Source organism: Thermobia domestica, chromosome 12, assembly GCF_964235325.1.
Source record: "Thermobia domestica chromosome 12, izTheDome1.hap1.1, whole genome shotgun sequence".
In the NCBI taxonomy this organism is placed as follows: Eukaryota; Metazoa; Arthropoda; class Insecta; order Zygentoma; family Lepismatidae; genus Thermobia; species Thermobia domestica.
In genome coordinates this window covers 59221258-59509615 of record NC_137465.1, presented here as the reverse complement: position 1 = coordinate 59509615, position 288358 = coordinate 59221258, and the positions used below count along the sequence as shown (strand labels likewise).

Genomic DNA, 288358 nt, shown 5'->3' with positions numbered 1-288358 from the left:
ACTGTTCGGAATCAAATCAAGTGCACTCGTCATGTAATTTTATAACAAAATGGAAAGCGTCTATTTACTTTTTTCATAGTTCTCCCATATTCACTTGCTAGTGATCGGCGACAGTTGCCAACTAAATTCATACAATTATACGCACCCACCTCAAGATTTTTCACTTCATGATGTAAAGGCAGGAGTTACTCTTGACCCCCGGAGCTCAAGTATTGTCCTTATAATAATAATTCGTCAGGGAAAAATAATATATAATAATAACCGCATGCACATGACTGGCGATAGTTCATGTTGGTCTCTTTACGATTCTCCGTGACAAATCAAACGGGCGCGGACCAAAATGAAGTCCTCGTTCTTACGTGGTGGTAACTTCAATACCCCCGATTCTAGATATCTGCTTCGACTCGACGAATCCCTGCCACTAGTGGCAATCCTTCGACGCGTCGCTATATCGACGATCGCCATTTACCGGCAAGTGGGCCACTAAGAGTTGGCGACGTTTACGGCATGGGGAAGCTAATAAACAAACAAAAAAATAATAAATCTAAAGCCTTATAAAAAAGTTTTCCGAAAAGTTACATCTAGCAAAATCATTTGTTGGTATTCCAGAACTGTGAATTCACCTTTATTCATAATTTACTTCTATCGTAGTTTTGACATGAGAATGATATGTCTGAAACTGTAATACAGGTCATTAATACTCTTTTTTGCTTTACTCAGATTTAGCAGTTTTACTTAACAGTCAGTCAATTTCGATCTGTGATATCAGAGTTTTAGAGATTTCCTTAATTTTTTCATTTCTAAAAAAGTTTGCAACTAACACCATTAACGTATCTCTTTCGATATTTCCATAGGTAATGGCTTGGTCACTCCCAGTATATTTCAAACAATAAACTATTTACGGTATCTTACTCCATTAATCCGAACTACATTTTATATCCAACAACTCTGTGTATTTTCCCTTAAATCTTCAAACTTTCTACTAGGTTAAAACTCAGTATTTTCTATTTTCTTCCTTTCTTGCTAAAACGAAAGTGTTCTTTAGACAACCTGAAATGATGACTCTATACTACATTATATTGCATAGGGAATTTTATGTAGCATGTCATTTGACAGTTGGACACTTTCTTTTTATATTGAAAGCAACAGGGATTAAGTCCTTCTACACTTATATGAGAAGTAGACATATTCTTTTTAATTCGTGTAATTGTGCCAATGCACTAGGTTCAGAGAGTTTTTAATTTAAGATAATAATAATAATAATAATAATAATAATAATAATAATAATAATAATAATAATAATAGTTATTATTATTATTATTATTATTTTATTATTATTATTATTATTATTATTATTATTATTATTATTATTATTATTATTATTATTATTATTATTATTATTATTATTTTATTAACTTAGGTTTTCCTGAATATTAAGCAATATTTCACAAAAAGCTGGTATTTTTAAACAAATGTGTTCGATATCAAGTTTTCATAAAAGTAGTCACTCTCTCCTATAAATAATTTCAGAGGGGCCGCGGTGGCTCAGTGATAAAGCGTTCACCTTTGGTGAATGGGATCCTTGGTTCGACCCAAGCTCGCACCAAGTGAATTTTGTGGTAGAGAAACATCATGTGCATGGGTTTTCTCGGGGTTCTCCCGTTTTCTCCCACTTTTTTCATTCCACCATTGCATTCATTTCTCATCATCACCTTGTCCTTTAGCCTAGCCGGTATAACTGTGGGTCGTAAAACTTAAAGATTTGATTTCAAATAATTCCAACCCAAACAGTTGCAGGAAGTATGTCATTTCGAATAAAACAAACTACTCTATAAAATTCTGAGTATTATTATTTTTATATATACAATTCTAGCGGACCTTATTTCTAAATCAAAGGGTAAGAAGACTAAATTCACTCTCTTATTATTATAAATTCATTTCAATTCAAGCAGTTAAAATAGTTGGGAAAAATTAGAAAGCCATACCCTATATTCCAGTGTGCCACAACCGGATAACGTGGCACACTGGCGTGCCCAGCAAAATGAACAGAAATTTGGGAAATGCAAATAAAATAATGTTTTTTTGGAAAACTTTGTTCGAAGCAACTTATGTCCAAAAGTAAAGTACCCATTGGTCATATTTCTGTTAGAAATAACTTATGCCATATATTAGAATTATTAAGGAAATAATTGTATGTGAACTATGAGCAAAAGCGTCTGAGTACTTTCTGCGAAATCGTCAAAAACGTCATCCCCAAGAATAAAATATCCCTTGTGTATGTTTTCAGGACAAACGAGTTATGCTATTTATGAAATACGAACAAAATTGCCAGAGTCATTCTCGACAAAATCGTAGGGTAAAAATTGCCCCGAAAAGTAAAATACCACTTCTAGCTTTTTAGGATGATGGAATTATACCATATCGTTAGGTTATTTATGTGACATTCATTTATGAAATATGAACAAAATTGCGTCAGGCGTTAATGGGAAAATCGTTGGAGAAGAGTAAACGACCTCTTCTGAATGCTTACAGGACGAACGAGTTGTGTCATATTGTTAGGTTATTAATGATACAATTATTTATGAAGTGTGATTGAGAAAATTGCTCGAAAAAACGCATCCCATACAGTAAATTACACCTTATGTATTTTTTTCAGAGCAATGATTCAAACTATATTTGTAAAAAAAAAAAAAAAAAAAAAAAGCAAAATCTTTACAGCTATTTTTGAAACAATTTAATTATTTTAAATTTTCATCCTTCAGTAAACTACCCTTATTTTTAGGTGTCGGAGAATATAGAATTCGAAACGATAAAGTGTTATACAAACTTCATGTCTAGACTTAGGTCCAGATACGTCGAACAGTATGGCCTCTATTTGAATGCATGTAAAAGCGTGACGAACCAACAAACGAACAGATGGACAGACATCAAAATCACTTTTTCGATATGTGGGGGCGTGAAACTTGAATTCATTGAAATCTCGAATTCGATTTTTATCACTATTACTACAATTTCTCCTTTCGTCTCTTGAACGTGAAAAAGAATAGGAATACAACGACACGTAAGGTGATAATTTGTAATTCCCAAAATTTAATGAGTTACGTTTAATGTGTTGCCATGCTAGAAAAAAAGCTTATGTCTGTTTGTTATATTTTAATATCAGTTTTTCACGCTACTATATAATGTAGAAATATGGTATGATTATCGTTCATATTCATTCTATATTTGGAAATATTCGTGTTCCGTATACATAGATCTGTATAATTTAGTTACGTTCAACGAAAGCATTCTTGCATTTGTGGATACGAAAAAAAGAGAGAGAAAGTTAATACTCTAAAAAGCAAAAAACAAGCACACACACACACACACACACACACACACACACACATAAACGATCATTTAACATCAGGTCGATGTAACAAGGGGTAAGACTGGACAGATTGTCAAGGTCGCGTATGTTCTTCCTGACACACAAAACCGAGATTAGTTGTCTGCTGTTCAAGAACGGGAAGTAACATACAAGACTATAAACTGAAAACAATAACTGTTTCCAATAGTACACATATTCTAATACTGAATTAATACATCGATTAAAGGATATTACCAATAAATTATTTCCTTATTATATTGTATCGGTTCTTATTAACATCAAAATTATACACTTCCTATAATGTTTTGTAAAAAAAAATGGGATGGGATGGGATGGGATTCGATGTGGTGTCAAAATAATAAAATAACTACGACTCCGCCACTCTATCCACCTAACCACGGAGGCTACGTTGTGTTGGCTCTTTTTTATAAAAAGAAATAATCTTCATAACCATGGTCCGTATCGCTTCGAACCTTAAGATAAGAGTTTTTCTGTTTAATTCTATATTTTCGTACGACATCTTAGTTACAGAAGCTAATTTATATTTGGCAGGCAATCTACACACTAGGTTTTAACCAATAAATGCAACATTTTACTCCACTATCCAGTTCCTTGATCCAACTCCTCGACTCCCCTTCTGAATTACCTCCGCAATTGTGATCTGCTACTGAAAAAATCCCTAGAAATCATCGTTGCCAGTATACACAAAACCGAGCGTAATTTTGTTTTTTGCTTATATTTTTTATTATTTTATTATATTTTTTGTAAATATCTCCTTAGATGAATTGCTTTCTATTATCTCCACATACTAATAACTGAATTTTACCCATAAACGTAAGGAAAATGGAATAAATGCGAAAAATCTTGAGTTACAGTATACGGGCAATTTTTTTTGCGCATGGGAGTACATATGTGCATTTGCGTAGATGAAGCACATTTAAATTACCGGTGCTTAAGCCGTTGTGTGCACATGTGCATTTACACGGCTACTGCACGTGTGTATGAGACGTCCATAATACTGTGCAAGTGTATAGTTTTAGTTTCATTCTTTTACTCTCATTCTAATCAACAATATAAAGTAACCTCCATTTTTGGTAGGTGTCGTTTTTCCTTCAAGCGGTGTTATAGAGACTTTTCGACGAGTGACAGCTGAATGATAGTAAAAACTTCATAACGTCCTCTGAGCTAGGACACAAGATGAACAGATGGCAGCACTGTACCGTTGTAACTACTGTCAGACAGTTCATAGGTTTATAAAATTTTTTTCGTGACCAATTACAGCAGAATAAGTTGCGTTATTTGTTACTTGGCAAACATGTCAAAGATAGTACTTAAAGCTTTGCTCGTTGCAAATAATAAACTCCAAAATAAAATCTCACTGACAATTATTAGTTACTTGTGAAATACTTTGAAGGTGATGTGTTTGGTGTTATAGATGGTGTTACTATGTAAGGCACCATATATATAAACTCTTTTCTCCGTTGCATCCCGAATATGCTTTTACATCACCTCTGCACTACGAGGAAATCACATGTGTCCTACATGTAAATCCCCTGTTTACTGCGTGTAAATCATCTCTGTTCTGCATGTAAATCACCTGTGTGCTACGTGTAAATCACCTCTGTCGTACATGTAAATCATCTGGGTACTGCGTATAAATCACCTTGTGCTACGTGTAAATCACCTCTGTCCTACATGTAAATCATCTGGGTACTGCGTGTAAATCACCTGTGTGTTACGTGTAAATCATCTCTGTTCTACATGTAAATCACCTGGTTAGAGCGTGTAAATTACCTATGTGCTACATATAAATCACCGCTGTACTACATCTAACTCACCTGTGTGCTACGTGTAAATCGAATATGTGCTACTTGTAAATCACCTGCGCAGTAGGTGTAAATTACTTGTGCAGGACGTGTACGTGTGCATTGCACATGTCCTGTACACGTGAAGATGGTGAATAGGACTTGTGATGTATATGTGCATCACATGTATAGGCGTGCATTTATACAGATGATGCACATGTTGCATCCGTGCAATTATGCATGTACTATACAGGTACTGTACGTGCATTGTGATGTCTGGGATTATTATTATTATTGGTCTCCTACTTCTTGGCCGAGATGTGAAATATTCACCACCTTCTTCATACCGCTAAATCAATTTCTTCACAGTTTTCTCGTCATAGCCCATGCTTCTAGCTATCTGAATGGCAGTTTGTCCCATTGTTGCTCGACCTATGATTTCCTCTCGCATAGTAACAGAGAGCCAGGCATTTTGGCAGCCTGTAGAAATTTGCATTGTGATTCGTATTAGCAATGACAGTAAAGTGGATCTTTCTGTTTCTACCGTGTATCATCAGCATCATTATATCAGAAGTATTCCGCCATGACTAGCGGTCACTTACCGCAACTGAGTAGCTACCACGCTCCACGATCGTCTATTAATCTCTCCATCTTCACATACGATTTTTCTGTTTCGACATCTCCAATAGCCTAATTCTGTTTCTATATAGTCTAATCCTCCCCTCCCTCTCTTTCCTGCCACCATACCCTCCTCATCCCTCATGATACAGTTCCTTCTTAACCAATATCTCAACCAGTTTCTCTTCCTCTTCTTAATAATATTTTTCTCCTTCCATTTCTAACACCCTCTCATTTGTTTTCCTCTCGACCCAGCTATTTCTCCCCATTCTTCTCCACGCGCATATTTCGAAAGCCTTTAATTGTTTCTCATCATTTTTGCGTAATGTCCATGTTTCTGTCCTATAAGTACAGTAAAATACAGTACACGAAGCATTTTATGAGTCTTTTTTCAACTCTATTCAAGATCCCACAAAATAGTATTTTTTCCATCCTAAAGGCTTCTTTCACCATTTCTATCCTTATTTTTATTTCACGTTCGCATGTCATATCATCACTAACAATACTACTCAGATATCGAAAACTAGACACCTGTTCTTTTATTTCCGTTCCTATTTCTATATTTGGCACCGATCGCTTCGTTTCAATCACCATGGACTTTGTCTTTCTAACATTTATTTTCATCCCATATTCTTCACAAGCCTATAAGACTGTCGTAACTCAAAATAGATTTTTAATTGTTATAAATTTTTAACGTGTAATAATTGCAATGTGTATGTATTTAAGAAAGACTTTGTCTGCAATAATTATTACTATACAAATTGAAATAACGTTACAATTTTCAAAAAGACACGAGATAATGAAGTTCCTTTAGATATAACAAATTTCTTTGGCTTACTTTTAAAATTGACATTTCAGAGTTACGACAATTTTATTCTGGGGGTGCGCTATCTCCTACTGAAATTCCATCTTCATTATGTAGATTCCTTTTCACTATCTCTTCTACATAGCTATTAAATAATGTCGGCGAAATATATCATCTCTGTTGAACTTAAATTCCAATTACACTGTCTGTCTACTGTGCATGCATCAGTGAATTTCCATGGAAGACCATGAATAATTCTGATAATTTATATAATATTTATCGATGAATACTTAATAGACCCCATATGAATAACATATATCTCATTCCTCAAAGTAACGAATACGGTAAAAATAAAAACTTTATTAGACATATTATATTAGGGCGAAATAGGCGTAAACTCCAGACACTACATAATACATTTAGCTCTTCCCCCTGGTCTAGTAGCTAGCACGTGTGCTTTGGGTGTACGGGGTCCCAGGTTCAACTTCCGGTGGTGAAGGTTGAAATTTTAATTGTCCTAGATGTTTTCGTATTCGTGTTCCTGTCGTTCAAGATTAATGGAAATGATTGTGAAACGTGTATAACCGAGCAGAAATTAGAGACAAGTTACTCAGATACGTTCGATGAATCAGTTAACTTAAAGGAAAGAAAATGTGTCTAAAGTATTTGTCTGTAAATTGTGAAGAACTCTTAAAAGTTATTTCCAGTTCCACCAAAACAACTTTTTTCTTTTACCTGTTCTCGAAGTTCCTCTTCGTATTTCTGTCGGATTCGATTAAATAGAACCTCGAATAAAGAACCCGTTGAATTCATTTATTGACTAACCCTGAAATTCTGATAAAGATATGGCTATGATTTTTATTATTATTATTATTATTATTATTATTATTATTATTATTATTATTATTATTATTATTATTATTATTATTATTATTATTAAAGTACGAAGTTTCAAATCGGGCGATGCAGTATTTACGTAAACTAAATGCTAATTTATTTGATAATAGTTACTAGTTCACTATAAATTTGCGAGGCTTTGCTTTGGAAAATGAAGTGCATATGACATTGAATAGTAAAAGTATTACAATAAAATATATTATTAAAAATATTGATTAAGTAATTGGAGTTAAACATGCTTTCCAGTAAGAATTATATAGAGAGATGATTTACTTCAAAGTGCGATGCAAACGAATATTGGAGTTTTAATCCGATTAGAGGGGGGCGCGGTGGCTCAGTGGTAGAGCGTTCACCTCTGGTGCTTGGGGTCCCGGGTTCGATCCCAGCCACCGCCAAGTGAACTTTGTGGTGGACAAACACCGTGCTCGTGGGTTTTCTCGGGGTACTCCCGTTTCCTCCCACTTTCTTCATTCCACCATTTCACTCATCTCTCATTATCACCGTCTCCTTTAGCCTAACCGGCATAAGCGTGGGACGTAAAACTCAAAGATTTCATTTTTTTAAATCCGATTAGAAATCGATAACTTACACAAGAATATTTACTTTATTAGTTCTATAAATCTTTATGCTTATCGTATTATAATTCTTTTTAAAATTATGATTTTTCCATTTCAAAACGTAGAACGAGAAATAAATGTAATATTCTATTTGTTAAGAAAACTTTCAAACGGTGATGATTTCAGAGCATGACTGTCGTAGAATTTGAGACCTTGTCGACATGCGTTATCTTCGATCATGCTCAAAGTGGACTAATAATGTTTAATTAGTTTTCTGTCATTCATATATTGACTATCCCCCGGGGAGAATCTTCTGAAATCGTCAATGCTTATAATTAGTTTTTCATTACAAATCAAAGGATAATAATGAAATATTGAACATACTTAATGTTTTGTTCTCAGCTATGGATTTTAGATTTGCCATTCATATAATGTTCGCTTCTAATCGAATTTGAGAAAAAAGTAGTTGCCAAAGATTTATTCAAAGAAATGTTCTCAATCTTCTGATGAAAGTGGGAACTCACTTTTAAGAAAAAAACAAACAAAACGAATACTTCCTACAGGGTTTGAACACATGAACTTCCGAGTGATAGGCTAGTGACCCAAACCGATCGACCAGTTTGTTTGTCTTCACTGGGCCTCTTTTGACTCTTATATAAAGTGGTTTCCTGCTCCACACCTTTTTTTTTTTTTTTATGTCGATACGACTATAAGTTTGTGGTGAATATTTGGACGTTACAACTCTTGCAATGCATAAAAGTCTTTTTCGTATAAATTATATTCAATTTTATGTCCTAATAACTTATATACAACAGGTTTAATATGTGAAATGATTGGGGTTGGAGTGATCGTAAATGTTTTCATAGTTAGGAGCTTGGATATGCAACCCGCTTAACGTGGGGATTTAATTGTGTGAAATTTGGTACAGGAGACCCAAGTTCGGTTCCCAGAGGGAGAGCTCATGTGGTTTAGATACCTCCGTTAAGCTGTAGGTCAGCATGTTATATCTTCGTTGCTGAAAGGGACGCTAAATTCCGATTCACCCACTAATATTCGTCGTCCCGGGTATTTATTTTCTCCTTTTATGCATACATTTTCACCTTCTTAAATCCGACATTCTTGAGCCGAAAATCGGTAAACTGGCTTTGTAGATGATTAAGTCTCGCGATGATCCTTGCGTCTGCGTACAAAATTTAGGACTCGAGGCTACTCTTTTTGATGCATAAATGTGATGATAGACACACACACACACACACACACACACACACACACACACACACACACACACACACACGCCCACACACACACACACATATTGACAAATATTTTATTATCATTAATGATTAAATACAGGTGATGATTGTTAGAAGTGGGCCATGAAATGAACGCTGGTTAGTAGTAAGAACAAAATAGAAATATTTATTATTACTATTACTATTTCCTGAAATTATCATGAACAAATTTCCAAGTACAGCAGTTGAACTTATCTAGGATATATGTAAATAAAGCTAAATATTTATATTGCATATATTTATTTAATATTTTTCGTTTCTTTATAGGCCTACAAACATTGTTGATGAACAATACAGATCTATATATAGCAGCAGAACAGGGTACTGAAGTCGTCTTTCCTTGCATATCAACATCATCGAACATTAATTTAGACTTGTTTCGAGAGAATAAAAGGGTAAAATCTTTACGATGTTTCATAAAATAACTAGTAATGATGTGATGATACGGAATTATTGAACGAACAAAACATTAAGTTTACAAGATCAAATCATTGGCAGAATATACTTACAACAGGTAATGTCACCTCCCATCTAGAGTCAGTGGCGTAGGCAATGGACTGACCCAACTCAAAAAAATTAATCCCTTAACAGGTTGACTGCCAAGGTGATTTGAAGGTACTGCTCCCAGGAGGCCATAAATTTCTTCTTACCTTTGGGTCAATTATGGATAGTCATGTCACATTTTTGTCGCGATATTTTGCTTCTCCCGAAAATGAACCAATGGGAGCCGAGCACCATATGTCATGCTCATGGTCTCACAGTAATTTGTGACAATGAGTATCATATATGATGTTCAAGAACCTGAATAGGTTAGTAATTTGTGATATCGAGCATAAGCATCATATATGGTGCTCATGGCCCCACAAAAAAATAAGGTGAGCACCACATATGATGCTCATGGCAGTCAACCTGTTAATAGAGTAATACCAAAAATGGATTCTACCTGCATCCCCTACGTTCCATTTGTGATCCCCAATGTTACGATCTTTTCTTATAATTTATTATAAAAACAAGTATTGCACAGTCATTTGAAAAACATATATACGACATATATCTATGTACAGAGTTATATAGAAAGAGCAGATTTAATATATTTTTTCTAATGGACGATAATATATAGAGACATATGCGATACATCATAGGATAGAGGGAAGTTCGATGTTTTATTTTATGTATTCAACATGAGTACTGTAGTTTCAGGTTTTATCTTGTTATTCAACATGGACATCATTTGTTATGCGACAAACTTCGAATCGGTAGTAACACAGGACGACCAGTGCTTTTCCCTTTGCGTATGCCACCATCTTCTAAGAATTTCTTGTATAAATTGTAAATCTGTTTATGACGAGGCTGCTTTTTGCTAAACTTGCAACAAAATGCACGCTGCATTGCAGCCAAAGATGTCTGGATCAATCAAAACTTGTAATGTCCGGAGTGTATGGCGGATGCAATAGTGTTTCCCATCTAAGGCGTAAAATGGTGTCCCGGGTTATCCTATCTACGTGGGGCTTAGCGTTTTTCTGTAACAGGAGGACCGTTTTGCGATTCACAAGAGCTGGCTCCAGAGTTTTGAGATTTCTTGAACACGGTTCAACTGCTGACAGTACACAGTTGCATTGATGTTTTGACCAGCTGGTAGCAGTTCCCAATGCACGATGCCGCGAGCAGTTCACCGAACATACAGGAGAACCTTCTTCTGATGCAGTGCTGGTTTCGACTGTTTTGGAACTGGTTCATGGGATGCTAACCAATGATGATGACACCGTTGAGCTTCGTACAGGACCCACTTCTCATCATATGTCAACATTCTGTCTAGAAACGGCTCCTTCTTCATACAAGACAGCAAAGAAACACGGGTGTCTGCTCGCGTTGCCTTCTGGCCCAGAGTCAAATCATGTAGGATCCGTCGACACAACTTGAAGTGCTTCTCAAGTTGATGGAAATGCTGCCGAATGATTTATCCACTCACACTAAATTGTAGTCATAGTTCCTTACATGTCTGGCCACTGTTCGCGTGAAGATTTTCATTTTGTACATATGTTGGTCTTCTGGCACGTGGTGCGTCTTCGAGTGTTTCGTCACCGTACTTAAACTTGTTAAACCACTGCTTCCTTGTCCACGTAGTCACAACACCCTCACCAAAGGCCTTGCGTATCTTTCGCCCCGCTGCAGCGGCGTTTGACCTCAGTTTGAACTCGTACAGCATTCACGCCCTTATGACGCTCTGTGGAGGTCCTATGTTCCCTCTGTCCTCACGCAAGTTCATGGTGTAACTGAACTGCACAACTGGGTAGTATGTTGGATATACCAATATCAACAACTGACCTTCGCCTTATACCATTCCCATCCAATTTACAGTGTGAGGTCCAATTGAACACAGACCTCCATAAAAAGCGACAGAACTTTTTTGGTTACCTTTATAGCAGAAATTTACTACCCCTTCCGACCTCAATATAAATTGAGGAAATATGACGCTATACCAACAGAACTCCTTCACATTGTATAAGTTTGACACTGCTACTTGTTTTTTTAACATATAGGACCATCATTGCCCGAAATGATTTCTGGACTTTGCAACTTTGTACGTATATATATAGACAGGGGCGGATCCAGGATATGATCAAGGGAGGGGCTAAACCATATTTTGCCGTTTTGTCCAGTGTAAAGCAGGATTGAAGCCCTGGATCCGCCACTGTACACAAATATTCATTTTAATTAATATTTCAGGTGGATTTACCGTTCTATTCTGACAGAGGATTTATTTTGAATAATGCAAGTAGCATAAATGAAGGATTCTACAAGTGTAGAGCTTCTCATGAGGCAGCGGAGCCATTATATAGAACGATATATTTGTCAGTGAAAGGTATGTTACTTTATAATCTATAAGAAAGGTTTATGCATATTAAATTTTTGCTCTAGTTAACCGTTTTTTGAAATCGTTTTAGTAAATCATAATAGTCTATAAATCGTAAGAAAAGTTTATGAAATATTACGAATAACTGCTAAAACTGGAATATAGAACAATTTCATCAGTGTATTATTCTGGATAATGGGGAAATATTTTTCAAAAATTTATGTAAGTTTGTAAGAAAGCTTTTGATCCTATATTTGGCGTTGTTGCTCTCAAGCAACATCGCATTCTATTGCGTTATCCGCATGAATTATAACTTCAGTGATCATTTAATTGGCATTATTGCTTTCATACAATATTCATATACATGATTTGCGGGTCGCTTCTTTAGATACTTCTAATCTTCGTCAACAGGGGAAGGTCAAATTTAGTATTGTAGAAGCTTTATCTCCTACGTTCCGCGAAAGTTCTTTTTTTTTTAAATATTTTTTTTATTTTTGGTTTCTTGCTCTGTAGGAAAATATTTCAATGAAACTGCTGCTAATTACTTAAAGTATTCTTATGATATTTTCCCATAATAGGGCAATTCTGCTCAGTAGCTACACATAAGACCTATTTTATGGCAATGTTGCTTTGAAATAAACACCCTGTATTTTGTAACCAAAGTACAAAAATACTTCAGAAATTACCAGATTATGATCAGAAAGACATGGTTCAACCATAAAAGCAAACTAAATATTTTAATGGTAATACTATCAATGCTTGCCAATTAAAGGGTTAAAATGATTATGGTTTTAATCAATATATCTGGTGTTCTAAAAATGGCGCCCACGGACCACATTCTACAAGTCAAGATAAAGCGAAAATATTTATAATTGTGTATGTATCTTTCGGGTCCTTGTCTGGGGACGCGAATTGCACTATGTGGCAACGTCGCAGATAAAGAACTACAAAGTAGATCTACCTATTCGTCAAATAGTTACATTAATTCTTCCTAATTGACAGTTAAAGTTGATAGACACTGACACTAGCAATACTTATTAGCGTAACAATCGACGAAACTGCTTCATGGATTGACAGAGCAATGCTAATGGTTCCAAGTTAATATGCGACGTTGCCACATAGTGAAATTTTGATCCCCCATACCGGCTGAAAGAGGTCCTAGAGGGTATACCATTATATATCATTTTCGCTTTATTTTCACCTGAAGATACTCTGTTATTCATGGGCGACATTTTTAGAACACCCGATATAAACATAGGACTTGTCCGATGAGAGCGGCTTTGGTTAACATACCTAGCAAGATCTTTCATTTGATCAAAATATACTCCTGCAAAATGTTAGTATTGATATGTAACCGTTATTTGAATAATTTACTCTAGAAAGTTTAGTAAATCTACCAATAAAGATAAAAAAAATTCTCAATTGTGATAAACATAGAACAATTCAATCTCCATTCAAAAGTAAGAAATACTAAATTCTCAGATCATGAAACATAATTATGATATTCTCAGAGTGTAAGAAATACTCTCTCAGAACATGAAACACAGTGTGTAACATTCTTAGATAAACAATTACATAGTGGTTCCGTGCAAAGAAATTATGAAAAATTCTTTTTTTTTTTTAATTTTATTTACTGAATTTTAACTCCCCACTTTTGATCGATTGGAACTGTAACCAACAGTGGTAATTTTTCAAGCTCTAAACAAAAGCCAACCCATGTTTTTTTTCGAAAATCAAAATTTGAACTGACCTTCAAATATTTTTTTTTTCTAAGTTGAGATGGATTTACAGTGACTCACATTAATATTCGGACACTTGCATTTTATTGAAAGTAGGAAGGATTATGAAATAAGTGAGAGAAGTGAGAGTAAAATAATGAGGTATTTAGATATTCCTATACTTACAGAAAGAAAAGAAGTACAAGTACGGTGTTTTGAACGAAAGAAGCAAAAAGAACATACAGATACTGATGACACTGTGTATTTGCAATGTCACTTTAATATTCGGACACCTACTACATAGATGTTTTGTATCTGTTGTTTCTTGCTTACAAACGCTTCACTAGTACTTACAAGGCAGTGTACCCAGGTGTAACACACCGATTGTGATAAGATTGCACTGATATAAAGAACATTGAAAAAGAAGCGACACGTATTTTTTTATATCGGCCAACAAGCGCATTGAAAGGGTCAAATAGGGGCATAAAAATGGGGTCAAAATCAGATTATGAGGAATATAGCGAGAACGAGAAGAAATATCGGAAAAGGTTAAATGTACGAAATACTACCCACTACCCATAATCGACGCAATTCAATGAGGTAGAACGCACCCATGAGAAGAGAGCAGAACATCCGGAAATGGATCAATCACGTGTACAACATTGTCACAATGTGTTACAGAAATAAGGGAAAAGGGTGATAAGGAGCAGGAAGAAAGAAGAAACGAAAACAGAAAATACATGTTTTTGCTTTTGGTGCATACATCACCCATATGTGAAAAAATCGCAGATTTATCTCAATACACGAAGATGGGATAACACGCATGAAGGATGCAAACGCCGTTCGTATAGGCAGCCAGCGAGTCAGTACTGCGCAGTGGGTTGCATATATCGGGTAATGGGAACAAAAATTCATAGCACAGTAGAATGTAATAATAGCAGGTGGTTCACGTACGTAAGATAAACAACAACATTAATATCAAAACCACACATGAGTATCAACATTATACCACTACGAAAATACGCGTACAACATAGCAGTAATAGTAACAATTTTGTTTTTGTGTTACTACTGCTTACACATATTTTCGTTTCCAACATGCATCTCATAGTTCTTCTCATTACGCGATATATGCAACCCACCGCGCAGTGCTGTCTCGCTGGCTGTCTATATGAACGGCCTTAGCATCCTTCCTGCGTGTTATCCCATCTTCGGGCATTGAGAAAAATCTGCGTCTCTTTCGAATACGGGTAACATATGCACCCAAAGCAAAAACACGTATTTTCTGTTTTCGTTTCTTCTTTCTTCCTGCTCCTTATCACCCTTTTCCCTCATTTCCGTAACACATTGTGACAATGTTGTACACGTGATTGGTCCATTTTCGGATGTTCTGCTCTCTTCTCATGGGTGCGTTCTACCTCACTGAATTGCGTTGACTATGGGTAGTATTTCGTACATTTAAACTTTTCCGATATCTCTTCTCGTTCTCGCTATATTCCACATAATCTGATTTTGACCCCATTTTCATGCCCCTATTTTACCCTTTCAATGTACTTGTTGGCCGATATAAAAAAATACGTGTCGCTTCTTTCTCGATGTTCTTTATGTCTGTGCAATCTTATCACAATCGGCATGTTACACCTGGGTACCCTGTCTTGTTAGAGGGAAACACACGACGTTTCATGACTTCCTGTAAATGGTTGGACATGCTTCCAACAAGTTTGTTGGTAGAATGGGGCGATATGTCGTCCCATGCTGCGCGGAGAGCCATTTTCAAATCGTCTCGTGATGTTACTTGTACCCATTTGACCTTACGCTGTAGCTCATCTCAGATATGCTCTATAGGATTAAGGACGGGACTCTGTGATGGCGTTTCAAGCACTTTCGGACAGTTATACAACAACCATTCGCGCACCACATGCGCTTTATGCTTCGGGTCATTATCATGGTAAAATTTAAACATCCCCTAATTCCTAATTTTTCAGCACTTTGATGGAGATTTTGCCAGAGAATATTCAAGTAAACCTCCTTTGTTATAATCCCTTCAAAAAAACACGTGTTCTCACACTCCCGATGCAAAAATACACCCCCATACCATCATACGTCCTCCTCCATGCTATACAGTAGGTTGAAGATTTGCAGGATTTAACTCTGTATTTGGCTTCTGCCACACAATTACCTTGTCATCGGACCCATGCAGATTGATATTTGATTCGTCCGTGAATAACACGCCATTACACCAAGTTGCAGGTTTCTCAATATGAACTTTAGCGAACTTAACTCTTTTATCTTTGTTAATTTTACTAATAAAAGGCTTTTTCCTAGCTATTTTCCCATTAAACCCTTCACTTCACAACACTCGCCACGCAGTTTGTGGATGTACCGTTTTTCCTGTGTCTTCATACAGCTCTACCGCTCATTTCGGCGCACTTATTCTGGAATTTGTCTTCACTTTCCGAATCAATTTGCGTTTCTCTCCATCATTCAGTTTCACAGGTCGACCCTTTTGATTCACTGACTCGATTCAATCCTCTCTATTTAATTTTTGTACAATGTCATGAACGGTGCTTTTGCAAGTATTGGGTAGATCTGCAATTTCCCTGTACGATAGACCTTTCGCATGGTGAAAAATTACTAACTGCCGTTGCTTAAACGTGTATTTTGTCCCTTCTGTCCCATTTTCCTTTTATGCTTTCTCTCGGCCATACTAACCACTCGTAAACTAAGCAAATACTCACGTCCTGTCTCGGGACAACTTAAACTGCAACTGGAACTCTTCCACTCTCTCGCTCGCTATCGATAAACAAACGTTAAAACAACTGTCCGAATATTAAAGTGACGTCCAAAATACAGTTTATTACAATTGCGTGCTCATGAAATGGTCTTAGTTTGCATAATTTAATTAACTGATAGCATATTTGCTCGACTAAACCATTGCCTTTTTGCTTCTTTTCCGTTGGTTTCCCATTTATTACTTTTTTCATGTACAGCAAGCAAATTATGTGTAATATCTATGGTGTCCGAATATTAATGTGAGTCACTGTATGACTATACTCCTGATTAATTTCAATCCCAAGCAGAATTCATGATTTGCAAAGTGCCAGAATGACATTGCTCTAAATTCTTATTTTACAACAGCCCTATTAATCGTATTCAAGTTTTAAGAAAGAAAGGAAAGAATCTGGTTAACGTATTTCATGGACGCTTATTTGAGAAGATTGTCATAAGCTTTTGGCAGCTAGTTCGAGCCAAAGTCAGCTATTTTCCAGTCGCAGGACAGATTTTATTTATTCTGAAATCGTGGAATCTCAACATGACTTTTAGAATTTCTAAAATAAGACACAGGAATTCAGATGTTCTTAAGTTATATATATATACCGCAGTGTAATCTCGTGACATCATTTTTTGATAGTTCACAACCGTTATAAAATTGTAATCCTAGAATTGTTTCAGTATTCTAAATAAGCAAAACGATAAAATTAATGAAGAGTACCCATTCATAACAAATGATCCATTTCATTTGTATATGAAATCAATTCTAATGTTTTTCGAGACAGCCAATTTGTCAATAACTCTTTTGAAGTCTTTTTATCACTTTTTCTCTATTGATACTATAGCTAATGCACTGAGATGATTCTGAATTTAACAGCGTGCGCAGAAATTCCATTGGATACTTTGGAGCGAAGTACGTAAGCAGTCGTGACTCTTACACAGAAGCATATCAATGTTTATGCCACCATTTTGAACATTTTTAAACCACCCTTTGGAATATTCAGTTTGACCAGAAAGTACTTTGTTTGTCAAATTGAACTTTAGTCATATTTCTCCCAGAAATTTAACCTTTTAGGCTGGAAATACAATTTCTATGACAATTCAAAGTGTATATACATTGTTTGGACGCATCAGGTATTTTAATTAGTTATGTTAAGTATGGTGAACTACTTGCTTACATTTCAATAACTTACCCAAGTGAGCCTTACATTGGTATTTAAGCAGTAGTTTTAATTGAAAAACGAAAATCCTTTCTCACAGTCGCAACTACGACGTCGAACATTTTGCGATTTCAATATCTGAAAAAAAAAAGTATCTCAGAATTTAGTTAGTTTTTTTTTTTTCGGAAAAGCTGGTGTCTCAATATAGTTACAAGGCTATGATTTGGTATCTGTTCCTAATTTCATTGTATTAAATAGGCATAATGTATCCTATTATAGTCGAATTAAGACCATCGATATTTTCTTCTGCGTTGCGGATATTTCTGTGCAGAAGGCAATAAAGGATTCCTTTTCATCATCAGTGTTATATATGAATGGCTAAAAAACATGATATAAGTAACATTTTAGTAAAAATTGAGATACGTTGATATATAACAACCATATAGAAGGAAGTTCATGTAGTAAAAAGAACTCAGTAGAATGATGCTATTTGTCAGAGTTATAGTTCTTTACAATTGCACTTTTTTAAAGAAACTTATGGGTTCATTCAACTTTAAGCTCGTTTTTCTATAGAATAAGTTTTATGCACTTGTTTCATAATAGTTTTCACTAATTCATATGAGATGCGGAATTCTCAATGCCAATCTCATACATTTCCATAACGAATAGGATTTTGGTTTTTCGTATTAAAGATGAATTCATTTCTATAAGATATATATTGTTTGGGAGATAGAAAATAACACAAAACTTCTTACATAGTCATCCCTATTATTATCGAAACAAACGTTCCAATGTTTTGGCAGCGCAAGAAGATAATGTTTTTAAGTACACGGTTGATTATCCGTATTTCCACAAAATCGCGCCCTCCTCTCACTGCATGACTGAACACTGCCAAGTAATCGCATCTGAGAATCACACAAATGGATCCAGAACGTACAGAGGTGCTATACTTACCACTTATAATATATTTATAGTGTTTCTCGCCGGATGCGAACCAAACTGACAAAGTTGTTATGGAATTCTACGGTGTTGGTCTGCATGTTCTAAAACACACGAGTGCGTTACTTCTTTTCTCATGAAAATTTTAAAATCACACTAAAGTGCGTTGCTTTCCTGTAATGAAACAGATAGGTATTTGCGACTAATCTTATTCTTTTTTAACTTCTATTACAGAACCGTTAAAATTATTAGTTGGTGATAAATATTTACTCATATCAGCTCAGCAAGATGACGACGTCAACATTCCTTGTGTATCAATGTCATCGGATATTTCTTTAACGCTTAAGCGAGAAAAGGATAACAAAGAGGTAATGTGGAAATTAAGTAGACATTCAAACTTTCAATAGAATCTAAATACAAAGAAGACAATGTGTTCTTAAGCAGGCTTCACCTTAATCGTTCAAACAAGGGGAGGAGACTAGGAGGAAAGAAAACAGAAAACCATAAAATCGATTTGAAAATTTTTGCATCTTCTTAAAACATTAGTATAGTTCAAAGACCATTTTATATTAATTATAGGGATATATACATTACGACCCGCTCGGGAGAGTAATGCTCCCGGAAGTATTTTTTTCGCGCGCAACTCTAGCCAGCTGTTTTACACGCTATCCTAGCCAGTTGGTCACAAAATTTATATCATGGAGTACAAGGGGAACAAGACGAGCCCTGCGGGGCTTCTAACCCGTTCCTACTACTACTACTACTTATCTGCACAAAAGTAAGTAAATGACTTTTTTGAGTATTATTTTCATAATATTTTAATTTAAAAAGTGTTATAAAAATGTAAAAAAAAAAAAAAAAAAAAAAACTCCTCGGGCCGGGTTTGAACTCACGCCAAAAGATAATTTTGTTATAGCGCTAGCCCACGCGGCCACGAAAACCGACAGCATTAATTCTTTGATTTCTGCTATTTGAATCCAATGAGGCAAGAAATGGATAACACCAACCAATCAGAACTGTGTTTTTCGTTCTTACTTCTGGGAGCATTACTCTCCTGAGCTAGTCCTATATACATTTGGATATTTTATATTAACAATGTTATAACGCTGTATATATTTCATGCTTGTCCCTACTCATAACAACTAAATACACGTTTTTGATTGGTCGAAGTTTGTGATTGTCCAAACCTTCTGGTGCATTTATTGTATATTATAGTAATAGAAGGAAATTGTCATTTTCTGTGTTGATAGAAATAAAAATATAATTATGTTTGGGTTACATTGCATAAGAACATGATGCATATTTCTGTTTTCACGCGCTACTCTGAAAAAATATGCATTTTGGTCACAAGGAAGCGCGTGAGGTTCGAAGTTGGATCACCAGAGTATGACGTAATGTCAAATGGTAAGGACATAAAAGGGGTAAAGGTGAACAAAATGAGCCTTGCGCTCGCTAACGCTCGCTCAGCTATGTTTCGTAACAAGTAAATAACTTTTTATGCATTATATATTATGTACAAGGGCAATGAGTATTATTTTTATCTTATTTTAATGATAAAAGTATTATGAAAATAAAAAAAATAAAAAAAAACTTTCCTTGGGCCGGGCTTGTACCCACGTTAAAAGTGATTTCATTACTAGCCTTTTCGCTAGCACGTTCGGTCACGAGAACCGAGAGCAACAGGCGTTTGATTTGCCCTATTTGTATGCTACCTGGCAAGAAACAGATAACTTCAATAAATCAGAACCGTGTATTTAGCTCCTATGGCCAAGGTCAAGCGTGATTGAAATATATGCTGTTATAACAATGTTAACTACAATGCCAATAGCTAACATGTATAAGCTTGTTTGAGTTTAACGTTCCACAATTATGCAACGAGACTAACAAAGACGCTACTATTGAGATTGATGGTAGTAGCGGAATGAAGAAAGTGAAAGGAAAGAGGAGAACTCCAAAATCCACCACAAACTTTACTCGGCGGAAGCTGGGATCGAACCAGGAAACCTACACACCAGAGGTGAGCACTCTACGAGTCCAATAAGAACTTAAAAGATAAACTAGACAGTCATCACCCAGACCGGTAGCCAGCCCAAAAATGTAGGGGGGGCCGGTAGAAGTTAGGGGGGCCGATCCAACCATATTATATCTAGATATTTCATCACAATTTATAGTTCATTTACAAGCCTACCTTGAAAATTTTATGAGGCCAGTAAAAATTTACTGGGGCCCGGCCCCGTAGACCTCCCGTGAATACGAGCCTGTCATCACCATATGAGATTGAAATCTAATTTATTCTTTTTATTTCATAATTTTATTTATGTTTTTAAAGTCAAATAAAAAATTTATCGCCTAAATAGTTTAAAAACTAAGTAAAGCTGTTACTTATTATGCCATTGCAGTAAAATGTTTGTACCTAGCAAAATTACTTAACGTTGCTAAACACTTGCGGCATCTCTCTTTGTTTTAGTCAATTGATTTATGTGGGGAAATTATTTTTTGTTTTATTTATTTATTTGTGAAATGAACTGGAATTATAACATGTGATTTTATTAATTTTTTTTTTTTTTTAAATCTAAGAGAGTTAAAATGAAATTACTTTGTGAATTACTCGACTAGACGACCGTTTTTGAAATTGCACCTAATAAGAGAACTTACTCTATTGTTTAAATGTTAAATAATAAAATAATTTCTTAGCTTTAATTTAGTCGTTTTTCACCTAAAACTTCTTAAATAATAAAATAATTATGCATTACTCTGATAGCTGGGCAAAAAGAAAATCAAACCGAATGCCTCCTCATTCAAAGGACAATCAAAAATGCATATATAAATTCGCCCTCATTCAAGAGACAACCAAAAGATTAAAAAAAAAAAAAAAATTGCGCTGTTGACATCATTCAGGTGACTGGGTATTAAAAGCAGTAAAGAGCAGCGCCTCCTCATTCCGAAAGCGGCTTAAAGAGATACTTTATTTGGTTTGTTGTGTTACGACCGCCATGACCTATTTTAAAAAAAAAAGCTAAAAATTTTCTCTATTAAACTTCCTTCCAGGCTTACTTATCCCGAAAGAAGAGTTATCATAATTTCATTAAAAGAAACAGTTTTTATCACTTAAGAGTGTTGCCTAATATACTTTAGCATAGCACAAATATTTAATAATATTGTAAAACTTTGTGTAATTTCCTCTCATATAAGGAAGAGGTAGAGCAGTTAATAAAAAGAGTGTCCGGAATCGACTCCCACTACCAGTTTTTATTATAAAAATCCACTATAAGAGTATTTGTACAAAAATACTATACAATTTGTTCTCTATTTTAAAAGGGTAAGTAAAAGGTAGTCTTTGACCGTAAGGTCGCAGACAGGATCTCCAACAGAGCCCCGAAGCAGGCAAAGTGGAGTGGAATTAGGTTCCCAAAGCTCCGAAGCAAGCAGTGGGTAGGTTAGATGGCCAACAGAGCCCCGAAGCAGGCAAAGTGGCTGAGGTTTGGATTCCCAGACAGAGTCCCGAAGCAGGCAAAGCCAGGAGAAAGGATAGGCGTAGTCCTGTAGCAGACTAGAGGCCCTGGGATAGGTTACTCCTAAAGTCCCGAAGCAGACAGTAGGAGGGTCACCAGAAAACTGGTCCTGAGCTGGATTCTTCTGCCCAATTTATAGCGTCCCTTGGGTGGCGGTGGCGCTTCTGCTTCGATTTCGTCTTCTGCTCCGTGGGAGGGACTAAACGTCGTCTGCAGGTGATTGCAGGTCCTCCTGGTGGAAGTTCCTCTTAATGAAACACGTGGTGGTGTTTATAAACACTTGATGCGTGTATTTGTTTACAAACAACTTCACATGGGATATTACAATATTATTTTAAATAAAAACGGTAGATTCCCTTATAGTACGAATTTAACAAAAAAAAAAAATCTCTAGAAATGTCTTAAGTTTTTTATTTAAAAAGAACGATGGGCTATGTCTTAGAGCCGGCTACTTATTTTGTAAGTTTGGATGAGTGTAAAAAAAAAAAACTTTATTTGTGCGTCCCCTTATTATATTAAGCTCAGAGGGGAAAGAATTTTTGGGAGATGTGTATAATTTAGTGGTCTGAAAGTTTTTTTTTTTTTTTTTTTTTTTTTTAAACAAACATGTACTGTATTTATACGCTTTGCCTTTCAACTTACCAAGCAACTATATGTTTCACACACACACACACAATCTTATACCATTTTAGTTTAAAAAAATAATTTTTGGCTACTTCTTTTAACTAATGATAAAAAGCAACTAAAGCGCAAAATATTATATGTAAAAAATGCTTAAATAACACTAAGAAATTAAAATTTCATGTTATTTAATAAAACCTATATACAATCATTAATTATGTAAAAGAACACACAAAATATGTATGTGTGATTTTAAAATCAACACATGTTATAAACAACAGATACGGTATTTTATACTACAATATAAAATTGTTCCTAAACTTTGCAGTACAATCCCTGTTGTGGTATGCAACCACATTCACGTTAAACAATCTATGGTTGCGTATGAGCATGTTACTTTACCGTAATTAACCTTGCATCCGTTAAGGGTCTTCACTACATCGAAATTAAACTACCGCTAATTTTAGAGTTTTTCTGTACTATCTTCAAAACAAATAAAAATATTCAAAAAGCAGAAACGTAGTGAACTAGACAATACTATTTTGCATGTGATACCGTTATCACAACTCATCTATCTGCTTTTGATTTGCAACTGTAGATAGATTTAGCATTTTTTGCGGGTTCTGTAAATAGTGGCACACCAAAAGCAGATGGGTGAATTGTGGTAAAGGTATCACATGCAAAATAGTATTGTCTAGTTCACGACGTTTCTGATTTTTGAATATTTTTATTTGTTTTGAAGATATTACAGAAAAACTCTAAAATTAGCGGTAGTTTAATTTCGCTGTGATGAAGATACTTAAGGATTTCATGTTAAGCTGCAGGTCCAAGTCTCATATAGCTTCACTGCTGAAAGGGACTCCAAATCAAATCAAATCAAACTACGAGGTATGTCCAGAATGTAAGTTTTACTACGGTGGTGAACACAGATAAGACACAGTGACCTTGAAGCATTTATTGCTACAGATGCAGCACAGATGACACTACTTTTTAACAATTCAGCACTGTAATTCAGATACTTGTTATACCGTGCAGGGGCGTAATTTAGGGGGGGGCAGGGAGGGGCAATTGCCCCCCTGAGTTTGAGATTTATATAGATTTTATCAATATAGTAGTAGTAAATGAGTGAAAAACGCGAAATTTTACTTATATCGAGGGGTTTTGCCCCCTCCAAGCAAAATCTGAAATGACGCTCCTGATACCGTGGGATTAACTTTTATATCTTCTGGAGTCGTTCTACTGGGATGTGTTTGACTACCGACAATATAGCCCGAATCATGATCCGAGTAAGCTTCATGTCTTTTTACACCTCAAACAATTCCTATCCGATAACCATTTGGGTAGACAGTGGCATGCACTGGTTCTAATTCCAGGAAACTAAATGTTACGACATCGAAACATAAATTTGATTACACGGTATATGGCAAGTATCTGAATTCCGGTGTTGTTGAAAAGTATATGATATGTTGAAAAATAACTTCACCTGTGCTGTATCTATGGCAATAAATGTTTCTAGATCATTGTGTCCTCTTTGTGTTTACCGCCTTAGCGAAACTTACTTTGTGGACGTAGCTTAATAGGCCGTCCAGACAACGCATATTTAAATGAGTGATGCGTATACCCCGTACCCACTCTTCAACGCCTATTAATTCTGGCTTTCTACTTGTAGTTCATTTCACCTTAATTAAAGCAGATTTCCAATTGTTTGACAAAAATGCGTCAACACAAATATTCTGTGCCTTACCAGGAATCTACACGGATTACATGCTCTTAAGGCACGCGTTCCAATTCACGGAAGCTTGCATAGAGTAAACAAGAAAATAATCAGATAAGTAACGAGGAAGTCAAATTTAATATAGAAATTACTAATGACCGGAAATTATATAACTAGATAAGAAACTACAAGTAGTAAATATAAAAAAAAAAACATACTGTCTAGCTTTAAACCGGAAATCTTGTGATATTGCTGAGAAAGTAAAAGTATTAAATTATGTTTGGATCAAGAGACAAAAAAGGGGGGGATGGTGTCAAAGTTTCGTTGAATTTGTAAGCCAGAAATTCAGGATTGCCTAAAATATTTTTCTAATTGAATTTAGCATTGTAATAATACAATCTTTAGGAGAGAGATGGGATCATTATATATATGAAAGACAACTCAGAAATTCACCACTTCACTGGCTGCGAAGATAGAAATAATTTTTAGAGGAAGAACATAGGTTTTTACGGCTAGGCATAATTTCTAAGTTACTCTAACACTTAGAAAATCTCGTCCTGATTGTAAATGTAGCATGCTCAGCGCACTCCCTTTAGCTTCTTTCCAGGGTGGCACTATGGCTCAGTGGTAAAGCGATTACCTCTGGTGCGTCGGGTCCCTGTTTCGATGCTCGGCCAAGTAAGTTTGTGGTGGACAACATCGTGTCCGTGGGTTTTCTCCGTGAACTCCCGTTTCCTCCTACTTTATCATTCCACCAATTCTTCCATTATCATTCACTTGACTTAATCATCCGTCTTCCTTAGCCTAAAGGAAATAAACGTGGGACGTTAAACTGAGAGATTTCAACTTCTTTCCAGGCTTAATTTTGTCATCCATTATCATAGTAATTATGTTCGTAATCAATTATTCCTTAGTCTTTTAATGAGTCTTGATCTTGCCTTAAGTAGTGCATAGGTGTAATTTCGGGAGAATATGAAAGAAATTCTGACGTCAGTGATGATTAACTCTGAAGTCAACATTTTACCAATTTGGAAATAAAGTAATAATTGTTTTTTTTTTTTTTCCCTAAGACACTGTGAATGTTGGTGTGTTATTGTATTATTTTCACTAGGAAAATTTTTTTCCCTTCGCACAAGAAAATATAAAGTTACTGTCGAATGTTTAACAGATGCCCAAACTTTTGGTTTCAGGATACTCGTTGTCGTAGTTCGTACAAGGGGAGTATTTCGAATTTCTACACCCAACAGTTTAGGAGGTTTTGTGTAAGGCAAAGAAAAGTTCTACCTACCTTCTTCCTTCTTAGAGCAGTGTTTCGCAAATAAGCCATCTTATCCCCAACCTAAGGTTCAAGAAATTCGTTTATACGAAACGTCAAATTGCTACACCCAATTGTTTTAAAGATATGATGTACGACTAAATAACGTGGTAACCCTCTCTGTCCCTTTAGAAGTCGAATTTCGTTAACCCTATTATCCATAATCTAGGATTCAATGTAAATATTTGTACAGAATTTTCAATTTTCTACTCCCAACTGCTTCGGGAATTTGGTGATGAATGAATCAGTGAGTGAGTAGCTAATTCCTTTATGTTTGTTACAGCTGCATGAACCATATACGCCAGGAATAGGATATACTCTGAAAAGCATAAAGAAGAAAAGCGCTGGTTATTACAACTGTCTCGCAAGTTACAACGGAATAACTCAGATCCAGTACATATATTTGGATGTTTTAGGTATGCACTGATAAACATAACATTCTACAAATAAATTTATGACATAAATGTTCAATATCTTTGTTAGGCTTTGTTGATTAAGTGGATGTTGGAGAACAACTAGCAATGATTCCAAGGTCAGGTTCCTGGCTGTACCCTATTGACGTTTTAATTATTTTCAATCCCACTATGCAGAAACTAGGACAATATCCTTAAATATACATTTTATCCTTAAGATGATCGTACGAGTACATTAACATGTGTGATTACACCAATTATGATGAATTTATTTTCTCAAGTATTTCTTCAATTACGGGTGATTTTTTATAGAAGGTGATAGACGTTATAGTTTTATATTTTCTGATTTTTTCAGTCATATTAACAGAGAGTACAAGTATAATTTTGACCTTTACTTCAGGTAAGGTCAAGGTTACAAGTAATTATTTTGACTGAAGCGTACACCCAGAAATTTTTGTTGGAAGAAATTAAACTTGAAAGATTGTAGGGGGTCTGGACCGGGTGGATTTCATCGAGCGCATCCATGGCGAGACACAAGTATATCATTTAAAAAGAAATACGAATTTTTATTTTTGGGGGGGGGGGGTCTGGATCCTGTGGATACCACGCCCCTGCTCTGAACGTTTTTAAAACGCCATTCCCTTATATTCTGCACAATATACCAATTCTTATCTTTTTTTTTTTTTTTTAATTGAAACATACCTCTAACTAACCAACTAACTAATTGTATGGCCTATGAAAACAGGAGGTTCAATGCCGCATTCACAAAAGCTCCCAATTGTCTTTTGTGGTTGGTCAACTGGATTTAGCTTTTAATTAGTATTCTTATTTCTGCAAGATTCATCTTAATATTGTTCTCCTCCGTCTGATCCTATGTCTTCCCAATGGTCTTTTCCTGATTGGGATTCCAGTTAAAAATCTTGAAAGTGTTCCTACTTCCCACCATTCTGGCTACATGACCTGCCCACCTGATCGTCCTAGACTTGACCCTAATCAACATAAATTATGCAGTTATTCGTTATGAAGTTTCCGTTATTTCCCATTTCCGTTTCTTTTGGATTCGAATTCGCCTCAAGATTTTATTATGAAATACTTTCAATCTGCGTTCTTTCATCAAAATAAGCGACCATGTCTCTATTTACAATAATTGTTCTATGTTATTATAGCTAGAAAAGAGACGGAAAGAAAGTTGCATTTTCTAAATACTTTAACGCCAGTTAATCTTCAAGGTTTTTTTCTTTTTGTTTTTTTTTTTTTTTTATAAGAAGAGTACAAATTACTAATTCAAAATGATTTCTTCCTTTAGGGTGTTTATTTATGTTCATTAATGTCGGCTAGTATGCTTTCATGGTTGGGGTTGGAGTGAAAAGGTTCCAGTTGGCTGGGAATTTGGTGGCAACCAAGTACTGCCCACTTGGTCTCTGCACCTTCTAAGCATTGCCCTGCCCTCCTTTGTTGCTTTTTATAACATCTCCCCGTCTTATGTTACGTTCTATTACATTTTTCCTCTGCCCTCTTACTTTCTATCATATCTTCAAGTCATTTACTACTTTTTGTAACATATTCCCCTCCTGTTGTACTTTTTATAACAGTTTTTCCTCTTCTTTTACTTTCTATCACATCATTCCCTTCTTTCTTACTTTCTATAACATTTTTCTCTCCTCCCTTACTTTCCATATTACATCCCTAATAAGACAATTTTTTCAGTAATACCTGAACAATTTTCCCTCTTTTAAACTGTTTCTAATATTCCTCTCTTCTATCTCCAACTTTTGCTAAAACTTCCCCATTGGATTTTCATCCCTTTTGCTACTTTTCCTTTCCTATTCTTCATCATACTAATATTGCGAACGTTTTAGGTCGTTTCTCATCGATCTTCCCCACTGTTCACGTTTCTGCCTCTACAGGACAGTACATTGTGCAAAGATATGATGCGTATTTTCCGTGATTTTATTTAACGAGCCCTTCCCGTTAGTCTAGTGGCTAATATCCTTTGATCCACGGGGTCCTGCATTCAATTTCCGGTGGGAGTGCATTGTGAAATTTGAACGCATTATAATGGTTCGGATTTCATCTTAAATTGTAGGTCCAAGTCTCAAATAGCCTCGGTGCTGAAAAGAGACGACCAATGAACTAATTTTATTTAACGACTCATATAATATTTTTACTCCGAAAGTCTTCTTTCGCCATTCTTATTACTAATCGATTTTGATTTCCATTGTTGTAGTTGATAACATTCATTACGTAACCATAGATGTATGTTCATTGTTAAATTTGCCCTATGGGCGAAGGAGTAGTAAAAGAAGGCAGCGTTTCATGAGACTAAGCAAAATAAGCGAATTTTTCAAGTGATAAAAGATATTTTCATATCAATTTCATAGACTATAATCCTTTGCTATTCAAAAGGAAAAAAAAAAAAAAAACACTACAATAAACGACTGGGAACGGCCTTGTTGCTGCGTTTGTGGTTAATTTATTGGACTCAATTTCAACTGATACGTTGTTTCAATATGGTGGAAGAAGAAAATGTGGAACACCTTCTAATGGAAGGTAATCAAGAAGTAGAATGACAGAGGGAGAAACTCAACTAAATGCTGTGCCTTCAGTTATAGAACAAGCTGCTAGTGAGGAGTTAGTCGCTGCGAATGATTATAGTGGAATTTCCCCTCTTAATGTAGCTGGCCATAACACAGAAGAGATATCTATCACTTTCTAGAACAGTTATGGTCAATGTATTTGATACTATTGCATCGATAACTGGAAAGGTAGCCGAAGAAGCGGTTGAAACGTTGCAGAACACAGCCAGTGGTGTCAATAGTTATGTGACTTCAATAGCCATTGTCTTCTCTAGTGTCACTCATGAATGTGGGCACTGACCGTCAGAGAGAACAGCCTGTCCTTCGAGATGATCACACGGATCCCTCTGTTCCAGTATATTTTAGACAGAGCGTGGAGGTACATCTAACTTCGTTGAAGGAACTGGAAGGATTCTGGGATCCGATCGTAGAAGCAGCTCTGATAAAGAAGGAAGAAATAGACATTTTACCAGCAGCAGCTCCAAGAAAGAAAGTACTCTAGGTTATATATACCGGTGACCGTTTCCATTGGTCATCGATTGCTTTAACAGCATCAAGAAAATGAACATTTTACATTTATCTTAATAGAAGCTTTGTAAATAGTGTAGAAGTGAACGGAGTCTATCAGAAGATAGATCACAGGAAGACCATTATGATGTTCTACTACAATACCTTTATTAAATCTTTGATACTTAATTTTGTCCAAATTTATAAAATAAAATATTGTTAATTCACAAGAGTAGAAATTAAATAAAATCCAGTTTCACTAACATTTGTTAAATACGCTTTAAAATATTTACTTAACAATCTTCGCGATGCTCGTTAGGCTAAATCAGTTATTCCTATTCTCTATGCGCAGAGCTTTCCAACTTGGATGTCACGATTAGTGCTGTCGAAATCGGTTTTTGAAAAAACCGAAAATTGCTTTTTGAAAAATTTCATAAAACCGAAATGTCGGTTTTAAAAACCGAAAATAGCGTTTGCGGTTTCGGTTTTGAAAACCTCTTTTTCGGTTTTTAGAAAACCGGTTTTCTCAAAACCGAAAACCGCAACTGTCACAAAAATTCGACAGCACTACTGGTATTACCGTCAATTTAGGCATTTGGTATCATTTCTTCGTTGAGATGCCAACAACAAGTTTATAAGACACTGATTCATACAGCTAGCGATACAAATATAAAAGATCTCAGTCTAAGTGGATGAGATTTCAAACTGAATTTAATGAGTTGCATATGTAGTTGCCTTAAGTAGGGATATACGTTATTTTCTATTTAGCTGTGACTTGTACAACCGACGAACTATCCTTTCGCACAGTGCTGGACATATTGCCATAATAGTCTTGCAGCAAATAAAAAAAAAGTTAAAACACACACATATAAATCAATACGATTGATAAATGCTTTCACAGTTGTTAAAAGGTGTAATTAGAAACAACAAACATTGTTTCTGCTTTGATAAGGATAAACATGGTTTCGCTTATAAAACCGCAAACACGATTTCGGGCGGCTTTCGCTTTCGAAAAGAGCTTTTGCGGTTTCCGTGTGAAATCCGCTTTTGCGGTTTAGGGTTTTCAAAACTGCATTTGCGGTTTTCGGTTTTCAGAAAACTGGTTTTCTCAAAAACCGAAAACCGCAAATGTCACAAAAATTCGACAGCAGTAGTCACGATACCATGGAGTATCGCAAGATAGAAACAAATTATGAACTTGAGGTAAATGAATACTTAATTTCCTTCTTTTCGCTTAGTGTCGTAAATGCGTGACCAAGATATTGATTTCTACTATTTTATGCTAGTAATGGTGATATGGTATGTTACTATATGTCTCTTAATGTTGTGTGTTGAAGCTATCTATCGGTTCATGTCTTAATTTTTTGAGTCCTGACATTTCAGGAAGCCGGGAAAGTGCGAGTTTGAAACCCCTGCCAAGCCAATGTGAGTCATTGAACACAACTATTCAATGTTATTGTGAATATGTAAAGGGACAGTTTTGTTTGTGCAAAAAATGTTTATCTTACAAAACTTGGAAAATCTATAAAAATTAACACTTCTTTAAAATGAACCATCCTTGTTCCATTGGTACCTGTGTTCTTTAATTAATATCAGTGAATGAATGTTGTGCAAAATTGCATTTTCTTCTAAACAGGTGTCACCACAATGAAAGAGTTCGAAAGCACTGCTCTACTATATCATATCGAAAAAAAAAAAACTTACCAGGAAAAGCTTACATTTCTAATTTGGTGCGTATATATTAAACAATAGGGCCCGTTGGCAAATGTACACTCATGTTCAAAATTATTGTCGCATGTCTATAAATAAGTTGTTGTAGGAATATAATTTGATAACGAATTCGCCCGGTATTTCTTATAATGTTAGTACGTGTATAATCGGGAAAGACATGAATGTGGCAAATTTCATGTCAAAATAGCAGTAAACAAGAACAATAAAACGAAAATAGAACTTTATTGACCATTTAGCAACATTTTGTTTCACTCATTCTAATTTTCGTATTTATAATTCTTTTCCTATGAAATTGACCACAAGTATACATTTCCAGATTATACACATAGTATCAGTGTTAAAACTAACCTGTGAAATCATTATAAAGATATATTCTTACAAGAAGACAGTTATGCGACAAACATTTTGGACATGAGTGTACATACATCGAGATGAACAAATGGACGGATGGGCATTCTAAAAAGTAATTTTTCCGTATCTGGGATTCATCATGTGTAAATCCGATAAAATCTCGATCGCCATACACTTCTCTTTCCCATCGTCTCTCGAAAGTAAAAAATGAAAACCTAACTAATGCATAATTTGTTTCTTGCAAGAAAACTAATTTAATCCAGAAAAGCTTCAAGTTTACAGTGGAAACAAAAGGAAAGAAAAATGTTAAACATTTTGTCCTATTACTTATCTTGTGTTATTACATGAAGAAATTCAGAAAATAATAGATACTTTACAATACTGATTTTTTTATATTAAAAATATGATAAATTCCACCAATTAAACAAATATCACTTGAAATAGATGCACTTTTAGTCGCCTCGAGCTTATTTCTAGCGCTAACCTCCCAAACCTAAATCATTTGCTCTATTTTCTCAAGGATCGGACATCAAAAGTACAAATGGACGATTATATTATTTTGTGAAAATAACACTATCCGGTGATGAGCGTGAAATTGAGAGTGCTTTACCTATTTCGAGTTAACTCACGCTCACATTTTTCAAAACGAGTTAGCTCATGATAAAACTCATGAAAAGGAACGCGCTCATTTACAACTGTGTTTTTGTCTTTCAAATGTAAAACAAATAACGTCCAAGGATCAAAAGCAGTTCAATACCCAAATATACAATCAGCTACAAGACTCATCTCACATGATGAATGGTTTCCTGTGCTGTTGCCGCCAGAAATATGTACAGTAGACAGCAGTAACGGTGACAATGAATGTGGCATGAGTAGTGAGTGTGATCACTCTACGTACAACAATGAACGTGCCAGAAAACCACATTTAATCACTCAGGAGGATTTGAACGGTCTTGTTAGCAACTTGAGCTTACTCAAACAACAACCTGAGCTCTTAGCTTCAGGACCTCAAGATTGGAACGTTCTTCAGAAAGAAACCAAAGTGATATTCTACCGTGATAGACAACATGACTCTTAAATTTTACAACAGTAGTGATGATTGTGGGGCCGTGGTTGCTTATTGGTAGAGCGTTCAACTCTGGTGCTTGGGGTCCCTGGCTCGATCCGAGCTCGTGCCAAGTGAACTTTGTGGTGGACAAACACCGTGTGAGTGGGTATCCTCGGGGTTGTCCCATTTCCTCCCACTTTCTTTCTTCCACCATTTCATTCATTTCTCATCATCACTGTCTCCTTTAGCCTAGCCGGCATAACCGTGGGACATAAAAACTGAAAGTACTGACGATTGCATATATTGCATATATATTGAAGAACTGATACAGCCGTTACAAATATAGTGTAAAGGCCATGACTAGCGGTTATTCTTGGACTCATCAAAAACAAGCATAAAATCTAATACTTATACTCACACACAACGGTAATACTTACCTTTCAATTCCAGTTGGATATTCAGTAAACTTGAAGAAAACTTACGAAAATTTAAAACTTCTCCTGTAGAGCATGAGGTATGGTGAGCATTAGTGGAAAATATGTCGAGACTTGAAGATGACTGGTTTGGTGTTAGAGTTACAGTTAGGCTGCGTAAACTAGTGCTGTTTTCTTCGTTAGTGGGATAGTAGAGCTAGGAAAATGCACTACCGACAAACGGAATGCCTTATTCCTGCATCCCTCACTCCAGGAATTAAGAACATGAAAGATGATAGTCTTGACGATCCAAGGATTTTTTTTTCTGCCTATCCCCATATTAAATTGGGCCCTATGAAGGTATTTTCCGGGATGGAAAAGGATTTCAGTATCTCTAAAAAAAAAAAAAAAAAAAAAAAAAAAAAGTTCCGAAATATCCCAGATGTTATACTAAAAGATGGTATGTTCATTGGCTCCCAGATGGAAGATGACGTACTCCATAAAATACTGATAGAAGTAGAGATGAAGACGTGCATTTCTCTCAACGGTGTCTCAGAAAATTTCTGGGGAATAACAGAAATGCGAGTTAACTAATTGATTATCTGTTGACGAACCCCGACACTATGCTTTGCAATACGTCGTTCTAAAAGCATTTCCTATGTAGCTACCTAGCTTTCTTTCCCGAAAACCTTGGAGCTGTATCTGATGAGCATCATGAGAGGCTTCACTAATCAATTCAGATTTTGAAGCAACGATACAAAGGAAAATCTGATGTGCCAATGCCTGCACGTGACACGGTTTACACAAAATGGAAGGGGGAAGCTTCGTAGGTGTTTCTTTATTTTGTACTTCTTAATATGTATCAATATATGTTGCTTGTCTTTGTCAGTTGACTATTATTTTATTTGGTTGGCAATGTATAAGTGCATTGACTTCGGCTGCATCTTTATACATCAACATATGTGGATTTTCACTCGTTTTCATATTTCTGCCAGTCTATTATTCATGGAAAATTGCATGTGATTCTATGCTATACGTATTAGTTTACCCATTTAATAACCAAATTTCTATGTACATAATTCTTTTCTTTAATTTGCATTGTACATGAAAATAACTTTATTAAAAGACATAAATTTGAAAGAAGAATATGAGGTTTCCTTAAAAATTTCACAACATTTCTGAAGAAACAGATTTGATACACATACTTGACTTCAGATTCGTAATGAAGAGATCAGAAACTGTAAGAAACACCTACTTCAGTTCAGAAAAGAGATAAAGAGTCTGAAATTTGTACAACAGTGTAATCACTACGGGTAAGTTTTCAACGTAACTATCGGTAAATTTGTTTTATATTATTTTGCTTATATCAATTTTATTTTAAAATATATACGTAGTTGTAAATTAATGTTATAGGTTTCTATCAATTATATTTTTACGTACTCCGTACGGGCTAAAGAAGTAATCCAATCTGAACCAAGACTGGCATTGATGTAGACCTTGACTTCCTTATTACACAAGTCAAGTATTTTCCTGTGCAGATCTTTAGTACCAGCGTTCGAGTAATCAAATTTGGGATACGGATTATAAAGTATATATCGTACTCATCTATAGGACTCACGTGATCTTGACCAAACTTTGATTTGCTTCGTTGCATATGAAATATTTTCTTGTGCAAATCTCTTTATCTAAAACTGTAGAGGAATCATCAAGTGCCATAAAGTACACAAACAACAGTCTCAAAATATTCTTTGACATCAACGGAATATTAGAAAATCTTTATATGACTGCTTCGGTTTGTTCCCCCCTTTTTTTTTATCGGTGTTTAAGTCTATCATTAGAATATTATTAAGAGCGCTTGAGAATTTATTGGTAACACGTACTTTGTACTTTAGTTTCGCTGATTTGATCATGTTTGGCATATGCTCAGTAATTTTGGCGATTCTTAAAAGTTGATCTGAAAATGATAGAACTTTTTAGTACTGGTATTTGATCTCTAAATATCTCATTGTAAAATATGCTACCAAGTGATAGATTGTTTTCTTTCTCGTAATCTTGCAAATATTCATTTACGAAATTCTTTATTTATAAAATGACTGTAGTTATTATTATTTCCTTTCAGATCCAATAAATTTGTTAAATAGCAGTTCATTCTTGCACTTAGAAGTTAAACAGAACACAGACCTCTTCCTTCCTTGCATATCACCAAAAGGGATGACTTTTACTTTATTTCACAAGAATAAGGAGGTAAGCACATAAGAATAAAAATAAGAATGTTTTTATGTTAAAGCAATCTATATATATAAAAGAGAACGTACAATTTTTTGTCCGCTCATCACTCTAATACGGCTGAACCAATTTCCTTCATTTTTGGGGGGTTATTAGGATTTGGACCCTAGATGGTTTTTATCATATCACTTTAATTTTTAATTACCAGTGTCTTGAGATAATTGACCATTCAGGTGTCCATAACGTACAAATCCTTTGTTATTAGTTCATCATAGGTAAAAATAAACGTATTTATATGCAACCCGCATGACCGTGTCACTCGGCGGGTTAACATAAATGACAGGCGATATACAGCGGAAAATAGCTTGAATCTTCTGTTTAAAATTTTTTAATTGATTTGCTTATTTTTACAGACACTTTTACAATATGCCAGCACCGGGATGACCGCAGCGAAGCGGGGCGGGTTAACATAAATGACAGGCGATATAATGTTAAGATTTACTGCAATCTTCTATGGTTTTTATCATATCACTTGAAAGCGAAAAAGTAAAAATTATCTAAGTAACAAAGTTTATTGCGTTCCGGGGTGACCGCAGCGAAGCGGGGTGAACGCTGCTAGTATCTGTATGTAGGAAAGAAAGAAGTCTTGATTGACTGACTGACCAATGCCTAGTCCAAATAACTTCAGCTAAAATTTAAATTGGGATTACATAGGATTTGTGAAGTAATGTGCCACTAAGGAAAAAATTTTTCGAAATTAGATATAGGAGAGAATTCATGGGGATTGCAATTACTTAATAATATGGCCATATCTCGGAATCTCTTAAGGTTTGGAGACGTGGAATATCGAATTCATGCTTTTCACTTAACAATACGTGGGTTGTAAATACGGTAAAGCAATGACAACATTGTAGAGACCTGCACAGGCCGGGCTCGCCCCGAGGCCCGAAACTCGGTCCGGCCCGCGGGCCGACTCTGTTATTTCTTTGGGCCGGGCCGACACTGATTTCTCTTCAGGTCGGGCCGGGCTAGGGCCGATTAATTGCAATAATTATTGACTTTCGTTAAACGATAATTAAAATAAAGGCAAACGTTGAAGAAGTGTGCCCGTGAAAAATGTTACAAAATGAAACTTTTAAAATTTATCGGGCTCGGGCCAAGAATTTAAAAAAAAAACTTATCGGGCCGGGCCGGGCTCGGGCCGAAAATCTTCAAAACTTTTCGGGCCCGGGCTGGGCCGGGCCTAGGCACATTCAGGCTGGATTGGGCTCGGGCCGAAAAATTCGGCCCGTGCAGGTCTCTACAACATTGTTGGGAGGCGAGTAATACGCACGATCGTGTGAAAGAAGGGCCTGAAAATTGTTGTTTTAAACTAGTAGTTCTCAACCTAATTCCTATCACGACCCCCATTTTATCACATCCTCTTGTCAGCGACCCCCTTATAATTTCTGGTTTGTAAGAAGCTTGTGTGGGATTTTTAATATACCTATTGCAGAGATCTCACGATATCCATCTATTTCCATAATAGTAAAATCCGTTTCTTGTATACAGTGGATACAGTAACTTCCCTAAAAGCGAATGTATTAAAACCAAATTTTGTCAGTTCATTCATATTAAAAATAACGAATCCGATCCGGTCATAGTGTTTCAAAATGGAGACCATTTGAAAGTTTACAACACCATAACTACCTTAATTTTGGGTCATATGATAAATAATAAAATGATTTCTAACTTTAGTTAAGAAACGTAGACAGTTGTTAAAAAAAGTTATTGAGTATTTTAAGTGACTTGATAATGTGCGTCACGAAGATTGCCGCACTAGTGAATTACACCATGCTCAGGTATCTCATTAGAATTTAATTTTAATTGTATTTCAATATGCAGGGTTTGTTGCATTTATATTTTTCTGATATTTCAATATGCAGTTCTCATTAGTTTCATATCGTACCTGTTTCATTTACATTGATTTTTAAACAATTTCCATCTATTGAAAATGTTTAGTAGACCTATTTTTGTTGTTCTTAACAGTATGTATAAAAATAAAAATACGCCTATCAGAACAAAATTCAAAATAATATTTAAAAATATATTTTTTGATATTAGATTCTAATATCTCTTCCGCTTACCTTAGCGACTCCCATGGACTCCTCTCGCAACCCCCTGAAGGGTCCCGACCACCAGGTTGAGAAACCCTGTTTTAAACAATTGTCGAGGTATGCAATATTAAAAACAGTAGGAAAGGCGAGTAGTTGTAATGCTGTGCATGGTTAAACCGGCTGGTGTCATGTAAGGTTCCCTAAAGTATACTTTTAGGAAACTTAAAAAGCAATTTTACTTGTTGCATTAAAAATCCAAGTGGTCGGTCGCAAAATGTGCTACCATATCAGACGGTTGCAAGATGGGCCAAGGCATTTTGTTGAAGCCTGAAGAAAACATAAGACTGGACTTGTTATGAAAGAGAATTTGGAGTTATTGTGAGGACTTTTTCGAATTGATCATCACTAAACTGTCATGGCGGTGTCCGTAAGACTTGGGGTTAGTTAAGAAACTGTGTATCTCATCCTGAAGAAGAAACTATAACCTTGTCATGTGGCAGGACTAGTGATCCAGTGTTGACTAGGTCATCTTCAGAGGTATTCGATCATTCGTTACGTTCGTCAGACTTAAACCCTTGCGATTTTGACTTGTTCCTACGATTAAAAGAATTCCTGAGAGGCACCAGGTTTCTAGATATTTTCCTTGTTACACACTGTAGGGCGCTCTGTCACCAACATCAACAAAAACACATTTGCCAACAGTATAGAACGACTAACAAGGATTTCGGAAACATGCAAAAGCAACACAGGAGATTAAATCGAAAGCCTGTGACGCGATTGTCAGTATCCATTTATAAACGTGTGCCTATTAATTATATGTTGCCAGTAATTTATTATAACCCACGTATTAGAGGTCTGCATGGCCGGAATCTTTAGCCCGGGCCCGGAGCGTGGGTTATAATAAATTACTGGCAACATATAGTGAGGCCCGACCCGAGACCGAATTATGTTTCAGCATTTAGGCCTGAGCTATTACGATAATTAAATGAGCCCGAAATAAGCATGAATTACAGAAACTTAATAATTAACGCAAAATTGTATTTTTATTTACATCAATTAGAGGTTTAATTTTGCAGTTGTGCTTTAAAAGTTCTCAAGAAAGAACGGTGAAATAGATATCGTTTTACAGTATATTTACAAAGCTAGACCCGAAAATGCCTGAGAAATATGGTTGTATATTTAAAAATTTACGGCTCGAGCTCGGGCCGGACCCGAAGTAATATTTGCATTGTAGACCCGAGTCCGTGCAGACCTCTACCATGAATATAACCATGGTGCGCAGCGCGTGTAAACAACACAGAACTTAGAAACTCCACTCTGTTTCTCTTACTCCTGCCTGCGCAGATACACAACGGATGGTTTTATAGCTCAGGCAGAGAATGCGATTACACTGTTCCTAGTTAGGTGTTTAAAGGACTATTGTGTGACGACAGGCGGGCGATAAAAAGAGCCAAGCGAAAACACATGAAAAGAGTAAGATCGAGCAGTGTGACTTACGCAGTTACCAAATCCCTCACGGATTTGGTTACAAATTGCATATCAAAATCGCTAAAATTTGTATTTGGTTGTTCTTCATTAGTACAGAAATAAATGTCCCTAATTATTTAAAATATTTCCTTCCTATTAAATCGGAACCCACGCGACTTTGTGATTATACATTATAGAGCTGTCCCTGCAAGTAATACTTACGTTCTTGTTTTACTCTAGTATTATTAAAGAGAATGTTCTAAATCTCTGATCCAATACTTAAGTTTGGTATAATTTAAGACATAACTTTGTTTGATTAATTTGAAAATCAAATTCGTAGTTTTACCTGTATAGATCTATATATTTTTTTCTTTTTCTTAATTTTGCAGGTGGATTCATGGTATTACCCTAACAAAGGATTTAAGTTGAGTAAAATAAGTAGTAAGAATGAAGGTTTCTATAACTGTACGGCTTTCTACAATGGAAATTCAGAATCGAAGATGATATATTTGTCAGTGCAAGGTATTTTATTTTTAAACTGTATATATATAATCGTCACTGACTTTATAACGCACAATCAGTTTGTAATATCAAATATCGCAAAGTAAAACGCAAAATTTGCGTTACATTCAAGCAAACCGAGATACATTTTCGCGGATCCCAAGAGTTTCAGATATCCTCTGATCTTATTGGCCAATTCAGATAAGACATCAAGTCATGACCTACATATAGCGGAAATTAAAAGGAAATTGCTGTCGGCCCCGTAGCCGAGCGTGCTAGAGAAATGTGTCACTAAAAAAAATCGTTTTTGGCGTGGGTTCAAACCCTGCCCAATATTTTTTTTATTTTTTAAATTTTCATAACACTTTTTTTCATTAAAATTAGCTTACAGTTTTTCTATACGGATCCATAGTATAGGTAGTAGTAGTAGTAGTAGTAGTAGTAAAAGTAGTATAAGTAATAATAATAATAATAATAATAATAAATAGGAGGAGGAGGAGGAAGACGAGGAGGAACAGGTTAGAAACCCCGCAGGGATTAGTTAGGTTTTGTTCTCCTGCACAAATTTTTCTGTACATTTTACATGACCAACAAATTATTCTGAATAGTTCGAAATAGCTGTGTATTTGCTTGTAGTGAGGATGTCTGTTCTCTGTTTGCAATCATGTGAATTCCACAATCAGTTATCTGGGAGAATTATTTTGTGAGATTTTCGCCATTGGTTATGTTATGTATAGTTACTGCTAAACATAACAGTAACGAGTAAACAGTGTTTAACAAAACTTCCTGTGGATTAAAGAAAAAGGATAAACTCTATCTTGAATCGCAACAAATCGGGTACTACTACTGTTGCCGAACCATTGGGCGTCGTGGATATCAGAGGTCTGAGAGTACCCTAGATGTAGTATAAGCACTAGATTGCTTAGTGTGATGTGCAGGGCTGGCCCTAGGCAATTTGATGCTCCGTGCAATGTAAAAATTTGTCGCCTCAATTTCTCCAGAAAGAACAAATCTCAAAAGCCAAGGTTTTAAGTACGATACTACATTATGAACAACGTAAGATCACTCGCACTTAGAAAGGCCCAAACACTACAAATAAATTTCGTTGTGCTGTTTTTAAATAATAATATATTATGTTAGTGAAAGACAAAGCAAACACACTTCAGAGGGATCTTATAGAATTCAAGATCAAGCTTCAATCTCAATATAGAATTCAGTTTGCAACTCCAGTGCATTTAGCTCGTTTATCTTTATTTCTTGATTTTCCTTGTACATTCGTTTAATTTTTTTTTTAAATCTTGTTTCAACCATCAATATAAGGAACTTGTTTGTGACAAAAACAAGAGTAATTTCATATCAAAACTGCGATAACTAACTAAACGAAACAGGTGTCTGCTACTGTTCGAAAATTGAGTTCTTGTATTTGACAACAATCAAGCAATTCGTGCTGGGATTTGTTTGACAATTTGCCTTAGCACGGTCCATGTGACTAAACTAATGCGACTTAAACATTATTTATGAATGTAGTATTCAAATAGAAGGTCAGCTTAGTAAATTTACCTGCCATCATCATGAAGTCTGTTTCCAACAAGAAATATTTATTTTAGTTACGACAAATTTTGCCGCTCCGTGCAAATGCATGTGTTGCATATATGGTAGAGCCTGCCGTAGTGACGTAAAAACCCAGCGCCCCAAAACACAACAGCAATGGCAGTGTAATGTTTCGTCATCATCGTAAATTTCATAATTATGCAGTATTTACATCTGGTAAAGAAGTATAAGGGTAAATACGTGTTGGGGAATTTCACCTTGCTGTTCACCTCACAGTTTACCTTGCAGATTTCGCGTCATTCAGGCTCAATTCTTTTCACTGAGGAAGCCAGGGGTGGATCCAGGGATGGACCCAGGACGGACTTCTGGGGGGGGAGGGTTGTAATATTGCTACTTGGAGCTACTTTTAAGAGCTCCAAACTCTGGGATGGGTTTTATTTATATATACATTAAGAAAGTTTCCTCTTCTGGGAGGGGGGATCACCCCGATCGCTTCCCTTTGGATCCACCCCTGTAAGTAGCTTTTCAAATAATCTCGCCGTAGAGTTGAACTTACGATGTTTACGATATTTTACTGGAGAGAAATTTAATGGAAAGATGCTGATGAGCTTTGGTATGTGGTGATCATCCTAAGTGGAACCAATTCCTAGTTTCACTATATTTATATTGACGTTAGGGAAAACCAAATACAAACACAAATACAAATTACTGGTGAAATCCAAATAGAAACCGCTGTTTACAGTATATCACGAATGGCCAACTATGGACCCGCAAGGCCTTCTCGTACGGCCCTCGAGAAGATAAGTGTTAACATTTTTTAAAAATATATTTTATTGGGTACATAAAAATTTGAAAAGTAGTTGAAATGTGGTGACTTGGACTAATATACAAAGTGGATGTGTTTTAGGGCGCGGAAACCAAAAATAAATTTAAGGTTAAGATTTGTTAGGTTAATGCTTTATCTCGTTTATTTGGTTTCCTTAGGTACCTAAAAATTTTAAAAATTTAATAATTTCTGTTCATGCTACAGCGTGAAAAATGAGTGGTTGTGAGTATTTTTAAAAGTAAGAACCGTTCAAGGCAGGCTGGGTGAACTTGCTATGTGAACAAGACATAGGAGAGATTGCAAAAGGCATTTCATCATACGTATTCAACTTCTAAATAATTACAATCACTCAGTAGGAGTAAGGAAGATGAAGTTTTTAAGGGTGAGAGTCAGTGGTCGAAGTGAAACGGTATGCGGAGGTATGAGGACATACCGTCTCTGGTTTCTCAGTGATCAAGATAATATTTAAATAACCGGTATGTTGAGTCAAAATCATAATAAAACATACCCCTCTGTTTTTTTTTTGTTTTTTTTTTTCATTTCGAACACTGGTGAAAGTCAAATGAATTGCAAAATATGGCTGGGAACAGATAATGAAGGTGAGAAGTACTTACACCGGCTGAGAGAAATAAGTAGAAATGCCCTGTAAGATTTAACGATGATTTAGCTACAGATGTCTCGTATGTAGTGAAACATATTTATAATACTCTTGTATATCTATAGATCGAAATCTCAGATCAGAAATGCTAAGGAAGTGAAATTTTAGTTTGTTCTACCATTATACCCTTTAGGCTAAAGGAAACAGATAATAAATCAAAGCAAATGATTGTGAAATTAAGTTTTTGTGCTCTCTTATCGGGAATTGAACCCTGGATCACATGCAATAAAGGCACATGCACTAAACCAAGGAATAGAGCTAAATCTCAAATTAGAAAATGCACAATTGTTATAAGCAATTCTCAAATAAGTAACCATTTTTCTATTCTGTTATTATAGAACCACTAAAAATGTTAATTGGAGATAAGTATATTCGTGTACAAGCTCAGCAATATGAAGATGTTATCATTCCCTGTGTTTCAAAGTCATCAAATGTTACTTTAACACTAACACGAGAAAAGGATAATAAGTTGGTAAGTGTAACACTTAAGTACTAAGATTGAAATTTTAAATATAATTCAAGCCGACGGTTATTTAATGCTTAAATTGTGACCTTTATTTGTTAGACCATTGCTTAAAGTATGGCAGAGAACAGGTTTCGACAAGGTCCAAAATCAGAAAATCGAAACACTAATTTCTAGAAATATATTAGAAAAGTTAATATTATAATGCAGAGTTTATTATATAACTATCAGAATGTTAAGGTAGGAAAAGTTTCACCATAAGTGTTAAAAGGCAGAAATTACCTATTCCCTATTTATAAATAATTGTATGAGTACCGGTATAGCAATTTTGAAATAGTATTTGATCCTCTTTATTCATATTTAGCTAATATTTTAATGATCCACAGGTACCAATTTTCGAAAGCAGTGGCTACGCAGAATTTCGTCAAAGCATTCAATTTCATTTTCTGTTTGAACAAGCGTGATTCCTTTTAGAACTACATACCCTCCCCCATTTCTTTTTAGATGGTAGTGTTATAGTATTGTTGAGTAATTTTTTAGCATCATGAATGTATTTAATTGTACCGAAACTGAATTTTACAATTTCTCGTTTATAATCCAAAATATTCTGCTTTTCCAATATCATTTTAAAAATAAAATATAACGTTCATTATCTTAACAATTAGGGTAAATTATTACTACAATATAGGCCTACTTTTCCTTTAGCTGATAAAACTCCAATTGTTAACTCTTATAGTTAACTTTCAATTAATACGATACTAACACATTACAAAATATAGAAATAAAAAGCTTGAAATGACATCGTAGAGAAATGGTTGTCTAGTGAAAATTAAATATTCATTGTTTCAAAAAAAAAAAAAGTTTAAGAATAAAAATGATTCTGATCGAATTATTCATATCCCAATGTCTATCACTTGAAGTTAATCATGTTCATAATTTTCAAACAAGTTTCTCCAAATATGTAAGATATTCGAATAGGCCTATCATATCCATGCCAGTTACCGCTTTCGGTATGTGACTATCATGTCCTGTTCACACTATAGCTTTTAATATAGATACATTAAATACCACATTGTATAAGTGCTCCAACCTAATATATTTTAACACATTTCTTATCATGTTAACGGTCAGTTGTTTACGTTGTACTAGAGAAGAAACATCTCCTCCAGCTCCCTTACGGGTGGCAAGGTGCCAAGAACCGACAAAACGTTGCCATGCTGGACTGCAATAGATATTTGTTGGATTAAGAAAGATGCTGAACGATCTCCAAAAGATGCTGAACGATGGATATGTGTCTGCCTACCTCTCTGATAAAATCCAGGCTTTTAGGACCTCATGCCCTACTGGTCTCGATGGCTATTGGAGCAAAAATAAATTTATCGAGGAAATTATTGTATTTCCTTTTCATTTTCTACCTCTCTACGTCTAGCAACTTCTCCAGCATTCATAGCAGTCAATGGGAGGCTTGAATGGGCAAATGTGTTCGAACATGTAAAGTCCCATACTAGTGATATGCCTCTCATCTAAGGCACTAATGTAATGCCGTCGGGTTGTTTACCATCGGAACGACAACCGGACGGTTTACGTATAGAAGGAATTTCGGCCGTGGTGAGGGCTCGCAAAATGATGTCATTAACAGAGAAGTGTCTGGAATTTCTGTCAATGCTCTTAATGCATGATAGGCCATGAGGGCGAGTACATTCAACCACACCCCAGCATGAGGGGATGAAGCAGCAAGAAGTCTGGCTTTATCCTCTATGAGAGCAAGGGATTGTAAAAGAAGTTCATGGGAATGTGCTACTATTGGTGTATACCAAGATGCCTGAGAACCTCTTTTGTAATTTCTGGAAGGTCCGTATCTGTTACATATATATATATATATATATATATATATATATATATATATATATATATATATATATATATATATATATATATATATATATATATATATATATATATATATAGGTCCAGGTGGTAACCTTCTGGAAGGAGAGCCACGACTAAACGAAGAGATGCGTGATAGGACGCTAAAAATGTAGGAATCGCCATATCAGCGGTTCGTCGAATACCAAAACCTCCTAATCCAACAGGTAATGATGCTTGCATCCGAGAGTCGTCACTTAAGAACAATTCAAAAAATATTGATTTCAGACCCATTTTGAGGATATGATCAGATTTCTCCAGTAGTTGAGTCTCAATCCAAGATGGAAAACACCATAAACATTGAGTAATTGCTGCGATTTATGTATTGTATATTACGTATAAAAATGCACCAAAAACAAACCGTTAAAAAGATATTCCCGCATCGACTTCAAAAGGAGGGCGAATAAGTCCAACAATGTTGCTATTAAATGTCTGATGGGCAAATAAATTTGGCTTCTCGTTGTTTCCGGATTAGACCAAATCAAGCATTATAATCAAATACATTTTTTCTCAATCTTGAAAGTTTTCCGCTGCAGCGATGTGTTTCGCGTGAATGCAAAAAACAATCCAAATCCCACAACTGTATTTATTAACATTGCAAGTCCTTTGACTGGGAATTATATTGTGTTTAGCTGAAATTATTTTGTATTTAAAATAAAAAATCTTGAGTCAGGCCCGTATCCACGGGAGCTAGGGTGCCGGGACCCCTCTAAATTTTAACTGGCTCCCTAAACATTTCATGGTACGCTTGCAAATGAACTATAATGTGGTTGGATAACCCTCCCCTAACTTCTACCAGTCCCCCTACATTTTTGGGCTACAGGCCTGTCTTGAGTTAGATTTAGGATGTAATATTATGCAAGTGAATAGTCCTTGGAACACAGATGTCGACAAATAAAAATAGAAAATACGAAAAAAATAGATTTGATATGTTTCTCAATTCAGATCTTTATTTATTGGGGTAAAACTCAGTTCAAGGGTACATATCTGTTATCGTTATTTTCATAAGAAGATTTGCTTCTTTCCTGGAGATCGTTCCACCTGACCAATTAGTCATACTTGATTTTCCCACGCGAGATGCTACGTGACTCTCCCCCCCTCAGTTGTCTTAGTTGTTCTCAGCTCCAACCCCTAGGCGGTAAGACTTACATGATCTCATCTCAAGGGTACTCATTTTAAACAGTTGTCAACTAGTTTACAGGCCAGTCAACATGGACACCTTTAAAAGCATTATAGGGCTTCGTAGAACTATCGCCACTTACGGACTGAAACAATTTCTTTTGCAATGGCATCTCATTCAAGCTTTGAAATTCTGTGGTACATTCGGAGGCAATAGTAATATTTGTAAAAATGGGAATGGTAAGCTATTTTAGGTCTCTTAACATATATGAGCATTTATGGAAAAAATTAAATGAAATGAAATCTCTGAGTTTTACGTTCCACGTTTATGCCTACTGGGCTAAAGGACGGTTGTATACAGAAACAGCCTACGAAATTGTCAATATGAAAAAGATCAAATAATTTGGGAATAAGTATAAAAGGAAAATACCTAATTCTTAAATGGTATATCTTTATTTGATTGTACTTCAAATTCCTTAGAGGTTGGAATGTATCGTATTGAATGCTGATTTGAAGTTGAGATTAGTTTAAGTCTATTCTGGAAGAATATAAGGCGCTCGTATTGACTAATTATTCCAGTCAATGAACGCTCAAAAAGAGGGTATAGAGGACATGGTCTGGAACAGAATTTCTGAATTCAGAGCTGTGTTTGGAGTAATTAGGAGAACTGCCAGGTCAACGTCTTCGCCAGTAACAGCGACAGTGGTTATTTTTGATTTTTCAATAATTGTTGTAATAATCAACACGTCAGCATCGTCTGATGCTTGAAGAGTCTCAATCTTATTGTCGTGGAGTTTCGATCTGAGCAGGTCAATCAGTTTCCTTTTGTTGTGCTCATTAGAGAAAAATTGGTCTTGCTTCACTGTTATTTCAGTATTCGAGTTGAAATTGATGTCGACGGACGTCTTCATTCGATAGTGTCGTCTCTGTTCGTCTGTCTTTGTACTGTTTGCTGAATTTGCGTACCCAACGAACACTACAGTGCAGCTTGTAAAGGGGAAGGGCCGTCGAGTGTAGAATGAATTAATTATTATGTAAATTAAATAAAAATTTGAATAAATTTAAATATGTAAATCTTGAAATGCTAATTGTTCTGGATAATATGCAAATAACTAGTAGCTTTGGTAGAGCTGGTAGAGCCTTTAATTTAAAATGTCGGTAGAGCAAAATATGTAATTTATAAAATAAAGTGATCTCACTGAACAAAATGAATATAATTTAAAATAGCATTTCAAATCAAAAGAGAGACTCTACTTTACAGGTCTACGTGTCTCTCCAGGTGGTTAGAGACAATACTAATTCTCACTCACACAACAACACTTGGTGGTTGGAGCACCGTATTGTACGGGACATTAACGACTCCAGGACAGCTGGAAGGAAAGACATGATAATATCACACTGATCACATACATTGTAAGACTTCCTGTGGAGAATGATGTGCACAGGAAATTCATTGGATAAACTTTTAATGAGGTGTAATAACACACGCAACAGCACTATACACTGTGACTTTACAATGAAGAGAAAAAATATTTAATTTTGAAATTTTCAGATTGTTTCGCCGAAATGTTTATTTTCACTTTAAGGCCTCATTTATTTTATATTAAATGTTCTTGCACGATTCGACGCATCTTCGGTGGTCTTCCTCTTCTCCTGGGTGCCTCCTGGTCTTCCTCTTGATCCTTGGAGTTGGCTCTGCTATCTTCCCATTTACCAGAACGTAGGTCCCATGGAGGTCATGTTTGTCTTCCCCTTAAAACATGACGATACTCTGCTACTCTCCTGGTTCGCCTTCGGTCGAATATTCAGGGAACAATTTGCAATTCCCTGGATCTTGTGCCTGCCGTGGAACGAGTTCTAGGCACAGGTTGTTTCACCTAACCTAAAGCGATGAAGCCTGTTAGGTGGCTATTGAACGACTATCTAACTTCATCACCCTAATAGTAAAGGGAAGATGACACTGCTGCTACTATAGAGTTCAGATTAACAAATTATTATATCCTGCTCATATTTCACAATGTTCGCACACCACTGTCCTGTACTTTACGCACAAAGTTGCGATGTTCGCTGCGCAGGATTAATAACGAAAGATGATATATATATATACATATTTCTGCGCTGAATATAATAACTAAGATAAATATTGGATATATATGGTTATGGTTTAAATATTTACAAAATGTTCGCGCACATCGCTAATATAAGTGCTTACTAGGATAAACTTCAATGTTCGTAGCTAGCACTGTACGCTACTATGACATAAACCACGAATTCTTCTATACGAGAGCACGAAGAGTGATACCTCTTTTCCGACGAGAAGAACCGAATTCCTCTATACGAGAGCGAGAAGAGTGTTCTTTCTGCTCTGATGACAAGAACCGAATTCTCTATACGAGAGCGCGAAGAGTCATCTTCTGCTCTGATGACAAGAACCTAATTGCCCTCTGTACGTCAAGAGTGTACCTTCAGCTTTCACGTCAAGGATCGAATCTTATGACGGGGGCGAAGCGGGGATGAAAAGGGTTGCCTACAGAGGTCATTGTCCCCTCTGACCTGAATTTGCACTTTCACAGTTTCTCATCTTAATTATTCAAAATTGTTGCTTGATAATCACCAACTGATGTTTCCACTGGATAACTGAAATGTCCAGCTTTCAAAAGACACGTAGCATTACACTAATGACGTTCTTATTAAACATGTATTCTCACAAAAATTCTCTATTTTTGGCTGAGAGAACCCTTCGCTCTCATGCAGTCCCGACTGTGCTGCCGCCTAGTGAGATTTCTCTGCGACCGCTCACCTGTGTGAGGGGTTGCTATAGTAAAGTTGTCATCTTTTCATTGTTTTTGGCAAACAAAAATGTTTGTCAACATACCACACACTAAAATATACACCTATATACACTAAGACAGCTTACTTGAAAGTATGACATGCTGTCATATCCTGAAAACATAGAAATTTAACATTTTCTCAATCGTCGGTGCAGTTTTTCTCCTCAGGACGTCGCCTGCTATGATAGCGAGGTTTACGCTCTTACATCTATCATGCATTCCCTTCATGGATTACTGCCGGACTTGTCGTCCTGTACTGAAATAAGCCTTTTTTTATATGATACAAAAATAACACCATACAGCGAGTAACCTAGCATATATTCTACAATAACCAAATACCAAGAAAATCTTTACAATATTGAAAGAATTACTTGTGGAAATAAAATTATCTACAGGGGTGAAGGATTCTACATGGAATGCTCAGTTCCTCGTTTTTGCTCCGGTGAGGTGAAGGGAGCTGCGAAATTCGAGGTTGGACTCGAGCTGGCGGAATTTCCATTGGAAGCGACGCTATGCTCAAAATGTGTTACTTCTGGTCAACTTCCAAAATTATCACACTTCTTTGTAAACGAAATCTCGCATGTATTTACGAACTCCAGCAAGCAAACTTAAGCAATGGCTGTTCTCGACTTGGTGTCTCCAGATCACACCGTCTTCAACCATAGTATTCTTTTCATATAGATAACTTCCGCAGGTTTATGAATACTGAAGATTCAGCCATATTGTCTTCTTTCTGAAAAATTGAGTTAGCAACTATGCACCAGCTGCATCTAACTCTTGCGTGTTCTTTGCCTTGAGACAAAGAATCTCCCAACTTTTCTGTTTTTTTTTCTCCCTGTGCTGGGTTCATGCGATATACCGTCCAGCTTCCTAGGATTTCCCAAAGCATTACCTTCTGCTCACATTATATTCTAAATCGATGTGTTTAATTAATCTCCTGCCTTGATTTAATCCTTCCCATGACATACTTACATAACACACATAATAATAATAATAATAATAATAATAATAATAATAATAATAATAATAATAATAATAATAATAATAATAATAATAATAACCACAACAATGAAATAAACTATACACAATTACTCCCACCTAATCCTTTACTTCTCCTATTTTAGATGCAAATTATTATACGGAAAATATATGTAAAATATGTAAATATGAAGCAAAATAATTATATGCATAGCATGATTTTAATATATTTGCATACGCTAATGTATGTACATTACAAGCTCTTCCCAGGATAGTGGTTCTTCACAAATTTCACATATCCTTCACAAATGGTGGAAACTGAAGATCCTTTGTGGCAAATCACTTTGTGTATGATTAGTTCTTCATCAGCAATTACGTCAAAGTTTGGCAGATGTATGTTCTTGGTTCTTGGATCAAACAGTGTGTATAGCACTGATTTTTTTGGTTTTTCTCATTCCACCTTCATGGGACCAATTCATATTCCAAAAAAAAAAAAAAAAAAAAATTGAAGTTTTCATCCGTTTTTTCATTACTGAAATCCTTTGAAAAAGCATTAAAGGGTCTATTGCTAGCTTTTCATCGTTGATCTTTATAAGTGAACTCACAGAGGAAAGAGGGAGTGTTCTATCTTTGCGTGAGAGCCTGATATCCGAAAATGGTAATTCTGCCATTTTAATCATCGCTTGCTTACCAACTCTAACAGCATCGTAGCAGATGTCTGTAGCATCTCCCGCCAATCCTGTAACTATTGACATGACATCACTTATTTCAGGGAAAGGAGGATGATTTTCAAACTATTCTTTGAGTTTAGAAATATCAGCCGCATATTTAGTTTTGCAGGCTTATTCAAAATCCTGGTACTGTTCACTTGAAATCAAGAAAATACCACAGAACTCTTCTAGCAATGTGCAAATGTCATTAATTGCACACATTTCCATGGCCCATTTACCTATTACACTATCTGTAATGCCTTGCCCACGTGTTGGCCCACCACGGCTTTTGAAGCTTCGCATAAGAGTAGTCTCGATAGTCATATCTGACCAAAACCTGACCAAAAGCGATCAGATAGCCGCATCGTGAAGTACCCATTGTTGACAAATTTGTGATATTCTTTTGGCGTCATTTTTGATGGAAGATTTATCATATCCTGAACATACAGGTGGCAGGATTTCGTATAGAGAAAGTGGCCAGATGTGTGAAAGTAGGGCATCGTTCTCTTTACACAGGTTAAATGGGCATCCCAATCGCCTGACCTCTCAGCATGAATGTACTCTTTCATCAAATATACCATTTTGAAGTATTGGATCCATAGCTTTGCAGTTCGTCCATTCCCACTGAGCTTTCTTAGTGCTTCTCCAAATTTATTGGCCAGTGATTTCAGATGTGGGTTTTCGTTCAGTGAGCTTAATGAGGGAGACTCATTTAGGAAATTAGACATCAATTCTTTGACACATGTCTGCTCTTCCTCTGTGATTTGAATATGGTCAAATATGATGTTCGACAAGGCAGTTTGTGTGATAAAATCACCTCTGACTGACCTGGCAAAAGCATGGCCTAGTAGCATCTCAACCGATATTGGAAGGTATACAGCGCTCAGAAGTTTTTTATACTACTTCCGGACATTTGTTAGAAAGTACACCCCAAAAACGATATGATGAAATCTACCGAGACGCACAAAGCACTTAGATAGCTCTCCTGAGGTAGAGGTCTGCACGGGCTCGGGCTGAGCCCGCGAGCTTAAGTTCGACCTGGCCTGCGGGCCGGACTCGAGCCTACAAAGCATATATCACTTCGGGCCCAGGCCGGGCTCGGGCCATAAATTATTAAATATACAGCCATATTTCTCGGGCCTTTTCGGGCTTCACTTTGTAAATATACTGCACAGCAATTTTTATTGGACCGTTCTTTCTGGAGAACTTAAGCTCAACTATAAAATTAAACCTCTAATTGCTGTAAATAAAAATACAATTTTGCGTTATTAAGTTTCTGTATTTCGGCTTTACTTCGGGCTCATTTGATTATCACATGAGCTCGGGCCGAGCTTGGGCCTAAATGCTAAAACATATTTTGGACTCGGGGCGGGCCTCACATTATAAATTAACGGGCCGTACCGGGCCCGGGCTAAAAATTCTGGCCCGTGCAGACCTCTATATTGAGGACTTGCTGAAGTTAAGGGATGAGGTGCTAAAAGGCAAAGTTTGTCTATGAAAGTGAGGGAAAAATGCGATTTTTGAAAATTTGCCATTTTCGCATGTGGATACTTCGAAAATTACTAGGGATAGGAAAAAAGGAATAGAAACAATCTTGTAGGAAATTTTCTCAGCTTTCTTTTTGAACGTAAAAACTTTTTCGCTACGACGCACCGCAATTGAGATATAAGCGAAAACCCGAAAAAAAAGTGGCCTTCCCCACCCCTACTGCTCCCCGCTCACCTCATAAGTCCGGGAACTTAGTCCGCCTTATGCAGAGTCATTACGACGTGTGATTAGCGTCATACTAAACCACTGACTACTGCAGGAGACCTATGTTAGTCGAACTCTTTAGTATGGCACTAATCGCGCTTCAAAACGACTCTGCATAAGGCCCAGTATGGTTACCTCATAACTACTCCAAACACAGCCCTGAAGTTAAAAATTCTGTTGCCGACTATGTCCTCTGCACCATCTTCATTGACTGGACTAATTGCTCAATTATTTGTTGTGTATTTTTTTTACTCTTAGAGAATTGTTATATTTTGTAAATTGTTATTCTTTTATTTGTTATATAGTGAATTTGTTACAGCACATTTTATATCAAAGCAGTCTTAGTTTTATATCTAATATTTTGTTTCTAAAACACGTCTTCGACTATCTTTTCTTTTTCCTTTATTTCATAATTAATAAAAGTATTATTTCTGTAAATATTGTTTTTAGAATGTAAATTCCTTAAAAAATGATTTATCTATTAATTTTTCGTTATGTATTTATGTAACACCAAGTATAGGAACGACAGGACCTGCTATTTACGTTTACCTCGAATCTACACCCAGTCATGAATCGGGTTCGGTTCACGAGTGTAAAGATTATTATGTAATATACCTCATACTGACAGTCCGTACCAGAGTATCTCAGGTCTAATTAAATGAGATTACAGGACAATGCCACGATTCTCTGGTGAAACTCTTTACAAATATTTATTTTTATCACATCCACAAGAAAGTAATTGAATCTCGGGTCACCATGGTGCTACTCTTCCATAGATAGTAAGATCTTTCTATTTTCGTGCACCTCACTCTCGTTTTTACTATTAAAACAGTTTTTATCATAGAAGGTATCTTCGAGGATGACATATTATGACTTTCATTTTGATAACTTAGTATTTTGTTTACCTTTCAGCTGAACATACCTTTTATATCTGGAATAGGATATAGTATGGAGAATATGAACAAAACAAGTGCTGGTTATTACCACTGTCTTGCTAGTTACAATGGAATAACACAGATTCAATACATATATTTGGATGTTTTAGGTATGTACAGTGCTATATTTTTTATAATGTTCTAGAGTTTTTAAAAACAAAGATTTGAGAAAATTTTTGGTGCAGAAAGAAACAAAAAGATAGATAAATTTAGAAAGTTTTACGGTGCCCATCTTCACAGTAGCTGTTGTATTTGTATGTTATTCCTGGCCCAAATGCACTGTTAATGCTTCTTGCAGCTTGCTCTGTAAAATCTGCCAGTTTGAAGTCATAAAGTTCTTTGCAATTGTGTTCTCAATGGTCCACTTTCGCACAACCCTGTTCAACAATGCAGTGCCTCCTGATTCTATACTCCATTCTGTTTGCTGCATGTGTACTGAGTTTTAACGTTAGATAGGTGACCTTAGTCCAATCCTGTGTTAAGTTGCTGAAGTTAGTTTTTCACCAGGAACTAGAGACATTTCTTTCGCACCAACCTAATACTTACCACTATCTACAGTACTTGGTTGTAAATATATAAGTACTGCCAACAAAGTTGGAAGATGAGAATACGCAAGGTTGTGTGTGAAAAGCATTTATCGCAAACCATTGTTGATACATGCAGTGTCAAAAGTAGAGATGCGCATGAGTCGAGTCGAGATTCGAGATCTCTCTCGACTCGTGCTTATCTCTTGTCCAAAGTAGTCTCTAAAGCAAGTAGCTGTTGAGGTGTGCTTGGTTGAAGTGAACAGTGTTGTGTGAGGTGACTTAAAGCATGTTTAGGGAACCTTAAACAGGGTTCTTGGATAAAAATCTTAAGTGATACGTGGCAAAATATACATAAGCGTCATTTGCAGAAAGCACGTATCAACTAGGGATGGTCAATTCCGGAATTCTGAAAAATTCCGGAAATCGAAAAAGTTCCGATCTCGAAAAAAACGGAATTCGAAAAATTCCGGATTTCGGATGTAGCATGTTGTAAGATTATTATAAAAAAAAAAAGATCATTTAAAACTAGCGCCATTTCTGATGAGTGGCTAAAATTGGAACTAATAGTTCTAGAGGTAGTTAACTGACCACCTTGTGGTCATTGGAAATTGAATGCAACGACGAGAGCACATGTTCTCAAATAGTAGTCGTAAATGGTGCAAATCATGGAAAGTTCCGAGACTTTGTTATATTACGTGTTGAATTTTAGTGAATTTTTGATTTTCCGATATAGCCTGGATAAGTATATGTTATATTTTTCTAGAAAGTGACTAACATATTCAAATGGAGTTGAATAGGTGTTAAAGTTGAATACTTGTATGATCAATTTTGGTGTTAACAATTATCTACGAATTAACTTTGCAATTTATATGGCGATGTTTGATGGACTAAGTATTTATATCAGTGCCTGTGCAGCTTTATTTAATTATTCCATAAGTGTCTACATAAATAACTTTTATTCTGTAGTAATAAATATCACTACTAGAGACTCGAAGGAACATTTAACAGCATTTGACGTCATTCATCGGTGGATTATATAACGAGAATTTACTGTATATGTGTTACTACATTTATTTAATAATCAAGTGTGAATTCGAATATAATAATTCTACGTATTTATGTTCTAATGGATTTAGTGATATTTTGTGTGGAAAAAACATTAAAAGTTAAAAATCGCTATCTTCACCACGCTTTTTGTATTTTCAAATACACTTTCCCAAATTCCATTGTAATGAAAAGTTTTTATTAATAATTTGTGTGGGTTTTATACCCTGCACCAACGGCGTCTCAATTATAACAAGACGTAGGCACAAAAGTTCAATTTCCAATCTTCCATTGCAAAAGTTCAATTTCCAATGGAAATATAAATGGGATTTAATTGGGAGTGTCAAAACTGTGCTTGATGGGAATAATAGTGAACAAGATTTTTCGTCAGAAAAAAAAAGGCAAGGAAATACTAGGCATAAAACTTTCAGTTGGAGTTTGCTACACCTGGGAAGTTACGTATAAGTTGGTCATTGGTTCGTGCTGTCTGGCTGAATGGAGTGGGGAGAAGAGGAGAGCTACTACGACTGTGAACTGTATGTAAATGGCAGTGATTACCTGGTTGGATTGTGTGGAAGAAAAGAAAAGTGATTATATAAAGTGTGTGGTTAATAATAATAATTAGTGAAATTATAATGGCTAATAGTAAAAGGCATGTGGAACGTGTTCCACAGTTAGTATTAAATCATTTTTCAAATGGAGACGCAGGAATCTTCAGAAGGTCAGTGGATAGTTGTTCGGAAAGGCAAGGACATGAGCCGGGAAACGAGGTAGGTGAATCATTTATTATGCCTAGAGGCACTCTTTGCTTCAACGAACCTAAGTTGTTATCAGGGAGACAACGTGAACCACAAGTTGACAGGTGCGCCAGGTCAGTTACTCCTGATATTGATATAAACAGACTCGACTTAAATGAACGTGAAAATCAGATGTTTAGTACTTTGCATTGCGATAGAGAACCAGACAAATTCTTTGACGAATACAAGGAATTACCACAAAGACATGAACTACATTGTTTTCAGGATTTAAGACTTCCAAAATTGAATGAACAATATGTTACGTATAATCAAAACGTAGGAAATGTATTTAGACCTTTTTGTACTAATTTAGAGAAAATTACGATAGGTGTTGCTAATAATTCCTTTTGTAATTTAAGTCAAGAAATCAGTTATTGTGACGGAAGCGATGACTTGCTTTTGTTTGAATTTCTATTGGAAGTACAGGGTTTAAATAAGGGTAATGTTTATCCTTATGAATCAATAGTAATAGCTGCCTTAAATAAAAGTAAAGGCATTTTGCGTACTAAGATCTTAGAATATATGAGACAATGTGATAATTGGTTGATGCTTGCTCATAAAGTTTTTAAAAATTTAAGTTCTTCCTTAGGAAGAAGAATTGTATCGCGTAATTATGTTGAAACGATACAATCTGTAGGTCAAGATCCCATTCACTTTGTAGAAAAAGTAAAAGATAGTTACATAATACTGTATGGTATCTTAAATGAGGTTCATGTGAAAGAAATTATATTGAGCGGTGCAGATCCACGTCTCGTAAGAGATATTTACGGGGTTCGAGTTCCAGATACTTTACAGGAACTTGAAAGGGATTTGTTTTCATACGTAACTCATTTAAAGAATATAAGTATTTATAAGGTAATTAATAAATTTTCTGAAACTGAGGAAAATGTTAAAAAGAAAGGAATGAAAAAATCTGTCTCATGTTTTGAGTGTGGGGGACCACACTATGCTAGCAAGTGTAATTTGAAAAGAGCATTGAACTTATCTAGAAGGTTGCATAGTTTACAATTAGTAGATAAGAGGAATGCGGATGTTGGAGGAGGAAGTAAGAATATAGGAAGGTATAGTCTAGAAAAGGGGGAAAATAGTAGAGATAATGATGGAATAAGTAAAACTATGCATGACAGCATGAGTGTAGGACTACATAACAATAGACAGGCTACTAAGAAAGACAGTGTTGCTACCTTCGTAGAAGCTTTTGTATTGGGGAAAAGATTAAGAGGGTGTGTAGACACCTGCTCAACTATTAGTCTGGTAAATGCTAATGCTTTTAGAGAATGGAATGACACATTAAATAATAAATTCAAAGTGAATGATGATTTGTTTATTGGTAAGGGCATAGATAATAAAGATGTCACTTTGAAAGAATCTGTTACTCTGCCTCTGAAATTGCTGAATAGGGTATACAGAATAAAATTTTATTTAGCAGAAAATCTAAACCCAATGTTTATAATAGGGGTTAATGAGTTAAAACAGATGAAGGTTGCCATTGATTTAGTAAGTAATAGATTAGTATTAGGAATGGAAGAAAACAGGACCATTCGTTTATTTGATCAATTGACTCAAGCATACACAGAAACGTTAATGTCTTATCGGCTCATGAATTGTTTTCATAATAAGTTGTTTATTCCATCTGACGAAAAGGGGAATGAGAATGTAAGAGGAAAACCACATGAAGGGTCATTTAATGAAAACAAAACTGATTATTTGTCCCCTAATTTAATCTTAAATGCCAATCCCAAAGCTAAACTTGAGGGTAGTGATTCATTAGGAACTAAGCGGAAGTTAGTTGACCCTGAAATTCTAGAATTAGATAGTGGGTTACAAAATTATGTAGATGAGTTAGTAAATCAATTTAAGGATATATTTGAAGAACATGTAGGGGAGGTGCCTAATTTTTGTCATCAAATCATATTAAGTGATGACCAGCCTGTAAGAGAAAAAGCTTATCCACTAAGCAGGGTTGCTCAACAGGAAATGGATAAAATTTTAGATAACCTATTGAAACAGAATATTATTCAAGGATGTGACTTTAAGCAAACCGAACAGGGAAATCAGAAATAATCCTTAGATTGTCATTCATAAAAATTACAGGCCTGTAATTTTAATGAAATAACAAATTAAGGGTTTTTTTTTCTCTATAAGGTTTCGTTAAACTCACATGAGTTTTCCTAATGTCTTTAGGATCCTACCTCGGAAAAATCTGGAATTCGGATATTTTTGAATTGTGGAATTTTCTGCAGTCCGGATTTTTTCCGAATTCCGAAATTTATCTGAATTCTGGAATTTTCTAAATTCCGAAATATTTCCGAATTCCGGAATTTTTCCGAAATCTGGAAAGTGAATTTTCTGATTCCGGGAAATAAATTTTCCCGGAAGATTTTGGTCATCCCTAGTATCAATGATGCGCTACCCTATTTTGCAATTATATGTTCGGTGAAAACGCTTTGTTGAAACAGAGAGGAGCCAGCAATCCGAAGCGTAAGCCCGTATGATTTGACGTGGATCCCTCAGCAGCACAAGTTTCCCACGTATTACATCCTTGCAACACATCATAGGGCGGTTCATCGCTTAGTTCAACAAAAACAACCCTACTAATGGCTACCACAGTCGAGGACAAAGCAGGAACTTATATTTAAAAAAAAAACTATAATGCATTTGTTAATACGATGTTCGTACGAACTAGCTATGTTGCCAGCGCTTTGCTTACAGACCATGTACTTTTCTGAAAAATATCTTTATATATTTCAAATTAATCTAATTGTTAATTTTTTATTGCAGGACCAGTAAACTTGTTACATAACACTACATTTGTACACTTAGAAGCGGAAGTGAATACAAACGTTGTTCTGCCTTGTATACTAACGTCACCGAAAATTTCTTTAGAATTATTTTACAAAAACACAAAGGTAAGTATGCTCATAAAAGCTAAATAAAAGTATATGAAATGGTAATATATAATTTGTCATCGATTTATGACTGGTTGTAAAGATTTGGTTAAGTAGTTATTATATACGTCTTATAATAATAAGATCATAAGAAAATAGTAGATGTAACACTAATATAGAAAAGTTATTACTAAGATTATAGAAATGTAAACAATCATACAAATAGAATGTGTCTAGGAATAATGAACCGCGTCTACGAGCATCAATTAATTTATTTTATTCCTGAGAGTTTGTGCGAATTCTGATCCTGTCTTACAGCATAGATCTTTAGCTGACGATTGATTAAATTGGTGTTTTATACTGTACTGTACAGTAAGTTACCACCTGGCTGACTTACGGCCGAATGGTCATAATCGAAGTTAGTCGTAAATCGACGACTGCTTGTACTGCATATTGCCATAAAGAAAACTTGAATATTAATATTTTGCAAGGGGGTTCAAACAAGTGAAATAACATTACGAACCATAGCTGTCAATGTTACAAAACGGCATCCAGGTTTCCAGGCCCGTAGCCATCCCAAAACTGTAAAGGAAGACTGTAGAAGTTAGGGGGGCCTGATCCACCAAATTATAGTTCATTTGCAAGCCTACCGTGAAAATTTATGGGGGGAAGTCAAAATTTATTGGGGCACCCCTTTTGGATACGGGCCTGCAGTTCGCCTGAAATAATTTTAAAGATATGCATCATTTGGACTATTTTGTCTTTTTTCTCAGCCAAATCAACACCTTCGGGCTTCCGATGCGAAAGAGGTAAGTAATATTCCTATGATGTTTTATAACATTCAATAATTAGTTATATATTTTTTAATGTGGTAAAATCATGTGTTAAATCATTAAAGTTAATATTTTGTATTATCTCGTATTCAATGCGCACGAAGCTTAGGTGTTCACTCACTCACTCAGTATTTCTTCTTTTATATATTTTATGGAGAGATTGTATGAAGTACAAAGCTTAGAAGTATATATATCGTAAAATTTCCTGTCTTTTAGGGTGGAGCTAAAAGATGGTACACTGGAGTTTGGGTTTACCCATAGCCCATTATTAAAACAGTTTTCCTCTTGAATACAAAATATTACAAATAAGTTCCTTTAATTATTTGGAGGTTTGTTCGTGAAGTTTAAAGGAGCCAATGAACATGCGTCTTAGGGCGTATTGGATAGATGCCTCTTAATGACCGGGCGTCCTAGAGTGTACCTGTAGAAAGGATAGCTCTCAATATCCAGGCGCCTTAGAGCGTATAGGAAGGGTAACTCTTAATGACCGTGCATCTTAGAGAGTAGAGTATGAATTCTCAATTACCTTGCGTCTTAGAGAATTTGGTAATTAGGTGCTTCTTAACGACCGAGCACCTTAGAAAGGAAGTAAAGGAGCTCAATGACTATGGATCTTAGAGCTTGTAGGAAAGGTATCTCTCAATGACCAGGTGTTTTAGAGAGGGGGTTAAGTTGTCTCAATGACCAGGCGTCTTAGAGAGTTGATGGTTTGATCAACGGGGCAAAATTGATGTCTTCTGTGGTGTGCTCTCCTCTTTTATCCTAAAATGTTGGCTACATTCCTTAATCTCCGTTATTTGCCGACCGTTAGCGATGGTAAACGATGTCGTCTTCATGGATGTCGTGTGGAGTGTTTATCACGTGGTGTAGAAACACATGGTTGCTTCTAGCATGGTGTGAAAACACGTGGAACCTTAGAATATACGCGTATATGTATATCCCTAGGAATTCCAAGTTATTTTAGGTTACAGATCATCTCAACGAGGGGTGCTTTCGAATCCATTCACAAGGTACATGTTTCGGTTCGAACGCGAGGATCAACATAAAACTTGGTAGACATATACAGGACTAAGTACTGACCACTGTAGGGGGAGTCATTCCCGTGTAAAATTCGTTTTCCGCCGACAGCGCCACTTATCCCTTGAAACACTAGCAGTTAGATTCTGCGTTCTAGGTGCTGAGTAAAGATCAGTCATGTGCGTTAGTGTGTGGCAGTAAGCTCCAATTAATGTTAGGTGTGGTAAACTGTGTGCAAAAATGGGACGGGCTGTTGGCATTAACCTCCTTCATGTAGTGGAACTGTTAAAAGGCAAGCTAACGCGTAAATTTAAGGTTCAGACGTCAGTTGGAGTGAAAGATGAGTCATTTGCGACATTCTTGCGCAATGTAATTATCAGTGAGTACGAAAATGAATTAGAAATGATACACACATCGACACTCTACAGATATTATGAATTGTTCGTGATATAATTCTTGCTTGTTTCTAAAGATTTTCATTGAAAGTCGGCGACATTCTGAACTTCGATAAGCCAACTTCTTTTGCCACTTGGAAAGCCCAGCACTGTAAAAGCCAGTAATGTACTGATACACTATGCTCTCTGATGACTTCACATTTCACTGTTTGGAGTTTCATTTCCCGTCTCCCTTTGAATGAAGCAAAGTTCGTAGACAGCGCGTATCCATAATCCTTTTTTTTTTTTTTTTTTTTTTGCAGTTATTTAACGAAATAAGTTTCTTATGTCGTTCCAGAAGCTTCCTATACGAGTTGTATCTTCCTTCATGATAATCTTTGTAGATACTCCGGATTTTCTCTTCCAAAAAATGCAAAAAAACATCTGTACTTTTCAGTTTTCGTGCTGGAGATACGTCGTATTCGCTTTGACTACTGTCTTGTTCCCGCTATGGAATACTGTCTTATTCCCGTTCTGAACTACTACCATAGATGTCTTCCTGTGCCCTGCCATTTTCTTCATAATATCTGTATAGTGTCGATTTGTGTATCATTTCTAATTTATTTTCGTACTTACTGACACTTAAAGTGCACAAAATGTCTCAAATGACTCATCATCCGCTCCAACTGACGTTTGATCCATAATTTTACACCTTAGTTTGCTTTTTTAACAGTTCAACTACAGGAAAGGAGTTAATGTCAACAGCCCGCTCCATTTTTCCACTCTGACTACCACACCTAATACTAATTGGAGCTTACTACCACACACTGATGCACCTAACTGATCTTCACTCAGCGTCTATAACGCAGAATCTAACTGCTAGTGTTTCGAAGGATAGGGGGCGCTGTCGACAGAAAACGAATTTTACACGGGAATGACTCCCCCTAATGTCTACCAAGTTTTATGTTGATCCTCGCATTCGAACCGAAACATGTCCCTTGTCAGTAATATTTTTGTGTAATTAGAAGAAAACGTTTTATTTGTAATATTCTTTTATATAAATTGTATTTCTATTATAAATTAACATTGTAATTAATTATTGTAAAAACACCTATCATTGGGGATATAATACCTGTTGGAATTATGTATTGTATCATAAATAAGTAAATAAGATAAGTAAAGAAATAAATATGTTTTAAATTTTCTTAGCTCATAAGCATACATGTATATTCGTGCATACGAAGTTCGTTCGGTATTAAAAAAGAAATCGAGTACTGATAAAAAGAAGCAATGCATTGCACAAAAATCAATAACACTTACACTACTTTTTCACATAGCTCCCGTAATTTTCCAGACATTTTTCATAGTGTGGTATAAGTTTATGTATTCCTATGTCATAGAATGTTGCAGTCTGTGTTGTCAACCATGTGGCAACATGTTCTTTTAACTCTTCATCGCTGTTGAAGCGCTTACCACCAAGGAAAGACTACAAATGCAGAAAGAGATAGAAGTCGCTAGGAGCGAAATCGGGACTAAACGGAGGATGGCGAAAAACGTCCCAGCCATAGCTTTTAAGGAATTGTTTGGTCACATTCGCAGCGTGTAGTCGGGCATTATTGTGAATGAACATCACACCTTTTAAGAGCATTCCTCTGCGCTTGTTCTGTATTGCACGGCGCAGTTTCTTAAGCGTCTCGCAATAAACATCTTTGTTGATTGTTACCTTATGGTAAAAATTCAAGCAGTAAAATGCATTCTCTATACCAAAACACTGTGCACACGACTTTTCGGGTATCAAGAATTGCTTTGGTTTAACCTTTGTTGGGAACGAAGTGTGCCTCCATTCCATGAATTGCCGTTTCGTTTCAGAGGTGTCATAAGTAACCCAAGTTTCATCCCCCGTGACTTCTCGCCATTATCATGATAATGTGTCAGAAAATCAAGTGCACTGCCCATCCGTTGTTTTTGTGTTCTTCAGTAAGAAGTTACGGCACCTAACGTGTGCAAAGTTTACAAAACCCAGTTTTTCATTAACAGTCTCGTCAAGTACTGTTTATGAAATTTGTGGAAATTCAAGACTAAGAGCATTAATCGTAAACCTACGGTTGTTTGACTCCACTCACCTGTTCATCAGAAACCAGATGGACGCCCACATCGTTCTTCATCATGCACTTGATCACGCCCTTCCTTAAATTGTCGGACCCATCTTCTCACCATTGAATCAGTCATTGCATTTTCTCAGTAGCCTCGCAAATTTGTCGATGAATGCCACTTGGTTTTACGTTCTTCGCATTCAGAAAACGAATCATAGATCTAATTTCACATGCGGCGGGATTCTTTTTTATCAACACTACCATTATAAATCACACTGCCAATCATTACGAATGACACACAACACAGAGCGATCTCAAAATGGCGTTATTTCGTTCTGCTTGGATCAAAGTAACTAGTGCACATGAGCGGAACTGCGGTCATAGCGCTACTGCGGAGAAAAAAAAATAAGAAACGGAATTTATTTTATGAACTTCCTATCGTATGACACACAAGATTTATTTCGTTTTCTCTACAGGAATCTACAGTATTCTTTGTTAACTACTATGACTCATAAAAACAGGCTCAACTGTCGCCAGGGGCCGCGGTGGCTCATTGTAGAGCGCTCGCCTTTAGTGCATAGGGTCCCTGGTTCGATTCCAGCTCGCGCCAACTGAGGTTTTTGGTGGACTAAGGCCATGTGCGTGGGCTTTCTCATGGTTCTCCCGTTTCTTCCCACTTTCTTCATTCCACCATTTCTTTCATTTATCATGACCGTCTCCTTTAGCCTAACCGGCATAATTGTTGGACGTAAAACTTAATAATTTCATTGCATTTCAGCTGTCGCCAATAGTACAAAACTGTTGCTTGGTTGGCCAGTATGGCCAGGTACATACTTTATTTCGTTCGTAAAAATGGAAAATAAAATTACTTTTGGTATTCTAGTCAGATAATAGTTTAGTAATTAAATTATATTTGTTTTGATATTCAAATGAAATAGTTGGAGGTAATCCTAAGTGGGGTGTTTCCTCGGATCCATTACCCTATTCTCTAAGTTTCTTACAAACTAATTTTATATATCACTATGGCAAATTGTCTAAGTAACCGGAACTAAGAATTAACTAAAAAAAGAAAAACTAGCTGATAACATATGGTTGGATTTGTTAAAACAACAACTACCTTCTGGGTTCGAATTCTTAGGGATATATAATATGATTTGTGTTATTATCTTTTGAGAATATACGACTTTATCACATGTTTCTGATGAGTTTGAGAATTCTAACCGAATAATCTAAAGCAAGAAATCTTGCTCAAATGAATGTTATAAATTTTATCTTAAAGTCAATTTACAACAATTTCCATGAAATGTTACATTTAAAAAGAAAATCTATTCGAGATTGATTTAGCCTGTGAGATTAGATAGCCCATCTATCGCAGTGCGTTAAAATCTATTTTTGGTATTAATTAAATTTTTGTCTTGACAACCACTACAAAAATTTTCATGAAATTTGGTGAAAACTCATTTCTTTCTGTACTAAAAGCGACGTAGCAAGGTGTAAAATTTGGAACAACTTATCTTGTGTGCAAATCATTTTGTGCATGCCCAAATTCAGTTTAAAACATTAATAATTTATTTTGAAAACTCCTGACGACATGTTTAGTTGGGTCTTAATTTTAACGAAAAGTATTCAGTATAGACTTTGTGAAATTCATTTAAATTTTAACGAGTTTATAAGATTATGTAAATCTACGATTTTGGGTGGTAGGAGGCGGTTTAACTTTGTCCCGAATTAAATAGAAGAAACGTAAAGTGACTTTGGTAAACATATTTAGGGTGAGATGGTAAAGTTATTTAGGGTAACTAACGTAATAAATATATTTTTGTAAGTCTATTACCACGTACGTTGGCGAAGGCAAATTAGAGGCTAATGCAGTCAACATTCATTAATTATGCGTGCAAGAAAGAAGTTATATTCTTATTTTTATTTTACTTGAGTAAAACGTCTTTAAGATTAAACATTAAACTATAGTCTCGAATTAAAGACAAATAATCTCGACACACCAAGGGATTATAGATATATTAAATTAATTTATCGCTCACATGAACGTGTGATAATAACAACGTCTCCTAATTTGACAATTTTATCTTTTATGATAATTTCTGTTACTTTTCAGGTGGATTTACCTTATGAATCTGATAGTGGATACATTCTAAACAATATAAATAGAATGAGTGAAGGATTTTATAAGTGCAATGCTACTTACAACGGACATTCTGAATTTAGGATGATATATTTGTCAGTTGAAGGTATTTTATATGTAATATATACATATAATTATTTTAAACTACAGTTTAATATTCCTGTATATTCGAGTATATCTTTAAATTTTAAAAAGCGTTAATATAGTAATGTTAAATGATTGCCAACATCAGAGTGATATGGTTTATTGTCCTGGAATGAGCAAGTTAATTTTAAGTCAAAGCATGTCACCAACGAATAATATGTACGTATAAAATATACGAGGATTATACTAAAACTAATGCAGAATCGAGATAATTTTTGCATGAAATGGTTGCGGTTGTTCAAATTAAGCATATTGGTAGAATAACTTTATTTTTTAGTAGCGATAAATTTTCCCATAGTTGAACCAACCCCGTTGTCACTACATGGTTATTGTAAGCACCTTCGGCACAGGAGACTAGATTTGGTACCCAGATGGGACTTACATGGCATGGATTTCATGTTAAACTGAGAATCTTCACTTATATATCCTCGGTGCTGAAAGCGACGTTAAACTCTTAAGCCATAGTTGGATTGTAGTGATGAGGAAGAACTTAATCTTTGACAAGTTACTTTGTACAATAGTCTCTGTTCCAGCTAAAGGAATCGAATTCAAACCTGGTGTAGTTTGAAGACAAATAGGTTCTGTCCTTCATGATTTTTATTGTTGCGCGAAGACGTGAAACAACTCTCTAATCCACTTTCAAACAATCCATTGTATTTTGTTGTATCTAATTCTTTACACACATTTTCATCTCTCTCTATGATCATATTGTTGTTCCCAAAGACTATTATTCATTGAACCGAACGGATGGAAACTTAAGGCAACAGATTAGGCTGACTGGTGGATGGCTAAAGGTGCGAAAAAAACCTGGCTTTTGGGGGCGGAGGTTTTTTTTCAAGAAGAAAGTTTAAGTTTTTCTTGATTTTTTAATGCTTTTCTTACTCAAGTACCACCTTTGTTTTTCTATAGTGGATTCTACAATTATAGGCTACAAGTGCTTTTACAATATTCATTACTTATAAGTTCTACAGGCTGTCCCATTTAAAACGCAAGTTGGAATCAGGTATAGGCTAACTTTTGAACGGAATTAGGTATAATTATAAATTATACACCAATTTTTAGCTTGATCCATGTAGATATTTTTAAACAGAAAAGCAGCTAACGAAGTCCACGTGTGTACATACAGTGTTGCCAAATGTAAGTGAAAATGTAAAAAAAAAAGTTACTAAAATATGGTAAATCGAATGTCACACATGTGCATGGACATGCAGCCCACAAATTTCAGAACGGTTCCTTTTCACCATTAGCTTGTCCAGAATTCTTTCATTAATTGCATGCCCGCGAAAAGGTGGATTTTGAAGTTTTACGCTGTTCGCTAGCAACACTGCCTGTGTTTATGTGCAACAACATGTGAGTTTAGGTACTGTTTATCACATGGAATCATTGAAAACACTAAATAAAAACATTGAAAAAAGTAGCAAAAATAGCGTAACTTACATACACCCTGCAACCCTGTGTGGAAGGAAGGGAAACGTAGCTTCACACTAGACGTTCCGTTTAGAATCTATCAAATCTAAATTATAACATTTAAATACATTGATGTTATTTAAAAGTTAAAAAATTCGAGTTACCTAAGAGTACAAAATTAAAATGAGATTTATGCAGTTCTTTCTCATTATGTGCTGTGGAAGTTAGACTCAAAATCGTTTTTAGGTAAGATCAAATATATCTTACCTAAATTATAAGAACTAAAATAGATTGTAGTTATCTAAGAATCAAAAAATAATAATAATAATCATCATAGATATTCTTCCTTTATTGGCAGGTCACTTGCCGCAGCTGAGAAGCTTCCATGCTCCACGGTCCTCCGCTAGTATGATCTTTCTGTTTTTATATCATCCATTAATTGTAGTCTCCTTCGCCCCCTCTCTCTCTTTCCCGCCACCATACCCTCTAGGACGTCCCTCATGATACGTTTGCGTGTTACTTGCCACGGTGTTACTTGCCACTATTGGAATTTCGTGTTACTTGCCACGGTTACCTTATCGCATATTTATCTATCTATGACAGCGTGTCAGTTGCCACGCACCTGCATCTAGATTTGACCTTGAGGGGGTGGGAGTAATTTCCCAAGCAATTTTCAAAGCAAGGCAATCACCTGAAACACAAGAAACAAACCAAATTTCTGATTTAAGAAATAGGAACCTTGCTACATTTATGCGTGTCACAAAACTCACACGAAATACAAGGAACAAAACAAGATTCTGAAGAATGGAGTATTCTTGCAAATCTACACAAACAATTGATGTTCTTCAGTGATTCGAGCGCTCATTTTGCCGCCTGAAAGCATGGAAGAAACGCAATGATTTATATATTACATCACAATCGATCCATACTCCTAGGCGGTTCCAATAGGAACCTTGTCACTTGTATTCCGTGCACGTCGCACGTCATAATAATTATGATTGTGTCACAAAACTCACACGAAATACAAGAAACAAAACAAGACTCTAAGATTCTGATGAAAGTAGTATTCTTGCAAATCTATGCAAACAATTGAAGTTCTGTAATTCGAGCGCTCATTTTGCCGCCTGAAAGCATGGAAGAAACGCAATGATTTATATATTACATCGCAATCGATCCATACTCCTAGGCGGTTCCAATAGGAACCTTGTCACTTGTATTCCGTGCACGTCGCACGTCATAATAATTATGATTGTGTCACAAAACTCACACGAAATACAAGAAACAAAACAAGACTCTAAGACTCTGATGAAAGTAGTATTCTTGCAAATCTATGCAAACAATTGAAGTTCTGTAATTCGAGCGCTCATTTTGCTGCCTGAAAGCATGGAAGAAACGCAATGATTTATATATTACATCACAATCGATCCATACTCCTAGGCGGTTCCAATAGGAACCTTGTCACTTGTATTCCGTGCACGTCGCACGTCATAATAATTATGATTGTGTCACAAAACTCACACGAAATACAAGAAACAAAACAAGACTCTAAGACTCTGATGAAAGTAGTATTCTTGCAAATCTATGCAAACAATTGAAGTTCTGTAATTCGAACGCTCATTTTGCCGCCTGAAAGCATGGAAGAAACGCAATGATTTATATATTACATCACAATCGATCTATACTCCTAGGCGGTTCCAATAGGAACCTTGTCACTTGTATTCCGTGCACGTCGCACGTCATAATAATTATGATTGTGTCACAAAACTCACACGAAATACAAGAAACAAAACAAGACTCTAAGACTCTGATGAAAGTAGTATTCTTGCAAATCTATGCAAACAATTGAAGTTCTGTAATTCGAGCGCTCATTTTGCCGCCTGAAAGCATGGAAGAAACGCAATGATTTATATATTACATCGCAATCGATCCATACTTCTAGGCGGTTCCAATAGGAACCTTGTCACTTGTATTCCGTGCGCGTCGCACGTCATAATAATTATAAGCATTAATTATTTACAAAATCCAACAGCACGTCGCCTTTCTTCTTAATCAACTATTCCAATTTTTGTATGTAACTCAAACTTCTGATACATTTTTTTAAATCACAGCCTCTTCTCAGATTCTCGAGAATTCGTTGTATTCTCTCGTCAATCTTTATAGAAGATACTTTCCTTCTCTTTTGCGGTATACCTTGCACTTGGTGTCTCGTAAAGGCATGAAAACTAAATTTAGCGTCTTCCTTCAGCACCTTTACCAAAGTAAGTATGTGCGGCGAACGTTTAGATATTGTAGCGTTCAATTTGTGGTTCCATCCTTCCACTACGTTGTTGGTTCTGTGTCTCTCAGCACTGCAATTCCAAGTACTTCTTTTAATGGCAGGATTTTCTAGCCACTGTCCGACAAAATAATCATTAAAGGCTTCAACCTTGGTTCCAGGTGGGCAGTCCTCCATAATAAGTAGCCAGCTATCATCAATATACTCTAGGGGTATTAGGGCCAATGCAGCACACATCCGGATATGTCGACGCACCTCCTCGTTATTAGTATAGTCTTCTACAAGGCCAAGACTTTGCACTTTTCTCCATATGCTCTGGGCGAAGTGAAAGTTACAACCTGATATTTCAGCGTGTGGAAATGTAGCGTGAAGTGCATTCATTGCTGCAGTTTCAAAATCTAATTTGCACACTTTTGGGTACTTCTCTCCAACCCAAACTTTAAGAAAAGAGAACAGGTGATTGTAGGTGACCTCCATTTTATCTGGTAGCAAAGCATACATAACAGGTACAACTGACGTAGTCTCATGTACGCTCCCGATGTCTGCATGTACCGTGTACAGCTGTGCAAAGTGTTTGGGGCAACTCTTAAAAGTTCCATCGAAAAACCACTGTTCACTGTTCCCCAGTGCGTCCCTGAGACCCTCGTATGCAAAACAAAGAATTCGTTGCCCGTCTTCCAACTTGTCATATTGCAAAAACGAAGTGCCATCTTCAAACAGGAGAAAATCATCTGGAAAACATATATTGCTTGGTGTAGGTGTGCCCTGATTGATACCCAAAGATTCCCTTCTCGTTTTGTTGAGATTACCTTTCCTATTGCTGTACAAAGGAATTGCAGTGACCAGATCCAATCCCTGATTTATCGGTACAGCCATTTCCTCTTGGAAGATCATACACACAGGCGTTAGGATTTCTTCCCGTGCCCTCTTCTTGCAATTTGCGAGGCGCTTTCGTATCTCGCAAGCCGCCACGTCCGGAATGCATGTGTGGTCATGCTGCACTGTAGCAATTTCACCTACTGTCGTAACTGAACCCGGACACGTAGATTTCTTTCTGTTCACACACAGCTGAAAAATGAGACCACAATAAGAAACACCGACCTTTAAAAACATTTAAATTTACATTTAAACATAACATTTAAAAGCAATAACAGTAGAAAGAGTCTACGGAGGTTGCATACGAATAATAAAGGCACAACTCGCAACTGGAATTACATTGTTCATTTGCAGATTTTTGTGTGCGTTGTGTACTAATTTTTATTAATAATTAGACTTCGGATCGATGTGCACTAAAAAACGGCAAAATATGCATGCTAATATGCGTTAAAAATAACGAAAATATGCACTGAAAATATGCAAATATGCACTAAAAAGGATAATTATGCATCAATCAAAATCTAATGTTAGCGAGAAATTTTATTATATTTAGAGAAAAAGATTTTCTTTTATTTGATTTCAGTTTAGCGTTCCGTTCAGCAGCGAGGCTATATTAGACGTGGAATCCGAACCACATGAGCTCCCGCCGGGAATCGAACCTAGGTCTCTAGAGAAAAAGAGTTGTATTACTTGAACTACATATACTTGGTGTACAACTATGATGCATTCATGCTACAAAAGACAACTATATAGTTTTCGGTATATTCTGGCAAAGCTTGCATTTGTCAGTCAAAGTATTATTGTACATTGAAAATGTTCCTTCCGTGTCACGGGTCGTTAAGAGACAGTATTTCAAAGAAGCAATGTTACTTGCCGATAAATCTGTAATTCGTGTATCATTGTTCCCAGGAACACTTTATTTGCATTAGACAAGAATTTTATGTCAGGTTTTTTCGCGTCTATTGACTGTGCTTTTCGAAAATATGTTTGTCCGATTGGTCTTGGCGGAGTCTGTTTCGTTATTGAATCAAACAGCTCAAGTGCACTACATAGTCCTAATCATCGCTCTTCTCATCTCGTTATGATCTTTGAAATTAAACTGAAATGAGTATTGATAAACGCAAGTTCGTTTTTAATGTTTTTAATATCTATGGCTTCTTGAATACATTTGGTTTCTTCGGGTTCAAACAGCTCAGTATGTGAAATTGAAATACATCTCCCCCCCCCCATACACATAAAACTTCCAGTGAACAAAAAAGTCTACATACATTTTCCAAGGCCAAGACAAAAAGTAGATGCTATGTCATTCTTCAACGCTCCTCCATGTACTTTTGGCTCCCTTTGATCTATTGTGTATATTATGTTCATTGTTCTATGTTTCTAGACCAGCTAGAAAATAGTTATTGGTTTGGAAATTACTATATAAATTGCACTTCGTTCAAAAAGTTGCACGGCATCTAGGGCCTTATATGGCGCTAGACTATAGGTTAAATGCGTAGAGCAGCGTTTCCCAACCTTTTTCAACTTGCGGCACACTACGGGTGTAACTTGAATTTTCGCGGCACACTTATAGATATTATTATTATTATTATTATTTGCGAATATAAAATACCATGGTAATTTTTTTCTGTGATTACTGATTTTCTTCTCACAGAGATGAAAGCTCGATCACTGGTTTTCCCCTATGCTAATTCATTATGCTTATTTTTTATTCTAATTTTAAAATAGAAAACAATTGCAATGAAATATAGGACTCAGATTTTTAAAAATACGCTTTCTTTTTCGAAAACTGTATCCAACCTTTCACTAAGAACGAAAATCACTAAATAACGAACGAACAAACAAATGCCTTGTACTTTTAACTTTGCTGTTTTAACCAAAACCGGTGCATATTATTGCAATCACACAGCTTGCGATGCGTCGAAGTCAAAACACAACTGTTGAACAAAGTGTTGTTCTGTCATGCATGTGCGAATGAGTGTTCTACGAACGTTCACTTGACGCGTACCGTACAAATGCTTCCATTTCGCGGTGTTAGTATGACTCTCAATTGAAGCGTAACATTGCAGCTAACCGTGGAAATGTGTACGAGCCGAAATAGTCTGCTACACAGTAATAGATGTAGAATAATGTATTATAATTACAGTATTTTTTTTCATGCTAGAAATTCATAGTAATGTGAAATACAAAAATATACATTTTTTCCCTATGTCTTGCGATTTGGTTGCTATATAATTAATAATTTTATTTCGATTTCCTCGCGGCACACCAGCGGTCCATTCGCGGCACAGCAGTGTGCCGCGGCACACCGGTTGGGAAACGCTGGCGTAGAGTAACCAGTAAACGAAGACTTTTACAGACAACGTAGTTCATATACCTAACCTCTCACAGAATGTCTAAAATTTTTCTAAACGTTGCATTCCGGAACTTGAAAATTTCCGTTAAAAAGTATATTTTAACATCCGTTGTTCTCAACACAGGTTCCGACTAATCAAAAAAAAAATTGTTTTTTTACCTTTAAATTCATGGGACCGTGAAATATTTCCGTTTAGTAAGGGGCCTTTTTACTGTACTAAAAGCCTGCATTCAAAACTTTATATTCTTGTTTAAAAGAAAATAAATCCACTTCAAATTACTTTTTGTATCCAATTATGTGTTAATCCTAGAATATTTTCTTCTAGCGTAACATTGTCCGTTAAAAACAGTAAGAATTTACAATGTATGATATTGATACTTTAAATGGAATAAACTGATTTGAGCGAGACGTGGAGCACGAATGGGAAGAAGGTAAAGTTATCGAAAACATAACAGAAGACTTAGTAGGAAAGTTACGTTTCGAGAGACTGAGGTGCATATCAAAGCAACAGAAACTTATATTTAAATAATGTCATAAACTCCTTAAAGGAAAACTCGGTAACTTATCTCAAAAAGTAACTACTGCGACAAGTTTTAGATTTTGTAAAGCAAATATTAATTAATTGTAGAGCATATTTTCAAAAGGGTTGTTCGTTTCTTCCCGAAAAAAAAAAATTAAATGATTTCTTTGGAATGATCTCTGCCGAGTATACAAAAAAAAAAAAAAAAGCCACAACTGGGTTGTTTCATACTTGTAGAACTCCTTACCAGACTTGAAGCTGTTATGGAAATATAAGAAGCCCAAAAAATAGGGCTCTGCTGAAGTATAAACTTTTGCTGTCGAACAATATGGAAATGTCCTCTTCTGAAAACAAGCATACTTAGTTTGAAAATATTACTTGTTTAACACACACTTTGCAAAATATGTTTTCTCCTTGAATTGTTAACGTCTCTCGACCTCAATCCATTGTTTCGGAGGGTCCATTAATTGTACACCTCACGAGGGAGGTATAATATATTACACCTTCAAATTTCAATTTTAACTAGCTCTCAGAATTTTGTCCATCCAAGAAAAAAATTTGTACCATTTAAATAAACGACGGAAGGCCATTTCAAAATTTGGGCCACTTCGATCACCTGTCGTACGACATCTCCAAATTCGCATTTTAAATTGTTCAGAATTTTGACCGGTTTTTGTACATTGGTGAACCACGAAGGATTATTTTTACAATTGATTTAATACGAGAGAGGGTCATTTGAAATTTTGGCCACATCGATCACCTGTAGTGCGACATCTTCAAATTCAAATTTTACAAGCTTAGAATTTTGTCCAATTTTTTACATTCTTGAATCACCAACAAAAAGATATATACCATCCAAATGAACGAGGGAGATTCATTTCAAAATTTGGCCACTTCGATCACCTGTAGTGAGACATATTCAAACTCGAATTTTAATTAGGGGACGTGGTGGCTCAGTGGTAGAGCGTTCACCTCTGGTGCTTGGGGTTCCGGGTTCAATCCCAGCCCCCGCCAAGTGAACTTTGTGGTGGACAAACACCGTGTGCGTGGGTTTCCTCGGGGTTAGGGATGCGCACGAGACGAGTCAAGACAGAATTTTTTCTGACAAAATTCAAGTCGAGACACAGCTTTTCCAATAGAGAAATATACATTTTTCGAGTCGAGACATCGCTTTTACAGCACATTTTCGAGACGAGGCAGCCTCAAATCTTGTCTCGTGCTCATCCCTACTCGGGGTTCTCCCGTTTCCTCCCACTTTCTTCATTCCACCATTTTCATTCATTACTCATCATCACCGCCTCCTTTAGCCTACCCGGCATAACCGTGAGACTTAAAACTCAAAGATTTCATTTCACTTTTTCGAGTCTTAATTAGCTTAGAATTTTATTGAATATTTGAAAATATTTTTACCACCAGGAAAAAAATTCGGATAATTCAAATAAACCAGGGACGGACATTTAAAAATTTGGCCACTTCGTTCACCTGTAGTAAAACATTTCAAATTTGAATTTTAACTAGCTTGATGGTAAAAACTCTACAAGAAACAGTGAAAATTCTAAGCTAGTTAGAATTAGAATTTAAAGATGTTACACTACTGGTGAACGAAGTGGCCAAAATTTTGAAATGACTCTCCTTTGTTAATTTGAGCGTACAAAATTTTTTCTTGATAGTACAAAAATGTACAAAAAATGATAAAATCTTGAGCTAATCAAAATTCGAAATGAAAATGAAATGAAATCTTTAAGTTTTACGTCCCACGGTTATGCCGGTTAGATTAAAGGAGACGGTGAAGATGAGAAATGAATGAAATGGTGGAATGAAGAAAGTGGGAGGAAACGGGAGAACCCCTAGAAAACCCACGAGTACGTTTTTTGTCCACCACAAAGTCCACACTAATTAAAATTGGAATTTGGAAATGTCACACTACAGGTGATCGAAGTAGCCAAACTTTGAAATGACCTTCCTCGTTTATTTGGATGGTACAAAATGTTTTGTTTGTGGTACAAGGATTGGAAAAAAAATCTAAGCTTGTTAAAACGTGAATTTGAGTATGTCACACTGATCGATGTGGCCATAATTTCAAATGGCCCTCCCTCGTTTATTTCAATTTTACATAATTTTTCTTGGTGGTACAAAAATGTACTAAAATCGGACAAAATTATGAGCTATTTAATATTCAGACTTTGAACATGTCGCACTACAGGTGATTGAAGTGGCCAAATCTTGAAGTAGGCCTCCCTCGTTTATTTGAATGGTACAACAAATTTTCTTGGGTGAACAAAAATGGACGAAAACTGGACAAAATTGTGAACTAGTTACATTTCAAATTTAAAGATCTCTCAACACAGGTGAACGAAGTGGCCTAATTTTGAAATGGCCCCCCCTCTATTAATAATATATTTCACTTCTGTTTACAGTGGCGTAGTGGGCCTCTTCCCCCCGCAAAGTAAAGAGAAGGGACTCTGGTTGTAAAGTCTATGGTTATGGCGACAATGATAAAAATACCTTTTGGCCAGGGACGTACCGGGGGTTGGGTCCTGAGGGTCCGGACACCCACCCACCCCGGACTTTTGTGTAAATTTAGCCAAATTTTAGGGGCAATTTTAGGAATTTTAATATAAAATACCATCATATTGAGTTTGGACCCCTCCCGAAATAAATTCCTGCGTACGCTACTGCTTTCTTCCAAGCCTACAGGCGGATTTAATCAAGTGTATCAAAGTATCAAATACATTTAGTGACGATCAATAAGAAGTTCAAACAATCAAAAAAGCAACTCAATAGGCACTGCCATAATTAAAAAAAAAAAAAAAAAACGAACAATTAATATCAAGCTCTTCTGCTACTAAATTTGAACTTGTTTAAAATAGCCGAGAAAATACGAACAATACTAAAACAGCCAAATTAATTGTCTAAAATAATCGAAGTATTCGGCAACAATAAGTGCGATTCACAGAGCATGTATATAAAATACAACATGACAAACTGACGTCCAGGAGTCGAAAAAGGCCGGCATGCAAGAACTGAAAGACGGTGAACTGTACAAAGAGAAAACACACTAAAGTATTATATATACATACCCATGTTGTCGATTTAATGTTCTTTCTCTGCAAGTGGTACTGAAATCCTTCGTGCAGTAAAAGAGGTTTGCCCTTTGACTAGTTGAAAACTCCATTACGCTCACAAGAAATTAATCCACACAAGATAATCACAAAACTAATGTTACATTTCAGCACAAACCAACCTTAGCTTTTATAGTCTTTCTGAAGATCAAGTTCAGATGTTCAAGTTGTTTGTGTCCTCGTTTCCTCACCCCCTCCCCTCTCAAAAGCAGGTGCAGGTGCTCAGGTAATTAGGGAATTACTCACACCCCTTCAACGTCAAATCACATGCAGGTGCGTGGCAACTGACACGCTGTCATAGATAGATAAATATGCGATAAGGTAACCGTGGCAAGTAACACGAAATTCCAATAGTGGCAAGTAACACCGTGGCAAGTAACACCGTGGCAAGTAACACGCAACGCATGATACAATCTCTTCTTAGGCAATGTCCCAACCAGTTTCTTTTCCTCTTCCTAATAATATCTAAAAGTATTTGTTCTTTTCTCACCCACCATTTCTAACACTCTCTCATTCGTTTTCCGCTCGACCCAACTAATTCTTTCCATTCTTCTCCACACCCACATTTCGAAGGCTTCCAGTCGATTTTCATCACTTTTACGTAATGTCCACGTTTCTGCCACATACAGTACAACACTCCACACGAAGCATTTTATAGACTTTTCTTCCTCCTAAAGGCTTCTTTCGCCATTCCTATCCTTGTTTTTATTTCACGTTCGCACTTCATGTTATTACTAAGAATACTACCCAGACATCGAAAACTATTGACTTGTTCTATTTTCTCCTCTCCTACTTTTGTATTTGACATCGACCCCTTCGTTCCAATCACCATGGCTTTTGTCTTTCTAACATTTATTTTCATACCATATTCTTCAAAGCCCTTTCTCATTTTTTCTAACATTTTATTGATTTTCTTTTCAGATTCTGCAACAAACGCCATATCATCTGCAAATCTTATGCATCTAATCATTCTACCTCCTACCGAAATACCATCATCATGTAAACTCTTTTTCACTATCTCTTCTAGATAGATATTAAATAGTGTTGGCGAGAGGCAGCATCCTTGTCGAGCTCCCCTTCCAATTGCACTCTCTTCCGTCAGTTCTTTCCCTATCCTAACACTTACTTGTTGGTTCATGTATATAAGTTTCTTATGAGTCTTCTATCTTTCCATTCCAACCCTATCTTCGTTAGAACTCCCAACAATAGAACTCAGGAAATAAGCTGAGATTAAATTTATCATTCTGTGCTGTGGAGGTTTGCCTTAAAATTGTTTTCAAGCTGAAGTTTGAAATCTTGTACGTAATCTAAATTATTTAAATACATTGTAGTTATCTAAGAATAAAAGAAAATGACCTGAGATGGAAGTCATTTATCATTATGTGCTGTGTAGGTTTACCTCAACATGACAACGACTAACATGCCTCATAAAATAAAGATCGGTTTTTAAGAGCCAGTTAAGAATAACTCCCATGCCATATCAGAATTCGGGAGTTCGAGGCGTAAGAGCGTGCACACGACTGCCTAAATACACTAGTGTGTGTTGTCTAAGTACTTCAATGTTGGGGTAGTTTCTTTAACTGCTGCAGCCAAAATAATTATTATTGGATGAGAATTTAAACACGTTATAATTATTATTGGACAATATAATAATAACTATTTAGATAATGATTTAGATAACAAATTTAAAGAAATTATACTCCCCCACGGAAAAAATGAGCGAAGATGGCAGTCATTTATCATTCTGTGTTTTGGAGGTTTGACTCAAAAATAGGTGTTGACGGAGAAGTTTGACATTTTTCTAATCTAAATTAAAACAATTTAAATACATTGTACTTATCTAAGAATTAAAAAAAAAATCTCAAAATCGCTGATGTCAATATTTGTACTCTGGATGGTTTGAATACATTTTATAGTAGGGGAGGAATTCAATGTGTTACTCCAACACCAGATGATTCTACTTCAAATCAATCCATCACAAGACTGAAGGAGATCTAATCAGCATCCTTTGTAGGACATTATAATCGTGTTCCTATACAAATCCTTAGAATATATTAATGTATAACTAGGGTGCGGCTAACATTAGACATTACAGTTTTTATACAATTTTACACTAATTCTCAGATAGAAATGAGTTAAGCACCAGTGGTTAGTGTATTGTTATTGCTGCATAAAACAGTAAGCACTAACGTTACTGCTATCATAATTTAGGAGTTATTATTGAAATACTCGGAAGGTACATAATTTAAATTTATCAAATTTTACACTAATTTTCTCACAAAGGTAGGACAATCGGTAAAGATTACTGCATCGTTAGTGCTCCATTAAAACACAAAGCACTAACGTCAGTGCTAACATAGTTTTGGAGTTATTAATGAATAACTCAGATAGGACTGAATTTAAAATTATCGAATTTTACACTAATTGTCCCAGAAAGGTAGTACAAACGCTAGAGGTTGGTGCATCCTTAGTGCTCCAAAAAATACTAAGTACTAACGTTAGTGCTATCATACTTTAGGAGTTATTACTGAATAAGTCAAACCTGGTTAACTATAGTCTTTTCAGCTTACGCCATATTACACTAATTGTCCCACAAAGTGCGACGAACACCAACTCTTAGTGTATTGCTAGAGCTCTATAAAACACACAGAACTATCATTAGTGCTATCATGAATGACTCAGACTGAACTTAAATTTATCAAATTTTACACTAATTGTCCCACAAAGGTGGGATAACCGACGAAGCTTAGTGCCTTGCTAGTGCTCCATAAAAACACTAATCACTAACGTCAGTGCCATCACAGTTTAGGAGTTAATAAATAACTCGGGCAGACCTATCTTCAGGTGTTTCAACTTTTACACAATTAGTGTAAAATGCTATAAATTTAAATTGAGTTCAAGGCGTGTTATTTACTAATAAATTCTAAATTATGATAGCACGAACGTTAGTACTTAGTATTTTTGAGCAATAACGAAGAACTAACCTTTAGCAATTATTCTACTTTCAATGGACGATTATTATAAAATTCAATAAATTTTAATTTAGCCTCGTGTAAGTTACTCATTAATAACTCATAAATTATGAAAGCATTAACGTTAGTGCTTACGAGGGAAGAGCGCGATGTCACTCAGAGATAATTACACCAAATTTGATGTAGGAGTCGATAGTGGAATAGAAAAGAACGTATGGAAGCATTCGTTTTGCAGGCGTTCGGAATCAGGAATAATGGGCCCTACAGTTCAAGAGCAGTATGACCTGTGAATATCACATTGATGGGACGAAGCCTTTGCTCGCTGTTGCAACCAATGTAGAAGAAGTTAAAGTAGAATGATAAAAGGTGAGCTGAACAGATAATGCGCCAATGTCCGTTATCAGTCCCACCCGACGAATGCCGGGATACTAAATCTATCAAATGCTCTGCTCTTGCCGTTACCAAGTGGGTATGCATCACTAGTTAGCTTAATGAATTTATATTAAAAATATAAAGAAAATATATACAGAAATTAATGGACATCGCCAGAAGTTTCCTAGAGAAGGCGTCGAAATGAAGTTGCTGTATTTCTTCACACTATAAGATGCTGTCACTATCCAAGTATTAAATGTTTGAACCCACCAATATTAACTGATTTCATTTGTACGGTTGTTTGATATCTAGGACGTGGCGCCCACCAAATATATAACTCATGCATGTTTCACAAACACTGAACTTTAATAGTGTAACACAAAATGAACATGAGCATTTCACTTTCGTTGCCTAGCATACATGAGACACAACGTTTTCACTGTCTACATACATGCTATGTTCGTAAAGGTAGCTTCCACATTGGTCTCAACAAGGTTAGAAAATACCGTAGTTAATCTTAATATACCGTACAGGGAGTTATACACTTTTCCTTGACATAATGAAACAGTTGTTAACAGAAGTATTAAAATATACAACAGGCACACATAGTACCAGGAACTGTATTCAAAAAATGAATATGCTGAAAAACCACACGCTCAGTCTGAAACAGATGAGACTGCTTTTTAAAAAATTATTTCAATTCAGCATCCCCCTAAAATTTTCGGACATCCCCGGAAATGAATTCCTTACACTCCCCCAATTAGGGGGTGCAATATTAAAAAGATTCATTTTCGTTTTGTCTAAAGCCCTTTAGGACTTTGTGGAAAATATTTTAAATGATCTTATCTTTAGGTATAACGGGAATTGGAGTGGGAACGGGACAGAATTCCTAGTCTCGAAAGATTAGGCAGAACGGTAATTCCCGTTCTGCCTAAATATAAGATATAAAATATTTTTACAAAGTGCTGGAAGGGCATTTAGGCAGAACGAGAAGACACCATTAAAAATCTTGCTATTTTGGTTTAAAAAAATTGAATTCTTGTTTTTAAGTACAATAGAATAAAACAATTTACTTTCAACAAGATACATTTTTAAGCAAAGCACGCAACGCAAGATTGAATGGAAATCAATCTTTACATGGCTGTGATCGTCACAACAACGTTTGATCTAGGGATGCATTCGAGTCGAGTCGAGTCGAGATTTAAGCCTGTCTCGACTCGTCTCGAGAAAATGTTGTCTCGACTCGTGTCTCGACTCGAAAATATGTTTCTGTCTCGGCTCGTGTCTCGACTCGACAGTCTCTGTCTCGACTCGACTCGAATTCGAGTCGAGACGTCTCGAAATTCGAGTCGAGACAAAATGTACGAGTTAAAATATACGCACACATCAGCCAGACCATCATGACTACCTACCTAATTGTCAGTATGTCGACTTTTGCCATGGATAAAAACGGCGACACGTCTTGGCATACACGCAATGATCCTTGATAGGTCGCTGGAGAGAGCTGGCACCACATGTGCTCACTCAGGTCACCTAATTCCAGTAAATTCCGGGAAGGGGGGCGATGTGCTCTGACGTCACGTTCAATCACATCCCACAAGGGACATCACTCAAATGTCCGGCTCCAATTTCAATGAAACTTTTTTGCTGATAGAAGGCATAATGATGACAAATTTTTGCCATGGTGCATGTTTTCTATTTTTTTTTAATAACTTTTAAGAGTTGTGATGTGGTTATTAGAGATTACTACAGAAGTCCCTTACTACCCTTTGTAAACGGAGCGTTAATGAAGAAAAGTGAAGAAAAACCATGTGGATACATATATCCTGGGGGGAAGTCGTATGGTAGATATGACCTTGATGGCAGCCATCTTGAAATCCGCCATTTTGAATTAAGGTCAAGTTTTCAAAATGGGAATAGAGTAATATGATACATAATTTCGGGCTAGAATTTAATTAGAAAAATAATGGTGAGGTTATTTTTTTAGATACACCCATTTGGGGGAAAGTAACAGGCATATTAATTGTTTTTAATTACTGTGCGCGTAAGTCCCTTCTTACTTTCGTCTCAAGACCTGTAAATCGATCGCAACGGCAGAGCCCGGTTTCGCACTAGTGTTTAGAAATCTTTAAACTCACTTGAGGCAATATTTGTGGATTATTGTATTGCATTTTGCCTTTAATTAAATTTGAACCGACTTCATGATCTTGTGTAAAGTATCACTAAAAGAGAATTTCTGTTTTTATGGAGAACGTAAGCATAGCAATTATAAAAGGTGAGTAAGATGCGTATGTATTTATGAAAGTTTATTTTACGAGTCTTTTGTGGTTCCGCCAACCTATTCTTTAGTGTTTTTTTCAAAATACTCATATCTCATAAATAAAAGAGCTATTATAAAATCTCTTACCACTATTCTTTAATACTTATAAAATTTTATTTATTGTAAAAGCACTGGCGAGATATTTCTTATCGCCCACTAAAATTATGGTGGAGCTCCTTCGTGGCTAACGGTTAGCATACTTGCCTTTGGCGTGGGAAACCTGGGCTTGATTCCCGGTGGGAGTTCATGTGGTTCGGATTCCACGTTAATCAGTAGGTCCACGTCTCACATAGCCTCGCTGCTGAACGGGACGTTAAACTCAGAATCAATTCAACTCAAAATTATGGTTTTGACTTTATTATGATGTCATTAGTTTAAACGCCCAACTGCCTAGTAATTATAAACATTGACTACATTATAAAATTGTAATTTGTGACGACTAAAATATCAGAAATTAAAGATTATTCTTTGGGTTTTGGAACATTTTGAAAAACGTGAAAAAATGGTACTGCACCGATACAGCACACCTTTTGGATTTGTCATTGTGTAAAGTGATATAAACTAAAGAAGAATTACAACTTTATGAAATTGTATTAGGACTTATTATTTAGAAATAAACACCAAATAAGTGTAATTAAATTGTTTACAAAACTAATCATGATGAGAAAACTCTTGAATACTATTATATAAACAATTATTCTCTTTTGTTTAACACTTTAATGTAAAGATCCAATAGTCAGAGAAATAAATATACTCGTAATAATAATTGTGTTTGAACATAATTCACGGTCATTTTCTACAATCCTAAAACACGATTGTCTAGTTTGTTCAGCATTGTTTATTAAAAGAATACTTAAGAGCCTGACCCTAAACTATGTCTGTCCGACCAAATCTTCAAGCCTGATTACGGCCATGGGTGTCAATATGTTTCCCATCCTAAAAGAATAAACCTTCAATTTAATTATGATTTAATTGGTTTTTAAAAAAATGAAATGAAATCTTTGAGTTTAACCTCCCAGGATTATACCTGTTAGGCTAAGGGAGATAATGATTAAAGTAAGTGAATGATGATGGAAGAATTGTTGGAATGAAATTGTGGGAGGAAACGGGAGAACCCCGAGAAAACCCACGCACACCTTTGGGAACAAGTAGGTAAGCATGAGATTAGTAATGTTGCCACGAGACGAGATGAAGCACAACGAGTAATGTTTTCCTCTCTTGTTTTATGAAAATGCCTGTAGAATTGTTGTCTCGTCTCAATTTTCGATGAATTTTTTCGCGCCTTCTCTATATTCTCGAAAAGTTTTTCCTCCTCTAATCTCGTCGTAAATTTATGTACAAACTTTATGCTGCTTTTTATTTCTGAATTTTGTCCGGAAGTTTTTTTAAGTCCTTCTGCATCACTTGAGGTTCACGTTCATGAAAGGTATGATATACCATTATACGTATTATATTTATTATCACGTTATCAATGTATAGTAGTTATACTATAAATCATGTAACACTAACTAACACTAAAACACTGTTTGATATCCAGGACTTGTGTGTATTAGAGTTGGCCACGAGACTCGTGGAATTTCTCATTTCTTCTCGAATTTAAAAAGATATTAATCGTCTATAGACGAGAATTGAGATGAAAAATCTTATGTGCCTCAAGGTGCGTTCTAACCCATTTATCTTAAAGTAGCTAAGTAGAGCTACTATCTCGTTTCCGTAGATCACAGGTTGTTGTTGCTTGAAGTTTTGCGTTTCTTTTCAGTAGCGAGATTATGTGAGACTTGCACCTAAAATTTAAGATGGAATCTTAAAACCTTGAAATTCAATATTCTTTCATTGGAAATCTAACCTGGAATCAAATGCACAAAAAGCGCACGCGTTAGCGATTAGATCAACGGGAAGGCATACAGAACATTAATAGAGTGACCAGTTCCATTTTCATGTGTATCTAAACCAGAGATGGGCACCCTCACTCATTTTTGCCCTCAAGAGGGCCGCCCTCACCCTCACTCACCCTCATTTCGGTAGGTGAGGGTGAGGGTGTCTGAGGGTGAGGGTGGGAGAGTCGGTTGAGGGTGAGGGTGTCTGAGGGTGAGGGTGAGGGAATCAACTGAGGGTGAGGGTGGCTGAGGGTGAGGGTGAGGGAGTCGATTGAGGGTGAGGGTGGTTGAGGGTGAGGGTGAAGGCGTCGATTGAGGGTGAGGGTGGCTGAGGGTGACGGTGAGGAAGTCGATTGAGGGTGAGGGTGGTTGAGGGTGAGGGTGTAGGAGTCGACTGAGGGTGAGGGTGGCTGAGGGTGAGGGTGAAGGATTCAACTGAGGGTGAGGGTGGCTGAGGGCGAGTATGAGGAAATCAACTGAGGGTGAGGGTGGCTGAGGGTGAGGAAGTCAATTGATGGTGGCTGAGGGTGAGTGTGAGGAAGTCGATTGAGGGTGAAGGTGAATGAGGGTAATGTTGAGGGAATTGATTGAGGGTGAGGGTGAGTGAGGCTAAGCGAAAATGCCCATCACCAGAATGAATTCCTGAAGGATGTTTGCTTGAAAGTTATTTATTTGGGAAATGATTGAAGAAATAGCAGTTTCCTGCGAACTTCAAATAGAGTAGGGCCGCGCTGGCTCAGTGGTAGAGCGTTCACTTCTGGTGCTTGGGGTCCCGGGTTCGATCCCAGCCCCCGCCATGTTAACTTTGTGGTGGACAATCACCGTGTGCGTGGGTTTCCTCGGGGTTCTCTCGTTTCCTTCCACTTTCTTCATTCCACTATTTCATTCATTTCTCATCATCAACGTCTCCTTTAGGCTAACCGGCATAATCGTGGGACATAAAACTCAAAGATTTCATTTCATTTTTCAAATAGAGTAGCAACCTGTTTGGCACAGAGTCCCGTAATTAGGCCACAAAACATCAGTTGGTGCAGTGTACGAATTAATGGGGATGGTGAAAGGGATATTCCGTGTGACAAAAATTTAATTCCCTCCCAGAAAAACATTTTAATTTTTTCTCCTCTTTAGTATTTTTTTCGAGTGGTCATATAGCTAGAAAAGAAAACATATTTTATGTAACCAAACAAAAACATAGCATTTATGTCTGACTTAAAAGAGGTTATTAACATTTTCGCAGTCGTTAGAATCACATACTTTGTTTCTTGGAATAGTTACTTACTCATGCGGAAAACACATTCTTTTTGTCAGAAGCAAACTATAAAGGCTCGAGAGGGGTGGAAAGGTCACGAAAATTCTGTAATTCTTGGAAAAGCATTCCTTGTAAGACGTGTCATAGTCACAGGTTCTCATAACATTCGTTGTAACGGATGATCTATAATTTAATAGAATGACGTATTAGCTTCTACATGCCTGCTTAGCAGTATATATATCGTTTTCACCACTGAACTTAAAGCATTTTAAAATTAATTGATAAGTTTGAGATTTGGTTGCCTGCTTAAATGTATAGTACACATCATGTTTTGCCCCTCCCATACAGAAACATAATTAGTGGTTAGTTCAACTTTAAATAATACAAATTTAAACTACTGTTACTTATTTTCTAACTTTCCTCATCACAAGTCTAGTGGTTAGCGTGTGCGCCAGTGATGCACAGGGTCACGGGTTCAATTCTCGGTGAGCGAACACAAGGACTTAATTTTACCTTTATTCATTTGCATTAGTCACCCGTCTCCTTTAGAATAAAGGGCATAGCCGTGGAACCTTAAACTACTCATTCTAATTTCGTATTTAAGGAGCTTGGCTTACCAACACTTCTTGAGGGTAAAGGATGGTGCATGAGCGTGGCTGAGGGTGAGGGAGTCGATTGAGTCGGGAGTCGGCCGAGAGAGTAGATGTACTATTTGTAATGTGTTATAATTATCCACTTGAAGAGTGTGAGACATTTGAGGCTGGTTTTGGAAATGGGAATGTTTTTTCCATAGATTTTCATGAGTGATGTTTGAGGCTGGCATTTGTATTTGTTGTCTAACTAACAAATTCCATTGCATCTTTTTTTTTTTTTAACATAAACATCATAGAGTAAGGAAACCTCTTGAATTTACAAGGTAGGAAATTTATATAGTCTTTTTTCGAAAGCTACTCTGAAACAACGGTATGTCGTTTCCCACAACTCGATTTTGGTGTAGTTTGTCACAATATTTTTATTCAGGATATAACAGTTCCTATTCCAGTACAGATTAGCACATATCTGACGAAACAGCTAAATGTTGCCGGGAACTTATATTCGTATTGATCCCTTGCAAAAAAGTGGTGAGTGCTCTTGCCTTCGGGACGAGATAAGTCTCATACAATCTCGCTGCTGAAAAAATATTTAGCTCCAAACATCCTAAATTTCACGATAACTTCTCTTTTAACGGAGTCATTTATATTAACCTCTACAGACCTGAATTTTTTTTACTGCACCAAAAAATTATTTCTGAATATTTTCTGGTTAAATATATGTATTAGGGTGTATTAAAAGAAATTTCTTATTAAAAAGTGCCACAGGGGCACAGGGAGGGCATGTGCTCATTTGAGTACTTTTGGGGCGTACTACATGTATTTATTCTAAATATAAAAATAAATAAAGGATGTTTTTGTTAGGAATGAGGCAAATATTAGCAGTTAGTTATCAATAAAAATTTATTTGCTTTCGTTTTCAAACAGAATTCTTTCTTTTAACATCATTCAAGATCCATTCAGTATGAGTATAATTACTCCTGAGAATTTGATTGAATTCACTCCATACCATAAACGACCTTTTGCAAATATTAAATGAAAAATCGAATGTTAATGACAAAAATATTGTTAAAGTTAGAACAAAGTAGGCTATATTGTTGTGATGTATCGTAACAAAATAAGAAACAAAGAAAATGTATTAATTGTATATTTACCTTCATCACCTTATAAGATAAGATACTATTATAATCATATTCCGTCAATGTTTCATTAGAACAATCGTACATTTTACATCACGAAAATAACTTTAACGAGAACACTCTTAATGTCCTTAACTATCACATTGATTTAATTCATACATGCTGTGTTCTCATATCATGTCTCTTTTTGGTGCTTCATCTGGAAAATAAGAAATAGAATCTAATTCCACCTTAGTCTGCTGAGCATCATACTCTCATACAGTACTGATGCTGGGTTCATTCATTGTGAAGTCACTATTGCTGGCCTCATTGTCGTCTGATATTGAAATGTCACTAAGACATTACCTAAATTTGTAGAATGTGATCAGGATTATACAGTACTTTTCTTCTATAAGATCCTGAAATAAATTAAGAACAATTCCTTAGAATTTAAGTAGCTACTGCTGAACATTACTCCATAAAAGAAAGTTACTTGAATTTAGTCGCAAGCAAAGAAAAACTGGTAAAATTAAAACAAAGAAAGAGCGCAATTTAATATAAAAATGTTTAGAAATTATAGTAGCGATCACCTCTCATGATATTCCAGCAGTTAAAACTTTCATTAACACTACTTAATCGGAAAACAAGTTAAAAGCATAAACAGAGAAAGGATAAAATCGATGTTATGGTCGGTAACGGCAATTACGGCTTACGCCCGTAGCATAAATAGACGTAAAACTGTTATAAAGAGAATATTACAATACACCCCTATTTTGTTACATTATTTATATCTCAACTGCTTTTAACACATCTTCTTAATCCAGCATCTAATTTATATTTATTTCTAAATGTAACTAAAACAGAACAAACCTTAAAATAGCTTTTGAGAGATAAAAAATATCTAGCAATATGAAAAGTACTCAAATGAGTACAGGGGAATAATATGTATACGTAAGTACCAAAGTACTCATTTGAGTACATGATAGTTTTTACTTAGTTCTGAAATGTAGAGAACATCCCTGCTACTAATAATACCTTTATATCAAGAAGTTGATATTAAATTACAAGAAAATAATTTTTTGAACCATGCCGAAGGTAAATAAACGAATATACTCACGTTTATTTGGCAGGACCTTCAATCCTGTCCTCTCCTGCTACAGCCATTCTTCTGAATCTCACACTGTGTGCTCAATGCTGCCATCCAATAGACCCATAGTGCACTAAATATGTCCTCGAATAAGTACTTGAGTAGCAAAACGTGTATGGATGCGATTGAAATGAAACAACACATATTTACGTAGTATTAAAATGAATGTACTCAAATGAGCACTAGGGGACCGTAGAGGTTAACTCATTTTATATAGTGTACTTTTATATACTTAAAGTAATATATAGATGAATCGAAAAGTAGAACCACATTATGCTTATCATTCTCAAATGTATTACACATAACTTCTAGACTCAATGTGGTGTTATGACGTAAATTTCATAGTCACAAACATCTTACTTGAGCTTTCATTAACTTTAATATTTGTTCCTTTAGCAAAACACAGGCTATAAAATTGTAAATCCACTGTTGTAAAAGATCCTATAATTGGGGATGATCGTCCCTGTTGGAGTTAGATTGTTAAATAAATAAAATAAAATAAAATAAAAATATAATCAACTCGCCCTTTCAAATTTTCTATTCTTATATTCGGATTTAATAAAGAATTGTTTATATTTAACGTATTCTAGCAGGACAATGTGCTCTCAAGCACATAATTAAAAATAGAGGCTGCTCTTGAGGGAAGTCACACAGGTAAAAAAAATAGTTTTCTTGCCTCAAAGTACGAGAAAGAAGATAATCTGATCCAGTTAGAAAGTGCAGGGCACAATTCGGAACAATATTGCGGTGTCTCAGGTTCCCAAATATATATAAGGAAGGCTTGGTGCAATATAGTGCGAAAACCTTTATTGTTCTCAGAAGAAAATAAAAATTCCAACTGTACTACCATACTAATTAATGAAGGCAATAACAGCACTTATGGTATTTATTGGCATCTCATCATCATCATCACAGGTATTCTGCCTTTATTGGCAGGTCACTTGCCGCAGCTGAGAAGCTTCCATGCTCCACGGTCCTCCGCTAACCTTTTCGTCTTCGCGTATGATCTTTCTGTTTTAATATCATCCATTAATTGTAGTCTCCTTCGCCCCTCCCTCTCTTTCCCGCCACCATACCCTCTAGGACGTCCTTCATGATACAATCTCTTCTTAGGCAATGTCCCAACCAGTTTCTCTTCCTCTTCCTAATAATATCTAAAAGTGTTCTTTTCTCACCCACCATTTCTAACACTCTCTCATTCGTTTTCCGCTGGACCCAGCTAATTCTTTCCATTCTTCTCCACACCCACATTATTGGCATCTAGTCTCCTTTTTTAAAAACTTTTCAACAGCAACGGGTCATATGATATCCAAGAATACTTCTTTTTTTTTTTTTTTTTTTTTTTTACAAATTTGGCTTAGCACATAGGTGACCAAACTTTCGAGCAAGCCACTCGCGCTCAACTGAGCTCGGGTTCAATAATTAAGAGCGAGCCCGAATCCTAATAAAATAAGTCAGAGCAAGCCGAAATGAGTGCGAGCACAACTGACCGAAGTGAGTCCGAGCGAGCGCAATATAAAATGACTATCTATTTAATATATATATATATATATATATATATATATATATATATATATATATATATATATATATATATATATATATGTAATATAAATAATAATATACCGAAGATATAATGTATTCCTATCTATATTATAATATATAAATTTCAATCACTTGAATGAGAATCATATTTAACCTTACTTATTGTTTATTAAATACATGAAGGTAACTGTATGAGGGAGACGTTTGACGGTGAGAGTGGCTGAGGGTGAAGGTGTTCGATTGAAGGTCAGGGTGAGGGTGGGTGACGGAGTCGATTGAGTCGGGAGTCGGGCGAGAGAGTCGATGTACTATTTGTAATGTGTGATATTTATTCACTTGAAGAGTGTGTGACATTTGAGGCTGGTTTTGGAAATAGAAATGTCTTTTCCATAGATTTTCATGAGTAGTGTTTGAGGCTGGCATTTGTCTTGTTGTTTTAGTAACAAATTCCATTGCTTTTTTTTTTTTTTTTTACATAAACATCATACAGTACGGAAACCGGTTGAGTTTCCAAGGTAGGAAATTTATATACTAACAACTAATGAACCCGTGCGTTCATAGAAATATCTAGCGAAATAGGTATTATTTTAATTGTAGGTTTTATAAATCCCAACAAACAAGAGTAGCACTTAAGTGTGTTGAATGTCGACAGCATCATGGTTTCTCAGCCCATTAACTTGTATGATTAAACATTCTATTTATTCTTTGAAATAAACGAAAATTTTAGCAAGTTAATTTTACTGATTTCTTCTTGACATCTTTAAATGTATACTACGCAAAATGTTACTACTGTATGATGTAATTTTAATATTTATGAACAGGAACGTACGCAGGAATTTATTTCGGGATGGTTCCAGAGCTTCTCGGGGAGGGTCCAAACATAATTTCAGGCTAAATTATATTAAAAATTGTAAAATTGCCCCTAAAATAAGACTAAATTTACAAAAAAGTCAGATTTCGGGGGCTCCGGACCCCCAGGACCCCCTGCGTAAGTCCCTGTTTATAAATAAAAATTAAAGCAACATAACATTATATATAAGAATACTTTTAAAGCAAGGGACACCAAAATAGGCCAGAAGGAGAAATTAAAAATCAAAAAATTTAAATCACGAACATTAAAAAAGAATACTTTCTCTAATAAAACAATGGGCTAGAATAAAAAAGAAAGTGGCAAGTTGACATCCTAGAAAACACACACACACACCCTTTCTCTTATTAAAGTCTTTTTTCGAAAGCTACTCTGAACCAACGCTGTGTCGTTTGCCACAACTCGAGTTTGGTGTTGTTTACCACAATACTTTTATTGAGGATATATCAGTTCCTTTTCCAGTAAAGACTACCACATACCTGAAGAAACAGCTAAGTGTTCCCAGGCACATATATTCGTATTGATTCCTTGCGAATGAGTGGTGAGTGTTCTCGCGTTCAGGACGAGAGAAGTCCCATACAATCTCGCTGCTGAAAAAAATGTTTAGCTCAAAATGAACACAAAACATCCTAAGTTACACGATAGCTTCGTAAATTGAAAATTGCATTTCTCTTTTAACGGAGTCCTTTATATTAACTCATTTTATATAGTGTACTATTTTTTCGTTATATTATGCTACTTAAGAACCGGTTTTTATATACTTAAAGAAATGTATAGATGAATCGAAAACTAGAACCACACTATGCTTATCATTCTCAAATGTATTACACATAACTTCTAGACTCAATGTGGTGTTATGACGTAAATTTCATAGTCACAAACATCTTACTTGAGCTTTCATTCACTTTAATTGGTGTTGTTTTAGCAAAATACAGGCTATAATCAACTCGCCCTTTTAAATTTTCTATTATTAAATTTGGATTTAATAAAGAAATGTTTATATTGAATGTGTTCTAGCAGGACAATATGTTCCCAAGCACAAAATTAAAAGTAGAGGCTGCTCTTGAGGGAAGTCACACTGTTAAAAATATTAGTTTTCTTGCTTCAAAGTAAGGAAAAGAAGGTAATCTGATCCAGTTAGAAAGTGTGGGGCACGATTGGTAACACTATTGCGGAGTCTCAGATTCCCGGTGCAATATAGTGCGAAGCCACTTATTGTTCCCAGAAAAAAAAATTCAACTCCACTACCATAACATTTTTTAAAGGAGAGAAAAGCAGTTATGATATTTATTGGCATCAAAAAAAAAAAAAAAAAAAAAAAAAAGAGAGAGAGAGAGAAATATTCAAAGGTGCACACACACTTGATGCAAAATTTTAATCTTGCTATCTTGAAAACTAAGGGTTTTTTTTATTTACCTCACCCCTCCGCCCCCACTTGGCACCGGCAAGTTTACCATCCGGTTCCGAAACGCATCTGGGGTGCTTTGGTCCATGCTTGACTTGACTAATTAAAAAAACGGGTTCAATACGTGTTATATGAGCTTAATAAGCGTTTAACACAGCACTATTCCATGGTACCGATTCGTACCATAAATTCCCAAAGGGTTAAACACTACTAAGCAAATACCTGTATTTTCGAAGTGACGGCTGTATCGAAATGATTAAAGATTGGTGTGACATGCTCATACGCTACAAGTCTTTCCTGGCTTTTGTTTTCTACCTCTTCCTGTTAACAAATTTTCTTCAATTTTCTTTTTTATCTGAAAGAAAATGAAATAACGAAGAAATATGTTTACTTTTACCCCGTCCCTTTTTTTTCTTCAGTAGGTTGAGGAAAAACTACTACTAGTACTAGCTGCTGAGTATTTATCGAAATCAATCGCTCCTTTCTTTCATGTCAACTGCGGCTACAAATGAACAGTACTAATCCGAGGTTCGCTGTTGTATTCGGTGGTATTCGGAACGACGGTGAATGCTTCAAACTAGACCAACGATAGGTCAGATGTTTTGTTATTTTTGTGGAGGCCAACGATTTCTTGGCGCAAATACATTCATTTAATTTCCTCTTAACTCTCAAAGGAAAGGCCACATTTTTTTCGGAACCTCCTTCAGCGTTAAGAAAGGAACTTTTTCTATTCCATATTGCCTTGCTTAAATTGTATCCAATCGACAGACTGTGAATTGAATTTGGAATTTGGAAGGTAGGAACAACGCATGTGAGATCTTGAGGAAAACTCACTGCATGTTCAGAGCGCTGCTTTCCATTATAGAAGAGATTCTGAGAAAATTTGATTCCCACACCCCGAAAACGCAAATATTTTAAAAGAATTTAGACATCATTCGCGGTAACAGCCTGTCGACCAGCTGTTTAGTGAGATATTTTTGTTTTGAAAATTTCGTGAAAAGCAGTTGTTGTTTGTTCCAATGAAGTGAGTATACTATTGATCGAATGTAGCGTATACCGGCGTACTTCCTAAATTTTAGGTGGCTATGCGATAGTTTCCAAAAATTAGAGGTGGGTATACGCCGTATACCGCGTATACCCTCCATTACATCCTTGAAACTAATACGCTCATTTATCCTCAAAGTTGAGTTTTTAATAAATCCTACGGTCTACTACAACGAATCTTTCTTGACACCTAACATTCCCCACACCGAGTTTTCCGTACACCGAAGTTTCCTGCTCCCGAAGGCTTGGTGCAATATAATGCTAAGCCACGTATTGTTCCCAGAAAAAAAGGAAAAATTTCAACTGCACTACCATACTAATTAATGAAGGCAAGAACAGCACTTATGGTATTTATTGGCATCTTGTCTCCTATTTTTAAAACTTGTCAACAGCAACGGGTCATATGATATCCAAAAATCCTAAAAATAGTAAAATCTGTTTTTCTTTTTTTTACTTTACTTGAATGAGAATGATATTTACCCTTACTTATTGTTTAGTAAGTACATGTAGATAACTGTGAGTGTAAGGGAGTCGATTGATGGTGAAGGTGGCTGAGGGTGACCAGAGTGACTGACGGTGGTTGAGGGTGAGTGTGAGGGAGTTGATTGAGGGTAAGGGTGAGTGAGGGTTAGCAAAAATGCCCATCTCTGGTATGGACCATGATCCTGCGATAAAGTCTCGACGAGATAACTGCTTGACTGAAAGTCTAAAATTTACCTAAAAAAGCGTAAGTCTCAAACGGTTTAATAGAAAATATGTATTATGCAGTACTTCGACAAAGCTGCTGCAATTGAGTATTTTAATATATTTAATGGCAATAATGTATTTTGAACTGTGTACAATACAAAATAATGTATACCCATATTGTGGAGTGTGTACTCTCTATCATTTTATTGTAAATTAATAATATTTAAAAAACACTAGTGCCTTTGTTTGGCATGCTGTTTTCTATGACATGCTGAGATTTCCCACCACGATAGATTTTTCAGAGGGTTTAGAGGTTCAGACCCTCTGTAGCAACGGCGCTGATTATTATTAGGTTATTACAAACATAATTTTTATCACTGTTATAACATAGTTTGTTGTAACATAATTGTGTTATTTACTGTGAGTTTATGTCCGGTTAGCTTTTGTCCGCTTCTGCATCAATATAGGTGAGCTTATGTCCACGATCCGCCACTACACGCAAGAACCACGTCAGGATGGAAAACTTGCTAACTTAATTTCAAAAATGTATATGTTAATGGTAAAAGATTCACTTTGGAAAAACTGGAAAAGAACGGATCCCTATCAACTCTCCCTTCCAAATGTTGGTATGCAAGGAACAAGTTTAAATAATTCGCCTGGGGTTAATTCCAAGAAGCCGGAGTCTCTTTAGGAAAAAGCGAACTTTTCTGAATGCACAGCTGGTGACAAAAACACAGCCTCATAGCTGCCCTCCCGAAGTCTCCTAATCTTCCTCGTGGTGTTGATAGAACAACAGCGAAAGGCTAGAATTGATCCCTCCCCCTGAACTCAACCATGTGTCAGTCTGCAAGAAATCTTTGGTAACAAATTTCCAAGAAAAAGTGATGTACCGTACTTGCCAAAAGGAAACATCCCAGCGGAAACAAATAAATACGGTGGTCTCGGTATTGAGGACAATACAAAGATTGGAAGCAAAAAAACTGGTAGGTTGTCTTCAGCTGATCCAAGTGATTTATTCAAAACAACTGGGCATGCACAAAAGTGCATTTGCACACGATACCAGGGAGTAATCTACACCCCGCCAACACCCCTCCAAATTTCTTTACACACACCCCTGGATGGAAAAGGAATACTCCTCCAAATCCAATTGTATCAATCAGTATCATATAGGTTCTTTATTGCAGCAAGTTAAAAAAGGTTTAGCGTTTAGGAAAGAAGGCAACATTCTTATTTATTTATTTCACTTCAAAATACGAATCGACCTCGTTCTCATGTACGGCTTCGAGAACCACATGCCCTCATTATTTCGGGCGGTGTTTCGATCAAAAGAATTGACAAAACAGACCTACTCATACCTACCCTCCTCGACTCCGCAGTCATTTCCTAGAAAAGAGATTGATGGACAGATGCAGATGACTGAAATTGGCAACGTCTTGAGCGGTCATTCACCTACCTCCTCCTCAATAAGGAAAAATGTGACAATATAGCAGGGGCGGATCCAGGGGGTGGGGCGATCGGGGCGATCGCCCCTCCAGAAGAGGAAACTTTTTAAATTTATATATAAATAAAATATATAGTTTATTTTTTGACGCTCTTAAAAGTAGCTCTAAGTAGCAGTATTACAACCCACCGTCCCCCCAGAAGTCCGTCCTGGATCCGCCCCTGCAATATAGTAATAAGTCTATTTCAGAATAAGTTCGTAAGTGCTACTCTGCAACAGGCTCGCACTCAGAGGGGAGCTAGAGAGGGCCTGGCCTTCCCTAAATTTTTCATGTCTTCTCCAGACCTCAATACAAAATGAACAATTTAAATATTTGTAAGAGAATTTTTAATGACTTGGTCCCTTCTAACATATTCATGGCAGCCCAAAGCTCTGTGGCTGGTTTCGAGCCTCTTCTGCAAGTGGTGTATCAACGGACGGACGTTAGAAGGGTGTAGTCAAAACGTTTTTAGAAACGAAGAGATCGATCGAAGAAAGAATTATATATATTTAAACTGAGTCTAATGTTATGCAGGAACGCATTTGACGCTAGCTTAATTTTTTGTAAAAGTATATTTTTATTCACGTAAATTCATTGAGCAGAACAGGGTTCATATCGAGTCACTTTTTTAAACTAAAATTTACTTTTCTTCAAGTTGATCACTAAAGGTTACTTTTTTTTTTTCAAATTTGTCACTAAAAGTTACTTTTTTGAGAGGTAAAGTGACTTTTTCGTGTGATTTGTTTTTTGCATTGTCAGTTTTCTAAGAAAAATATATAAACAAATGGAAAAAGGCAGAAACTTGTTACTCATTACTCTTCTGAAAGCTTCAGTACTTGCTGCCACATGTAAAACAGCCAGCTTTATTCTCACTTCAGCTTTTATTCTTTCTAAAGCACAGTGAACGGTTGGTGGATGCATAAGCTCTTAAGGTGGGGTAGAGAACTCTTCAGTGTCTATTCTTTCTTCTATCGTAATAATCTTTTAGTTTTCTCTCGTAATAGTTAACGCTCCGTTCAACGTTGTGTTGTGTGTTTGTGTGGTTCATCATGTTCGTCTTGTGTTATGCTTCTTGTATGTTCTTCTTAAGAGTAGGTGATGAATTTGATTATTTCACGTTTTTGAGAACTCTTAATGCAAAGTTAAATATAATATGTGGGATGAAGAAATTCGGAAATAGGCCAGAACTGGTTTCACTTACTCAGAAGCTAAATCTGCTTACCCTAACTACAAAGCATACTTTGAAAACCTAAGAAAGGAGGAAGCTTAAAAAGAAAAAGTAAAGAAGAAACAGAACAACAAACAAAGAGAGAGGTGATGGAGAAATTGACAAAGGAAAAAAGGGGCATGATGGCATTTTGTTAACTTTTTCGTGTGCTTTTGGACATTTTTTTGTCACTTTTCAACTATTTACAAGAGACCAGACCACTATGAGCCCTGGGATTATTAAAATTAGGATATATTAAAGAAGACAAAACAGAAAGATACAAAATATTTGTAAATTGAAAAACTGGATTTCTGGAAAACAACTAAATCAATGAATAATTTTCTTATGAAAGATGTTCAGAGCGAATAACGTAGCCAGGAAGGGGCAGGAACGGAGATTAAGAGATCAAATAATATTACAACAATTAACGTTAACAACAGGGTTAGAATATTAAAATAATGAAATTGGAACTATGCACAGTATTAATTACTAAACGAATGTGATTTCAGCATCGGACGAGGATTTTTTCCCAATTAATATTTTGAAAAAAAAAAAATCACCCACTAAAACTTGCTGGGGGTGAATAAATTGAAATAATAGCAGAATTTTGCAAAATAATTACAATAATACGTATGTAATTAATTCACATGTAATTACTGGGTATAATAGTGGAGGTTAATTCCCAATACAGTGAAACCTCTCTTAACGGGCATCTCTCAATAGTGGACATCTTCATAAGAGGACAAACTTTCTTATTCTTCCATGCCATAAATATGTGTGGTGTGGTGTTATGAAATAGAACCCTTCGTTTTAGGAACACCTCTCATTTACGGACAAATAATCGGTTCCACCGATGTCCGTTTTGAAGCATTTCACTGTATTACTTACTTTAATAATAATAATAAATGCTCAAATGTGTGAACTTATTTTATTGAACCTACCTCTGCAAAGAGCTGATATTATTATTATTATTATTATTATTATTATTATTATTATTATTATTATTATTAAATAGTTACGTATTTAGATATCATATTTGAGATAAGAGATAATATTTTGGTGACAAAATCACCGGTGACGAAATTACCGTGACGAACTTTCCGGTGACGAAGTTTCCAGTAACAAAATTACCGCCGCCCGTCGGACATAAGCTCACCGGTAGTCTTATATTACAGGGGCGGAAAAAACCTCACCGATAGCAAACATTAGCTCCCTTCAGGGACATTTAATAAAATTCACCGAATATTGAAATTTAGGCGTTAGCTACTTCCTAAGCGGAAAATGGAGCTACTATCTTATATCATTTATCAGGTGTTAAAAAAAAAAAAAAAAAAAAACGTTTGGGAGTTGCGTTGTATTAACAAAATACCCTGGATATTAAAATCTAGACATTGACTACAATTACAAATAGGCCTAATAATTCAGTAGAAAGCAGAGCTACTAATGTTGTATAGCAGTTATCAGATATCCGAATAAAATAGGAATATTGCAAGTTTAATGTGTTAAGCATCGGCGACAGAAGGCGTACTTTTTGCCCTGGAAATTTTGGGACCAATTTTTCTTATAGGCAGGCCCGTAGCCAAGGAGGGGGGCGGTCCGGGGGATCCAGAACCCCCTTCGAGACCAGAAATGGAAAAAAATAGGAAAGGATGAAAGAAAATGAAATGAGGCAAAGAATGATCAGCGTTAAAAATAAACTACAGGAAGCTTTTGGTTACTCTTTCTTATGAGGAAATTTGTATTACTTGCAATACATGGTTGCGAGGTGAGCGATATATCCTGTATGAGTCAAGGAATTCGAAATTTCTAGAAAAGTTGCGGAATTCTCAGAACTTCTGCTACTAGTCAGGGAGATTTCAAGCTTCCGAAAGCATAGTGCTGTTGTGTAACAGCGTGGACATTTTTTATCATAATTTTTCGTCATCGCACCCTTGCAATATCGAATATGTTATTTCAAAAACAATTTTCTACTGCTCCTTTAACCTGTCATTTGAAACAGACAGTAGTTGAATAATAAAAACATAAATATATGTGGAAAAAAGTTCGGTTAACATTTGATTCAACAGAAAAAGGAACGCAGATATTGCAAAATATTTTACAAGACATTATTGAGTATGTACTTTTTATAATAGTGAATATGTACTTTTTATAATAGTTGAGGTCATATTGAAAGGAAAATTGTTATATTTGAATAAACAGACGAAGGATGTATATATTGTATAATCTTTATCAATACTTTTTTTTTACTCGAGATTTCTTCATAGTTTATTAAAATACTTACCAATATATCCTCACAAATCAATATACGTTGATAGTAAAGTAGTTTAGATTGATCGAGCTCCTGGGTCTTCAGAATTTCATGTCCCCTCCCCCCCCCCCGTTATGAAATCCTGGCTAAACAAACCAATATATGTTCCAGTAAAATTGTTTAGAATGATCGAGCCCCTGGTGTGATGACCACAGCATTTCATGTCACGGACCCCCCCTTCACGAAATCCTGGCTACGTGCCTGTTATAGGTTGGACAATTCATCACTGCATTAAAATATTTTGATGATTAGGCATGCATACTTACATAATAGAATTTGGTTACCTAACGGTATTCGTGATTCTTTTTTTTTTATTTTTTTAACGAATTCATCATACTCAGATGTAGTGTTGCCACGAGACGAGACGAGACGAGACTTCAGGCTGTCTCGTCTCGTCTCGTACAAAAGCATGTCTCGTCTCGTGTCTCGTCTCGAAAAAATGCGCTCGTCCCGTCTCGTGTCTCGTCTCGGGAGGTTCTGTCCCGTCTCGTCTCGTCTCGTCTCGTTTGTCTCGTTTTGTCTCGTCTTGTCTCGTAAAAAATATAGCAGCATACCATGGGAACGAAAGTTAAATGTAGCAGGCTGCACCATGCTAATCAAGATACAACTAAGTTACAAGTATTAACCAGAACACAAAGACAAGAAATGTCACGGTAACTACACCGTGAAGCCTTCACCTCTGGTGTATGTGGTAGTCGGTTCAATCTCGGTTAGTGCCATGTGAGCTTTGTGGTGGACAAACATCGAATGTGTGTGGGGGCCGCGGTAGCTCAGTGGTAGAGCGTTCACCTCTGGCGCTTGGGGTCTCGGGTTCGATCCCAGCCCCTGCCAAGTGAACTTCGTTGTGGACAAACACCGTGTGCGTGGGTTTTCTCGGGGTTCTCCCGTTTCATCCCACTTTCTTCATTCCACTATTTCATTCATCACTCATCATCACCGTCTCCTTTAGCCTAACCGGCATTACCGTGGGACGTAAAACTCAAAGATTTCATTTCATTTCATTTCATTTTTCGAATGTGTGTGTTTTCTCGAAGTTGTCTAGTATCCTACCACTTTCTTCATTCCACTAATTTTCCCATCATCATCCATTCGGGGTGGGCCAAAGTTGCGTAAAGGTCTTAAAAATAAATTCAAATAAGCTCACAAGGCAAGGACAAATAATTTACAAGATAATATATCTCTGCTGTTAGTTGTCTGAGGCTTCTCGACCCTGGCTTTTTTTTTTTTTTTTTTTTTTTTTTTTTTACATTCTGAAACATTGAAATTTGTTTCACCAGTTTCAATACACGAATATACAGTAAAATGCTCATAGGTACGTTGAAGATGAAGACAGTAATGTCAAATAATGTTTACACGACAAGCAAAGTTCGATGTAAAGGTGGTTCAAACATCCACGACACACACACACACACACACACACATATATATATATATATATATATATATATATATATATATATATATATATATATATATATATATATATATATATATATATATATATATATATATATATATATATAGAGAGAGAGAGAGAGAGAGAGAGAGAGAGAAACAGACAGACAGACAGACAGACAGACAGAGAGATGGAAAGATATATAGATAAATAGAGAGATAGATATGTGTGTACACTTTGATTTCATATATTCCAGCCTTTAGGTTTCCATACCAATCCAAAATCTACTTTTCATTTTAGCATGTTTAGATTTGTTGCAATTATTTTTTTTTTTTAAAAAAAGCTCGGAACCAAATAATTTTATTGAGTAATGGAAAGTATTTGATTGAAATTTTATATGTTACTGCACAGTAAGCTCTACTTAAAGTGCCATAGTAATGGGAGCTGAACGACACATCGGACCAAAGAATGCTTGGGGCCAGTCTTCACCTCCATTGTACAAATCTGTTCCCATAACCGCGGGGTGTGTGCCACTATATGATGGTTACCCCGTTTGTGTAACAAACTCATGACAGTACACCCAGATTAGCTAGTGGTCTAAAAAAAGTTGATTTTTGGGTGGCCATTTTGGATTAAAGTTTCTTATATTGTCGTGATCTATTCGCAATCATACAACGTCGAAATGTTGACACATTGGGTACGGGGATTCGAACTTGTAACCGCAGATGATTGTATAATTTATCAATGAGGCATGTTGTGTTAATGCACGAATGATATCTTAATCAATCCATCTTAGTTTTTTCTTGCCATTCATTAGCATATTTACTTGGCCCTGTATAAAACTTTTTCGTAATATATCCACCACCGGTTATTAACCACTTTATTGAAACGATCACAATATTATATTTTAGAACTGGCCTTTGAAATTAATTCTTTATTATATTTGCTTTCCAATTCTTTTAACTTCGTTTGTAAACATATTATTTTGGCTTTGTACAATCCGCGGCAAAAAACCTGCAACATGAAGATGTAAGTTTTTTGTTAAACTACGCCTAAAAGCACAGGGATTGAACATAATGTCTAAGTGGAACGAATCACGCCAGGATAAACCTCGGCCTCCTCCCGTGCACACTTATTTTGGAGCAAAAGACTTCGTCATTTCAAAATAAACTTATATGCTCATGTTGCAGGTTTTTTGCCGCGAATTGTACATACTGTTAGACTTCAGTTTTTCGTTCTCTTTACGCAAAAAGGAGAGCTCTTCCTTTGGTTTATGCCCCTCACTCTCCACAAAACAAACGAAAAATAACATAAACAAAGAGTTATTTTTTATTTCAGTCACAATAGTTATTTCATCTGGCTGCACCCCAATGTCTGATTTGTTTTTTCTTTAAACACCTAACTTCCGTACATTTAATTCTTTCATTATTTACATCAACACGTTTCCGTATAGTAAAGGTAAGTTTAGTGAAGGCACGTCTTGTTTAAACTTTTTATTGGGTAGAATATTTAGAAGCTCACATTTTAAATTATGTCCATAAGCTTCGGGAATAAAATGATCGGAATAGACGCTGGCGTTTTCAACTTTAAATATATCTTTCCGACAGCATTTCTTTCGCCAAACTTTCCGCAAAGGAACCGAGGGAAATATATGATAAATAACTTTGGAACCCGTAGTATTTCTACTATAATTGCGACAAATACTTAGTGTAGAATTCGACATGCTTATAGGCCAACACGAGCACTACAGTAATTAATGTTTTCTTAATACAGAAAAGCAAGAATCACTCACTTTCCTGCAAAAATCAAAGAAACAAACAAGGGTGAATGACAAAGACCTTGGGCGAAAGCTGTTTCTGCTCCCGCCGTGACGTCACAATTTTACTGCATCTTCGGTTTTCAAAGAAGGGTAGTTATGACGCGACCTTAAAAGAGGAAAGGAACAGTAGGGTCGGCGAACCTTGGAAGCAGAGGGCAATTTCGCACACTGGTCAGATCAAACATTTCCGCGTAACAAAACGAAGGTTTCCCTGTAAAACCTCTTCATTTAAAGTGTTATTGTTAGTATCATAAATTTGCTGAAAGCAAACAATTTGAAGGGTTCGTCGATAATATCTGCTTTTTTTGTCCTGCGCCCGCCTTCCAAACGAAGAGGTGAATTTTACAACATGACTGCTGTATAATAAGCGAGCGATTGGTAAAATGGTAAAAGTGTATTTTTATGTGTATGTGTGTGTGAGAGAGAGAGAGAGAAGACAAAATTAGTTGCAAGATGACATACTTCAATTGCCGTTTTCGGTTAATTTCGGTTCATATAGCAAAAAGAATACCTCCACCAGAGAATCCGCCATCTCAACCAGAACTTTCAACTACAGCCTGTAATGAGTGTAGACCTTATCCAGTTTTCAAATTGAATAGATGGGGTGGTAGTTCGGTTTCTTGACCTTGTAAAAATCTTCCCTGTCTTTGATTTTGTTTGTCATCATTCCAACCAGAAATGAAAAAAAAAAAAAAAAAAGAAATGAGAATTCCTCAGTTTACAGCAAGGGGAATTGGGGACAAGACATTAAGGATGATATTCCTGGAAGCTCATGTATCACGATTGATTCATTCAATAGACAGAGGACACTTTTCTATGAAGGCTTTTCAACATGTTTTCTCACAAAGGGGATTTTCCTTTTGCAATCTATATGACCACTGGCAATTTCAATCTTGGCCATTCCCGCCAGCGTTTGCATTTTCGAGACACGAGACGGGACGAGACATTTCACGAGACGTCCCGTCTCGTCTCGTGTCTCGTCTCGTTTTCGAGACGGGACAAGTAGTCTGTCCCGTCTCGTGTCTCGTCTAAAAGGGTTCCGTCTCGTCTCGTGTCTCGTCTCGTTTACGAGACGAGACGAGACGGGACACGAGAAATGTCTCGTCTCGTGGCAACACTACTCAGATGTAATTAGGGCTTGCTTCTTAGTGCTGTCGTCGTGTTTGCAGCCTAACACTCAAAGAAATCTCTTTCTAATTTACTAACACAAAGGTTTTTCTTTTGGTTAATAAGTTCTTGTTTTTTTCTTAATAAATAAAATAAGAAAGAGATTCATTTGATGAGCCTTGGTCTGCAAGTATAATAATAGACTTAAGACTTGAACTCTGCAACATTCTTAATATTTTATTCTGATGTCTAATAACTCCTATATGACGTTAGTAATATAGCCTACTTTCTATTGAGAAGGTAGGCCTACTAGTAGTCAAAGCCCAGATTTAAATATCTGGAGCATTTTATTACAAGTTCCTCAAAGTCAACCCACGTTTAACACATTAAACCCTGCAACATCCTTATTATTTTATTCTGATGTCTGACAATTGATATATAGCATTAATAGCTCTATTTTCTACTGAATTAGGTCTACTACTAGTCAAAGTCTAGATTTTAATACATCTTCATATCCATCATACGTTTTTCTAAAGGGGGAGAGCGGTAGATCAGTGGTAGAGCTTTCACCTCTGGTGCTTGGATCCCGGGTTACATGTCAGTCCCCGCCAAGTAAACCTTGTGGTGGACAACTACCTTGTGCGTGGGTATCCTCGGGTTTCTCCCACTTTCGTCATTCCACCATTTCATTCGTTATTCATCCGTCTTCTTTAGCCTAACCAGCATAATCGTGGGAAGTAAAACTTAAAATATTTTATTTCATTTCTTTCTAAAGGAAAATGAAATATTTCTGAGTTGATTTCAGCCATAGTATAAAAAAAAAACCAAGGAGACAGCCTTTCACCAAAATTTCGTTTACCAATATTTCTCTGCTACAAAATTTCCTGCACCGAAAGTTTCAGCATAGGGGAGGGGGGATTGGATTACTTTCTTCAGTAAAAGGTAATAGTACTCTTTTGTTTGTCCAAATCCGTTTTCAATTTATATTTTAATATTCAAAATCTACTTCATGTTAACATTCAAAATCTGGTTTTCATTTTTGTCATATTTTCTGTTTGCCATTTTTCAGGTGCTTTTTAAAATTTTATTCAGGTTTATTTTCCTTTGCAATTAAATTAGTTAACCCATAAATGTATTTAATTATCATTATTGTATTCTTTATTGCATTAATTATCTTATTATAATATAATTATATTATTAGTGGTGAGCTTATGTCCGGAGAGCTTTTGTCCGCTTTTGCTTTAACAAAGGTGAGCTTATGCCCGGTGAGCTTATGTCTGCGACCCTTTGATATTCTTTCTTGTGTTGGTGAACTCGAGCGCGAGCGATCCCAGAGCAAAATGGCCATTTATTATATATATACAAGTATATGAAATATAAATAATATTATACCGTAGATATAACGTATGTCTACGTAATAGCCTATAAATTTCAATCACTTGAATGAGAGTCATATTAACCTTTACTTATTGTTTATTTAGTACATGAAAGAAACTGTGAGTGTGAGGGAGTTGATAGAGGGTGGCTGAGGGTGAGGAAGTCGTTTGAGGGTGAGGGTGGATGAGGGTGAGGAAACCGATTGAGGGTGAGGGTGGCTGAGGGTGAGGGAGTCGATTGAGGGTGAGGGTAGCTGAGGGTGAGGAACTCGATTGAGGGTGAGGGGGGCTGAGGGCGTGTCTGAGGGAGTCGATTGAGGGTGAGGGGGCTGAGGGTGAGGGTAAGGGAGTCGATTGAGGGCGAGGGTGTCTGAGGGTGAGGGTAAAGGAGTCGATTGAGGGCGAGGGTGTCTGAGGGTGAGGGTAATGGAGTCGATTGAGGGTGAGGGTGTCTGAGGGTGAGGGTGAGGGAATCGATTGAGGGTGAGGGTGGCTGAGGGTGAGGGTAAGGGAGTCGACTGAGGGTGAGGGTGGCTGAGGGTGACTGTGAGGGAGCCAACTGAGGGTGAGGGTGGCTGAGGGTGAGGGTGGCTGAGGGTGAGGGTGAAGGAGTCGAGTGAGGGTGAGGGTGGCTGAGGGTGAGGGTGACGGTGTCGATTGAGGGTGAGGGTAGCTGAGGGTGACTGTGAGGGAGCCAACTAAGGGTGAGGGTGGCTGAGGGTGAGGGTGAGGGAGTCAATTGAGGGTGAGGGTGAGTGAGGGTTAGCAAAAATGCCCACCTCTGAACAGTGTTTTGAAAAATGTAGATTAGAAATATTATTTTGAAGCTTAACGTCCCATAATCATACTCCGAAGCAACAGGAGACGTTGACGATGATAATGAACGAAACAATGGAAAGCAGGTTCTGGGATAAAACGGGATAACCCCAAGAAAATGTAAACACACAATGCTTGTCCACCATAAGTCATTTGGTGGGAACTGGGGTCAAACCAGAAACATAGGTGAGCTCTACCACTCAGCCACCACAGACCCCAATTAGAGAGATGGACTGGTGAATAGATTGGGAGTTAGGATTAGGAATACCGGTAGGCTATATTATAATCTATCATTTTATTACAAGTTAATGTGCAATTCGAATTACGAAAGTCCCTGCCAGGAATTACGAGAGTCCCTGCCAAACGAAGCGTGTTCGTTACTATACATGCACAAAGGACTCACAAGATTGTGATACTGTATATATATTGCTTGCTGTTAACATGTATAGGCCCTATTGTTACATCTGAAAAAGAAATGGAAACCTGTTTGATGAATCATCTCCAGATTTCTAGGCGGTCATACAAGTGCAGCTTAGTCTGTGACAGAACAGTAGTTTGACGTGACCGGTATCATTTTATTGCCAAACAGAATCTTCGGAAGTGGAAAGAAACACAGTGGGTAATGTTTAATTAAAAACCTTTGTATTCAATTGGAACATTTTTTATGTCATTAGGAGTGAGAAGCCGAAGATTTTATCTGCAACAAATTCCTTCTGTAAACTTCCTTTCACAACCAAAACTTATGACACAGTATGGAAGATTTTTGTGGTAGGAAATGCGGCCGCAGTGGCTCAGTGGCGTCTCCCCGCTGTTCTAGTGGGGAGCGTGTGTGCCTTTGATGCACATGGTCCCGGGGTTCGACTCTAGATGGAGAGCATTAAGATTTTTAACACTCTATTGTGAATCGAATTTCACCTAAAATTGTAGGTCTCTGTCTCACATAGCCTCTGTGTTGAAAACAGACACTACATTCCAACAAACAACAACAAATCTCGAAGCAACTATAAAGCCAAGTAATCAAAATCTTAGATTCCATTTCAAGTATCAGTATATTTTAAGACTACGTTTTCCTATAAAATGAAATTACCCGATTAGATGCAAAATTTCACGTCCACTAAAATAGATACCGTAAATTTACAATATCTAACAATAAATAATTTTGAAAGATATCGCTTTCGAGGGAAAAAATGAAGTGAAATATTTGAGTTTTACGTCCCACGGTTATGCCGGTTAGGCTAATGGAGAGGAGTGATGATGAGAAATTAGTGAAATCGTGGAATGAAGAAAGTGGGAGGAACGGAAGAACCCCGAGGAAACCCACGCACACGGTGTTTGTCCACCACAAAGTTCACTTGGTGCGAGCTGGGATCGAACCAGGGTCCCCAAGCACCAGAGGTGAACGATCTACCACTGAGCCACCGCGGCCCCGCTTTAGAGGGGCCATGACGTATAGTTGAACTCATTCTCGTAGTATGAAAGGCATTATTTATAATTATGCATGATAGGATCACAAACAAAATTTAAAAATATTATGTGCACTTTCTTTTAACAAACATTATATTGTCTTTTATGGTGTGGGAGGGAATGTTATGTTCGAAGAAAAGTCCTTAACACGATTCTTGTTGCTACACACTGCATGTTCCTATCCACAGAAAAGATGCAGCGATAGGTAGGCTATTTTTCAATTGCTTTACATTAGCTTGATGTTTCAAGTCTTTTGTGTGTTTCTGAAGTTCACTTTTACCACAAAAGAGCTCAATATTAACATGTCTTACATAGCTTTGGTTCGATTCTCAACACGGACTGCAACTACCCGTTAAATTGTGCATCCGAAAGGCACTCTTTGTTAAACCTCACTTATCACCGCTCATCTTAATAATATATATAACTTCACCGCGAAGCAAATGTTGCATTTCTCTCTTTCATCCTAACACAAAATAAAACTAACCACAGCTGTGACACGAAGGAGCTATTTCGAAAAGAAACACGCTGTGCTTCATAGAGATGTGTACCAAATGATAGAAGTATAAAGTATTGTTTTCTTTCCTGTTTATTGATATCAGTTGGTGTTCTTAATGAGTTTACTCATTAGTTTAGAAAGAGTATATATGGAATTTGGACATATGTTGTACGTATTCTCCTGAGAAATTGATGAGACCAGAAAAATTATAAGGACAGATGGAATAGGTTTAAGCGCATCTACGTGACTTTATCAAATATTTATTCTCCATAATGGTACCACGCGGAAAACTTGGTATAGGCCTACTTTTATCTTTGCCTCCCTCTGTTAGCTGTTTCGTATCATATATATCGGATGGTTTTGATATTTCTTCTGATCATTAAAACAACAATGGTACCTGTGTGCGTGCAGAAATGCAAAAGCACAAGGTAACTTCCTATTTGTTTTGGAAACAACAAACCCATTTCACGTGTGCGAGAGAAATTGAGCACAGCGAGATCGGGTGTTTACTCACGGTCAGTTCGCAGCAGGAGTCCATGGTAAAAGATTTGGCTATCTCGAAAACACTCGCAAAACCTTACAAATACAAAAGACTGCGCTTCAAAGAAAGTTTAGACACAGATGTTTCAATTTTCTTTTAGCATCTTTCTTCAGCAAAAGAGTCGGTTTATTGTATTCGAAAAAGGAAAGGGAGGAAGGGTGAATTTATATATTATGTGGGGAGTAAAGTTGTAAGTAGTATAAACAATACATACCGCTTCCGACTCTGTACTGAAGACTTCCTTTAGCGGTATATCACCTATCCTGACCCTCATCCCACCTCAAGTTGTAAAGTAGAAAGGGACAGAAGTATTCAACATGACTGAGCACTTGAATTCCAGTTCACAATACTAAAACCACTGAGTAAGTAAACAGTCTTTTGTAGGATCGTGTTTTACTTCTTGAATTTATTTTTGAACATTTCTGTGAATTCAACAACAGAACGCAGTAGAAATACGGACTAGTTTTTACTTCAACCATTACTTTCGCTCCAACCCAGGGATGCCACATTTATGATTTCGTACTAGATTTAGTGATTTTACTATTGAACTAGTGATCTAGTACGTACTTCGGGTAAATAGGCACATTCTAGTGATTATTTTGCATTTTTTTTTCTGATGCAGACAAATGAGAAGGAAATGGTTCTTAAAATAAAAGGAAGAAGTATATTGCAGTTCAAAACAAATGTAGAAACCTTATATTATTTTTTCTTTTCCCTCTGACTGAATGAAACCCCTGCTGTGTAACGACCTTAGGTAAACAACGGCTATCTTTGGTCCGCTACCTCCTTTTGTTAGCCGACATGAGATTTTTTTTTTGGAAGAAAGTGAAGAAATAATTATCCAGTACATTTACGTTTTGTCAGGCACACAGGCGCAGTCTGTACTTGTTTCCTAACGAATTTTAGCAACATAACATAAATGAAACATATGTACCAGAAAATAGAGGCAGTACAAACGGAAATTTTCATCTGTGACACATTTGATGAGAAATATAGTTAGATGTCACGTGCAAGCACTCTAAACATGTCCTATCCTGTAATTCTACTTGTATGTTTATGTAGGTGAGACTGAGAAATCAAGAAACAATAATAACTGGTTTTCTTCCAGGGGAAAAATCTAAATGTGAAGGGGTGTTACACTGGGACTTTAATTGCGTCCTTTGTACAAGATTAACAAGTAATAGCAATTTTTTAATTTATCTTAGTTCTTGGGGAGAGGAAGATGGAAGCGAACCCTCCTAAGGACCTCTGCAAGGAAACATGAATACTATCCGCCACTGTTTGTTACATTACATAAAAAGTTATATATATATATATATATATATATTGAGTTTTAGTCAGGATTTTCATTCTGCAGGAGAGGGGGGGATAGTAATACCTGACGAACATTTTCTATTCTCAGAGTGTTGCAATGATAGCATTTCCTCCATTATAACTTGGCCAAGCTAGTTGCATTATATGGAAGGATTAAGTTAGCCTAAAAAGCTTAAATTTCTATGGCTGTTTTACTCTGTACCCATGTTTCTCATTTTCGGTCTACGGGACTCTGCGTCCGGAAATTTTCGATGGCTTCCAAGTCGGAAAATACACCGTAAGTGTATCAAAGGCATATATATTATATCTATGGTTATATGAGGCATGGATCTACAGTTTAAAGTGGGATACCGGTAACAACTTCATGAGCTTCCACCGTAAATCGAACCAGAGTCTCCCGCGATCAAGGCGTATGTGTTAACCATACAGCCACGAAGAAATTCACATAAGCACACACACATATATATTGTTGAGTTGATTTTGACTTTACCGTCTCTTTCAGCAGCGAGGATATATGAAATGTAGACCTACTGATTAACGTGGAATCCGAACTACATGAGCTCGCGCCGGGAATTGAACCCGAGTCTTCCACGGCAAAGATGCGTACACTAGCCGCGGAGTTCACACACACACACAGAATCAGAGTCCTCACACACCAAGGGTGAGAGCTGTTCCACTGAGTCACAGCGGCCACGGGGCTAGGTCGAGTCTACTTTACTTTCATAGTTTCTTAGTACATAAATGTTACGATTATGAAATAGATTTTCCTTAATGAGCTGCATAAAAACAAAAGCTTTCGAAATGCATTAAACAATTAGCTCGATTTGAGTGTGAACTTAAAGTTATATCAGAGTGTAAATACGGATACGCACCAAAGCTCGAAAACTTAATACACTATTTCTCCTATATAGTCAGCATGTATCAAGCAATCGTTCAGCTTTCATTTGAGAGGATGGAAATCGAAGGCCCCTGAACAACTAAGTTACTAATGTGCGGAATGTATTTATCTTACAGTGAACTGCTTTGATGCCAAGTGGCCTAACTCCAAAATTGAAATTTTCCAGGAGTGAAAGTTGAAGTTCAATATCTCATGAACAATCCATATTTCTTTTATGTTAGGAACCAAAACCATAACTACTGTATGTACTTCATTGTTTTATAACTTAGTGTTTACAAAAATCCTTTTAAAAAATACCTATTCATAGAAGTGAATGGTACTTATCTGTACTAGTTCTTGGCATCCAAGCTGTCCATTTATTGTAATATTAGCTTAATATACCCATTCTTCGCATGGGGGCTGCATTTGGAAGTCAACACCTGTGGAAGTATCACCATTCATTTCAGTGACCGCGAAAACTATGGATTTGACACTAGTATCAATCAATATGGGCTATTTATACATGTCTCGGTATTCCTCACCCGCTGACACCCGACCCGCATACAGTAGTAGCTGAATTTGCAAGTCATCGCTGATGGAAGTGGCACCATTGATCTCAGCGACCGTGAAAACTATGGATTTGACACTAATGTCGATCAATTTGGATTACTTTTACTACATGTCTCGCTAAACGCCCCCCTGAGACCCCCTGGTTCCAATTTTGACAAAAATGCTTCGCCTTAGACTGGGACCTGGACCAAGGTATCCGTGACCAAAATTTGGTAACTCTCGGTCAACTTGTCTGGTCCCCAGGTCGGTCCCAGTAAACGTCCCCCAAGAGACCCCCTGGTTCGAAATTTTAAAAAAAGCGCTTCGTCTTGATCTGGGGCCTGGACTAAGGTACCCGTGACCAAATTTTGGGAACTCTCGGTCCACTCGTCTGGTCCCCAGGTCGCACACAGACAGACAGACAAACACACAAACAAACTCTTTATTTTATTTATATTAGATAAGATATACTATGTAAAATAGTCTCGTATCATAATATGTGATGTACAACAAATGTTACATTATATATTATCCGTAGCTCGTGATATGCTGCAACATATTAAAGCCTCAGAATAGTTGGGCAAGCGAATAATCCAGAAGTTACGTAACCCTATTGCGTTCATGGGAACGAAAACACAATAATTATAACTATGCTAAATTACTATAGACTACCAACTGCTCATTCAGAGAATTTATGAAGTTCACTTTATCGCAATAGTTTTATACAAACTAGATTTAGACTACGGATAATAGTTTTATACAAACTAGATAATCAATTATTATTATTATTATTATTATTATCATTATATTTGCAGTACAACCAAATACAACGACATTAACTATTAGTTCTAATTAACTGAATTGAGCTGAAAATTAAAACTTGATCTTTAAAGATCAACTATTAATTTTATGCGTTCTGTACCTTTCTGAAGGAATAAAAGCCGGAATTGGTTTCAAGGCTGTTTCTGAGTGAATACTTTCTTCAAAATAATATTAAAAATTATAGAAAGATTTTCGAGACATTCGAGTCGAGTCGAGATTTTTAAGAGCCGTCTCGACTCGACTCGTGTCTCGACTCGAAAATTCGAGTCGAGAAATACGTTTGTCTCGACTTTTCTCGAATTTTACAAAGTGTGTCTCGACTCGAATCTCGACTCGAATTCGAGTCGAGTCGAGTCGAGATTCGAGACATGTCTCGACTCGAGCGCATCCCTAGTTTGATCAATCGATTGCCATCAAACGATTGATCAAACGATTTCATCTCGACGACACACCAAGCATGAAAAAGTCGGCGCTAATTGGCTCTGGGTGACGAAGGAAATCCAATGCAATCGTTCGTTGTATCAACGAATTTTAAAGTTTGTAAAAAAAAAAAAAAAAAAAAAAAAAAAAAGACTAATTAAAAAGACGATGATAGTATACCACCTTAATGCAAGGTTGCACCCGCCAGATTTTTTTGAACACCCTCCTATGTTCAAAATTCTGGATAAATCACTGGTGACAAGGAACTTAGTTTCTGGATTTTAGAGGAATTTAGGAAGCATGACCTTGTAATTTCTCAATTACAAGAAGAAACTCAGCAGCTGAAAGCAAAGCAAGAGGGGACGCAAGCAAAAAATTATTATAAGCGTTATGATGCGGAGTGTCTCAACAGTTAATTGAGATCTCAATTAAGTAATGGCAAATGTAACAATTGTTTCGAAACGCACATGAAAAATCGATGTCCAGCTAAAAATCGTAAATGTTTTGCCTGTTCAGCCATTGGTCATTATGCTTATGCTTGCACTGCCAGCTCTCGAACTATTGCAGTGAAGGATGAATCAAGCACCATGTCCATAAATTTAATAAGTAAGGATGAAGCAGCTGCAAATGAGAAAATCGCATTACGGAGTAACACTACATCAACAAGTTCGAAACCAGAAAGGTATACAGCTGACCTAGGAAGAGAAATAGATTTACACAAGGTATTTGAGAAAGAGAAATTATTAATGGAAGAGATGTTACAACGAAGTTATGTGAAGAGTAGAAGAAAACTGAAGAAGTGCAAGAAGAGTGCAAGGCAATATAAACAGCTGATTGACTCAAAAGAAGTTGGAGGGACAGACAAAACTACGGAACCGGAAAAAATCCAGTAGATTCCAGATTCCCCAGACTTATTCGAAGTAAAAGCGTGAAGAGTGAGTCATCAGTTACTAGTCTATATAACGGGGATAGCGAGCTGCGAAATCAAATGTCCTTCTTGAAACAGGAGTTGACATAGTTTATTTTCAGGGAATTAAATGGCCTAGTTCAAGAGTTAAAAGTGTTGTGGATCAGAATTCCAGGGATGGAACACAGGTTGAAAAGGTTGGAAGAGAGGGATAAGATTAAGGAAAGGAAATCAGAATCTAAAAAATGAAAATAAGAGTTATTGTTTTCTGCTATGTTTTTGTCAATTTGGTTTTCGGCAATACCCGGGAGAATGTTGGGTTGTCAGTTAGTTGGGGCAAGATGTTTACTTTTAAATAATCGGACAAGATGTTAGGAAATTGTAAGAACAAATGAAGGGCATAACTATGTGATAAAAAGAGTGTTTTTTTTTTTTTTTGTATTAGTGGTTGCAATGGAGCCAGAAGTGGCTGAAGTTGTATGAAGATAAGATATGAGCCATTAGTAGCTGAAGATATTTGTAAGTTAGAAAGGAGCCATAAGTGGCAGAAGCTATTTGTAATTTGGATATGAGCCAAAAGTGGCTGACGGTACAGTAAAGTTACTGACATGTATTAACTTTGAACTTAGATGGTTGTAACAGTTTGTAAAGGTAATAGAGATATAATGATACATTAAAGGTTGATGTCATCTGGAAGTTTAGGCATTTATTGGGAATTACTACTAATTTAGAAAGTTAATTAAAATAAATACCTTTCCACTAATTTTTGACTAACCTAACAATGTAATAAGAAGCACTAACGATGCACTAACGACTGATACCAATTTTTTCGTTAGGGTTTGAAGTGAGGGCCAGCGTGAACTTGGCCCCCCAAAGGTTTGTTTTACTTGTAACTCCTACACTAGTGAAGCACTAACGTTAGGGATTGGTGCACTAAGAAACACTAACCATGCACTGACGATTGAGACTAATTTTATTGTTAGTGCATCATGTGTGGGTGTGGGGGGGTGGGGTCAAAGTTCACGACGTATAAACTGCAATGTTTTAGCATATTTATTTATCATTGTGTTTTTGGGACACTACTTTGTAACTTATATTACCACTTATCCCTCACTATAATTCTCATAATTAATAGTAATTAATGTATTACCTGTGTTATTAATATTATAATCTCAACATGGAAACATTTTATGAAATCACCGTAATGGTTTCATCTGTTGAGTTACATACGTACATAATAGCATATTTTGTAAGGGAACACTTTTGAAAAATAAAATAATATTTACTAAACATGTAGTACGAGTGAAAATGACACTGGACTGCAAAATAAAACTTTTTTCCTCCGGCAAAAAGTTGAAAAAGTGATTTAACGTAATTGAGGTATGCTGATTTCATATATCCAAACTGTTTGTGCCTATCTCGCAAAGTTTAGTTGTTATATGAAATCGAAATTTTATATATTGTTGTAATTTCAATGCAAAGTACCATAATATATATATATATATATATATATATATATATATATATATATATATATATATATATATATATATATATATATATATATATATATATATAATATATATATATATATATATATAATATGTATAATGTGAATGGAACATGATCAAATTGCAATAAATATACAAAAACACTACTTTTGTGTTACAAGTTAATTCGTAAAAGGTATGAATGTAACAAAAAAATTATTTGATTCGCTTTGATATGAATGAGCGCTGAGTTGATTTGCGTTTGTGTTCCTGAGTAGGATTATCTCGCACTAGACACCAACAATAATCTGACGTCATGGAGACGTTCCATCGTCACTGATAAGTATGTTCGTTGGTGGAACTGCTCGGTGTATTTCTTTGCTAAATGCCCCTAAATTTTTAGGAAAATAGTCCAGATGACTCTACAAGAAATGTAATTTTAAGCTTACAAAGTAGTTTCTTGAAGTTGTAAAACATAGTTTTGAGAATCTGTTGTACGTTATCATCTTTAACATTACCCAGAGATTTGCTGGAATCATCCTTAAATAATTCGCATGCCTAAAGCTGTTTCGTTCATCGTCGTAGTGAATGTAAAATGTTTCATAAGTTTCCAAATCTGGGGGTCATCAAAAACTCCTTCCTTAATTTTGGTATCAGACAGTCGTAGAAATTTCTGACAGAGATACCGAAAGCAAGGACTACTTCTATCCAAACTCTTAACGTACTGCTTCGTAATTCCCAGTTTTATATTGTAATGGACCACGTGCTTCTGAATACAAACAATGCCATAAACTGCTGTTTTAAACATCACCACATGAATTTAGAACGGAGTACTACACCACGTGAGATTACTACGAATAGCAGACGACGGACCACTGGCATCTCCTTCAAATTACATGACCACAAAACAGCAGAAGCGCCACTGCAGCTCTGGGACATCTCTATATTGGACAGCATCCAGCAGACCGCTACCAGTCTTCGATTGGTCTCCCCTCTATAGACCTCCAGTGGAGTCTAAGAGATACCTACCCTTCCCCAAAGCCTTAGCTTGCAACGGAGCTAACGGTTCCTAGATTATACCTCTCTTTGCTACTTGCAGTGGAGCAGCGGAAGAATCCTAACCACAACCCGGCCTGGCTTGCAGCGGAGCCTTGAAGGGAATCTTAACCCCTTCCACTTACAGCGGAGTAGTGTCCTACAACCCCTCACGTAGCACACTACTGAGAATTCCTTCCCGAGACCGTCAGGTCGAGGAGAACCTGCATTTACCTTGTACCATACACAGGGTGGTCCAAAAGTAGGTTTACAGTACCGTACTGATCAGCTCATTGTATTTTATATCATATTTTATTGTTATCCATCAGGTAGACTAGTTTCTTTATTATTTGTTCATAATGTGTTTTTACTTACATCTTAAGCTCGGAAGAGCCGAAGCAAATAAACCCATAAACTAGAATGCAGGAGTGTATACCTACTTTTGGGCCACCCTGTATTAGAGCATTTTATGAGTATCTCTAAAGACTGTTGTTTATAGAAGATTTTATAAATAACTGGTAGTGGGAGACGATTAAGGTCTCTACTTTATTTACCCAGCTCTACCTACCAAAGAAGTTTTGCAATACGTAATGAGGGCAATACCATATTTTGAGGATCAATGAATAGACGATTTACTCGTACGAAGTTTTTCTTTTTTCTCTTGGCACGAACTGTTTCCTCTTGGGCCACTCAGAAACTAACCAGTATCTTTGTCCCTAGAGCCCCATACACAAAGAAAACAAGGTAACTTTGCATATACTGTTTGTTGTTCAATATGATTCTGTATACTTTCAAGTCACAGCACAGTAACCACCTGTGTTCTTTGTACTTCACTTTATGCAAAATTGTGGCTAAATTATGGTAGTTTTCACGAAGAGAAGCTGGCATTGAAGCAAGTTCCTATTGGTATTCTATACAATACCTTAGAGACTTCTTTTACGCGAATCAATGAATAAACACCAGTCCTTAGCTTAATAAACAATTCCAAGACGGCGAATCAAGCCAGGAATACCACAACAAAACACAAGTTCTTATTGAACCAAAGCAGTCTGGATTGTTCTTTCGGATTATTGTGACAATATGAACTTGTCCCAGAAATAAGAGATTTTTCTCTTTTAATCGTGATTCTAAAAGTTCATTCTTTTCTTTAGTAAGACCCAAGTCGCTCACCAAATAATTTAAGTCACACTGATTGAAAAGATGTGGAGTTTTATCTTTAACATTAGATATAAAGGCATCATCATCACTTTCCTGTGCACTTGAAGATACTGAAGAAACACTCTCTGGTAACTTTATTGATGCTTTTGGAATAGGAATTTGGGCCAATGTGGCACAGGTATTGTAGCTAACGAAAGGCTCGTATACACAATGTTTCTATTTGTTTGCCTTATTGAAACCGGACACTTTAAATGCACAAAAATAACATCATCATACCTTTGTTCCCTCCAAACATTGGAATTCCGAATGGCATTGATGGCAGTAACCCATGGTACCATTGCCTCAGGTTTTCTACGCAAGGTTTACTCAGAATATAAGGGATAAAATCATTGTCCTTATGACATAACTTCATGTTAAAATATGCCAAGTACAAGCTTTTTATAAATGGCATAATATTTCGCTTCTGATTTTTTATTGTATAATGTTCACACATATAAGAGAATCGTTTACTCATTTTCGCCTCCGTACATCACTGCCACTTGTGATTTTTTAAAAGACAAAACTCATCTATCTATCGACTTTAAATTTCCGTTGTAACCTCACCCGTAGATCCACGTTCCCAGAATCCCCACTGAAAGTTATCTAAGTTAGCTTAATATGTAGTTTTACTTGTGTTGCATGCTTACTTAGTCGATTTGTTAGAAACTAGGATTATCATATTCTGAAATGCTATAAGGCGGACATATTTCCGCCTGGCTAACTAGCTATGTAAACATTAACTTCCAAAAAGTTTTATTCTTTACTTTCATGCTTGCGTTTAAGACACTATGAAAACCTGTATGTTGAAATGTATGAAAAGGATGGTTAAACAAGATTACTCGCATAGCGTCACTTTGACTTTGCCCATTCATGTTTTTCAGTGAGTGAAATAATTCGAATACTAATAACACTAAAATACTGCGCATAGAAGAAGCAAGCTTGAGCTTTTCTTAAGAATCATTCAAAATTAAGAACTTGCAATATGAAGTAAATGTAGCCCCATTTTTAGCCTATGTTGTTGATGGAGTTCAATCCCAAGCCACATGATTATTTTTAAAGTGTGGAAGAAGATATATGTATCGAGATTCATTTTAATACTGTAAATTTTACGAATGTTATTTTGGAACAGACATACAGACGCCTATTGCTTCTAATAGTATAAGCTCCCTACGCTCACTTCAATTAGGCAACTTAGTATGATACACTACAGAGCAAACCTTTCGTACTCTATGCAAAACTACTAGCATAAGCTTTTAATGACTTGAGAAAGGAATTTTCCAATCCTTGTTCTCATCCGTACGTAATCGCTATTAACAATCAAGGCAAAGTTACGTGTTGTAAATATTCTTTGTGTTGTATTTATTGCATTTACTTATCACAAGCACCTAATTCAAGATAAAGCTTTGAAACCCTTTTAACATAGAAAAATCAACAAAGAAACATGGAAAAGACTTTTTGGAAGTTTGCAAGTCTCCAGGGCTTATATTTTGAGCTCCCATACTATCATTTTGCAATGGTAGAACTGGGAAAAACTCAAAAAAAGATTCATAATGTTGTATTCGAACCCGGAGCAGAGAGAGAACACTATCTATTGATCTACCCCTGCTTGGCTAATAAATGACATCTTTTGTAAAAATGCCGAGCCAATGAATAAGTTGCTTTCCAAAGGACGCTCTTTTCTGCTCCAAAGACAATGTGTGAACAAGGGAATGACTATTGCTTTTGTTAAACAGCTATTTTGGATTCGCTCCCTCTGATTTAGAAAAAAATATTAAAACTTTATTTCAGAAAATGTCTTTAATGATGAGTTGGAAATACAAGATATTTCAATAGGATATGAAGAAAAAGGTCTATATTGCAATACCAGAACTTTCGTTTTCTAACACCTAATCTAAACCTTTTTTAATTATAATACCAGCACAACGTTGTATATATATATTTTTCTATTTCTAGGGAAACCAGAAGTTTCTTTTCTTGATCCTCTCGATTATTACACACATGGTGAAACTTACATGGTAGGTTGTGAAGTAATTGGAAACCCTCTTCCATCCATAACATGGGAATTCGCCAACTGTACCACTTTAACTGATTGCAATGGGACACAAGTTTTAAAGGTAAGTTTAACAATGAAATTTAATAAATAAAATTAGGAAGCAGCGGAAATGAAAGAAATCACATTAACCTCTGAATCTAGAACACAGCAAACTCCTTCAGGCAGCATTTGCAAGCGTTTCATGTACACTGACTTTGGTACTGAGTCTATCTCATCAGCTCTGGACAGGTATTATCGTACACTATGGATGACGCTTTATTTTCTGTTTACATGAACAAAGCACTAAGGATACTCATAAAGCGCAACAGCACATATACAAAATACAGTTTTTCTAATAAGAGATTTTCTTATCGTGGCACATAGGAAGGATGGATCAGGACATCTTGACAGTGTACAATTGTTGGCAGCAAATATGAAAGTGATAATGAAAGATGTATTTGGAAATGAAATATTTCAGTTTAACACGGTCGCACGATTATACCCTTTAGGCTAAAGGATATGGATGATTAAGGGAAATGAATGATGGTTGAAGAATTCGTGGAACGAAAATGTGGGGGGAAACGGAAGTACTTCGGGAAGACCAACGGACACAATATTGTCCACCACAAACTTACTTAGTCGAGGATTGAACCAGGAACCCCACGTACCAAAGGTAAGCGTACCACCACTGAGAGACCGTGCTGCTTGAAAAATACGTTTGCACAAATGTTGCAGCATGCTGTTCAGCACAGGAGTTCAATCTAGCTCGTTGGCCCCCGTACACTTGTTTTATAAGGTATACATGCAAAGGTTGTCGGACAAGTTAGTTCCAGCACATTAGCTCTCGTGGAGGCACTTTGTCAGGGAGTCAGAAGGACAAGATGAAGAAACGATAACAATAGCATAAAAGTTAGAACGGTGTAAATTGATAAAACTCGGCGAACTGAGGAAACTATCACCCTTTAGATTTTAGCATTTGGTATACACAACTCAAAAGTGCATTACCAACTGCATTTCTCCTTTTTCTGCAATAGTAGGCAACCCAAAAAACTCGGTCATTGGGTTAGTTGAGAATTCGAAAGGCGTTGGACCAAACCTCAATTTTGTTACAAATATATCAGTGTGGCAAACTGTAAATAAGAGAATAAAATAAATTGTTAAGAATAGCGGTTATATTATTGTGAGGGAAATGGATGACACAAAAAGTTACAAAATGATCTTACTTAAGCAGTTGAAACAAGATGAATGGTAAGAAATATAAAATCAGTTTCTTTCCTCTTAGAAACAAAAACTCGTAAAAAACAAAATAGCTTAAATAGTGTAAAGGTTTATTATAAACGCCTAACAGCACAACAACAAACATCCACAGAAAACGGAAAGAGAGACAAACACAGACTAAATTAAACCACTAGCGTAGTAGACTTGCGAGCCTCCTATGCAAGATAAATAGACGGGACCCGAATTGTAAACCCAATTGTTATAATAATAATAATAATAATAATAATAATAATAATAATAATAATAATAATAATAATAATAATAATAATTATTATTATTATTATTATTATTATCATTATTATTATTATTATTATTATTATTGAAAACTCATTTCCTTTTCAAATCTCTGATTCTGCCTAAGAACATGTCTCCATTTAGCGCTCATGTGTGCAGATTTTGTAAATGAGCGGTCACAAAGGCCAAATCAGATGGAAATGTCCGAGACAGAGGAACAAAAAAACTTTCTTATGATAAGTTCTAGGTCAAAGTTCGAAGCACTTGTTTTCGACAGGTGCTTTTTTCTTTCTTTCTTTTTTCGGGAACCGAAAAGTTTTGGCCCCTAACAAATTACAGTATATAATGTTGCAAATTTGCACGTGAATTTATTTACATTGCTATTTATGGTAATAAAGAAATTGTCACTGGAAAACATTATTGTAAAAATTAAGTTTTGTTTCGTCATCCATCGCAACTCTTAGGGGTCCTCTTTGCCTTCCCCTTTCCCCAAAGATCGATACCGACAATGTAGGACATAAATATATCGATGTTGATATATTGATATGTGTCAATATCGATATGAAAGATATCGATATATCGACTTACCGCACAAGCCTAGATCCGAGAAATGATGCTTGAAATATACTGGAATCAAAAATCAAAATCTAAATATCTACTTGCATTACGTATCCAACGCTGAGAGGAAGGAGGTGAACCCGAGCAAACATTTTAATCCAAAAAATGCTAAAATAAAAATAGTTATACTTCCCTCTTAAGAGAAAACTATTACTATTTATATTTTAATTCTGTTTGTGATTGTCATCAGAAATCAGTGACAGTACACATACTTTACATAGTATAACAATAAACTATAATTTTTCACAACTAAGCAAATCAGAAGATTAAATTCTTGTAATAATAAAGTGGAATGTTCTACAAAATAATCATAATTCATTGTCCTTATTTCTGTCAGTAATTTTGACACAGACTCAGAACTACAAGATTAACAGAACTAGAAATGAGGGATTTAATTCCTTTTCTCTCTCAAACTAAAAAATGTCTGCATTTTGCTGAGATTGTCATTTTTTAATATATAAGTCCTCTATCCCAGGTTAATTTTGGCTACCGGGGTTTCGAGGTATTCGGTACCGGAAAGTGTAAAGTTTGTCGACTCTCAAATCTCGACAGTCTCTTAAAAGAGATTTCACATTTTATGTTCTTATTTATTCGGTACAAAAAACTTCTGATTGACTATATTCATGTTGAATTACTGAACTCATACACTCCGCATAAAAAAGCGACAGCTAACACCTTGCAGCTAGGCCATCAAATATATACCTTCTTATCCCACAATCATGTCTGGTAGAGAGATTATCTCTCTCTCCTCCTTTCATCTTTCCCATATTAAAATCAGCAACAACATGAGCATAATTCTAATTTCAAAATATACATATATTAGTGTCAATAAAGTGGAAGAATAAAAACGAGACGAAATGAGGTTCATAAATTGATGTAGAGAGAAACTTAAACATACCTCACTGAAAAATTGAAGCGAATAGATATCTATTAGAGGTATGGGAATGAGAGAGAGAAAAGGAGATAGAAGAATAGAAAGAAAAGGGAGCGCAGGAAAATATTGGGTTTAAAGATTGTAAGAAAAGAACCTGATATAAAGTTCCGTTTCGAGAAATCTTATAGTAATATAGAAATGTTTCTTTTTCTCAAATTTTTGACAGAACTATTCGAATAAATACGTAGAGGATGCTTAAAAACTTCACTAAGTCACTTTCAAAATGAATACCAAACATGGTGATGAAATTAAGTACTCAACTTCTACTGAAACTGAAAAGTTCCGAAAAATACCATGCCAAAAATTTAACACACATCCTATCATTCCGCGTGGTTCAGTTGCATATTCGATAGTGTTCATTAAACATACAGATCTGAAATACATTATAATAAACTTACTGTAGTAGGTAGCGTAGGTCATGCCTTTCATTCCAGACTACTAATGCAAACAGAACAAAGAAAGAAAAATAATAAGAATATATAGAAAAAAGAAAAGAAAATTGAATGAGTCCTATTTTACTGCTAAATTTCTATCAGAAAGAGCTTACATTAAATGTTCGAGTTGTATTATAATGAAACGTTACAAATGTTTATAAGGAAAAGTGAATGTTGATTCCTTATATACGTAGCAAATCTTGCATATTTCACATTTCATGCGTGGATAAAACAAACTGAAGAACTATAGGGTGGAAAAGTATTTTGTATTAAATTAATATAAATGAAATCTCTCTTGAAATAACCCAAAAGGGGCCATTTTCTAGTCATTCCTGTACATTTGTGTTCCGAATATCCATTCTTGATTTCACCTATTGAGGATATAACATTGTATTCGCAATGATAGAATGAACACGCTAGAGCTGAAACGGGGCATCGCAGAGACACGGTGATTCGATTGAGACTTGGTAACCCAAGGAAAAAAGAGACTTTACTTATTTCCATAACATACTGTGTATTTGTGTGAGAGAAAGAGAGAAGAGAGATGGAAGAGATGATAAGGAAACGTTAAGACAGATGGATAGAGAGAAAGAAAGAGAGACGAATATAAATATGAAACTACTTATTATTACTCTGTATGACGAAGACTGCACACGCTGTTATTCGAATTCTAGCCTTATAACTTCTCCAACCAATGTTGGTAGCGAATGTTTTATGAAAAACACATAGTCCCAATTAGGGATGGCCATTTCCGGAGAAATGATTTTCCGGTTTCAAGAAATCACATTTTCCGTTTTCAGCTTTTCCGGAAAATTTTCCGTGTTCCACTTTTCCGGAAAATTTTTCGTCTTCCGTTTTCCGCTTTTCCGGAAAATTTTCCGTCTTCCGCTTTTCCGGAAAACTTTCTGTTTTCCGCTTTCCCAGAAAATTTTCCGTCTTCCGTTTTCGACAAATTTTCCGTCTTCCGTTTTTCCGGAAAATTTTCCGTCTGCCGTTTTTCCAGAAAATTTTCCGTTTTCCGTTTTCCTAAAAATTTTCCGTCTTCCGTTTTCAATTTTTCGGTTTCCGGAAAATATATTTCCCGTTTTCCGTTTATCCGGAAAATGTGGCCATCCCTAATCTAAAGGTCTTCGCACTTCAACAACTTCTGTGACATCATCAACGTTTTTATCTTGAGAAAGTGTGGCCATCCCTGTATTTTCTTCTATTATGTTTGAACGTCTTGCTCTCATGTGGTACCATAGACCACCAGTACTGTTTCCAGACTTAATTACAGAAAAACAGTATACACATTTTGAAGTTAAAGCATTCTTCTCACGTTTGAAATGGTTCCAAATGTTCGACTTCCGATATTTTACGTATGACTATTACCTTACGAGATCTCAACAAGCGATCACTGAACTGTGTGAAATCTGAAGTTCTTTTACTCCCACCAGGGGTCTGCCTTCAGGAACACGCATCATAATCAGGGAGTCCCCGAAAAATTCATAATCGGGAATGTCCCGGTTCATACGAATGATCCGAATGCCCGCACGCAAACAGAAAAAATACGTGATTAAGCAAGTGTTCAAGCAGATGTGGCAGGAAGGAATGTTTCTACGCTGCGTTGCTCGACCTGTGCTCTCCTATCCATTGTTACGTTTAAGTTACATTTCCATAGCAGTAGATGTTGAAGAGCATTACTTCATTTGCTTGGTTTCGCGTATCATTTTCTATTTTTCTTAACCCGTTGTTGGTTACAGTCCTTTTTGTCACGCGGTTGGTCGCGGGTGAGCCAAGCGTTGACCGAGGTTGCCAGACGACCTGCTTTCTTATTATATGTCTTCACTTTTTACCCTTCTCGTTCCATATCCTTCCCTCTTTTCTAAATATCTTATTCTCTTCAAATTATCCTATTTTTTTAATATATATATATATATATATATATATATATATATATATATATATATAACAACGGTATTTTCCTGGACTTAACGCAAACATTTATTTTTTTCCTTAATTTGTTGTCAGTGAGCTGAAGAAAGAAATAGACTGTTGTAGCTACATTATCTTCCTCTGGAAGAACAATGTGTTAACAGTGGTATGGTAAAAGTAAAGAGAAACTTGAAACTGCTTTGAGGCAACTTTGGGTCAGACTGCTGTTTTCATTTATGTCTCTGTCTATGTTCACTTTATATTATTCACTTATATTGAATATAGTTTTCAATTCGAACTTAAAGTTCTTTCGGCAACTTTTACTCATTGACTCAGCCTGACAAATGATGATGGAATGATTGGTGGAATGAAGAAAATGGGAGATAACAGGAGAACCCCGAGAAATCCCATAAACACGTTGTTTGTACCCCACAATACCCACATGATATGAGCAGGAATCGAACAGGGAATCCCATGAACCGAAGGTGAGCGCTTTACAAATGAGCCACCGCAGCCTGAAATATAGGCCTACTTTTGAAGTCCATGGGTTTACAAAGTTATGTGTACTTGCAACATAATAAATAAATATAGACAACAAATTAAAATTGTAAATAAATCATAAGAAAATCCTTATAAAAGTTTAATATGTTGAAAAAAACAACACTCGAAATTTCTCTCTCGCGCGCCTATATCATTGTGCTGTTAAAAAACATTGAAATTTTACGTTTTTAAAACACATTTTAAAAAACTCTATACTCTCACCTACAGTTTGGATGACGAATTGACTAGCTTGTTTTAGTGTATAAGTTCAAATTTATTAAACTCAAAAAGGATCTCCACACTTTTTCTTCTACTTCTTAAACAGTACCGAGAGTGCTAAAATTCATCTTAGCGTCACTGAAAACTGTGGATTAAACATTAATATTGATCATTTTCGATTACTTTTAAAAGCACACCCCTCCCATTTCCACCCCAGGTATAAATTTGAACTTTATAAAAACTATCACTATTCATCTCAGCGATCTAAAAATTATGAATTCAACACTAATGTCGATCTTTCCGACAATTTTAAAATGTCGCTTCTCTCATCCCCACTCCTAGGGATGCTTACTTTCCCAGTATTTTTTGCTCCGGTATATACAGAAATCCAAAATCTGTCTTAGGCAGAATCAGAGATTTGGAAAGGAAACGAGTTTTCATTATTATTATTATTATTATTATTATTATTATTATTATTATTATTATTATTATTATTATTATTAGTAGTAGTAGTAGTAGTAGTAGTAGTAGTAGTAGTAGTAGTAGTAGTATTAGTATTATTATTATCATTATTATTATTATAAGAATTGAGTTTACAAGTGCTTTCCCTTCTCTTTATCTTGGATGGGAGGTCCGCAAGTTTACTACGCTAGTGATGTTCTTTATTCTGTGTTTGTCTCTTTTTCAGTTTTCTGTGTATGGTTGTTGTGCTGTTAGGCGTTTATATTAAACCTTTACATTATGTGACCTATTTTCTTTTTTACGAGCTTTTTCGAAAAAGAAAAGAAACTCCTTTCCTCTGATATCTATTTCTTACCATTCATCTTGTTTCAACTACTTAAGTAAGATCATTTTTTAACTTGTTGTGTCATCTATTTTCCTCACAATAATAAAAACAGCATTCTTAACAATTTATTTTATTCTCTTATTTGCAGTTTCACACACTGATATGTTTGTAACAACATTGAGGTTTGGTCTAACGCCTTTCGAATTCACGAGCAACCCAACGACTGAGCTTTTGGGTTGCCTTCTACTGCAGGAAAAGGAGAATTGCAATTTTTAATGTACTTTTGGTTTCGTGTATACATTAACCCCTTGCGTTCCAGGTGTCATTTTCCTATGTACTTGCTGTAGTAACGGTTTCATTTATTGTTAATAGACTGTATAAACCGTTACATAGGGCATAGTTATTGTGCAAGCGTGAGGATAGCATTCACGTTACTGATAAAAATATATATTGGCATTGTTGAATATTTGTACTGGAAAAGGGAAAGTTTGATGTTCTGAAGGGAAGTTATGCTGCTTTAGGTTGACAACACTGACCGGAGATCAAAGACAAAGTTATTTTCCCGATCTTGAAATACAGTATTGAAGTTGCCAATTATTTGTCGTCAAAACAAACACGTGTGTGTCGTAATGCAACACATGTGTTGTCCATTTTTTATCGTCAAATTAAGCACATCGCTCCCTTAGGTCTGCCATTTACTGATGAGACAAAACATTTTTTCTTTTCTGTCAATAAGGTGCTGTCACCTAAGGAGAAATAGTAGAACTAACTCGTGCCGTGCATCCACTAAAAAGATTCATCATTTTCAAGATTAATACCACGCTTAATAAAGGATAAGTTTTGATGACATATCCATGGATGTCACTGATACTTTGCAACGGAATATTTTATGACATCCACATGAATGTCACAGGAACGCAATAGATTAAATATTATTTATCATTTGGAAATGCACATGTCATAAATTAATAATGGACTACAGAACAGTGGCGAAGCGTGCTGTAAAAAACTTAATAGACAGACATATAAACACACACACATATTTGTAGGGTAGGGTATTTGTTTTTTACTTCTATTTTTAGTTCTGATATTTCGTACTGTATAAAGGATGCTGATATACACTAATCACTAATCCAAGTAAGATGATCCCTGATAATTCATAAATATAGTGTTAATGTTTGAGTTTTCAATATATGTTTACTTTGTTCCTTTAAGTATAAAATTTTATAATTAATGAAATTTGGTGTATAGTATTTTTTTTCGAATTATAGATTTCAGAATGGTGCCACATTTGCTAGAAATGGGGGGCATTACTTCCCCATACTCTCTTTAGGAATAGTCATTTCTAAGTTCCTTAGAAATGAGCTGTAAAGTAAAAGAAAAAGGATAGAAGTGAAACACCTTACAACACCTAAGCTAATACTTAATACCTTACAGTCTTGTAAATGAGCTCCATGCCCTCTTCTTGATTTCGGCGAAAATATTAATAGCTCTTTCTTTGGATTCAGATATCCTACGAAGGCTCCACACCAAGTTCTTTATTGTAAGTGTCCGTTATTCAAAAAGAGTGTCCGTAATTCAGGAAGTGTCCGTAATTTGTCAAACTGTTCGTTAAGTAAGTTTTCACTCTTTTCAGGGCACTCATTGAATGTTTTCAAAAAACTGAAGTTAATGGAATGCTCAATACTATATTTAGCAGCTTTGTTGTTTCCAGATATACGCTTTGAAGTTGATTACTGAGAATATATTTGAAGTATTCGGGAAGAGAAATGTGTTCGTTACTATCAGAATATAAGTTGATAAGTTCATTCTTAAGCTGATCTGAGAAAAAAAAGTCATATATCAGAGGAAAGGTGGATATCAAGTCATTCAGTTTGTCGTATGGAAGAGTTTGTTGGTCCATACTAAATTTTCTATAATTTATTAGTTCTACAATGACCAAATTTTTGTATTTTTCAAATATTTCATCTGCACAATTATTGAGCGAAGAATCTAATATAAAAAAAATAGAGTATGTTTGTGTGTTTGTCTGTCTTTGTGCCTGTGTGCGGCCTGGGGATCAGATGATTGAACCGAGTTACCAAAATTTGGTCACAGGTACCTTGCTCTAGGCCCCAGACCAAGATGAAGCGTTTTTTTAAAAAAGAAATCGAATCAGGGTGTCTCAGGGAGGGGGCGTTTATGGGGACATGTAAAAGTACATGTTACTCTCGCGGAAAACATAAATGTGATAGAATTGCAAATACATCTAAATTGTTCGTTAGGGAGATCTTTTTATTATTTTTCTGATGTTGGAGACACTAGGGACAAAATATGTATACTATGTTCTTCAAGGGTACGTTATAACAATTTAACAATAACAATTTAACTTAACAGAAAGGCCAATGACTTTGATATTTTATTCCTGAACTTTGTGAAAGACAACGCTTCACCTTCTGCTATTTCAGCTAAGAACAAAATATTGCCAATTCAAAATTGATTGATTGAATTTAAGATGAATTAGAAATAAAGCTTATAAACATTCGATAGATCATTTTTGACTTTTGAGATATGTACTATAAGATATAGGAAATAAAACATCGTTATCGGAGCGAGTAACAGCTCTCCATACAAAAAGTACACACGTAGACAAATAGTAAAAATTAAATGCTTTTTCAAATATCATATAAGCAGTGCAAGTAAAAAACAATATAATTTTCAAACATCAAAATATTGGAGAGATTTTAAATGTGTGTTTAATTTGTACTGTTTCGTTTTGTTTCCAGGAGGATGTTAGCTCCAAGAAGAAGTTTATATCAACCCTCGAAGTACACACAATTACTTCTGGAGTCATCAAATGTACAGCCTGTAATAATCATGGATGTGGATATGATTCAAACCTATTTCTTGTGACTGGTAACGTTATATACATACATTTATACATACACAACATAAATAAGTAGTACGTTAAGTGCGGCACTGAGGCCCAACCTAACACACATATACAATCTTTGAAATTAGTAACCAATAACAGTAAACTAGTCATGTCCACAGTCCACATATCGCAGAAATCTATGATAGGGACTTTTGAAAAATACATTTTTGGAGCACTTAAATTCTATGAAACGCGATTATTCTAAGGTATAAAATGTGATGAACCTCAATTACCAAGTGCGATAAAGCAATTAGCTAGTTCTTTAAAAAGTTACCTGAGGCAATTTTTGAAATTCCATCTGAAAGGTAAATTTAAAAATCTTACAATTACTCGTATCATGTTTAGAACCGTTAATCCCATTATACAAGGTCATAATTTTCCATCAAATGTTGAATCAAACTTATCTTTGATAGGCATTTGATCAAAAATGGTCAAATAAAAAACAGTTTTTTTCCATTTGTTTATATTTGTTCCTTCAATTCTTACAATTGTTAGTAGGCATAGAGTGCAAGTGTTACTTGTTTTGGGTAGTTATTTAAAAAGGAAGCTGTTTAAATCGTAAATCTTAAAATAAACGAGCAATTGGAAATATGAACCGTGCGTGTGAAATGTGAACACTCACCAACCTGTACAGTCTGGCCTTGGAAACCTAGCTTCAGTCACAATTTTTTCCCCAAGGTTCCTTTGCGTTTTTATTTATTGTAATATTCTTTAAGTTTACAGTTATACAATACAGAATGCTGCTTGTACGCATTAATAAACTTCCCGTGTCCACGTTTAGCGCCACCGAACAATGAATTTAGTTTCTTTTTTTGATGTAATGTTTGAATAAAAATAGAACATGTTGTATTTTAGAATATTTGTATCAAATGTTGTAGCCAACTCTAAAGTTGAATACAACCTGGTATTGTACACGTTCAAATTCCACTTTGCTGAAACATTTGATACAATATTTGATTATGTTTAACCGCTTTAGAGATGAAAAGGAAGAAATTTAGTATTTGGAAATTATATTTCTTCAAAGAATATGAATATAGTAGGTCTATACTTACATCTTCAATATGGATAACACAGGGTGCAACGGTAAAAAGGGGCTTTGAGATTTGTCCGCAGTAACAACTTGGGTTTGATAGCTTCATAAAGTTTTATTTTGTTTAGTATTGACCAAAATAAATCGTGATTTTTAAGCTCGCTCGATTATGTCTTATTATCGCGCGTTCATTGTAAAAACCAATTTATATCTAATTTACTCACAAATGTTAATTGGTTGCTGGATAAAATTATAACAAGCTTCAGTTTTAGCACAGATTTATGAAGAATGTGATGTAACAACTAACTTACGCACACTAATGACGGAATGTCCCATGAACTTCATGACCCTTGGCCTGGAAGCAGTGAGACCCATTACTCGACATACCAGTGAGCCGTGACCCGGACAAACCAGGTGTGAATCAGCTACTGAATACTGGACAAATCAGATGTGAATCAGGATCTTGCTCTACGGATATAAGTTCTTCTATACGATGAGTTTTATGCGCTCATCTTTGAGTGATTAGAAGCATTTTCACCTAAGCTGGATCGTCTATCAGCAAAATTTCAGGTACTGGACACCGAAAAATACACGGCAACTGGATCAATATTCTTCTCGTGTGACAGTTTGTGTGCGATAGCCAAGCGTAACGTCATATTTCATACTTTTTCGAAGGGGAGGGTGTCGCGGTAAGTAAATCCCAACCGTTACACACACGTAGTAAACACTTTTTCTTTCTGCTGGAACCACAAAAGATGTACTTAGAACAAAATGTGGTTCCAAGATGAGGCTGCAGTTAACACCACCAGACAGTTAACAAAGAACCTACGGGGATTGTTTCCTGATTTGATTTCCAATTTCAGAGATGTGCCTTGACCTGCTCAATATCTCGACCTCAGAACGTGCGGCTTCTTTCTGTAGGGTAGTTAAAGAACCCAGTTTATGTCGACAAACCACCTTGATTAGACCAACTGAAGACTGCTATTCATGGAGAAGTGATGCAGATCCCTCAGAACGCGAGCGAGGCAGCTTCATCTCTTAGCTTGAAAACTTCATTACCGAAGATGTATATCACCTTCCAAAACTGATGTTTTTTCCGTAACACAGATGGCATTCCTTTCCATACCTATTCAAACCAAAATATTGTATGTGTACTGTATAATTGTATGTGTACTGTCAGTGCCGGTCTGGCTAGGTCGGCTGCTCGGCAATCGCCGAGGGCCCGAAGGACCCGATAGCCTTTGGGAGGGCCCGGACGCATAGGAAAATAAATATTTAAAACTTAAAAAATAACTTAATTATCAGATGTTTAGAATACAAAAACAGAATTAACTACTAATAATTTTAAAACACAACAACATAGTTTAATGTAATGCTTGAAAACCATTTAAGTATCAGCCGGTATCAGACTTACACATAACAAGCTATAGCTTAAGGCGCCACTCGTAGGGGCCCACAAAATATTAAAAAAGTAAGTTGGATATAATGACATTTTTTCCTATCTAACTTTAATTTTCAGTTCACAGTTCATACGGTATCTTCTCTAATAACATTACCTAGATACAGTACCGAAAACTATTTATCTGTTATACTATTTCCCTTCGGACTTTATAGTTGCCGCACTTTCCTTTTTGATAGTTTTCATAGATTTATTGTTCCTTTCTCTTCGTATTTTCCACAGGTTTTCCAAAAATTCTCTAACATTAACATTGTATTAATTCCCGACAAAAACGAGTGAAATGGTTTACTAAACATTTTTTTAATACAACGTCTTATAGATATTACACTTTTTATTGATAGACAAGGGCTTGCTTACAGGGGCAATGAAGAAGCGTCATTCTCTGTCGGAAACGAGGGAAATCATGACAATTTTCTCGAATTAGTCTTACTTATTGCGGTATACGATGTCATATTGCGAACCCATGTAAATCAGTGTATTGAGAATATTAAGAAAAAAAGAGCTGCTGATTTGAAAAGAAAAAAAAGAAGGGAAAAAGAGATTGACACAAGTTGGAAGAGGATCTCTAATTTCTTTCCTGTCTAAAGCTTTCATAAATAAGATGATAAAAGTAACAGGATCCTTGGGGCAAAATATGATTATTAAGGATTTAAAAGACAGCATAATTTATAGTGTCATTACTCAAGATATAACAGTGATGGACCAAGTAGCCGTTTGTGTTCGTTATGTTCTACATGGTAAAATCTATGAAAGAATTCTTGATTTAACTATAGTAGAAGATACCTCTGGCGAAGCACTATTTGAACAATTACAATCATCACTTGAAAAATTAAATATACCTCTTTCAAATATGGTTGCATGCTCTTTTGATGGAGCCAGTAATATGAAAGGGTGCTACAATGGTCTTCAAGCACATTTGAAGAAGGTAAACCCAGAAATCATATACACTCATTGAATGGGACAAGTTCTCAATTTAGTTATACAGAACATTTATTCGGGCTTTGTGAAAGAATCCGCTTGTTTTTTAAGCAATTCATACAAGAGAATGATCGTGTGGGAGAAATTTACAAAAGAAACATCATTCTGGGTGGGCAAAGCTACATTGATTAAAAAAAATAGGTGCTACTAGGTGGTCGAGCAAACACAAAGCTCTATCATCCATAATAGATTTACATTATGATAATGTTGAATCTTCTAAATTCGTTACATTTTTGTCAGTATTGTTAGATAAGTATGTCAACAGGCAATTTCGATTGCAAAACAAAATTTACAGTGCGCTCCCTTCTAGGACAGTGGTGCAAATTCGAAAATTTGTTTCTAGCTGTAGTCATGCTAGACATATTTTCAGTTACTTCTCCTATGTCCGTCTTTCTCCAAAGCAAGTCTTTAGACTATGCAAAGGCCTGGCAGTCGGTAGATGCATTATTAGACGAAATTAGAAGAAAAAGAAGTGAAAATTTTTTTAAAAGATTGCATGACAGATGTAAATCCCTAGTTAAAGACATCAAAGCTTATTTTAGGAATGGGGGAAATTGATATAGAAGGTGATTTTCCAGAAAAAAGAATTCCCAAGGTGAAGAAAATGCCTTGTGAACAAGTTTCTGATGAGGCTGGAAATTTGTCACATGACCAGAAATACAAAGCACTATACTTTAACATTCTCGATTGTGCGAGTAAAATTATAGAAGAACGATTTATACCCAACAAGACTCTACTGCTTCATTGTTCCTGGTCAAACCCAAAAAGGTACGAGGATATAGTTGCAATGGATGTAGAAGATTTTCCAGATGATTGCTTGCAAACTGTTTCGCAATTAGCAAGCGTGAATATGAGTTGTTGTTAGAACTGAAACTTTGCAAGCCAGTATCGTAATTTGAGTGCAGATTTTAGTGACAAGTCTGAAGAACCAGGAGAGAAAGAAGTATGTAAATTTGTGAGAATTATAAGTAATGATGGTGATGGTGATTCAGATGAAAGTGTGACATCTGAAGAAGAATCTGCAGATAAAAAGAAAATGTCTGAAACTCAATGTGGTACTAAAAGGAAATGTTTCAGATGTCTCTCATGCGCATTTCCCATTCTCTATGAACTATCGTCACAGTCTGGATTATTTAATAATTTATATACTGTGTTTAAATATATAATGACCATTCCATCCACTCAGGTGACTTGTGAACGAGTTTTTTTTTTTCGAAATTGAAAATTGTAAAAAAAAAAAAAAAGACTCAGATATTCTTTAAGCGAGAACTTACTATCTCCTTTAATGTTGATGAATGTTGAGAGAGACTTGTTTATAAATTTGGACAAAAATAAAGTCATTGATGAAATTGCGGTGACAAGCGAAGTTTTGAAAAGAAAATTAATGTATTGATATGTTCCTGATACTTTGTAATTCCTGTATGTGTCTGAGTTCATTTTCAATTTTACAATTATGTGTTTTATGATATTGTAATCATTTATTAGTAGTAATCAACAATTTTCCTGTTTGTATTAATATAAATCTAGAATAAGCTTACTTTGTTAGTGCATACCAATATTTTCGTCTTTTTACAATTATGTGGTCATATAAATGTTGTAATACACGTTAAATATTTGTCATTAGTTCTCATAGAATAAAAAAAATGTTTATTACTATATGGGTTTCGCATAATTTTGCCATATTAAAACATTTCTCTTTATTTCACTCATAGCCTCATTATATCATATAGTACGATGCTGAACTGACGCCGAACGTATATCATGATTTATATCTACGTTATATTGCTTATATGTTTTACCTTGTCATTTATTGTAACATAGATAGATTTAAAATACTTCAGAAACTTTTTTTCATAAACAAACCTTTAATCATTGTTGTAAGTACCGAAGATACGCTGTGAAAAGTTACTCGATCAGGGGGCCCACAACCAACTTTAGCCGAGGGCCGATAATTGCTCCAGACCGGCACTGTGTACTGTTCATTTAAAAATAAACCTGCGCTGTCTATTCAGCGCCTCGTTCTGACCATGAATCTCCTTCACACTATGCATGTCTCCTTACTCACACAAGTAAAGGATAGGAGACTCACAAAGGAAGTGAATAGCTATGTATAGATGTTAGAGTGAGTTTGTTGCGAATTTGTACAAGTAACACGATATCAAGTGGAATTTTTTTCTGATAAGTCCATATCAGTCCGAGTACGCCCCATTGCGTCTCTTGAGGCCTTTGAAGTTGCCAGCATACAATACGTTTGCCATTCATATTTAAGCAAAGCGCCTGCAATGTCCGTCAACCCGCCATACGTAACTTCTTTACTAGTTGTCTAACACCGTAGTTTCGGCGTGCAACAATGTTAATCTTATGGCTCAAAACGGACCCTAAAAAGTTGAATAGAACAATAATGAATAGAACAATACGGTTTTTGAAAATTTGAATGAGAACTGGACAATCTATACAAAATTTGGAATCGACTATCGAAAACGGCACTTTCTAGCAGTTGTGGTCTTCGAGATCTCATTGTCGAAAGGATTGCGGACATACATATAAACTTAGCATTTTAATATATAGACTTGCTGAACTTGCGCTCTCTATACAGCGCATCACTCACATATGAGCATGAATCTCCTTGTCATTCCTCACATCTGTACATGTCCCTTTACAGACACAAGTGAAAGACGTCTTCATAAAAATCGGCAAGAGATACCGTAAAGGGGAGATTTTTTCGATTACTTTTTCAATATCTCGCACCGTTTGCAAGATTTGAACATACTTCCGGTTGGAGTTTTTAATCCATGTATGGGTCAATATATATGATTCGTGTTTTGTCCCAAAACCAGCAGGCTATCGATCATCTTCTGGCACACGGTGCACCTATTTATAAGAAGGGATTTAGGATTTTAGGATTTAGATTTCTGGGCTTTCGGCATATAAAGGCCATTTAGCCCGTCACGATTTGAGGGATGACGTCCCTCGGCGAGCACACATTCCGGGAAAAGGGAAGGAAGACAGGATTGGTGAAGCAAGGAAGCGGCCTGGGACCTGTAAGTTAGGTACCACCCGGCATTTGCCTGGTGTGAATGAGGAAAACCCAGGAAAACCTCATTCAGGGTGGATGGCCTAAAAAAGCGTTTTACACTTTTTCGACCGAGTGCCCCCACCGGGAATCGAATCCGGGACCGCTTGCACCGAAGCCTATTTATAAGAAAATTCATAGGGTAGAGCCTTCTAAAACTCCTGGGCCAGTGTCTTTTCGGTGCGAGAGATGTCAGACCTACAACTCTCATTTCACAAACAGCTGTCCAAATAACCGCGATGCGGATATTGTGGGAACCAACATGAAACCAGGTTGTGCCAAAATCAGCAACAACCTCCAAAATGTTCCACATGTGGTGAAATGCACCCCAAATACAGCTATCGCTGCAAGGCAAAGCCGCCGGCAGAACCCACTCGTCCGGACTTTATTGCACCCATTCGAAGTTCTGATAAAACTATACCTCCAGCTCAATCTATTCTGCATCCACTCAGTATCGAAGATTTTCTTCGTTACTTCTTTATAGTGCTTCAGAACGTGCTGCCATGATGTTAGTTCTTACAGGCCCATTCAGTTAACTTCTGTCTTCAGTAAGCTATTTAAAAAGATTCTCGTTAACAGACTACATATTCATCATAAAGAACACGATCTGTTACCAACACATCAAGCAGGGTTTAGGCCTGCCGTTTCTATTAGCTACCAACTGCTACGTCTCACGACTGTTTTCACCAATCAATACAATAAAGCCTTTCCATCACGTCTAGTCCTTATGGACTTAGAAAAAGCTTTTGATAAAGTATGGCACTATGCCTTGCTGCGGAAACTACAGTCACTCCGATTACCCACTTGCTACATTCGTCTCATTTACTATTTTTTAAGTAATCGAATAGCGTGTGTTTTAATAGGAAATGTCCTATCTAGACCTATTTTTCCGCACACAGGCGTACCTCAGGGATCTGCACTTAGTCCATTATTATGTATCTTATATGCCTCAGATATGCCTCGACCACCGCCTAATGTCTACATTTTCCAATATGCTGACGACACAGCATTTTTACTGCTTGGGAAAACTATAATTCAGATCAGCAGAAGCCTACAACTGACACTCGACAATTTTCTCATCTGGTGCAGGAAGTGGAAATTAACTGTCAATTCAGAGAAAACGCAAGCTCTTGTATTTCTTCCACCTAAAAGTGGAACTAAAGTACGCCGAAATCCTGCTAATCTTACTATATCAGTTGACGGAAATTTTCTTCGACCAAGCGCCTCTGCTACGTATCTAGGTGTGGTATTCGATTCCAAACTCATCTGGAAGAATCCCTTTCAAAAACTGGCGCAAAATGCATCCACTAGATTAAATTTTCTACGCCGCCTTACGGGCACAACTTGGGGACTAAGTGCGGATGTCTTACTAAAGACATGCAAAGTTTTTCTCCTACCTCTTCTCACTTTTGGTCATATTGCGTGGTGTCACGCTTCACCTAAACTCTGCAAGAAGTTAGCAGTTATGGAACGCCATGTTATTCGCCTGCCATATCGGATTCGCTTGCCATATCCAAATTACATGTCCTACGAACATATCGACTTTCCTTTCCAGCATTTCTATTTATAAACTACATCAATATGTTACCTATTTCCTATATACGCTTCATCAATTCATTCTTAGCAGGACGTCTGGCATACTTATCCATTAACAGCGCTCTTTCTCATTCGATCTTCTTACACTCTGGAGTTTCTCAAGGTTCGTCTTTGTCGCCACTGCTCTATGTCTTATACGTTGCCGATCTGAGATTACCAGACGACATCCAACTGTATCAGTTTACTGACGACACAGCTTTTCTTTCAACAGCCCATACTATTCAGCAAATTAATCGACTTATGCAACCTGCTATTGATAGATTTGTCAACTGGTGTAATGTATGGAGATTGAGTATTAACTCTGCGAAGATAGATTCAATTGTAATTTTACCACCAGGACGGCGCTTCAGAGTGTACCGAAACCCGATTTACTTCGTTTCCATGTAGAACATACACCAGTTCCGGTTCATTCGACTCTGACTTACCTTGGCATCGTCTTTGACAGTAAACTATCTTGGATCCTACATCTTAAGAAGGTTGTCGCTCAAGCCCAGAATAGACTCAACTTGCTTAAACGGCTAGTTGGTACAAGTTGGGACTTAAAACCATCTACGGTCCTCCATATCTACAAAGCCTTCATGAGAAGTACCTTAATTTTTGGTCATACGGCTTGGGTGTCTGCTTGTGACAAATATTATCAAAAGTTGTGTATCATGGAGAGACATGCCTTACGGCTAGCATATTGAATCAGGTTACCAAGTCCAACTAGGATCCTGTACGACCTTATTGATTTTCCGTCTTTACTCCCACATTTGGAACGACTGCGAATCCGCTACATTACTACACGTTTTGAGTTACACCATGAAATGCTACAGGACATCCTACTCTACGATTGAGACAACGATGCACCACCACGATACTTGGACTCTCCGCTGCAACATTATATGACACTGTATCACTTCCAGTTGAATCCTGCCAACAGAGACCCTGATGTATTTGTCATTTATCATCCACGTCATCTATCACCTCATGTTTATCCATCATACGCACAGTGATAACCAATTAATGATAACCAATCAATATGGGCCTCCCCTGTCTTCATCAGTCCCTGAGTGGCCCCAGGAACAGAAGATAACTTCATCTGTTTGCTAACAAAACCTAGTGATGTCGCGTTACATATTATGTTTTCTATTCGTTACTTGCATTCTTTCTGGTTTATTAGCCTTCATGCACATATATTATGATTGTTCTTTTCACTTATATACTCGTTTACGGCACATATCACTTTTTCTTATTTTCATTTATAATTCCTTAGATTTATATAACTGTTGATTGTATGTTTGAATTATTTAATAATTAATGAATAAAGACAAATCACTTAGACCCATTACAATATTATGACATCCAAAATATTATGCATCACTCCCCCGAAGAAAGGGCAAAACCCTTTAACCGGGAAAACGGCAAAAAAAGGCATTTTTATTGCTTTTGTAGCATTTTAATAGATAGATAGATAAACTCCTTTATATCTAGTTATATCTAATCCTGTATCTATCTATCTCTTTCTCTCTCTCTCTCTCTCTCTCTCTCTCTCTCTCTCTATATATATATATATATATATATATATATATATATATATATATATATATATATATATATATATATGGGGGATGTGTGTGTGTATGTATGTATAACTTGCGACTCGTTTGTAGCTTTTACACCATCTGCCAATATTTTATAGAGTACGAATACATGTTTTCAAATTTATACATATTTTGAAGGTATATTCTTATTACAGGAATTATATAGCTGTGATTAATTATTTATTAAAATAACTGCCATATTAAGTATCCACTTTACATATTTGAGCAAAAAGAATATATATTTCGTTTATATTAGATTAAAGATTATTGGGATAGATAAGTAACCCCATTTAAAAGGATAATCATTCTTTTTCCATAATGTTTCCAAAATAACGATTATTTAGGATCATTTCAAAAGCACAATAACGAATTAAGATTATTATTATGCTTCTAATTAGATAATAAAATTAAGTTAAACTTTTTTTTTGAAGTGCCAGCATTATATGGGAGAAAGTATGTTCTCTTTTTCAAAATGGTATGCCTGTTTTCTTGTTTCCAATATGTGAAAATTGAATACAACAGCAATTTTAACGGAGCTCTAAATGCTGTGTAATAGGTTTTCAGTCATGAACATTCTTAGACAAAACACAAAGGCAACTATATTATCTCATAGTATAGTCTCGGTGCTCAAAATAGACTTTAAAGTTAGGATTAACAAACCAAGTTTCGTTAATTATCCGAATTCGTATAGAGGACACAAAAGAGGACGAAGCGAGGAACATTGTCTACTGTAATAGTTGTGAAATTTGCTAGTATTGAGCATTGTAACTGATTCATATCTTTATTATTTTTTCTCTTTGCAGATGTAAAGGGAGGATTTGCTGTGTTAGCCAATGAAACTGAACCAACAGAAGGGGACAACATTATGATAACTTGTTTTGTATCAAAGTACAACTACTCTCGCCATTTGAATTGGACATGGAAACCAATTGGATATAAGTCAGAGATACTTTTAGTAAAAGCAGCAAGTACGTTCCACTATTTAATAAATAACCACAAGCGCTGTTCAGATTGTAATTTATTAAAGAAATGAGTTTCGTTTCAAATTTGAAACTGTTAGTGACGAAATAATTGTTAACACAAATAAATGTATGCCATTTTCCAATAAGCAGAACTTCCTAGTATAAAACCAAATTAGGTTATGTATAATAATTTCCAAGTTTGTTCTTTAGAGACAAATGATTATTGTTTGTGCGACTGCTCCATAATGATTCATCATGCTTTATACTTTGAGTCGTGTGAAACTTCATTGCTATAGGTATAAATGGATTAAAATTTGTTGCAATGTCACTTTTCCCATAATTGAACCTTCATACTAGATTTATTTACCTTGAAATTGTATTAGATACGTAATATGTACTGCGTTATTTATTCAGTTAAAACATTTGCAACCTTCAGTTACAGCTGAGGTAGTATATTTTTTGGTCCGAATACTTTTCAACCATACTGTATGACAATACTGTATATTATCATGTTTTACTGTATAACTCTTTACTTTAGGTACCAAATCCGTTTTTATTTTGTCCAAATAAAATTAATTTAGAAGTTTCAGAATAATTAAAAATATAGGTTCTCGGGAAACAATTTCTTTTATGTATATATTATTTTCTCCATAACTTTTTGTGTATGGGCATCTCATTTGGATAATTATAAAATATGCATTATTATTTCAAGGTAATTCATAGGTCAGTACTTGAACAGAATTTTCTGAATTTTTCCACCAATCCGATATTTGGTAGGACACTTTGGACCCCCTTCGTCCCGATGATATACCCATATCCTGCTAAAAATCTGATATGATCCGGTTTTTTAATTTTTATTCGTTTTGTAATGCCGCCGCGCGAAATTCCTGCGAGAAAATTGGCGCGTCACTACCTCGTCTTTGTTGTGCAACCATCGTGAAGTAAACAGCATATATCGACGCAGTAACAATTTTGATCAATTTCACAGTAAAACAGCTGAATATACAGGTAACAATAGCTTAAAACTCAAAATGAAGAATTTCGAAGCTTATGGAGTCCTGAATAACTGATTTTCATCCTTGAAACTAATAGGAAAATATAAACTACGGAATCTCCTGCTGTGATCGCCATGTTGGAAATTGAAATCATACCATGACAGGTTCATAGTGTCAGTGAAATCTGAATTTCAGTCTTGTGAGCATTATTAAGTAACATTTAGAGATTCAACACAGAATTTTCCCCGTTTCCATTCGTCATATAATTAGGTCCGATATCCTGCCCTTGATATAGTTGTGTAGTAGTAATTTAGGGAAAACATGGCGGTGTACTTAGTTTTCGTATTCCTGAAATTAAACATTAAAATGTCCGAGTAAACTTTAGTAGGGACTCCTATTTACTCTCATTTGGTCTAGCTTTCAAAACTCGGTATGGGTTGAATAAGAACCTGAAGATTCCCTTTCCTTCAGGTGATCTTTAATCTATCCCACTGTGATTATTTTCAGCAATATAATTTAGAAAATGGGTTTAGGGTGGTACAAGGACCACCTGGTCCTAATTATCACCCCTTTTTTCACATTAGAGCCGATTAAAACATGTGTCGATTTTCAGAAAAGTAAGGCACTGCCCTTAGATGTTACATCATGCCGTTGCAGGATGTCTGACATCCAGCAGTTTTCCGTATATCACATGCATATACTTATGTTACCTTCGTCAGCTATATGATAGGTCTATACGTCCATTTGTATGTGAGATTCTGACCGCCTACATTACTTCATACGGAAAGTACGTATAGATGGAACACTTATACAGAAGGTATTATAAAACGCGTTTTCAGTTATACGTCTGCTGTACGTTAAGTCCAAAACTACAGGAATTACGCATGTAACCTATCTTTTTAAGTAAGCCACGTATATTTTTTCAGAGTGCGTAGATTTTTAGTTTGTGTAGTAATATGTATTTATATGTGTGTAGAGATGAAGATGTAAGGTATGTGTGAGAACCAGTAACGTAGCTAAAAAAATTTTCACACACACAATATATATATATAATGTGTGTGTGTGTGTTCAAGATGAGTGTTTTCATCTTTGTTCATGATTTTACTCTTTTACAGTGAAAATGTAAGTCTTTAGTACCTCAAACAACTAGAATACATTAATACAATTGATTTCTAATATAAGTAGGTAGTTATTTAATCACTGCGTTTAAAGTATGTGTGGCTGGCTGATTTAAGTAGAAGCAGAAAGATACACTTTTACAGGTAAAGAAAATAACTTGTAAGTTCATGCCTCTACTTAAAAGAGGATCTTTCTATTCTTGTGGGCAGCAGCAAACTTATCAACAACTTCTTCAAGATTTAACGATTTAGCAGTTTTCTTCAATATAAAGTAACCCTAAGTTTTTCAACATATCATCAGTCATTGAATTGCATATGTCTTTAATCTTTTCAAACATGAGAATGACATTTCACATGTAGCACTAGAAACTGATATAGTCACAGAGATGATATCTAGCTTATAGGTTTCTAGAAATGCGTTTTTGTAGACGCAAAGATCAACGAAATTCATCAAGGAATCAATTTTGGCTTTCTCTCGTCTTCATACAACTTAATTGTGTTTTGGAAATTTTTGAGTTCACATTCGAATATTTCCACATCACTTTCACAATACTGGGTCATAGGCTCCACAATGTTGTAATTTAGAAAGTTTTCACTTTTTGAATGCAGAGTGGTGATTGATCTAATTGTTTTGCTACATGATCAAAAGCGTTTTTTCGTCTCGGTCATTGACTTTTCAATAGTAAGCGAAAAAAAATCTCTTAGAACATTATATATAGAAAATTCGTTTTCTACCTCCAATGAAGGAAGAGATTCATCCAAAATAAATTTGTGATATTTCGATGGCGAATGTCGAATTCGTTTCCACGAGGAACCCTTATAGTCTACCTGTTTCCGGCTCTGGAATTTCAAGACCATTTTCTTTGCATATCTCTAACATTCTTGACAAATTTGTTCGAATGTTGTTCGTTGAAAGTCATATTCTCCATACCTCATCTTCGACAACGTTGAACTAGTGAATCTACTAGAATGAAACCTTCCGACATGTCTGCATCTACTTAAGATAAGGTAAAGCTCAAAATTATAGCATCTCAGCAGTCCTCTCAAATTTTACCAGCCCGAAAACATTCCCTCTTGTACAGATCACACTAATTTGCCGATAAATATCACAAGTTCCAGATTTGTTTCAATACCGCATAATAATATACATAGTTGTTTATTAGATAAACTTTGTTAATAATAATAATAATAATAATAATAATAATAATAATAATAATAATAATAATAATAATAATAATAATAGTAATAATAAAGTAATGGACAAGAACAAATTTTCTTAAGAGACAAACGTCGCACAGAAACAGGAACTGAACTCTAAGAGGACACTGATTTGCCGTCCCAGCCCATTTTAAGTGTTAAGCCTTGATCTTGAAACTTAAGTTTCACTTTAAAGTAAACTGCCAATAATTAACATATATTCTTAATATTTCAGAAAAATGTCCCGATTTCACACTCTAAAAATATGGTAGTCTAATCAGTGACAAAAATAGATCTTTGGTGCCCAGGGCAAATTTAGCGATTAGCATCCCCTTCATCTACATCTACACCAATAAACACACAGATTAGTTTGCTGGCGCCCGGGGCAACTATCCCGGTTGCAGCATCTTGTTTTGATTTCTCCGTAATTCAATTATTTTTGGTTACTTTTACTCTTGAGCTCTGAAACTAAGTAATGAATATACCTTTATTCTATTAAAATGATGAAGTGAGCACTCTTTGAAGCAAAAAGTGGAAATGTGTTTTCTTTAGCTAATATCAAACAGTATTAGAACAGACATTTCAATCAGGACTCCTTGCAGCAAAAGAAGTATACATGGCCTTTTTTCTTTCTTTCGTTTGTTTACCTTTACTAGGTTTTAGAATTTGCGGTGAATTCAAATACAGAAACCTTCATACCCACACCGAATGGCCAAAGCTCAGCGATAGAACATCAGCTTAAGATTCGGAAGATTGTGTAATCGATCCCTCGTAGATAAATATTTCGACTGAAGAGATTACCAAGATTCTTTCTCGGTGTCACTAGGGAAATTTTTATGGCCCTATTGACTCATTCCTCTCATTTCTATCCTCTGAGTCTCGGATGTTTCAAAGCCTTAAAATAAATTCAAATGTAGTTGAAATAACGTAACGCTATTATCCTGTAGTCGATGCTAAATTAATATTGTTAGTTTTGAGATTAGATTTGAAGGAGGGGTATTAATTAGTATATCCTGTTGAAAATTGATACCACCACTGATTTACTGTTCTGCATATTTCCTACAATGTAATTTTCTCAGAAATGCTTAATTTTCTCAGAAATGCATATCTTGACGAAGAACAAATATAAACCTTGATAAAAAGGGATATTCATTGACTGAACTTACTGAATGGCATATATGTGGACCAATCCCACAAGCTCCTGATATTTGATTTGATTTTGAGTTTAACGTCCCTTTTCAGCAGCGAGGCTATATGAGATGTGGACCTACAGATTAACGTGGAATCCGAACCACATAAGCTCCCACCGGGAATCGAACCCGGGTCCCTGCACCAAAGGTGCGTACGCTAAACGCTTAGCCACGGAGGAGCTCAAGCTCCTAATATAACTCTGATTACTAAACATCAGATAACGGGATGATACAACCGGATGCCACTTTTACACAAAGTAGCATTACTGCCACGACCAAGTTGTATCATCTCGGTATCTTACTTGATGGTTAGTAATAAAGAGATTGTAGCACTGGCTATGTGATAAACTTTGGAATTTCTCTAGTAGTAGCACTTTTGGGATTAAGCTACAGTTACAATCGTTTAAAAGAAAATACTTCTGAACGATTTACTTATAAAGAATCACTGATTTTTGTTAGCGTCATTTCCCCAGCTTTAGTTAGTAGTATACGTTCACCAAGCACTGACTCAGTTTTCCTTGGAGATCGCTAGTATCGCTTGTTAACATCGTAGCAGAAGGTTTCTGCTGAGTTGCCAACGGCCAAGAGCGTTAGGAAACTAGACGTACTAGAGACAAGACCAAAAGGTAGTCGAGTAGAACCAATATCAGTAGCAAATAGTAGGTGTTGGTAGTATTCAGTATCTTAATTTTCTCGAACGATTGTGCTACGAACAACAGATTGAGAGAAATAATAAAAACTTCTGCTTCCTTCTTTTACTGTATATTAAACAAGACGTCTCTATATTGTTTGATAATAATAATAATAATAATAATAATAATAATAATAATAATAATAATAATAATAATAATAATAATAATACCAAATTATTTAATGGGTGATATGTATTTGTTGGAATTGTTCGACGGCTACAATTTCCGTGAGTAATTAAATTGATAAAGAAACTGACCTATCTTAAAAATTGTTATACGTTCTGTAGTCAAATAAACGAATAGCAAATAAAGTTAAACTTTGCTTATATTCTTAACTAGGATCGGTTATTCAGAACTCTACTCCCATCGTCGGAGATCGGAATTGTTACTATTTCACAACTTTAAATCTTTCTTTTTTTCTGCGAAAACTCAACTGGTTGATTTTCAGAATATATACATTTATAAATGAGTACAGTACAGAAGTATGAATCTTTTCACACAGCAATGTGCATGCTAGAAGTGTAAATTAGTAAATAACGCTAAATTTTGTTTGCATATATACTTTCAACAAGCAGTGTTGCTAGCAAGTCGGTACATAAAGTCGCTAATGACTCCAATTTTGGGTGAAAAGTCACCAAAAATTATTTGTGGCGTGGAATTTCATCTCTCTCTCTCTCTCTATCGTGGCGGATATATATACAGTGGCGGATCCAAGGGGGATGTTATAGAGCCCCCCTTGACGCTCAGGTATACACTGGATAAAATGAACTTCAATCCTGCTTTACACTGGATAAAACGACAAAATATGGTTTAGCACCTCCCTTGATCATATCCTTGATCCGCCGCTATATATATATATATATATATATATATATATATATATATATATATATATATGTGTGTGTGTGTGTGTGTGTGTGTGTGTGTGTGTGTGTGTAATCAATTCAAGCCATAATATTATCTATGGTACAAAAACGTAAATGAAAGAATTGTAATGCAACAAACGATAATTTTACTTTTAATACGACATGCTCAATTTCACTTCAACGAAATCAAAAATGAGTTTAGAATAACGAAGAAAAGTAAAAGTCTACAAAGAAAAATCTTATATTCACTTCTTTTTTACTCACGCTTCTACAGATATTCAGCTTGCTGTCGGTAATATATTATTTGTGCTTCTAAACGGAAGCTCCGTAAATTAAATGATATTAAAGGTTGGAGTTGGTCACCGTTAGAGGGCAAGAGATAACTACAATCAAACCAGGAATATGGAGATAAATGCTACGTCCTTCGCAATTTCGTCAACACTTACATTGATTCAAATAAGCAAAAGGAAAATAAACATACATGAGCTGATGCAAGTTAATAGTACTTGATTACAGAATAAGTTGTTCGGATCAAAAAAGTCACTAGATTTGTAAGAAAGTCGCCAAATTGTCATTCAAAAATCACCAAAAAAGTCGCTAATCGAAAAAAAAAAACAATTTTTTTGTCGCTATCCTGGAAGTCGAATCCCCTAGATTTAGCAACTTTTCCCCCGAATTGGCAACATTGTTAACAAGCTGCAGAGTGTAAACATAAGGTATCGTTCGTATTGGGAGAAGTGAATTTTGGTTCGTGCGAGTTTTTCGTGTAGTGGTCAGCGCTCGAGAATTTTTATTTAAGTTTATAACCCCTTCTCCATCGTTCTTATTGAATAAAGTGAATATGTTTTATAACTAGAGACCGAATGTTAGGCAAAATGCCTATTCTTTAATATTAAAGATATGATCAAAAATAACGTTTGAAAGTTTATATAAGGGATTATAGTTTCGATTTAAGCCAATTTTATTTTGTCTATTTTGCCTATTTCGACCTTTACTGCCTAAATAATTGCTTTAGTGCCTAATGTTGCCTATTCTATGCATTTTCTTCAAAATAAGCCTTCATTGGGAAAATATATAATTTATATAACATAAATAATACATACATATATACGTATATTAGGTGTTTGTAAATACAAGCACGTGGTACGTTACAATATATACACAGGGTGAACTTCAAAGATGTGCACATACTTCCGAGGTGATTAATGATATCAAAAGAAGACAAAAAGTTCTCTTGTAGTTTGTCGAATTCCGCGTCGTGTACGATTGACAGGGGTGCCAACTTGGAATCGAAAATCGAATCCTGACAATTGGAACGGAACAGTTAGATGTGCACATACGTTGGAAGGTGATTCGTGACATGAAAAGAAGACAAAAAGTCCTCTTGAATTCACGAATCACCTCCCAAAGTATGTACACACTTTTATGTCTCGCTATAATTGTGAGGATTCGATTTTCGATTCCAAGTTGGCCCCCCTGTCACTCGTATACGACGCGGAATTCCACAACATGCAAGAGGACTTTTTGTTCTTTTGATATCACGAATCACCTCCCGAAGTATGTGTACATCTTCCAGGTTCATCCAGTATATATGGAATGCATAGCAAGCTTCGTTTTTATATATGCAATAAAAGAAAATATTAACAAAGAAGTATGTTTCTATATTATTTAAGCATTATTTATGACTCGAATCTATTTTTAATGGTATTGAGTATTTAACTTCATTATTTTGAGCTACATTTTAGTGCCTATTTTCCTGCCTATTTTTTAAATTTTTAGTGCATATTTGCCTGCCTATTTTCTGTTTTTAGTGCCTAAACATCCGGTCTCTATTTATAACGATTAGCTTAAGTATTTATCCATAATATTAAATTTAGCAATTGGCTTATACTGTTGTTCAAACTGATATATCTGATGATTAAATATACAGAGTTTCAAGATAGCGAGAACCTAGTGTATCTTCCCAGTCAAGACGTCTTTGTTCAATTGCGCATTTATTTTGTGCAAACAGAATTATTATCATATCATACAGCTCAGGAATGTTCATTTGTTCTGTCATGTATGACCAGAGCATTAGAAAGTAATAGGTGACGAAGATAAGTTGGTTTCTCGATTAGAGTAAAATAAATTGAATTTTCAGCACTATGGCAACATTTCCATATTTTTCATTGAGCTCCCTTACAAGTTATACAAACTAACTTACAATCAGTTAGTTTTCCAAGGAACGATCTTTCACACTTTAATTTTTCTTGCTCTTGGTATGATTCATTTACGGTTTTATTTACCTTAATTTTAGGTGTTATATACCAGGATTAATTTCCTCTCCTACTCGTTACCTACACACACACACACACACACACACACACACACACACACATATATATATATATATATATATATATATATATATATATATATATATATATATATATATATATATATATATATATATATATATAGGGTGTTTCAAAACAACACCGACAACGTTTGGGAGATGATTCCTGACACCAAGATAAGACAAAAAGTATAGGCCAACCTGGGTGCACAAATGCTTCCTTTCGGAGTTATAGGCTACCGAAAAAAAAAATGAACTTTAAATGTCCATAGCTCCAACACTATAGGACCTACAGTAGTCAGGTAAAGACTTCACTTAGTTGAGTTGATTTTGATTTTAACGTCCCGTGCAGCAGCGAGGCTATATGAGATGTGGACCTACTGATTAACGTGGAATCCGAACTACATGAGCTCCCGCCGGGAATCGAACTCGGGACTCCCTCTCCAAAGGCGAAGACTTCACTTAGGAACTAATACGTGCGCTATCCAAAAATACATGTTTCAGAATCCTAAGGTACTGACGCAACAATTTTTATAGAATGAGTTTGGCTACAAGCATATAATTTGAAGTACTCAACAACTACTTCTACAAAGATACATGTAACACAAAATTGCTCGTAGCCTATTTCATTGTGCTCCATATAGGATCCAGTTTCCATTTTTTTTACATGATAAACTAAAAAGGGGAAAGTATTTCGTTCCTAATGCACAGAAAATATAAATAAACAGATAACAGGAAGTGTATCTCGTTCGTATTAGTGACTACAATAATTATTGATTAAAAAAACAACGCTGGAACACAACGAATACTTTTAAAATGTTCATATTTTCACTTCATCTAGAACTTTTGGTTTCTCTATTTATAGACCTTATTATTGTAGACCTGTTTATAGACATACTATAGCAGTAGATAAAAACTAACAATTATTTTTTATTTTATTTCCCAGACTTATCAATAGAATATAATGAGACGTCGTTTTCGTGGGTAAGCCGATTGCATTTACATAACATTACTACAGAAAACTCAGGAATTTATTCGTGTGGAAGTAAAAAGATTGGATCAACAGTTCGAACATCCCACGTAGTAATAACTGTCAGAGGTAATATATATCTGAGTATTTTGTTCACTATTTAATGGGTCAATTTAGTTGTAGTGGAACATCTTCAAATTTGCATTTTAACTAGCTCAGAATTTTGTCCATTTTTGTCCAACCAAGAAAAAAATATACTTTTCCATTCCCTGATTTTCGATCTGTATGAACTCCATAACAGTACAAAATTCTGAGCAGGTCAAAATGCAAGTTTCATGATGTTGCACTACAAATAAATGGGTCCCCGAAATTTTGGAGTGGCCTTCCATCGTTTATTTAAATGTTAACATTTTTTTTCTTATGGTACAAAAAGATACAAAAATTGGACAAACTTCTGAGCTAGTTAAAATTCGAAGATGTCGCATTGCAGGTGATCGAAGTGGCCACATTTTGCAATGACCCTCCTTTGTTAATTTGAATGGTACAAAATTTTTTCATGGTTGGACAAAAATAAACAAAAATGGACAAAATTCTGAGCTAGCTAAAATTCGAATTTGAAGATGTCGCACTACAACTAAATGAACCCGTATTTAATTGATCTTAACTGTTGTTAATTTTTACATGATATTTAATTAACATGCTTTTATGTATGGAAATTGCTATTTAAAAGATTTGACTCTTCTTATGACAAATTTATGGATTTCAGTGTTACTGATCCACTAGTTTGGTTCAGAAATCTAAGGACTATGTTATTGGTATAGCAAAGTAAAGATTAGTAAGACTAGAAATATTAGAAAGATTCGTAATTGATTAGAGAATTTTCAGTAGAAACGAAATTCGGGATAAGGCTTTCTGTTTTTCTATACTTTAACGTAAAATTACCTATTTCTCTTTTGAAGATACTCAGTGATTGTTGAGGTACACGCTCTATACATAGTTAGAGTTTAATTTCTTCTTGAAACAGTCTACAACAGGCGCGCACCCAGAAATTTTTGTTGGGAGAAGTCCAAAGTTTCTTTGAAGGTGTTCATTACGTCTGTGTAAACATTGAACCTGTGTTATTCTGTACCCGAAAAGACGATAAATAATTGTTAATTACTGCCATCTATATTTTCAAAAAAAAATAGAACTAAATAATTTTTAGAACAATAGAAAGAGTACACATAAGGTGTAAAATCATACTTTTAGGCTACATCAATTATTTCTCTGTTCAACAAGTATAATTGTGTTAAGAACCTGTACAAATGTTAGTCGAGTTACGAAGTGTTTTTTTTTTGGTGGGGGAGGGTGAGGTCCGGACTCGGCAGCCCTCTGCGTGGATGTGCTTCTGATCTACAACAGCATTTAGAAATTCCTACTTGATTTTCAGCCTTATAGAAGAGAAAATGCATATTTTGATAAAGAGTATATAACATTACTTCCATTGTGTACTTCATATGAGGGATGTAGATGCAAAAGTGGCAATTTCCAATTTTTTGAGAAATTGAGTTAGAGGTGGGACTGTATTGTTTTAAGTGTCCCAGACCGAGCGGTGAAGTCTGTTTGGATCGCAACCTACATCCTTCCAGTAAAAACTAAAGGCGAATATCACAATTTTTGAAAAACTTGCAATCTCCACTACCCGGTGCGGTTCAAAAGTGACAATCTCCACTTCAGCCAATCAGAGGCCCGCTGGCGTCAGACGTTGCCATGGCGACCGTGTCGCTTGCCTGGAATCGTTCCAAACTTCCTCACTAGTTTGTAATGAGTCAACAAGTCTGTACTAGTTCACTAGTCCACGTTCATTTTCAAAACTTGCAATCTCCAATTTTGAAACAGTAATTACAAAAAATGAGGGACTTTCTCTGGGGAAAATTTATGTTCAACCCTCTAATATTGCTACGATCTACTATGCCAAAAAATCTGTACGTTAAAATCTTATGGGGTTTACGAGATATCAATTAATCGCTCGTCCTGAAAAATTCGGCCGAGTGGAGATTGCCACTTTTGCATCTACACCCCTCATATAATACAGTACCATTGCACTAGTACAAGTAAAATTTAAGTACTACTTAAGCTTTTCACTGCTTCGCCATTCGCCGGCGGCAGCAATAATGACATTGAATTCTGCGGCTGTCATAGTGAAGCCGCAGCATAAAAATGTTATCATATTAAGACAGAGTTTTTACTTTTGAAATAAATATTTTTATTGTATTAATTTCCGTTTGACCTAAACTTCCTAACCGTGTAACTAAACTTCATTACCGAGATCTTACTTATTATTATATTTATACGAGAGAAATATTTACTATACATTATTTTCTATTTGTGGTTTAGCTTGAAGACGACCTTGATGATCAAATGATTTTGAAAAGTTTAGTAGTACTTGAATTTACTTGTATGTTTTAAAGGATAAGATCGTTCATAACTAGGTAAACACTAGATACGGTATATATATATATATATATATATATATATATATATATATATATATATATATATATATATATATATATATATCAAGTTTTCCGTTATAACAATAATTATTCTACTAATTATATTTTTGTAAGAGTTCATGTAGTAAATATTTGATAAATAATGGTAGATATTTGTGGGAAATAAAATTTCTAGTAAATAATCGGAGAAGATTGAAATAGCAAATCCTTTTAAAAACTAATTTCTCAAGAAACAAATCTAGGATATGATTTGAAAGTAGCACATACATATGACGCGAAAAATTTGGAAAAATTGTAATATTTTACTACATTATGCTTTTAAAATGAAAAATATTTTATATTTACTAGTTTACAGTTAAGATCATTGAGTACTTATGTTTCTTGTATTAAATAGGGAAATTTTGTGGCAACAAATATATTTGCACCACTCCTTTAAAGTTAGCACCGTGATAGAATGGAGTTATAGCCACAAAAATACTAAAATATAATTATAGTTAGATTAATTAATATAGACACATTTAAATTATCTTAAGCAATCTTATAAAGTTTCCATTTTATGACAGGGGAGTGTTAAAATAACAAGGCCAGAATCATTTTATTTAATACCGGTATATATATATCCCCTCTCCTCCGCCCCAGGTTACGACGCTGAATTTGGATTTAAACTGCATCGGAAATGTCACTGTTCATCTCAGCGATCCCGAAAACTATGGATTCGATACTAATATCGATCATTTGGCATTTGCATCATTTTTATATATATATCTCCCCTTCCCCCTATTTGGGGAGATAAATTTGGATTTAAACGGCAACGAAAGTGTCACTGTTCACCTCAGCGACCCCGAAAGCTATGGCTTCAACACTGATATCGGCTATTTTCAATCATTTTCATATATCTTCCCTCCCCCTCCCCTAAGCTGCGGGCCTGAATTTTTATTTAAACAGCATCGGAAGTGTTACTGTTTATCTCAGCAACCCCGAAAACTATGGCTTTGACACTAAATATCGGTCATTTTCGATCATTTTTATATATTCACCCCTTCTTCCTCCCCCAAGTTGCGGCGTTGAATTTGGATTTAAACTGCATCTGAAATGTCGCTGTTCATCTCAGCTTCCACGAAAATTATGGATTCGACACTAATATCGATCATTTCGCATCATTTTTATATATATTTTCCCTTTTCCAATTTGCGGAGGTAAATTTGGATTTAAACGGCATCGGAAGTGTTACTGTTCATCTCAGGACCACAAAAAAAAAGGGATTCGACACTAATATCGGTCATTTTCGTTCATTTTTATATATATCCCCTAATTTTCGATCATATTTATATTTCTCCCCGCCCGCAAGTTGTGGGGATGAATTTGGATTTAAACGGCATCAAAAATTTCACTGATCATCTCAGCGAGCCTGAAAACTCCAGACTTGACACTAATGTCGCCCATATTCAGTCATTTTTATATATCTTTTCCTACCCAAGTTGCAGGCCTGAATTTGGATTTAAACGGCATCGAAAATGTTACAGTTCATCAAGCAACCTCAAAAACTCAAATTGGGACTACAAGTAGTTCGGATTTTCAAATTGTTCGGATTTTCAAATTGTTCGGATTTTCAAAAATGACCAAGAAATTGCCATTTAGGCTTAAATATACTGTACGGTATGTTCTTTTATCGATACAGTGGTTACACAGTACGTACAATAATTACAACAGCGCAGCGTACTTAAGGCTACTTACATTTAATGTTTCTGAAGAACCTGCTCGTAAACTAAATTACACTCTTCTTATAACTCACACTTAAAACTTAACTTGTATAGGCCTAAGGGAAAATAAAAATAAAAATAAAAATATGTATGACAGTTACACATGAATGAGCTTTCGTAAAAGCACTGACTTCACATAACGCCGACGGACAACCCTATTGTTTGTTTATCGCTAGCGCTAGAGACAAAATCTAAAAAGCTTCTAGGGACCGCGTCCGGATTTTTGACGTTCGGATTATCGACATCCTACTGTATATAAATAATTTTTCGCACTAGAAAACAGATATTTGTTTAGATACAAAATTTTGTACATAAAGTTTATATTAAAGTCTGTATTCGATTAATAAATAATAGTAATTACATGTCTTAGTGCATGAGTATTAGTGAAATTTGCCTACTGCTCTTTCTTTTAAGACGAGCGTATTAAGAACTCAGATTCATTGAAGAGCTCTATATGTTGCAATAGAAAAGCTTCATGGTGGTTGAATTGTACGAGTATGTAACTGTCACGAATAAACGACTAAAAGACACATAGTGTAAATGAGTGCAGACAATTTTCAAGAAAAATTTCAACAATTTTATTTTGGAATGCTTCTTCTTTAAATATTCCCAATATTGAAATTTCTCAACTTACATTTTTCACGCGTTCAAATAAAAAATAACGTTTCCATTATTATGAAAACTAACCTAATACAAAGATTTTTGTTATTTTCTCAATTTTTCCCGAAAGAAACCGGTAAAAGACGGTTTTTTTACCAGCAGGTTCAAAATTTCCGGAAATTTTACAACACTAATATGGAATGCTTATGTAGCATCTTCTCGACCTCTTCATCAAGTATGTTGCTTTTCGCTGATAACTGTATACTCTTTAGAGTCGTTAACACTGTTGACGATGTTTCTTCACTGTATGCTGACATATGTATGTTATGTAATTGGTGTTCTACCTGGAATCCGTCTCTAAATCTCAATGAATGTACTAAAATCTCTATTTCCTTACAAAAGAATGTTCTTCGACATATATATAATGTTAACAATGTACCTATCAAACGCGTCTCATCTCAAAAAGCTCTAGATGTTGTCTTTCATGAAGAACTCTCCTTTGCGGATCATATCAGCTCGATCTCATCTAGAGCTATGAAACTACTTGATCTATTCTATAGATTTCCGGAAATACAAAGTCTCCCTGCCCTTACGATGTTTTATAAGGCATATATTTCTCCGATCACTGAATGTTGTTCACCTGTATGGAACATGGCAGTACTTTCTAATTTATCTCGCATTGACTCTGTATTAAACTATTTTCTTGCCATTGTTAGATTTAGGATTCCCGAGTAACGTAATTACTTCAAACAAGAACTTATGTCTTTAATGAACTTATGTTTCCCCAACAAATGAAGCTGAGTAGCGGATTTACTTTGCTTATATGGATCATCAATGACAAAATTGACTCAGAATTTTTACTGTCACAGATTAACTTTCGTGTTTGTCGGCAGCGAACTCGCTCTCTCAGTTTGATAACTTATGAGACACCCAAGTCATCGATTGTAAAGAGCTCCTTGTTTTCCAGACTAGCGCATGATTACAATACATTGTCAACAGGATGTAACATTTTTATCTGTGAGAGAAGCTTTAGAACTAAATTGATGAATACCTTGTATATTGAGAGATGAACTTTTTTCTGTATTTTATCTGGGTTTTTTGTTGTTTTCTTTTTTCCTTTTCTCTTTATGTTGTAGTTTCAACTAATTTGCCTAGTGCTGTATGAAACTTTGTGAATAAATAAATAAGTCCATTATCCTACATATTTTCCAAATAGATAATACCTGTTTAATAATAATAACAATATCAATTCAATATAATTCTCTCTTAACCGCCCTTCTTTCAAGAAATAAGACACTTTCGTTATCAGCCTCGCTTGTGCTCCACAATAATATGTGTTTATTTTTTGCTTAAGAGATGTGTTTATAAAATATAGTATCATCGTCATTCAATGTTCTAGAGTCAATCTTGTTTATTCAGTTTTGTAATACACACGCACCGTAAATAATTATTTGGTTTGTGTGATAGTCTACCGTGTTTTATTCAATATACAGTGTATCGTTGATCTGAATGTCACTGGAGTAGCTTGTGGTCGAAGTTTCTGATCTTGGTAAGTTGGGTTTATTTAGTTATATATATATATATATATATATATATATATATATATATATATATATATATATATATATATATATATATATATATATATATATATATTTACTATAGAGATGGTATGCAATTTAGGGTTTCAAAAACAGGGATTTTCGTTTTAACCAACTTTTTCATTATTCTATCATGTCCCAGTTCCATGTTGGTTGATTAACAGGAAGTCTACTGCATTTTGTTAAAATTAGCCATAATTACCTCGTATCTTCGTCAATTTTTCAGCCCCACAAAGACCTGTGTTTAACGTCTCACATCCTAGTCCAGAAGAACTAAATGTGTACGTTGGTGATGATGTGCAACTAGTGTGTAAATTTTATGGTGCACCAGAACCAACAATCAGTTGGTACAAGGTGAGAAAATTACTCACAATATTTTGCCTAAATTTGCCTATAATAAATGCTATATTTATGATTCCTAAATATTGAAAAAAAAAGCTTTGTTCAAGCAAAAAGTAGAGACAAGATATCTATTTGGATTGCTTGTTTCTTTTAATAATAATATTATATTGTGAGATTGCTTTTAATTCTTTAATATTTCTTACTGTTCACTGTTCGATTCCAGGGTGCCAATTTGTACACAAATTCAAGGAACGAGGAAAGAATTTTGTTCTTAGATAAAAGTCAAACACTGTTTATAAAAAGAGCGGTTTATGAGGACAAAGGCGATTATCAGTGTGTAGTTTGGAATAGATTAGGCTCTATTAAGATAATGTTTTCTCTACAAGTTAGACGAGGTAAGTTCTAACTAACTCAAAATCACATGTCGAGATCTCGGATTTGTAAAATGCCTAGGAGTATTACAATTAATGTTTCCTATGACTAGATTTTATTAGAAAGATGGTTACAGAATGGAAATTGTTACAATCTGTTGGCATGCACTTTATATTTCAAATGTGCATATTAAAAACAGTTTTATCTTGAGAATAATAAATAGATACATTATGTAGAAATAATCAGTTGTAGCCTTTGAGGTCAAGGGATTTGAGAATTTGGACGTAGTACCAATAACAAATAATTCTATGAAGAACTTTTTATACTGAATTGAAATATCTTCGGGGTATTAATTACACTTTCTGTCTGAAAAAAAAATCTAGTGATTTCAGGCAGAACAGAAAATTTTCGAGTCATCTCTTTTTGTCTATAACAATTTTTATACAAATTGAATTTTTACATACACAATTTTAGATGAATATTTGTGAAATACTGTATATTTAAGAATAATATATTTCAATATTAAATTGCTTGGTAATAACAAATACTTCTCTGTTCTTATATCTCGACTGAATCTTTATGTTCGTCAATTCAGAATTACTTAATAAAAATTAATTTAGGAATTTTATGGAATAAGATAAGAAAATAGGATGTCACGTCATTCTTATATAATATGAAAACCTCTTGTTTATTCATTATGCTAACCATGCTATGCACTCAATGAAACGTACAAAATAGAATTTTTCAGATAAAATAATCAGATCATTACATAAAAGATTGTTCTTAAATGTTTTGAAATCATTGATAGATTTGATATTCTTAGCAAACTGTAAATTTTTAAACCAGTACCCTTTCATAAATAAAACTAGCAGAAGAGAGAACTGGATTTATTGTAACTAAGTTGATTCTTGTTTCTACTAAAGTTGTGGTGTTTGTCAGAATTTTTTATTTCTTCACTCGTAGTGCGTTTATTACAATTAACACATTCAAAAATAAGTAAAACTCGGAACATATTTACGATTGCAATAACTTTCTCCCAGTGACTTCTTGGTAATGATTCTAAGGCTTGTTTTCAAAGCAATGGACACTCATCAACCTATTTTTATTATCATGTTATCTTTTTGTAATGTTTATGTTCATGAAATTAATGTTCGTACTTTTTTCTGAATGTATTTTCATTTTGTTTCCCTTTCTTTATTATTTCCATATATTTTTGTCGACACTCTTTTACATTTATGACAGTCAGTATCGGGAAAGTGATTGCAAAACGTAATCTAGAAATCTATTTTCATCTCATTTCGCCCTTTAAAGATTAAACAAAAATTAGCGTAAGAGAATGCAAATACTATAGAAAGAATCATTGAAGAAACTGGATTCATGTAGTTTAACATTGTCAGTATGATCAATCTAACATCGTTACATATTGTAATTGCAGCAGAACCTGAAGTTTCATTGGTTGATTATCTCGATTATTACATGCACGGAGCATCTTACGAAATTGCATGTAGAGTGAGTGGAAAGCCTATACTAAATATAACATGGGAATTTACCAACTGCACCACTTTTACTGACTGCAGTAATACCAAAATTTTAAAGGTAAGCTCATGTACAAAATCACTAATAACAGAGTGCAAAAACGGAACAGAGTTCAAATTCTCGTACTGCGAATAATTACAATGAGAGGAAGAACTTCAGTACATAGAACCAGTCCAAAATTTTACTTTGATCAACTTGTAGCAAAATGGTTTAAATCTTGGACGACTACTCAAGTAGTAATTAATGTACAATTTGTACTGTTTTATATTATTTATCTTTTACAGCTTATTATTCAATTACTTGTATTACTATACCCTGTAATCTGACTAGTGCAATATGGCATACGAGTATAACAAAACGAGTGCATGAAATATATAACTTGCCATGTCTTGCGGTGATAATTCCAAAAATACAAAAACACACCAGTAGATTCTATCCCCCACTGATGAAACCTAGTCAGGACTTTTATCGCTTTTTCGAATCTTACGTTATTATTTTTAATCCTTTCGGACTGACAAAAGAGTCATTCTTTAGATTTTCCAACTTACGCTCTACCACCAAATTGTATTTTATTCTGAAATAATTTCTTTACTTATAATATGAAAAGAAGTTAGCATTGCAACAGCATTACAGGAAGTTAGCATTACATTAAAGTGTCTTATATATCTTTTGATCATTGAATCATGATACTGTTGTTTCATAACACTATCTTTGAGAAACGCAGAACTGATAAATTTCATTCACTTTTCAATTTGTCTACCACTTTCCAGACCATGTTGTGCTTAACTTTATATCCTGGGTTCTTGTCACCGTTTTCAAACTCATCTCACCTATATCAACACTGGATCAAAGAACGATTCTTTTACTAGAGATAGAAAGAGAAGTTTTCAAATATTCTAATTATCTCAGTAATATCGTGGAGATTTCCATTTTAAGACAAACTCTGACTCGTTGTCTCTGATTCTTACTAATTATAATAAGTGAAAATTCTAGGCCATGAAGATAGAAGCATAGTCAGAAAATCGAAGGAGGCACGTTGTATTGAAATGGAGGGAATGAACTGGAACTCAGGACTTAACATAGACCAACAGTGGAATAAATTGTTACAAAAGCTTAAAGTATAAATTGTGAATAATATATATATATATATATATATATATATATATATATATATTGATTCTTGTACATGTTATATATGTTTATTAATTATATATATATATATATATATATATATATATATATATATATATATATATATATATATATATATATATATATATATGTGTGTGTGTGTGTGTGTGTGTGTCTGTGTAATTATTTTCTTATTGTTTAAGTTAATTAATTGTTAGTTTAAATTAGTTAACATCGTCATTTTGTGTAATTAGCAACAAATTCCTCAACTACCCATACTAGTGATAATAATTCCAAATTACGAATAAAAGCTTTAAGTAACCTTTCCTAAACTCTCTTAACCTTCTAAGTAGTTGTGATGTGTTGACACGTCATGCGGTAGCCGAGGTAGAATGGGTTTCACATGAGTAAACGTCGTGACGTATCTCAGTTCTCGCTTAACGTTTGTATTGTCTGTTTTCAGCTTTTGCTGACGTGATTTTTGTACATTTTTAAAATTGAAATGGGAGAGATTTAGATTTAAATACCCACTCGAGGATCACTAGCAGACGAAAAAAGTAACCACTTAAGTGATTAAAGATTAAAAATGATCTTATTCTACGTCTTTCTTCTTGGAGCAAGCAAGATCCAATTTCCCAAAGCTAGAATTTGGATTAGACGATTAATTTAGCTTTAGCTTTTGGTAATCTCAAAATAACTTAATACTCACAAGCAAGTTTCACCGTTTGAAATTTGCTTTACAGTCTATAAGGAAAGTTAAAAAGTTCCCAAGATTATTAAACAGGACTACAACTTCTTAGTAAATGATTACATTCAGGCAATAATAATAATAATAATAATAATAATAATAATAATAATAATAATAATAATAATAATAATAATAATAATCATCATCATCATCATCCCGAAACTTCAAATTTTTTCGTCTAATTTTTTGGGAACAGTACTTTTGTTGTAGCTTTAATACATAACTTGTCGATAATAGGACGTCTGAGGCTATGAAACCTAAGTTACAATCTTGATATAATTTCATTTTAAGATTGGAAGTGGTAAATAAGTTTTCTTCCAAAACCACGCAACATCTCTTAAACACTTTCTTGATGGGTCATACATTAGATCTCTAATATCACCAAAAATTAGGGTCTTATAAGTAAATGAAATATCTTGCAGAATTTTTACATTTCCAAGATTTATGTTAGCAAAGCCCCCTCCGAAACAAAATCGTAAATAATCCACTCTTAGTTATGTTTAGAGGGTCTTAACATGTCTGAGGGCAATAACATAAATAAAGAGAAATGGAATGTTTTTAGAAACTAACAGTGGCGTATTTACGATTTTGTTTCGGAGGGGGCTTTGCTAACATTATTCCTGGAAATGTGAAAATTCTGCAAGATATTTCATTTACTTTAAAATAATAAATAAAATTTCGGGGAGGGCTTGAGCCAGAAGCCCTCCTTAAATACGCCACTGGTAACTACTATGATGTTGTTAGAATATTCTAATTAATATTTTGTTAAAAATTAATCCATTATATTATTTATCGTTTTCTTCAACTGAGAACACTAGGAGAAGGTAAGGCGTTAGCTGTCGAAGACTTTATCGAGATTTGCGACTAAGCACTTAATTATTATTACAAAGCTTATTTCAAAGTATGGTGTAACATTCACATATAACATCACCGTATTTCATTAATTCCATTCTCAAAAACAAAATGAAAATAACTTTCATTCAATAATCCCAAGTATTGCCGCGGACCATGTTTTATTTTATCCTTGCTATCCCCGTTTCTTATTCCACTTCGTCTTAAATATGAATACATCCAAATGAATAATATGCAATTTCATGGTTCGGACCTAAATAGTTTGGAAGCTTGGTAAACGAAAAAATAAAAACTCCTATTCCCTTTCTTTCATTAGAATTCGCATTTTGAAATATCCCATCTTATCTGCAACCAAAGAGAACATTGTTACAAAATTTTAGTTGTTTGTCTAAACGTTTCGGAGATATGGCAAACGGCGAAAAATTACCCAGCCTTCCTTATTCACTTTGAGGAGTTACATTTCGCAAAGCTCTGTTTTATCAACAGATTAGGATACAAGAACATTTATATAAAATTTTATAGTTCTATCCTAACACTTTTGGAAATCTGTTAAGTGAGTCAGTGAGTCAGTGAATCTCAGTTTTTTTTAAATTTATGTATATAAATTTATTTGTTTATTTTGAAGAAATGATATATTTAGGGATGGTATCGAGACGAGACGAGACGAGACTTTGTACAGTCTCGGTCTCGTCTCGGTTGATAAATAGCTGTCTCGGTCTCGGTCTCGTCTCGAGTCAAAAATCGCCGTCTCGGTCTCGGTCTCGGTCTCGAGGACCAAATCTCGGTCTCGTCTCGAAAGTCTCGAAAGTCTCGAAATAAATAGTGTGAAATTAAAATTGTGAAAGTATTATTATCGTACAGTTTGTCGTTTCCGCTTCTTATTTTTTGCCTTCATTCCTGACTATTATGGTACGTTGTACCTCTTCATAGCTAATTTGCTAGCGCTAATGTTTTCCATGCGTGTGTTCCAGGTTCAATCATCTGTGGGCAGTGGCGGCGGTTGGACGTTAAAAGTGGGGTGAGGGGCAAGACATGATCTGAATATTTGATATCAATGTTAGTTTTCCTGGTTGCTTGTAACACTTTGTTTGGCGAAAGGTTGTATAACTAATAGGATACTATCTTTTTCAGTTAAAATACTGTATATCGTATTTCATATTTTATTAAGTAAATTGACAAGAGAAACGCAAGTAGACACTAGCCCTTTGTACTCTTAAACAACGAAGGTGTAAGAAGGGATTTGATTCCTTGCTCATGAATATCTGTGTGGAAAATTGTGTGATCAGATTAGAGGCATATTTAATAAATTTGCAAAACAAATAAACAGAAAGGATAATATTAATCAAATAATCATAGTAATGAATAATGGGGCTTGTTTTGCAAAAGTTATATTGAAACTGGAAATTAATGAACAACTTGTTTTTAATTCCACGCATGCTATTATATAGTTATTACTCTTAGAATGACAGTGAATACTACAAGCATATGCTACGACATTTAAAGAAATACTTTTGCAGCTTCCCGAAACAAGTTCGCTGCCATTAAGTACAGTTTTCACTTTATTGGAATATATCAAAACTCAGCAATACTTAGTGACTCCACATTTCAGTTATACAAAATAATTCTAAAATCTAGAATTATGCTAAATTTAATAAATTGAATTGTATATATTTGGTCTAGGAATTAATTCGTGCGGTTGGTACGCACACATTGAAGCTGTAGTACAAACACAAAATACATAAATACCTTAAGAAAAATATTGTCCATCGCTAGCCACCACTTTCGCCCATCTGTCAGGCAATGTACGGATTCCGTGGCGAAAGAAGTCCTCATCCTTGGAAGCGATCCAGTCAGAGACCCATGTTTCGATATCTTCTGAAGAAGTAAACCGCTGTCCAATCAAATCGTTGTTCATGCAATCGAACAAGTAGTAGTCCGAAGGAGCAACGTCTGGTGAATACGGCGGGTGGGGTAAAACTTCCCATCCGACATTTTCTAAATAGGTTTTGACCGGTTTTGCGACATGTGGGCGAGCGTTATCATGTTGAACAATAAGTTTATCATGTCTGTTCTCCCATTCTGGTCGTGTTCTGGCCAGAGCTTGCTTCAAACGCATTAATTGTCGTCGATAACGTTATCCATTCATAGTTTCACCCGGTTGCAGCAGCTCATAGTACACCACATCTTTCATATCCCACCATATGCACAGCATAACCTTTGCACAGTGAATATCTCGTTTTAGTTGTGATGGACCTGGTTCACCTGGTTTCACCCAGGCCTTTTTTCGTTTAGGGTTCTCGTAATGGATCCACTTCAGTAGCATTGTGACACATTGTCAGGAGGTGCCAGTATGTCTGGAGAAGTTTTTTAATCCTTGGGACAGGTATATACGGGCTTACAATACTTTTTATATGGTTAGAGGGACTTTTTACCTGTTTGTGACCCGATAATGACATAATTTACCTATAATTCACCTGATTTTTATTAAATAAACACAATTCATTTTTTATTACTGTACAAAAACCCCTATTCGTTTTTTATTAGTCCACAGAAAGCCCTGTTTATTTTTTCCAGTCCATAAAAAACTCCTATTTGTTTTTTTATCAGTCCACAGGAACACCTATTTATTTTTTATCAGTGAACAGAAAGCCCTGTTTATTTTTTACCAGTCAACAGAAAGTCCTGTTTATTTTTTATTAAGCAATAGGAAGTTTTATTTATTTTTTAACAGTGCTCTGAAGCACTGATTGTTTTTTATTTAATTTATCACGTATGTGTGACCTTTGCGCTGGCGCCATTATTGTCGCGCCACCCGCTTTGTATATTTGCCGCCCGCCCGACAGTCGCGAACGCGGACGGTATTTTTTTTTTTGGCGCACTTTGTATGTTTACCCAATATTCTAACTTAAGTAAGAAGATAAAGTTTACTTACCTTTGATAACATCTGCGCTGCTGTTTATTTTTGGTTGCTTCATTGATGTTGATTATTTTTTTATGACGTAGAACTTGTTGCGCGAACAAATAAACATTGCGATACCGCATTTTGTAATTTCAGGTTTTAGGATATATTTATAACCTTGGTTGACATTTTTGATTCAGATTATTATTGAATTTAATAAAATAATAATTCATTGAGTGAATATATGAATTTGATATTGTAATTTTATGAAAAGTATTAATATTGTGCCTTTATCTATACTTTATTTTATACATATGAAGCATATGTATTCTTCCTTTATCTTATACAGAATACACATACTTTAGTATAATGTACGTAAATAAACTTATATAATAGTATATGAAGCATATGTATTCTTCCTTTATCTTATACAGAATACACATACTTTTTGTATGAAGTACCTTTTTAATTGTATAGGATGCAGAAATTAAAGGCAGGAATATAATTTAAAAATTTATTGTAAAAATAATAATAAAAATATATATAATAAAAAATATGTATATAAAAAGTGTTGTATATAATAAAAATGTAAATATAATAAAATGAAAATGTAAAATATATAATAAAAATTAAAAATTGAATATAATAAAATAATAAGATGTAGATATATAATAAAAATTAAAATATAGATATATAATAAAAATAAAAAAAATGGAGATATATATAATAAAAATTAAAATTGTAAAATATATAACAAGTGTTTGAATATAATGATATATATATTGTTCTATTGATTGCTTGTACTTGATTAATAAAAATAATTTAATATTTGAAATATGGTATTTACAATATAGAAAAAACTATTTACAATATAGAAAAACTATTTACAATATATAAAAACTTTACATTTTATGAGAAAAAACTATTTACAATATGAAAAATGTATTTACAATATAAACTATTTGCAATATGAAAAATCTATTAAAATATATGAAAAAATGTATTTACAATATAAACTATTTGCAATATGAAAAAATCTATTAAAAATATATGAAAAGTGTATTTACAAATTTTATATATGAAAAAAAAATTATTTACTATATGAAAAGATCTATTTACAAAAAAAAATTTATAATATATTATTTACAAAAGAAAGGGGTGACTTTGTAGGGGTGCGAAGGCTATGTACTTATTGGTGTTTTCGTAGGCGATGAAAAGTTTGTGAGAAGTTGTTCATGTAACTTAACCGGGAATAAATTCAGCTATAGCATGTTTAAGGACAGGATGTAGTATTATCATAATGTTTCCTTCCACATTTACTTATTGAACTATTTACATTTAAAGCTTTTATTTGAGTAATATTTACAATCCATTCACACACTCATACGTACATTCTTTACGAACCATAAACACAACTAAAACTTTACCCGCAATAACCATACGGTAATGTCCTATAGTCCGTTTCACTGTTATCGTTAAGTCGACGTCTTTTGTTCCCAACTTTTTGATGAGTCTTTGTCTCAGGTCTGGACACAATGATAAACCCTTTTTTACGGGCAATCCTTCCAGGGATGTTTAACACTTTCTTTTCAATTTTTCCGCGAACTAATTTATAAAAATGATCGAAATTTATTTCCTGTAATGCGCGATAGTCTAAAGTGATTCCCCGTATTTTATATACATACTCTACTTTACCCGTCCCAATTTCTTTCATACGGTAGCTATAATTTTTTGGTCCCAAACCTATAAACGCGTTAATTTCCCACCCTTCCGGAACTTCGTCTGTTAGCTCTCCCAGGTAGGATCCCAACGCAAGCTTAGGTTTTTCATTGCGCCGCTGAATAAACATAATACTGTCAGTGTCACAGTATAATGTGTCTTTTGGTCCCACAGTTGTCAACAAATCGTAAAGCTTTAGCCGCGCCCATGATGTAATGAACGCAGCAAGTACAACGTTTGAAAACTTTAACGGTTTATTTTCGTTTTCAACGTTTTTATATGTGACAACAGCATGTTTTTCCCCAATGACTAGAACGCTTTGTACTTCGTACTGCGGTGCCCATAGATAGCCGTAAAGCTTTTCCGGCGTGTCAACAACCACTGATTGTGACAAATCCGTTCTTTGTCCCCATTTGCCGTAGAGCGAATTGAGGAATAGCTTGGCTATGTACCTCAAGCCAGGGTTCAATTCAATATTATCCTCCATTAACTCTATGCCTTCGTGGGCATAATAATCTGCTATGTATTTTTGTTTGTCTCCTTTGCTTTTGCACCAAGCAGGAAAACCAGAGGCTTCCTGCTTTAATTTCAGGAAGGAATTCACATAGTCATGGAAAAGACTATGCGAATTTCCCTCCTTAGAACCGAGTAGTTCGAATTCCCAAATTTCATTAATATGCAGAATTTTATATCCGTTTTGTAGTGCTTTATGCAGCTCAGGGGTACAATACGTGTCTGTTAAGGCACGTTCGGCATCACTATGTCTGCAATTGTTGACATTACTTTCTTCCATACACGTGCGACATAAGCCAAACATAAGTCTACCGTTACACGTATACGGCAACACCGGAAAAAAGAGATCTTTGGGGGGCAAAATGGTGCATTTAACCAGCCCATGAATACTTTCCACTTCTGGAAAGTCCGGCCCCTTATGTATTTTAGGCTTCCCTACAGGCATCGGCTTACGAGCCATCACATATGGATATAACGATGTTACATCCAAATACTGAATTGTTTCGTCACTGCTACATTCGTACAATGCATTAAAGCATTCGGTACGACCACCATGAAAACCTTCTTTAGGTGCAAGATGATTGACAAGGTCCTTACACTGAGTTTTGATAAACTCTTGTAATTTTTTGTCGTTTTTCACCATGCTGTCCCATTCACATTCCCATATCTCAACAACATTGAGATTTAATTTTTTTAGGAATGCGGTTTTCGTGATCGTATTTTCATACCGTTCCTGCATTGATGTAGCATGACTAGAGGAACTGTCAAGAGGCTGATCCCGAAGCGTTGTATAACACTTCGGGCACCCGTGGAAGTAACACCCGTTAAATTCGTATGCAGTTTTTGTCAGGTTATCAAACCCATCGACCTTATATTTACCAAAAGATCGTTCCAAGCCATTCCCAGAATGTTGAATTCTTTTTCCTTCGGTACGTTCCAAATATCGTAACCAATACATTGCTTTTAAGCTCTGCTGGTTACGATGATCGAACCCGAGAGGAGGAATAACTGGAATCGTTTCTTCAGGTAAGTATGTAGACCGATACGTTAGTATAGCCAAACTTGCAATAGTGGACGATGAAATAAAACATTGAATACCGTGAGTTTTTTCCTCGATCAAGTTTGAAAACTTGATGACCGCTTCAGCGAGGATTTTAACATCGTTGCGGCAGTACATTACCATCTCCTTGTGCAGATCATACTGCTCACCACTCAAAGCACGTTCTTGGTGCCAGGTGATTAATTGCTGTCGATCGGAAGAACTCATACTGTCAGGATCAAAAAACTTAACATCAGGAATCTTACCTACATAATTTTGATTTTCGAATGTATTAAACAAATATGGGAAATATCCCTTTCGTAAATTACCGCGCAAGCCTAAAGTTTTGGGTAATTTTGACAGCTTAATACCCATATAGAGGTAAGTATCCCGGAAAATAATTTTATTACCAAGCCGCATTTCAATAATTTTTTGACCCTGCATAATAAGTGTGGGAGATAAGCAATGTTTTTCTATTAAATTCCTACAACTGAACTGGACATCGTAATTAGAACCATTGTGCGAAAGCACAATGATTTTTTGAAACTTTGGACGAGGTATTAATACGAAATTAATGAACTCATCGATCGTTGAAAAGTCAAACTCACGTTTTCCCTGTTCATTTCCACAAACAAAGCATGGATCATCCAGCTCTGTGTCCTTGCAAGAATGACATATATTCCTGCAAACCACATAGTTAACGCAGTGTTCTTGTTCCTCACATTCATTTTTACGAAGTAACATCGTTTCCACATCAAATACGACGTATAGGAATCTATCAATATGTGAATGACTGGACTTCTGAACATAACAAATATGGTCAGCGTCTACATGCTTGTCACAAGACTTACACAAACGCTCACCACATTGATGCTCAGATTTCCTACGACGTAAATTGTACATTTTAGCACATTCGGTACAAAACCGCTTTGTTTCACATATACTCTTGCCACGTCCAATTACACGCTTATGATTCGTAAAGCATTCAGCCGAAGGAAACAATCTATGACAATCATTACATTCCCGCTTAATATTATCAGCACATACCTCGTGGTATACTTCACATGCATTGCACTTAGCACCACACTTATGGTATTGTGCATGATTATATCCCTGTAAACAATGCTTACAATATCCTCTCATACCCAACAGAGACGTAATGCATGTAATTAATTCATAATGACCTTTTTCGTAATGGATAAGGATTTGTTTTTCTGCTTTTACTCCCGGATAAATTACATTGTACTCCCGGTTCATGGCGTTCCTTTCATATATTACGATTTGGTAGTTGGGTGCCAGGTATTGTTGAAATTTTTTTACATCATCAATAGTACAGCCATTTTGATGTTTAATGGTAACATCAGCATTATCACACAAATCCTTGGCTTGCTTGAGTAGACGTTCAGGGTGATTTTTTAATTCATATACCTGCTGACGATTATGTTCGGCCTTTGCCATCCCAAGGATAATACTCTTGGGAAGGCAGTATATGTCTTTGTTTAACGGGATGGTACTTTGTTCATGATGTGTAGTAAGATCAACGTACTTACTAGTGCCACGTGTTTTACCTCTTCCCTTGCGAGGATTTACAGTGTGTATCCTAAAGATTACTGAATCCCCGAAAAGAAAGTGCTCGTTACTATTAAGTACGTTCTCTACTGATCTAAAAAAGGCCTCCGGGTTCAATTCCTTCTTAGGACGCCACGTCATGTATACTGGCTTGTTTATCGTCGAGGCAGAGCTCTCGATAACCATACCAACATACATGTTATCGTCAACGTCGTTTAACGCATGCTGCTGTACATACTCAAAGAGTTTCTCCAAATAAACAACCGGGTCTTCGATTCCTATGTTACGCATGCGTTTTATAGTAATTTCCTTTCCCCGCAAGCCAAAGTATGGATAATGTTTAGTTTTACTACCAATGATGGAAAAATTATCATTTGTTCCAGCACCATACATTTGATTTTCTGGTGCAGAACTAGGACCTGGCAAATTTACAGGTACACCCATGAACTCGACAGAGTCATCTGCAGTTAAGCCAGAAGTCTTCCCTGCAGATACCAACTCTCTAAATTTTTCACGCGCCAATACCCGGATGTTATCTTGACAAAAGAAGCCCGTACGATATAAATCAATAATATCCTTCGCGGACTTACATTTTGCTAAAATAACAACCGGGTCATGCCCAAAATGCGCCAATAATGCACGTAATAAACGCGCGTATTGCTCGTTATACACACGCACCCCTAATGCATGACATTGCGTCACTACCTCCCACGTAAAGAAAACTTCTCCGCCATCATCATATCCACGTGATTCCAACATCTGCAACATGACTTTAATAGTGTTGATTCCCTCGTATGCCATTGTTGAATCTAATTTAAACAAACAATTAATTAGATATTTCACCTTATTATTATACACTAATTTATATAGCACAAATATTTTAATTTACTTTTACGTGTGCGGCAACTTCCTAAAAGACTATGTTTACACCTCGAAGTACAAAAACAAACTGAACTATGTTTTCACGTATAAACACTATTCCTTTGATCACGACCACTTCCAAAAAATCTTAGAATCAACGTAGTGATGTTACCTCCACGAGTAGAACTGCTTTCTGTAGAATGATCAATTAATGATTTTGACCTTATATACACGCAAATAATGTAAATTCCACACGTTTATAATTTACTATGTATTTTCTCAAAGATACTGTTTAAATTTATCAGCTAACAACACTTTCCGATAACAACACGGAGAGACGTTTGTACTGTACAAATTCTTCTGCTATACTGATCGCCGCGCGCTTTTTTCAGCTCTTATATAGACGCAGATATGAAAATTCCCAGAATTCTGTGCGAAGTTCTCCGAAGGTAACTATAACTTTATGATATAATCCACTATGTGTTTACCGAAATATGGATAAATGTTTATTCTACAATAGTTTAGGACCAGCAAATTTAATTATAGTTTCCGATAACAATGTCCCGAAAAGTACAAGTAGAAACGTCTTTACTCTAGCAGTACTTCTTCTATACTGATCCGCCGCGGCTTGCTGCGCTCTATTTATACTTTCGGAAATGTAATCTCGTACCCAGATGCATTAAACAAAGAAAATCTTAAACCCATGAAAATATGTTCTATACTACTCTTTTTACAACATGTATAAGTCATGTGACATTTTCCAAGTTTTTTAATCTTAGACGACTATTTAATTTTCACGGACATTAATATTTTCATATTTGAAAGAGAACACCTATGATGCAAACATTTTAAAGAATAAAAAAAATCATTTCAAAATAATATTAGCAATACGAACAACATAATAGTAGTAAACGCAATTTAAATGCATAGTAAACAACAAAAAATTAATAAAAATAAAAAATGTTAGAAAAAAACGGTTTAGATCAGTTTCTGAGTCACAACAGCAAAACTATATTTAATTCACCAAAATATTAAAAAAGTAATAGTATCAAATTTTAAAGATAATGCAGTTTTATTCAAAATAACATTCAAATATGTAATTGTTATAAATTATAGTTAAAAATTACGTATGGTTAGAATGAAAGCTCTATTAGTTACAAATCATAGGTAAACATCAATCAGAAGAGAAAATTTATTAAATAGAAATAGCAAGAATGAAAATAATTAAATCAGGTTAGGAAAAAAGCACAATTATTTAAAAATCAAATACTAAATTTAAAAGACGCATAGTTAGAAAAGCATATTAAATTAACAAACAAAAAAAGTTAAAATAATTAATTTGATAAATGTTCTACAGTATTCAATGAAATGCATCAACAAAGAAAACTAATATAATCAATAAATATTATTGTGACTATTCAATTTGTAAATTTTGTATTATTGTAACTATTTTTATAATGCACTACTAATGAAAGTTCACTTAATTTTATTTTATACTTTAACTGTAAACGTTAATGTCTATTTTTTTAAGTGACATTAAATTCTTACAATGCAATTCTTTATATGTTTACATGAAACTCTTTGATTGTAAAATAAATACAAAGTGAAATGTAAAATTGAAAATGCAGTGTAAATTTAAAAATGTAAAAGTAAAATGTAAATTAAAAATGCAATTTTCACATGAAACTCTTTGATTGTAAAATAAAAAAATGCAAAAGTGTAAATTTAAAATTGTAAAAGTAAAATGTAAATTAAAAAATGTAAAAGTAAAATGTAAAGATGTAAACTAAAAAATGTAAAAGTAAAATGTAAAAATGTAAATTAAAAAATGTAAAAGTAAAATGTAAATTAAAAAATGCAAAGTGTAAATTAAAAAATGTAATTTTTTACATGAAAATTTTATTGTAAAATGTAATTCATTATATGTTTACATGAAACTCTTTAGTTGCAAAATAAAAATGTTAATGCAAAATGTAATTTTAAAAAATTAAATGTTTCAAACGAAAATATAAGTTTGGATATAATTTGAATTGCGCACATGTAAAGTTAGTTTAGTTAAAATTGTTTGTCAGTATGTCTTTCATTATGTAAAATTTAATATTGTAGTTTCATTAAGTTAAAATTTTAATTATTTAATGTTCATATACTCTTTGAACTAAAAATTTTAAAGTTTGCAACACTTACCACCGCTGGTTAGATGTCAACAGATCTAACAGGACACGATGTATTAATTTTCGGTGCACTTGTGTGCCGCTGTCAACACTGAAACCATAAAAACATTTATTAGTATACAATTTCAGTTCTATATTTATCATTTTGTTACAAAATTAATGCACAGTAAGCTATTTAGTAATAATTTTTTTATCAACTTTCAGTTTAACAATGAGCTTTTTTTTTATTAATTTGGAACTCACATAATGTTCTCTGAGTTTTCTTTAATGAAAACGAACCAATAAATAATTAACATCAAACTAAAATAATAAGTTGCTCCGACTAAAAAGAATACAAATAATTAGTACACTCACATATTGTTCAAACATCCTTAGTATGCTCACACGAAGTGTTCGAGTAATTTATTACGAAATAAATAAATAAAGAGCTTGCACACCAAATGAGTTTGTGTAACAAACTAGAGAATAAAAAAGATACAATCCAACAAATTATTTGTAGGTTCACACTGTAAGTGTTCTGAGCTTCTAATAAAATGATCAAAGTTGCGGAACAAATTAAAGATTATTTCAAGAAACATATGTAATGGAATTAGTATTGGTTGCATACTTACAGGATATTTGCAGGTTTTTTTAATTCCAATTTCTTCAAAGGTCCAAAAGAGAGAAGTCCAATTGATCTGCTGGAGTATCCTAAAACAAAAAAGACAATCTTTTACTACTTGAAACAAAGTTTCTTAAGAGTTTGTAAAACAAACGAACGAATAACACCGTAGGTGTTCTACAGAGTATACTTTAGCATACGATTTATTTACAGTTTCGCAGCGTAGCTGCTCTGAGCTTGTGTACCAAGCGATCCGTAAAATAAGAAATTATTTACAAGTTCCAAGCGTAGGTGGTTTGAGCTTGCTTAGCAAGGGAACTATTAAAAATTAGAAGAGTTTAAAATAAGATACAATTTATTTACAGCGTAGCTGCTCTTACAACTTTCTAATTTTAAAAACGAGCTTAGTATTTTCGAAACAAATAATTAACACGGAACTTCTAATGAAGTGATTGAACAAAAAAAGCAAATGAACCAATAAAATAAAATAACACGAACGAATAAAATAATCACACTGTAAGTGTTCTAAGCTTGCTTAGCAATTGCTTGAATTAAAGTTAACAACGATTTATCAAAATAAGTTGCTATAAAATGATCTAATAAATAAGCAGAGCTAATAAAGCAAAATTTTTAATATGAGCACTAATACAATTTGCTCAGAGTAATTTATTAGGAGAATATCTTTTATTCTCTCACATATTGTTCGACGAATAAAATAATTGCAGTTCTAAAAGTAATATTGTAAATAATATGAATTATTTATTACATTGCAACAAGGTTGCTCTATTTAAGTAATTTATGACAAATTGGTAAAAAAATACCTTTTGTACTACCTCTGATACTTCTGGTAGTACGTTCTTGAATAGACCACACCAATGGATAACCTAAGACATAACATAATTTGTATTAGATTCGTATACATTATTTATATATATTTACTTTAGAATATCTTATATGCATACACTATATAGTATAGAATACCTTATATGAATATAGCATCTACTATAAATTCTTATATGTATATATATTTACTTTAGAATATCTTATATGCATACACTATATAATATAAATTACCTTATATGAATATAGTATCTACTATAAATTCTTATATGTATATATATATTTACTATAAAATCTTATATGTATACACTATATATATATCTACCATAAATTCTTATATGGTTACACTATATAGCATAGATTAACTTATATGAATATAATATCTATTATAGATTCTTATATGTATATAATATGTACTATAAAGTCTTATATGTATACACTATGTATATATCTAGTATACATTCTTATATGGTTACACTATATAGTATATATTACCTTATATGAATATAGTATCTACTAAAATTCAAAAGACCCATCTTAAGATAATTCTCGTGTTACGTATATTAAATCTATTAACAGAAATTTTTCAAGTAGCAAGCTAAAGTATGGACAAGTAGCGATAAGTCTAGTAGAAGCCATAGGTAAATATCCAAGACTAGTATGGGAGAGGTCTAATATAATATGTGTTGTTTCTTAGAAGCATGTTGAATAATATATGTACAACCAAACAGAAACACGAAGTCTTAGTACAAAGGCATAGGACTATATCCAAAAAGCCAAAGAAAAGCAAAACAAAAGAGACTCCAACTACCAGGAGACAGAAATACAGAGTATGGTTAAGTTAGCTTAGCTGTTCTTAGGAGCATGCGATTCGTAAAAATAAGTTGCTCCGCCTAATTTATTACGAGAGTATAATTAATTGGTAAGTTCACACTGTAAGTGATCTGAGCTTGCTTAGCAAGCAATCAAATTAACGTTAACAAAGAGTTTGCACGGCAAAGGAACGAATAAATAATTAATATTTCGGAATTAATTCCTCTGAGCTTCTAATAAAGCGATAAGGCGAAATATAATCCAATTAAAGTTACAAAATAAAAAGCAAAAGGTAATTAGAGAACATACATAGCACACAAAACAAATAAACAGGGAGCTATAAAAATAGGAAAGGTATTTGTGTATGACATAGCTAGAGAGCAATAAAGAAAAAAATACAGACGAAAATAGGTACCGAGGAAATACTACAAGCGACGAAAAAGTAGAGAAAAAATACTACAAGCGACGAAAAAGGTACAAGAGCAAAAACCAAAAGATAAAGAAAGGAAACACAAATCATGGTTAGGTTAGGTTTAGAAGTTAATCAAATAGAGGAAAAGCAAAGAAAAGAAATACTACCATCCAGAAAAAAGAAAAAACCAAAAGATAAATACAAAGTAAACTTTGGTTAGGTTAGGTTTAGAAGGTAATAAACCAAATAAATAAATAAAGGAAAACAAAAGACAAATAGTCTAATTGTCAAAGAGAATACAGTTATGTAAATGGCAGTAGGTGGAAAGAGAAAGAAACAAAGTAGGCAGAGAGACAGAGGAAAAACAGGGAGAGAGAAAAGGTATAGTTATGTAGATGGGAGTAAGTAAAAGAAAGAAAAAACAAAATAGGCGGAGAGACAGAGGAAAAACAGGGAGAGAGAAAAGGTATAGTTATGTAGATGGGAGTAAGTAAAAGAAAGAAAAAAACAAAGTAGGCGGAAAGACAGAGGAAAAACAGGAAGGGAGAGGGAGAGAAAGAGAGAAAGAAGGTTAGTTATGCAAATGGGAATAGGTGAAAAGAGAGAAACAAAGTAGGCGGAGAGACAGAGGAAAAACAGGGAGAGAGAGAGAAGGTATAGTTATGTAGATGGGAGTAGGTGAAAAGAAAGAAAAAAACAAAGTAGGCGGAAAACAGGAAGAGAGAGAGACAGAAGGTATAGTTATGTAGATGGTAGTAGGTGGAAAGAAAGAGAGAAAAACAAAGTAGGCAGAGAGACAGAGGAAAAACAGGGAGAAAGAGAAGGTATAATTATGTAGATGGGAGTAGGCGAAAAGAAAGAAAAAAACAAAGTAGGCGGAAAACAGGAAGAGAGAGAGACAGATGGTATAGTTATGTAGATGGTAGTAGGTGGAAAGAGAGAGAGAAAAAAGCATATTTAGGTAGATGGCAGTAGGTGGAGAGAAAAACAAAGTAGGCGGAAAGACAGGAAAAACAAGGGGGAGAAAAGGGCGACAGAGTAGGGGAAAGACAGCGAAAAGAAATAGTTGTGTGAATGGTACTAGGTAAAACGAAATGCTAGTTGTTTCATATTCTATCTGGTATTAAAAATGTAAGATAAAACCAAAACCAATAACAGTTCAAGGAATACTAATAAAAAACTGTCTGAAACAAATAATAAGGAAACCATGATAAAAGAAATATTGAAGCTTAATGTGTATAAAAGGGTACGGGTTAACTGAAGCTAAGCTATACAAGGTTAGGAAAAAAAGCATCAAAATGTTAAAACTTGTGCATCGTGGTATGAGGATTAAATCAAACTTATTTTATTCTGTACTTTAAGTCTAAAACATGTATTTTGTTTCTGTTAATTTCATTTAGTATTTTTATAATTCACTCACTCACTTAGTTACTTACACACATTTATTTACTCACTCAGTCACTCACTCACTTACTCACTCACACATACTCACTCAGTTACTCATGGGCGCAGTGGCTCAGTGGTAGAGCGTTCACCTCTGGTGCATGGAGTCCTTGGCTCGATACCAGCTCGCACCAATTATTTCAACATTTTCATGACAAACATTCACTTTGGATTTATTTTTTTTATAAATTGTGGTGGACAAGCACAGTGTGCGTGGGTTTTCTCCCACTTTCTATATACTTTTAAGAGCTCCCATATTTAGTTCAAACATCTTAGATTGTTCAGAGTTTGTAAAAACAAACGAACGAATAAAATAATCACCGTCTCCTTTAGCCTAACCGGTATAAACGTGGGACTTCATTTTTCATTCACTCACTCAGTTACACACACACACACACACACACAGTCACACACTTACTCATTCATTCACTCACTCACTCAGTCAGTTACACACACACTCACACACACACACACACACACACATTTTTTTAACATCGAGCTTAGTATTTTCGAAATTATTTGTAGGTTCACAGGGTAGCTGTTCTTAGGAGCATACGATTCAACTAAAGTTAACACGGAACTTTTAATAAAGTGATGAAACTAAAATAAACATAAGTTATTCCAACTATTTTATTAGGAAAGTATAAAAGTAAGAATTGCCCCTTAGTTCCTTGATGGTATGCATTCCAACAATACAACAGTGTCGCACCTTATTGCCTAACCTCCTAGGATAAATCCGTCCTGATATTCTTCACAAATATTCTTATAGGGCACCCTCCCACGTACTGTGTAGTATCCATGTAACTGTACTCGCTTAACTAATTTTACAACAAACCAGTAAACCGCCCCACCACTCTTTCTTTCTTATCTTGCACCGCGGAATTATTTGTAGGTTTACACTCTATTTTAACACGAAGCTTTTAATAAATTAAAATATTCTCCCATCTTTTTAACAGGTAGCTTCTAATCAATTATATATGCTCACATACTGTTCGTATTGGGTCATGCAAACGGGTCATATTTTAACAAGGAGCTTTTTAACTTCCCACACCTTGTTCGAGTTGAGGTATTAAGAAATACGAAACAATAAAAATGTGTTCACATATACTGTTCGAACACCTTATATATATGTAAGGGATTAAAAGAAAGGATTCAATAAATAATTTAGAACTTTTCATAGAAAAGAAGAATATGAAAATAAACGTAGCACGTAAAATTGGTTAGTCCATGATTGAACCGGGATCACAAGTGCATGAGGCAAACGTCTTACTTACTACACCAAAATATGCAAATGTCACTTTGGAGGGAAGCGTGGTGAGTCAAATGTGTTCCGCCTAATTGTATCAACGTATGCAAGTTCTACATTTATTTTAAATACGATAGTAAATTACTTTTTTTCTTATCTACTCTCAAAATTTTGACAAATATAACTATAGGGTCCAAAACGTGCAATGTGAATGTTTATAACCTACAATCCTGCTCTCATAACCACAGTGATCATTTAGTATAATATTCCATTCTCAATTAAGTTTATAAATGCTGCAAACTTTCTTCCAAAATTACTTGTGATTTATTTCTGTCATTAAATTTATCGTGTCTTCCGTGAAAAAAAAAAACTTTTTCAAACTCCACTTTCTTTAAATTATTTATAGGTTCACAAGCTATGCTTATTCCAAGCTTCTATAAAAAGCGTAGCAATTAAAATTGGACAACAAACAATTTATTTTTCAAGTTCACAATTTTTAAAATATTTTCGAAACAAGTTTCTCTTTATGAGATTTCATAGAAATCGATCCATAAAATAAGTTGCTCCGAGTAATTTATTAAGAGAATACAAATAAGAACAACTTTTCATAGAAAAGGAAAATATAATATAATCAAACAAAAGTAAAAAACAAATAAAATTCTTACCACAGCCTGACCGAGGATCGAACGCGCGACCTTTAGTGCATGAGTCCGGCGCTTTACTTACTAGGCCACAGAACACCGCGATCTCAACCTAACGCTTTTCCAGCTAGCACGTGTTTGTATCCAAGTTCAGCATTTCAGTATACTAGGCAAATTATATTTTTTTTGCTTTCAACGTGGTAGTACATTTAATTTTTATGACAAACAAAAAATAATTTTACCGTTCTGACTAATTTTTACAATGTATAGAAGAAATATTAACTGTGTTTGCTCCTAGTTTTATTTATTTGTACAAAATGTCTACTAACATGCAATGGCAAAATATATTTTGTTCATTCAAAATGGTTTGCATTATGGTCAAATAATTATAAGTAAAACTATAATTTGTACAAGTACCTGTAATAAATCAAAATTTGTTCAACTAATTCATTACAAGGAAGTTAAAATCTTGGCAATGAAATCTCATCTTCAAAACAAATATCTCAACGAACATTCAAAACCTAAATTCCGTAAAATTGATTAGGACTATTACAAGAAACGTATTAAATACTAAAATAACGTGCGGTTTTACCAAGGAAAGTTCAAATTTATACTTTAGGGCAGGGCAAAGCGTTTACCGTTGGTGCTGCCCTACAATTGCATTCCAATATATCCAATACACAAGCTATCCTAACCATTAGGACGATTTCAAATCTAACTGACTCCTAAATCAATTCAAATTGTTCTTACTGACAAAAGTGCTGTAACAAATAAACATTAATCCTATACAAAACCCTGTAGGTTTTGTTTTCAAAGCAATAATTTAAGTCTTAGTTCATCTTATTATTCATTATATTATGCGTGTTTTTACCACATTCTTTATAACTTAATGCCAAATATTCTACGGGTTCCCCAGGTTATAAAATAATTACTAGTTTCTTTAAGAAGCTATGCTTCTCCATAAATTCTCCCACCCACATTTTCATTTCATCAAACTTCCTATAAAATTGATTCTGTAAATAATTAGTATGCTTTGAAATGAACTAAAACACAAAAAGGTATAAATTAATTAGCTAGTAAGAAGTTCTCTACTAATGCAAGTTATTAAACTTAAAATAGGCTAAAATCTTATCTCTATTGCACAGTTTTTCGCAAGCAAAAGCAATATTCAACAATCCGTGTTCACGGCATATTTTTATTAAACTTTAAAATTAATCCTGTTCCCTTAAAGAAACTGTCTACATGTCGGATTCAATATACAGTAATTTTCTGAAACTAGCAAAACTCCATAAAAATTGAAATGTCCTAAAACAAATCTACGCCTACCATCACTTAAAACTCAAATTTAAATTGTTCTTAAAATCTGTCATAGGCGATAAACGCCGGAACAAGTTATAGCTACCAAAAAAAATCCCTAGAAACCTATTTCTTGCTAAAGTAATTAATTTAATTAGCCATCGCTCTGTTCGCAATATTACAATAAAACGTATTAATTTAAACGTAATCCTACCACAATGTAAAATCCTTTATGGTTTCTCCAAATTAAAAAAACTTTACGGAGGTCTTGTAACTGTTTTCTACACTTAGTTCTTACTTTAGTTCATAGGTGGCAGTAAACGCGTTGTTCACGACCCATGCTTTGTCTAACTGCTCTAACTATGTAAGTCAAAATAATGCCCCAAAAATATATTACTGCTTTGTTTCATAGCCACAAAATTAATACTAATAAACATACGCTATTTCAACTAGGTATATGAAATCATGTGGCCTATAATTTCTGTATAAATCCTAATGTACTACAATAATTTAATAGATTCACATTTTAAATAAGCTAGCATCACAAAATCTAATTTTCTCTAATTCTGCCTTCCCAAGCTATCCGTATTAAATTAATCTACAGTAAAACATTGTTCATTCTCATCAACCAAATTCGTTTTAATTAAGACTAGTAGTTCAATTCGTATTGTAAGCAACTCAATAATAAGCTTTGTTACTCAAGAAAACATTAAAATATGTAATAGTATTTCATAAAACTGCCCAAAACGTAAATATATTTCCCCCTCTGCCTAAAATACGTACACGTCACCTATAAGCTACGTGTTCAATTTCCGGATGAAAAGTGTATAACCCTAGCCACAGTTTTCCACGTTTTTTTAACAAACAAATGTCAAAGTTCAGGCCACTTTCTTCCAATTTAAAAAAAGCCTAAAATCTAAATGCATATCCATTAAGCTGCCATTAAAATTTTCTTATTAGTTAAAGCTCTTCCGTGGGTAGACGGTGGTGTAAAAAACCCGATCAATTCCTCCAGTTTATGTGGCCTACATTAATCTATAAGTTCATGTCTCAAATAGCCTTGGTGAAAAAAAGTTCTAAATTTACAATCAATTACATTATAGGCCTCTAGTTCCATTCCCAACGCAAACTTCTATGTTTCCACATTTAATGTTAAGCAAAAATATCACGAGCCTCAATGTTAAGCAGTACATTAAACTAAAATTCAACTCAACTCTGTCTAAAATAATAACATCCGATTCTGTCTATTAAACACAATACATTCAATAATATTTATGAATGCAGATCTAGATTCAAACAAAAAAATAATATACGCGTGTATATTATTAGTACTCAAATTTACTCCAAACAAAACGCATAATTTCAATAATGCATCTAAAATTGTTTAAATATATTTTCAAATGTAAAATAAAATCAAATTAAACTTACCAATACAATTATAAATCAGCGTACAAATATTAACAAGATGCACTATTCACACTACACAATAGCAAAATCAGCAGTTAAAAATCTTCTGATGTTTCCTCTCCAAAATCTTCATTCAAAAGAGGGCAGAATATCGTTGTACTAAAAGTTTATGCCCTCCCTCAAAGAGGGGGGGAGAAGATGATGCACTCATGTTTCCTCATTGTCACATGTGCAAACGTTGCCAAAATGAATTATTTTAGTGACCTCTATCTTCTTACTCATCCTAAGTAGGCTACGGTCTTCACTCATCAAAACCAAACAATTAAATGACAAATTGGCAACACCGATGAGGTCATTCAGTTGTTTTCCGTATGCAATGGGAAATTTCCTCCGTGTCTGAGGGAGTAAAGTATAATTTACATAAAAAGATAAACGTGGTCTAGCGTTGGTTTTACTTCCTTTAACTCGTGACTCATAATCTAAATGATTTCATCTGCTGTCCGTGAAGTCACCGAGTGCTTTTTGTCTTGAAACACTGGTTTCAATAAATAAAACAATAGTTTCTTCTTTAATAGGGCAAGTTTATAATTCAATTTTCATTATTATAATAATTCAATCACTAAAATATATTTAATCTGTTTCAGTAAAATGTACACCTTGTGGAAACATATGTGGTTCTCTGTAAATCACAGTGTTAAAATATTCTCAGTAGTTCTCCATTAGCAAGCAATTAGCGTACACCTCTTTGGCGTGAGTGATTCAGGTTCAATTCTCAATGCGGGTCCTATGGTTCGGGCCTACATTAAGCTGTAGGTTTATGTCTCAAATAGCCTTGGTGTTAAAAGAAGCGCTAAATTCACAATCATATACATCTTTAATGTGAAAACCCTAATTTGATTCCGTGCGGGAGCTCATATTGTATGTCAATCAGTAGGTCCACGTCTTATATAGCATTGGTGGTAAACTCAAAACCAATTCAAACTTAATCGTTAGCCTACGTCTCAAAGTTCCCATTAACAGGTTTATGTCTCAAATAGCCTTGGTGTTAAAAGAAGCGCTAAATTCACAATCATATACATCTTTAATGTGAAAACCCTAATTTGATTCCGTGCGGGAGCTCATATTGTATGTCAATCAGTAGGTCCACGTCTTATATAGCATTGGTGGTAAACTCAAAACCAATTCAAACTTAATCGTTAGCCTACGTCTCAAAGTTCCCATTAACAGGTTTATGTCTCAAATAGCCTTGGTGTTAAAAGAAGCGCTAAATTCACAATCATATACATCTTTAATGTGAAAACCCTAATTCGATTCCCTGCGGGAGCTCATATTGTATGTTAATCACTAGGTCCGCGTCTCATATAGCATTGGTGGTAAACTCAAAACCAATTCAAACTTAATTGTTAGCCCACGACTCAAAGTTCCCATTAACAGGTTTATGTCTTATATAGCCTCTTTGTTTAAACTCAAATAAGCACAGCTCAAGTCCAATCCACGGGGCTCATTTATTTAAAAGTAATGTTCAATTTTCAAAATGGACATCTGCTCAAATATTTTATAGTAGAACGTATAATTTAATCGCTAGGGAAATTACTCGCTAACGTTCTTGCCTTAAATGCAAGGGGTCCCGGGTTGAATTCATGATGGGGCAGTCGGTCAAATGTAAAACATTTTTATGTCCTAAATAAAATTTTCTTGGTCCAGACAAATCTCTGTATAGTATCTATGCCCCTTCCCATAATAGTGTGCTTGCCCTGGTCCATAAAGCCAAATTTAACTAGTAATATCATAAAACATAACAATACTAAATGCCATATGCCTTCCGCAATATTAGTATTGTACCTTAAATATTATTCATTAATACGTAATCAATTTAAAATACGTCCAGTGTCTTATAATCTAAAATAATTATTAGTTACACCTATCCGTGTGCATTTCTAGACGTAATACACAAATCATATGAAAGTTTATAAATTTCAACTTAGCTGTCTCTAAATAAGAATGTATGATCTCTTCAATTTTTAACAAAGGGATATCAATCAATAATACAAGTGTATTTCTGTAGTTCATAACATCAAATCATATATGGCCATTAAAATTAAATTTCGTTTATTCAAACTTAACAAATGATCACGTAGATTAAGCTGTTACCGCTAGATGGATCTATGATAGTAAAGCATTTTCAAACATAACAAATAGATAGCGTTACAGGTCTTTTTCATTACTGCCAAAGAAACAGTTGTATTCGTCAGCTACACGGTAGCTAAACGGTAAGATGCTGGATCAGTAATGCAAGGGTTGTGAGTTCAAAACGCGTCCATGGCAACGAATATTATTTTTATATAATTTAATGCTATAATCGTTACTAATAATAATAATAATAATAAGTCAATGTAAATCAATACATAGTTCCAAATAGCATACGTGCGTTACGTATAGTCCTTAAAGCTAACCAAAGCGGAAAAAATACCATAATTGTCCATTGCTGAGCAAATGTCAGGTAACAGGTATACAAAGTGAATGGGTGGAAAAATAAAAAAAAACTCGCACCATGGTCAAACAGTAATGGCGGCAGCAAAAAAAGCTAACGTTCGGTACATCGTAAGTGGTGTGCGGCAAATATACAAACCAAATGGGCGGAAACTTGCACCACGGTCAAACAATAATGGCGCTATCAAAGCTATCGTTCAATGCAGCGCAAATGTCGGGCGGGCGGCAAATATACAAAGCGGGCGGCGCGACAATAATGGCGCCAGCGCAAAGGTCACACATACGTGATAAATTAAATAAAAAACAATCAGTGCTTCTGAGCACTGTTAAAAAATAAATAAAACTTCCTATTGCTTAATAAAAAATAAACAGGACTTTCTGTTGACTGGTAAAAAATAAACAGGGCTTTCTGTTCACTGATAAAAAATAAATAGGTGTTCCTGTGGACTGATAAAAAAACAAATAGGAGTTTTTTATGGACTGGAAAAAATAAACAGGGCTTTCTGTGGACTAATAAAAAACGAATAGGGGTTTTTGTACAGTAATAAAAAATGAATTGTGTTTATTTAATAAAAATCAGGTGAATTATAGGTAAATTATGTCATTATCGGGTCACAAACAGGTAAAAAGTCCCTCTAACCATATAAAAAGTATTGTAAGCCCGTATATACCTGTCCCAAGGATTAAAAAACTTCTCCAGACATACTGGCACCTCCTGACAATGTGTCACAATGCTACTCACTTCTCATCACCCGTAATAATTCGATGCAGAAACCCCTTTCTGCTCTGTCGTTGAAGCAGCAATTCGCAAATGGTTTTTCGTCTTTCAACGTCTCTGTCTTTCAATTCATGTGGAACCCAATGTGACATCTTTTGAATCATTCCCATGGCTTTCAAGCGTTTGGAGACTGTTGTTTGATCAACGCCTAATGCTGCTGCAAGTTGTTCCTGCGTTTGACACGAATCCTGCTCGAGCAATGCTGTCAATTCTTCGTCTTGAAATTTTTTTGGCTGTCCAGCTCGCTCTTGGTCTGCCAAGCCGAAATCACCACTTCTAAACCGTGCAAACCACTTCTGACACGTTCGCTCAGCTAGAGCATGGTCACCATACACTTCCACCAAAATACGATGACTTTCAGTCGCACTTTTCTGCATGTTAAAGTAATGCAGCAGGACACCCCGCAAAAACACTTTATCAGGCACAAATTGCGCCATGTTCACTTACCTACAAACTGGTGTTGTTGACGCTTTAATCCACTGCCCTATACTACGAACGATACGCGATGACAGGGGTTTGCAACACATGTGTGGATACACGGAACTGTGGGTTGCTCCGTTCGTTGCGCCATCTCTTGTCCACCCGCACGAATTAATTCCTAGACCAAATACAAAACTGTATATGTACACCCCTAAACTCCTATATTATACTGCAAAATTAATATTCCTTACTGAGCTCCTTCGTGGCTAAGCGGTTAGCGTACACGCCTTTGACGTGGGAGACCCGGGCTCGATTCCCCGGAGGGAGCTCACGTGGTGCGAACTCCACGTTGATAATTAAGTCCACGTCTCACATAACTTCGCTGCTAAACAGAATGTTAAACTGAAAAAAATCAAATCAAAATATTCCTTATTATTAGAAAGAACAAAATACATTTTAGGAACTGTCGATTTTTGTGCAATTAAAGAATAACTTGTGAAGGACTTCTTTTCTTCCGAAATGTTATCTCAATTAGTAGCTGACTAACATATCGAGCCCTTGCAAGAAGAAATTAAAGTACGCTCTAATTGTGGCGCTCCAATAGGTTAATTTTTGGTCCATTTTTAGTAGCAGTTCAAACGCAATTCTTGTAGCTTTCTTAATTCCACGGGAAGACAACCAATAAGTACTCATGGAACGACAAATATTTTATGGCACCATTTTTATTCTATGAACCAATAATACATACAAAACTTTATATTTCCAAATGAAACTATATACATTAATGGGTAATTTCGAAAAGGTGGGGGGGGGGCAACTGCCCCCCTTTGTCCCCCTAATCGCCGCCCATGTCTGTGGGTATATCATATCTGGGATAAAACCCTAATAGTAACCCATATTTCACTTTCTAGCAATAGACTTTGTCTCAAATAGCCTCAGTACTGCCTATACAATTAAACTCGATTAAATTAACTCCAGTACTATATAGTAGTTTATTTCCTTCCTTTGAATCAGAATTGATCAATACCTCCTAACGGATAACACAACACATAGCAGCACGAAAGTATTAAATCGGACCGAAATTGAAATTTTACAGTACCTCATTTATTGTCGAATACATTCTGCTTTGACTGTCATTTTAAAAACAGAATATAACATTCATGATCTTAACAAATAGGGTAAATTATTACTACAATATACTTTGTTTCTAATTGATCAAATGCTTTATTAGCGTTTCATATATACGTATTTAATTTACACTTTATAACACGGACTTACTGAACCTTGTGGTGGGAGCTAAGACACTCACCTTTGTTATGTGTGGTCTTGGGTTGAATCACCAAACAAGTTAGATTCAAAGTCCGATATTTCGCATAGTTCGCGTCTCAATTTAAGTACATTCTGTTTCTTATACGAGATCGTAAGGTCGTAATGCATTACTATGCATATATCCAGAGCCGTAACTAGGCAGGAGCAACTGGGACAGTGTCCCGGGGTCCTCACCCATAAGGGCGTCGAAAAACCCAGTCAGGCTTACAAAATTTCTACTCTGAGAAATAAGGAAAGGATAATACGTAAGAAATTGAAGAATTTAGTGCTATAATTTAAATAAATTGTCATGAACACTGCAGATCTATCTCTTTGTACGCTAGGGAAAATGTCGCCTCTCGGTGGCGACAAAATCAGCTTTGTGGGTCCATAGAGTTATTGTTACTCATCTAAGTAGGACAAAACAATAATTTGTTTCCTTTTGGAAATATCTAGTTTTACTCTTCGTACTACTCTTCCCAGTAGCTTATGTGAAGTATAAAAAGTTTTAAAAATTATTTATTTATTTTTATTTTATTTTATTTATTTTTGCTCTGATTAACCATAGAATTTCAATGATGTCACGCAGAGACGTAAGCAGACTGCAGCACGTTTGACTACAGCAGAGCCGTAAGCAGCATACTTAACTACAATTCGCGTGGTCCCAAGTTCGATTCCCGGTGTGGGTACAGTTGAACGACCAAAGTGGTTCCACTATAATCAGTAGCTCCACATCTCCTTTAGCCGCCCTAGCATAACTGTGGGACGTTAAACTAAAACAAGTTAACCCAAAAATTAACACAATGCGTATTACTAACTGTAAGTCTTTGAATAAGTGCATATACACTGAAGAAAAAACCCGTCCAGATTTTAGGAGAAAACGAGGACAATATGCTTTTTGTTGGGAATGACAAGACAGTGGTGTCAATCTTAATACTGGGTGAAACGCCCTCATTTCTATGGCGACATAGTAAGTGAGAGCGATGCTTACTGTTCTCACAGGAGTAATTGGTGCTCTCACTTACTGACGTACGTAGCCACATGAAATAAGGGTGTTGCACCCAGTATTACAAATGACGCCTGTATATATATAAAACAACATCGACGATTGGGAGGTGATTCCTAACACCAAGATAAGACAAAATGCTTCCTTTCGGAGTTACACGCTGCCAAAAACATGAAAAAAAAAAAATGAATTTTAATGTTCCACAGCTCCAGTGGTGGAGCCAAGGGAAGGTCAGGGAGGCCAGGCCCCCTTGCTCAAAATCTTGCCCCCCTAGTGCCCCCCACACAGTGATATAGCTATAGGTTTACAAACGCTAAGTGAGTCGTAGCCGCAAGTGAAACTACTACCAAATCATCTCTCCACAGCAGAGTTACCAACTGCAGAATACCGTATGTTGCAATAGTCTGCGTTCCGAAATGAAATGAAATCAAGATTTACGTCCCACATTATGCCAACTAGGCTAATGGTGACGGTGACGACGAGAGATGAATGAAATGGTGGAATGAAGAAACTGAGAGGAAACGGGAGAACCCCAAGAAAACCCACGCACGTGGTGTTTGTCCACCACAAAGTTCACTTGACGCGAGCTGTGATCGGACCAAAGGTGGACGCTCTACCACTGAACCACTGCTCTGCGTTTCGAGTAAAATAGCTCTACTAGTTTATGTTCGTAGTAAGCAAGATCTAATTCACTGAAATCTGTAGGATGCATGCATTGATCTCACCACCTGAACTATCTTTTAACCCTTATATCTTATTGACGTAGTTATCTCCTTTGTTTTCGACAAAGAGCCAGAAAGAAAAGCAAAATCAGTCGGCATTCTCATTCGCTTTAATGCTGAAATTTATACTAAAATATGAGACACTTACTTACAAATAGCATACACTTTAGTAAAACATTACACTTGAATTGGACGAAAGAAGTGTTCGTACATTACCTATTACAATACGTACAGTAAGTGGTTAATTCTCATTGACTATGGCGACATAGAACAAATGCATAGTAATCATTAAATAATTTGGTACTACTACTACTACTACTACTTTTACTACTACTACTACTACTACTTATTATTATTATTATTATTATTATTATTATTATTATTATTATTATTATTATTATTATTATTATTATTATTACAGTTTATCTACATAATAATATAAATAACTACTTATATTATTATGCGGTATTAAAACAAATCTGGAACTTGTGATATTTATTCACTTCCATCATTCCATCAGGCAAACTGGTCTGATGTGTGCAAGAAGGAATGTTTTCGAGCTGGTAAAATTTGAGATGACTACTGCCTATAACCTTGAGCTTCGCCTTATATCCAATTCTATTATAGCAGTCAACCTCCGCCGTCACGTCTAAGTGGAGTAGTCGCCTAACCCTTGCTCATGTTCGGCAGCAATCACGAGCACTAGGTTTACTCACAAAGGATGTCGCGGCATGTTCTGCGAACAGCTTGTTGTTTACAGTTTCCATTCAACTTTCAGAAGTAATGTTCCTCTGTATAAATATGATAAGCAGACTTGTTTCCTAGTTCGCTTTGATTTTCTTAACGACTACTAAAAAAGAAGTAGTTATCATATTTCTGTTTTTAAAAAATAGTGCTTTGGATAGGATAGGCCTAATGGATAGAATAAGATATGCATATTCAATGATTTTTAAATTATACAGTACATTTTAGCTTGTGATTGAACCTTACAAGTTTTGTGAGTATATGAATCAAGTTTTTCCATTCATTGAAGATGCCCCCCTCACAATTTTCGTGGTCCCTTCATTGGCCCCCTTGAAAAACATTCTAGCTATGCTACTGCATAGCTCCAATACTATGGGATCTACCGTAGTCGGGTCAAGACTTCAACTAAGAACTAGTATGTGCCCTAGCCAAATATCCATGTATCAGTATCTTGCGGTACTTCTGCAACAGCTTTTACAGAGGTATTTGGTGAGTACTTAAAATTATATGCCCTTAGCCAAACTCCTTCTATGAAAATTGTTGCGTGAGTACTGCAGGATTCTGAAACATGTATTTTTGGATAGGTCACATAATAGTTCCTAAGTAAAGTCTTGACCCGACTACCGTAGATCCTATAGTATTGGAGCTATGGACCATTAAAGTTCATTTTTTCATGTTTTCGGCAGCCTATAATTCCAAAAGTAAGCATTTGTGCACCCAATTTGGTCTATACTTTTTGTCTTATCTTGGTGTCAGGAATCACCTCACACCCGTTGTTGATATATATATATATATATATATATATCAACAACGGGTGTGAGATAGATAGATAGATAGATAGATAGATAGATATAGATAGGTAGATAGAAAGAGAGAGAGAGAGACGGACAGAGAAGGCTACATCAGCAGTGGATTTTGTTTCGGGAGAGGTTTGAGAAACGGGTAAGAAACGTTTGTGCTGTACGTGCAGTGCAAAAAAATGGTCACAAATTTATTTCGGGAGAGGCTTGAGCCTGATAGGCACCCCCTAAATATAGGACTGTACATCAGTCAACCGTTCACATATTATCTAACACTGCGACGAAAGAAATTTTAAGTGAAGACAATTTTAATTTTTATCAATATTCGAGACGAGACCGAGACTTTCGAGACTGACCTAATTCTCGTCTCGGTCTCGTCTCGGTCTCGTCTCGATTTATAGAGGCCTGTCTCGGTCTCGGTTTCGTCTCGGTTATATAAAATCCGTCTCGGTCTCGGTCTCGTCTCGGTATATAAAAGCCCGTCTCGGTCTCGGTCTCGTCTCGATAATTCGAGACGAGACCGAGACGAGACCGAGACTAGTCTCGGTCTCGGTACCATCCCTAGATATATTTGATATATGGTTGGTAACAACCTATTTTAATAAATTGCCAGCATAAAATCAATCTGAACATGTTAGCCCCAAAGCGGAACACAATTGCTAAACCAAACTCAGAAGCTCCCGGAGCATGGAGCTGTGGAACACAGTTTCTGTGCCGAGTCTTTTTCTGGCCAAGCTCGATAACCAAATGTAGCGATCTTTATGTCTTAGATGATAGACCACATCTGAAATGAAACTATAAACTCCCATATACTTAAGTTGGGAGCTAACAAATATCTTTCTATTATGATTTTAATTATTAAAATAACGATTTAAGATTCTGATCTGTTTCAATCGGAACAAGTTTATATTCTTGCTAATCTAAGATACTCCACCATACTACCATCGATCAAGTGTAATGTTATTGCCACAGGGATAAACTATTGCACAACATGACAGTTTCTATTGCAGCAGACTTCCTTGCAATTGTACTAGGAGTATACTATATTGTTCTACTACTGCTTGTACGCTTTGTAGAGGTGATTTATCGTGGAAGCTGACATTATAAAAAGATGCTATTTGAAAAGTCCAAAAGTACAGTAATTCAAGGGAATAGCATCCGGGTTCTCAACGGGAATGGCCTCAAATGGAATAGCATGGATGCCAATTGTAGCTGCCATGCATCTGTAGAAGGGGAGCGATGATTTAGCGGTGAAGCTTTTTCCCAGTTCTGTCCCACACAATGGGTGTTATCGCCATACAATGCTGGTATTTCGTCTGCATGAACTGCGGATAAAACATGTTCTTGGTAATAAGCAACATCTTGAAACTTTTTCGATCTTACAAATTTTGAGCCTCTCTTTGAATCGAAAATTAGCAACAGCATAAACATGTCGAGTAACTTTTTTCGTATTGACGTGCAAATTTATATCTGCCTTCCCAACCAATATCTCTGTAGTTGATGATCCAAATTTTTCCACATTCACTTCGTCCATTATCATAGCAATGTTTATTAACTTGATGGCACTCGTACAGCCTTCTGCATTTGCTGTTTCGCTCCACAATATGCCTTGATATTACTCCATACACACTGACCTTGCTGAAAATTTTCAGCCTTAAATTATGATGGATTGCACTTTTTTTTTTTTTTTTTTTTTTTTTTTTTGCTTCAGTCACATGTGATCGTTTCATCATAACACATTGAGGTAGTGGATTCTCACAGGTGGCCATATCCCGGATCTCCTTTACCACAGGTCTTTGACTTTCACTGACACCATCTTTGGATGCGATTTCTTTGGCAATGTGGGTTGTGAAAGAGACTGCTGTGCATAATGTTCAATTATGAAACACTAACAGTGGATGGTCCTACAACAAAGCCTTTGTCATGACTCTGTTCTACTGCCGAAAATTAAAAAATGAAATGAAATCTTTGAGTTTTACGTCCCACGGTTATGCCGGTTAGGCTAAAGGAGACGGTGATAATGAGAAATGAGTGAAATGGTGGAATGAAGAAAGTGGGAGGAAACGGGAGAACCCCGAGAAAACCCACGAGCACGGTGTTTGTCCACCACAAAGTTCACTTGGCGGGAGCTGGGATCGAACCCGGGACCCCATGCCGAAAATTAAGTTTGCATAAGTACCCTTCCCAAAATTGATTTATTTTCGATAGTGCATGGTACCACTTTGCCCACTATAACACCTTTACTTTGCCACACAGCACCTGAGAGACTAATGCACACACGTGTGCATTCAGTTTTCTTGCTCTGTGAAGCACTGTTAGACAGGTCTCTGTCTGCAAGTTATTCCTATTGGAAACAAATTAGCCTCTGTATTGCCCTGTTGTACAATAATATTGTATATTATTATGAGAGTTGTGTCACAATAAGATGACTTGTTCAGTGGGTGTGAAATGTTGATCAATTGGTGCTACAAGACAACTTTCACTTACCTATGAATTATCCAAATTTCATCATTTGAACAGTTTGAATAGCGTGTACCTTTGCTTAGAATTGAAAAATTTTATGGTATCGGCTCTAAAGGATCCTAAAGTTTCATTAAATTATTTTTCTTTTCAAAAAAATAATAATTACTATAATTGTTCTCCTCCCCGATAAACACACCTTTACTAAGACACGTATGTGTCGGGTGAGGAGGATTGCGTGCTTCAGTGAAATTTAGAGCTATGTGGATGATAGTTCACTACCAGAAGGGCCACCCCTACCGAACTGGTCTAAAAGAGTAGCCAGGCGAAGAGTGTTCCCGGAGAGGGCAGCAGTTCTCCAGTAGCCAAGTTGGCGGAAATCATAGTGATTGGTGCGGCAACTTAGACATTAGTCCCAGGCGTGGTCAGAGTGACTTTAACGGCTGGGAACTGAGGGGGAAGGCAACGGGAAACCACCACTCTATTTTCCCTTAGTTTGCTGGCAGCAAAAAGAGAACATAAATACAGAATTAGAAAGAGTTGGGAAATATGAGGAAATGTAAGGAGGTGAAATCTATGGAATTTCGGAGGAAACAAAGGGGTATTACGATGGCAGTAGAAAATAAGAATGGGAGGGTAGTCAGTGAGAGAAATGAGGTCATAAGAAGGTGAAAATAATACGTTGAAACTTACATGGGAGTAGGGATAGACCGTGTAGCCTAAATGTTGAAGTAGAAAATGAAGTAGGCGAGGATGATAAAGGATTTAGTATTCTTCGGGAAGAGTTTGAAAAGGCTATATCCGAGATTAGGAATGGAAAGGCAACCGGGATAGATAACATACCAATCGAATTCATTGAAAATATGGAAGACAAGGGAAAGAAAGAATTGTTCCGACTATGCACTAATATATATGAAACAGAAGAGTGACCAAAAGACTTTCTGAAGACGATCATGATACCGATGGCTAAGAAATCGAACCCAAAGAGATATGAGGATTATAGAACTATTAGTCTCATATCTCATGCAGCTAAAATTCTACTCCGAATACTGAACAGAAGGTTATATGGAAGAACAAATGAAGAAGTTGAGGAGGAGGCAGTTCGGGTTCAGAAGAGGCAAGGGCACAAGAGATGGAATTGGATTATTAAGGGCGATCGGTGAAATATTTATAGAAAAAGGGAAAGAGCTGTATGTTGTATTTATTGATCTAGTTCTAACGATCTAGGAGTTCTAACGAAGATAGGGTTGGAATGGAAAGATAGAAGACTCATAAGAAACTTATACATGAACCAACAAGTAAATGTTAGGATAGGGGAAGAACTGACGGAAGAGAGTGCAATTGGAAGGGGAGTTCGACAAGGATGATGCCTCTCGCCAACACTATTTAATGTCTATCTACAAGAGATAGTGAAAAAGAGCTTATACGATGATGATGGCATTTCGGTAGGAGATAGAATGATTCGATGCATAAGATTTGCAGACGATATGGCGCTTGTTGCAGAATTTGAAAAGAAAATCATAAAAATGTTAGAAAAAATGAGGAATGGCTTTGAATGATACGGGATGAAAATAAATGTTAGAAACACAAAAGCCTTGGTGTTTGGAACGAAGGGGTGTGTGTCAAATATAAAAGTGAGAGGGAAGAAAATAAAACAAGTGATTAGTTTTCGAAAGCTGGGTAGTATTCTTAGTAATGACATGAAATGCGAACGTGAAATAAAAGCAAGGATAGGAATGGCGAAAGAAGCCTTTAGGAGGAAGAAAAGTATGTTTTGTGGGATCTTGAATAAAGAGTTGAGAAAAAGACTCATAAAATGCTTCGCGTGGAGTGTTGTATTGTATGGCGCTGAAACGCGGACATTACGTAAAAGTTATGAAAATCGACTGGAAGCTTTCGAAATGTGGGTGTGGAGAAGAATGGAAAGAATTAGTTGTGTCGAGCGGAAAACAAATGAGAGAGTGTTAGAAATGGTGGGAGAGAAAAGAACACTTTTAAATATTATTAAGAAGAGAAAGAGAAACTGGTTGGGACATTGCCTAAGAAGAAATTGTATCATGAGGGACGTCCTAGAGGGTATAATGGCGGAAAAGAGAGGGGGGCGAAGGAGACTACAATTAATGGATGATATAAAAACAGAAAGATCATACGTGAAGACGAAGAGGTTAGCGGAGGACCGTGGCGCATGGAAGCTTCTCAGCTGCGGCAAGTGACCTGCCAATAAGGACAGAATACCTATGATGATGATAATTGTTCTGCAGTCAACATTTGTGAAAGGAGTTTTTTGTTCTATTGTATTTCACTTGTTTTTAACTTACAAAAATTACTGAAGTCAGTCAACTTTAATTGACTATCAACTGCAGTTTACCGCATCCTTTCTATTGCCTTCGTTAAGTAGGATAGCGTGCAGTGATTCTTTAACCATCTAAATTGATAATAATCGAATTGTTAGTTTTGCTCTATTTAAAGTTGAATCAATGTTTAAGGTTCAAATATAATGTTTGAAAAGCTGTATGTATTGCAGGGATAGTGAGGATGGCAAAAATATCCGGATGACAGATGCAGACAACAGATAATCAGTATCATAATTGAAAATGATATTCGAATGAATATTGATGACATATATCTATCAAAACGACCAGTAGTATTTGAATATTTGAATAATAAATAAAGCCGGATGTTATCAATTATCCGATATCCATTATTCACATATGACTTTCCTTAAGGAATTGGCCTATTCTACAATGGGTGTATATACAAGAATAGTGCTATGTTAATTTAAAGGCACAGTAATAATATACATGTTATTCAGAATAATATAAAATGTTTCAATAAAATGAAGATCTTCATTTAAAAGTGTATCTGCTTCAATTCATTTTATACATTTAGAGTTTAAATAACTTTACTTTGACGGTAATAAATAAGGAATTGGATAAAAATGACAATCCAAGCTGAGAGAGAAAATATTAAATGTGTTGATTCTGATGTGATAAGTAATACTTCCTTCTTTTCCAGGAGGAAGCAAACTTAAAGGAAGAATTCATATCAACTGTTGAAATAAATGCAAGTACTTCCGGGTCCATTAATTGTACAGCATGTAACAATCATGGATGCAGATATGAATCAATACCATTTATTGTAACAGGTAGTCTAATGCAATTTTCAGTGATGTAAGAGTATGGTTTATTTTTGAAGTAGTTCCGGAATATCAATTAAATAACGATCTTGTTTTTCATGCAGTCAAAAATATCCCAGAAATAGTTTTCATATTTTAGGTTTACAAGGCTATTAGTCTGCTATACAATTAAAGTAATGCAGGACGTGAATTTTGTATCAATGAGAAGCTCTACCTATGCTTAATACTCAATAGTATACCGAATCCCAAAATACATTAATTTATATACTGTTTTTAAGTTTAAGATACAAAATTATTAAATAATGGAACCTGAAGTTGTTAGTAACATTGTCAAAACTGTATCGTAGGCAAGAGTAATTTCGTCACTACGAACTTAATATATGTACCAATCGTTATAGTGATGATAGTTCTAAGTTACTAGTTTAAAAGGACATTCAGATGGCTATATGAGATCAGCATAGTTGCCAATCCGAAGTTAGGCTTTAAGAAAAGAAATGTTAATGTAAGTGAACACATTTGCTTATGAAAAATACTTTTCAAATGAATAATAGTTTAGACCTATTTTTATTTTTAACGTTATGGCTTTTAAACTGTTTTACATGAACGATAATTTTCTGGCTTTAAAACCAAAATCATCAGTGGAGCACCAAACATTCAGACACTAAATATAATCTAGTAATACAGGACAGTCCTCAACCCTATTTTTAATTAACCGAAACCAACATTTGACACTACAATCAGCATTAGGATCAGAAATCGAACAAATATTATACCACTCAAGTAAAACAGAACTTAGGAATATAAGAGAATGAGAAACAACACTAATATCATCTTACACCGTATGTAGAGTTATTCACATGGCAAGTCAAATAAATAAGAACCAATATTTCACTAAGCTAGAGCAGAAACCAAAATAATGATTAAAACAGCGAGAGATTGAGATTCATGGGTAAATGGAATATTAGGACGCTTGACGTTTAAGTGAAACAAGCCAATAATATATCCACTTAAGACGACGAAGTCTTGAGATTCACTAGTTTCTCATGTCTTCGTAAAAGACCATGGGTCCTAGTATACAAAAGGTGATTCTGATTTTAAACGAAGAGAACTCAGAGTTGAGAAACTTATTCTAGTCAACTCTAGAATCGAGCAGACATATACCAGACAAGCTCTGGATTCGGCCTGCGATTATAGACCTTGGTATCCTAAGATTTTATATGATGTCCAATTGGTGTGTAGTCAGGAATTGGACAGCTTCTTTCGTGATCCTGGTTGAAAAGATTGACGTCGGGTGCTGAAGTAGGGACATCTTGATGAACTTGAAAAGCTGATGCTTAAAAGGATAGCATAGCAGTAGTAGAATTAAGGAGAAGTGTTTGTACGGTTTATTACTCTGTCTGTTACAATATACGAAACTTCGTTTTTCAGCATGATCTGATGTCTTGAATACAAATTTCTATTATTTTCTGCTAGGTAATGACATAAACTTGAGTTTACAATTGTCTGAGGATTAAATCGAGGCAGGTCACAATATCACAGTAATATATAAATGTTAAAATCAACAATACTAAGCACTACAATAATTAAATCGATTTCTATTTTAATGTAACGAAAAAAAAAAAAAAGAGAGAGAGAGAATACGTATGCTTTCCAAGTGTATGAACATAGGCATCAGTGTATGAACATACGAACAAGATTGTTCTAGCTCTTAAAATCACATTATGTACAGATTTTATTCTTTACCTTTGAATTGCCTTGTGTAATAATAAATTTAACTCTAGATACTCATGGTTATTCTCATAGTTAATTACAGACGTGAGTCCATTATGAGGGAAATTTTACCTCCCACAATCTTATAGGCACGCAAAATTAAGACCTTGAAAAGTTAAATTATCTAAAGAAATTGTCAAAGGATATACGAGAAGACTTAGTGCACTCGAATACAATAAAAATAAGTACGCCACAGACAGTAATGAAATACCCCTATTCATATTATAGGCGAAGAGAAAAATGTCACAGGACATACTACATTTCCGGGGGCCATCTTGAAATTCGTTATCTTGGATTAAACTTCAAAATTTTAAATAGGAAGCGTTGTGTGTAAAGCATCACCTAGGACTAAAATTTACTTACTAATTTATATTTGTGGTTGGATTTTTGTCTACCTTAACATTTTTCGAGATTTTAAATGTTTGTCTGTCATTGTTCGTTTCAGATTCACTAATTGAATATGATCCTAACGAAAGCTGAGCTATTAGAGATTGTACTGATGTAGGGTGAACGAAATGTGAGAGTCATTGCAGATGATTTCAACCATCGTCGTCCTGAAAGGAATCTCATTTTCCTCAACACAGTTGTTACTCTTTTTCACAGATGTTAGAGACGAGGCTCATACACATAGATATAAAATGACTACGGACAAGGCAACAACAATAGCAATGTTGGCCTCCGTTCACAGAAGTCGTCTTCAGTCAGATTCTGCAATAATTGAAACTTGAATGGGTGAAACTTGTTTGTTTTTAAAATTCTTCTTATGGAGCCACGATTCACGCCACATTCTGTGTGCTTCTTTAAGGGGTTTTGTGGACGGACATTAACACTGATATTGTTGTTGCATCGTCCGTAGCCGTTTTAGATCTTCAACAACTTCTGTATCCTTGAATTTGGATAGGAGAGTAGCAACTCTGTTTCGTGAGATAGGATTCCTTTCAGGGTGGCGATGGTTGAAATCATCTACAATAACTCTCATACATTGTTCACCCAACACCAGAATAATCTCTATGCGTTCAACTTTCGTGAGGACCATCTTCAATTAGTAAACCTGAAATGAAAAATATTGGAAATACCATTAAAAATTTCAAGAACAATTAGAATTAGATGAAAAATTACCACAGATATGAATTCCTGACCAGCAAATTTTATTGCTAGATGATGTGTTATACGCACCGCTTCCTATTTAAAATTTTGAAGTTGAATCCAAGATGGCGAATTTCGAGACTGTCGCAGAAAATATGTTCCTTGGCTTTTTTACCCTTGTCTTTAATATGTGTAGGGATGTTTCATTCCTATCTGTCGAGTATTTTTTACTTTATTAGACTGTCTTGTTACTTTTGGACCAACCTATACAAATCAACGCTAATATACACTTAGCAAAATTAACTTCTTCATTGTTACTACTTATAAAAAGAACTACAGATCCAAGGGGAGCATGTAAAAGAAATTTCCCTGAAAATTTCTCTTTAGATCTGCCACTAGTTCATTGGAACCATCCATCTTGAAAGTACTATACAATCTTACATTAGTTTTTCTTTGCAGACGTAAAGGAAGGATTTGGTGTGTTTGCCACTAAAACTCAACCTACAGAAGGAGATAGTATTACGATATCTTGTTCTGTGCCAAAATACAATTATTTGAGTCATATCAATTGGACATGGAAGGCAATTGGACTCAATAATCAGGTGCCTGTAGTAAAAACAGAAGGTACGTTTTCATTATGCAAACCACTAATGACATTCAAAGAGTATAATTTTGATGAGTTTGGAATAAATTATATTTTAAAGGGGTTGCTTCCTTTAAATACTATATTAGTAATCTATTCATGAATTAAAACCAGGATTTTAGGAAACACTCATTTCATTTAGGCACTTCGATACTTCAATCTTCACACCTAGGAACTTATCCAGCACGATTGCTGTAAAAAAGGTTTTTGTGACAAGGTAAATAATATCGGTTTGATATCGGCTAAGTCCAATTAGTAAATCCTATTAATATATTTAGCAGCATAAAGGAAATTGTAACATGCTACAAAGTTCGTCAAGGATCAAGTCGATTTCCAATGTTTCTGAAAGAGTCAAATTTTGTAATTGATGTTCAATGTGGCAATTTGGGTCCTGCTAAATAAAATACATTTATTATGCAAAACTGGACAAAATAATGTGAACACCTAGCAATAGAGGGAACGTCATACCTAATATCAAGCATATTTTCGGTATCCAAAACAGCCTGGATTCACATAGGAATGGATGCATCATACGAATTCTCGATCGTGGAATGTTGTACTACTCTTCAAGAAAAACTCTCTCTAATTTCTTGATAGATGATGTAGAGGGAAAGGAGACAGTCACTCTGTTTACAAAAATGGTGCGATAGTTCGGACCACAATGGCTCAATTATGTTTGAATTTGGTGATGATGAAATCTAGAGAACTATGCTAGTTTGTGTTGATGCTCATGAATCCAAGCTTGAGCATTCTTTGGAAATACAGCACCCTTATATTCCGACACGTGTAAGAAGACATGAATTGATCCCTCAAAACGAACACGTATATTTGTCAGTCATCGATCGTTTCATGTACAGTAACAATATAAACTGCTGAATACCATGATGCGACTACCCACGAAATGACAGAAAATCGTTTTCTTGCTTGACTATTTAAAACAGTCAGTCTACACTGAAGGCTTCTGACGGTCCTCGTCAAATGGACATGCGTCCTTCAGTGGGAAATAAACTAAAGATTGAATTATTTGACAATTTGACACATTTTCACTGCTAAGAACACAAGTTTCTGTCCCTTACAATTCTTCTGCTTCTAAAGTTTCCACTTCAAACTGCCTTAGCCAATTACTTTTGAACTTATTATAAGGCCATCGCAATTTTGCCTCTGCCTTTCTTTTCTCTCTTTTACATTTATTTCATTTTATCTCTCTCTTCTTTTCGACAGTTAATTTCTGGGGAGAATTAGGTAAGATAAATTTTTCTTTCTAACATGGTGCTTAACTTTTCTTTCTAACATGGTGCTTGATACTTTAAACCATGCCCTTTTGTTATATATATTTTTCTTATTCATTTTATTACAAAAGAAAACTCTGTAGAAGAATACGAACAATCAATACATAAAATAAATCTTCATTTTAACATCCATTCAAATTGCCAGTGGTTGAATTCCTCAAAACTATTTCCTTTTCTACCACCTGAAAGTAAACTAAAATAGAATGATTAATAATAAAATGTAATACAAAAGACATAGTCCAAAGAAATGTTGAGTTTGTTTGAAGGGTTTCTTCTCACTTCTGAATATTTTGACATATTCTTCTTTATTCCTTGCAGTAGTACTGAACGACCATAGTAAACACATACAAGTAATAAAACACTTAAACATATAGTGTAAGTGAGTTTTTATAGCTGTTTTTTCGGGGATATTTTTTTCTGTTTGTAAACAGAATTCTATATACATTTATTAGACATTTTGTTTTATTTATGTTCCGATTTCTTCCTGTTCTCTCATCAAGTCTTCTATTCTACATGTTTTCTACCGTGTTTTGTCAATTGGGGAGTGTAGGTGCAAAAGTGGCAATCTCCACTCGCCCGAATTTTTCAGCACGAGCGAGTAATTGATATCTCGTAAACCCCATAAGATTTTAACATACATATTTTTTGGTATAATAGACCGTAGCAATATTAGAGGGTTGAACATAAATTTTCCCCAGAGAAAGTCCCTCATTTTTTGTGATTACTGTTTCAAAATTGGAGATTGCAAGTTTTGAAAATGAACGTGGACTAATGAACTAGTACAGACTTGTTGACTCCTTACAAACTAGTGAGGAAGTTTGGATCGATTCCAGGCAAGCGACACGGTCGCCATGGCAACGTCTGACGCCAGCGGGCCTCTGATTGGCTGAAGTGGAGAATGTCACTTTTGAACCGCACCGGGTAGTGGAGATTACAAGTTGTGCAAAAATTGTGATATTCGCCTTCATTTTTTACTGGGAGGATGTAGGTTGTGATCCAAACAGACTTCACCACTCGGTCGGGGACACTTAAAACAATATAGTCCCACCTCTCACTCAATTTCTCAAAAAATTGGAGATTGCCACTTTTGCATCTATACCCCTCAATTGTTAGAATTATTATAGCTTTAACAAAAAACTTGGCTACTTACTAATTAATCCTCGCTTGAGAAACCTAAATATTTTCCTACGTTTCGGAACGAAAGCTAGCCCCGTCTTCAGTGGCAAGGTAAACAATGGTAAAAACGAATAGAAGATAAAAGATGTAAAACAAGGGATACATATCACTATATAAACACACGCATAATATAGAACAGGTTAATGCAATAGGTTCAGCAAAAACAAAGAAATAACGGGCCATCTTTAAATCTGGATATTGGCAACATTGGTAGAATCTGGTTACCTATCTTTGATGCGTATTTTGAATCTGGCAATAGTGATGTAACATAGACATCGCGCTTCCTTCGGTTGAGGATATATATATACATACTGTACGTTGTGATAAGTTATGATTATATATATATGTATAGACTTGAGAAGCTGTATCGATTGCAAGAACCGTTTGTCGCTATCAATTACCATTCCTGTTCTGTGGCGACAAATTTTAAATTGTTAGTTTGAATATTTCCAGTTTGAACAGAACTAACTGGACGTAGTAGTAAATTTCAGATAGAACTAACTGGACGTAGTAGTAAATTTCAACCACTTCTGGTTTTGATAGTGTGTTGAGTTGTGATGACATTCTTTTGATATCTTAAATCGATTGCAGAAAACAGTTTGTCACTATTATTATTTTTGTTCTATGGTGATATATGTTGAAACCGGAAATGGCTAATTTGAACTATTTCCGGTTTGAAAGAGGCTTTGTGGAGGAAATTGAACCTATTCTTTGAACGCTGAATAGATTACGGAAAACGGCTTTTTCGATATCTCTTACCGTTTTCGCTCTGATACTTGTTGACGGACGGACGGTCGGACGGATTAAGCCGTTCTATAAGACTTCCGACACTTATGCATAGCATACTTTGGAAATCTAAGAAGTCTCTGGCACGAATCACGAGTTATCTCCGCAACACTTGCAACAATGTAGTATCTTTATGGAATTCACCGGTGTCACGAGAATCTTAACGAAAGCAGCCCTGCCATGAATATTAATTTTCTAGGTAGAGTTTCACCAAACTATTTTCGTCGAAACGCAGTTCTTTAGCTGCGAATTGAGTTAAGCGGTCATTTAACTGACAGCTTTTCTTACAATGTTAATCCGCTTTAGTGACCTTCACTTTTCAAAATGTTTCGTTTTCTCTCCACTGTATTATTTTGCAGAAGAGGTGTCTGATAAAAGTTTATCTTGCTTTATCAATCGAGTATATGGCAGTTCGCAATTGCAATTAAACCACAAGTTATCAATAAACAAATGGGATAATTCTGTTAACACTTTTATTATCTTCGTCTTATTATTCTGATCTTACTTTAATATTCTCTTTATTGGGCACACATTCCCCGTTCATACATTTACTTCTTAATCTGTCAGAAATCTATCTAGGGCACAACGTCACTTGAACTCTAGCTTTCGCAAACTATTCGACATTCTTACTTTTATATTCCATCATATGTTTTCACAGACTGTCTTTTTGACTCTCACAACTTTGGGCATGGATTAAATATAAATCATTTTCTATCCTAACTACTACTTACAACAGTTTTCCAGTCATAATATATGCTCACGTAACGTTGGAACAATAGGTCGCAATATTCCCAGGAAATATGCCACTATTGTCACAGACTCGTCATCTAGGAGGGCTCCATCAATCTTCTCTTTTTCAAAGTATACCACCATATATAGCTAGATAATAACGCACCAACTCAATTTCACAGCACACAATGATTAACTAAATCAGATAACAGTTAAGCAGAATTTACACCAGAAGTAAAACAAAAAGTTTATCGCAGTCACAACATGTGAAATACAATAATGATCGTAACTCAGTGGTGGTCTTTCACAGGTTTTCACGTTATTTTGTCTACCTCTGCATGTAAAAATACAAACAGAAATTAAAGTAAGATATTTCAGGTTATATAATACATATAATTTATTCCATTCAATAAAGAATCGAACTTGGTCTCATATTTTCGACAGGCAAGAAGAGCTTTCAATTTGAAGGGTAGGTCTAAAAATATACGGAAACTAAACTCAAAGGAAGCTTGGATCATGTTTAGAAATAGTAACAAAATATTGTGAATAAAATAACCTGAAGATCAACACAACGTTAATCAGCTCCATTACTTACACAATGAAATAGTGTAAGCTAAAACGTATGTACAAATATTAGTAATAGATAAAGAGTAAACAATGTCACTTTTGTTTCAGATGTATCTATAATAGATAGTGAGACGAAGTACTCATGGGTAAGCCATCTACACCTATATAGCGTAACTGCGAAGAACTCAGGAATTTATACATGTCAGAGTGAAAAACTCGGACCTACGCTTGGAAATACGCACGAAGTGTTGGTAACAGTCAGAGGTAGTGTGATATGCTATTATTATCGTACGTAATGAGAGGCAGTATTGTAGGTATTTATAGCACAGTACAAAAATATTTATTATATAGAATGCCCCTTAAATACCCAGTGCTATTCTTAAACTATTTCCATGGAACTTAGCCAAGAACTACAGTTCTAGTTTAATTGCTTGTCATTAAACTTCCACGAGCTCCTCGTGGCTAGGAGGTTAGCGTACACGTCTCATGCGGTTCAGATCCCACGTTAGGCTGTGAGTCCCCATCTCACATAGCTTCGCTGCTGAAAGGAACGATAAACTCAAAATCAAATAAAATCAACTATTTTTTCACGATGTTGCTTATCATAAAGAGATTCTCTATAATTTTGCCCTTTTAGCAATTTTCTAATTGCACTATAGTGAATTTCCTAATTAATTTTTCTTGTACAATCAGAAACAATATTAAGTATAGGTTGGAGCTATCATTTCTTATACCTGTACTTAATATTGTTTCTGACTGTACTTCCTCTGGATGAGCGAAATACTTCTGCCTATGCTTCCAGCAGCAGCTGTTTCCAAATAGTTTCGTCAGAAATGTATCCTAAAGTACACGTAAGGTTATAGTACTTATATGTAATACAGCTTTTATAAATACCATAGAAAAGTAAAAATCGAAAGTTTATTTAAATTGTTTGAAACAAAAATCTTGAAAGAATAAATAGATTAAAGATAACCAGATAATGAAATATATCAAATAAGTGTCATAATAAAAATAAGTGTCAAATATATGCCGTTTATGCTTTCTTTATCTTGTAGCCACATTGTCTGAAACCGTAAATGTAACTTCCAATACTGGGGGTAATTATGTTGACTTACTTATGTGAGTGATGTATTGAGTTAAACATTTACTTCCATCTCTACCCAAATAATAATTATCTCTACTTAACTTTCTTTCCTTAGCAGGCCAAACCATGTCAGAAAAAAGTTGCTAGTTCCAGACTGTATACATATAGTTGTTCGTGCGTCATAAATACATTTCTTCAGATCCATACAATAATTCAGTTTATATTAATCGATATAAATTATATCGCCTAATTTACTTACATCAACATTTTTAGTACCGAATATTTTAAATTCACACTATTATAAAATTATAATCTTCACAGTTTATCCAAAGCTGCGACTTTTCTCAAAGTTGAGATCTAAATTAATAGCCTTCTCGCATGTTATGGGCCAAAGTAGTACATTTATTATGTTTCAACAAACCATCATTTACTCAGAAATAATATTTAATATAAACGCCCCTGAATAATCTATGACAGTCAATATCTTGCTAAATCTGTCTCCAAAGACATTTTTCAAAACAAATTTTGTATATATAAAAATAAGTTTATGTTGTTACATTCACGCTAGAAAAATGAACCTTAACAAAGACACAGGATTCCAATTGAGTCAAACTTGGACACCAATCATATCCCTTCATTTCAAGCACCAATCAGAAGACGCCATTCCAACCTCCAATCAGACGAGACCAATCACACACACACATGAATCATATATTCCAAACACTCTATTGCCCCATCATATTTGCCTGAAGATGAGGGCAATGTCAGCAATCGAAACGTTGCAAAATACAACAGTATTTACGTGGCTGCTAACCGAGAAGACCTGTTTGCAATGTTTAAATTGTTTCGAAGATAAACTTTAGACATCTCCGAAATGAGTTGTAGCACAAACACCTATAAATGTGTCCTAATTAGTCACTTCCTTGCAACTTCAAATACATTTTCACAAATTTTAACGAAATCATTAAACTGGTTTCTGAGTTAGAACTTTCAATCTATCACGAACTCCTCGTATTAGATGCAAGATCCTCGTAAATGAGTTTTCTGTAGACGCTTGTAAATGAATTTTACAGAGTCCAAACTTAGCTAATCTTTTTTATATTTAAATTTGTGACCTTACCAAATTTCCTGAAAATGATTAGAGCCATTTCTAAATAATAATAAGGGATTCTTTTAATAAAATTTACAGACCGCATAAATGTGCTTTTTCAACCATTTTGTCATATGAACAGTTTTTATTATTATTATTTTTTAATCAACTGTATGAAAGTTGATCGAGATTTTTCCAAGTTAAAATTTAGGCATCCCCAAAAAAATCGCTTCTGCAGACTCCACTAAACAGTTTTTCGCGAAGGGAAAATCTAGGTAAATCGTTTCCTCGTACCAAAAACGGTTTTTCTTCAAATTTCAGAAATTATTACGTTTACAAGTCATAATTGTCTCCTTCTTTGTTTCTGTTAGTTAAATTTACCAAAGTTCAATCCTAGGATAACATTTTTCTTATATGGAAAAATGAATTTTCATTAAAGTCATAAAAATCATAGAGATGGTTTTAAGTTAATATTTAGATGCCATTAAAAATATTATTTCTGCACAGCTCACTAGATGAGTTTTTGTAGTCTAAATCTGTCTAAATTTCTTTCTTGTACCGAAAAAGCACAATTTCCCTAAAGATCTTGAAAATCATTAAAGCTGTTTTGAAGATGAAATCAAGTTGTACCCGCAAATATTCTTTGTGCAGATGCCTCTAACTAGTTTACCCAAGTCGATATCTAGGCAAACAACTTTCTCATTCCCGAAACCTTGTTTCCACGGAATGTCACTAAAATCGTTCTAGCCAGTTTGAGAAATAATTGAAGTGCTTCTGATTATTTTCTGCAAACGCCACTAAATTAAAAAAAAAAAAGGTTTTTTTTTTCTTTTTTCAGAGTCGAGGTCAAGTTAAATCACTTTGACATACTCGGAAGCGGAATTTGATTAAAGTTCATTGGCATTATCTGGACAATTTTAAAGTTTGAGTTAATGTATCTGTTAAAACATTGTTTCTGCAGAGACAGTTTCAAGTTAATATTCAGGCATCCTAAAGAAAATATTTCTACAGTCTCTTTAGATTATTTTTTTAAAGTTCAAACTTGGTTAAATCTTTTTATTAGACCAAATATCGTTTTCACAAAACTTCATCGAAACTGTTAGAGCTGTCTATATCTTGATTGATTGATTTTTTGAGTTTAACGTCCCTTTTAGCACCGAGGCTATATGAGATGGGAGCTACTTATTAACGTGGAATCCGAACAACATGAGCTCCCGCCGAGAATCAAACCCGGGTCTCCCACGCCCTATCTACATCTTATAAAAGTAAAAAGTACCTTCCAAAATATTGTCTGTATAGACCTTATTACGTAGTTTTCTCAAAGTCAGTATTTGGATAAATCGCTTTTTTTTTTTTTTTCGTACATGACAATGGCTTTGTTATTCCCTACTTTCATTCAAATCATTACATTTTAAGTTACTATAACACGAGCTCGAAATTTTTCTGCAAACATCTTTTTAAAGTCGATATTTAGCTTTCTCGAAGCCTAAAACAGATTTTTCCAAATTAAATGAAAATTATTTTAAGTGTCTTCCTCTTAATTCAAAATCATTCAACCAATAGTTTTTTTTTCTTTTGCTTATACAATAGATTAATATCGATAAACATATTCATTCATAACTGAAGCTTGGGAAACAGCACATTATCATGATGCGTGGTAAATCTTGGAAAATACAGCTTTATTTATAGAAATTAAGACAACAATGTTTACCTATTAAAAAGTAAAATATTCAATTTACGTTGACGTACATTCCAGCATGGATGGTACCTATTCTTTGCAAAATTCTGAAGAACATAACATGCTACCTGATAATATAACTATGAAACAGTGGCGGTGAACCGACTCCCTACGCAAAACTTTAAAACAAGCCCTATAGAACCTAGTTTAATAAATTAAAGGGGGCCATAAAGTTCGTGGAGCCAAACAATGCGGGTTCTGAGGAGCCGTTATCCCAACTATTACTTTACAACCTAACTATCTCTTTATCTTTTATTTATCTCTCTTTAGTTCTTAATGGAAGAGAGAAAACTTGTCATCTAACGTAGTTGAGATAATAAACTAACTTTCTTAAAATTATTTAGAGATGATCTTTTACATACAACAATCTCTTTGTGTTCATAAATCATTCCCGATACCACTACATTTCTTTAGCAGCACGCTAACTATTTTACTGAATACGAGAATTACTTTTAAGTGTTCAAACAAGTTATAAACTTGTTTCATATTTGAATGTAAGTTGAGGTAATTTTAAACTCTGTCTCGAAACCCACAAGAAATAAATGCTACATTATTGCTTATTTTCCAGAACCTCAAAGACCGGTATTTAATTTATCAGATTCAAGTTCAAAAGAGCTAAATGTGGATATTGGAGATAATTTTATTATGTTAAAATGTACATGTTATGGAGCACCAGAACCAAAAATTGATTGGTACAAGGTAAGAAAATTTGGCTTCATTTTTGGACGAAATCGTATATTAGATAATTACTTGTAAAAAGTTTTAAACTTCCTTGCTTTTAAGCCTACAAACGATACCCTCCAGATGATATATATTAAGGTTAGATGTCAGCATATCGGATCCCAACGCCACTATATCTAACTTCATAGTTCACTAACTCTAGTTTACTTAGCTTTCTAATGCTATACAATGTCTAATCACCGTTTTCTGTGCACTTACCGGGAATTGAACCAAACTACGTAGGCTAATAAAGTATACGAAAGTATTTTAAGCAGTACTACCTATTTACTTTTTTTTCTGCCCGTTATCATAATAGCCTACGTTTGTATGACAATGCACTGAACTTTACTAAGTATTTCACAAAAGTTTGTGGAAAGAATCTGAGGTGTAAGTCACGTCCAGAAAGATTGTATTACCTCTTTATAAGTGGAGTAAATTGTAATAATTCTCATTTGATTGAAAGAAAATATAAAAGATGTTTCTTGAAATGTGCAGAAAATAACATATATTATTAATGTTTTAATCTTTTAAATGTTTTAGAGTTTTAAAGCTTAAGTTTGAGGAAAGAACAAAGCAAAGAAGGTCTGCTATTGAATTATAAGATTAGACCTTTCGATTCAGCTTAAACAGAAAGCTTTATTAACAATTACAGATTTCTATTTTATAAAGATTTAACAAGTAGTATAGTAGTGCGAAGTATCTCCTCACGGGATACCGATTTTGCTACCCTATCCACAGCTCGTACGAATACCGAGTGGGAAAGATAGAACTTTGGAAGCCAACTTACAAGGTGAAGACCACCTCCAGTCTCATCTTCCTTCGGAGAACTGCTGCTGTAGTTCCTGATTGTGTAGGAAGGTGATGAGGTGACAAGTGATAGAAATAGTGATGCCTGACTGATGGCCCTATTTATTTACAAAGTTCATCTTTCACTTAAGTTCATTTTCAGTTTGAAATTTTATTTTCATGGTTTATTATCAATAATTGGGTATTAGCGTACGGGGTCATGATTTGTCTCGCCAGTTTTGATATTTTATAGTTCCGTTCTGGTTTACACTTATCATAATTTAGTGTATTCTTTAAGCATAATCTCCACGGTATGAACTCATTTCAATTGACAGAATCGTCTGTTATCAGAGAAATATTTTTAACTTGTTATCATTTTCTCTTCTTCTTCTTCTTTTTTTCTTGCTGGCGGATTTGATATTAAAAAATAACTCATGAAAGTCATCGCTAGATTTTACGTTCGTTTTACTTGAGTCTCGCCAACACCCATCGAAATTTACAAGATGCAGGAAAATTTCTTTGCCATGGAACATTATGTGCTATGTAAGAAATACTACGTATTTCAATTTGATATTGCTATGCATATAACTTGCGCATTCTAATATTCATAGTTGTTCAAAATTTTATACGTAAACAACGGACAAAAAAGAAAAAGGTGTTGAAATACCTAAGCTTATCAGTTTGTAGTTACTTTTATGAGTCCACTTTGGTTATGTGTACCATATGTTTACCGAATGTACTTGATAATTCGTTAGGTAGTGGTAGATTGCTGCCTGTAAATCACTTTAAGTGATAATCGTCTGTCCGAATTTCAAAAAATGTAGGACAATTTGATTTTAAGTTTTTGTATGCAATAAAATTACAGAATTGGTGTAAAAAAAGAAAACAACACTACCTTATGTTCGAAAACTCTATCAATTTCTCGTAAGTCTCTTTGAAAATTTTCATTATTTCAAATTGATTTTTTGTTTTAAATGCATAGATCAGTAAGATTTCCGAAATGTAATATATACTTATGTGCAGTATTTATTTATTAATTTATTTTTTTAGCTAATCAGAAGTGGGACAAATAAGGCACTTAACTGTTAATGATTCCTTGATTTCAGGATAATTCTATATACACGATTTCAGTGAACAAATCTGGAATTTCGTTTATAGATAAAAATCAAACTCTGCTTCTAAAGAAAGTTTTCTATGAAGATGAAGGTGACTATGAGTGTGTAGTTTGGAATCGGTTGGGAAGCATCAAACGAAGTTTCTCTCTCCGAGTTAACCGAGGTAAATTCTAATACAAACTGACACTTAGGAATAATATTCTTTCTTTACTTTTCTTTACAAGATGAACTAATGCACATTTGAGACAAAACAGGCAAGAAGCGCCGAATATTGGAAAGTAGTTTCTAAATTCATATCCCTTTGTTGATAATTAATTTTGTATGAATGGAGGAATTAATTCATGTCTATATACCTACCTAGGTAGGATTACTGTGAGGCCTCACTGATATATGCAAAGGCCATTCAAAAAGTGTTGCACGATTTACCATAACTTTTTTAACAGTAGCACTAAGACCAACAAATTTTGTGTTCATGTACTTGTTCGTTTATGTCACTGGAAGTGCTACTGCTACTTGTGACACACGTAGTCCACCGTTCTTTCTATGCCGTAAATGCACTTTGAAAAAAAAAGAAAGAAAAAAGAAAGAAAAGAAAGAAAAAAAAGAAAAATTATTACACAATTCTTCACACGCACAATGAGTTCTTGGTAACTGACAAACTGCCTACTACGAAGATGGGTCTTCAGACGACTAAACAGAAATAAATTGTACAGGGCCAGGTCTGGACTATAGGGGGGGCTCAGTGACCACTACCTATTCTATTTTTCTGATTTCCTGCTGTGTGTGATTGGCAGAGTGGTGCCTCGCATTATCTTGGTGCATTCTGATGACTTTATTTTGAGCTCCGGTCTCTGTCTTTACGGCGCGTTGCAGCTTGGCCAGTGACAAATAGTATAACCCACGTTTCAAAAGTTGTCGTGTGGTCATACATGTGCCGTTCCTGATCAATTTGATCTTTGTTAACATCATTCACTGTAGCTGATGATCTGCTGAACTGTGGTTGGCTCAGGTGTCTTCCCATACACACAATGAATCTTAATACTTTCACTTTTAAGATATATATTTCTATCCTCTGAAGATATCTCTTTCAGTTAGTGTCTGATGAAGATAACGTTAAGTTATTGAAGCCGTTACACTACTTTAGTTTTAATAAATAAGTGTATATACTCTGGTCAGAAGTGTTAATTATTCCTTTAGTGAGTTCCAGGGTCGTGTAACTTTCACAATTCTAGACAATTCTCATTTGACAGTAGCAAAAATTGCAATTCTTAATTTTATTTGATTAATATTGAAGTTAATTGTAATATTGCTATCACTTTTCTTCTACTGTTAAGTTTTAATTATAATCAATCATTTTCCACGGTCTTAATTTTTAATATTAATTTGTTAAATTTTAAGTTATTGTTTTCCAGCTAGGTGAATCTAATATATTTTTTGATCGCAAATCAATTTACTTATTTTCCTTTACAGAATCTAGTCTTCCGACGAGGACGATAGTCATTGTGACACCAACTATAATTATATGTATAGTTTTAATTACTATTGTCATCTATCAACACAGACGTGTTGCATTAGCAAAGGTAAATTACATTTATTGTCAATTTATTGAATCAGCTTGCTTTACTAGTAAGTGTAGTAGTTACGCTTTATTATTATGCATGGTATGAAAACAAAAATAGTAAGGGTTACAGATTACCCATATTGTGAACAATGGTTTTGAGTAATTACATTAAATCATCAGCTCTATATGAAAGATTGGAACTTTAGTTTAAAAAACAAAAGAGTACAGGAACTTCCATCAAAAGAACTGTTCAATGTTAAATTCTTAAGTGACAGACTTCTGCAGAAAAACTAAGAATCGAATAATAAAATAATTGTTATAAATGAAACTTGAATAATTAAGTTATCTACGTTTAAAAATGAGTTAAATCCTAATTTATAAAGCTACAGATTGTATCGTCTTTGTCATGTTTATACTGTAATTACTAACTTGTAATCCAATTGTAAAATATCTAATTCAAAATTCAAAATGAAAGTTCTAATTTTACGAAGATTCAGGACCAATCACTCTCCATTATCAGGGGCAAGAATTAAAAGGAAAATTAAAATATCGCTACAAACATATCCAATATTTATTTTTGTTTACTCATTTTAAAATTCTCATGTAGAATTTCAAGTAGCTCTGAATACAAAAGAGTTTTAAATTAAGTTGATTGTTAAAATATTTACTTAGTTAACGAAGTGTCGGTATTCGTATATCTTAATATTTTGCATAAGTTTGAAAATTTCCTTTTCATTTCAAAGGAAGCTACACTTTCGTCCTATAACACCATAGCAAAAGCTTACCCGCTATTGGTAGTTTCAAAACTTATACACATATATTCAAGTACAATTCTGAAAACTGAATAATTTACTTCTAGTGTAGAACTATTTTTAAAAATGAATTCTTTTATTGAACATAAATCCTAATTGATATTCATTTGATATAATAATAATAATAATAATAATAATAATAATAATAATAATAATAATAATAATAATAATAATAATAATAATAATAATAATAATAATAATAATAATAATATAAGCAAGCAGATGACGTAACTAAGTTGAAAGCACCTTTTTGAAGACTGATTTTTAGTACCTTTTCGAAGGTAACATTTTCATACTAACTGTCATTACCTTATTAAGAGGTAACAAAAATAGTCATACTTATCATTGTCACAAAATATTCCACATGCAAGAAACAAACAAAATATTTCATCTCGTAAACAAAGAGAAAAAATTAAAGACTTTTATTATTGTGGCTCTCTTTATGATTAGGATAGACGACACCCAAACCAAATGGAACTAGAAAAAAATAAGTAATCAAAATTCGTACATAAGAAACTAAATGATTTTGCCTAACCCTCCAGTCCAATGAATACGTTTCCTTCTGATCATAAACTTTCGAATTATGGGGATACTTACACTGAAAATATTGTTACTTTCTGAGCACAATAACATCTACATTTTAATTACTTTCTCTATTGTAAAAACGCTTTGTGTATTAATAAAACAAAAGTGACCAAAGCATAAAATACAGAGTGTTTCAAAACAACACCGACAACGTTTGGGAGGTGATTCCTGACACCAAGACAAGACAAAAAGTATAGACCAACCTACTATCCATTTCATAAAGATAGGCCCCTGACTTCGTGGTGCTGCCATGACGTTCAGTCAAAACTTATATTGCATTGTCGTGCCTCGTTGGAACTGCTGGAATGTTGTCTTTTCAATACTTAAGACATAAAAATTTTCTTTGTACTATGTAGTGAGAAAAAAATAAAAATTAATGAAAAAGTGCGTATTTTTTCGTACTTTTTTGGTAGATCAATGTTTATAGGACTATATATCAGAAAAGAGATCACGTGAAATAATTTCCTGTGTACAATATATAGATGCATCCATTAACTGCACTAAGATGCACTAAGTTGTGAAAAATTCAATTTTCATCACTTGATACTTTTTGTGTAATTAAAACAAATGTACGACGCTCTGATCTCCTTTACCATGGTAGGTAGAAATGAAATCTTTAAGTTTTACGTCCCACGGTTATGCCGGTTAGGCTAAAGGAGACGGTGATGATGAGAGATGAGTGAAATGGTGGAATGAAGAAAGTGGGAGGAAACGGGAGAACCCCGAGGAAACCCACGAGCACGGTGTTTGTCCACCACAAAGTTCACTTGGCGGGGGCTGGGATCGAACCCGGGACCCCAAGCACCAGAGGTGAACGCTCTACCACTGAGCCACTGCGCCCCCCACCATGGTAGGTAGAGAAACGTACAAAACACTGTTCGAAAATTCGGAAGTCTAGTGTTCCAAATATTTGAATCTATTAACAAAAAAGGTTTAGTTGGTAGAGTATTTTTTTTTTTTTTTTTTTTAATTTTACTTCAACATATTCTCTGCGTTAAGCGGTGAGCCACGTTGCAGCCCAACCTTTAAATTCCCCGCGCTTATATGAAGATACAGCATACAGTAAGTGGAAGTGCGGCACCGCTGTCGTACAGTGTTGTCGCGTTCAGGAAGCCTGTAGCGCGAAGCCTACTTCATAAAGAATGTAATAGGAAAAAGTATTTATTATAATCTTTCACAACATCATAAAAATAATAATAATGCATTACACATCTCAATGTAATCAAAACAAAACGTTGAAGTAAAACACCCAAAAACTCATCTCTTAATCTAATTACTTCATTCACTTTCGTAATGGGTTTGTTGACTCATCGCTGCTCCTGCTATCTTCCTGAACACTTATTAACAATGGCTCCATTTCTACCTCAAGATCTATCAGTATACTCTTTCCAGCTTAGGAACATGTTAAAGGTTAAAAAGAAATGTAGCCTTGGCAGTCACGTGTTCACCGAAGTTCTGCGATCAATTCCCCTGCCGAATGTACAGTAACACAGAATGGGTCCTTTGTTTTCTTTCAACGAAAGAAAACAATGGAATGAGTAGCTGACGAGGGCTATATTTGCGTCTAATCACGTCGCACTGATTACGTCTGAAACACTTTCCTTCGGTTCGTAGGCGTCAAAAACTTACACACGCATATATATATATATATATATATATATATATATATATATATATATATATATATATATATATATATGGATATTCCTTTACGAGCGGCGGTATTACAAAAAGAAGAGGCAAAACTTTTAGCGATAATGAATTTGCAGAACTGATGAATGACTCCGACTCAGACGGTTATGAGTTAGTAATGAATAGTAATGACATTGATTATTCTGTGCTCAGTGGCGTATCCGGGAGTGAACAAGGTAGTAACTCGGTTTCAAGTGAACCTGAGGCTGCGCCAGGAAAGAGAGAAAAAAAAACGTGTCGTTCCTATTCAAAGACAGATTTTGATGTAGCTTGGAGCGATAAAATTCAAGTAAACGCAAAACCCCTGTTTAGTGGTGTCCCGGGAACTGATCAAAATGCTGGGCTATCTACAGAGTATTCCGCAGTTAAAAAAAAGAAAAAAATTGAGTTGATTTTGAATTGAACGTCCTGTTCAGCAGTGAGACTATATGAGACGTGGACCTACTGATAAACGTGGAATCCAAACTACAAGTACGTAGCATCCTCAAGGTGAAAGGAAGTTTTTAATAAATATTAGCATTTATTGCAGGAATGCAAATAACCACTCGCCCGGGGCGTGTGGTTCATCGGTGCGGGCGAGTATTTAATATCATATGGAAGTTAAGTAAACTATTTTTATTATGTGATGTGGGCTAGTAACTTTTTTCTTGGGCGAGTAAACTTTTGTTGCTTATTTGCATCCCTGGTTTATTGCCTGAGATATAAAGTTGGACTTTGCGTGGGAAAGTGCTTCGAAATGTACAACACTAAAGAGACGTACTGGGACTCCTAGATCTGAAGACAGATTTTCTGTGAAGTGTAAACTCAATATTACATATCAACTAAGATTGTGTCGTATAATAAAGTTTGTGCTTGTATTTGTTTCTGTGCAAGTGTATTTTGTACTGCGTGCAGTAAGTGAAAAACTGACAAAAAGCAACAAATTTTCGAGGACTATCACATGCAAATCCAAACAAAATAAGAGTTTGTTTTTCTAATTTTGAACACTTGGCACATTTACTGTATATCCTGTTAATTTTTAAGATATTGGTTCAAAATCTGTGGAGACAAAATTTTAAAAATATCTAAAAAGTGCCGGACAGTGTGCATGACAAGTTTAAATACCCGTCCGGCCGAGAGTGTATAGCGCTAGGAAAATGTGGCAACGTAGTACTCCGTATAAACTGCGATAGGAAAGGGCGCAAAGCTGAGAAAATCATAATGTCATATTTGTGATTGTTTATCTTTTAAAACAAGTCAAAACAGTTTGGTTGAAAAAGCTACTTTAAGATCTTTCTAAAAGTTTTTTCAGATTGTAAATACACCGCAGCGATTCAGAGATAATGATGTCTCACTTTTTACTGAATAACAAGAAAATTACTACGTGTTGAGTAATGAAATTTTCAGAACTTACAGGTAATATATGCATCTACATATCGTGCACAGGAAATTATTTCATGTTATCTCCTTTCCGAGATATAGTCCTATAAACATTGATTTACCAAAAAAGTACGAAAAAATACGCACGTTTTCATTAATTTCTATTTTTTTCTCACTACACAGTACAAAGAAAATTTGTATATCTTAAGTATTGAAAAGACAACATTCCAACAGTTCCAACGAGGTACGACAATGTAATATAAGTTTTGACTGGACGTCACGGCAGCACCGCCAAGTCAGGGGCCTATTTTTATGAAATGGATAGTAGATACACAAATGATTTCTTTCGGAGTTATAGGCTGTCGAAAACATGAAACTATGAAGTTCAAAAATTCATACCTCCAATGCTATGAGGCGTACAGTAGTCGGGTCAACACTTTATTTAGGAACTAGTATGTGCCTTATCCAAATATTCATGTTTCAGAATCCTGCGGTACTTCCGCAACAATTTTTATAGAGGTAGTTGGTGAGTACTTCAAATTATATGCCCGTAGTCAAACTGCCTCTATAAAAATTGTTGCGCGAGTGCCTTAGGATTCTGAAACATGTATTTTTGGATAGCGCACATATTAATTCCTAAGTAAAGGCCCGACTAAGACTGGTCCCATAGTTTTGGAGCTATGGACCTTTAAAGTTCATTTTTTCATGTTTTCGGCAGCCTATAACTCCGAAAGGAAGCATTTGTGCACCCAGATTGGTCTATACTTTTTGTCTTATCTTGGTGTCAGGAATCACCTCACAAACGTTGTCGGTGTTTTTTTGAAACTCTGTATATTAAAAGCACTCGTGTAAGTTTCAGAAATGTAAGATCGTCTTATACTGTGTGATTTCTAAATGCTAGAAAGTATTGAAATTAAATCATATTTAGTAAGAGGAAATTTGGGAAACTCAAAAACACCCTTTTGACTACTTTATTGATCAGTTGTTTGACTTTGTAAAGTAGAGAATTTCTTTATTCATGTTTAAATATGTTTCATGATCGTATATAATGAAAATATTAGAAAGTTGAGTAAGAAATATTTTGTAAACTATTTCAAGTTAATTTGTAAATGTACTCTTGTATTTACTGCGTATAGTATTACATATATTATTAGCTGTACGGTTGCTATGAGGAGAGGAGAGACTTCATTCTATCCTTGACGACATATTTCAGATCATCAATGACGGCCACAAAAATGATTGATTTCGTTGACTAGCCTTTCAATAAAGAATAATATTACATATATTGGGCTTCACTGAACTAAAACAATCACAACAAAAAAAAGTTAATTGTTACCTGTTCAACTTTCCAGAAACGAGGTGCAACATTGCAAGTCAATATGTTGTCCTCCTTCGGGAAAAAAAGTGTAGTTCTTTTAGTAGTTGTATACAGGGAAATAAAGGAGGAAGTGTTTAAGAAACGTTATAATATCTAAAATTTATTAACTTCTTCTTATAGTCCTTGGCCGACATCATGTCGGTATTTAAAGTGAATGACAATATTTAACTGCTTTCTACAAAGTAATATAAATACATATATCGCAACCTTCATTGAAGCTGTGATTGTATCCCAGAAACCACCGAATAACTTGGTCGGTTAATAAATGCAACTTACATATAAAGTACTTATATCAGTACTTGTGATTATTTTAATAGTAATAATAATAATAATAATAATAATAATAATAATAATAATAATAATAATAATAATAATAATAATAAAGTTTTCGTGGCTTGCAGGTTCGAACGATTTACTATCTTTACAAACTCATTTGTAAAGATAGTATATCGTTCAAACCTGCAAGCTACGAAAACTTTATTATTGTAAACGTTGATTTGTAAATATTATGAAAGGTTTCAAGCTGGTAATAATACCTTGGAGTCAAGCACATGTTCCAGTGTGCATATTGCACTTTGTCATCCTACATAACTGTGATTACACTCACAAATCGTCTTGTTTTGGTACATTCCAGAAGTAGATAGTGGGTCTAAAAGCAAACTTTTATACGAGGTTAAGTCATAGGTCATGAGACTTTTTTTTTCGAATGGGGCATAACAGGACAGATCGAAGATACGCGTTGGAAAGCTTGTCATGGGCCATTAAGTGACCTTACCAGAGGAAGGTTGGATGAAGGGAGCCCTCTTGGGTAACAAACAAAACACAGAAAACCGGACAACATTGGTTCATAATTGTAAGCGGAGCCGGATTTAGATTTGACGAGGCCCTAAGTTATTGAAGGTAATGAGGCCCTTTATATGTCAAGTTATCCTTTGTCAATTACAATTTGTATGCACCAGGCGCACAGCCAGAAATTTTTGTTGGAAGGAGTCCAAACTTTGGGAGGAGGAGTCCAACACTACAAGCCACTACGTCTAAGCAGTATTGAACGGGTATTATTTTGCACTCGTAAAGACGATAAGTAATTGTAAAATACTTCCACCTATATTTTCAGAAGAAAAATGATAGAATTAGATTGTTTTTGTAAGAGGAAGAGTGTAAGATCAGAGTTTCATGGTATATCAGTCATTTCCTCGTTAAACAAGTATAGTTTTATTGAGAAAGTGCACAAATGTATGTTGAGTTCGGAAGTTTTCGGGAGTCTCGACCCGGTAGAATCCCCCACCCCCGCTTGGGTACGCCCTTAGTCTGTACTAGTGTGCAGCTGCATGTTATGTTGTCATGCAACCAGTTCATGAAGAACGTAGGACTTCCACCTATGTTCGAAAATAAGCAAAGTCGGGATATTTTTTGGGAGAAGGCTAAACTTACATCATAGGAGCCTACACAACACAAAATGCTGTTGATGTATGTACATTTTGTAACTTGTTTTTTATCCTATAGTTTGAGAATGTACATTCACTATTTTGTGTAAGTTTTTTGAAGCCCGCAAGTGAGTGAGACCCTAAGCTATACTTTGTTTAGCTTATACGAAAATCCGGCACTGATCGTAAGAGCAATAGTTACACAAAACTACTTACACAGACTTTACAATTGTACACAGTACAAGTCTCGCAAGTTATTCTGAATGTTTAATGACCTTCGAAGTAGTCTCTAAGTTCATCAACGGTGCGTTACCAGCGATGAGGGAGGCGTTGAACACCGTCTACTTTATTAAAGCGCTAACGAGAACCATTTCTCGTCGAAATGCTGTCGCAATGTCTGGAATTTCCATCGTGTGATAAGACTTGAGTTTATCATTATGACCTTCTTCAAAGCATCAATGCAATGTACATATTAAAAACAATCCTTCGGGACCAAGATGGGATCACCTTTCTGGACATTCTTGAAACAGAAATGCTGCTATCAACAAGGGAAAATACTGCTTCCATCAGCAAGTATAGCTAAAAAAGTTAAAAAGAGCAATTTCATTAAAAAAGACACCCTAAAAGACGCTCCAATGAAATTTCATCAGGATAACGCAAGACAGTACAACATGCACAAGACGCAGGCACAAATTGCAACATGAAGGTGAACTTTGATGCCTCACTCAGCTTATAGTCCCGACCTGGCTCTCTCAGATGAACACCTGATTGAAAGATTGAAGAATGTTAGAACATTTGAAAACAATGACAAGTTACGTACTTCAAGAGGTTAAAATGTTGTTTCGAAAGGAAGATGCAGATTTTTTACCAAGGTGCCTTTGAGAGTTGCAGAACCAAATGTGTAGTGAAGAATGGTGGATACATTGAATAAGCCAATAGCTCTGAGTTCATACATTCCAAGTATCATTATTATGAATTATCAATTTTAAAAAGTTCTTAATGATTGTTCATTACTTATTGACCAACGCATATACATCGTGAGTCAAACAAACTTCGAAGAATTCCATTATTTCGTAAAATTCGGAGGAAGAGTTGACTTACTCTAATAACAAAATCAAATATAAACAATTAATGGACAATGCTCTTGGCATCAAACGTTCTTTGTCTAAACGATCTAATGACGCAAATTTTAATGCGTTAGTACTCACGACAGTGAAACCTGAAACTTCCATTTAGCCTATTCACTATTATAAGTAACGTATTTAAAATAGGATTTACGCATAAAATATTTACCAACCATTTGAGTATAAATATAAGGAATGGTTCATATCAGATATTCTTCAAGGTCTACGCAAATTTTCAAATTTGTGTATTTTTTTGAAGTTGTAAATGTTATAAAAGAAACGGTGAAATTATATTATTACTTTCACGCTGCGTCCTTGAGCAGCCATAATGCTTCAACAATCTTATTAGTTTACTTTTAACGACCTTATATTGGATATTTATTAAGTTTTGTATATTTTTCTTGCCGTAATCTTTGTAATAGTTTTTACTTGTACGAGTGTAGGGGTGTAATAAGTACTTATTATTTAGTTCTCTTGAATACACAAAAGATTTTCTTTTTTCAACATTTATGTACAAATTGTTTTATTGGATCTTTTGAATGAATTGCAAATCGTACTTAGATTGTTATTACAACATATTACTTAGATTGTGTTATTACAGCATATTTTATATTAAAGTTTATGAAATAAAATCTTAAAAGATTGATACATAATGTACAAATCTTTTTTTTTTTTTTTTTTTAACGTAAGTATCGTTTGGGAATACGGCTTAAAATTGTGTTTGCTCTTAAGAATAAGTTCTTGCACAGCATCCTGGCATGCTTTACATACAATCGGACGCCATTTGCATTCACGACGTCAGTCTGTACGGTTCATAGTGTTAGGGTAACTTAAAACAATCCTAACAGCATTAAAAATGACAGCTGCAAAGATTCATCGCCAGAAGGTGAGATGTATGGGGACAATGCAACGAGTGAAGATAAAGTGGGTCAGTGTTCAAGGAATGTCTGGAAATTGTCCATGACGAATCACGTTCAGGTCGGCTAGTTAATTACTAAGGATTTGGTGACGGTTGTTGAAACCAAAATTCATGAAAACGGGAGTTTCAGAATTTCAAGTTATCATCAGGGTTCCTACAAATTTCAAAACCAGTTTAAAATCATATCTAAGAAATTGCATTTCAGGAAATAGTATTAGGAATATTCTTCTTAACTGTTGAGTGGAGTCAGGAAAAGAAAAGAATTGCAAATGCGTTACATTTTTGACTCGCTATAGCAAGGAAGATAATGAATCATATCAAATCGTCACAGGAGATTAGATAAGAGTGTCCCACTTGAATTCATGGTTGAAAGAACAACTAATAGAGTGGAAATACACTAATCAATGGTAAAAGTGGAAGGAAAATAGATGATTTCAAAGCACAAAGTCAGTAACTGTGTTTCGGAATAGGTATTCTGTCTTGTTAGTGGACTTTTACCCAGGGGCGGATCCAGAGGGGGGCGATCGGGGCGATCGCCCCCCCAGAAGAGGAAACTTTATTATTTTATGTATATAAATAAAACCCACCCCAAAGTTTAGAGCCCTTAAAAGTAGCAGTATGACAACCCACCGCCCCCCCCAGAAGTCGGTCCTGGATCCGCCCCTGCTTTTACCCGCTAGGAATAATTAACACCGCTTCATGCTGTGAAACCCTAAAAAAATTTCGTCGAGTGGTCCAGAGCAATTGATGTGGAATGCTGTCAGCCGGTCTCGTAATGCTTCATGACAATGCAAAGCCACATGCAGCAGGTCAAACTCAAGATGTGATCAAATCTTCTGGCTGGGAGAAATTCAATCATCCACCATACAGTTCAGATTTTTTATCTAATGACTACACCTCGTCCGCCATCTGAAAACTTCCTGAGCGATAAGCGTGTAGTTACTGATGAAGAAGTGAAAACAACCCGTGAAGAACGGGTTATCATCACAGACCTATAAGGAGAGTATCTAACAAATTGTTGTTTGCTACGCTAGATTTTTTGAACAATTTTTACTTGTTTTGCTTTTATTGTAAAACAGATATTACTCAAAAATAACCTTCCTATTTCAATCTGAGGAAGATTTGTACAAAAAATGTTAACTAACGATGGAAACTCGTCATTTTTCTTAGTCAGTTAGGTTTAATATTATCATGGGCCACTCTTCATAGCTCCTATGATAGTATTTTACATTACTGGTTAAATTCGATTTATTCCAAGCATGAAAGCAAGAATTCGAAAAGAATATAACAATTTCCTCAACATTTGGGTCTTGCTACTTACCGAGAAAATTATATGTTTCATACTAAGAAGGACAGAAAACCAACTTCAGGAGTCAAGTACCTTTTTCTTCTTCTTAACGTTCAGAAGCTCAAAAAGCTAACATTTGTGAAAAAAAAAAGAACTTTTTCACTTTGTCATTATGAAAGTGATTTGACAAAGAAATTTGTATTTTAAATAAATTAAGGAATGATTCAATAATATAATTAGGACTCTGATATTAAGACATCATACTAAAACAATAATTACAAGTGAAGATCCGCATGGGGAAAGGTAGCATCTGCGTTCCTGGATCACACAATATTTTTCTTTTGAAGTCTAACACCCCACGATTATGCACCGAACCTAAGAGAGATGACGATGAAGAGATAAATCATAATGGCAGAATGACGGAAGTAGGAAGAAACGAGAGAACCCCAAGAAAATCTACACACACACGGTATTTGTCCACCATAAAGCTCACTAGGCATGTGCTGGATTCGAACCAGAAACTCCACATACCAGAGGTGAGAGCTCTCCCACTGGCTTACCGTGGCACCTATACGATTCTTAGTTTCGATACAATTTTATCTCGTTTTATTCAGAATTACAATATAAAAACAATCTGCGAATCAATGAAGAATTAAAAAAAAAAAAAAAAACGCACAAAGGTGCTTTCGCTGAACTGTTGCTCATCTACGGTGCATATGAAAGCGATAGTTTTGTGAATGTGATCAGGGATATTTAGGAATGAAATAGACCAGAGATTATCACCTGTTTCAGGCCTTTCATACCATTGAAAAATATAAAAGCATATATCTGGAATTTAAAAAATTGTTCAGAAATCAATACAAGTAGGAGAATTTGCATAACGTACTTTTAATAAAACAACGAAAAATAACTTGATATTGACACACATAATTTATATGGTATTCATTAATTAACCAAATTGTTTCTTGATCTCTGACCAAATTGTCTCAGTTAAAACTCCGTAATAATTTGGAACTGTATATTTAGTATTATTGTGTAGAAAGAAGGTGCATATTGTCATTCACTTTAAACACTGACATGATGTTGGATAATACGTTACACTTTAAGTTCATATAAGTTTAATAATACTTTTTTATGTCTGTTTATGTAATATATAATGTCATTTTACGTGTGTGTTGGCGTTTTCCTCCTCGATCTGAATTTGTCCAAAATATGTTCACTTGTAGTATTGCATGCTGTTTAGTAAAATTGAAGAGGTAAGATTTACTTTATTAGCTTTCTTGCTCTGAATACCATCCTATATTGCGCCTGTAGCGCAGAGCACACTTTGGTATAAGCAGAATCTACTACTTACGTCCCCACTCTAAATAAAAGTCAAATTTCGATTTTACATATTTGGTAAACTCTCATTTTCTTCTTTTGATTAAAAAAAATCCATTGAACTTCTTCTCTTTCCGTGGAGTGCCACTATCTTCATTTCAGAATACATGTTTATCCTTATTCTTCCATAAACATTGCAGAGTCAACTAAAACTATTGGTTTGTATAAATGCTAAAATTTGTAGACTAGACTTATCTGCCTTCAAACAATCAAACTTGTGATTGTATGGCTCTGCTGTAAATTCATTTTACTTACATAAAGCTAAAACTATAGTGTTAATAAAAACTGTTGTTATCATTGTCGTAGTTATACCTTGATATAATAATATGCCAGTGATTATTGAGGTTTCCCTAATCCAAACTAAATTTTGACTATCATTGTACTTACAGATTTCTGTACTTCCTGAATATTATCTGTACTTCCGAGCTTTCAACTCTGCCCTGGAGTCTTGGTTACGAAGAATAAAAACAGGAAGACGAAAAATAAAACACATCAAAGAATAAACTGGAACGGACTTAAAGGGAAGAGCTATGCTGGAAAACACGTTATCAAGTACACTGGTTAAACGTTAAATAGTGATGAAATAAGGTGCAATATGGCGGAGTCAGTTTGTACTCTCTTTTGTTCTTTGGTTAAAGATTACCAACTCGTGCTATTATGTTCGTTGTAATGTCAATGCTGTGAAAATATTGTAATTACCGCTTCCCATTCATCACTTAACAATCCCCTGTCCAAATTTAGTTTTTTAATGAATAAATAAATTTTCAAATACGAGTCTCTCTACTTCATTTCTGACCCCCAATAAAATTTTTGAATCTTCTACCGTGTGTTGTGTTTCTTGCAGATGTTTCGATAGACCTGACACCGGGCTTTCAGCTTTTCAACCTCTAATATACTCCTTGACATGGACCTTTGTTTTTCTCAGATTAACAACTGCCTTGAATAAGATCTATACATAATACGATTTCCATACAGCATTAAGACCCTCAAAACTTTAGAAAAGAACATTACCCAATTTAAGAGTTATTACACGGATTACAATGAAAAATCGGGTGTTTATGAAATGAAATGCAGTTGTCATAAGAGTTACATAGGCAAAACCTAAGGAAATCTAAAGGTCCGTGTCAAGGAGCATAATAGGGATTTAAAAGCGGAAAACCTGATATCAGGCCAGTCAAAACTTCTAAAAGAAACACAACATAAAGTAGAAGATTCAAAAATTTTATTGGGAGCCAGAAACGAAATAGAAAAACTTGTATTTGAAAATTTATTTATTTCTTAAAAAAAAAGAGAAAAGAAAAGAAAGAAAACTAAATTTGGACAAGGAATGCTTAAGTGATGAATGGGAAGCGGTAATTACAAAATTCTTATAGCCTAGGCATGACAACGAAAATAAGAGCACTGGCTGGTAACTTTTCACCAAAGAACAAAAAAGTGCACAAAACGACTCTTTCAAATTGCAGCTTACTGCGTCACCATTTGATGTTTAACCGGTGTACTCGAGACGTTTTTTCCAGCCCAACTCTTCCCTTGGTAAGTCCATTCTATTTTATTCTTTGATATTTCTATTTTTCTTCTTGTTTTCATCCTCCTTGACCAAGACTCATTTTTCATCAATCGTGGTCAAATGCTTTAGAAATGGCTTGAGTTTGTTATGTTTCAGTAGAAATTCACAGATAGAAATTCGGTAGAATAAATGTTTTTAAGTCAGATCATGTAGCGCCTAAATGTCGAGTTTCTTTTGGTATCCAGTTTTTCCCATATGGGTTAACATGTAACCAGCCCAGTGTAATCTGGTCGCTGTCCGTGGCTCGTGGTACTACCAATAAGTATCTTCCTGATACTTTAACTTACCTGGACAGGACGATGAAGGACCTCTCCAAGAAAAGGTTACAAACTGTTTCCAAATCGCTCGTCGGTCTCAATAATGAGATGAGCATTAGGCGCCGAGAGGTTCGGGTGTCTCGTCTCGAAAACCTCACGGACGATCAGACGGTCATCCAGACCATAACGCACACAAACATCACTCATACAAACAACGAAAACACACTGGATTAAATAACACTATACTTATTTATTAGAACACTATTGTATAAAAAAATAAAATAGCGAAGAGGAATGGACACAAGACTGAACACTAAATATATATAATAATTTTCGTCGCTGAAATCACACTTTGCCCTTTTCAGGCAATATAGCCCTTTATATATATATGATTATAATTCAGATATCACTACAAATGCTTCTCTCACACCATTGGCACGCTTGGGGGATTAGCACTGGGGAAAAGTTGTCTGGATCGTCCCACGATGAATCCAATTGCTGCGCCGACAATTCTGCAGCGTAAGGATGAGTCTTCAGCAAATTAGAAAAAAAGTAGAATGCTGATGTAGGAGGGCGCGTGTATAACTTACATATACGCACAAGGTCTGCGGACCTGGGACTTCACTAGTTGAGGCTAGCCGTAAGAAAACGTCCTTCACCGGCTAAATAGCTTGTGCCTTTTAACAAAAAAGTCACATTTGAAGCTCGACGCGATATGCGTGGTTACGGCTTCCAGACCTGGAGTCAAACTCTCTGAGCATCCAAGCTCAAGCTACGGGTTGCAATGATCAACTAAAAGTGTTGGCAGTTCATTTCAAAAATCACTCAGTTAACTCACCTGTATGCACATACAAACAGAATATAGAAAACAATTTATGTTAATTTTAGTCAACTGCCCATAATACACTAGACACGGCGATAACACTGGCGTGAGAAAGTACAGATAACGAACTGCAAAAACTGTGAGGCTGGTGCCACTTTGGCCACTGGGACATCTGGTCAGCCCGTATTTCTCTAATCTATTGTAATGTTTCCATAAGCGATTAAAGAAAGCACTTAATTCAGTTCCAAATAACTGCAGAATATACACTGTGCATATAATAAGTCAGGGAAAAACACTGAAATGGTTAGTCACTAACTGAAATGTTCTCAGCAAAAACAATGTTTTAAATATATATATGAAAAAATGATGAAAGACTTCTTTGTCCAACTGTGTGGGAAAGAAGCAATTCCCACCGAAGAAAGAACTTATGTGCGTTGCAGAATAAAGTATAAATCGAAAATAATGATCACTGTCTTTACGAAATATACAGGGCGTCCACAAAAATACTTCTATAACCTGGTAGCGGTTATAAACACTGTTTGGCGATGGATGTTTAGGTCATTGGCGATGACGTGACTGCTTACCTGCCGATCTTCCTCGACTTTTGCCAGAATGTCATACTCTTTTTCTGTAATTTGTAACCAACTGCGAAGAGCATCTTAAACATCGAAATTGCTAGAATGAAAGCAACTGACCCACCTTTCGACTGTTGCTTTTGATAACGTATCTTGCCTATAACAAGAACTCGTTTCTTTACGAGCCTGAGCAGTATTTGCGGCTTTATCGAAATAAACTTGTAAAATGTAGCGCAGTTTTGCAAACAACTCATTCATCTCCATGACACAATATGCTACACACATGAGATTCTAAGATTTTTTTCCAACACTTTCTGCACATCTTCTAGTGCCAACTGTCAGCTGTCAAATGGCGTTAGCCTTCAGTAGCTGCGACTCATATATCCTGAGATTTGGGACACTATCACTATCTTGTGCTCAAAAGGCTCACTACTGTTAGATAACTTGATATCAATATCACAGTCAAGTAAAATAAATATATGATTAATTGTAAGCATATGCCTACGTGTTTTCATAAAATTAATGTGAGTACGTGCTGAGATATAAGAAAATTAAGTAAGACGATTTATATGTCTATATATCCGTGTATAACAAACATTATGCTTTTATTAACCCATTCCATATCAATCACGTACGTGCGTACGTTATAATGCTTGAGTCAGCTATTAACTATACAGCCAGTAACTTAGCTGTATATGTCAGGAGTTCCCTCCAAGAATTCGTTTTTGTTCTTGTGGTATTGTGAGGCGGGTGTCTCTCAGCGCCTGATCCGTACTGGACATTTTGATATGATAGTTTGTCCAAAGATTGCAGCAATTTAACTGCGATTGGCTGCCTTACGTGATGTTTCACTGCTGTGAGAGTCGACAGGCAGATGTGTAATTTGTTTTCACTTTAGGTTTAATAATGTCAGATATTGATATAACTGTCCTGGACATGTAAATAACCGTATTTATTATACAAACACCAAGAAAGAGTAAATTTATATTAGATATATTTGTACTGATCATGTTATTTGGAAACAGAATAGTCAATTAGAGCCTGGAGTAGAGGAAGTTAAAATAAATAAAGTGTTTATTATCTTTATGTTATTTGCCTTAAATTTCTATAAAGCTTACTATTTCTAATATTAAGAATGTGTGGTTCAGATTAAAATGTACTCGTGTAGAATGATTTTAATTAATATAGTTAACTACGTAATAGATTTACTGTTTCAAAAATATAATATTCTTCTTCTGCCTTAGTAAATAAAATCTAGTACATTAGACTTCATTCTTTATTTAAATTTGTGTACCAAATTTATATATGTCGCCTTACTTTGTTCAATACGATATTGTATTTCCAATTTAACGCGGAGCAAAGAAATGACATTCCTCAATATTAATGCAAAACATCTTGCTTGTTACAACAGAGAAAGGTGCGTGCACTAACAGAGCAGGACGTGAAAATTTTTATAGAAGGAGATCCATTTACCATTAGCCCAGATCTTCCTTTGGATGAGCATGCAGACCTCTTGCCGTACAATAAAGACTATGAATTTCCGAGAGAAAAACTAAAACTTGGTGAGTTGCCTCGATTATCCAAGTTTCATTTTATTTTATTTTATTTATTTATTTATTTATTTTATTATTTTTAAAGTTAGATATAAAGAATATTCCGTAAACTTCATTCACTGCTACTGTTTCGTAAAGTAAGAAGTAGCAATATTAAATGAACAAAATGACTTAAATCTCTGTTGAATGTAGATATAGGAAGCTAGAAGGTAACTGAGAAATTTACAAAAGCTCTCAATATCTCATTGATACAATTCTCACCACTCAAGCCAGAGTAGTTAGTTGATCTCATTTATTGCAGTAATTTTGTGCATCACAAGTGGTAGTCGTTGCAGTATAAGACTTTTAACTAAAGATTTTACTTCGTTTTGTTGCTTTTCAACTTTCCAATGGAAAGAGATATAGTTCGATAACATTCAAGATGGAGAAATATTGAAACATACTGGTAACACGTAATATAGCATGGAATCTTTGCCTTTAAAGCCTTTAAGTAATGACTATATAATTTTACATAACGAAATATTTCTGTTTCTGAAAACAAAAATCATATTCATTTCTTGGTTTCAATAACTGCAATTCGTTTACTTTCTCTTTACTTTCTCTATCTCCTAACTCTTTATATGTAAGTTTTTCTATGTTTGCTAATCTTAAACTCCTTTTCTACTATGTATCTGGAGTAGTCAGGGAAATCACCACTAATCAGGATCTATTTGTATAATTTTTATGTTAATATACATCGAGATTTTGAGTACGATGTCTAATAAAATTTATTGACTCATAAGTGTAGACTGAAAATGAAATTCGTGGTAAGTGCCAAAAATGGAAAAGTTCGGTTTAATGTCCAAATGTGGGCTATGTGCCTAACACTGCTCAGTTAAAATCGGGCTGTTTAGTATTCACTGTGAAAGTGGTTCAAATAATTGTCAGAAGAATGCGCATAGGCCTATGTGCCATCAGTTCTAAAGTAAAATATGGCTTTTTACTCAACATTTTCATTTTGGCACTTAGCACAAATATTATAGTCAGTCTACATTTGTGGCCAATTTCTCTCTCAACATACGCTACCATGTTTCTATCATCAAAATCTTAGTCTTTCAAAGAACTTTGGTTAATAATTTCTGTTAGATGTAGCACAATTTTGCAGATAGAATAATAAACGATTATTGTTAAATAATCCTTTCGAAATAAAGGCTTGCTAACGTTTATAAGTCAATGTTCTAGAACAAATCGATACGAAAGAAGAAATAGTGAAAAGAAAGTAATGTATTATGGTTATAATCAGTGCGGAAATTGAAGCACTTCGAAGTGGGGGGAAGTTGGTGTGAGCCTAAAATACACTACAAAAGTACTCTTGCAGGCTAAGTGTTAACTTCTGAACGCATTCCAAAAGAAACTTTTACTCGCAGGAAAATACCCCCTGTACAATATGAAAAAGATTAAAATTTCATAGTTCACAGTATTTTTCTCACAGAAGATTTGAAAAATCAGTTTTTCTAATGTATACATAGCATATAAAGATGCTTGGGTACCCTCTGTGAGAGCGTCTCAATGAACTATAAAGATTTGGTATCATTACCAAGGGGAGAAATTCCCTCCCAAGGAAAAACAAAGGGAACGAGTTTCCGGGGAAGTGCTCAAAGGTGCCTGGGAATTTCTCCCCTTTCCCCCCTTCAATTACCACACTGGTTATAATGTTGTTCACTGCATGTTAATTATTTAGAAGTGAAACGTTTTTCAGTTTTTCTTCCAGGTGAACTGTATAAAGCTTAACTTCAGGACAGTAGGCCAACGAATATACATTCTTACAGAATTTGGAATGCCGAAAGAGTTAGTTAGATTAATTAAGACATGTTTAAATGAATCCCAAAGTAAAATCAGGTTAAGAAAATTCTTGTCCACGAGCTTTTAGGTTAAGAGTGGTCTGAAACAAGGAGATACGGTGTCGATGTTATTATTCAACTATGTCCTGCAATACGCTATAAGGAAAATCAAAGATAGCAACCAGGGTCTAGAGCTCAATGATATTCACCAGGTTATGGCGTATGCTGATGTACATTTAATAGGAGATGATAGGAGAGCAATAGAAAGAAATGCAGAGGTCTTATTAAACGCTTGCAGGGACTTGGGTTCAGAAGTAAATGCAGAGAAAACTAAATATATGGAAGTCCTTCGAGACCGTAATACTGCAAATTATGGATGCGTTAAAATCTCAAACAATAATTTCGATAAAGTGGGTAGTTTCAAATATCTAGGATCAATATTAGCAGACCAAAACCATATTCACGAAGAAATTAAATGTCGGCTAAAAGCAGGGGAATTCATGTTATTATTCAGTTCAAAACCTTTTTTCATCGCGAATTCTGTCAAGGAATTTAAAGGTTAAAATATGTAAAACGATAATCATACCTGTTGTGCTGTATGGTTGCGAAACATGGTCGATTACTCTGAAGGAAGAACGCAGACTGAAAGTGTTTGAGAACAAGATCCTAAAACGAATATTCGAATCCAAGAGGAACGGGAATGGGGAATGGCGGAAACTTCATAACGAGGAACTACATAATTTATACTGTTTACCAAACATAGTTAGAGTCATCAAATCTAGGAGGCTCAGGTGGGCAGGTCATGTAGCCAGGATAGAAGAAAGTAGGAACGCTTTCAAAGTTTTAACTGGAAGTCCAATCGGAAAACAACCATTAGGAAGACTTAGGCGCAGATGGGAGGACAATATTAAGATGGATCTCGCAGAAATAGGAATACAAAGTAGAAACTGGATCCAGTTCGCTAAGGATAGAAGCCAATGGAGAGCTTTTGTGAACGTGGCATTGAACCTCCGAGTTCCATAGGCCATAGAGTTAGTTTTTAGTTAGTTAGGCCAACGAATATACTACTTGATGACTTTTACTCAAAACATGCAATGAGCATTACAGTAATAATAGAAACAAAATCACAAATCACAAATCAAAATAAAGAGTCCATAATCAATAAAGAATCATTTTTAGTGAGGGTGTTTGGGAGTAGTTGATTACTCTGTACCTACCTCTCTAAAAATTGGTGTGCAAGTACTGGAGCATTCTTAAACACGGATATTTGAATAGTTCACATATTAGTTTCTCAGTAATGTCTTGACCCGACTATCATAGGTCCCATAGTAGTGGAGCTATGAACTTTCAAATTTCTCTTGTTTCACATTTTTGGGACTCTATAACTCGGAAATTATCCACTTTTAAGTACAGGTTTATATGTACTTTTTTTTCTTATTTTGATGTGAGGAATCTGTTCCCAAAATATTGTAACACATTTTTGTAAACCCTTTATATAGATAAATTAGATAGTTATTAAAACAAGAAGTATTAAATTTTAATTGAATTTAAGTACTATTGCATATATTACTCAGCAGAAGCTTGCTTAAATTGTGAGAGGTGTTTTTACTTTTACGTTAGCCCGTAATACAGAAATAAAACTAATTTCAAAATAACAATTCATTTGTTTCATACAGATAAGAGACAATATAACTGCGTCTTGTAAATCAGAAGAATCGCTTCTATGAAACATTAGATCAACAAGAAAGTGATCTAATATTTAAAGTTTGTACATTGCCAATTAAACGACATAGATATATTCCCGTATGTTTACTGCTACTAATTTAGAATACAACTTGAAGATTAATTAAGATTTAACAATATGAAAAATATTTATTATTTTAATTTTCACATAATTTTAGGTAAGCAGTTGGGCAGTGGAGCATTTGGGCGCGTAGTGAAAGGTGAAGCCCATCAAATTGTGAAAGGAGAGCTAGTTACAACGGTTGCTGTGAAGATGACCAAACCTCACGCTGAAATTTCACATCTAAAAGCCTTAATGATAGAACTCAAAATTTTAATTCATTTAGGAAAACATTTGAATGTTGTTAATCTTCTAGGTGCTTGTACAACTAATATTCGACAAGGTGAGTTCAAAATATTTATTTGATTATATTTTATCTTTATTTGTTTCTGTAGATGAATACTAAATGTTTAAAAATTATAAATCTTGGCTAAATCAAGGTATCTTCTTAAAGGAATATAATATTGCTTAAGGATATATTGTAATCGAACCAATAAACAAGATAATACTCGCATTATATCACTGAAGACAACACATAGTGGCTTAATTATCCTCTTTAATGGATTTAGTCGGAACCCGCCTAATATACATTATTCTCTAGCTTGAGGGTTTACTCACAACTCACATCACACACGTTATTCTCTAACTTCAGGATTTACTCGCAGCCCTCATAGTAAACATACAATCCCTAGCGAATACACTTTACTTCACTTCTAAAGGATATTCGCTTTCATCAATCCTCCATATATATATAAATATATAAAACACTCATCAACTTTATTCCCACAGACTCATAATCTATTCAACCAAGATTATATTTCTACTCCTTAAAATACCTACTTTGCATATGTAAATACTAATATGTATTCACATACTCATTTGTTATTTTTGATTTTGCTAATTGTGATAAGATAGATGTACTTAGTTTAGAAACAATAATCCTTAAGCGTAACATTATCCATACATAGTAATATTCTTATCAGATTTAGATGCTGCTATAATATCGAAACTGTTATAAGTAAAGATTATTGTTTTCAAGTTAAATGCATGTAGCTTGTCACAATTATCAATGGTAAATATAATTACATTTACAAGATACAATAGTGTTTTACTGGAAATTAGTTAGTTATTGTATAGAATTATCCTCCTTAATGTAATACATCTATTGCGATATTCTCATCTACTTCTCTTTTGCTTTCATAACATTAATCGTATCTAATGAATTTCTACTCCTCATCTTTCCTAATATTTTTCCTTCTCCATTTTCCCCAACACTTCTTTTTTTTATTCCTCTCAGTATCTAGAACTCGAGTGCTTTTAGCCGTTTCAAATCTTTTTGATATATCCATTTTCTGTTACACTAGCGCAATAACTCAGGAAAGAAGATTTTTATCCTTAACTTTTAGTTCGCGGGTCAACAAAATACGTTTTTCTTCTTTTTAAATTTTGATTTTGCCATTAATATTCTTACTTTTGTTTCCTGCTTGTATTATTAGTAATATTACTAGAAACTAGTTACATGTTCTATTTTACAACTTTCTAACTTCCATATACGGCTTAGTTATCTTTCGTTTCAATGACCATTAGTTTTGTTTCTCAATTTATTTTCATTCTATATTATTCCAGATACAAGTAAAGGCAAAGCGCAGATTAATTATTTCCATACATTACACAACAAGTAATTGTTGAATCAATTGAAATAATATTTGATATTTCATCCGTATCTTATTAGCTTTTGTATTCATTTTGCTGATGTTTCGAAAAATGCTTCAATAGCTCCGATAACGAAAACAGTTACAGTTTCTTGAAATAGATTCAAAACTAAACATTCAAAAATCATTTTAATTGATTCACTTTATATCCTCATTCTCCTCTCATGGAAAACTTCACAAAGTAAATACAGTAATTATTAAGTTTAATCAATCTTTGTATAAACAAATTGAAATAATTTAACAGAAGTAACGTCAATAATTAGTTAACTTAGAGGAACTGGCTCTCCCATAAACATCTGCTTATTTCAGCTTTGTCTCGTGCAAGCAACCGAATATTGAAATTAATGTATATAAGTTATACTGCCCAGGACTAGAAGATGAGACTTCTGGAATCTGAAGTCCTATCACCCTTGAAATACCGAGTATGATAAATATATTAGTATGGAAAACAGGAACTCCGATTTCTTTTAGATAAGCACAAAACATACAATATAAAGATAAGCAAATTAGGAATTAGCCAATTTCCATTGACTAATTTCAACTTTTTTCTCTTTTTGGATCAAAGGATCCAATATACTTCAATCAAAAATTTTCTCGTATGCCTTATATCTGGAGAACTACATACAGTGTAACCAAACCCAAACTATCATTTAACTCAGTATGATGTACTTATTCCGTAGAAAATACGAAAATTCAATTTAGGGGCCGTTCAAAAATTTCGTGGCTCCTGATGCAATGGCCAAGAATGCAATCTTTTGATTCATTTTTTGGATCATTCCTAAAATTCTTGTTTCTTTTTTATTTTGTAAATATCTTTGTATTATTACATTACTATTTTATAATTTAGCTATACTCTTTCTGTTTAATTTTGTGTATGTATTCGTCTGTACATTTGGAATTTTATATGTAGTATTGTAATTTTCTTTCTGTCTTTCTTTCTCTTCGTATATCCTCTAATTGGAAAATTTCAAAAGCTGTTCTGACTTATGCTGTTCCTAAATTTCTCCTGTCATATCGAACGAGCGTCATTTGAGATATTTAAATGATCAGAGACTTCAACAATCAAAAAGAATTCTATACATCCTACAAACATTCGATATATTTATATAAATTGATAACTTCAACTAAATAATATTCTCGTCTTTAAAGTATGTCCACTAAAAGAAAGAAAATTGAAGATAATAATAGAAATGTAATTTCTTCAATTTAAAATAAACATTATTCTTATCTAATAGTCATGATATTGTAGTTGCTACTGTGAAATTATCAAACTTATTAACAAACGCCTAAGAGAAGTGGAACACAACGTAATTCAGTGATTGTGTCTGTTTATCAAATGTTAGGTTCAGGTAAAGTAAAATTAGGCAGAATATGATAGTGAAGGATAGGATAAATAAACTTTAGGTTTTAAGTAAAATAGAAATAATGGCCACGAAAAATGTTAATGTTAATTAATCTTTAAATTTTCTAACTTAACGAAATAATCTAAGCTATTAGTTACTAATTTAAATTATTTCTCATTTCGTTTGGATTTGTTAACAATGCCTAAAGTTCATGCTTTAATTACAGCATATTGTAAATGTACCACGTGCTTGTGTTTATAAACAATCAGACATGCTCTTGTTTATGAACATCAACCACATGTATTTGCGATTGGGTACTACACCTCACGTTGGATTAATAAAATAAGCAGACGAGGACCAGCACCACCACCTACAAGTCACATGACAATATGGGAGCAGCAACCCCACCGTCGCCTGGAGTGCCTATATAATGAAGAGGATTCGTCGGACAGTCACCAGTCTGTGATTGGTCTCCCCTCCTCTAGCTTACTTGGAGCTCTAGGAGAGAACTCAACCTCAAAAACTCTAATCTGCTGCGGGACTCTATGCTTCCCTTCCACTTGGCTTAGGTTGCTCGGAGCTCTGTGCGGTCCAAACTTCAGTTGCTTCGCCTGCTTCGGGGCTCTGTGGCTCTTAACCCCCTCACTCCTTGCTTCGGAACATTGGAATTTCCTACACCACAAGGCAGTAGTCTTGGGATACCTTTTTCTACATCGCATTAGAGAAAGTTGCATTGTAGTATTCCTGTAAATATTGTTGTTTTATTAAAGAATTGTTATAATAAACCGGTAGTGGGAGTCGATTCCGGACTTTGATTTACTCAACCTAGCTCTACCTACCCCTTCAAACGGAAGAGCTGGGTGGCCCAAAAGTAGGTATACAGTACCGCACTGTTCAGCTCATTGCATTTTATATAATTTCTTATTGTTATCCATCAGGTAGACTTAGTTTCTTTATTATTTGTTCTTAATGTCGTTTACTTACATCTGAAGCTCAGAAGAACCGATGCAAATAAACCCATAAACCGTTGATCAATGCAGGGATGTATACCTACTTTTGACCCACCCTGTATATAAAAAGGAAATGACACAGAGACTTCTTAAATTTGCAAACTTAAAATAGAAATAAAAAAGTTTGAGGTAATACAAGAAAAGAAATACCAAGATATTAGTATTTATTAATAATTTTTTTTTCCAGGTGAACTTCTGATGATTGTAGAATATTGTCGTTTTGGAAATCTGCGAAGTTACCTTCTACGTCATCGTGAAAATTTTGTCGATCAAAGAAATGCTACCAACGGATGCTTAGACTTCAGTATTGGTCTTGATAATTCTGACTCTGTAGAAGGGTATGTGCAAACTTGTTTCTTCGAACTAGGTATTTTTTTTCAGCTCAAAATTTTTTATAAGAGAAACTATTATGGAAATATTAGTTGAAACTAAAATGATGTGATAGAAAAAGAGTAATTTTTATTTTTAAAATTTTTAGAAAATAATTTCTTGTTGGCAAAATTAACAAATATGTTGTGTACTAGGAAGTTCTAAATCTTAAAAGTTAAGAAAGAATTGGGTTTTTCCTGGCGACGTGATTTTAGTAACTCTTCTCGGGCTATCAGCTAGGTGAAAGTATTAACACCCGGCATTTCAAATGCAGACATCACATTCATCTTCAGAGATCATAATGAAGAGACCAGAGACGTGAGTATATATTTATATAGTGACTATTTAAGGGCAAAGCCATGAATGGGGGCTTGTGATTGGCTGAGGGAAATGCTGACTTCTGATTGGCTGAGTAATGCTGACTCCTGATTGGCTGTTGTTGTGGCTACGAGAAATGGCTTCGTTGATGTCTGCTTTTATTCCTGAAAATTACCGACCAGATAGGGCTATTCCATTCATTGCTCATAGCTCTGCTTCCAAATATTCACTATATATACTCATGCTCACGTCTCCGGTTTCTTCATTATAAGCCCTGAAGATGAATGCGATTTCTGCATTCGAAACGTCGGATGTTAATACTTTCACCTGACTGGTAGCCCGAGAAGAGTTATTAAAATCTTAAAACTTGTATTTGTAGGTGATTTGTTTTGCTGTGCATCGCTTTTCACATTTGTTTTGTATTTATCTTTTCAAGCATTTTATATTATTTCTTGGTGATATGCTCCATATATTTTTTAAATCTTGGTACTGGCTCGTTATGATGCTTGTATAATAATATTTTTTTCTTCCTTTTTGTCTTGTACTGTTCTATAAGGCTTAAATCCTATTACTAAGCGAGCAGTAGAACTTTTCTTCTCATTTAATATTCTGTATCATATATGTCATCAAGTGGATACTGAGAAGCACCAATATCAATATTAACATGATAATCTATTATTAGTATGTTTCCTTCTATTTGTTACCTATATCTGCGATTCTTATTTTGCTTCCAATTCTGGAGCAAAGATAGGGATTTAGCAGTAATAATAATCAAATGTGTAAAATACTTTGTACAATTTAATTTATAGAAAGAGATGCTACTATGATAATAAGTAGACCATTGTTACACTGTAAACAAAATATGAGAAAAATTTAGCACATTTCCACAAGGAAAAGAGCTCAACATTACTAAACCTTGATTTTGGACATCCTCAGCAGTAATTAACATCCATATTACTATTACTCTTGTGATTAGCTTATGACTTATGCTGTTTACGCTATTACTTTTAGTGGTAAAATTTTTCAATGAAATAAACTATCCCGTTTCGTTCAGAAGCCATTTCTTGTGACCAATGTTACGGAAATGCTGGAACTTTTGAATTTATTATTATGAAGATTATAAATGAAATATAAAGTGTAAATCAGAAACGAGGCGTTCATATAAGCTAGTAAACGGTCTTTATAATTTAAAATTATGGAAACAGTAAGCTTCTTGCAATATTTAGAAATCTTTTGAACTAAAAGTGTAAAGGGAATCTTGTTTTCCTTCACAGTCTTTGGGGCAGCAGACTTTCCCATTTCTCCGCACTTAGCTTCTTCTATAATAAAGGTACCCGTGTGTTGGCTTATAAGTCCCGTTATCTAATACTGAGCTTATAAGTCGCAGTTATCTAATACTGAGTCAATACGCGACCACCCGTTTGAGTCACTCATTCCCAGCGGGTTTACTAGACACTGACACCACCCGCAGAATAAGCAGAAAGTAGTCACGTCATGGTGCGAAAAACAGTTATGTAAAAATATAAATTAAGAACCTTCCCGAAATTGGCGTTTCTGCTGATACCTTTGTATATGCAAGATGTGTGGTTTTCTTTTGTATGTGTTTCACGGCATCTGTGTCTGCTACATCGGTTGTCAAAAGCTGGAGTGATGACTGTAATTTTATTATTGATAGATAATTTATTAATACATTTTCAGTGCAAGATCATTTACGATAAATTGGCAATCATTTCTAAACTTAGACCTTTCATCTTTAACACCTAACTTGACAACTACAGGGCTGTTATAAAGTCTTTGCTATAAAACAAATGCTTATAACTTCTTTAAAATAATGATAGTGCAGTGAAATACATTTTAAATTGTGCGATGATCTGTAAATTTGTGGTTGGCAACACTTTCACAATGAGGTTAGCAACACTGGTGACAACAAAGGTCATTAAAATGGCGACGGTACAAGAGAAAGCATAGTGTGTGTGTGTATCCAGAACTGAAATCAGGTGTATTGGTGCAACGAAACTTCAGATGAATGTACAAAAAAGTACCTCCTGATGTCAGGAGTACAACGAGTTGGCACAGCAAGTTTCTGGCTACCGGGAATGTTTGTAATCTTTAAAGAAGTGGTCAGCCCCCAGTGAGCCCAAACACGGTGCGAGGGGTTGCCGACAGCCTGGAGAGAAGTCCAAGAAAATTGATTCCACGGTGGTCGCTGGAGTTGGGTATCCCTCAGTCAACAACGCACAAGATAATGCGTAAACATTTGAAAGTCAAACCGTACAAGATTAAATTTATCCATGAACTGACAGATCAAGACACGAGACTGAAATTCTGTGAATTGATGCTGAAATGACTGGATGATGACAGGGAACTTCTACAGTTACTCATGTTCTCACATGAGGGGACTTTCCATGTTTCAGGGAGGGTAAACAGACACAACTGTCCTGTCTGAGGAACTGAAAGCCATCATGAATATGAAACGCACGAAAGAGACAGTCCGAAAGTGAATGTGAGGTGTGCCGTATTAATGGACCACCTCATAGGCCCGTTTTTCTTTGGCTAAAACACTGTGACGGTGGAGACATGTCTTCAAATGCTTATAAATTTCCTGATGCCCGAATTGGTTAGGTTGGGAATCAAGGATTGCAGCCACTACCGGCAAGACAGAGCCCGCCCCCAAATTTTGCAAGTCATGAGGGACTACCTTGACCGTGAGCTATCTGGCAGGTGGATTGCACACAGAGGCTCCACCCCTTTGGCCCTTGGCCTCGATTTGAACCACCCCTTTGGCCCTGTGATTTTTGGTCATTGGATCACATTAAGACACAGGTGCATGCGGAAAAACTAAAGGACTTACAGGACCTGAAAGCTAAGATTAGTGAAGTGGTCAGTGACATTTCTGATGACGCCAGACAAAATAGTATTCACGGATTTCGCCGGAGGTTCCAGGAATGTATGGATGTCAACGGAACCCAGCTGGAGGTGTGGCGATGATGGCGGCGGTGTATCTATGGATGGTGATACAAAATGTAAATCTCAATAAAGATCTTAACATTTATTTCATTGCAATATCATTATTTTAAAAAAAAAACTATAAGATTTTGTTCTATAACAAAGACTTTATAACAACCCTGTATAGTAAAGGCAATAATTTTGATCAATACTTGACATAAAACTATGATTGTTTTAAGTGATTGTTAAGTTGTAATATGCCATTACAGTCTAATGAAATTATGTTTTTAATAGGAGGGTGCCCGAAATTTTTTGCACCGACTGTACTTGATGTTTAACAAAAAAATTTCTGGCTGTTCATATAATTCGTAATATTGTTCATTATTCTATTTCAAATTAACATGGAAAAACTGTAAAAAAAAAATCATTGGGAATGATAGTTTTGGGAATCAATATCTTTATTTATATTTTAAATTAGTTATAAGTCTTGTATATGGATGTGTATATGGATTATTACAATTCTTACGGTGTCAGTGCTATCCGAAAATATAGATCCACTATTGGACGGAACTTTCCAGATCAAATAACCAATCTAAAATTCGACAGAATTTTCAGGACCACCCTTCACCTCTCTTTTAGATACCTAGGTCCTTCTAAAATCTAGTTTGATCCAGATTTTACCAAATTTTATTCGTTTCAAAGCCCCACCGCCAAAATGCTTAGTTTTGATTGGCTGATAAACCCACGCTATGATATTAGGGCGCAATTATTCCATTCCAAGCCGGAAAATCTTGTTGACAACAGCTAGATTTGGATCTTCCCAGCAAAAACGTTGAAACGGAGTGAGAAAACCTGCAGTAAAAGGTAAAACTGATATAATAGTCGAATAACTACCAAGCAGGAAGCTACGGAGCCATAATTTGTTAGTTTTTCATAGTAAAAACCGGACTGAAGAAATAAAAAATAGATGACGCCATGTTGTGCAGATATTGTTAGTTATGGGCAGGCTTTGTAAAGTGCATCAGTTTGCGAGTTTTCTTAGGAATCTATAAACAGTTTCGGAGGAGTGGTGTTTTCTCCCTTAAAATATTCTTATCCTTAAAATTATTCCTTTTCTAGTTACGTAAGGCCTGCCTCACTACCGTTTGTGTTCGTGTATGTAGTGGATGTGATTTCTTTTTGTATTTATTTATTAGTAACATGGCGGTATTTAATTTTGTGGTAGTCAGTCCAGTAATCACAATGCACGTGTAAATTTCAGTAAGGGCTCCTATCTGACTCCCAAATTGGGAGTACGGCTTCCAGCGGGATGAGTTGAACATTCAGTTCGTTCCGGGTTCCTGCCCCTTCAGGGCAGGGGTCCTATTGCTAGCTAATACTCCGATATGTCCCCTCAGGGCATCGATTAAATAGGTCGAGTAAAGAATATGATTTAGTAAATATAAGGGCCAGTTGGCCCTGTTCATTTCTTTCCTTTCGTTACCTTTCATAGAGCCGATTTAACATGGTAAAATCTGAATGATTCCTGTGTATATTTATTAGTATAACATGTATTAATGTAGTGTGTAGTATGAATGTGGCATGATGTGTCTTGTAGTTCGAGTAGTATGTGTATATTTGTAATGTAGTATCAGTGATAGTGATAATTAAGTGATGAAAGAGTGTGTTGGACAGTGTAGTATTTACTATGCGATAAATTTTTATTACTCCGTCATTAAGTGAACGTAATATAGTATAATAATTCCGTGTACAAGGTCACATTCAGTTGTTCAAGGGTTCATTATATCGTCGCTAGCCCTAGTGTCAGAAGTCAGTACTAACCGCCATTCTTCCGTCGAGGTGCTTAGTGATTTAGTTTTCATGAAATTGACCTTTCTTTCCGAAATAAAACCTAGAAGGTATAATTCACAGCCCATATGAATGTACAGTTAGGTCAAGTGACCCAAAATTAATATATTCTGAAAGTTTCAACATTCTGCATAGTCTAGAAATCTAAATATTTAAATAAATAAACAATACGTAAATTTTTAACAGAAGTCGGGCGATATGATGCTAGTTCTTCGCTTTGAAAATATATTAAATGTCCATTTTTCTTCGTGGCTGTAGAATTTCATTGTTGATGCAGAATTTTATAAACATTAGACATTATCGCAGATAATTCTATTTTCAGTGAACATACATAGGATTTTTTTTCCTTTCGTTCTTAATAAAGCTACCAAGTATTACATAGTATTGTGTGTGTGGTAAAAGAGTCTTGGGTTCGAGTGAGGTTGTCGTGCGGTGATCGGAATGGGAAAATGTTTGTAGTGATTATAGATTTTAAAGTATTATGATGAAATGTGTAAATAGGCTGGGCGTAGATAGAGGAAACAGGGTGTTTGTAGAATATAGCGTCGTGGCAAATGAATATTAATGTGAATATGAATATTAATAAGTATATGAATATTGTAGTAAATGAATATAGAATATAGGACACCCATATAGTTAAATATATAGTAGCCCAGTGAATACTTCGCCGCGTGTTGATATATAGATATTGAATAGATACGTGTAACTACAAACATCTCAGGTTCTGACCCCTGCACCATAATATCACGCGGACCGGAGGGCGATATATAGTCGGACTACGGTAATACTTTGTAGTTTATGTGTCATAATAGTAATCAACCATAGTAATACCATCTGATAGAATGGGTAGCATCATATAATCGCTGACTAGACATATTGAATAATAAATTATGAAAAGACAATAGTAGTTAGACAACAGGGCTGTAGTGAATCATATCTTCTGGTCGGTTTTAAAAATAGAATGTACCACTCCGTGAGATTTTTTTTTTCTTCACGTTACCTACTCAGGCTAGCTTACAATGTTCATGGAGGCGACAGCTCTGACTGGGTACAGAATCAAAACAATTAGTTATTGAAATTTATTTTCGCGTACCCGGATGTCGACCCCTAGTCCCTTTAAGTATTTTCATTTCTTTTCTTAGTTTAATTAGACGAGGGAAATTAACGACATCCCAGACTGTGGCGTGTCTGCGCGGGGTAGCTATCGGTGAAGTTTGGCATAGAAATCACCGATCCAAAATTCAGTTTATTTAATTTTTTTTTATTTCGGCAAATCATTAGTTAGGGATATCTTAGATAATACTTCTATTCTAGTTTCATTACTGTCCTCGAACCTTCTTAGTTTTTCTAAGGGGTCGAATATTTTTTTTTTACTTAGAGATTTCAAAATTGGGGACGCAGTTACCTGGTCCCTTTTCCCCCCTCCTTTTTTCCTGCTGGTCTGGGCCGGATACGGGGATCGGATTTCAATCTTACAAGCCAACTCTTGTGGGATTGGGATCTGATGGACACAGAACTTGCATCCTTGGCAGCAGGGCGCCCCTTGAGTCTACGTATTTGAGTAGACAACCCTTTTGGCATGTTAAGAATATTTTGGCTATGGATTTTGTTGAGAGCGAAATTCGACTTCTAACTTTGTAGCGTTAGTTATTTCTCACTTAAGTCTTTGGCGCCCCTATTCTTCGTCTTCCTTCTTCTCTATCTCTCTCTCTCTTCATTTCTTCAAGTTTTTTTTTTAATTTTTTCAACCTTCCCCCCCCCCGAGATTTTGAACTTGTTACTTACGATTTATTTAACGTACAACTCTGATCTGAAATTACCAGCTGAGACGTTGCAAGACACGATTCATGAATGGAGTAGATAATGATTGGGTCCTCCATCACATTTTGACCTATCGCTGAAATGAACAAAGACTTAGTATTTGACGACACTTCGATTACGTTCTTTCACCGTCGTTCCTCTTAAGTTTCTTTTTTTTAATCCGTTGGTCACTTTCCTTTCTGTTTTGGTTTTCAATTACTTTGTAGTTAACCTGGGCCCAGAAATTGTATTTTGATTTACCTAGTTATATCTAGAAATGCTCTGTGTTACGTGCCTGCCTCACAAAGTTTTTTTTTTCCTTCATGATTTAAATCCGAATTGATTATATAAAAGTTAAAAATTTATAGACGCGCGGTATCAGATAAAAGTTAATTTGTTTCCAAATGTAATGTTGGAAGTCATTTGTTTTCTTGGACAATGTTGCAACCTTGAAAAATTTTATTGTTGGGGTGATTAATTTAAATGTGTGCGCATTTATTATAAATATACATATATATAGAGAGAAATAAATACTTCGAAATGTATGTGTAATTAGTATGTACTGATAGTATGTAGTGATGTGTGTGTAATGTGTGTATGTGTAATTAGTATGTAGTGATAACCTCTGTACTTATATAATGGCATGCATTGAAAAAATATCGGCAGGTCTAAACGTAACCCCCATCATAACAAATATTATCCCTGAGCAATTAACCTAAAACCATTGTGGAAAGTGCACCTTGAATCCGTCTCACCTTCATGTGTATCCTGTGACTTGACCAGTTTTTTTTTTTTTATCCTCAATTTGAACCATCATACTCCGTACACCTGTGGAAGATATTTTTTTTTAAAATCCGAACCATGTATACATATATACCAAAGTGATCTAAAGGAAAGGTCTCATGACGTGTCCCAGTATTAAATAAATAATTTGAAACTATTCAGATAATAAGTTTGGAAATGGATCGTCTCAGAGGAGAAACTTCCTCTAGTGAAAGTTATTTTCTCGAAATCCCTAGATGGGTATAGACGTAGCAGTGTGCGATTGCAGATATAAACTGTTACCAGTTACAAACCAAATATAGACGACGAATGGTTTTGTAAACCAATAGATATATATATATACATATAGAGATATATATAAATGACCACAAATTAAGTTAAATGGAGCGAAACGTTTTGGACACTACGACTAGTGCGTGAGTTGTGATTTGGACGCTCGAAATTATTAATATTTTAATATCTCGACGTGAGGTAGAGACTCATATAAGTTCTAATATACCAACAAGTTTTTTTTTCTTTCCTCTTTGTCCAATTTTTTTTTTTAAGTGAAATAAGTTTTTTTTTCTTTTGCGTATGTCGCAAATCATCATTTTGCTTTAGCATGCCTAAGATATAATACATGTAATTATTTTTTTTCCTTTCTTTTTCATGTGTCAATATGATTGAATATATAAAAATTTACTAAAATATAACTCTTTGTATTCTATTGATATATAACCAAGAACTTGTGCTTTTAATATTTTCTTCATAATTATTTGTTTGTCTTTTCTTTTCACTATGGATGTAATAAATTATTTGTATCTTTGTAGTTAGTTGGTTTCCTTTAAACATATATACACTGTCCTGAGTGAGTGAGCGTGTGAATGCATGATAGATTTAATATAAGTAATTTTAGTGATATCATTTGTCATATTAACATCTGTAATATATGTGTCATGTTTTAATATATGTGTTAAGGTAAATAACCTAGGTCATGAAGGACCGTCACTAACGGTTTAAATCGGCTCGAGGAGTGAAGCAAAAATAGCAGGATAAGCCGAAATACGACATCTTTCTTCCAGGAAGTTGAGACTTTTATTGATGCGATACATAAATTTATATTGAGTTGATAAGTGTGATTTTTTTTTTCCTTGGCTAATTCATATGTGTGGTCGATCCTAGAGGACAGAGTTCAGATGCTGGATAGTTATCAGTCACCGGTCGGAATAACTTTACAAAGAATTAAATTTCACTTTTCTCATTTCCAGGTCTAGGTCTGGGCAACCCCATGATCGTGGTGCCTGGAGCTAGGTCTGGGTGGTATGAGGGAACATGTGTCTATTCCGAAGCATTCCAAAATTGATTAGTCGTTAATAACATTTAGAATGATTCGTCTTTCAACGACTCTCCCGACCTTTTACTATATTTCCGGAATTATCCAGTAATCTGTTTCTCATTAAAATACCCTATCTCTTTTCTTTCTTCTTTACTTACCTCCTTCTTTTACCCTTCTACTTTCTTCTCTTTCTTTCCTATTTCTAAATGAAAGAAAACGGAGTCATGATTGAGAGTAGTCGCTATTGGCACGGTCAATAAGTTGTTTCGATGAGTTTTCTTCGGGAGTCCGATATGGAATAATTAACAATAACAAAAGGTTTATTGGAAGTTACTCTATTGGAAAATAATCTGGATTTCAATCAGTAAGTGATCTTTCGTAATCGTCCTCGTTAAAGAAAATTAATTTTAGCGACTCCTCTCTCCTCTACATTAGCTCTTTTATCTCTTTTTATCTTTGTTTATTTTTTCTTTCAATTTTGGCGACCGTTGACATCGGACAGTTACCATGGAAACAATTGTTTTCCCTGGTAACGAATCTGAAATTATTTATTAAACACTGTTTAGGATCGAGCACATATTGATTTGGCCACAAAAGGTGTATAATTAAAAAGTTACAGTGAGATTAAATAATTATAGTCATTGGCTGTTCTGCTATCTTTGTCTCTCTCTGTAGAAAGGGGGAAATGAAGGAATTTGTCAAATTCTAAAATTTGAAAATGCTGGAAGTTGACCCAAGGAGGGAATTAGATAGGAGTTCCTTAATTTATGAATAGTACCTGAATAATAAGTATTGTTAGTTTATAAGAATATAATTGTATGTATTTATATTGTGTCTTTTTGGGTCGAAGCTATGGCAACCAATAGAGAAGTCGTATCACACGAGAACGCGGAAGTCTCATGTACACAATGTACTTTAGAAAGTAGTGAGAAAAGAGCTCGCGTCTCTCGTAGGCTAGTGAGGTGTCACGAATGTGGGCTGAAATGGATACATTTCAGTTGTATTAATTTAGAGGATACTGCGGAAAATGCAGAAAAGGTCCGGGCTGGTGAGATAGTCAAATATTGTAAAGAATGTGAGGTGAAGCTCCACCAGTCGCGTGAACCCATGAGTTTATCCTCTGAAAAGGAAAATGAACATCCCGATTCGGATGGTGAGCGAGCGTATAGTACCCCGAAGAACCGAGGCCAAATATCTCCAGTGGAGATATCTGACCTCGATGATGATGAAAGAGATGGGGATCCAGTTGGTGATAAACCCAAAGAAAAGAAAAGGAAGACTGGGTCATCTAATAATGACGCTCTCCTCCTTTCATTGCAACAAATGCTACAAGAAATGAATGAAAATAACCGGGAAATGAGACGCGAAATAAATGAAAAAATAGATAATAATAGCCGAGAGATGAGACGCGAAATAAATGAAAATAGCCGCGAAATAAATGAAAAAATAGATAATAATAGCCTAGAGATGAGACGCGAAATGAATAAGAATAGCCGGGAAATGAATGAAAAAATAGATGCCTCGAACCGAGAAACCGAATCTCGATTCGAAGTATTAACTCACAAAATAGACAACATATGTTTGGACTTTGCTTCCTCAATAAACAAATTGAGAGAGCAAACGTCTACTGACATCGATTTGGTCAGATGCGAGGCTCAACAGTCCCTAAAGCAACTTCAGCAGGAGACTGAGGGTAAATTAGATAATGTAAATTCTGAAATCGAACAAATAGATACCAAATTGCACAAGATTAACAATAAATTAGAAACACAGCAGGCCGAAATTGATAGTTTAAAGTCAACCTTGTCAGATTTATCATTAGAAACCAAACTGGAAATGACTGACCAAAAAATTTCGAAAATTCAGAACGAAATAGTAAATATTCAAAGAGAAATAACGAAACCTAGTTGCGGAAAACCAGAGGTAACCTATCCTTTCCCCGGTAGCGATTTCTCAGAAATATTACCTGCGATAACAACTACATGTAGCGCAGGAAAAGAAAAGTTAATGTCGGTTGATGCACGGGATATTGCGACGCACTACCCCATGCATCGGTCAGAACCAAAGTCGTGGTTCAATTCTAATAGTGTGCCGAATCAGTCGAGTGTTGTGACGACTACGGTCACTAGCGTGAGTGCTCCCTCCTTACATGGAGGTATACAATCACATAGCGTGTTGCCGGGAAAAGGAGATGGGTGCCATTCTGAGTCGTTGTTCATGGGTGCGATTGGTCCGGGGATGGAGCCCAACATACTCAATACGACCAACAAAATCCCTTTCACTTACATGGGTAATTATAACACCGCTACTACGTCGTCGGTGGTAAATCCGGTGACGACTCCGATTGTGCAGGAGAATATGTTAATTCCCAGTAACAATTCCCCTACTTATGTTAGTATGAGCTCTAAAGTTTCCCTCCAGGACATTGAACGTTTTCCCACGTTTGATGGGAACATTGCGAACTGGTTACCTAGTGTTTTCCTGCTACCTAAAAGGTGAACTCACAATTTCCAAAATCTTAAACTTTTCAACTGTACCGAGGACAAAAAACGTGAACTTCTATCTCAATACCCAAAGTGAATGTTACACTGTCTCATTTGAGTGCATGAGTGTATGAGTGAGTAGTTAGTTTATTGGTATTAATACATGTTAATTCTATTCAACAAAATTTTGTTATTCAAACAAAAATTTTTTTTAACGACGCCGGGGAACTGTAATATGCCATTACAGTCTAATGAAATTATGTTTTTAATAGGAGGGTGCCCGAAATTTTTTGCACCGACTGTACTTGATGTTTAACAAAAAAATTTCTGGCTGTTCATATAATTCGTAATATTGTTCATTATTCTATTTCAAATTAACATGGAAAAACTGTAAAAAAAAAAATCATTGGGAATGATAGTTTTGGGAATCAATATCTTTATTTATATTTTAAATTAGTTATAAGTCTTGTATATGGATGTGTATATGGATTATTACAATTCTTACGGTGTCAGTGCTATCCGAAAATATAGATCCACTATTGGACGGAACTTTCCAGATCAAATAACCAATCTAAAATTCGACAGAATTTTCAGGACCACCCTTCACCTCTCTTTTAGATACCTAGGTCCTTCTAAAATCTAGTTTGATCCAGATTTTACCAAATTTTATTCGTTTCAAAGCCCCACCGCCAAAATGCTTAGTTTTGATTGGCTGATAAACCCACGCTATGATATTAGGGCGCAATTATTCCATTCCAAGCCGGAAAATCTTGTTGACAACAGCTAGATTTGGATCTTCCCAGCAAAAACGTTGAAACGGAGTGAGAAAACCTGCAGTAAAAGGTAAAACTGATATAATAGTCGAATAACTACCAAGCAGGAAGCTACGGAGCCATAATTTGTTAGTTTTTCATAGTAAAAACCGGACTGAAGAAATAAAAAATAGATGACGCCATGTTGTGCAGATATTGTTAGTTATGGGCAGGCTTTGTAAAGTGCATCAGTTTGCGAGTTTTCTTAGGAATCGATAAACAGTTTCGGAGGAGTGGTGTTTTCTCCCTTAAAATATTCTTATCCTTAAAATTATTCCTTTTCTAGTTACGTAAGGCCTGCCTCACTACCGTTTGTGTTCGTGTATGTAGTGGATGTGATTTCTTTTTGTATTTATTTATTAGTAACATGGCGGTATTTAATTTTGTGGTAGTCAGTCCAGTAATCACAATGCACGTGTAAATTTCAGTAAGGGCTCCTATCTGACTCCCAAATTGGGAGTACGGCTTCCAGCGGGATGAGTTGAACATTCAGTTCGTTCCGGGTTCCTGCCCCTTCAGGGCAGGGGTCCTATTGCTAGCTAATACTCCGATATGTCCCCTCAGGGCATCGATTAAATAGGTCGAGTAAAGAATATGATTTAGTAAATATAAGGGCCAGTTGGCCCTGTTCATTTCTTTCCTTTCGTTACCTTTCATAGAGCCGATTTAACATGGTAAAATCTGAATGATTCCTGTGTATATTTATTAGTATAACATGTATTAATGTAGTGTGTAGTATGAATGTGGCATGATGTGTCTTGTAGTTCGAGTAGTATGTGTATATTTGTAATGTAGTATTAGTGATAGTGATAATTAAGTGATGAAAGAGTGTGTTGGACAGTGTAGTATTTACTATGCGATAAATTTTTATTACTCCGTCATTAAGTGAACGTAATATAGTATAATAATTCCGTGTACAAGGTCACATTCAGTTGTTCAAGGGTTCATTATATCGTCGCTAGCCCTAGTGTCAGAAGTCAGTACTAACCGCCATTCTTCCGTCGAGGTGCTTAGTGATTTAGTTTTCATGAAATTGACCTTTCTTTCCGAAATAAAACCTAGAAGGTATAATTCACAGCCCATATGAATGTACAGTTAGGTCAAGTGACCCAAAATTAATATATTCTGAAAGTTTCAACATTCTGCATAGTCTAGAAATCTAAATATTTAAATAAATAAACAATACGTAAATTTTTAACAGAAGTCGGGCGATATGATGCTAGTTCTTCGCTTTGAAAATATATTAAATGTCCATTTTTCTTCGTGGCTGTAGAATTTCATTGTTGATGCAGAATTTTATAAACATTAGACATTATCGCAGATAATTCTATTTTCAGTGAACATACATAGGATTTTTTTTTTCTTTCGTTCTTAATAAAGCTACCAAGTATTACATAGTATTGTGTGTGTGGTAAAAGAGTCTTGGGTTCGAGTGAGGTTGTCGTGCGGTGATCGGAATGGGAAAATGTTTGTAGTGATTATAGATTTTAAAGTATTATGATGAAATGTGTAAATAGGCTGGGCGTAGATAGAGGAAACAGGGTGTTTGTAGAATATAGCGTCGTGGCAAATGAATATTAATGTGAATATGAATATTAATAAGTATATGAATATTGTAGTAAATGAATATAGAATATAGGACACCCATATAGTTAAATATATAGTAGCCCAGTGAATACTTCGCCGCGTGTTGATATATAGATATTGAATAGATACGTGTAACTACAAACATCTCAGGTTCTGACCCCTGCACCATAATATCACGCGGACCGGAGGGCGATATATAGTCGGACTACGGTAATACTTTGTAGTTTATGTGTCATAATAGTAATCAACCATAGTAATACCATCTGATAGAATGGGTAGCATCATATAATCGCTGACTAGACATATTGAATAATAAATTATGAAAAGACAATAGTAGTTAGACAACAGGGCTGTAGTGAATCATATCTTCTGGTCGGTTTTAAAAATAGAATGTACCACTCCGTGAGATTTTTTTTTTCTTCACGTTACCTACTCAGGCTAGCTTACAATGTTCATGGAGGCGACAGCTCTGACTGGGTACAGAATCAAAACAATTAGTTATTGAAATTTATTTTCGCGTACCCGGATGTCGACCCCTAGTCCCTTTAAGTATTTTCATTTCTTTTCTTAGTTTAATTAGACGAGGGAAATTAACGACATCCCAGACTGTGGCGTGTCTGCGCGGGGTAGCTATCGGTGAAGTTTGGCATAGAAATCACCGATCCAAAATTCAGTTTATTTAATTTTTTTTTTATTTCGGCAAATCATTAGTTAGGGATATCTTAGATAATACTTCTATTCTAGTTTCATTACTGTCCTCGAACCTTCTTAGTTTTTCTAAGGGGTCGAATATTTTTTTTTTACTTAGAGATTTCAAAATTGGGGACGCAGTTACCTGGTCCCTTTTCCCCCCTCCTTTTTTCCTGCTGGTCTGGGCCGGATACGGGGATCGGATTTCAATCTTACAAGCCAACTCTTGTGGGATTGGGATCTGATGGACACAGAACTTGCATCCTTGGCAGCAGGGCGCCCCTTGAGTCTACGTATTTGAGTAGACAACCCTTTTGGCATGTTAAGAATATTTTGGCTATGGATTTTGTTGAGAGCGAAATTCGACTTCTAACTTTGTAGCGTTAGTTATTTCTCACTTAAGTCTTTGGCGCCCCTATTCTTCGTCTTCCTTCTTCTCTATCTCTCTCTCTCTTCATTTCTTCAAGTTTTTTTTTTAATTTTTTCAACCTCCCCCCCCCCCGAGATTTTGAACTTGTTACTTACGATTTATTTAACGTACAACTCTGATCTGAAATTACCAGCTGAGACGTTGCAAGACACGATTCATGAATGGAGTAGATAATGATTGGGTCCTCCATCACATTTTGACCTATCGCTGAAATGAACAAAGACTTAGTATTTGACGACACTTCGATTACGTTCTTTCACCGTCGTTCCTCTTAAGTTTCTTTTTTTTAATCCGTTGGTCACTTTCCTTTCTGTTTTGGTTTTCAATTACTTTGTAGTTAACCTGGGCCCAGAAATTGTATTTTGATTTACCTAGTTATATCTAGAAATGCTCTGTGTTACGTGCCTGCCTCACAAAGTTTTTTTTTTTCCTTCATGATTTAAATCCGAATTGATTATATAAAAGTTAAAAATTTATAGACGCGCGGTATCAGATAAAAGTTAATTTGTTTCCAAATGTAATGTTGGAAGTCATTTGTTTTCTTGGACAATGTTGCAACCTTGAAAAATTTTATTGTTGGGGTGATTAATTTAAATGTGTGCGCATTTATTATAAATATACATATATAGAGAGAGAAATAAATACTTCGAAATGTATGTGTAATTAGTATGTACTGATAGTATGTAGTGATGTGTGTGTAATGTGTGTATGTGTAATTAGTATGTAGTGATAACCTCTGTACTTATATAATGGCATGCATTGAAAAAATATCGGCAGGTCTAAACGTAACCCCCATCATAACAAATATTATCCCTGAGCAATTAACCTAAAACCATTGTGGAAAGTGCACCTTGAATCCGTCTCACCTTCATGTGTATCCTGTGACTTGACCAGTTTTTTTTTTTTTATCCTCAATTTGAACCATCATACTCCGTACACCTGTGGAAGATATTTTTTTTTAAAATCCGAACCATGTATACATATATACCAAAGTGATCTAAAGGAAAGGTCTCATGACGTGTCCCAGTATTAAATAAATAATTTGAAACTATTCAGATAATAAGTTTGGAAATGGATCGTCTCAGAGGAGAAACTTCCTCTAGTGAAAGTTATTTTCTCGAAATCCCTAGATGGGTATAGACGTAGCAGTGTGCGATTGCAGATATAAACTGTTACCAGTTACAAACCAAATATAGACGACGAATGGTTTTGTAAACCAATAGATATATATATATACATATAGAGATATATATAAATGACCACAAATTAAGTTAAATGGAGCGAAACGTTTTGGACACTACGACTAGTGCGTGAGTTGTGATTTGGACGCTCGAAATTATTAATATTTTAATATCTCGACGTGAGGTAGAGACTCATATAAGTTCTAATATACCAACAAGTTTTTTTTTCTTTCCTCTTTGTCCAATTTTTTTTTTAAGTGAAATAAGTTTTTTTTTCTTTTGCGTATGTCGCAAATCATCATTTTGCTTTAGCATGCCTAAGATATAATACATGTAATTATTTTTTTTCCTTTCTTTTTCATGTGTCAATATGATTGAATATATAAAAATTTACTAAAATATAACTCTTTGTATTCTATTGATATATAACCAAGAACTTGTGCTTTTAATATTTTCTTCATAATTATTTGTTTGTCTTTTCTTTTCACTATGGATGTAATAAATTATTTGTATCTTTGTAGTTAGTTGGTTTCCTTTAAACATATATACACTGTCCTGAGTGAGTGAGCGTGTGAATGCATGATAGATTTAATATAAGTAATTTTAGTGATATCATTTGTCATATTAACATCTGTAATATATGTGTCATGTTTTAATATATGTGTTAAGGTAAATAACCTAGGTCATGAAGGACCGTCACTAACGGTTTAAATCGGCTCGAGGAGTGAAGCAAAAATAGCAGGATAAGCCGAAATACGACATCTTTCTTCCAGGAAGTTGAGACTTTTATTGATGCGATACATAAATTTATATTGAGTTGATAAGTGTGATTTTTTTTTTTTCCTTGGCTAATTCATATGTGTGGTCGATCCTAGAGGACAGAGTTCAGATGCTGGATAGTTATCAGTCACCGGTCGGAATAACTTTACAAAGAATTAAATTTCACTTTTCTCATTTCCAGGTCTAGGTCTGGGCAACCCCATGATCGTGGTGCCTGGAGCTAGGTCTGGGTGGTATGAGGGAACATGTGTCTATTCCGAAGCATTCCAAAATTGATTAGTCGTTAATAACATTTAGAATGATTCGTCTTTCAACGACTCTCCCGACCTTTTACTATATTTCCGGAATTATCCAGTAATCTGTTTCTCATTAAAATACCCTATCTCTTTTCTTTCTTCTTTACCTACCTCCTTCTTTTACCCTTCTACTTTCTTCTCTTTCTTTCCTATTTCTAAATGAAAGAAAACGGAGTCATGATTGAGAGTAGTCGCTATTGGCACGGTCAATAAGTTGTTTCGATGAGTTTTCTTCGGGAGTCCGATATGGAATAATTAACAATAACAAAAGGTTTATTGGAAGTTACTCTATTGGAAAATAATCTGGATTTCAATCAGTAAGTGATCTTTCGTAATCGTCCTCGTTAAAGAAAATTAATTTTAGCGACTCCTCTCTCCTCTACATCTTTTATCTTCGTTAATTTTTTTTTAACGTATTCTTTCAATTTTGGCTAACCGTGACAGGATCTGTTGCCCTAGAAACGACGGTTTCTATGGCAACGGACAGGAAGTTTTCTTTCAAAGTTGCTAAAAATAAAATAAAACGAAAAACTAAAATATACTGTTGATCATGCTTTTCTTCGTGTGGAAAGTTTTCTATCTGGTGTAAGACTTAATTTAGTGACTAGAAAAAATTATGATCATATTTAGAGAGTACACATACTGTCGCCTAATCTCACTATTTCGGAAGTGCCACTAAAAAGTTCAGTTTAGAGTCTAGAAAAGAGAGAAGGGTTTTAACAAAATAAGAAATTATGTTGTTACAAATTTGGGTTGTCTATGAGCAAGACCTTCCCACCACAGTAGAAAAATAAGAATTGAAATGTGTCTGAAGATGAGAAAATTTTTTACTGAAGATTTTATATGAAATCGTTGACACATAACTAATAATAATAACTCTGATACAAATTTGAGAATTTTATAAGATAACATGCTACAATATGCAAACAAAGTATAAGGTTTCTATAACTGTCGTAACATTGTACTAGGAAAACCCTGAACTCTCGAAATATGCAATTTTCAATTTGCATTTTTCTTAATTTATGCCACTTTTTTCGGAGAGTAAGAAGAAATTGATATCTTTCTTTCATCTTGCAGAGATTGTCCGAATAACATTCAGCCAAATGAATATGAGAAGAATCAAGTTAGGCTCTTCGAAGAAACCTCAACAGTAACATATGATGCAAGTGACAATCAAAGACAATTCTCTGACTGTACAGGTAAGACCACGAGTAACCATGATGAGTACGTTTCTTTGTAAATTATTTAATTATTTAATTAATTTGTGTTTTTTATAATATGATGAAATGTAATACATTAATTTTCATTTACACAATAAAAGTACAAAAGTTGTTAGATCTACGCATTTATACGGAGAATCACTAGGGATAAAAATATTTATGAAATAATTTTCTCAATCTTCGAAACAATTTCTTCGTTTCTCAACGTTATAAGGAATTATTATTATTATTTTCTACTAGTATTTGTTTTGTTCCATTTAATTTAGCGAACTGTGTCTGTTTTGCTGATATAGAGTTGTCAGATAAATGCGTTTTTAGTACTTTAGGAAATGACTACTAAAAATTTTTAATTTTTTTTTTTTTTAAAATATTGTCCTACAAATATGCTATTTTTGCCACATAAGTAGCTTAGTTTGTTATTTTGTCATAGAATAAATTTAATAATATGTTATACATTGTTTTGTTATGTAAAATTAAATTGAATAAGAGAAACAAGCCACAGAAATTGTATCGATCAAGAAAATGATGAATCAAACATCCGCCAGAGCGAATCATCGAAGAGTTGGAAGTTAGATGGGTAAATAAATATCGAATGAGAAATTGTTGGAAATGGTAGAGAAAAAATAGACTATTTCGGAAGGAAAAGATGGTATGATTAGACACATTGTAAAGGAATTGTTATTGATTATGCAGGAATTAGCAGGAAAAAAAATCCACTAGAAGACCCCAATTACAATATACAGACCATCTAGGGAAGAAACACTGCAAGAAAACTAACAATTTGCTTGGAATTGTAAAAAATTGTAAGCTGTGGCGAACGAATCGAGAGTTTGCCTAGCCAAGAAAAAAAAGAAAAAAGAAAAAAACGAAATTTCTAGTTTAACGCCCTACATTAATGTTCTTTAGGAAGGACTTGGTGAAATAAGGATGTAGGAGGAAACTTCAGAACTTCGAGAAAACCCAAGGATATAAAATCACAGGTCTGGCATTGAACTTGATACCCCCTTCTACAAGAGATGAGAACTTTACCACTGTGTTACCGTGCCCCCAAGAAGAAGAAAAAGATTAATAAGAATTTTAATAATTTAGTTTTGAGTACAAAATCGAGAAGGATACATAACTCAAAACTCTATAATATACATTTGTTAGCGAATATATCTGAAATTATAAAGTTGAGTCATCTTACATGAGCAGTGAAACACGTGCATAGCATGGGAAATACGCAACAATGCACAGAATTTTAGTTAAAAAGCATCTGGCAAAAGCCCTTTGAATAAACTAAAGGTGGAAAAATAATCTTAAGGCACTTTACGGTGGGTGGGTAAGTATTCAATTTGATCAGACAATGAATGGTGTTAGCTTATTGTTGGTTCATTCAGGGAAACGAACAGAGCGTTAGTACGTTTCTAAGGCTTTTTCTGAAGTACTTGATGATCTTGACCAAAATTTTCATGGCAATCAAGCCCATTGGCGGCAAGTGATATCTATCTATCTATCTATATACCTATATCTATATCTATATATATCTATCTATCTATCTATATATATATATATATATCTATATCTATCTATCTATCTATCTATCTATCTATATATATATATATATATATATATATATATATATATATATATATATATATATATATATATATATATATACATAGATAGATAGATAGATAGATAGATATAGATAGATATATATAGATATAGATATAGGTATATAGATAGGTATATAGATATATAGATATAAACTGAAATCTGGAAGTAAATTGAACATGTCGGCGTCTAAACACAAGCAACTATGGGTGCATGAACTTTCTATGAATAACTTCAAGGTGCAACGTGTTTAGGAGTAAGGAGCCTTGAAAGTAACGTAAGATTTAGGAACGTTTCTTCGCGAAGCAAAAGATAATGCACAGAGGTAAGTGAGGGCGCCTAAGGTGCAAAGATGGGGACATTTTCAACTATTGTCACTTAAAATGCCTTGGTGGAAATCCATAAAAGTGTTGGAGTTTGCATACTTTGTGCAGTGTTTCTGCATTGTGCGGATTTTCGTTTTATTCTTCTAAACGGTTTTACTGACCTGAAGCATGCCTCAACCAAATTTTGCATAACCTTCCTTTCTTAGTGAATATGGGAAAACACTTTAAAGAAAACAAAGTGTAGCTCTTTTATTCAATCTTGATCTTGTGAAGACCTATCTAGTAGATTTTTTGAGCTGGGTAGAACGTCTATTAAATATCTACCTAATATATATCAATCAATATTGAATCAAGAATATCAGTGAATGCATAGTTAGAAATACTAACGAAAAATTTAACGGATTAAACTTAAAAATTAAGGTAAAGAAAAACATTAAATTAATTGTCTGATATTAATTTTTACGAGTAATTGGTTCAATTAAAAATTGGTATCAGACAAAAGTAACGGTTAAAATTAAATTAACTTAAAATCAATGGATTAAAATTAAAATTAAAATTAAAAATGACAATTTTCACTACTATTCAATGAGAATTGTTTTAAATTGTAAAAATTAATGGATAAAATTAAGAATATGGAGAATTAATAGTTTATTACGACAAGTTATTATTTTCAGGCAAGACTAATACATTTTAAAAAATCATAAAATTATGAAATATTCAATATTTTTAAAAAAATACTAATTTTTTTAATTGTTAGTTTCAAGAGGTATTAATATATATATTGTATTAATATATATATTGTACAGTCAGCAACAAAAGTTCTTTTCGTTTCGTTAAATTTCTTTTGGGAATAACGGTGGTAGGACTAGAACTACAACGGTGGTATTGTTAGAAATAACAGAAAATTACCTTTTTTTAAAATTAAAAATTGTGCTCAAATTGTCCTTCCATTCTGAAATTATTTACAAAACTAATTTCATCAAACGGAAAGAATTTTTATTGCTGACTGTACATATATAGGGTGCACCATTTATCTTGAAATGAGCTTGTAACTTTTAAACCAATTGATAAAAATCAATGAATTTTTATAGCATACAAACACCGACGGAGGGACGTTGTTTGATGTACCCACAATACCACCCAATTAACAGTGTTGCCAACCCAAGATAAACTTATATTTTTTTAATAAATAGCACTATGTCAGTTATTAAATATTTCACATCTACGTGTTAAAAAAAACTGAAAATACCACACTTATTAACCAGTGTTACAAACTATGGACACTATAGTATCAGAAGTATTCGTTAACTTCCAAATCTTAGAGGTCTTTACAATCCGTTAAAAACTGAGAAGAACATCTTTAAGCACATTAGAAATGCCTTAGTGTCAAATGCTGTGACTATGATATGACGTATTTCTAACATGTAGGAACAAAGTTGTAGGGGATTGAAAATGTTACTATATTCAGAAGGTTTTATATCGAAAATGAACTTAGATAACTATCACATTTGATCATATAGATGGTTTACAATAAATATAAAGATTATGATGACGCTTAGAGCAATTCGATACTGCAACCGATTCCGGAGATACGAAAAACATGAGTTGAGATTGATGTATTGCTTAAAACAATAAAGTTATGGAACATTGTTTAAAAACGACTCATGTACAAACAAAATGGAACGAAGAAGCTGACATACTATTGCAAAAACGCAGTAACTATGGGAACAAATACGAAAATTAAAATTTCCTTTTACAATTTTAAATATATTATTAGGAATAAAAAGAAAGAATATATCATCCAATGGAAAAGGAAAATAAGACAAGGACCTGGCACTCATTACTGGAACCTTAGAGACATAAAGAAGGAAAATGTATGGGACTCACTCAAGATTTGGTCTAGATCAAAAATAGTTTCATATCGTTGATTAATTTCCAACACTGCTTTAACTCCCACTAATCTTAATGTAATACATAAAAAAGAAACAAATTATTGCTGGTGTGGGAAAGAAATAGGCGTAATCAATCATCTAATTTTCCTATCCGAACTGCTTCAACAAAAAAGACATATCTTCAGTAAACATCTTCTTAATTTTTTTCATACCTTTCCAGTCACAACTATGATTTTATACGAGAAATTGGGATTTAATTAAGAAATTATTACAGTTTATACTGAAAAACAAATTTATATATAAAAAGGATACATAAAAAATTTTCATCTTCAATATTACTGAATATCAAAAAATTGTGAATTTCATCTGTAATAAAAAAAAAAATGGAATATCTGGGAAATTAGTATTTTGACTATTTAATTCATATTTACTTTTCAAAACCATTGTGTACATAATAATTTCTACAATACAAAATATTTCCCAGTGATTCTAAAGTACAATGGTTCATGTAAAGCGATGAACTTATTTCTTTCATTTTTATTATTAATTTTTATTATATGAATAAGGAAGAGAACTACTGGATCTAAGGTTTGAGTCTATGAAGAAGGTGTCCAATGGTAGGCCGAAACCTTCCCGGAACGAGCTAACTCAAATTGCTCTAAACGGCATTATAGTAGTTACGTCTATAATAAGCCATCTACAAGTATATTATTAAATGTGATACTTATCTGAGCACTTTTACGAAAATGAAAACTTTTTAAAGATCTTAAATATTTTAATTCCTTCTAACTTCGTTACTACTTGTTTGACATAGTGTTCTTCATAGTATTCGACGTTAAGATATTTCCGATGTGCGCCATACGTCTATTTCATTTGCGTTGTTACCGTTGCAGTGCTCTCCAGACTTTGAATGTTTACGGATGTCTGTCATACGGTAGTATCCTTGTTTTTAAAACTGAATAATAAGTGTAGTATTGTCAGGTTTCATTTAACATGTAGATTTTATCTGACGTAGTATCATTTAAAAAATTATGTTTATGTTGGGTTGGCAACACTGTTAATCGGGTGGTGTTGCGAAGAGAAATGTCAAACTGAGTTCCTCTGTCGATATTTGCATGTTGCAAAATTTAATTGAATTTTATCAATTAATTTAAAAGCTAAAAGGATGTTTCAAGATAAATGTTCACCCTTTATATATGAGAGTAGTATGAATGATAACTGTACATCATATAATACTAAATACCAGGTACATATGTGAATCTTCAATGATAATACTTATTTTATCGTTACGAAGTTCATGACCCAGACTACAAGCAGAGTTGGGGCAATTTTGAGGAAAGGGACCTGTATTAATCCACTTCTATAGTGGAATATCCTGTGAAGTTTCTAAAATAGCAGACAGAAAGTTCGTGCATTTCACATGGTTTTCTAAAAAAATATTTATTTTTTAACATTTTTACGAACTTTTTTAACCATTATCAATTTAAAATTAACTCTTGCAAAATTTCATTGAAATTTAAAATTAGCAAAATTTTAACATTAATATAATCGCTAATTTTTAATTGCGAACCTGAATGAATGTCAAATCAAGTATATCAATGAATGTCCTACGGCATCCATAAAAGTCTACATCTAGTGTCGTTGTCACATTGCATACAGTAGAAGTCCACGTAGTGTCTCTTAGACATGATATTGACATCTGCAGATGTATATGATCTCTTTCGGAAATTCTCAAGTTGTCTATCCTAACTGATTTTTGCTTTCTAAATGTGGAGAATTGGCTTTGATAGAAGAAAACGGTTACTGAGTTGATATCAAAATATAATAGATACAATTTTTAGATATTTCCTTATTTAGGTTACACCACCGTCAGTTCTGATAGTAATATTGAGATGCAGTGGAATTCAAAATATCGTGGTGACTTTCATGGTATGAACGCTAGCTCTATTTGTACAAAGGATCTTGTTTATTGGTCTTACCAAGTTGCACGAGGGATGGAATATTTAGCTTCCAGAAAGGTTAGTATATAAATTTATGTATATATTTTCAGATTGACAGTGTTAATAAGAAGAGTAAGAATAGTACGTATAAGTTTAATCAATTCCTATCGGTTTATCGGACGAGATGTACGAATCTTCTTTCACTCGAACCATCTATATGATATGATTCTTTTTTTGGTTATTACTCTCATATTCTATTTGATGCTTTAGATATAGTGAACAAAGGAATCAAATGTTCTACGAGGTTTAATGTGCACGCATTTGTGAAATGATATGTTGAGAATTCTCTACAGTAGAGATTTTGAAACGAAAATGTAATGTTAAGCCTGCAACTTTGAAATTTGATCATACTATTCATATACTCATATTTAGTTATTTAATTTGGATTATTCTCTAAATAATTCGTTCGTAAGTGTTTTCTACAGTGACGAATTGTGATTACAAACCGTAAACTGTTATAGCTTTTGTAGTTTTAATAACTTTACATCATAGAATTAATTTTATTCTTATCATAAAATATTGTTAAAGAAGAATATCTCATTAGAATGTACAAGGAGCGCTGCAGATTCTGAAACGCGCAACTGCGACTTTCTCCACTGATTTTCTCTGTAGGATTCTGTTTGTATTATTAGAAATTATTATGTTATTATTCATTTTTTTAAACCCGAAAACGTATATTCAACTTTTATCTTCTCTGCTTCAGAAAAGTTATTATCAAACACAGTTTAGAATTTTCTACTATACAAGCGTTGCTTTTAGTACACTTAAATCCGATTTAAACTACTCGCTGAGCAAAACAATACGTTTATTGTAAAAAAAAAAAAAAAAAAAAAAAAAAAAAAAAAAAATATTAACGTGTAACAGTTTTACCAATTACCCACTTGGCTTCACCATGATCTACATAAAGCCATGTGGGTAGTTGGCCAAAGTGTTACAAGTTAATAATTTTTTACAATAAACCTATCGTTTTGCTCATAAATTGGATTTAAAACAACTTAGAAGTTAGATCTGATATCTAAACAACTAGATGTAGAAGATACCATAGGAACTGTTACTGTGCATTCAATATACTCACATCTGGGGAGTAAGTAGCATAATATGTGCAATATATTCTAATATACAACTTGGGGTATTAAAAACATAATTAATAAATCAAGACGGAAAGAAACACAGATAAACTTCCGTGCAAAAGAAAATAAGGTATAGTTTCTTGAGACTACATTTATACATATATATATATAGTCAATTCTAAAGAGTTTGATAAATAGGTAATACTAAGATAACAAGTTAATAGATGTGCATGTGACTAATGTTAATGTTGAAGTGGAAAATAAACAATAAAGCTACATATAAAACGAATTTAAAAAATAAAATATGAAGAGTTGCTGAAAGTATGATATATACATTGATAAGTTAAAACATTTCCTTATTTCATTCTTGGAAGTACCCAATTGTTTTCCAATCTTTATCATGTGGATCAATCCTGAGGGGGTTTTAGCTATTATTTGGGATAAACCATCAAAAGATTTAGTAAATCATTTGATAAGTTCATCTATATAGGAGTTTTTCATGTTAACAACAATCATACCACAATATGTTCATTTCTTAGCAGGAATTGATAAATTAAAAAAGCTCTTCTAGTGATCAACAAATCAAATATCATTAATTCTAGAAATGCAATTACGACGGTAAAAGATGTCTAAGTAACTAAGCCCGATACTATGAATGTCTGAGTCAATCGTTTGAGAATTGCCTGGACATGGATATAAGTTTATCATAATAATGAATACCATTTAGTATCTTACACCCAAAAAGATACTCCGTGGGATGGAAAATTGTCGTAAAAATTAATTAATGAAAAGAGATTTTTTTTTTGAGTTTATAATATTAATGGAAAATATAGAAGCTGAAACTTCATTGAAGCGAAATTTCCAGATCTAAATATAATAGTTGCCATATGATACCTAATATTGTCATTTTAAAGGGTCTCATTCTTAAGATTACCTCAGTATTGGGAGCAATTGTTTAGTTTTACAATACAACTGTGAATTCACAATGCCACAAATACCTGTAGTCCTATAATGTTTTACAAGAAACATCTTCACACCACAATCCTACCACCAGCAAATTTGTTTGTGAGCAGTATGTACTGTTATAGAAGAGTTTGTGGTAATCAGCTCACCTATATATATACCAATCCGACCCAAACATTGTGAACATCCACTCTTAACTCTACAGAATTGATTTGCAATACTCCAGAAACGGAAAGCTAAATGTTGCCTGAAACTTCTGTCTGGCCGTGGTCATCAGCTTCTGTTTTTTACGAGTTTATGTTACAGGGTTCTGAAATCTTTGTCGGTCATAATTTTCGGCCGCCAGGGAATTCTACATTCATACACCTTTCAATTACACAAGGGACGAATGGTACACGTGATTTAAGCCTATTTCACTTAGCAGTTACAGGTCTTGCTAGAGAACATATTAATGTGGCATGTTGCGATTATATATTTACCGTTGCTGATAGTTTTGCACGACGCGCTATTTCTTTCAAAATTAAGTTTCGAGTTCACAAAACCTTGTCAGATATGGTTCAAATCAGATGATGACGTGCGACTTCCAATAACCTAGTGTTTCATGGTGGCCAATTACTTACTGGTAGAGCCTGTATAAACACACATTAGAACGGCAAACTTGTTCATCGATTTTCGGGATTTCCAAACAAATTTAACGATTTTTAGAAGTCCCCGTAACTTTTGAACAACAAATAAGCGCCGTCTATCATAAAATGTTTTGGACACAGTGTACCAAGAGTAATCTGTAGGGTAAATTTCACTGAATTTCCGGAAAGTTGTTATAAACATAGGCATAGGGAGGTTTTTGTATTTATTCTTTTTAAATAGAAGAGCGATAATACCAAGATAGATAATAATTGATATCAGTACATTAGTAAAATTTCTATTATTGTATATACGTAATTGCATTTCTTTCAAACAAATGTATTTCTGTATGTTGGTTCCCTGCAGACATAGCTCCAGGAGTGGCCAACGCAGTAGTTTCACCATAATTTTAGAATAATTCAATATATTTTCGTTTCAAGGTGTGTGTGGAAACATTTGCTCTCTGTAAAGAGCTAGTAAATTGTACTTATATTTTGGCATAAATAATAAATATATGTAAAGTGATCTTAATGTTAACATTTTGTTTATAATAATAATATCAGGAGCTTATAAATTTACACACTGAACAAAATATTGCTAAAACCTTTCTATACATTAATGATTTTATTGTTTTACAGGTAGTACATGGTGACCTAGCTGCAAGAAACATTTTATTGGCAGAAGGAAATATAGTGAAAATATGTGACTTTGGTTTTTCAAGAAATTTGTATAAAAATATGGATTACAGAAAGAAAACCAATGTAAGTTCTTGACAAACTAATGAATTATTTATAAAATATTAGTCGGTTTAGCTAGAAGGATTATTACTAACTCTAAGTAATTTTAAACTTATTTAATCCGGAGTTCATGGCAATAGAAATACAATAACGCCACTGGAACCAATCCTGTGTCAAACCATTGCAGTCGAGATTGATATACTCTAATTCCACAAACCATGTTCCACTCGAATGAGTTGATCCAGAGATCTCTTACCCAAAATCTTTCCAAATAAACTCTATATAATCTGCGTGAATTTTTCATACAAAGAACATGTGACTTCCATTTTAAGTGCATCTTGATCTAACAACTTATATAATATCCATTCTTTCATCCAATTGATACTCTGTTTTGGCTCCACAACTTTTCCACTCCAAGATTTTGTTTTATAAATACTCTCAGCAGTATTTATTCCATCTTTCCAATATCCAACTTCCGCATAAACAGAGTAATACAGACAATTCTATTTTCTTATGTTTTTTATTTATTTTAAAATCTTCGATATTAGTCGTGATAATAAGTATTCTTGTTTCAGTAGTAATATACCATTCTTGCCATTATTCTACTTTTAATTTCTTCGCTAACTTCGTCCTTTTCTGTTATATCTACACCTAGATTTTTTTACTTTCTTTACGTTATTACAACAAATTACAATCTTTCCATAATCTCGATTAACTTGACTCCTAATTTCCACTACATACTTGACCTTCTCTATGCTTACTTGCAGCCTATTTTTCTTAAGCATACTGTTGGGATAACATTCGTATGTATTTTCTACCACTACTCTTATATTATCTGTTAAGTCTATGTAGTTTGTGTACACGACCAACTGTTTCATACTATTCAGTGTTAATCCTCGGTTGCTACCCTTGATTTTCCTGATCACCTACTACAATTAAAATTTTTTCTATAGAGTACTGAAAATTATTTTAATTGAAGAATTCATTCGCAAGTTTTAAAAAGCAAAGTTTTCTACATCCTGTTTTGCTGGGGACTAAACCCATGATTATTTTTAATAATTATTTTTAGAATCCTGTAATTCATTGAGGTTTTTGTTACGCGACCGTATTCAAGATATAATCTGTAGCAGGTGTTAATGGTTGTAATGCGATATATGTCTACAAGGCAGCAATAGCATAATGTTTAGTGTTGTGATCTTTTCTTACACCTATACAAATTTTATAATTATACTGTAGTTTTATATTATTATTATTACCATGAAAAGAAGGAAAACTTAAGCATAATTGAGCTCAAAACACTTTGTAATAAATAAATTGATAAAAGAATTATAACTTCCTTCCTATTAAAATAGTTTATATGCTGATGTGCCAGCAATATCGATTAAGTAACTTGACTATAGCTTCATATTGTAGTGGGTTGCAGTTCCTTCATTAACTTCAAGTTTGAACTATTTTCATTCGACACACTTTTAGTCTTTTTGAAAATGATTCTCTTTTTAATTTGTTAGACGTGATTGTAACGATATAGCTTTCTCGAACTCATACCCCTGCGTAAGAGTTTCTTTACATTTACTTTTAAGGTGCCATTACCCATTAGATGGATGGCAGTGGAATCAATAAGAGATCGTGTGTTCTCATCTCAGTCTGATGTGTGGTCATTTGGTATAGTTCTTTGGGAGTTGTTTTCTCTGGGAAGTCTACCCTACCAAGGTAAGTGAGAAATACCAGTACTTACAATCATCACTATAGATCTTCTTCTTCTTTATCTCTTCAACCATAGGTTGGTGGGCAAAATGGAAATTTTCTCTCCATTGGGAGAGCTGTGGCAGATCAGTTGCTGCAACTGAAAAGCTTCCATGCTCCACGATCTTCCTTTAATCTCTTCGACTTCATGTGCGATTTCTTTGTTTTAATATCGTCCATTAATTGTAGTCTCCTTCGCCCATTCCCTCTTTTCCCTGTCACAATTCCCTCTAGCACGTCCCTCATGATTAAGTTCCTTTGTAGCCAATGTCCGAACTAGTTTCTCTTCCTCTTCTGAATAATATCTAAAATTCTTCTTTTCTCCCCTACCATTTCTAACACTCTTTCATTCGTTTTCTGCTCAACCGAGCTAATTCGCTCCATTCTTCTCCACGCCCACATTTCGAAAGCTTCCAGACGTTTTTCATCATTTTAGCGTAATGTCCAAGTTTCTGACCCATACAGCACAATACTCCACACGAAGCTTTTATAAGTCCTCAACTCTTTATTCAAGGTTCCACAAAATAGTCTTTTCTGTTTCCTAAAGACTTCTTTGACATTCCTATCCTTGGATACAAAGAAGGTAATTATTAACAGCACATTAATATAACCTATAGCAAATGATTGGAATCTGTGTTTAGAAATAATATTACAATTATTGGTATGTTCCTACCATTGATTACTATTCTTCGTTCCAGGATTAGTATTAGATGAAACTTTCCTGCAAAAAATGCTTGAAGGACACAGAATGGAGAGTCCACAATTTGCTACAAAGAACTTGTAAGTATGATATTACAAGTGGTTTCTTTTAGAAGAAAAATATGGTAATATTTTAGTCACATTTTAAATATCACAAAAATATACATAAATTCAAGAAATATATATAAACTCAGGAATTATTAACAAATAAAAAAGGAAGAGAAAGCAAAGTGGCTCACTTGACTTCATCAACTTCAAACAACAGTTAAACGAAGATTGAAAAATAATATTTTGTAGTTACCTTCCCTCAACATTATACTTTCAAATGACTACACAAAACTGGCTAAAGAAATATACACAAACACATGGATATTAATGGCTGAAACTGAGCAATTTATTAGGATCATGCAATTAGGATTTATAAGATCGTGATGTTAGTGTGTAAGTATGTACACTCATGTCCAAAATTATGGTCGCATGTCTATAAATATGTCGTTCTAGGAATATAATTTAATAACGAATTCGCCCGGTATTTCTTATAATGCTAGTATGAGTGTAATCGGCAAAGACATGTATGTGGCAAATTTCATGTCAAAAGAGCAGTAAATAAGAACAATAAAACGAAAATAAAACCTTCTTGTCCATTTAGCAACATTTTGGTTTACTCATTCTAATTTTTGCATTTACAATTCATGAAATTTGCCACAAATATACATTTCCCGATTATACACATAGTATCAGTATTAAAAGTACCCTGCAAAATCATTATCAAATTATATTCTTACAAGAACAAAGTTATAGATATGCGACAATCATTTTGGACATGAGTGTACATTACTTCACACAAAACTCTTGAACGAAAGCAAACTTTGATTTTTATTTTGGCAATGATAGCTACTAGCTAGAACAATTATCTTAACCGAGTTCATTAATAGAGTCTATTAACATCTTAACGATAACAGTGACTTACTTTCACTCATTACTCCACACAATAATTGTTGAACGAAATCGTATCTGCGTTTTGCAATAGATTACTATCAGAGCGATTATTTCGGCTGAGTTCGGTTAATGGAGTCAATCCGTTAACATTTTCACGGATAATGGCGACTTTAACGGTCGTTATTCATACCGTACACGGCGCGTTCGGAAAGTAACCTCCGATTGGTCACTGTGCCTGAAGTATTGGGGGTAGCGCTACCATCTTTGCACAGACTTGCGCGGTAGATCAGTTTGCATCCAGCCATGGTGGAGTGAAGGTTGTCTGATCACTAGTTCCGCTTTTGTAGCGTCTCAAACTATGTGCTGCAATAGAAAACCCTGTCAAGTGCGAGGTACGAGCTGTAATACGTAACGTTTTCTTACGGTAAAACAATATTCGGCCACAGCTATTCAACGGGAACTTTGTGCCGTGTTTGGACCAAGTGTGATGAGTGATGGAGTTGTTCGTGAATGGGTTCGTTCCTTTAAAAGGGGAAGAACAAACATTCATGGCGAAGAGAGGAGTGGCAGGGCATTAGTGGTCACTGATTAACTCGTTCAAACAATTGATGGAAAAGTTCGTGAAAATCGACATTTCACAATCTCTTCTCTTCATTTCTTCATGCATATAAAGAAGTGGCTTGGATCTTACGCTTTGGTGATAATGAGGAGCTTAAAGATGCAGTCACGGGCTATCTCAAAGCACAGGCGGGAAATTTTTATGCTGATGGAATTTCTAAGCTAGTGGAGAGATATGATAAGTGCTTGAATGTTTATGGAAACTATGTTGAAATATAGAACAAAGAAGTAGTTTTCAGATATATGTACTAAATTCCTCTGATTTACTTTGGTGTTTCCTTTTTAATCAATCGGAAATTACTTTCCGAACGGCCCTCGTATTTTCTGCTGTTGAGACAAAAACATATAATTGTAGGATGATAGAAGTTATACATGGCGCAACTAGATAGCAGTAAACATCCTCCAGTGGTTGACATCTACCAAAGAAATTGAAACTTCTAGGCATGATCTTCATTACTGTCTTTAGCAGAATTTATTCACTTTACACCTGTACATCAGCAAAGTGGATTAGTTATGAGACAAAATTAGTTAAATATAACTCATAGACAAATGCTCAGACACAACATTAAACATCTCACTCTATTATCCACAATGGCCATCGAAGCCAAAACCTGCAGAATTTGAAAAGATCGTTATAGTTTTTACCGCCATATTTTATCACAGTCAATCATTTCATATGTAACGACTAATCAGTTGAAATGTTTCAGATTTATCATCGACACACCATTCATTCTTCAATTTATCCATCACTAGCAGCGTTCACCCCGCTTCGCTGCGGTCACCCCGGAACGCAATAAACTTTGTTACTTAGATAATTTTTACTTTTTCGCTTTCAAGTGATATGATAAAAACCATAGAAGATTGCAGTAAATCTTAACATTATATCGCCTGTCATTTATGTTAACCCGCCCCGCTTCGCTGCGGTCATCCCGGTGCTGGCATATTGTAAAAGTGTCTGTAAAAATAAGCAAATCAATTTAAAAATTTTAAACAGAAGATTCAAGCTATTTTCCGCTGTATATCGCCTGTCATTTATGTTAACCCGCCGAGTGACACGGTCATGCGGGTTGCATATAAATACGTTTATTTTTACCTATGATGAACTAATAACAAAGGATTTGTACGTTATGGACACTTGAATGGTCAATTATCTCAAGACACTGGTAATTAAAAATTAAAGTGATATGATAAAAACCATCTAGGGTCCAAATCCTAATAACCCCCCAAAAATGAAAGAAATTGGTTCAGCCGTATTAGCGTGATGAGCGGACAAAGAATTGTACGTTCTCTTTTATATATATAGATTTTTATCCTCAGTTTCAATGATATTAGTTTTACTGCACTGCTTATTCAGAAATGAATAGCTCCAACGGAATAAAACTTCATACACCTTCTTCAAATAATGCTCTGACAACGACTTTTATGTATCGTGTGCTCACAATTCGTTCATTCACCAAACAAAAACTAATAAAATACAAAATGAACTAAAATGTAAATATAAAATAAAAGTATTTTTATACGACTATTCATTTTGTCAATTATTATTATTGGATTTTACTTAATTACCAATTATTTACATATTGTACCCATCACTTTGATTAGTACCATGTACCCAACTCTTGCAGTCTTCTCTCTAATTTAATACGCCTAGACCTATATACTATGCTACCTCCTAATTTGAAGCTCCAGAAAATACATTCCAGTTTCCTCGTAAAGATAATATAGATAAACAATAGAGTAAATAAAATAGAAAGCTTCATATTCACCATAAAAGCCGCCAAAATTTAAGTAGAATTTTCGAGAAACACAGTCCTCATTTTCAGCATATTTACATCTGAAAAAGATAACTAGCACAGAGAATAGCTTCATAGTGTGTTACGATGGTTTATGTGCTATAGTATATTTTTGGACTTGAAGTGTGTATCTAATTTGAATTACTTTCTATCCGTTTTACCTTCCCACATGTTTTTGTCTGTATAACCTTTTTCAGACATAAGTAAGCTGAAGATTGTGTTCTTCGAAAATACTACTTAGTTTTGGGGGGGCTTTTGCAGTGAGTATGAAAGTTACTGTTTTATTTGTTTAATGAACTATTATCATCGCTCGCAATTTATACTTGTATAGTATATAAGCCTTTAGACCAAATAAAGTATATTGAATCCAGTTTTAAATTTAACACTGCCAAAGAGACAGTATAGCCAGTATAGCCATAGAAAACTGAAGAAAAATGTACTTTTCAGTAGAAACTAAAGAAGAGCTTCCTTTAGCTAGTATGCTAGTTTTCTTAAGACTTGGCAGTTACAGGCTACAGTGAGATGTAGGATCAGGAGCGTGAATTCCTCCATCAATTAAATGTATACTGGGGTACTTCAAATGTACATTACCTTGTTCGTCTCACTTATGCTATTTCTATTGTAGAATTCTCCAAAATCTGGATGTTGCTGAATGTTATCCTGTAGTGTTCTTAGCTTGTAACACTAGATAATAAAATTTTTATTGCAAGTTTTCTTTCAGGATGAAGATTTGAACCTGTTATAATCTGGCATAGTGTTATTTGAAAAAAAAAAAAAAAAAATACAACTTTATGTTGGATTGGGAATACTGTTAATCAGATGGTATTGCAAATGCCAAACAACTTCCACCTGTCGATATTTAAATTACAATATATATGTAAAACTCACATTTGGATTGCAGTATTAATTGATTGATTGATTTGGGATTAATGTCCAAGGCTATACAAGAGGTGTCCTACTTCTAGATTTGAGCTACAACTCGTGTTCATATCCAACTATGAGCACACCGCCGAGAATCTAACTGGAATGATGAACACAGAAAGCACCAACTTTGACCGTTGGTCACTAAGGGACATATAAAACTGTGGCTATTATTTTCAAGTAATACATTATATTTTTTCTTTTGTTTAACAGTGAAGTACGTATTTTTAAATACATATATACTACAAAATAATTTCTATAAGGATATCAAGTTACTGTATATTATGGTTTTATATCAGAATTTTATTTCTTGATGTGTGCATTCGGATATCTGTATATTGAAACCACAGTCACTTATTTCATATGTTCGCGGAATTCCGAATTGCAGTTTCCAATCTATCACTTCCCAAGAGCTTGGAATTTTTAGGTGTCCATATGCTTTTTCGAAACAGAATGAAAAGGGCCTAGCCACTCGGATATGTTATTTAGATGAGTTAGAAACTGCCTTCTGCTAGAATATTTCTTTATATAACTATTACAGAGTTGAAGTGAAATATAAAGATAAGAAATTATAGAAAATACAGAATGAATCCGGAAAATCATCTAGTAAGTAGATGCCTATCATTAATAGAAGAAGTCTTTTGGCCTAACAGGTTCCCACAAAGCATAATAAAGAGATGTAACAGACATTGGAGTATCTTTGTTAGGCAATTCACTTAATATTGCAATATTTGATGATAAATTCCGGTAACTCGCAGTAATTTGTTTCATCTGCTTGAAATAAACCCATACTTTACTAAATTATTAACAATTGAACTTAGTGTCTTGTAAGTGTGCAAATACAATTTAAATAATGTTTATATTTTTTCTATAATAAGATATACAATAATGCTGAATTGCTGGAAAACCAACCCAGAAGAACGCCCAACGTTTTCTAACCTTGCAGAAAAAATTGGTGCTGTGCTGGACGAAAATATAAAAAAGGTAGGTTATTCTGGCGATCATATTACCTATTGTATTGTGAATGTTGATGTATACTAGATAACTACATAAGGGGGAAAATAGATAAATAAGATTAATCAAGGAAGGACTCATTATAGATAGAGCCAGTAGAAGATCAGAGCAATTGCTCAGGGTTCTAATTTAAGGATTGTTACTGTAATCTCGAATATGAAAGACCTAATCATATTTTCTTGCTAATACGTAATATGATCATTTAACATTAACTACAATTTCGATCATTGTAACTGTATGCAAACTGTTACAATAATAATAATAATAATAATAATAATAATAATAATAATAATAATAATAATAATAATAATAATAATAATAATAATAATAATAATAATAATAATAATAATAAACTCCTAGTGCAATCCCTTACAGAGCCAGGACCTACCAACTGTGTTGTGATACTCATGCATTTAGGGTGATACGTGGTCAGCACATCAGCTCTTCTCGTTGCTTATGCAGACTTTCTAGAACGGAGTGAGATCCTTCTTTCTTTCAAGAGGCTCCTCAATAAAGCTGTCTTGAAGCCAGACCAGACCAACTAACTATATAGAAACACTGTCATGCACCCATATAGAAACAATGTCAACTTGACACGAACTGCTGCCAAAACCAAATATTGTACATAAAAGTGGTTTGCTGTTATTATTTCACTAGCGTCAATTATCCGCTTCGTTGGGTTTAAATAAGAAAAATTGGTAATATGTTCCGGAGGTCTGTCACATTTTACTGTACTGAAGCGCTCTCTGATATCGATCACTTTGATGATTATATACAGGGTATCTCAAAAGTCTCCTGACATAGGATAACTCTGTTATTGTCAGAGTTACAACAAAATGTAAGAGGGGAAACCGTCTCAAAATATAATGTTTTCAATCTAAAATGAAGAACTTTTTTTTTTTTTTTTTTTTTTTTAAATTCGGACAAGCCGTTTGGGCTGTACACTCTTTATGCGCCCAATGTTAAATGAAAATGCAACATTTCCATTTACCTGGACCCACAACATAAGTGAATGAAGTTACTGCCTTTTACGCTAACGTGAGAGTATGGTGAATGAGGGCATGTTTGAAATGGGAGCTGGCCATCGACACGTTAGCAGACAGTAACTTCATTCACTTATGTTGTGGGTCCAGGTAAATTTCAACGTTGCATTTTCATTTAACATTGGGCGCATAAAGAGTGTACAGCCCAAACGGCTCGTTCGATTAATAATAATAATAAAAAAAAATCCTTCACTTTAGATTGAAAACATCATATTTGGATACGGTTTCCCCTATTACATTTTGTTGTAACTCTGATAATAATAGAGTTACATAAGTCAGAGGACTTTTGAGACACCCTATCTATCTATCTATACCCCTCCCCTAAGTTGTACCGTCAAAGTGAAATGATAGAAAGCATCTCAGGGCTGAACCTCATCTATGTTGAACATATCATTGAGTTTAGTCAGTCATTTGAGTTGTTAATTGGTTCAAAAATTATCAAGTCACAAACATAGACACTTTCATTTTTATTTATATAGATAAATTTATAATTTATAGTTTTTTTATTCTGCTGACTCAGATTGTTTGTTTGTACATTATGTATGTAAAAATATACTCCTAAATAGCAGATTTTATCTATTGCTGTGTTTCTTCTCATAGCAATGATATTCATAGTCCTGCTAGTGACATCCATGCTGCTTGTTAATAATTAATACAGATGAAATAATTGATAATATAATAAAAAGGGTTAAAATAATAATATCTCTAGGCAGGGCTGGATTAACCCATGTAGAGGCTCAGGGCTAGAAAAAAAATGTGGCCCCTGCTGCCTTCATCTACGCGTAATATATTCCTGTGAAAGGACAGTAGGAAAGTTAAGGGAATATGTTCCATCTTTTTGGTTATACTTTATTTTATGATGATGATTGTATCTTCGTGATTATTTTTAGATAGCCAGTTGAGATTTTGATCAGAGTGGAGACCTCTGTGCATCTGAAGGCCCGGGGCTATAGCCCCCTAAGCAGTGGCATATGCAGGAATTTCTTTCGGGAGGGGTCCAAACTCAATATAAGAGTATTTTATATTAAAATTTCTAAAATTGCCCTTAAATTTAGGCTAAATTTACACAAAAGTCGAAATTTCGTGGAGAGGGTGTCCGGACTCCCAGGACCCACCCTTTGCGTACGTCTCTGCCCTAAGCCTCTTCCTTAATCCGGCCCTGTCTCTAGGTAACCAAACTGAGAACCTGTATCAGAAAACCCAACCGATGACAGCTAGTTTCAAACTTCAAATCTAGTGATAGCGGCTCTGAATTGTCGTGATTGCTTTCTCAATATATCTTTCTGTTTATTACACTGAGAAAAATCTATTATCCGGACTGCGGTATATTGTACAAATATACATAATCCATACGTTTACTACGGAAATTCGTACGGAGCATACGTTATCCATATGCTACATACGTACTGCTCTTTCTCCGCTTTGATGCTACATCATGCCGCTGAAGGATGTCTGATATCTAACTGTCTCCAGTATATTACAAACGTCGGCTCTATGTTATATACGTCCATCTGTATATGAGATCCTTACCACCTATATACAATTCTTTCTTTCATACGGAAAGTAAGTATTAAATTGGAACACTTATACGGAAAGTATTGTAAAACATACGTTTCCAGTTATACGTTTCCAGCAGGGTGTTACATATGATCGTAGGTTAAGTCCAAAAAGTACAGGATTTACGCATGCAACCTACGATTTTACGTATCCACATAGTTTTTTTCTCTGTATACATATTCAAACGGTAGTTTAGTAGAGGTTAAGTCAATGCAAAGAATATACATACGACCTCATAGCAATCACATAATAGCCAAGGGCGCCCATATTGTGGTTTCCAAGGGGGGCAAGTATAAACGACATTTCAAATATAGTTTCAAATTTTGCTATAACTAATGTAAAAATTCTATTGGGTTTTCGATATTCTGAAGTACAATTTCCTCTAGGGGGGCGATCGCCCCACCTTGCCCCCCCCTGATGGGCATCCTTGATAAGAGCTAACATTTTTGTGTGTGTGTTTTATGAAGACTAGTATTGTCACGAAGTCTATGCCGATTTTTTATTTAGAATTTTCTTCATCGTTGAAATAGTTTCATTGTTAAAGGTTTGGATCTCCATTTCAACAATCAAGCCATTTCAACAATGAAGAAAATTCTAAATAAAAAATCGGCACGGATTATTGCCTTCGATAGATTATGAAGTTCCCTTCCTAAAAGTTTGAAGTCTCTAGGTTGAAATTTGTAAGAGAAATCGTGATCTTTTGTGAATGGTAAAAAATACATGGGAGAGATATGAAAACTGTAGTGCCATCTATCGGCAAAACTTGTCCCTTTAAACCAACCTTAATGTTTACGATCATCATTATTCAGTTTCAAATAATTAAATTGAAACAGAGCAGTTTATGTTGAAATTAAATCATTGCAATATACGACTAGAAATACACACATATTGAAGCTCAAGTCTAAATATGGTTAAGACCCTCGTTGTAATGAAAATTAGGTTGAGTTGGAAGAATTGAGCCATATGTGGCTGAGATTTTGGTAGTAGTTTTAAGTGATTAAAGAGGTTTGAGTTCAGAGTATATGGATCATTTGATGAGTAGTTATCTTGGAGAAACTACAAAGCATAAAATACAAGATTGTATTATTTGAGAAGTTGATGTCTCTGAAACGGATAAGTTTAATAGTAAACAATCAGCGTTTTAAGTACGTGGCGTAGGCCTTGAATAACCCAACATACACCAGCGATATCTATTGGCAACAAGCAGCAGGCTTGCCAACCACACGATAATTTAAACTTTAATGCTATATACGGTAATGCCCTTGCGTTAATAAGTGAATATACAATAATTTCAGAACGCACACTTTTTTGCTGTTTTTAAAAGTATAAATAAATTTTAAATATGCATTAAATAATTATAAGACACACACACTAAGGTTTCTAACAATCATCTCCGCCAAAATAAATCAACAACGATGTGAGAAGTGGCAAATGCAACCCTGCATCCATTCTTTAAATTCAATTACATTTACGAGGGGGTGAAAATGTTTTTGTTCAAAGTAGTGTTAATAAGGATTTTTTTAAAAAATGGTGAGGACAGTGACTCCGTTTGGAGTTCGAAACTGAAGATTACTAGATAAGTTTATTATTATTATTATTATTATTATTATTATTATTATTATTATTATTATTATTATTATTATTATTATTAGTAGTAGTAGTAGTAGTAGTAGTAGTAGTAGTAGTAGTAGTAGTAGTATACTTATTTCTTCAATTATCACGTGTATAATGAATATACGATAATTTTTTGTAATATCTATACGATAATTTTAAAGATGAAAAATCGATAATTTTGTTTCCTGAGGTTGGCAACTCTGACAAGGAGGCAGGTGGCGACACGTATTAGTTTAGCTACGTACTAGTAGGAAATAGCGTTACTTGCAAACTGTCAGTTTTTGAATTATTAAATAGGATTCATCTTTTCTTTTCAGCTCTACAGGGAACTCAATAATACGTATGTTCTGATGGACTGGAGACTTCAGCAGAATCAGCACGAATACGTTAATGTCACAGCGACACAAAGTCACGATGACATGAGCATTGAAACAACAGCACAAAAAGTACATAACATGGATCCTAATAAACCAGGCTACGAAGCTGCAAGCAGATCAACGATAACAGGAATAACGAATCTTGCGTATGAACCTAAAATACAATCGCATGATGAAACTGAATATATTTCCATGAAACCATCCCCAGGTATTGATCAGAGAATATCTAAACGTTATAATACTGACGGACTGATATAGTGACTGAGATCGAAAAGTTACATATGCCTAGCGTTCCAGTGACCTGAATCGTATATTCGAGTTTTAGGAGCCTTATATCTTTGCGATTGCGGTAGTGGTTGCCAAACCGCCGCGTTTCCTAATTGCATCAAGTTAAATGAATCCTTTTATCCACGGTAGAGCGGATCTCCAACCACCACAATCTGAAAATCTGGTAGTTACAATGCAGCGATTGGGCGGTTTTTACTTAATTTTGTTATATGAGACCTTTCAGACATAGCAGTTTAGATCGCATTGAATACTCATTTCATTCATTGTAGTTAGAGAAACGCGTCGGTTGAGCAACCGGTACCGCAACCGTTTAGATGAAAGGAGCGACACGGGCACTAGCGGATTTGCGGCAGTCGAGCAACCGCGAAACTAAAAGGACCCTTAGGAATATAGCTAATTAAAGGTATGGACGCACAGGTTCTAGAGCCAAACACATTAACCAAGCTCGGAGCTGTACTAGATCACAAGATGAAATTTTGTTAATAGTTACTTAGGATTTTAGGACAACTATACAACTGTTAAAATATAACTTGATATGAAAAGTGAAATTCCCATACTTACTAATTCATTAAACTTTGGTATCAATTAGAAAAACTGAAGAAAATTTGGTAGGTTTCACAACACCAATAGCTTACGTAAAAGTTCGTCAAGGAGGTTGTATACATATTTTAAGTCTTTAGTATAGTAAATTTTTATTTATGCACAATATCTTGCTAAAGAGGAGCTAAAATCTTGACCCCCTTGCATACGTTACTGCACAATGTTATAAATGCCTGAAATCGTATGAAAGTTTAATGCTTTTCCTCTTAGCAACATGAGTAAACGATAATGGCCCGTACATCAACCTATTTATGATTTATTGTTTAAGTTACTTCCGTCTTGTAGTTTCGTGGGTTAGTAAAACAAATATTAACTAAAATAATATTAATATTCTTGTATTATTATTATTAAGATTATACTGTAATTTATGTAGTGTTAAATAAACAAACTTATGTTAAAAAGTCAGAATAATGGAATCAATACCTAATTCACGCATTCTTCACATGTGTATGATATTTATTTGGACTTTAGATAGGCCAGAAAAATATAGTAAATGCAAAACAAATTTCGGGCATTTAAGAATATGTTGCTAATTAGTTTTCTGGTCACAAAGGAGAAATTAATGAAGTAATAATGATAGACTTTCGCTTTTAGTTTTTAGCAACACTGCTTTATTTGACGTTATTGGTATAATAAAAAATAGATATTCAGAATTTCTAAGTGAATAGGAAATAATAAAGTCATTTAGAGACATGTCGACACGTTAAGAAACAACTCGATAGTACTCTGAAAGTTACAATGATTTTATTCTGCAAAAACGATAATACTCGACAGTAATCCTTACTCTAGATATAAAACAAAATCTTTCCATTAAATGCAGTACTTGCAAATGCAAGAACACATAAACGGAATGATGCGGATCAGCAGATTTTGGAAGTCTTGCGGGAGAATTCGACACTTACTATGGGAGATGTCGACACTATATAAACAATGAAATCCTTCACATCTTCGAAAACGGTGTCCTTTACAACAAACATAAAACACAATGAAACACCAGATATAAGGTTTCTACTATCTACATATGACTTATTTGCAAACTTTACTACGCTTCATTATCATTACAACCTGAGTTGAAATACCAAACACTGAAACAATGTAAGCTCGTTAATAACAAACTTTGTTTTCAACCTGTTTTGCAGCACATTGTTTTCAATATTTTAGTACGCATAATAATCAATAATCGAAAATCACAACTTAGCACAATCATCTTTCGGAATCCTTATGCGAGGACTCCAACAGAGGCTGTTCTTCCAACTGAAACTGACTTCTTCACAGTCTTCTTTTACATTTTACCGGGGTTCCTACAAACAAAGTTGCAATAAGTTGAAATTGTTTTTCAAACTGCGGAAGAAAGATACATTAAGGATTGACTATTTTGAGTACTATATAGTGGGAGACAATATCTTTTACACGACCATTAAAGGCGTTCTTTAATACATCAGGATCTTTGGCACGTGTACAATGCTCATCTAAAACCAAAGATACTTTACCATTAGGCTCATACCAGATTAAATTACCCAGAATTTAAGAAAGCGTGTTTATGTAACCTAAACCTATGATGTATACACTAAGATGAACCAGACTGTAGTTCTTCTGTCTGATGACTTTCCTTATAACAAAGGAACTACATGTCGAAATCTCCCTATAATCACTATCGATTTACTCCCTGAATGCATTGATCAACAAAAGCTGGCACGAGTTATCACTATAACAAGGAATGCCTGTCAGCCTGACACACTTGCATACAGAGGTATACTCTATCATAATATCAATTCTTTGCCTTTGTTCCTCAACATATATTACCGCTATACCTTATTTTTGATTTACTAATACTTATAACATGGATATTTTTTCTTAAATAAAGTTTTATATACCTTTTTTAGAGACTTCTGCTTCCTTTGCAACAAACAAAATTAACTTCTCTCCATATGCCACTTGTCACTGGAAACCGACACTAACCTTCCACGTACTGAATGTTTCTTTTCGCGTGCGTGTATGATTACTAGCTTTGCCAGACATTAAAAGTGCCGAACTCTCCTGAGTGTCGATATCTCCCTAAATGACCTTATATATTTAAGAGTTTGACTTATTTCATGAGAGTTAGGTTGTTGAGATTAGAGAATAAAGTTAACTTGCGGAACCTTAAGATCATTTGCATTCCCAAAATAGGTCGGATCGTTTTTCATTCACTCATGAATCCTATAACAAACAAAGCTGTTTTTTGGAATAGAGACAACATGTCATTGCAAAATGTTTAGCTACGTAATGCACATAATTTTCATGAAGCAATTTGTAATTAAGTAAATTATGCTTTTGGTATTCCATTTGTGTTTTATTTACTGAGTAAATTGTGCTTTTGGTATTCCATTTGTGTTTTATTTATTAAGTAAATTGTGCTTTTGGTATTCCATTTGTGTTTTATTTACTAAGTAAATTATACTTTTGGTATTCCATTTGTGTTTTATTTATTCGATATCTAGATGGTACTTCGTAGTTTGACCACGTGGAAGGTATCAATTAATAGAACTCAAAATTATCTAAATACCATAATCCCAAGAGTAAATTAGCAATGGAGATCGAAAGTGAAGAAAATATATCGTAAACTAGAAATACAAATCACTGAACAAAGCAAAGTTTATTTAACTCACTGAACGCATTGGTTTCATCAGACACTGTAACAATCAAGAGGGAGTTGCGTATAAATATGAAAGTATCCTAGAAACTAGTTGTGAAGGCTGATTGGCTAGTCAGAACGGACTCAGCCAATCATAATAGAAGTTGACAAAAGTGAACCTAAACAAAATAAATCTCTTTTCCCTCCCTAGTCCCTTATTCAGTGATTTGTATTTCTAGTTTAAGTTATTTTAGATAGTAAAACTAGTATGAACCAGTTAGTTAAAATACATCGTTTTTGGATACATGAATCATGGAGAAAACGATGCGTTAGTTATGATTATATAGTTGAGGCTGTTGATTCACAGCCTATAATTATAGAAAAGCAATTTATACTATTCTTTACTTAAAGAGCTAGTTCATATTATCGTTCATCTCAGAAAATGTGCAATACAACATATATTGTTACATAGATAGAAAATTGTATCTGATAAAGATAATCTTCAATAAGAAGTACATCATTTAACACGTAGTCTTTCATGTGTATTTAATTTCATACACACGGCTCTCTCGAGCAGTCACGTGTATGATTTCCATACACAAACAATATATTTCATTTTTGTCGCGTTTGTTTTGTAGGTGTGTGTACAATTACATACACATGACTTAGAAGTCAAAATTTAATGTCCATGCTGCATGTATGCACACAGAGTAAATCATACATCTATGTTCTCAAAGTAAAGGTGAAAAGAAACTATTACTGATAAGCTATTGATGGTTGCTCACAGGTGATAAAGGTTATATATATATGGTGGCAGTCAAGGTGTTAAAATGCATTTTTCTGCAAAATGGTTATACTAAAAGAGAGATCATTAAGACTATAAAAAAGGGCTTAAAATATAATAAGAAGCAAACTTCAGGAAAGACTTTGGGAGAAAAAACAAGTCAGGATTCAATTCTTTATTCACAATGCCAAATAGCAACTAATAAAATAAGTTGTTCATTGAATAAATATGGAATAATAACAATTCAGATGCCGGCTTCAAATATCAGACAAACCCATGAAAGATCAAGTGTGATTTGACAACCAGGTTATTTATTCAATCAGATGTGAATGCAATCTAATATACCTTGAACAAACTGGACATACAATTAAGACCAGATGTGAAGAACATATTAAATCAACCAGGCAAGTCAGCATTAGCACAACATCCACTTTGAGAATACATAGGTTATAAGCAGTTACCTTTATGAATATAGGTTATGAAGAGAAGCAATATAAATAAAACTACGTGATAGCATCTCGAATAGAGAGGAAGCTTTTAAAATAAATTAAATTTGGAACATTTTATTATAATTACAAAAATATGAAGAGAAAGAAAGAAATAATGGCAACAGTAATAATTACAAAACTATTAATACTATAAATTTGAATTTGAAATATAAAATTGTAATAACATAACAATTAAAATTATACTAAAATGATTGGACAATTCCCTAAATTTCTGCAGTGCAAAACTGATTGCCAAGGAGGTCAACTTTACTGACTCGTCGCAATCTATTCCTTTAAAAGAAAGAACAGACATGTTAAAAGTTACAAAACATGCAACTTCTTTAATACACAAAGTTAGAATAGTAATAGAACTGCACGAACTTAATACACAATTTGAAAATATTATGGTGTTAATCCTGAGCTATTTGCCATCAAATCTGAGGTTCGAATCAATGAAAGGATTTCATATATGGTATGCTATCGCCGATACGCATGTGAAATATTATGGTACACAGACCATTGGTTCTCGCGTTATTGACCATCCAATTTGGGTTTGAAGTTAAGAAATTTTAATAAATCACAAGCAATAAAATTTACCCGATGTTGACCAAACTTAGTACGGTAGAGTATACATTGACGATCTTAGTACGCATTCGACCTTTTACACTCTTGTATCTTCCTCTCGACTGTTATGATTTCTCACACTGTGTTGTATTTTAATGAGCTTAGTACGCATGTGAAATATTAAACTGTGGAGATCTTTGATTCTCGAGTTATTTGCCATCGAAGTTGGAATTTGGAGTGAAGTAAGTCCAAACTTAACGCTTGGCAGAAAATAAATGAAGAACTTAAGAGCTATTTACTACAACATTTCGTACGCATGTTAAGGTCTAACAACATTTGATTTTTTTTAAACACCTTTCGGTTACCAAGTTATTGATCATCAAATTTCCGCCTTGAACTTAACAAAACTGTATATTTATAATCAAGTTTGCTAAATATAAATCAAGGATGATTATTTTTTTTATTATCTTGTGCTAATCATTGAAGTTCTGAGATGAAAGTATAGTGTTTCTGTTTTCTCTGATTGAAAAATAAAATTGAGGAGAGGTAATAAAGACAGAATCTTTAGAGAGTATACTTTATTTTTAATTATTCCTATAAGTGATGTTGATTTGACTGTATTGGAAACATTGTAAATATTACATTTTTCGTAATACATAATCTAATGGTTAACATTATGTGCATAGTTCCGTTTGGTTTATTTTAACAAATTTTCGTGCAGTATATGTATAGTTCTTCAGTCAGTATTGTACTGTAACTTTCATTCATATATATATTCAAATAAAGAAATATGAAATTTAATACAGTAGTTGAATTTTCTTGTATGTAATATTTAAGATTTCCTATTATCAGTGGTGGCTCCAGATTTCTACAAAAGAGAAGTCATATAGACTTTGGCGGCGAAACTAGTTTTGTACTCCTCTCCTGCAAAATTAATCTCCACCTCCGGGCTCTTTGTAATTTTTCACTTTGAAGGCATACTTTAAACTCTGATGTGAAGTACAAATATTTCAGGGGAAAAAATGAAGAATTTGTCAATTATACACCCTCCATTCCAAAAGAAACCGAACGTTTTAAACAAACAAAAAAGCAATGTACATTTTGGAACAAATCATTTTTATTAATCAATGTATTCTCCTTCTGCATCGATACACATATTTGCACGCTCCAGCAAGTTGTCAAACGACTTCTCCATGTCCTTTATTGGAATGGTCTTTAGGACGGCGGTCGTCGCCTTCTCAATGGCATCAATCGATGCGTGCCACTTTCCTTTCATCGCCAAATGCAGTTTCGGGAACAGATAGAAATCGCACGGAGCGAGATCTGGTGAATAGGGCGGATGATGCAACCGAATAATGTTATTTTTGACCAAAAATTCAGTTACAAGTTGCGAACGATGTGATGGTGCATTATCGTCCAAAAGAGTCCAACTGCCGATTTCGCGATATTCGGGCCGAATATGACGAATTCTTGCCAGCAAACGCTTCATGACGCCCAAGTAAAACTCTCCAGTGACTGTCTGGCCGGGCTGAACAAATTCTTTGTGGATAATTCCTTTTGAATCGTAAAAACAAATCAGCATCACCTTAACTTTTAACTTCACCAAGCGACTTTTTTGGGGTGTTCCTTCATCCGGCGCTCTCCATTCAGCACTTTGCCGCTTTGTTTCGGGCTCATATTCAAAATACCACGTCTCGTCACCAGTTACAATCGATTTCAAGAAGTTTCGATCCTGCCGAGCACTTTTAACGATGTCTTTGCAATGCGCAATTCGATCAACTTTTTGGTCTTCGGTGAGTTTGTGTGGTACAAACCGCGAATTAACCTTGTTAAGGCCCAAAACTTCGGTCAAAATGCGGTATGCGGTTGTTTGAGGAATGCCTAATTTCATTTCAATAACTTTCACCGACGATTTTTTGTTATGTTTGATGAATTCACGCACTTTTTCGATGTTTTCTTCCGATAATCCGGTTCTGGGACGGCCTGATCTTTCGTCATCATCCAGCGTCTCTCTACCCGATTTGAATCGCCTGAACCACTCGTAAAATAGCGTACGGGATAGACACTCATCACCATATGCATTTTGTAGCATTTGGTGCGTTTCACTAAAAGTTTTACCCAGTTTAACACAAAACTCAATTGCAGCTCGTTGTTTGAAACTCATTTTCCGATCGATGTACACAACACACTGACAGTTGAAACGCAATAACTTTGTTCCCGTGCATCCAAATGTCATGACATTTATACCAGTTGTCAATGAGGGACTACGCCATCTACCGGTAAAATATTACAACAGATGGCACTAGTGGTACTATTTGTTTTCAAAAGTTCGGTTTCTTTTGGAATGGAGGGTGTATATCCATAATGTGTCCTATAGAGTTATTTAACTTAAGAGGTACCATCATGGTGAAATTAAAATACTGCTAATTTTATAGTACACTGTAATTATGTGATCTCTTCAAATAGATAAAAGATAATCGAAAAATGGAACAAGAACGCTCTAAACAATATTATTCTATATGAAATACCGTTATCATGACTCACTTATCTGCTTCCGATTTCCAGCCATTTAGAAAATCGGCATTTATTTTCGCGTTTCTAAATGGCTGCAAACGGAAAGCTACTAGGTGACTCGTGATAACGCTACCTCATTGCAAAATAATACTGTCTAGGGCGTTCTTGTTCCACATTTCGATTATCTTTTATCTATTTGAAGATATCACATAATTACTGTAAAATTAGCGGTATTTTAATTTCGCAGTGATTAAGCATCTTAATTTTAAACACTACTCAACGTGAAGAATTCAAGCTATTGAAGAAGTGGAAAATAATTGATGTTGTTAACACTGCTCAAATCAGTTCTTGAAAATGAATCTTTTAATTGATTATGTAAAAATTATTTGGTTACATACCTATTAACATATATACGATAATTAATAGCAGTACACTTTAAAACGGATAGGTAATAATGAAAAGTAACTAATTTCATTTCTCGTATATCCATATTAGTTAACCTATAAAATAGGGACGTGATAATATTAACTGGTGCATTGAAATTCAAGTATTTATTCGATCTTGGTCGTTTGTGAAGAAATGAGAATTCATTCGATCCTTCATTTTCAGCACCAAAACTTAGACCTACTGTTTAACTTTGAATATGAATTACTCTCAAAATATTATCACAGGCGACATTGTTAAAATCAAGTCTACTTCTAACTTCCAAAATTACAAAGTCCAATCGAAAAGTAATTTTAAATGGTTCAGAAATGCTAGAACAACTCATAGTGTTTATTTGAATCGGATTTCTCCCCTTTCTTTGCATCATTTTCCCACAAAGTAGAGGAATCAATGCAGAATTAGTTAAAGAAATCGAACTTCCACTATCGAAGTAGCATAAAACAGAAGTGCTACCAAAAGAAACCATAGTGAAAGACGCTATACTTTGATTTACATTTGATTAAACTTCAATTAATGGTTTATTGACTTATTTTGTAACTTCATCACCAGATACTGTTCGCCGAGTATCACCCGAAAGAGCACGTGAATGAAAAAGTGGTTTTGATTTAACATTCTTCGACATATCAATAGCCTCATGAGTTCTATAGTTAAAGTTATGCTTTTTATTATGACCGTCATTTCTCTTACGAAAATTCAAACACTTATAATTTATACCAGATCTATCTAAATTCTGTTTTACATTTTCTTTTTTCAACTATCAGCTACTACCTTAGATTTATTGGGCCTCATGCAGAGTCGTTCTCACGTGTGATTAGTGCCATACTAAAGAGTTCGACTAACATATGTTTCTTGGAGTAGTCAGGCCTTTAGTATGACGCTAGTCATATGTCAAAGCGACTCTGCATAAGGCTCATTTTGTTTTACTTTAGTATTTAGTTCCTCCGAAAGGTAACATGATTTGAGAATTTCTCTCTTTGGTTACTTAAATTGAGAAACTCACGTTCAGCATTTTCATAGGAATCGAATCTTTCAACCATTTCTTTCATCTCTCTAGCATGTAAACTAAAACATTGAAAATAATATTTAGAACTCATCATTTGTAATATGATCTCAATAATATCTTGATCACAATATCCAACACCCAGGCCCGTATCCAGGGGGGTCTAGGGGGGCCGGGCCCCCCTAAATTTTTACTGGCCCCCTCTAAAACTTCCACGGTAGGCTTGCAAATGATCTATAATATGGTGATGAACTATAATATTTTTGGATCGGCCCCCCCTAACTTCCACCGGCCCCCCCTACATTTTCGAGCTGGCTACGGGCCTGCCAACACCTAAAACTTTAGCTGATTTATACACATCTGAAAAAAAAAAAACAATTATGTTTTCATTTGGTTTTATATACTTACTAGCTGAAATACCCATTCTTCACATGGGGGCTGTACTTGGAATGTCTCGGTAACCCCCCGGAAGCGAACCCCGGCCCGCATAGAATGATAGCTGAATTTGAAAGTCGTCGCTAATAGTCAGTTTTCTAGTGGTCACTTCTTTCATCCCGTGTGCAATTTAATGGTAGAGTATTGTGGATGGTACGGTATCATTTTGTTCCTTATAAGATAGGGAAGGAGAAAAGTGATGGTGGACATGTCAGACCCGCGACTGGGAGGGGTGGGGGAAATAAGTCATCGTTCGCTTAACCCTTTATAACGTCGCATCTAATCATTCGATTTTAATTTTCTTTATTTTAAAAGAAAGGTCTAAGTATATTCTACACATTATATTATTAGCATCTTTTATATAAATGTAGCCGTTTGGTTAAAAATAAAAAAAAAAGGATTTTTCCCAAGAAAAATATTTCATTTGACAAAATAATTATTTTTGTATCATTTATTTATGCTAAATAGCTAAATTTCTAAATAGAGCATGAAATACGAATAAAGTTTTATTTTCAAAATCGTTGTTACATAAAACATAAGGAGAAGAACAATATAAAAAATCTAATATTTCACTCAAGAGAAGCAATTAATATGTTTTTTAATTATCATTTCACCTATTCCTACAATTTATTATATTGTGTGATCCATATTAACCACTAGCCTTATTAACCCGAGTATACTCGGAATCATGTTATGTATAATATATTATTAACCCGAGTTTACTCGTAGGATCTGTAACAAAAGTTTGCAGTTTTCTGCGAACCCGAGTATAGGAGTGTTCGATATGGTTGAAGACCTATCGAACTTCGGGAGTGAAAATTTATCGAGTTGTCATCGGTTACTCGAAATCGTTCGAGTATTTGAAATTATCGAAGTTTCGGGTATTATCGAAATTTCGAGTATTATCGGCATTTCGAGTATTATCGAAATTTCGTGTATTATCGAAGTTTCGGGTATTATCGACATTTCGAGTATTATCGAAGTTTCGGGTATTATCAACATTTCGAGTATTATCGAAGTTTCAGGTATTATTGACATTTCGAGTATTATCGAAGTTTCGGGTATTATCAAAAGTAGTGATGAACAGTTCGGTTCCTTCAACTCTCCAATGATTTCTTCTTGCAGCCAAACTAGTCAAACAACTTTTCTCATCTGATAAGTTATTGCAAAGTTGTATTTGTCGAAATCATATGTAAAATTATTTTTCTGCCTGCCCCGTTATTGGCGCAATCGGCAAAGTGACTATTCGTAGACTAATGTTGTCTTGGATTCCAATTCCATTCGGGTGATGCATTTTTCTCTTCCTCTTTCTCTCTTCCGACAGACTGCTTAAACCTTGTACAGATCTGTGGGGGGAAAAACTTTTCCTTCACTACATTGTTAAGGAGAGAAGTTTTAAAATGAACACTCTGCATATATGTAATACATATTATATATTTGGTCTAGGAATTAATTCGTGCGGGTGGACAAGAGATGGCGCAACGAACGGAGCGTCCCACAGTTCCGTGTATTCACACATGTGTTGCAAACCCTTGTCATCGCGTATCGTTCGTAGTATAGGGCAGTGGATTAAAGCGTCAACAACACCAGTTTGTAGTTAAGTGAACATGGCGCAATTTGTGCCTGATAAAGTGTTTTTGCGGGGTGTCCTGCTGCATTACTTTAACATGCAGAAAAGTGCGACTGAAAGTCATCGTATTTTGGTGGAAGTGTATGGTGACCATGCTCTAGCTGAGCGAACGTCTCAGAAGTGGTTTGCACGGTTTAGAAGTGGTGATTTCGGCTTGACAGACCAAGAGCGAGCTGGACAGCCAAAAAAATTTCAAGACGAAGAATTGGCAGCATTGCTCGAGCAGGATTCGTGTCAAACGCAGGAACAACTTGCAGCAGCATTAGGCGTTGATCAAACAACAGTCTCCAAACGCTTGAAAGCCATGGGAATGATTCAAAAGATGTCACATTGGGTTCCACATGAATTGAAAGACAGAGATGTTGAAAGACGAAAAACCATTTGCGAATTGCTGCTTCAACGACAGAGCAGAAAGGGGTTTCTGCATCGAATTATTACGGGTGATGAGAAGTGGATCCATTACGAGAACCCTAAACGAAAAAAGGCCTGGGTGAAACCAGGTGAACCAGGTCCATCACAACCAAAACGAGATATTCACTGTGCAAAGGTTATGCTGTGCATATGGTGGGATATGAAAGGTGTGGTGTACTATGAGCTGCTGCAACCGGGTGAAACTATGAATGGAGAACGTTATCGACGACAATTAATGCGTTTGAAGCAAGCTCTGGCCAGAACACGACCAGAATGGGAGAACAGACATGATAAACTTATTGTTCAACATGATAACGCTCGCCCACATGTCGCAAAACCGGTCAAAACCTATTTAGAAAATGTCGGATGGGAAGTTTTACCCCACCCGCCGTATTCACCAGACGTTGCTCCTTCGGACTACTACTTGTTCGATTGCATGAACAACGATTTGATTGGACAGCGGTTTACTTCTTCAGAAGATATCGAAACATGGGTCTCTGACTGGATCGCTTCCAAGGATGAGGACTTCTTTCGCCACGGAATCTGTACATTGCCTGACAGATGGGCGAAAGTGGTGGCTAGCGATGGACAATATTTTTCTTAAGGTATTTATGTATTTTGTGTTTGTACTACAGCTTCAATGTGTGCGTACCAACCGCACGAATTAATTCCTAGAACAAATACAACTATGATAACCTCGAATACATCGTTTCTTTCGAATACTCCGATTATCCCGAACTTTTCTAAATATTCAAGCGACTCGACAAATGCGATCATACTGATATATTTCTGTATTTTCTGCTTTCAAACAATTTGAGATTCTCGAACAGTTCGAGTGTTTCGAAGTTGTCTAATGTTTCTTACATTTCGAGTGCCTCGAACACTTCGAGAGTCCCGAACATTTCGGGAGTCTCGATCATTTCGAGAGTCTCGAACATTTCGGGAGTCTCGATCATTTCGAGAGTCTCGAACATTTCGAGAGTCTCAAACATTTCGGGAGTCTTGAAAGTTCGATAATTCGATAAAATTAAAATTCTTTATCGATGAAACAGTTAATTACTTGTAATTTTTTTGTAGGGAACAGATGACATTGCTAATGCTATTAAGAATGTGTATGTGCTACCATCCAGCGGATAACATACATATTACGTAGTCTTTGGCTATTTGTAAAGCTGTATTTTCGTTTCACTTCAGACAAATTTCGGAGCGCCAAAAGTGTTTAGTTCATTGTTGTGATAGTGAATGGGGAAAAGTTGTTGCTCGCAATGAATGACAAGCAATTATATTCGGACAATGAAGGGGAAGATTTGGAATTCAGTGGAAGTGAATCTTTGCTGTATAGTCGGAGTAATCTCAGTACAGATACAGATACTGATAAGTCTGTTAGTGTAAGTGATGCACGAATTTGGTGCGAAGTGGATTCTAAAAATCCTCCTACACCCCCACCTTCATTTCCATTCACAGCTCATCCAGATATACATTGTGTTACTCAAGACTACAATCCATTACAATTTTGGGAGATATTTTTTGATGAACAACTTATAGATCTAATTGCAAGCGAGACTGTGACCTATGCTTCGCAGCAAATTCCTCTAGGAAGAAAACAATTTCACGTGACGCCAAACGAAATCTGTGTTTCTTGCACTTCTGATCATACAAAGTATTTGCAAAAAGTCAGACTTACAGGATTACTGATGAAAAAAATCCCTTACTCTTCACTCCATTTTTTGGCTAAACAATGGCGTATCGTAGATGTCTGGAAATCAAAAAGTACTTACATTTTTGCTACAATAAAACACATGATCCTGCCGCACACCATAATCGAAAGTTGTATAAAATATGGCCCGTGCTGCAGTACATAACAGAAAAGTTCCGAACTGTTCTTACCCCAGAACAAGCAATTACTATTGATGAGAGCCTCCTCATGTTCAAAGGTAGATTAGGATGGATACAATATTTTCCACTGAAGAGGGCTAGGTTTGGTTTGAAAATCTTCATATTATGTGAATCTAAAAGTGGTTATGTGTGGATCCTAATTGTTTACACTGGCAGAGGTACACACTTATCTGACAAGTACATTGATCTTCCATTCTCTTCGCAGGTAGTCATGTCTTTGATGGATGATCTTTTGGGGAAAGGTTATTGTTTGACGATGGACAATTATTATAACCCTCCACAACTTGCGGACATTTTGCTTGCACAGAAGACTGACGTATACCCTATTTGGAACGCTGAAAATGAACAGAAAATATGTACCAAAAGATTTGAGAAAAGCAAAATTAGGTCCAGGTGAGACAAAGGGTTTTCAGCGAGGAAAGGTCACGGTAATGAAATAGAAGGATAAAAAGGATGTAACGTTGTTGTCCACCGTCCATTCTGTGGAAATGGTAACTGTAGAAACAAGACGAGGGGAGGTGAAGAAACCTAGAGTGTTTGTCGACTACAATGACAAAATGGGCTACGTTGATAGTGTTGATCAACACCTTGCTGCGTATGCCACACCTTGAAAACGTGGCAAGAAATATTACAAAAAATTTCTTTCACTTGATGGATCTTGCATTGTGGAATGCATATGTGATTTACAACAAACAAGGGAGAACTAAATCACACCTTGAATTCCGGTTGGAAATAGTTAGTGACATTGTGAATAAATATTCTTCCATGTTACCAACAAGTGGGCGACCAAGTTCAACCCCAACGCCTCTTCGCCTGTCCGGACGTCACTTTCCTGATTATCTTCCTGCAACGGAGAAGGCAAATTCAACAAAACAGTGTGCCATGTACAGCAGAGTACAAGATGTCCATGGGAAAAGGATTCGTGGTGAATCCAGGTATTACTGCCCAGACTGTGATGTGGCCCTGTGCGTAACGCCATGCTTTCGAGTGTACCATACAGTGAATGACATATAGAATGGAACTCGGAAGGGTAGCTTTTGTGTATACACAATATCTTTGATCCACCCAGTGCCAAAAATATGGTGCAAATATTAATATTGAACAGCATCTAGCGAAGTTTTTGCATGTTTTTCTCAAAGATAGTAGATTTTGTGCAACTTATTTAGCAAAACGAGTTAACTCGGAATAAAAATTTTAAAAGCCTTTGTTCCATATGAACAAAAAATCTGGTTTAGTTCGATATTTGTTTGTGTTCATATATTTGAAATGAACAATATGAATCTAGGCGAAACATAATTATATTTATTTTGCGTAATGTTTCTAGACCCGAGTTAACTCGGGATAATAATGTTAAGGTTTTTCTTAAAGGATTTATGACGTCATAGCACGTCAACCGTTGTTAGTGGCATCAAGTGTACATTCTAAAAAGCAAATTAAGAAAATGTGTAAAATGGGTAAAATCTTTGTGACTAAAATATGTAAGGCAAGTGGTTAATGTTAATTCTGTAGATGTTCATAAGTATTTTAGAAATATGTTTTAATTATCATGGAATAAGTACTCCAGTCATGTGTCTTCTTATTATATTCATTTACTGAAAAATAAAGGATACTCTTCTTCTGGTGTGAATCCACACGCTAGTCATCGGGCCCAAAGAGCTTCTCTCAGCATGGTTATGAACTTGAATCATGGTTATGAGATGGGTATCTCGAACAGGACTACGCAGATAGGGAATCTCTTACTAGAATAATGCGAAGGAAAAACAAGAAGAAACTGAGCAGTCATAACTC

The 288358-nt window shown here is 35.0% G+C and overlaps 1 protein-coding gene and 1 long non-coding RNA gene across 2 annotated transcripts; one reads left to right on the top strand and one right to left on the bottom strand.

The window, feature by feature from the left end:
* Positions 1-55061: 55061 nt before the first annotated feature.
* LOC145666471 (vascular endothelial growth factor receptor 1-like) lies at positions 55062-278955 on the top strand. Its single transcript, XM_081733712.1, has 26 exons — positions 55062-55367; positions 58176-58303; positions 64713-64845; positions 117209-117369; positions 127011-127140; positions 137682-137846; positions 147180-147332; positions 153886-154013; positions 154225-154396; positions 155809-155969; positions 191854-191983; positions 195290-195454; positions 200129-200284; positions 204501-204631; positions 206545-206716; positions 208024-208133; positions 224709-224859; positions 228572-228796; positions 232706-232856; positions 251234-251355; positions 257048-257208; positions 260486-260608; positions 262165-262294; positions 263026-263107; positions 268176-268281; positions 272843-278955. The coding sequence occupies exons 3-26, from the start codon at positions 64767-64769 to the stop codon at positions 273158-273160; spliced, it is 3582 nt and encodes a 1193-aa protein (XP_081589838.1). The 5' UTR covers positions 55062-55367; positions 58176-58303; positions 64713-64766; the 3' UTR covers positions 273161-278955.
* Positions 167026-178285, bottom strand: LOC145666470 (uncharacterized). The gene is made up of 5 exons (XR_014127755.1): positions 178132-178285; positions 170834-170896; positions 170023-170101; positions 169425-169502; positions 167026-167188 (listed from the first exon to the last, which is right to left on the bottom strand). It is a non-coding gene; the product is annotated as an uncharacterized LOC145666470 (long non-coding RNA).
* Positions 278956-288358: the final 9403 nt, after the last annotated feature.

Coding starts and splice junctions, on each gene's coding strand:
- LOC145666471 (XM_081733712.1), top strand. CDS start 64,767: ATGAGTGAAGGATTTTATAAGTGCAATGCTACTTACAACGGACATTCT. Junction 206,717..208,023: donor CTCTCTCCGAGTTAACCGAG/GTAAATTCTAAT, acceptor TTTCCTTTACAG/AATCTAGTCTTCCGACGAGG. Junction 228,797..232,705: donor TACAACTAATATTCGACAAG/GTGAGTTCAAAA, acceptor TTTTTTTTCCAG/GTGAACTTCTGATGATTGTA.